Source organism: Tachyglossus aculeatus, chromosome 18 (assembly GCF_015852505.1).
Source record: "Tachyglossus aculeatus isolate mTacAcu1 chromosome 18, mTacAcu1.pri, whole genome shotgun sequence".
Taxonomy (NCBI): Eukaryota; Metazoa; Chordata; class Mammalia; order Monotremata; family Tachyglossidae; genus Tachyglossus; species Tachyglossus aculeatus.
Genome location: NC_052083.1, coordinates 40,027,365 through 40,296,582, shown reverse-complemented (window position 1 = coordinate 40,296,582; position 269,218 = coordinate 40,027,365). Strand labels below are relative to the sequence as shown.

The 269,218-nt window shown below is 49.7% G+C and overlaps 3 protein-coding genes across 5 annotated transcripts; 1 reads left to right on the top strand and 2 right to left on the bottom strand.

Moving 5' to 3' along the window:
- Window positions 1-12,476: 12,476 nt before the first annotated feature.
- On the bottom strand, window positions 12,477-78,772 carry C18H1orf185 (chromosome 18 C1orf185 homolog). Its single transcript, XM_038760322.1, is given in 8 exon segments — window positions 12,477-13,432; window positions 20,655-20,688; window positions 21,570-21,699; window positions 26,818-26,923; window positions 33,927-34,005; window positions 34,480-34,724; window positions 78,671-78,742; window positions 78,745-78,772. Coding segments are annotated over 8 exon segments (1,011 nt in total). The 3' UTR covers window positions 12,477-13,115.
- A 7,793-nt stretch (window positions 78,773-86,565) lies between these two features.
- CDKN2C (cyclin dependent kinase inhibitor 2C) lies at window positions 86,566-93,861 on the bottom strand. 3 transcript variants are annotated; one of them, XM_038760687.1, is made up of 3 exons: window positions 93,608-93,861; window positions 93,087-93,226; window positions 86,566-88,210 (listed from the first exon to the last, which is right to left on the bottom strand). In XM_038760687.1, the coding sequence occupies exons 2-3, from the start codon at window positions 93,213-93,215 to the stop codon at window positions 87,845-87,847; spliced, it is 495 nt and encodes a 164-aa protein (XP_038616615.1). In that variant the 5' UTR covers window positions 93,216-93,226; window positions 93,608-93,861; the 3' UTR covers window positions 86,566-87,844. The 3 variants fall into 3 exon arrangements, with proteins under 3 accessions (XP_038616615.1, XP_038616614.1, XP_038616616.1); XM_038760686.1 differs by lacking the exon at window positions 93,608-93,861 and adding an exon at window positions 93,303-93,350; XM_038760688.1 differs by lacking the exon at window positions 93,608-93,861 and adding an exon at window positions 93,332-93,341.
- Window positions 93,862-116,494: 22,633 nt separating this feature from the next.
- FAF1 (Fas associated factor 1) lies at window positions 116,495-267,505 on the top strand. The gene is made up of 19 exons (XM_038760223.1): window positions 116,495-116,615; window positions 134,277-134,345; window positions 146,813-146,859; window positions 153,362-153,618; window positions 159,563-159,654; window positions 160,139-160,230; window positions 169,846-169,951; window positions 199,131-199,217; window positions 217,838-217,933; window positions 219,613-219,739; window positions 220,569-220,632; window positions 221,989-222,070; window positions 228,097-228,251; window positions 241,576-241,712; window positions 244,359-244,447; window positions 256,633-256,713; window positions 257,851-257,928; window positions 261,619-261,834; window positions 267,251-267,505. The coding sequence occupies exons 1-19, from the start codon at window positions 116,571-116,573 to the stop codon at window positions 267,332-267,334; spliced, it is 2,004 nt and encodes a 667-aa protein (XP_038616151.1). The 5' UTR covers window positions 116,495-116,570; the 3' UTR covers window positions 267,335-267,505.
- Window positions 267,506-269,218: the final 1,713 nt, after the last annotated feature.

The window sequence follows — 269,218 nt, the reverse complement described above, 5'->3', positions numbered from 1 at the left end:
CGCCCCGGCGCGCAGGCCGAGCAGGGGCCGCTCATCGCAGCCCGCCGGAGGAGGCGGCGGTGGCGGCGGCGGGGGGGGGAGGGAGAGGCAGGGAGGGGGGGGCGGGGCGGGGCGGGGCGGTCCCTCGGTGCCCCGCCGGCGGTTGCCGCCTCCCTGGGAGGCGGGCTGAGGGAGGCGGGCGGGCTGAGGGAGGGTAACCGCGTCCCCCCACCCCCGGGGGCGGCGGCGGCGGCGGCCACAAAGCTGCCGTGTCCGGCCCACAGGGAAGCGCCGACACCACCGCCACCACCTCAGCCGCCGCCTCCTCCTCCCCCTCAGCCGCCGCCGCCGCCTGAGGAGCCGGGAGCGCCGAGAGCCAGGCTGGCCCCGCCCCCTACGTCATCCCGACGCCGCCGTCGCGTCATCGCCAGGCCACGCCCCCTGCGTCATCCCGCGATCGCGTCACCCCCGGGCCACGCCCCCTCACGCATGCGCCCTCAGCCCCGGCCCGCTCAGCCGCAAGGGTCTCTGGGACTCAGAGCTGTCATCATCATCAATCGTATTTAGTGAGCGCTTACTGTGTGCAGAGCACTGTACTAAGCGCTTGGGAAGTACAAGTTGGCAACATATAGAGACAGTCCGTACCCAACAGTGGGCTCACAGGCTAAAAGGGGGAGACAGAGAACAAAACCAAACATACTAACGAAATAAAATAAATAGAATAGATATGCACAAGTAAAATAAATAAATAAATAAATAAATAAATAAATAGAGTAATAAATAAATAATAAATAAATAAATACAACACATAGACAGTCCCTACCCAACAGCGGGCTCACAGTCTAGAAGGGGGAGACAGAGAACAAAACCAAACGTACTAACAAAATAAAATAAATAGAATAGATATGGACAAGTAAAATAAATAAATAAAAAGAGTAATAAATATGTACAGACATATATACATATATACAGGTGCTGTGGGGAAGGGAAGGAGGTAAGATGGGGGATGGAGAGGGGGACGAGGGGGAGAGGAAGGAAGGGGCTCAGTCTGGGAAGGCCTCCTGGAGGAGGGGAGCTCTCAGTAGGGCCTTGAAGGGAGGAAGAGAGCCGTGAGGGCCTGGGCCCAGACAACTGAGAGGCTCCCCACATTATCCTTTTTTTAGGGCATTTATTCAATCATCATCATCGTCAATCATATTTATTGAGCACTTACTGTGTGCAGAGCACTGGACTAAGCGCTTGGGAAGTCCAAGTTGGCAACATCTAGAGACGGTCCCTACCCAACAGTGGGCTCACAGTCTAAATGGGGGAGACAGAGAATAAAACCAAACATACCAACAAAATAAAATAAATATCCTAGCTGTTGGGCGCTTACCGGGTGCACAGCACTGTCCTAAACGATCGGGAAGGTCAAATGGGCAACAGAGATGGTCCCCACCCAACGACGGGCTCTCACAGCCGGCTCTTAGATGGTATTTTGGGAAGCAGTGTGCCTTAATCAATCAATCAATCAATTGTATTTATTGAGCGCTTACTGTGTGCAGAGCACAGTACTAAGCGCTTGGGAAGTACAGGTTGGCAACATATAGAGACAGTCCCTACCCAACAGTGGGCTCACAGTCTAAAAGACCCCGGGCTTGGGAGTCAGAGGACGTGGGTTCTAATCCCGCCTCCGCCACTGTCTGCCGTGTGACCTTGGGCAAGCCGCTTCATTTCTCTGTTCATTCATTCATTCAGTCGTATTTACTGAGCGCTTACTGTGCACGGAGCACTGGACTAAGCGCTTGGCAAGTCCAAGTTGGCAACATATAGAGACGGTCCCCACCCAACAGCAGGCTCACAGTATAGAAGACTTGCCTCAGTGACCTCATCTGGAAAATAGGGATTAAGACTGTGAGCCCCAAGTGGGACAAACTGATTACCTTGTATTTACCCCAGTCCTTGGCACATAATAAGCTCTTAGAACGGTGCTTGGCACATAGTAAGTGCTTAATAAATACCATTATTATTATTATTATTAAGCGCTTACTATGTGCCAGGCACCTTACTAAGTGCTGGGGTAACAGAGAAGCACGTGGCAAAGTGGAAAAAGTACGGGCATGGGGCTCTGCCACTTGTCAGCCGTGTGACATTAGACACTTAACTTCTCTGTGCCTCGGTTACCTCATCTGTAAAATGGGGATTGAGACCGTGAGCCCCACGTGGGACAACCTGATCACCTTGTATCTATCCCTGCACTTAGAACAGTGTTTGGCACATAGTAAGAGCTAAGCAAATACCATCATTTTAAAAAAAATCATAATAATTACGGTATTTGTTAAACCCACTCTATACCCACTCTCGTGCTGCAGCAGCGGACCCCGTCGGCTGGACGGCTTCTGATCCAGGTCAATCTACAATTGGCCTCCATGGAAGGCCCCAGCGGGACCATGGAGGGGTGATGACCCAGCTAAGTCAGTCATGTTTATTGAGTGCGGAATACTGTACTAAGGGCTTGGAAGAGTATGATAGAACAATATAACAGACACATTCCCTGTCCACAACGAGCTTCTAGTCTAGAGGGGGAAACACTGGGCTGAATCCCGAAGGAGGCACCGAATGAGGCCAAGCCTACCAAGCTGAAACAGAAAGGTCCAGCCGGAGGGCCGGACCGATTCTGGACCCGAACTCTTTGCTTTGGAGCGAGGTGGTCTTGCTCACCTGTCGGTCCAAACTCCGTTGGCAATCGCTGAAAGCCTGGTTGGGACCCTACGTACACAGAATCCCAGAGCTGCAGGAGGCCTCGAAGGCCACTTAACCCAACCCCTGGTTTCCAGGAACGGGTTAATTGCCTCTGTCGTACTGTACTCCCCCAAGCGCTTAGTACAATACTCTGCACACAGTGTGCAGCATTGTGCAGAGGACAGAACGTGGGCGTGAGAGTCAGAAAGTCATGAGTATTAATCCCAGTTCTGCCACTTGTCTCGCTCTGCGGCCTTGGGCAAGTCACTTCACTTCTCCATGCCTCAGTTTCCTCATCTGCAAAACGGGGATGAAGACTTGGGAGTCCCGTCTGGGACAGGGACTGTATTCAACCTTATTTGCTTCTACCCACCCCAGTGCGTAGTACAGTGCCGGGCACATAGTAAGTGCTTAACAAATGTAGTTACCATTATTATAAATATGATTGATTGATTGATTGGTGTTCAGTAGGGTTGTAAGCAAACCAATCAATCAATCAAGAGTACTTCTTGAGCATCTACGGGGTACAGAAGCAGCGTGGCCTAAAGGAGAGAGCCCAGGCCTGGGAGTGAGAGGGCATGGGTTCTAATCCCAACTCCACTACTTGCCTGCTCTGTGACCCTGAGTCATTTCCCTTCTCTGGGCCTCAGTTTCCTCATTTGTAAAGTGGGGATTCAGTACTGGACCTCCGTCCTACTTAGACTGTGAGCCCTATAGAGGACAGGGACTGTCTCTAACCCGACTGTCTTGTATCTTCCCCAGCACTTAGCACATACTCAGCGCTTAACAGATACCATAATCATCATTACAATACTTGGGCAAATTTTCCTCCTAATAATAATAATGGTGGCATTTATTAAGCGCTTACTATGTGCAAAGCACAACAATAAGGGAGTATAAACCCTGCCCAAATCCAAAATGCTGCGTCAACATGAAAATTTGTCAGCCTTTGTAGGAAACTTTCAAGTATTTATTTTCACTACCTTTCTAAAGATCTCCCTTTTCAATGAAAGATCTTTTCCTGCAGATGGCTATAATCATGCAGACTTCCTCCAAACCTCCCTATAAGAACCCCTGGGAGCCAGCCAGAGATTCTGGCCTGGAAAACTGTGAAAATAATTCAGGAATAATATTTCTATTCCCTTATCAGCCCGCCTTTCAAAGTACATAACAAACATCATTTAATTAACCTTCAAAACATTTCTGGGAGGTGGGGAAGTAGAACTCAGATAGGAAAATAAGTCCTGGTCCACATGCCCGAGTCTTAACTAATGTCAGATCTAAATCAATGACCATTTTCTATCTTTTCAGGGCTTGGAACATGAGCACTAAGAGAGGGGCATCTTCCAGTGTGTATGTGCTTTCTTAGTCCCATGATCAAATTGATTGATTGGTTCTCAGCAGGGTGGCTCAGTGGAAAGAGCACGGGCTTTGGAGTCAGGGGTCAGGGGTTCAAATCCCAGATCTGCCAATTGTCAGCTGTGTGACTTTGGGCAAGTCACTTAACTTCTCTGGGCCTCAGTTCCCTCATCTGTAAAATGGGGATTAAGACTGTGAGCCCCCCGTCGGACACCCTGATCTCCTTGTAACCTCCCCAGCGCTTAGAACAGCGCTTTGCACATAGTAAGCACTTAATAAATGCCATCATTATTATTATTATTATTTATTATTATCTTAGGCGAGTCACTTCTCTTCTCTGGGCCTCAGTTATCTCATTTTGTAAAATGGGGATTGCGACTGTGAGCCCCATGTGGGACAGTGGCCAACCTGATTACCTTGTATCTACCCCAGCGATAGAACAGTGCCTGGCACATAGTAGGTGCTAACAAATACCATTATTATTATTCATAATAATAACAAATTCCACAATTGTTAACAACTCTCTGGAAAGATCCCAAGTCGGAGCTCTTCAGCCACTCAGCTGGAGTTGCTGGGACTTGGACTTGGGGCATTTTGCCCATGCTGGAATTTCTGGGGCCTGGTTTTGGAGCCCCTTAAGAGATCCCGTCCTTGGGACATAAAACACCAGCCCCTTCTCTTGCTGTTTACCCATCCCCCTTTTAGACTGTGAGCCCACTGTTGGGTAAGGACTGTCTCTATATGTTGCCAATTTGTACTTCCCAAGCACTTAGTACAGTGCTCTGCACACAGTAAGCGCTCAATAAATACGATTGATGATGATGATGATGATGATGATCCCCCTGCCACCACCGCCAAATGCCTGTGCTTCTCAGTGACTCGGTGAGGGGGTCGGGAGGCAGCGGAAAGCAGAACGCTTTGCTGTTCACGGTGTGATTTTCTTTTTTTTTTCCTCCAAGGGCGAGCTCTGACGCAGGAAGGGGATGACCCCGGGGCCGAAATCCTGCCAAGGGGCCCGTCGGCCAAGTGGTCCCACCGCTGGCAGGGCAGGGCCTGTCCTAACCTGGGTGAGACCCGTCTGGGAATAACAAGAAATGGACCATTTGGAAAATATAAAGTTCCACGTAACCGCTTATTCAGTAATAAATACCGACAAAGCTGTTCATATGAACACGCTTCAGGTGAGGGGCTGGAAAGCTCGGTGATTCATTTTTAATGAAAGTTCAATAGTGGGGCTGCCTAATGGAAATTAAATGACTCATTGAAAGGGGAGTGGCATTATGCCAGGGAAAATGACAGTGACCAAAGTGAAAACGTCCTTCTGACTTGGCCTTAAATAGTCCCGTATTTGGCTTGGCTTGAAACAGACTTCTAGACTGTGAGCCCACTGTTGGGTAGGGACTGTCTCTATGTGTTGCCAACTTGTGCTTCCCAAGTGCTTAGTACAGTGCTCTGCACACGGTAAGCTCAATAAATATGATTGATTGATTGATACCAGCTAATGGGACTGATCCCCTGGATAGCTTCAAAAGCCATATGGCTAAAGCCCAGGCCTGGGCGTCAAAAACACCTGCGTCCTAACCCAGCTCTGCCATCTGTCACTTCATTTCTCCGGGCCTCAGGTCCTTCATCTGTAAGACTGTGAGCCCCATGTGGGACACATGGGTCCAAACTAGTTAGCTTGTATCTATCCCAGCACTTAGAACAAGGACTGGCATGTAGTAAGCACTTATACTAAATAAATTAAAAAATAAATACACTAAATACATCTTTTAAAAGTACCATAAAAAGAGCCCCACAGCCAGCACTGCTCCATGAGGTAAAACAGGAGCAAAATGCTCGATTAGGCAGTCCGTGTTATGATAGGTGATAGGGCTTAATTATAATAATTATTATTATTATTACAGGGTAGCGCTAGAACCACGAAGAGCTGAGGCAAGAATAATGATAGTATTTGTTAAGTGCTTACTATGTGCCAGGCACTGTTAAGGTAATCAGGTTGTACCACGTGGGGCTCACAGTCTTCATCCCCAGTTTACAGATGAGGTCACTGAGGCACACAGACGTTAAGTGACTTGCCCAAGGTCACACAGCAGACGTGGCGGAGCCGGGATTAGAACCCATGACCTCTGACTTCCAAGCCTGTGCTCATTCCACTAAGCCAGGCTGCTTTTTTTAACACAAAATCACTCAATAAATACCATCGTTTGATTGTCAAATACTTTATTTACTTTCTATTTCAGACTTCAAAGACAACAGGTCAATTGAATAGAAACGTTGATCCACACGTATTTTAAGGAGGAATATTTTATTTCCTTTGTCACTGGCCAATTGTGAGCTCGGACTAATAGGAAGTGGCATGGCCTAATGTAAAAAGCCCAGAACTGGGAGTCGAGACACCTGTCTTGGGTGTTTTTGCATGGTATTTGTTAAGCCCTTACTAAGTGCCAGGGAGTTCTAATCCCAGATCTGCCACCTATCTGCTGTGAGCCTTGGGCAGGTCACTTAACTTCTCTGAGCCTCAGTTTCCTCCTCTGTAAAATGGGATACCTGTTCCCTCCCCCCTTAGACTTTGGGTCCCATGTGAACAGGGACTTTGTCCAACCTGATTATCTTGTCTCTACCCTGGCCTTGGCACTGTGCAGTTGTTATTATTGTGGTAAGCAGCGTGGATTTATGGAAAGAGCACGGGTCTGGGAGTGACAGGGCCTGTGTTCTAATCCCAGTTCCACCACTTTGTCTGCTATCTTGGAGAAACCACTTGACTTCCCTGTACCTCGGTTCCCTCACCTGCAAAATGCAGATTCAGTACCTGCGCTCCCTCCTACTTAGACTGCGAGCCCCATGCAGGACCTGATTATCTTGTATCTAACCCAAAGCATAGTACAGTGTTTGGCACACAGTAAGCATTTAACAAATACCACAGAAAGAGCAGAGGCTTGGGAGTCAGAGGACCTGGGTTCTAATCCAGCTCCACCATTTGCCTACAGTGTGACCTCGGGCAAGTGACTTAATATCCATGTGCCTCAGTTTCCTCAACTGTAACATGGGAATTAAGTACCTGTTCCTCCTTCTACCTGTGAGCCCTACGTGGGACAGGGATTGTGTCCAACCTGATAAATTTCAATCTACCCCAGGCTGTGAACGGTGCTTTACACAAAGCGCTTAAGAAATATAATAATAATAATAATAATAATGCATTAATAAGAACACTCCTATTACTACTTCTACTGGGCATTGTGCCAAGGGTTGTAATGATTATTATTGAATATGCTTCAAATTTTCACTAGCAGTGGAACCAGTGCTTTGCAAGAAGGCTTCCAAATAAGGAGGCAATACTCTAGTGTTTAGCATAGTATGCACTTACTACCATCATCATCACTACCAACAATGTAATACTATAAGAATTATTATATAAATATAATACTGTAATCAACCAATCAGTTAATATATTAACTATATATTAATAATAATCTTGAAAAACCCATTGGTCTGAATAACAAACACCTAAAGAAGGAAAACACCTGTACGTAGCTCTGAGATAGCATCAGAGCAACACTGCTGCAACAAGAACCTCAAACTCTCATTCATTCCATCGTATTTATTGAGCACTTACAGCGTGCAGAACAATCAATCAATCAACTGTATTTATTGAGCGCTTACTGTGTGCAGAGCACTGTACTAAGTGCTTGGGAAGTCCAAGTTGGCAACATATAGAGACAGTCCCTACCCAACAGTGGGCTCGCAGTCTAAAAGGGGGAGACAGAGAACAAAACCAAACATACTAGCAAAATAAAATAAATAGACTAGATAGGTACAAGTAAAATAGAGTAATAAATATGTACAAACATATATACAGGTGCTGTGGGGAAGGGAAGGAGGTAAGATGGGGGGATGGAGGGGGGACGAAGGGGAGAGGAAGGAAGGGGCTCAGTCTGACTGTACTGTACTAACTAGGAGAACACTGTACTAAGCGCTCAGAAAGTACAATTCGGCTGTGGCCAGGATAAAGCAGCTTTACCAAGCCTACCACTAAAACTGTGTCCGACCTGCAGACAAGTCCACCTTGACTACAGTGACTCAGACATCCAAGAGCTATTTAGGGCAAAACCATCAGCCCCTTGCAGCTCTCCTGGGGATTCTTTTTTCCAAGTCGAGGCATACAGAACAGACTCTGGACCAGGGGTGAGACGTCCAGGTTGAAAAGATCTCTTTGCATCCAAATGGAGAAGCTTCCAGGCATCCTGGAGGAGTCTGCGGAGGCAAACTGAAGGGGGGAATCAATCAATCAATCAATCGTATTTATTGAGCGCTTACTCTGTGCAGAGCACTGTACTAAGCGCTTGGGAAGTACAAATTGGCAACACATAGAGACAGTCCCTACCCAACAGTGGGCTCACAGTCTAAAAGGGGGAGACAGGGGAAGAGGCTCCTTTCTCAACTGACAAGGAGGTTGTTCTCTCTCCGGACCTAACTCGGTCCAAGCGTCTTGGTGACATCCCACTTGGGACCACCGGAGGGCGCTACTTCCTTTTGCTTCTCTGTATCCGGTGATAATGGAATAAAGAAAAAATCCATGATGGCCCTTGGGAAAAACACGAAGTTGCACTCCAGTGATGATGCTGCTGCTGGTGGTGGTGGTATTTGTTAAGCGCTTACTACGTGCCAAGCACTTTTCTAAGCGCTGGGGGAGATACAAGGTCATCAGGTCATCCATACTTCATGCTGCTGCCCGGATTATCTTTGTCCAGAAACGCTCTGGGCATGTTACTCCCCTCCTCAACAATCTCCAGTGGCTACCAATCAATCTGCGCATCAGGCAGAAACTCCTCACCCTGGGCTTCAAGGCTGTCCATCCATCACCTTGCCCCCTCCTACCTCACCTCCCTTCTGTCCTTCTCCAGCCCAGCCCGCACCCTCCGCTGCTAATCTCCTCACCGTACCTCGTTCTCGCCTGTCCCGCCATCGACCCCCGGCCCACATCATCCTCCGGGCCTGGAATGCCCCCAATCCTTCTGCCCATCCGCCAAGCTAGCTCTCTTCCTCCCTTCAAGGCCCTGCTGAGAGCTCACCTCCTCCAGGAGGCCTTCCCAGACTGAGCCCCTTCCTTCCTCTCCCCCTCGTCCCCCTCCCCATCCCCCCATCTTACCTCCTTCCCTTCCCCACAGCACCTGTATATATGTATATATGTTTGTACATATTTATTACTCTATTATTTGTTTATTTTACTTGTACATATCTATTCTATTTATTTTATTTTGTTAGTATGTTTGGTTTTGTTCTCTGTCTCCCCCTTTTAGACTGTGAGCCCACTGTTGGGTAGGGACTGTCTCTATATGTTGCCAATTTGTACTTCCCAAGCGCTTAGTACAGTGCTCTGCACATTGTAAGCGCTCAATAAATACGATTGATGATGATGATCAGGTTGTCCCACATGGGGCTCACAGTCTCCATCCCCATTTTACAGATGAGGCCACTGAGGCACAGAGAAGTGAAGTGGCTTGCCCGAGGTCACACAGTGGACAAGTGGCAGAGCCGGGGTTAGAACCCACATCCTCTCCCAAACCCACTGAGCCAGGCTGCTTCTCCCTGGGATAATGCTTTTGTAATGCCCTGATAGCTTAATCCAAATAAAGGGAAATAGCCTCGCTCCATTAAGGTAACCCTCTCCCAAAGAGCGGTGACCAACCCTCCAGTCTAATAGAGGGGTGGGAAAGGAAGGGGGGCAGGGAGAAGGGACAGAAGAAAGGGAAAAGATGGGGGAATGGGGAATTTCCCGGTTCTGCTGCCGTTCTCACTCAGTCCCAGGTGCTGTGCCAGGGCTCTGGGGGCCAGTTGGCTCCTGCCACCACCCAGCCTCAATGACTCCCAAGGGCCGAGCGGCCGCCACTGAAAACCGATGATGCCCAACCCCAGGGCGGAGAGCGACAGTAACTGGGATCACCTGGCCAGACCAAAACTATTCCGGGCTGATGATGGGAGATTCTGCGGTAACTGAAGAAATGTCAGAAACGATTCTTTCAGGAAAAGCCAGTCCATCCACTGTGGTGGTGGTGGTGGTGGGGGTGTCCCTGTCTTCTGCAGTAGCAATGGTAGCTGCCCCACCACCCATCCTGTCGGGCCTGTCAAACATGACCACCCCACCCAAAGAGGGACATTCGCTCACCTGATCCCTGGTCTTTGGGCGGCAGCCCAGGGGCAGCCTTAGGGATTATCTCTGAAATGTACTAAAGTTCCATGTGCCCTGGGTCTTTTAACTCCCTTCAAGGAGCCAGAGATCTAGCTGGGGTTGTGCAGAGGGCTTCCTTTTTCCACGGCCAAGCAGACCCTTGCTCTGGGTGGGCAGAGAACTCTTTCGGCTTCTCCGAGTCCCGGAAAGAGATGCGGTGACTACCCCTCCGGCCTGTTGTAAACAGGGACTAAAGGAGAGAGAAGAGGGCAGGACACCCACCTGAGAGGGGGACTCTTTAGCGCAAGAGTCTGGGAGACACAAAGTCATGGGTTCTAATCCCAGCTCCGCCACGTCTGTAGTGTGACCTTGGGCAAATCACTTCTCTACGTCTCAGTTACCCCATCTGTAAAATGAAGACTGAGACTATGAGCCTCACATGGGACAAGGACTGGGTGCAACCCGATTTGATCATATCCATCCCAGTGCTTAGTACAGAGCTTGGCACATAGCAAGCGCTTCACAAATACATTACTATTATTGTTATTCAATCCTGTAACTATTCCTCGAGCAGGGAAACCAGGGAGTTCTAAGGGCCTGCAACTCCCGATCATCTTCGAAAAGGATTTAGGGGGTGATTAATGCCATTTCCTCTCCTCCCAGAGAACCTGCTGGAGGAGGCGGAAGGGGATTGGCCAGGAAGGAGTGTCCCTAGCCCAGTGGAGAATTTAGATATTCTCCTTCTGAGCCGCTCAAACGGCACCCTGAGAAAAGAAGAGGAAGCTCCGGGTCAGGAGCCTGTCTTCCAGATTCCCTGAGCAACCTTCTCTTCCACTTCCGACCTCTCTCCCTCTCCCTGTTTCGAGGGGGAAGGTGGGGAAGGAGAGCCAGAGGAAGAATTTCGGGAAAAGGGTGGCAGTTTGTCCTGAGGGCTGTTGGCCCACGACGGTGAGGTGCCCAAAGATTCCTCTGTCTCGTTAGCTGAACTAGTTTAACGTTCAAATTTTGGATTTGTGAATCTTAATGGGCCTTCTTTGCACTTTGCCTCATATTGTCATGTATTACAGTACATTCTTTTTCTGCTATGTATCTGTCCTCCCCCACTTTAGATAGGGACCTCTTGTAAGCCAGGGACCAGGTCAGTTTTTCTGTGTCCCATCTCCCCTCGCCACTAAAACCTCCAACAGTGGCTCACCCATCACCGCAGCAAGGAGAAGCCCCTGATCATTGGCTTTAAGGGCTTCGGTTAGCTCCCTTCTGCAATTTATCCTCGTGCCTCTCCTGCTCCAACCCAGCCGGTACACTTCGCACCTCTAACCCCAACCTACTCACTGTGCCTCAGTCTCATCTCTCTTGTTGTCGTCACCTTGTTCCCAACCCTTCTCTCCTGCCTGGAACTCTCTCCCACTTTACAAATGACAGACCACCACTCCCTCCATCTTCAAAGCCTGACTAAAAGGACATCTTCTCCAGGAAGCCTTCCCTGACTAATCTCTCATCTCCCCATTCTAGTTTCCCTCCCTTCTACATCACTTATGTGCTTGAGTCCCCCTAAATGCCCCACCCTTGTGCAGATAGATGCTTTTACCCCCACAGCACACCTGTGTACATCTGTGTACTCAGTTGCTTTCCCTAGCTCTAATGTAGTTTAGTGTCTGCCTCCCCCGCTGGATTGTACGCTCCTTAAGGGCAGGGTTCGTATCATTTCTTGCTTGTTTATGGTATTTGTTAAGCGCTTACTACGTGTTAAATACTGCTCTAAGTGCTGGGGTAGGTACAGCTTAATTAGATTGGACACAGTCTCTGTCTCACATGGGGCTCAGAGTCTAAGTAGGTGGGAGAACAGGTATTTAATCCTCATTTTATAGTTGAGAAAACTAAGGCACAGAGAAGTGAAGTGACTTGCCCAAGGTCACACAGCAAGCAATAGGCAGAACGGGGAATAGATCCCAGGTTTTCTAACTCCCAGATCTGTGCTCTTTCTGTAGACCATCCTGCTTCTCGGTTGACTGCATTCTTCCAAGGACTTGATACAGGGCAATAAATACCACTGACCGACTGATTAGCCCAGCACTTGGTATAGCAGTTTGCACACTGTGAGGGCTCATTCAAGGTTAACAATAATAATAATAGTCGTATATGGGGCGCTGCTGGCCTGGCACTTCACACTGCATGGTGCCACTCTCATTGCAAATTAAGCCCTAAGACCATGTATCTAACAAAAAATAATGCAAAGAGAACAGCTGCATACTGCCTCATTGTATATTATAATGACGCTCTTTCTTTACAGACCTCTACGTCCGTCACCCCACATTTGAAAACCTCTTGTTTCGGCCCAAGACGGTCAAACAGCAACAGTTATAACCTTGTTGGCCAAAGGCAAGGAACGACTGGACTCGGGGTCTCGTCATTGACAGGTTAAGTTACCACATGTTCCGAGAAAAGAAGAGGCTGACGCAAGCACTCCTGCTGAGAAATTAAACTGCAAAAATAAAAACGGAAGGACCCGAAATGCTGGCGAGTGAAATCTGTGCTGCAGACTACTTAGAGTGATCAGTTTTGCTACTGGGTAGCTTAGCTTCCTTCCCGTTCACTGTCTTCCCTCACAAGAGAAATGGAAAGGAGTTGTCCGTCCCATGCCCATGGAAGACGTGACCACTCTGGTCAGTGTGACTAATCTGAGCCCAAGAATCGGAGGAGCAGGGTCTGAATCCAGGCCCACCAAGGTACTGGTAATGGTGGCGTCGATCTTTGGCAGATGTCGCTGGAGGTGAGGTTTTAGAAGCAGGAAATTTGTCAGTCCAACTTTCAAAAGGGCTGACTCTGAAATCCTTGTTTTGGTTTGTGCAAATCTTTCATTAAGGCTTTCCTCTTGGCACGCACCACGCTACGGCGAGGTTTGACTGGCACTCGGAGGTCTGCCGGTATGTTCTTCGAAATTAATGCTTGCCAGGTACAGTTTCACTTTCTCCATGAGTGTGTCTTCTGAAAGGGACACTGGAAAATTGGGTGACCGTGAGTCATCTGAAAACCAATCACTAGTTATTTCTATACTCTGGCTATACCACGAAATCTGTGAGGATGATGCTGAGCTTATGGTCAAGCTTCTTTTTCCTAGAGTAGAGCCGGTCTCTGAATTTGAGGTGTCACAGATGATCCTTTCTGTTTCGGAACATAACTCATCTGTGGTAGGAGCTTTAATAGCTGTAAAAATAGATTGAACGTGAACACTACATACTCAAGAGTTAGTCTTGTAGCTTCTATTAACTACGTTTTTACACTGAACTAACAGTCGTGAAAAACATCTTTGGATTGGCAGTACAAGTATTAAATCAAGCAGTGTGGCCTCATGAGAGGCTGTGTGGTCTAGTGGGGAGAGGCAGGCCTGTGAGGCAGGAGGACCTGGGTTCTAATCCTGACTCTGCCACTTGCCTGTTGTGTGACCTTGGGCAAGTCACTTTGCTCCGCTGCCCCACAGCTTCCTCAACTGTAAAATTGGGATTTAATGCCCGTTCTCCCTCCTACTTTGACTGTGAGCCCCACAAGGGACAGGGACCTTGTCCAACCTAATGATCTTACATTTACCCCAGCATGGTGTACAGTGCTTGGCACAGAGTAAGCACTTAAAAAATACCATTTTGTTTTAAAAAAAGATCATCCCCTATGTCCTACATTCTGGCCCCAGCTTTGGTTTGAGTATGTGCTGGTGCTGGACCACTTAATTCATTGGATGTCCTCCCTCCTTTTGTTTTTTTAATGGTATTTCTTAAGTACTATGCCCCATGCAACCGTACTATGCGCTGGGATAAGTAGAAGCTAATCCAGTTGCACACGGTGTCTGTCCCACATGAGGCTCATAGTTTTAATCCCCAATTTACAAGATGAGGGAGCTGAGGCCCAGAGAAATGAAGTGACTTGCCCAAGGCCACACAGCAGATGAGTGGCAGAGCCGCGATTAGAACCCAAGTCAGAAGGACGTAGGTACTCTTGACTGAGAACTCTATGAACGATAGGGACTGTGTATGTCTCCCCGCTTCTAGACTGTGAGCCCGTTGTTGGGTAGGGATTGTCTCTCTTTGTTGCAGAATTGTACTATCCAAGCGCTTAGTACAGTGCTCTGCACACAGTAAGTGCTCAATAAATACGACTGAATGGATGAAGCAGCGTGGCTCAGTGGAAAAAGCCCGGGCTTTGGAGTCAGAGGTCATGGGTTCAAATCCTAGCTACGCCACTTGTCAGCTGTGACTTTGGGCAAGTCACTTAATTTCTCTGGGCCTCAGTTACCTCATCTGTAAAATGGGGATGAAGACTGTGAGCCCCACATGGGACAACCTGTTCACCTTGTAAACTCCCCGGCGCTTAGAACAGTGCTTTCCAGCACTGAGAACAGTGCTTTGCAAATAGTAAGCGCTTAATAAATGCCATTATTATTATTATGAATGAATAGAAGGGGGAGAGAGACAACAAAACAAGTAAACAGGCATCAATATAAACAAATAGAATTATAAATATATACACATCAAAACAAGTAAACAGGGATCAATATGAACAGAATTACAAATATATACATAACCTGTTTAACTTGTATCTACCCCAGTGCTTGCAATGGTGTTTGAAACCTAGTAAGAGCTTAACAAAGACCATTAAAAAACATTCCTGCCCCAGTCGGTGTCCTGTTGGTGTCTAGCGTGGGCCTGGGGAGCTGGGAGCTCAACTCTCCCCTTTACACTGAAACTCAGATTGGCTTCAGGGGAAGGAAGGGACCCTGCCGCCACCGACACCAAGACTGGCAACCCAATATTCTGCCACAAAGGCATGGGACAAACCCCCCCATGCTGAGCAGAAGAACCCGGAGAAAAAAGGAGCTGACTCCCTTTTACGGCCCAAGCAACAATGCCTGACATCTGGACCGACCAGGGGCGGAAGACCTAGAGGGCCGGAAACATCTCTACGCTCCATCTAGAACCAACTAGGACGCGCAGATGTGCTCGTAACATTGGTACTCGGAAAAAAACAGGAAGGGTGGGTGCATGTGAAATCAGGTGACCCGAAGAATTTGTGGGAACAGAGAAAAAACAGCAGTCGGGCCAGCGGAGAGCAACAGAGCTTGAGCCAGCAGGATTGGATCCCAAAAGTACATAGAAGCAGCAGGGCCTAGAGGACAGAGCACAGGCTTGGGAGTCACCACCTGTTTGCTGTGTGACAAGTCACTTAACTTCCCTGGGCCTCATTTACCTCATCTATAAAACGGGGATTACGCCTATGAGTCCCAAGTGGGACATGAATTCTGTCCAACCCGATTAACTTGTGTCTACCTCAGTGCTTAGTACAGTGCCTGGAACACTGTAAGCGCTTAACAAATACCATTTAAAAAAAGACACTCCTACAGGAAGCTGGGGACATGATTTCAAGAGTAAAGCTTCTCCTCTTGGCCACCAGACTTCCCGGCGTGAGGAAAATCAGACAAAAGGCGAGCCCAACTCAACAGGAAGAGCCTGGGAAATTGAAGGATCCTATGAGGACATGGGAAAAGGGCTTCTGATGAAGTCAGTGTGTAGCGTGGTTCAGAGGAACTTTAAAGCTATCCAAGGAAAGGAAGTGGTTGACCAGGAATACCTCACTGGTAAATTTGGAAGAGCAAAATGAGATGGCTCGCCTTTGTGGCCACGGCCAACCATCAGTAAACCACAAACGTAAGCCCCCCGCCCCCCCCCCCCCCCCCCCCCCGCCCCCCCAAAGAATCAAAATGAAAGGGGGATGAGGAAAAGTTCCCAAGGAATCATACCAGGGCCAGAATACTCCCATTCTGATGGCAAGAAAAAGGGTCGTCTTGGGCTCGGGTCCAGAAAAATTGTCCCTGACAGGAAGACCAAGCCCTAGGAGCTCAGAAGTCGATGAGGAGGTGTTGATTTAGTGAAGAAGTGTTGGAAGTGGAACTATGAACAAAATATACTGAAGATAATCCTCCCAGGGAAAAACCCCAAAAGGCTCTGTTAATTCAAGGGAGCAAAAAATAGCTCCAGGAAAGAAACAAGGGGTCAAAGAGGAGAAATTGAAAATGATGGCCAAAGTTCAGTGGACAAGGATGCTCTCACCGGGGCATTTGTTAGAAGAGGAGCAGAGACAGCGGACTTCAGAAAGAAAAAGCTGAGAGCAGGAGCAGAAGTGAAGTAAGTGCTTGAAAAAGAGTTGAAGTAGATACTGAGCAACGGAAGAATACCCTGCTGGCACTGAAAGAAGCAAGTGGCTGGAGTCTAGAGACAAAAGTCTATCATGACCTCTCCTTTCCAAAGCCTCAGAAAATTCCAAGCTAGCCTGAAACTCTTCCTGAAGTAATTTGGAAAAAGATGGATAGATACAGAGTGGAACTCAGAAAATAGGAGAGGAATAAAGGAATAACAACTGCCAGGAAAACTCCAAGAAGGAGGTACATCTCTATTTCCATCACTGGCCCTGTGGTTCGGGGTACAGAATGTGAACGAGTCTGCTTCAACAGTATGGGAAAGAACTGAGATCATACTACTGGTGAAGCAAGATGGTTCTGAAGACCTCCAGAAAAATTACTATCTAAAAATGTGTTTTTCCCTCATGCACCAAGTCTTCACTGGAGGCAAACTAGACGGCATCAAAAATGGCCTTGAACTGCATTCCAACAGAGAACACACTGTATTCTCCTCTGGTTACTCAACCATTGACCACATCCATTTCCTTGGCCAGCTAAAACTTTGAGAATAACAAATCCCACTTTCCTTTTCCTTCAATGATTACCAGAAAGTGTTCAACTCAGTGCAACTCAAATTTCCCAAAGAGCTTCAAATTATGAGCTGGGAAGCAGCGTGGGCAAGTGTACAGAGCAAGAACCTGGGAATTAGAGGACCTGGGTTCAAATCCCGACTCTGCCACTTGTCTGCTGTGTGACCTTGGGCAAGACACTTCACTTCTCAGTTCCCTCTTCTGTAAAATGGAGATTCAGAATCTGAGCCCTATGTGAGACGGGGACCGTGCCCAACACGATTATCCTGTATCTATTCCAGGATTTAGCACAGTACCTGGCACATGGTAAGCGCTTAACAAATTCAAAATATAAAATACTATTCAGCATGGAAATCACATCCTTCAACAGCCCATCATGTCATTCATTCATTCATTCAACAGTATTTATTGAGCGCTTACTGTGTGCAGAGCACTGTACTAAGCGCTTGGGAAGTACAAGTTGGCAACATACAGAGACGGTCCCTACCCAACAGTGGGCTCACAGTCTAGAAGGGGGAGACAGAGAACAAAACAAAACATATTAACAAAATAAAATAGAATAAATATGTACAAATAGAGTAATAAATACATACAAACATATATACAGGTACTGTGGGGAGGGGAAGGAGGTAATCAATCAATCAATCGTATTTATTGAGTGCTTACTGTGTGCAGAGCACTGTACTAAGCGCTTGGGAAGTACAAGTTGGCAACATATAGAGACAGTCCCTACCCAACAGTGGGCTCACAGTCTAAAAGGGGGAGACAGAGAACAAAACCAAACATATTAACAAAATAAAATAAATAGAATAGATATGTACAAGTAAAATAAATAAATAAATAAATAAATAGAGTGATAAATAAATAAATAAAGTAATAAATAAATAGAGTAATAAATAAATAAATAGAGGAAGGAGGGGGCTCAGTCTGGGAAGGCCTTCTGGAGGAGGTGAGCTCTCAGTAGGTCTTTGAAGGGAAATGTCATGCTCTAAATCTGCTCCAGAACCACTACAGCCTCCCTACTGCATGGAGACCAGAACTCTAATCAGTATGATAGCTCTCAAGGTACTATGGTTTCGCAAAATGGCAGAATTATGCTTTCTGCTTTTTTCTACCTTTCCCTGACTAAATAATTGTTTATCATGGTTCTATTTTCTGCTTATGAGAGAATAGTTAGGACGGTCAAATTCATCCATTTTCTTGCCTGAGAACCACATGACCGTCTATTCTTTTCTTCTTTGAACAAAACCTGTGTCACATCTTTAACTGCGGTGCATTTCCTAACAACTTCACTCACGAATGTCAAGATGACCGACAGGATGGGGCAGCTTCTGTGTGAGGACGCACCTAAAAGATCAGGACTTCAGCTTGGACCAATGAAGGCTGGGAGGGGGTCGTGACTGAAACTTATGGATCACAAAGAAGGTGGACAGGAAGAAAAATGAATCCGACCACAACAACATTGATGGGGCGGGGGGAGATGGCATCCACGGAAACATGTTAAATCCCAAACACACAAAACAAAAACTTCTCATCAAGCAGGTGTGGGAGAAACAATGTGGCTAATGCAAAGAGCCCAGGTCTTGGGGGTCAGAGGACCTGGGTTCTAATCCAGTAGTAGAGTTTTGGGTTTTTTTATGGTATTTGTTAAGTGCTTACTCTGTGCCAGGTGCTGTACCAAGCGCTGGGGTAGATACAAGCTAATCAGGTTGGACCCAGTCCATGTTGGGGCTCAAAGTCTTAATCCCCATTTTACCGATGAGGTAACTGAGGCCCAGAAAAGTGAAGTGATTCTCCCGAGGTCACACCGCAGACAAGTTCTGGAGCCGGGATAGAAGCCAGGTCATTCTAATTCCCAGTGCTATATCTTCTAGGTCAGATTGCTTCTCCACCGTGCTTGGTGATTAACAAGTACCAGTATTATTATTAAATGGTACACACAAAATTCTTAATCAAAGTTGGTTTGGGAGGCAAAAAACCTTGGCTAGATAGGTAATGTGGGGAGAATTGGCCTGACCCACTCAAAACAGCTTATGCTCTTGGGGCCAGGGGCAACCTGCTCCAGACAGCCCAGAATTGAGGGTCCAGGCCAGATATGCGGAGGAACATATTTGAGATAATAATAATAATAATAATAATGGTACATATTAAGCACTTACGATGTGCAAAGCACTGTTCTAAGCACTGGGGAGGTTACAAGGTGATCAAGTTGTCCCACGGGGGGGCTCACAGTCTTAATCCCCATTTTACAGATGAGGTAACTGAGGCACAGAGAAGTCAAGTGACTTGACCAAAGTCACATAGCTGACAATTGGTGGAGCCGGAATTTGAACCCATGACTTCCGACTCCAAAGCCCGTGCTCTTTCCACTGAGCCACGCTGCTTCTCTAATCATCATCAATAGTATTTATTGAGCTCTTACTGTGTGCAGAGCACTGTACTAAGCGCTTGGGAAGTACAAGTTATCTAATGAATCAGATAGAGATTAAGAATTGTGAAACTGCACTTCCCACCTTGATACCCTGGCCCACTAGCTCCCTCACATCCAGACCCGTGGCTCTCCCAGCCCCCCACCCCATCGCAGCTCTGCTCTCAGCTCGGAGTTGGGTGGGTCTCACTCGGCAGACTGCCCCAGGTTGAACTGGGGACCTGACCTGATCCTCAAAAGTGCTCCAAGCTGGAGGGGAGCCCAGATCTAACTGCAAGCCTAGATTTATTTATGTATTCATGCACTGAATTAGTGAAGAGACTCATTTTCTCTCTCTTACATTCTGAGACATGCCGGCATGATATGAAGACTGGACGGCGGCCCACTCTGAACATCGACTATGTTATTCTTTTTATCTCGTAATGTCCTCGGGTCAGAAACAGGTACTATAATCCCCGTTGTACAGGTGGACATGACGAGGCATTGAGAGATTAAGTGACTTACCCAGGGTCACACAGTTAATTGTAGGGGATCAGAGACCAGAAGCCACATGCCAGACTCTCAGCCCAACGGTTTCACCCTTTGTTGATTCAGTGGTCTTAGGGACGCAGTGTGGCATAGTGGAAAGAGCACATCTTGGGAGTCAGAGGATCTGGGTTCTTATCCCAGCTCTGCCACTTCCCTTCTGGATGGCCTTGGGCAAATCACTTAACTTATCTGTGCCTCAGTTTCCCTCAACTCCATTTTGCAGTTCTTTCTCCTACTCACACTATGAGCCCCATGTGGGACCTAATGACCTTGTATCTAATCAAGTGCTTAGTTTAGTGCTTGGCACATAGTAAGTGCTTAACAAATACCATAATTATTATTATTATCATTACCAGGCAGGGATGAGCTCCTTTACCCTGGCATTTTCATTAAAAAGAAACATGAAATCAGAAGTTACTTTCCAATAACTTTACAGTAACTTACAATTACTTTCATTTGCTGATAAATCGCCTGGAGCTCTTATTCATTCATTCAATCGTATTTATTGAGCGCTTACTATTCCCTGTTTAATTCTGCTAACAGCTTTACTAAATCTCTCTATTACTTGAAAATGTAATTTTCCATCTAGTTTAACATTTTGAGTCCCTTACTGTTGTTGATTTTCCAGCCGGGAACAGATAGGAAGTGCAGGCTGGTTCTGTGAATCTAATTCTTTCGCGACTCTAAGTATCTCTCTAGTAAAAAAAGAATGAGTACCTCTTGTCAGTGCTGGTGATTTTTCACTTGGGTCCTATTAACAGATAAATAAAAAAAATGCAACCACTGAGTTAGTCTGCAAACACAAAACTGTTTTAATAGAAAACCGAATGAATTCTCTTCTGACATGAACATGTAAGCTCCTTGTGGGCAGGGAACATGTTAAGCACATAGTAAATGCTTAACCAGTATGATTATTATTATTATTATTATCATCACTATTATTCTCCCTTCCTGAGAATGACAAAAAGAGGTTAAGCCCAATGCCTTTATAACTCACTCTTTGGTCTGTTTCTCCCTCTAAAATCTAGAGGGAAAACAAAAGTCAAGAGCCTGGACCCAGGAATTGGGATAAGCAACCTACAAAGTTTCATTAACTCCCCGAGGGGCAAGGGGACCCCACAGGTCTTAAGGCAATGGGTATCTTCTTTGGCACCTTGGAGTTTCACCCAAGCTCTCTCTTAAGTTCGGTCCTTGCGGGATACAAGCAAAGGAGGGAAACTGGAGGACGAGGAAGAGAAGGAGGTGCTAGAGCAAAGGCATCTTGGGTTTCGACAAGTCTTATCATGTAGATTTGATTAATTAAGCCATGGTATTTGTTGAGCAATTACTGGGTGCACTGCACTATACTAAGCACTTGGGAGAGTACGATGCAAATGGAGTTGGAAGACACACTCCCAGCCCACAATGAGCTTTCAGTCTAAAGGAATCCTACTGAAATAAATAAATATATATATATATATAATGATATAATATATATAATATATATATAATGATATATATATATATATATCATTGACTGTCATTTAAATACTGCAGTAGCTCATCCAAAATGTATGAAATAATTTCCTCTCACAGTACTACAGCAAAACGATTTTTAAAGGGCAAGACTTCATATAACATATTATGGTTTACCTGGAGTGTTGGATTATGAAAACACTGAGAAAGAGAAACATATTGAAAGTAAGGCTCAATCTTTGAATCTGATGACTTCTTCATTAATTTTTCTCTTTTAAGTCTGCCACTAGGGAGCTGAAAGAGTTCTCTGAAAGACGTTTAAAGACATTGTCATTAAATTAAAAGCTAATCACTGTATCTCCAAATACAGTTCAACCATTATAATATTTAACTGGATGCAGGTCCCCAGCGACTCAGGAAAAAAAACCCTTCATCCGTGCTTAAATTATGCTTATTTATATGGCATTTTTTGGTGTGCATATATTTTAATTTGCTTTTTGCTTCATCATGTGTTTCCTTTTCCGTTTCTGAATTGACGATTGTCTTGTCTACACCACGGGAATTGTTAGGATGGTAAGAGAGTATGCCTGTACTTCCTGTATATCTCCCACAGCACTAGGTCACACAATGCAGGTGTTGATCAAATGCCTGGCTTCCCTGCAGGACTTTTACAAGCACTGTGCCTAGAAACATAGACCTCACCTGGGTTCCAAAGCCTAAGGTGTCTCCTACACCAATTGTTCCTACACACCCCCACCCCAGCCTCTGACACTCCCCCTTCTACTGGCAATATCTACTTTTAGAGACCTGGTTTCTCTCGTAATAGACATACTATTCAGTCAAGAAATCAAGGGCACAGTTTCCAGTCAGAGAGCCAGTCCCTCACCAATCTCTTTCTCACCATTTCACTTAATTAGTGGACCCCATTACCAAAGACAAGCTGAGAAATGACTCGAGGGCAGATCAGACAGGCTGTCAGAGACACCCCAGCAGGCTGATTTCAGTTGATGACCAATGGAGTGCACTGCCAAAGGTACCTATGTACCCATGAACCTCAGGATGTCCCGCCACTCCAACCCCCACTTCACTGCCTTTTCAACTGGCATGTGGTCCCCATTCCCTTCTCTCCCCTGACATTTATCCTTGTTCCAACTCGGGGACTAGGTTTCTAAGAAAAGCAAATGGACATTTTTATTTATTCTATTTATTTTCTATTTCTATTTCTAAATATTATATTTAGAATATATAGCATTTAGAATTACATTTAGAATAAATATTTTCATTTATTCTACTAATTTTCTATTTCTATTTATTTTATTTTGTTAGTATGTTTGGTTTTGTTCTCTGTCTCCCCCTTCTAGACTGTGAGCCCACTGTTGGATAGGGACTGTCTCTATATGTTGCCAACTTGTACTTCCCAAGCGCTTAGTACAGTGTTCTGCACACAGTAAGCGCTCAATAAATACGATTGATGGATTGATTGACATTTTTAAGAAGTTCCGCTTCAAGAGGACCTTAGTGAAAGCAGTGGTCAGTAACAAGAAAATGGAGTAAGGTCTTTTTGAGGTTTGATTTTTAAAATCTGGTAGTTCAGAGAGGACTCCCTAATGACGTATATTAGGACTGACTCAAAGGGCTGCCTTCTTAATGCTATTCTGCACTTTAAAATAAATAATTACAGCTACCACAAGTCTTTAGTTGCGCCACCATTTACCTGCCTTGTCCCTGGGTAAAATCCTTCTCTGTGCCTCAGTTTTCTCATCTGTAAAATGGGGATTCAATATCTGGTCTCCCTCCCCCTTGCACTAGGAGCCCAGGATGGGGCAGGGACTGTGTCTGATCTAGCTCTGTATCTACTTCAGCACTTAGCCCGGTGGATGCCACAGAGTAAATATTTAATACAATAGTTATTGTTATTATTACGCGTAGCTTGCAGCCCAACCTGTTCCTGGTTGTTTGGCCGAGCCCTGCCCCAGGCAAACACATACACACACATATAAACACCTTCGCCCCCATCCTTTATACTGAGATTGAAATACACCAGTGAGTACATTAGGTAGAATTTTTTTATGTTTTAATATTCCTGCTGTTAGCCAGCTGATGATGGGTGCATTTGCTACAAAAACGTATCTGGGTCCAAATTTAGCCTGATAATGAAAATGATTTGTTGGGGCTGGGAGGGACGGATGGTCATTATTCGAACCTCTTCTTTGTGGCTGAAGCCATCCAAGGAGGCAGTGACGTGTCAGGGGCCCGTTGTGTAGATGGAAAACCTTGAAATGCAGTCTGTCTGTCTGTCGAGTGAAGGTCCTAATATCAGGTTCCCACAGTTCTGTTCCTGATTCCTAAAACTTGTTTGGTCTGAGTTGCCTCAGACCCTTGGAGTTACTTTGGGGCTTAGCACTGGGCTAATTCTGGACTGAATGGGTGAAGAAAAGATTGTTCCATTGAAAAATTATCTCCAGAAAACCTCCCTGTCCAATATAGGCACCATCTCTGAAGAGACTGGAAAGAAAAATAGTCCAAGAAGACTAGGACAGAGCCAGACCCCTGAACTGCCTTCCCGCAGAGTAAGCTGAGATATGAAAAGAAGCATCGGCGGAGAAGCTACACTGCTTAATCTGTCTGGGAATGGCAGTGGTGGAGGCAGAAAAATTGGATATGACATCCTAATAATAATAGTGGTATTTCTATGTGGCAAGCACTGTACTAAGCGCTGGGGTAGATAGAAGACAGGCATGTTGGTTGGGCACTCTCCCTCATGGGGCTCACAGTGGAAGGGAGGAAGAACCCATGAGGAAACTGAGGCCCAGAGAAATGAAGTGATTTGTCACAGGGCACCTGGTAGGCAGGTGGCAGAGTCAGGATTAGAACCCTGGTCCTCTGGTCCCAGGCCTGGGCAGTTTCCACTAGGCATGGGTGGCTGATAGATGGATAGAGCCATAGCTGGGAGGAATTCTGAGAGATCATCTGATCTAGCTGCCTGGTCCTAGGCAAAGAAATAATTACATCATCTATTCATAGGCTCTTCATCACCTCGCCCCCTCCTACCTCCCCTCCCTTCTCTCCTTCTCCAGCCCAGCTCGCACCCTCTGCTCCTCTGCCACTAACCTCCTCACTGGGCCTCATTCACGCCTGTCCCACCACTGACCCCCAGCCCACATCCTACCCCTGGCCTGGAATGCCCTCCCTCCACAAAGCCACCAAGCTAGCTCTCTTCAGTGCAAAGCGCTGAAGGCGCTTGGCACATATGAAGCACCCAGCAAATACCACAATGATGATGATGATGATTACTATCCTGGGGACTTACTAGGTGCAGAGCATTGTACTGGGCACCTTCAGCGTGCAGATCGTTGTTGTTCTGGGCACTTGGGAACGTAGATTAGAAGACCCAGTCTGTGACTCGGAGCTGAAAGGACACTTGCTAGCAGTCCAATAAGGGCAGGTTTGGGTTCAAGGTATGTTTCTTGACTAGATCCTGAGGCAGATGTAATTTTTTTTGGTATTTGCTAAGTGCTTACTCTGTGCTACGAACTGTATTAGGCGCTGAGAGAGATACAAAATAATCAGGTTAGATTATTCCCTGTCCCCCAAGGGGCTCACAGTCTTAATCCCCATTTTACAGATCAGGGAACTGAGGCTCAGAGAAGTCAAGTGACTTGCATCAGGTCACACAGCAGACAAGTGGCGGAGCCAGGATTAAAACCCAGCTCCTTCTGACTCCCAGGCCTGGGAAGAAGCAGGGTGCTGCTTTCAAGGGCTTTCTGAGGCTCCGACTGTCTTAAGAGAGTCCTGAGGATCCCAGACCACACTGGAGATCCCAAGATGCTTTATCCACCTAGGAATCTCCAGATGTGAGTCCACTGAGCCTCATGCTGGCTACCGAGGACAGCCTGCATGACTTCCGAACCTCTGCGGCTACGTGATCGCTGAGGAGGGTAGGGCTGCATAATTTACTCCAGCGTATTATTAAACGCTTACTGTATGTAATTTTCAAGGAGACTCTGTGTGAGGTGACCAGGAGTCCCATGAAAGGTATCTGCGAGAGAGAGAGAGAGAGAGAGAGAGAGAGAGAGAGTGAGAGAGAGAGAGAGAGAGTGTGTGTGTGTGTGTGTGTGTGTGTTTTGCGGGTACATACTTAAAATCTGGCCACCCACAAGAGGCAGGACTTCCAACGATGTGGGGGTGGGTGGCCATGGGGTTAGAGCAGGTTTCCAGGGTGGAGAGCAGCAACAGAGAAGGGCAGAAACAATGCAGCCGTGGCATCCTGCCCCACTCAGTCCGGCGGCGCTCCTGTCACCGCCTCAACTATGTGTTGCCACCCACTGGGGACACTTCAGAGATCTCCATCTCACCGCCCTGCACCCAGCCTAAGGGAGCCAAGCACGGGGCTGGAGTGGAACCTCTGGAAGGAAGCAGGTGGCAGAAATGGGGCCGAAGCCCAGAGGGTGACTATGGTGGCAGCAGTAAAGGAGCAACCTTGGCTACCTCCCGCTGAAGACCTAATTTCAGTGCAAGGGTGTGTTGTCCTGGCTTTAGGGTCTGTGACTGTTTCTCTTCTCCTTTTTCTTGATTCAGTGCCTCCTTCCAGCTCTCCCCTCCCTCCCCATCCCACTTTCTGGGGGGGTCATTTGTCCTACCCCTTGAAACCTCACCCTCGCCCCACTGTGAGACACTAGCGTTGGATCAAAAGTCAATTTGGGTTCCCTTTACCCTCCCCGATCCCACCCAGGCCTCTGGATCGACCGGGATCCCTCAGAAGTGATCTGAGGGGAAGAGACCTCCCGAAGCCTCAAAGCAGTTTAGAGCCCTCTAGATTGTAAACTCGTTGTGGGTAGGGAGTGCATCTGCTTATTGTTATATTGTTCTCTCCCAAGTGCTTAGTGCCATGCTCTGCACACAGTAAGTGCTCGATAAATATGACTGAATGAACGAATGAAGCCACTGTCTTTTTTGGGTCTCCTAGTCCTAGGCCAAATGACCTAGCGTGGCAGGTACTTGACTCACCTACAACAGATGACTAACTGAAGCTTGGCCACACCTAGGAAGGTGCCAAATGCCACCCTATAAAGCAGGGGAAAAAGTTCAACCAGGCTGGCCCGCCGAGGTGTCAAATAAAGAGGTCTGAACACCAAAACTATAGTTGGGCTCCTTTAAACATCCCCCCTCTCGTTTCCCGACCCCCCACCCACCCACCATCCCAACACCCCCTCCTACATCCTAACAACCTCATCCCTTCTTGGGACTTGCTAACTAGGACGTCGCCTGGCTGGGTGGTAGTTGGCTTGGGGAACTGAAATTAGAACTTGTGCCCCTGGATGAAACAGATCCACTTTTCCAACTTTTCTTCTCTTACTTCTCTGTTTCACTTTATAAGTTTAACTTGATAAATCTTGGGGGGAGGGTGAAGACGTCCTAATCTTACCTTTGTTTATAAAGCAGAATCAACATCGTTAATGCCAAGGCAAAGAAGACAATTCCAACAATAACAACACCGGCTATCAAAGCATAGGTTAAATGGTTCAAAAAGTCTGCAAAAACAAAAATAAGAAAAGGTTCACTGCCTCCAAATATCTCCAAGGTAGGAGGAATTATATTGATTTAACAATTTAAAACCACACAAAGCATGACAAAATCCATTACAACACAAGATTGATATTCTGGACCCTGTTGTTTCATGTTAAATGACTCCAGGATGTTTACAGTGCTACTAAATGAACTGATTTGCCCCCTGTGTAGTAGGTGAAAACGACTTAAATTTGGGTAAAAGGCGTGTGCTAACGTCAGCTGGAGGGAAGGGGACTGTATTCCTTCCGCCCTCACTCCAACCCCCTGCTAAGTGGCAGCCCCCATCTATCCCCCGGTTATTCTGCTGCCACTGCTCCTGCTTCCCGGGAGGAGGAGGAGGAAGAAGAGGAGGAGGAAGAGAAGAGGATAGACAGGAGGAGGAGGAGAGCCAGTGACAGCTGCGGCCCCCTTCCCCCTAAGCCTGGGGAGTGACTCACCATTTCCCCTGAGGCTGGAGAGAGTGGGAGGTTGTTTTCCCCTTCCCCGCTCTGAAGGCAGTAGCCATGACAAGCCCTTGGGACCTAGGGTTGAGAGGAGTGGGGTGGGGTACTGAGCCCCCAGAATTAGGGCTTGCAGACAGGCAGTCCCACCCTGCTAGCGTGTGGGAATCCACCCGACAAATCTGACCTCTATTGACAGCCTCTGCTTTTCCTATAATCATTGCTTTGAGTTTTAATTTGGCTGAAAAAAAAATCAATAAATACATAAACTGCAGTGAGTGATTTGTTTCCTCAAGACTGCCCAGAGCAGAGAAGAAAACGCTTCTGATTGGGAAACAACGTGAAATTATTGCTAACACGGTTTCACATAGACTTCGGCCAACTCGCTTGGAAAGTACTGAGCGCCTCCCCCATGCAGAGCACTGTAGTGAGTGCTTGGGGGGAGTACAATACAACACAGTTGGCAGTCACGTTTCCTGCCCAAGAGGGCACTAACATCTACCCCTCTAAGCTTTATTATTCTTCACTGGTTTGAACTGTGTGACTACACAAGTCAGGGACTCACAGAATAATAGAGCTGGAAGAGAACTCAAGAGGCCCTCTGTTCTGTTCTGCCCTCCCCAGCCCCCTCCACCTCCTACCCCACCTCCGAGCAGAATGACTGAGACATCCACGACACCCGGTTGGCTAGCCTTTCCTTCAAGATTTCTAAGGACGGAGCTTTCATTTTTTTTCCCCCAGTTCCTCTGGCTCAGTCCTTTGTGGTCACGCATAACAACTGGCCAGCTTCCTCCCCGTAAAACCCTTCATTTCTTGAAGACAGTTATTTAGCTTTCTCCCCAGCAAAATGACCCAAAATGATTGATCCTATCCTCCTCGGAAGTGTTTCCCTCAATCACTTGATTGTTCTTTCCTTAGCCTGCTCAGGGTGGCTCAAATAATTGTGGTACTTGTTAAGTGCTTACCATGTACTAAGCACTGCACTAAGCACTAGGGAAGATACAAGATAATTAGGTTGGACACAGTCCCTGCACCATACGGGACTCACAGTCTTAATCATCATTTTACAGACGAGGTAACAGAGGCACAGAGAAGTGAAGTAACCTGCCCAAGGTCACACAGCAGACAAGTGGCAGAGCCGAAATTAGAACCCAGGTCCTCGCTGTATATCCTCTTCCTTCTCTTCCTCCTAGAAAAACCAACTTTTAGGGACCATATATTAAGGTAAGGATAGACTTTCTGGTCTACAGCAAAACTTCCATGGGCAGTTTTGCAAATTGAACAAGACCGCGACGTTATCAAAGGAAGCGAAAAGGTATTTAAAATGACTCAGTAAATTACTTGGGTAGCCAGACAGGAAAAACCACTGCTTTGCTAGATGGAGGTTTAGTGCTTACAAAGCAGGTGATTAATGTTTGCCAAGTCAACGCATCGCATCGGGGAGATTTCTGAGAGGAGAGGTCCTACAGGAAGCACTGGCTGCCGAGGGGGGAACCCTAAGTAGGAGAAGCCAAAGGCGTCGCTCCGAGGACCGGGACACCATCTGTTCCTTGGCTAGAAGAAAAAGTACCGAGTTGAGGCTCTCTGGAATCGGGGAGAGGAATCCCAGCGGCCCCCGACTCTCCCGAACAGCAAAGTTTGCCTTCCTGACCATATTCGCTCCTCTAATTGTAACATCCTTGCTCTCCCTCCTGCTCCTGTCCTTTCCCTTAGGGTGTAGGGATAGGATCTTTTGCTCCTGGTGTACTCCACTTTGGTGTATTCCAGTGGTCCCTCGAGTTCTCGTTCTCTGCTCGCCCCCCGACGATTCTATCACTGTTCTGACTTCGTACGAGGAGAAGCATTGTAAATGCAATGTAGTGTAACCTGTCGGTAAGGACTGCTTCCTCACAGATTAACGAGGATAGGGGGGGGAATCTGACTCTGACCGGGAAAACCTAAAGACATTCTGTTACGTTCCTGTGCACCACCAAGGTCGCAAGGGGCCATCTGGAGGAGTGCCCAAGGGTGGCCATTACCAATAATTCAGCAGCAGAGGTAAATGCCCCAAGGGCAGAGACCATACCCTAGACTCCTGTAAATTTACTAAGTGCCTACGTGTTACTGATGATGATGATGATAACGCTCCAGGAAAGCTGAAAATCCTCTCCAAGATCTTTTCAGCAGAAGCAACGTGGCTCAGTGGAAAGAGCAAGGGTTTGGGAGTCAGAGGTCGTGCGTTCTAATCCCGGCTCCGCCAACTGTCAGCTGTGTGACTTTGGGCAAGTCGCTTAACTTCTCAGGGCCTCAGTTACCTCATCTGTAAAATGGGGATGAAGACTGTGACAACCTGATTACCTTGTCTCTCCCCCCAGTGCTTAGAACAGTGCTTTGCACATAGTAAGTGCTTAACAAATGCCATTATTATTATTATTATTATTATTATTATTATTATTATTTTCAGGAGGGGCCCTGAGAGAAAGGAGAGGCAGGTAGCCCAAGTTGCTGCCACCCCCTGGGGGTAATTCTCCGAAGAAGAAAGTGCATGTTGCAATCTGCGGCTAAGGGAAGGAGGAAAGGGAGGTTGCTGTCTACTCTCTGGCTCTAGACTGTAAGCTCACTGTGGGCAAGGAATGTCTCGTTATACGGTACTCTCCCAAGCGCTGAGTACAGTGCTCTGCTCACAGTGAGCACTCAATAAATACAACTGACTGACTGATTGGCTCCCGTAGGTGGGTGGCTGTATCCTGGGGACTCTTGAACAGGCTCAACCAGAGTAGAATTCTGAAGCAGCGTGACCTAGCAGATACAGCACAGGCCTCGGAGTCAGGGGACCTGGGTTCTAATTCTGGCTCCGCTGCTTGTCTGCTGTGTGACTGTGACCTGGGGCAAGTTCAGTTAACTTCTCTGTCCCTTGGTTACCTCATCTCTAAAATGAGGAGTAAGACTGTGAGCCCCACGTGGGACACGTAGTGTGCCCAATCTGATTAGCTTGTATCTACCCCAGTGCTTAGTACAGTGCCTGCCACATAGTAAGTACTTAACAAATTCCATTTAAAAAATACCATTCTCCATAATGACCTTAATTGGGAAACACTTGCTGGTTTTCTAAAACAACAATTTGAGTTACTTCTTTAAGATCAGTATTTGAATCAAACAGATTCCAATTGGCTCTTCCTTGACTATAAAGTTCCTTGACTATTAAATTTGCTCTTTTATAAAAAGGAGACTGACTTACGGATGCTTGTATGATGCTTATTTATTTATATTAATGTCTGCCTCCCCCTCTAGATTGTAAACTTGCTGTGGGAAGGGTACATGTCTGTTTTATTGTACTCTCTCAAGCGCTTAGTGCAGTGCTCTGCATACAGTAAGTGCTCAATAAATACCATTGATTGATTGTAAGCCCACAAGGGACTTTAAAAAGCAAAACAGACCTTACCTGTATTCGGTTTTTTTTCTATACTTTAGGGAAGAACTTGTCAGTGAATGTTGAATAGCAACCTTCTTCTTTTCTATGTACCTTGCATCAGGCTAACATCTTTTGAATACCTATGTGCACCTCAAAACTCCTCTCCCTGTTTTGGTCTTCTTGCTCAATCTTCCTTATAAATGCCACCGTGAAAAGTGATGCAAGACCTTCTAATTCCAAGATTTTAGATGGTGCTGGGGAAACCAGAGCTGCTTCGCCGTGTTGCAGGGACTGCCAAAGTTCCACAAACTCCTCACTGGCCAACAAAATCTACATCACACCCCTGTCTAAATTAAGTGGCCTCCCCATTTCAACAAGCTGTCTTTGGTTAAAGACTCAGGGGTCTCTTCAACTCTTTAAAAACCTGAGCTCTTTCCACGATCCATTCACTGCTGCCTGCTTAGCCTCAGACCAGCTGGGGTGGAGGTGGGAGAGAAGGCAGGAGAGGGGGTAGGGAAGGGTGTGGGAGGGATTTACTTAAGTCCTCGGCAAGAAGAAGACTCATTGGGCCTACATGTGGGGTAAAATGCCGGCCCTGGGGTGGTTGTAATGAGAAAGCTGGGCAATGTGTTGGGACCCTAGAGCTGCCCCTGTCCACATGGTAGATGCTCAATAAACCTGTCGAATGAGCGATTTTAGGAGAGCCCAAACTACACACTGTCCCCATGAAAGAGTGACAAGAACTGGGGACAGAGACATCTTAAGTCTGGAAAGGGGAAAGCCCTCTACAAAGTAACTCCACTGACATTTACCACCACTTCCCTAGCACTCAGACCGGAATCCAGAAATTTGGGTGGTCTGGGGCAGCCCTCTGGGAAAAGCGGCAAGTTGGCTCAGGGCAACCTTGTTGTTTCATAAAATGTACCAGCAAATGCTGTTTTCAAACAATTATCAGTTGGGTTAACGTGTTTCCCAGGCAGTTCTCAATGCAAGGGGTCCATGGGGTGGGGGGACGGGGAAGGAGACACAGGAAGAGTATGACTCAATCCCTGTAGGTCATTTTAGTCAGTGCTCAAACAACTAACAAAGGGACGTAGGTTGGCCCTGAAGTACAACTTCCCCACACGTCACTTGGTGCCCATTCCTGCCCTATGGCATCCCTCCAGTGGACATTCACCAGGGAGGGGGCGGATACTGGGGAGAACGTGTGGCTGAGGGCACGGAGCTAATCTTTCCCCGCCCACAGCATCCTGTCCTGGGAGCTGGACTCAACATGGACATTCCCCACCACACGCAACTGGGCACAAAGGAAGAGCTGAGGCTTATGTCCATACCTCTCATTTATTTATTTTTATTAATGTCTGTCTCCCCCTCTAGACTCACTGTGGGCAGGGAATGTGTCTGTTATATCGTACTCTTCCAAATGCTTAGTACAATCCTCTGCTTCAGGAAGCGCCCCGCAAATATGATTAACTGCCTGACTAACTCTTGAATCTTCAGCAGCCTCATACAGGACAGGAGATTATTGCCTGAAAACGGTTTTGTGATGACGATGATCTAAAACGATGATGACTGGACTGTGTCCGATCTGATAAGCTCGTGACTACCTCAGCACGTAGCATGGTGTGCGGCATATAGTGAGTACTTAACAAATACCACAGTGCTGTTTATTCTAGATTATTAAAACCAAGACCAAGCCCATATATTTAAAACAATTCACATTTTTCTTGTTTGAGGTGGAGGAAGGGCAGAATACAATTTGAGTAAAGAACCTTAGCCAAAGCTTTTCTACCTGCTATTGAATTTCAGAAATTTCAAGTCGAATGGATCAGTTAATTTTCCAAAAGATACACAGGAAGTTTGGTGATACAAGATCCAAGAAGTCTGGTCTGCCTTGCATAAGCCCTGGAAGGTAAGAATGATGTACCTGGCACAGGGCCCTTTCAGATTAATTACATTTTTCTATGACTCAAAAAAGTCTGAAAGAGTGTGCAACGGCTTTGAAACTCTCTAGCTTCTTGCACCTGAATGTTACAAAGTAACTTCTTACTTATATTTATAACAGTTAACTCAGCTTTTCACCAATCAAAGGTACTTGTGGAATTCTTACTACATGCAGAGCATTGCACTAAGCACTTGGGAGAGTACAATACAATGGAGTTAGCAGACACATTCCCTGCCCACAATGAGCTTAGTTTTGAGAAGGAGACAGACATTAATAGAAATAAGTAATTTATAATATATAAAGATTTTATAACAGTGTTGTGGGGTTGAGGATGGGGTGAATTTCAGACGCCCAAGGGTCACAAGTGCATGTACAATGCTTCTTACTCAAACTTCTATTTCTTCTTAGATACCCTGTTTTCTTGAACTTATACTGAAAATTTAATGTCTCTCTCTCTGTCTCCTTCCACCCCACTCATCCGGCAACCCCAATCAATCAATCGTATTTATTGAGCACTTACTATGTGCAGAGCACTGTACTAAGCGCTTGGGAAGTACAAATTGGCAACACATAGAGACAGTCCCTACCCAACAGTGGGCTCACAGTCTAAAAACCCCAGAAAAGCTGAGATCTTCCACAAGCTATATGCTGAAGAACTCTGGAGATAGAGATTCTACATTGGCAGAGCTACCATTTTAAGCCTGAGATGAGTTCCAATCTCCCAACTGCACTATAACTGACCAATCAACTTCAAAGAAAGACATAACCCTCTACTAAGATCAGGAGACCACTGAAAGATCCCTTTAGGACTTGATTTTAAAAACACATCTGTGCCCCTGGAGGAAGGAACTGAGTAAGGAGATCTTTATTTTTGGGAAACAATTAACACCCACCCTCCTTGATATTTTTTTTGCTGACTAGACTTCCTGGCAATAGCAAACAGCTCCTCGATCTTCGTCACTCTTCCTGGGTGCTCTCTTCTCTGGGCTTTGGTGGGAATGCAAAGTCATCACGCGCTTAGTACAGTGCTCTGCACAAAGTAAGCGCTCAATAAATACGATTGATGATCAGTACCCATCCTGGCAAGGGGCAAGCAACCCTGTGGGATTGGGTTACAATTTTTTTTACACAGCAAAAACAAAGGGGTTGGGGGTGGAGAGAGGAAAAAAACAGAAGATTGATAAACTCACCTATGGAGATCACAACAGTTTCATTATGCGCTGATCGTTTCTTTCTTTGGTTATGTAAGGATGCTTGAGGTGCAAATCTCTGAAAATATAACACAATAATTGGTCATTTTTTTCCTATCAAGTCTGTAATCACTACTTAGTTTTTTACACTTTTTTTTACTAACTTTTCATTTAGAAGAAAACTGGAAAATGTAGCATTTTCCATGTGTTTATTAGAATGGGTTTGATCATTTGTCCCAAATGTCTGAAAATGTTATCTTTTTTCAAGCCTGCTGAGATTGAGGAATACTTAATTCATTCAATCGTATTTATTGAGCGCTTACTGTGTGCAGAGCACTGTACTATTTTTATTGCTGTAAAGGTAACTTTCAATAACTTTCCACTTAGGAAATTGTGCTTGGCCTTCTAAGACTCAAAGACTATGATTGTTTTCAGTTCTCCATCAAAGGGATTGTTAGTGCTTTCCTCCTCTGATAAAACTGCACTAATGCATCAGGTGGCTGTGAATTAAGTGCATATTAGATTTTGCTGGTGCTATCCTCACAGAACTTACTTTTATAACTTCAAATAGACTTCCTCCTGGCAAACTGCTCCCGACACTTGGAAAATGAAAGGCTTTGGCTTTAACTTCAGATACTTTAAGGATGTTGGGTTCATACATTTGTTTTCCTTTCAGTTTCAATGTTGCGTAAATTTTTCTTCTAAATTTATTTACTATTCCTTCGTGAAGTTTAGAAGATTCCACTATATAAGATGACCACGATTTCATTTTCAATTCTTTGCCTTTTGATGGTGTCCCTGCAATTAGAAATATTCATCTTAACTTTCCTTCAACAAGTTCTAAAATTACTGATTTCATTTTTCCCTTCATTAAAAAAACAAATAAAATCATTAGTTCAAACTCTATTTTAGCCACGCTATTCAAGTAATCCTTGAGCTCCCATTACTTGTGGGTGTGTTCTCCATTATACAAAAAAAACCCAAACCTTTATTTTCCATAACCCATTTGCCCTTTGGGATTTCCATTGGTTTTTGTTGTACAGTGGCCAGGAAGGTTGGAGAAGTTATTTTCCCCATTTTAGTGAACTACCTGGCAGCTGCTTTTCAACTGCTTCTTTCCATTTTTGTGCTTTTAAAAGACCATAAGCCTTTATACATACGATGATAATAATAAAAGGCTTGAAATACAATTTTTATGAAGTTCTCTTTTACTTCTTTTTTCCTCCCTCATCTAGCCCCATCTTTGCGAATAATGATTTACTCAACGTGATTGATGGATTGACTCCAATTTCTAAAGCTTTTATTCACTTTGCTTTGTTTCCCTATTTTGAAACTCACTTAAATGGCCATTTGTAGGACAGGACTTGGAATTCTACCGATGAGACCATATTTCTGTTTCAGTAGCTCCTTGTGGGCAGGAAACGTGTTTACAAACGCTGTTAAATTGTAGTCTCCCAAATTCTAGGGACCATCCTCTGCACGCAGAAAGCGCTCAATAAACACGACTGATTGATTGATTAAGGTACACCGTGTTCCTGCGCCTAAGGGTGGTGGGGCCGGGGCACGGTTGGGAGTGCTCCTCAGGGAAATCTGGACTCATCGGTGATTGGCCATTGCCTCCATTTCAGAAAGCTGTTGCGGAGAGCTGGGCCCACCTCGATCTCATCTATCTCGCCACCAACCTCTCGCCCACATCCTGCCTCTGGCCTGAAATGCCCTCCCTCCTCATACAATCACTCTCCCTGCCTTCAAAGCTTTATTGAAGGCACGTCTCCTCCAACAGGCCTTCCCTGACTGAGCCCCACCAGGAGGCCTTCCCAGACTGAGCCCCTTCCTTCCTCTCCCCCTCGTCCCCCTCTCCATCCCCCACATCTTACCTCCTTCCCTTCCCCACAGCACCTGTGTTATGTATATATGTTTGTACATATTTATTACTCTATTTATTTTACTTGTACATATCTTTCCTATTTATTTTATTTTGTTAGTATGGTTTTGTTCTCTGTCTCCCCCTTTTAGACTGTGAGCCCACTGTTGGGTAGGGACTGTTTCTATATGTTGCCAATTTGTACTTCCCAAGCGCTTAGTACAGTGCTCTGCACATAGTAAGCTGTCAATAAATATGATTGATGATGGTGATGATGATGATGATGACTAAGCCCTCCTTTCCCCATCTCCCTCTCCCTTCTACATCATTCTGACTTGCTCCCTTTATTCATCCCCTCTCCCAACCCTGCAGCACTTATATACGTATCTGTAATTTATTTATATTAATGTCTGTCTCCCCCTCTAGACTGTCTGCCCATGGTGGGCAGGGAATGGGTGTGTTTATTGTTCTAGTGTACTCGCCCAAGCCCTTAGCACAGTGCTCTGCAAACAGTAAGTGCTCAATAAATACAACTAAATGAATGAATGAACCTCTGAACCATTCAAGACTTCAGAGGTGGTTCTGATTGTTTCTGAAGTCTAGGGTGACCCTTGGACCATCCGGGTCTCCTGAGGGCTCCCTAACGCAGAGGGCCAGTTCACAGTGGACTCATCTGCAGCCTTCCCAAGCCCGAAGAGGGAACTCCGGAGCTGCCCCAGGACTTGGAGAGTTCAGCCAGATGATTGTCCTGGTCTTTGGCAGCACAGCCGACTTGGGACTGGACCGCCGCCCGGATACTCAGCATCTACAGTGGCACGTAATAAGAGGTCCCCGAGGGGACTTGATTACCACGTTTAGGATTACGGAGGGAGGGGCTCCATGCCCAGGGGCCACTGCAGAAGAAAAATTTCAGATCCACAGAGTTCAACTAGCCTCCATCATCATCAATTGTATTTATTGAGCGCTTACTATATGCAGAGCACTGTACTAAGCACTTGGGAAGTACAAATTGGCAACATATAGAGACAGTCCCTACCCAACAGTGGGCTCACAGTCTAAAAGGTCCAGGAAGACCTTCTGGCATAGAAAGGGTCTCAAGCCCTGGAGCAAGCTGCCAACAGACACTGTAGAGTCTCTATCTCCAGAGATCTTCAACAAACAGAAAACACTCTGCCTGGGTGGTTTAGCTCTTCCCTGAGTTGCTTCTTTTTTTTTTTATGGCATTTGTTAACTGCTTGCTATGTGCCAGGCACTGTACTATGCTAATCAGGTTGGACATAATCCCTGACCCCCTTGGGATCACACTCTTACTCCCCATTTTACAGATGAGGGAACTGAGGCCCAGAGAAGTGCAGTGCCTTGTCCAAGCCACACAGCAGACATACGGCGGAGCCAGCATTAGAACCCAGGTCCTTCTGACTCCCATGCCTATGCTCTATCCATTAGGCCACTCTGTTCTGGACTGGGTCTGCTCTGATTGTCTTGTGTCCACCCTGGCTTGGGACAGTACACTACCACAGAATTAGCAGACAAGTTACCTGCCCATAATGAGCTTACAGTCTAGAGGAGGAGACAGACACTAATATAAATCGATTACCACACATAATTTAAAGATACATTCAATTTAAAGATATATACATATATATAATTTAGAGATATAATTTCAAGTGACTCAACAAGGGCTACTGAAGAAAGGGCCTCGATGCGACGGGCTGCCTCCTGCCCCTTTGGCAGTTCAAGTGACGAAGTTCACAGTTCAGTGGCCTTTGGGGTCTCCCCACTCTTCCCCCATCCCAAGTTGGCCCTTATGGGTGGTTGTCTTTAACAAGAAAAGTGAATCCATTTCATTGGTCGCTTAGTACAGTGCTCTGCACACAGTAAGCGCTCAATAAATACGACTGAATGAATGAATGGTTCCTGGGCCCAGCACCAGAGAAGATGAAGACAGAACAGTGGAAGAAGGGAGTTAGTGTGCTCTCCAGCTGTGGAAAAGCTACCTCCACTTTGCCTTGGTTTTCCCATCACTCCTCCTCCAGCATGCTAGCCTTTGCCAGGGGGACGTTAATTCATTACAAACTTCTAATGAAGGAGCTGATATTTTGAATAATCAGCCACCTTGCTGTGTTATTCTAATAGATGGTCCTCTTGGTCAGTCAACAACACATATTGAGCACTCACTGTATAAAGAGCACTGTCCTTGATGTTGAACTTAACTTCCTAATTTTACCATGCAAGTCAAATATATTGGGTATTTCAAAACCCAGGAACTTGGCTTTGATTACACAAAAAACAAAATAGCTTCATCATTCATTGGGCACTTATTCATTCATTCATTCGTATTTATTGAGCGCTTACTATGTGCAGAACACTGTACTAAATGCTTGGAAAGTACAATTAGGCAACAGATAAAGACAATCCCTACCCAACAACGGGCTCACTGTCTAGAAGGGGGAAGACAAACAACAAAACAAAATTTATTGTGTACAGAGCACTGTACTAAGCATTCTGGAGAATACAATAAAAAGTCAAAGACATGATTCCTGCCTATGAGGCTAAGGGAAAAGTGGGCAGACACAAATATAAAACATACAATGGGAACAGGAATAAAATCAGACTGTGAACCCTCTGTGGAGCAAGTACTATGTCCAACTTGATTAACTTATATCTTCCCTAGCACTTAGAACAGGGAGTGAAACATAGTAAGCACTTAAATACCACAAAACAAAGGGAAGCTTTGGAAAGAGCAAGGGCTTGGGAGTCAAAGGACCTGGGTTCTAATCCCAGCTCCACCACTTGTCTGCTGTATGACCTTGGGCAAGTGACTTAACTTCTCTGGGCCTCAGTTACCTCATCTGTAAAATGGGGATTAAGACTGTGAGCCCCACGTGGGACAACTTGATCACCTTGTATCCCCCCCCCCCAGTGCTTAGAACAGTGCTTCGCACATAGTAAGCACTTAATAAATGCCATCATTACAATTATTAATCCCCATTTTACAGATGAGGGTACTGAGGCCCAGAGAAGTTAAGTGAGTCGCCCAAGATCACACAACAGACAGTCCCTTGTAGACTGTGAGCCCGTTGTTGGGTAGGGACCGTCTCTATATGTTGCCAACTTGTACTTCCCAAAGTATTAGTACAGTGCTGTGCACACAGTAAGCGCTAAATACAACTGAATGAATAGTAGAGCTGGGATGAGAACCCACGACCTTCTGACTCTTAGTCCTGTGCTCTAATAATAATAATAATAATGATGGCATTTATTAAGCGCTTACTATGTGCAAAGCATTCACTCATTCAATCATATTTATTGAGTACTTACTGTGTGCAGAGCACTGGACTAAGCACTTGGGAAGTACAAGTTGGCAACATATAGAGACGGTCCCTACCCAACAATGGGCTCACGGTCTAGAGGGGGGAGACAGACAACAAAACAAAACATGTGGACAGGTGTCAAGTCATCAGAATAAACAGAAGTAAAGCTAGATGCACATTAACGAAATAAATAGAATAGTAAATACGTACAAGTAAAATAGAGTAATAAATCTGTACAAACATATATAAAGGTGCTGTGGGGAGGGGAAAGCGGTAGGGTTGGGGGGATGGGGAGGGGGAAAGAAAAGAGGGGGCTCAGTGTGGGAAGGCCTCCTGGAGGAGGTGAGCTCTCAGTAGGGCTTTGAAGGGAGGAAGAGGGCTAGCTTGGCGGATGTGTGGAGGGAGGGCATTCTGGGCCAGGGGTCGATGGCGGGGACAAATTACTGTTTTAAGCGCTGGGGAGGTTACAATAATAGTAATAATAATGCTGGTATTTGTTAAGCGCTTACTATGTGCAAAGCACTGTTCTAAGCACTGGGGGGAACACAAGGATATGAGGTTGTCCCATGTGGGGCTCACAGTCTTAATCCCCATTTTACAGATGAGGGAACTGAGGCACGGAGAAGTGAAGTGACTTGCCCAAGGTCACACAGCGGATATGTGGGGGAGGCGGGATTCGAACCCAGGACCTCTGACTCCCAAGCCCGCACTCTTTCCACTGGGCCACGCTGCTTCTCAGGCAATGAGGTTGTCCCACAGGGGGCTCACGGTCTTAATCCCCATTTTTCAGACGAGGTAACCGAGGCCCAGAGAAGTGAAGTGACTGGCCCAAAGTCATACGGCTGGCAAGTGGCAGGGTCGGGATTTGAACCCATGACCTCTGGCCACTAAGCCGTGCTGGGAAAGACAGACGATCATATAAATGAGTAAATGACATCAGACCTGCGGAAGGCGGCAGGCGCCATCGCCCGGGGTGGGGAGGCTCCAGGGCGGCGACCACCAGGGTCAGCAGGAGGAGAGGCAGGGGGGCGGCGGCGGCGGCTCCCAGCATGCCCCGGGACAGGTGTCAGGACAGGTGGGCAACTAGGCCGAGGGGCCGGTGGTTGGGTAGGCCGAGGGGCCGGTGGACGGGCGGGTGGACGGGCAGGAGGCCGGGCGGGTGGACGGGCAGGCGGCCGGGCCACAGCCCTTCGGATGACGACGACAGGAGACGACCGCTCCTCCCTCCCCGCCGCGGCCTCCTCCCAACCGCCGCGCCATGCGTCGGTGAGGAGAACAACCCCGCGCCTCGCACCTCGCGCCCTCCTGTCACCCCGGGCCTGCAACAACTGCGCACGCGCCCTGCGCCTCGAGCCCTCCTGTCACCCCGGGCCTACAGCAACTGCGCACGCGCCTCGCGCCCCGCGCCCCCTGTCACCCCGGGCCTGCAACAACTGCGCACGCGCCTCGCGCCCTCCTGTTACCCCGGGCCCGCAACAACTGCGCACGCGCCTCGCGCCTCGCGCCTCGCCCCCTCCTGTCACCCCGGGAGTGCAACAACTGCGCACGCGCCTCGCGCCTCGCGCCTCGCGCCCTCCTGTCACCCCGGGCCTGCAACAACTGCGCACGCGCCTCGCGCCTCGCACCTCAAGCCCTCCTGTCACCCCGGGAGTGCAACAACTGCGCACGCGCTTCGCGCCTCGCCCCCTCCTGTCACCCCGGGCCTGCAACAACTGCGCACGCGCCTCGCGCCCTCCTGTCACCCCGGGCCTGCAACAACTGCGCACGCGCCTCGCCCCTCGGCGGGAGCCCCCACCCTGAGGCAACTGCGCATGCGCCTTCCGCCTCACTCCGGTGTCCGGGAGCACCGCGCACGCGCCCCGCCCGTCTCCCCCCGCGGTCCGGTACCACCGCGCACGCGCCTCACGCCTCGTGCTTCTTTCATTCATTCATTCATTCATTCATTCATTCATTCATTCATTCATTCACTCACTCATTCACTCATTCATTCAATCGTATTTATTAAGCGCTTACTGTGTGCAGAGAACTGTACTAAGCGCTTGGGAAGTACAAGCTGGCAACATACCTTCAATCGTATTTATTGAGCACATACTAATTAATTAATTAATAATGGCATTTATTAAGCGCTTACCATGTGCAAAGCACCGGTCCAAGCACTGGGGAGGATACAAGGTGATCAGGTTGTCCCGCGGGGGGCTCACAGTCTTCATCCCCATTTTACAGATGGGGGGACTGAGGCACAGAGAAGTGAAGTGACTTTCCCAAAGTCACACAGCTGACAGTCAGCAGAGCTGGGATTTGAACCCATGACCTCTGACTCCAAAGCCCAGGCTCTTTCTTCTGAGCCACGCGCTTACTGTGTGCAGAGCCCTTTACTAAGCGCTTGGGAAATCCATGTTGGCAACATATATACCCAACAGCGGGCTCACAATCTAGAAGGGGGAGACAGACAAAACAAAACATATTAACAAAATAAAATAAATAGAATAAATATGTACAAGTAAAATAGATAAATTCATTCATTCAATCGTATTTATTGAGCGCTTACTGTGTGCAGAGCACTGTACTAAGCGCTTGGGAAGTACAAGTTGGCAACATATAGACACGGTCCCTACCCAACAGCGGGCTCACAGCCTAGAGGGGGAGACAGACAACAAAACAAATTAACAAAATAAAATACAATAAATATGTACAAGTAAAATAAATAAATTCATTCATTCAATCGTATTTATTGAGTGCTTACTGTGTGTAGGTCACTGTACTAAGCGCTTGGGAAGTACAAGTTGGCAACATATGGACACAGTCCCTACCCAACAGTGGGCTCACAGTGCAGAAGGGAGAGACAGACAACAAAACAAAACAAATTAACAAAATCAAATAAATAGAATTAATATGTACAAGTAAAATAAATAAATTCATTCACTCAATTGTATTTATTGAGTGCTTACTGTGTACAGAGCACTGTACTAAGTGCTTGGGAAGTACAAGTTGGCAACATATAGACACGGTCCCTACCCAACAGCGGGCTCACAGTCCAGAAAGGGGAGACAGACAACAAAACAAAACATATTAACCAAATAAAATAAATAGAATATGTACAAGTAAAATAAATAAATTCACTCATTCATTCATTCAATCGTATTTATTGAGTGCTTACAGTGTACAGAGCACTGTACTAAGCGCTTGGGAAGTACAAGTTGGCAACATATAGGCACAGTCCCTACCCAACAGCAGGCTCACAGTCCAGAAAGGGGAGACAGACAACAAAACCAAACAAATTAACAAAATAAAATAAACAGAATATGTACAAGTAAAATAAACAAATTCATTCATTCAATCGTATTTATTGAGCGCTTACTGTGTGCAGAGCACTGGACTAAGCGCTTGGGAAGTACAAGTTGGCAACATATAGGCACGGTTCCTACCCAACAGCGGGCTCACAGTCCAGAAGAGGGAGACAGAGAACAAAACAAAACATATTAACAAAATAAAATAAATAGAATAAATATGTACAAGTACAATCAATAAATAAATAGAGAATAAATATGTACAAAAATATATACAGGTGCGGGGGGGGGTAATAGGGAAGGGGGTCTGGGAAAAACGCGCACGCGCCTCTCTCCTCGCATTCCTCCCTCTGCGCCCGAGAGGTTGCGCCTCGTGCTTCTCACTCTGGGTCCGGGACAACTGCGCATGCTCCTCCCGCCTCGCGCGTCTCCCCTCGAGTCCGGGAGATCTGCGCATGCGCCTTCGCCTTCTCGCTGCGGGTCTAAAGCGCCTCGCTTCGCACTTTGGGTCGGAAAGGCTGCGCATGCGCGTTCCGCCTCGCGCCTCTCACTGTAGAGCGTAATAATAATAATAATAATAATAATAATAATGATGGTGTTTGTTAGGCGCTTACTATGTGCGAAGCCCTGTTCTAAGCGCTGGGGGGGATACAGGTGATCAGGTTGTTCCACGTGGGGCTCACAGTCTTAATCCCCATTTTACAGATGAAGTAACAGGCTCAGATCAATCAATTGTATTTATTGAGCGCTTACTGTGTGCAGAGCACTGTACTAAGCGCTTGGGAAGTACAAGTTGGCAACATATAGAGACAGTCCCTACCCAACAGTGGGCTCACAGTCTAAAAGATAATAATAATAATAAAATATAATGTTATAATATTATAATATATAATAATGTATTATAATAATTCTATTACAGTAATTATTATCATATAATATAATATATAATTATATAATATTATATAATATAATAATAATTAACATAATAATATATAATATTATATTATTATGATAATATTACATTATTATATTATATATTGTATATAATATTATATTATAATAATATAATTATTATTATTATGGCATTTATTAAGGGCTTATTATGTGCAGAGCACTGTTATAAGCTCTAGAGGATCAATCAATCAATCGTATTTATTGAGCACTTACTGTGTGCAGAGCACTGTACTAAGCGCTTGGGAAGTACAAGTTGGCAACATATAGAGACAGTCCCTACCCAACAGTGGGCTCACAGTCTAGAAGGGGGAGACAGAACAAAACCATACTAACAAAATAAAATAAATAGAATAGATATGTACAAGTAAAATAAATAAATAAATAAATAGAGTAATAAATATGTACAAACATATATACATATATACAGGATACAGATGATCAGGTTGTCCCACGTGGGGCTCACAGTCTTAATCCCCATTTTACCTATGAAGTAACAGGCTCAGAAAATAATAATTATTATAATAATGGCATTTATTAAGGGCTTATGATGTGCAAAGCACTGTTCTAAGCGCTGGGGCATCAATCAATCAATCAATCATATTTATTGAGCGCTTACTGTGTGCAGAGCACTGTACTAAGCGCTTGGGAAGTACAAGTTGGCAACATATAGAGACAGTCCCTACCCAACAGTGGGCTCACAGTCTAGAAGGGGGAGACAGAGAACAAAACCAAACGTACTAACAAAATAAAATAAATAGAATAGATATGTACAAGTAAAATAAATAAATAAATAAATAGAGTAATAAATATGTACAAACATATATACATATATACAGGATACAGATGATCAGGTTGTCCCACGTGGGGCTCAAAGTCTTAATCCCCATTTTACAGATGAAGTAACAGGCTCAGGTAATAATAATAATAATAATGGCATTTAGTAATAGCTTACTATGTGCAAAGCACTGTTCTAAGCGCTGGGGGGGATACAGGTGATCAAGTTGTCCCACGTGGGGCTCACAGTCTTCATTCCTATTTGACAGATGAGGGAACTGAGGCTCAGAGAAGTGAAATGATTTGCCCAAAGTCACACAGCTGACAAGTGGCGGAGCCGGGATTAGAACCCATGACCTCTGACTCCTAAACCCGTGCTCTTTCCACTGAGCAATGCTGTTTCTCTGCTGCCTCTGGCTTATCACTCCCAACCTGGGCCTTTTGGGGGCATGAGGATGGCATTCATGGCCATGTGGCTTTTGAGGTGTTTGGACCTGGCCCAGAATGATGCCATCTTTCCTCTCAGCTTCCTGTGGATGCGAGGCCAGGGGAAAGCACCCTCATTCACACACCCACCCACACCCACACCATTCTCTTTCCCTGCTGAGGGGAAGTGCACGGGCTCTGGAGTCAGAGGTCATGGGTTCAAATCCTGGCTCTGCCAATTGTCAGCTGTGTGACTTTGGGCAAGTCACTTCACTTCTCTGTGCCTCAGTTCCCTCATCTGTAGAATGGGGCTGAAGACTGAGCCCCCCGTGGGACAACCTGGTCACCTTGTAACCTTCCCAGCGCTTACCACAGTACTTTGCACATAGTAAGCACTTAATAAATGCCATTATTATTATTATTATTAAGGGAGGATGTGAGGTCTATGGAGAAAGCCTCCCAGTCCCAATATGTGTCACAATAATCTCAATCAATCAATCAATGGTATTTATTGGATGTGTACTGTGCGCAGGGCACTATGCTTAGAACTGTGCTCAGTGCTTAGAACAGTGCTTTCCACATAGTAAGCGCCTAATAAATGCCATCATCATCATCACTACATTCATTCACCCATCCAATCGTATTTATCGAGCTCTTACTATGTGCAGGGCACTGTACTCGGTGCTTGGGAAAGTAGAATAAAACAATACACAGTGATATTCCCTGCCCACAATGAGCTTACAGTCTTGGGGGGGGGGGGGGCGGGCAGAGACACATCAATACAGATAAATAATATTACAGATACGGATCTAAGTGCTGCGGGGTTGGGAGGTGGGAAGAGCAAAGGGAAGAAGTCAGGTGATGCGGAAGGGAGTGGGAGATGAGGAAAAGTGGGGCTTAGTCTGGGAAGGCCTCTTGGAGGAGATGGGCCTTCAGTATGGCTTTGTAGGCGGAGAGAGTCGTTGTCGTCGGATTTGAGGTGGGAGGGCTTCAGGCCAGAGGCAGGATGTGGGCGAGGGGTCCGTGGTGAGATAGGCGAGATGGAGGCACAGTGAGAAGCTTAGCGCTAGAGGAGTGAAGTGTGCGGGCTGGGTTGTAGAAGAAGAGAAGCCAGGGGAGGGAAGAGGGGACAAGGTGATGGAGTGCTTTAAAGCACTCTACAAAGCGCTTGGGACAGTACAATGCAACAGAGCTGGTAGACACATTCCCTGCCCGAAGATGGGGAGACAGACAATATAAATAAATGTAATACACAATTTATAGGCATGTACATAGGTACTGTGGGGCTGAGGGTGGGGTGAATACCAAATACCCAAAGGTCACATATTAGAGTGCATGATCCAAAATCCACAGATCCAAGCCATGACTGTTTGGCAGTTCAGAGGATGGGGTATTAAGTTTCCAAGTTTCCATAACGTGTGCACTTGTCCGAAGAGTGAAAGAAGCAACCTCATCTTTTACTTTCGTTGCTTGCTCCCAAGTGCCTGATACAACTCTCTGCGTTCAATGGGCACACAGTACAGGGCTCAGCACACAGCAGGTGCCCAGAACAGTGCTCTGTGCAGAATAGGCCAATCAACGCAGTGTGGCCTGTAGAAATATATTATTTATTTATTTTCCTATCTATTTATTTAAATTGACGTATTTCTCCCTCTCTGGACTGTGAGCTCGTTGTGGGCACGAATGTGTCCGTTTGTTGTTATACTGTATCCTCCCAGGTGCTTAGTACTGTGCTTTGCACCTAGTAAGTGCTCAATCAATACAATTTAAGGAATAAATGAATGAAAGGCCTACATGAAAGTGCTGAGCTCTGAATCAATCAGTGGTATAAATTGAGTACCTACTGTGTGCAGAACACTGTACTACGGGCTTGGGAGAGTGCAACAGAGTCGGTAGACACAATTCCTGCCAATGAGAACCTTACAGTCTAGTGAAATACTGATTCCTGCCTTCAGGGAGTTTACGCCTACCAGAAGGGTTTACAAAATGGAAGAAATTATTCACTGAATTTGAAAATAATAACAATAATAATGGAATTTGTCCAGTGCTTAGAACAGTACATAGTAAGTGCTTAACAAACACCATTATTATTATTAAGTGCTTACTATATGCCAAGCACTGTTCTAAGCGCTGGGGTAAATACAAGGTAATCATGTCCTACATGTGGCTCAGTCTTAATCCCCATTTTGCAGATGAGGTCACTGAGTCACAGGGAAGTTAAGTGGCTAGCCCAACTGGCAAAGCCGGATTAGAACCTACTTCCTCTGACTCCCAAACCCGTGTTCTTTCCACTAAACCACGCTGCTAATCAGCAGAGAAGGCATCTCTCTCATCCTATCCCGACTGGATTACTTCATCAGCATCCTTTCTGATCTCCCATCCTCCCATTTCTCCCTGCTTCAGTCTATACTTCACTCTGCTGCCCGGATTCTCTTTCTATATTCATTCATTCATTCATTCAATCGTATTTATTGAGCACTTACTGTGTGCAGAGCACTGTACTAAGCACTTGGAAAGTACAATTCAGCAACAGAGACAATCCCTGACCACAATGGGCTCACAATCTAGAAGGGGGGGGGGACAGACATCGAAACAAGTAAACAGGCATCAGTAGCATCATTATAAATGAAAAGAATGATAGATATATACACATCGTTAATAAAAATAAAGATAATCATAATTATAAATATGTACATATATATACAACTACTGTGGGGCTGGGAGAGGGGTAGAACAAAGGGAGTTCAATAAATTCCTGCAAAGACAGTGTGGCCTAGTGGAAGCAGCACAGGCCTGGGAATCAGGGGAACTAGATTCTAGTCCTAGCTGCTCCACTTATCCGCTATAATTGTAGACTGTAAGATTGATGTGGGCAGGCAACGAGTCTAACAGCTCTGTTCTACTGTAAATCTCCCAAGTGTTTAGTACAGTGCTCTGCCCACAAAAAGCACTCAGTAGGTACAACTGATTGATTTCTGTATGACCTTGGGCAAGCCATTTAACTTCTCTGTGCCTCAGTTTCCTCCTCTGTAAAATGGGAATAAGTATCTTTGCCCTCCATCTCCCTTAGACTGAGAGCTTCATGTGGGAAAGAGACTTTGTCTGACCTGGTTATATTGTATGTACCCCAGTGCTTAGAATAGTACTTGGTACATAGTAAGCACTTAACAAATACCATCATCATCGTCATGATTACTATTATAGTTTATTATATTATTATTATTATATATTATTATTATATTATTATCAGCGCTTAGAACAGTGCTTTGCACATAGTAAGCGCTTAACAAATACCATTATTATTATTATTATTATAGTATAAATCTTTTAATGCAGTAATGTTTTGCTTTGAATTTCTTTAACAAATAGTAAGTGATACTTGAGTGATGTTTAACATTACCACAGATAGCAAATAAAAACATTTCATATTATTTTTCCAGGGGTTTTGGAAAAAAATCCTAATTTATAACAAAAGTCTCTGGAGAAATGTACCCCATTATACAGTTGCATTTTCAAGGAGGCCCTATTTCCTCTTCTCCCACTCCCTTCTGCATCGCCCTGTTTTGTTCCCCTCGCCCTCCTCTCAGAACTTACGTACATATCTGGAATTTATTTATGTATATTGATGCCTGTCTCCCCCTCTAGACGGTAAGTCCTTTCTAGGCAGGGAATATATCTACCAATTCTGTTGTTATGTGGCACTCTCCGAAGCGCTTAGTACAGTGCTCTGCACACCGTAAGCGCTCAATAAATATGACTGAATGAATGATTAATTGATTGATTGATTGATCGATAAAGTGCTACTTGGTTTTGACTGCACGGTTGATTTGCTTTCTGTAGAATTTTTCATTTTCAGGTTGACTTTCCTCAGGCGATCGCACCATCCCCATTTGCGTTATTTAGCTATGGTCCACAAGATGGAGCCGTGGTTAACGTGTTTATCAAAAAATTGGGACGTCCAAAGCGCTAAGCGACAGAGTGGCTTTTATTATTATTATTAATAATAATAATAGTAACATTTATTAAGCGCTTACTATGTGCAAAGCACTGTTCTAAGCGCTGGAGAAGTTGCACCGAGGAAAGTGGGCACATGGCTCCAACCTGACAATCCCCCCCGGGAGCCAGGTAAACCCCTATGGTCTCCTGCAATCAATCAATCAATCAATCAATCGTATTTATTGAGCGCTTACTGTGTGCAGAGCACTGTACTAAGCGCTTGGGAAGTGCAAAGACACTGTGGTCTAGCGGCTAGAGCTCAAGCCTTGGAGTCAGAGGACCGGGCGTTAATCCAGCTCTGACACTTGACTGCCGTGTGACCTTGGGAAAGTCCCTTCGCCTCTCTGTGCCTCAGTTACCTCATCCGTAAAACGGATATTAAGACTGGGAGCCCCATGTGGGACACGGACTATGTCCAACCTGATTATCTTACACCCCAGGGCTTAGTACAGTGCCTGGCAGAGAGTAAGTGTTTAACGAACAATACAGTGTGGCTTAATGGAAACAATGCAGGCCTGAGAGTCAGGAGATCTGGGTTCTAATCCCAGTTTTGCCACTTTTTTCTGGTACTTGTTAAGCGCTTACTGTGACCAGTCACTTTTCTAAGCGCTGGGGTAGATACAGGTTGGACACAGTCCCTTGCCCGACGTGGAGCGCACAGTCTTAATCTCCACTTTCAGATGAAGTAACTGAGGCGCAGAGAAGTGAAGAAACCTGCCCAACGTCGCACAGCGGACGGGATTAAAACACAGGTCCTTCTGACTCCCGGGCCCGAGCTCTCTCCAGTAGGCCACGCTGCTTCCTAAATTGTTGTGGGGACTGTAGCCCGGCCTGCGAGCGGCTGCTGCCGTTCGTGAAAGCCTTGCCCACACAGGAGCAGGAAGGAGGGACGAAGCTCTGCCAGTGCCATAGCGCACTGAGTCCACTCCACTTTGAGGCTTCTGGGGCTGTGGGAGGGGAGAGTCCATTTCCCACACACAGCAAGCTCCCAGGGGGAGGAGGGGAAGGTGGGGGCAGAAGAGGGAGGCAGCCGGGGGACCCAGGAGACCAAGGCCAGAAGAATGAGATAATAATAATAATAATAATGGCATTTATTAAGCGCTTACTATGTGCAAAGCACTGTTCTAAGCGCTGGGGAGGTTACAAGGTGATCAGGTTGTCCCACGTGGGGCTCACGGTCTTCATCCCCATTTTACAGATGAGGTCACTGAGGCCCAGAGAAGTTAAGTGACTTGCCCAAAGTCACACAGCTGACAAGTGTCAGCTTGTCACACCGTACCTCGTTCTCGCCTGTCCCGCCATCGACCCCCGGCCCACGTCATACCCCGGGCCTGGAATGCCCTCCCTCTGCCCATCCGCCAAGCTAGCTCTCTTCCTCCCTTCAAGGCCCTTCTGAGAGCTCACCTCCTCCAGGAGGCCTTCCCAGACTAAGCCCCTTCCTTCCTCTCCCCTCCATCCCCCCATCTTACCTCCTTCCCTTCCCCACAGCACCTGTATATGTGTATATATGTTTGTACATATTTATTACTCGATTTATTTATTTATTTATTTTACTTGTACATATCTATTCTATTTATTTTATTTTGTTAGTATGTTTTGGTTTTGTTCTCTGTCTCCCCCTTTTAGACTGTGAGCCCACTGTTGGGTAGGGACTGTCTCTATGTGTTGCCAATTTGTACTTCCCAAGCGCTTAGTACAGTGCTGTGCACATAGTAAGCGCTCAATAAATACGATTGATGATGATGATGAAGTGGCAGAGCTGGGATTTGAACCCATGACCTCCAGCTCCAAAGCCCTTGCTCTTTCCACTGAGCCACGCTGCTTCCCCAATGACGAACCAACGGGAGGCTGAAAGGGGAGAAGGAAGGACAGAGAGAGGAGACAGACGGAATAGAAAGGAAAAGGGAAAAAACTATAGCTCCACCTAAGAGCTGAGGAACATCAGGGAAGCAGCGTGGCTCAGTGGAAAGAGCCTGGGCTTTGGAGTTAGAGGTCATGGGTTCAAATCCCGGCTCTACCACTTAGCTCTGTGACTTTGGGCAAGTCACTTAACTTCTCTGGGCCTCAGTTACCTCATCTGTAAAATGGGGATTAAGACTGTGAGCCCCCCATGGGACAACCTGATCACCTTGTTACCTCCCCAGTGCTTAGAACAGTGCTTTGCACACAGTAAGCGCTTAATAAATACCACCGTTATTATTATGATGATTATATCAGGAGAGAGGATCGTGATTTAGAGATTTCAAGAACGATGGACAGAGAGGAGGAGGAGGAGGAGGAAGAAAAATACACCAAGAAACAACTTGGCCTAGTGGACAGAGCACGGGCCTGGACTTCAGAAGGATCTGGGTTCTAATCCCACTTCTGCCACATATTTGCTGTGTGACCTTGGGCAAGTCACTAAACTTCTCTGTGCCTTAGTTACCTTCTCTGAAAAATGAGGATTAAGATTGTAAACCCCATGTGGGATAGAGACTGTGCCTAAACTGATTTGCTTGCATCTACCCCAGAACTGGGCCTCGCACATAGTAAGTGCTTAACAAATACCATTATTATTATCATTGTTATCGTTATTATTAATTCAGTGTCTTACTCTAGAAAATAATAATAATAATAATGGTATTGTTGAAGCACTTATTATGTGTCAAGTACTGTGCTAAACACTGAGATAGATACAATGCAATCGGATCAGACATAGTCCCTGTTCCATATGGGGTTCACAGCCTTAAGTGGGAGGGAGAGCAGCTGTTTAATCCCCATTTTAAAATGCGGAAACTGGGGCACAGAGAAGGTCAGCAATGTGTCCAAGGTCACCCAGCAGGCAAATGGGGATTAGAACCCAAATGTCCTGACTCCCAATCTTGAACTCTTTCCACTAGACCACACTGCTTTTCCAATACCTTGCATTTATTATTATTATTATTACAGAAGAAGTATTTATTATTAGAGAAGCAGCATGGCTCAGTGGAAAAGAACATGGGCTTTGGAGCCAGAGGTCATGGGTTCAAATCCCGGCTCTGCCAATTGGCAGCTCTGTGACTTTGGGCAAGTCACTTAACTTCTCTGGGCCTCAGTTCCCTCATCTGTAAAATGGGGATTAAGACTGTGAGCCCCCCGTGGGACAACCTGATCACCTTGTAACCTTCCCAGAGCTTAGAACAGTGCTTTGCACATAGTAAGCGCTTAATAAATGCCATTATCATTATTATTATTATTATTTATTCCATTAATTAGTAAAATGTGTGTAGAACATGTTACAAGTAGAAAGTTGTATATAAATGTGCAACCCTAAATAACCCAGCTGTCATGCAGATGCACTGTGGAGATGGAACTTTTACTTGTACATATTTATTCAATTTATTTTATTTTGTTAATATGTTTGGTTTTGTTCTCTGTCTCCCCCTTCTAGACTGTGAGCCCGCTGTTGGGTAGGGACCGTCTCTATATGTTGCCAACTTGTACTTCCCAAGTGCTTAGTACAGTGCTCTGCACACAGTAAGCGCTCAATAAATGTGATTGAATGAATGAACTGTGGAGAGAAGCAGCATGGCCTAGTGGATAAAGCATGGGCCTGAGAGTCAGAAGGACTTGGGTTCTAATCCTGCTCTGCCATTTGTCTGCTGTGTGACCTTGGGCAACTCACTTAACTTCTCTGTGCCTCAGCTACCTCATCTGTAAAATGGGGATTAAGATTGTGAGCCCTATGTGGGACAGGGACTCTGTCCAACCTGATTACCTTGTATCTACTCCGATGCTTAGTACAGTGCCTGGCACATAGTAAGTGCTAAACAAATACCACAATTATTATTGTTAATTGTGTTAATTAATATATTAATAATATTAACTCTGACCAAGGTACAATGAAACCAAGAAATGGACAGTTCTCTGTGTGTGTGTGTGTGTGTGTGTGTTTGTGTGTGTGTGTGTGTGCAGAACCCATGGACACTGCACCACTTTTAGTTCATCACTGGACATCAGACAGACCAGTTAATGTGCCGCTGGAAAGATTTCACACAATTCTCATCTCTGAGGACTTTAAAGATGGCTAGATTCAATCGGTGATGTCTAATTAACGCTGACTGGGTGCAGAACGTTGTCCTAAGCACCTGGGAGAGTAGAATATAACGGAGTTAGAAATGACAGATGATCTATTTCTAGTGCCACTGAATAACGGACAAATATTGATTTAGAGGCGGTCACATGCTTGTCATGGGACAGTGTTTTTTTGCAGCTGCAATTAATGCAAAGCGGAGCTGAAGTAGTTGCAGCACATATGCAGAATATTAACAGGAAACAATTGGGAACTCTAGTGGTATCCTGTAGGATATGAGTTCCCCATTTAGATATGTGTTGATTTATGTGTGACTATTTTTATCAGATAGTGTGGTAATTGTGGCATTATCATTACTGGATTTTCCTCTAACCCCTAGAAAGAAATTCTGTTTAAATAGCACCTAAAAAACAAAACATAAATGGAAATAAGTTCAAATAGCACTTTGTTTAGGCTCTTAGCTAGTTTTAGCTGTCACCTTTGGTAATGCTGGGGTGATGGTGTATATTTAGGTCACGCGTAAGTTAAAAAATACAAAATGATGGTTTTTGAATGTCTCTTTAACATCATATCCCCATGAAATTCAAAAGTCTATATAATAGCTAGGGACTCAAGGTAGGCCAATTAAACATTTATACACATTTTTATTTTGGTATTTAGTTGAGGGTTTAATTAGCATCTCAAAATTTCCATTACTGTAAGATTTGCATTTCCTTTTCTTGACTTTTTTTAAAAGCTAAGAAAAAACCCACTAACTTCATAATTGTTTTATTGCACAAGACTTGAGCAATAGTTGTGAAACATCTTAGCAACAAATCTTAGAACTTACACATTTTGAATGTCCCTGAGAAAAATTTATAAACCCAGATCCCCCCTAGGACATGTCTTCTGTCTGCATCTTGTATCCACATTGTTGGGAAATTAAGAAATATTCTTCCTCCACCCACACCTACCTGGAGGTCTGGAGGGCATTTTGACATAGAGATTGATTTGGGTGAAGGATATCAAAATCATTTTTTGAAATTTCATTTTCTTTCTCTTTCATTTAAAAATCAATCAATGGATTGTATTTATTGAGCACTTACTGTAGGCAGAGTGCTTGGGATAATACGACACAACAGGGTTGGCAGACATGTTCCCTGCCCACAGTGAGCTTAAAGCCTAGAGGGGGAGATAGACATTAATATAAATGAATAAATTATGGTTATGGGCATAAGTGCTGTGGGACTGAGGGAGGGGTGAAAAAGAGTTAAAATCTAAGTGCAAAAATAGTTTCTTAGATTTCCTTCACATTTGTGAAAAGGAAAAACACTATGATTCATAGTGCCATTTCTAGGTTATTCACTGTAAAAGTTGACTAGCAGGAACTCTGGGCAGCTAGAAAGAGGGCATTAGGGTGGACATTAGACAGGTCTACCAACTCTCTTACACTGTTCTCTCCCAAGAGCTTAGTATCGTGCTCTGCACACAGTAAGCGCTCAATAAATACCATTGATTGCAAAGCAGAGAGGCCTAGTGGCTAGAGCATGGGCTGGGAGTCCGAAGGACCTGAGAATAATAATAATAATGATAATAACTATGGTAAGGCCCTGTACTAAGAGCTGGGGTTCATAAAGGTAATCAGATTGGACACAGTCCCCGTCTCACACAGAGCTCACAGTCTTCATCCCCATTTTACAGATGAAGAAACTGAGGCACAGAGAAGTGAAATAACCTGCCCAAGATCCCACAGCAGATAAGTAACAGAGCCAGGATTAGAACCCAGGTCCTCCTTTCTCCCAGGCCCGTATTCTATTCACTAGGCCATGCTGCTTCTCTGTCTTACCTGGGTTCTAGACCTGGATTCTAATCTCAGCTCTGCCACATCTCTGCTGTATGACCCTGGGCAAGTCACTTCACTTCTCTTTGCCTCAGTTCCCTCACCTGTAAAATGGGGATTAAATCTGTGAGTCATGGGCTGTGTCCAACCTATTAGCTTGTATCTGTCACATAGTAAGCTCCTAACCAATACTATAAAAAAAATACCTATTTCTCCCTTACCCTTAGATTGTGAACCCCATGTGGGACAGGGACTCCGAGCCATCGTGTATCTACTCTAGCACTTGGTACGTAGTAAGCGCTCAACAAATACCACAGTGGCTATTATTATTATTTTTTTTAGTAGTGGTAGTATCTCAGCCCCTTGGAACAGTCCACTTTGCTTGCTGTCTTCCAGATCTCTGTTTATTTGACCAATTCAATCTATTCATATTATATTTGCATTTCATTCTTGTCCCAGGCCTTCTTACCTTCAGACCTGAGTTTTATATGTACTGAGAGAGACTGAGAGGAAGGTGGGGGCGGGGGGTGGGGGGTGGGGTGTGTGTGTGTGGCAGGGGGGACAAAAGAATTAATTGAAACCATTAAATGTTAATGCAGGTGTATATTTTTTTAAAAACTTGCCTTTCCCTAAGGCTTTGTCTAAGTTTATTCAACGCTCACCTGAGTTCATGACTCATCAGCACAACTAATTTAACTGCCAGACTGAAGTCCTCTAGTGTGTGTTACTTGTAGGGCCTGATTCTGCTCCTAGTGCTACTTGATTTATTTTATATTATTTATATTATATTATTATATTTATATATACGGCCTGGCAGGCAGCTATAATAATAATAATAATGACATTTTTTTAAGTGCTTACTATGTGCAAAGCACTGTTCTAAGCACTGGGGAGGTTACAAGGTGATCAGGTTGTCCCACGTGGGGCTCACAATCATAATCCCCATTTTACAAATGAGGTAACTGAGGCACAGAGAAGTTAAGTGACTTCCCCAAAGTCAGCCACCTGACAATTGGCAGAGCTGGGATTTGAACCCATGACCTCTGACTCCAAAGCCCGGGCTCTTTCCACTGAGCCATGCTGCTTTTCCAAGTAGGACTCGGAGCAGAATCAGGCCCTGCAAGTAGATTAAGCAATCAATCAATCATATTTATTGGGCACTTTACTGTGTGCACTTAGTACAGTGCCCAAGTGCTTAGTACAGTGCCCAAGCGCTTAGTACAGTGCTCTGCACATAGTAAGCGCTCAATAAATACGATTGATGATGCAGAGCACACTAAGCACTTGGGAGAGTACAGTATAGCAATATAACAGACACATTCCCTGCCACGACAGGCTTACAGCCAGAGGGGTCTTAGATAGTAAGCACTTAAAAATACCATTAAAAATATGCATTCTATATATTTTTTTAAAAATGGCATTTGTCAAGTGCTTGTTATGTGTCAGGCACTCTTCTAGACTCCGGGGTAGATAGAAATTTATCAGGTTGGACACAGTCCCCTATCCCACATAGGGCTCACAATCTAAATTGGAAGGAGGAGGATTTAATCTCCATTTTACAGATGTGGTAACTGAGGCACAGAGAAGTGAAGTGACTTGCCCAAGGTCACACAGGAGACACAGGTGTCCTGGAATAGATCTGTTTGAGGGGTAACTATCTTCAGTGGAAAACCCAGCAACCAGATTGGGTGATAGCCTAGAGCTTCACCATGTTCTACACACAGAACGCGTGTCTGTGCCTCACAGTGTTCACATGGCAAAAAAAAAAGTGTGAGGGCAATATAAGGCACACCGAAAATAGGCCTGAAAATTCAACAGTAGCATTGTGGAAAATCACAGAAAGGAAAGCATGACAACAGGGGCTGCTGAACAACAGAGAGACGTTGAGCTTGTATCCCTGATGCAGTTTGCCACAAAGACCTGTTGTGGTCTGTTCCTCCTGACCTCCGTAGCTTACCAGCCCATCTGTGGATCCTATATATAGATTTCTGTGTGTTTTCGTGTGTTTGTTTGTCTTTCGTATTGGAAGCTGGTCAATGGGAGACCAATGGTCCCAACCACACCATGCACATACAAAGATCGTCCTGTGTTAAGCTGTCACTGGCTCTGGGAGTTTGGGGAGGGAGGGAGTTTTCAAGATTTTCAAGATGGGGTGCCGTGGTGTGGACTGAAAATGTGGAATGCTTCACGAATACGCCTTTCACTCTTGATTCAGCCCTACACAGGCCATTGTCTGGCAGGCGTCATGTTTTAGATGCCTCACCGCCAACTCAGGCCAAACATGAATTAACTCTTTTCTTACGCTGGTTCATCCCACCCCTGCATCCGTTCCCTGAAACTTTTTCATTCATTCATTTATTCATTTCATCGTATTTATTGAGCGCTTACTGCGTGTGCAGAGAACTGTACTGAGTGCTTGGGAGACTACAATATAACAATTAACAGGTACATCCCCTGCCCGCTGCGAGCTTGCAGTCTAGAAGGGGAGAAAGACGTTAATATATATATATATGAAACCTTTCAGGAATTAAAGTCACACCTCCTCTGAGAGGCCTTCCCTGATGAAATCCTCTTTTACCTGGCTCCCACTCCCCTGTGTGTCATCTATGCACCTGGTTCTCTGACCTCAGGGCATTTGGCATTCACCCCACCCTCATCCCCACAGCACTTACGCACATAACTACAAGTTATATATCATAAATTATTTATTTACATCAATGTTTGTCTCCCCTTCTAGACTGTAAACTCATTGTGGGAAGGGAATGTGTCTACCAGCTCTGTTGTAATGTACACTCCCAAGCACTTAGTATGGTGTCCTGCAAACAGTAAATGCTCAGTAATTACCATTGACTGATTGATTGATTGAGTGATTAGTGATTCTTCACAGTCCTCTATCTAGATCCAATCCTATCAGTCACATGTTCTTCGGCTGATCAAATTTTCTCCTTTCCTCTCTCCCTCTTAGAGTCACCACACTCCTCCGTGTTCTCAGAGCTAAATATCAGATCTTGTTCTTGGTCACTTTCTGTCTCCTTCCTTACAATAGCCTTCTACCTTTTGGCCTATCCAAGGCAAGCTTGAATCGCTTCAAAATTCCACCTCAAAAATTATCTTTCTTTCTCCACCACTTTGACCTTGCCAACGTCCCTATCTTGTACTCATCCCTAATAAACTTCATTCTGATTTTGTCGTCATTTCCCTTAACACAGCAAACTCACTCTGAATTCAAAAGCCAATCTCCAGGGTGTTAGCCCCTTGCTCGACTGAATATCACCTGCAGACCAAAAGAGGATATTTTCTGTTCATCTCTCAAGATGTGATCTTCGAGACAGAACTGACCCATGGATTATGAACAGTTTTGAAAATGTCAAAATGAATGCTTCTGTTTCTACTTGACTCTCCTTGTGTTATTTCTCATTTAAAAAAAATAAAAATGCTACACCATGCTTAATTTATAGGATTAATTTTGGTTTAGACAGTGAATGGCTGTCCTTAAAAGTGTGAATTTTTATTCTTTGGAAATACTAATTATGAGAAGCAGCGGGTCCTGGTGGATACAGGCACATAGTCCAGCTCTGCCACTTGTCAGCTGTGTAACCTTGTGCAAGTCTCAACTTCTCTATGCCTCGGTTACCTCATCTGTAACATGGGGATTAAGACTGTGAGCCCCATGAGGGACAGGGACTACCAACACGATTTGCTTGTATCTACCCCAGTGCTTAGAACAGTGCCTGGAACATAGTAAGCGCTTAAGAAATACCATTAAGAAAAGATTTAATGTTATTTTGCAATGCTTATATGTTTTAGGCTGGGCTGCGGCAAACCGTATCGACCAATCAGTAATGTTTGAGTTCCTACTGTGTGCAGAGAACTTTACTAAGCACTTGTGAGAGTATAATAATTTCAGGAAAAAATATTATCCCTGCCTTCAGTTCACTTACAATTCAACCAGAAAGGCAGACCATAAAAAGCGTGTACAGATGGGAGAAAAAAGAGGCCAGAAAGATGACAATGTGGAAAAGCAGGTGGTTAAGAATAGTGAAGGGTGTAAAACCAAATCAATGGGTACAAAAACGCTCTGAGTGGTTGCTGGGGGAACAGTCTGTGCTTGGTGGTGATTAGGAGCGAATGGCTGGGCTGGGGGGAAGGAAAATGAATCGGGGAAGACTTCCTGGAGGAAGTGGACTTTCAGGAAGGTTTTCAAGATGGAGAGATCAGACTTGAAAGTGGAAGGACTGGAGCAAGGGATCAGGGGTAACTATCAATTCTGTTGTAGTGTATCCTCCCAAGTGCTTAGTACCGTGTTCTGCATCCAGTAAGCTCTCAATAAACGTGATTGATTGACTGACTGATTAACTAACATTGCTTTGTCCACCCCATCTCCCCCTCTACCCTGCAAGCTCCTTGAGGGCAGAAAACGTGCCTCAAACCTCTGGTATATTGTACTCTCCCAAGCTCTTCGTACAGTGCTCAGCACACAGTATGCTTTCAGTAAATAGCGTGGATTGACTGACCGATCAACATTGCTTTGTCAACCCCCTCTCCCCCTCTACACTGTATGCTTCTTGTGGGCAGGAAATGTGTCTACCAACTCTAGTATTTTACTCTGCCTGAACACAGTAAGCGTTCAATAAATACCGTTGATTGACTGAATGATGTTGGGTAGGGACCATCTCCATATGTTGCCAACTTGTACTTCCCAAGCGCTTAGTACAGTGCTCTGCACACAGTAAGTGCTCAATAAATACGACTGAATGAATGAATGAATTAGGGATACCACCACCTCTATTTTACCGGCAGTCATTGTGCCTGATTTGTTAGCTAGCTGGCATTGGAGGGATTTGACTCTCACCCTCTTTGGTACAATTCAGCCTTGAAGGGCTGAACAATTTTTAATTAATTAATTTTTAATTAATTAAGGGTGGCCAGAGACCGGTCAAGAGATAGTATCCTTGAAGCTGCCTTCTGATTGGCCCAAGAATATGCCCTATCCACAGCTGCCCCCCAGAGATACTGGTGACTTTGCATTGCTCTTCTCATTTTGGTCAGTCAATCAGTCAATCATATTTATTGAGTAGTTACTGTGCGGGGGGCACTGTATTAAGCATTTGAGAGGGTACAACACAATAATAAAACTGACATGTTCCCTGCCCACAGTGAGCTTTCAACTTTTTTAAACGGTATTTGTTAAGTGCCTACTATGCGCTAGTGTCCCAGCTAGCCTGAACTTTGGCACCACTCTGAAGGTGGTAGGATCGGTAGACGCCCAGAAGGCTGTGAGGCAGGTAACCATGCTGACTTCAGGATTTCTGGGATGAACTCAGAGGACCCATCTGCATAGTACAATCAATCAATCAATAGTATTTATTGAGCATCTACTGTGTTTAGAGTAGTGTACCAAGTGCTCGGGAGAGTAGAATATAACAATAAACAGATACATTCCCTGCCCACAATAAGCTTAAAGTTTAGCTTACAGTCTGCAGGATCCCTACTAACATTAAGTTGATGCTTAGTATGATCAGTGATTTATTGAGCACTTACTAAGAATTTGGGAGACTACAATACAACAGAGTTGGCAGACACGCTCCCAGCCCACACTGACCTTATGGCTTAGAGGATTAGCATTAGCTTAGCATTAAATTTGCCTCATGCCAACTTGGGCCACATTTGAAAAGCTGAAATTTTCTGTGTGGAAAATCTCTCCAAAAAACTGGATTTTATCTAGGCAGACTTAACCACTCAGTTGAATTTCCAAGCTTTAAAAACAAAACCAAGAAAACTTTCAAGGCTCATCTTTCAACGTTTCCTTTTTATTCCACCAGACGCAACTGTGAGCGGGCTCAACTAAACTTAACTTAAGCATCTGGGATTGCAACATAAAGAAACGGTCCTTGAGAAATGATCTTAATGCTCTTAACGCGTTAGCAGTGGCTTCTTGGGAGGAGTGCTGATTTGGTGCCACTAAAATAATGAGTTTTCAAATTACCCTCAAATTGTATTTGTCATACAATGAATTCCTGCTTTCTTGTTAATAATAATGATATTTGTTAAGCATTTACTATGAGACAACCACTGTTCTAAGCACTGGGGTAGATGTCTGCTTACATGACCTTGGACAAGTCGCTTAACTTCTCTGTGCCTCAGTTTCCTTACCTGTAAAATGAGGATTAAGACTGTGGGCCCCAAGTGGGACAGGGACTGTGTCCAGCCTGTTTAGCTTGTATCTACCGCAGCACTTAGTATAGTGCCTGGTGCATAGTAGGCACTTAACAAATACCATTAAAAAAAGTTAAAAATTTTGACTCACAGTCCCTGCCCCACGTGAGGCTCACAGTCTAGGACCTAACAGCAGCTATAACTTTAATGATACTGGTTTTTAAAGTTATTCATTGGAGGACTGTTCAAAAAGTTGTAATGCAGTAAACCGCTCAGATAAAGCTGAGATTGATGTGAACTGTTATAAGTGCCCAAGTCAGAAGAAAATTCAGCCAGCTTCACCAAATTATGTCTAGCAAATCAATTATCAATCAATCAATGGCATTTACTGAGCACTTACTATGTGCAGAGCACTGTACTAAGCACTTAGAAGAGTACAAGGGAAGTAGCGTGGCATAGTGGGTAGAGCACAGGTCTGGGCGTCAGAAGGTCATGGGTTCTAATCCTGGCTCCACCACTTGTCTGCTGTGTAACCTTGGGCAAGTCACTTTACTTCTCTGTGCCTCAGTTCCCTCATCTGTAAAATGGGGATTGAGACTGTGAGCCCCATGTGGGACAGGGACCCAACCCAATTTGCTTGTATCCACCTCAGTGCTTAGCACAGTGCCTGGCACAATGTAAACACTTAACAAATACCCTAATTATTATTATTTTTATTACAATACAATATTGCAATATTGCAAATGCTGGTTGCCCACAATAAGCTTACAGTCCAGAGGGGGAGACAGACATCAGAAAAAGCAAATAATTTATAATGTGTAATTTAAAAATATGTACCTACTCTCCCAAGAGCTTAGTACAGTGCTCTGAGCATAGTAAGTGCTCAATAAATACAATTGAGTGACTGAATGATCGATTATCATCTGTCTGTCTGTCTGTGTGTGTGTGTGTGTGTGTGTGTGTGTCTGTGTGTGTGCCTCACTACTTAACACAATGGCCTGCAACCAAAGTCGACTCCATCAACGTCATTGATGACTCTGATGGCCAGAACAGGGGAAGTTTCTGGGCAGGTGTCCGTGGGTGTAGTCTTCCCCCCTCCTCCCAATCTTTCCTATCACATGGATTGGGAAAGGAAGAGGAAATTAGCCTGACAAGCCAGGTGGTAAGGGATTGACTAAATCTACAGCAGAAACAGGCCCTGTTTTCCTGAATGGATTTTGAAACGTTGAGCTGTCGCTTCTGGATTTTTCAAAACGAAATTCATAAAGAAAAGCCAATATTCCAATACTCATCTGCCTTCTTCCTGAAAAATTGAGAGGAGAGTGCTTTTTGAACATTACCTGTAAATTCTGTACCTTCATAGATGATGAAGTTCTCTGGGGGGTTTTATGGTATTTGTTAAGCACTGATTGTGTGTCAAGCACTGTTCTAAGTGCTGGGGTAGATAAAAGACAATCAGATGTGTCCCCATAGGACTCGAAGGCTAAATCAGAGGGAGGAAGATTGAATCCCCATTTTCCAGATGAGGTAACAGGTGCAGTGAATAATAATGATGGTATTTGTTAAGCACTTACTATGTGCAAAGCACTGTTCTAAGTGCTGGGGAGGTTACAAGGTGATCAGGTTGTCCCACGGGGGCTCACAGTTTTAATCCCCATTTTACAGATGAGGTAACAGAGACACAGAGAAGGGAAGCAACTTGCCCAAAGTCACACAGCTGACAGTTGGCAGAGCGGGGATTTGAACCCATGACCTCTGACTCCAAAGCCTGTGCTCTTTCCACTGAGCCATGCTGCTTCTCTGAATTTAGGTGACTCACCCAAGGTCGCAAAGCAGGCAAGAGCCGGGATTAGAACCCAGGTCCTCTGACTTCCAAGCCCTTGTCTTTCTACTAGGCCATGCTGCTTCACTGTTGGGTAGGGACTGTCTCTATATGTTGCCAACTTGTACTTCCCAAGCGCTTAGTACAGTGCTCTGCACACAGTAAGTGCTCAATAAATACGATTGATGATGATGATGATGATAAATTCAGAAGAGCAGAAGGCAAACAGTCCATATTAAGTCAGAGTCTTTATCAGATCCAGAAGAGGTAAGGGAAAACCATAGGGGACTCCATCAAGCGAAAAGAGGAACCCACATAGTAGTTATACCAGAGCTCTGTGACAGTGAGTACATTTTATCTGATGGTCCCAAGTCCCCGCTGTTCAGGTCTTTTCCTCAAACCGAACACCAAAATGAATGGAGAAGTTTCCCAAAAGTGGCTTGTTTTGTATCTGTAATGAATAATGTGAAATGATGGCTGTGATTTACTGCTTCTCAAAGGAAATTCTTTTTGATTTAAGTTGCTGTAGGAAGTTCTGGACTTGTTCGTAATGGTTTCTGCAATTGGGGGGAAAGAATGCTAAGACAATATGGCAAAGGATGCTGGCTTCTAACAACCTGAAAATAGAATCACAGTCGCTGTTCATTGGCATGCTCTTCCTTTTTTTATGGTATTTGTTAAGCGTCTACTATGTTCCAGGCACTGCACTAGAGACAAGCTAATTAAGTTGGGCAAAGTCCATGTCCCATGTGGGGCACACGGTCTTAATTCCCATTCTATGAATGAGGGAACTGAGGCATAGAGAAGGAAGTGACTTTCCCAAGGTCCCACAGCAGCCAAGTAGCAGAGTGGGGATTAGAACTCAGGTCATTCATTCATTCAATTGTATTTATTGAGCGCTTACTGTGTGCAGAGCACTGTCCTAAACACTTGGGAAGTACAAGTTGGCAACATGTAGAGACGGTCCCTACCCAACAGCGGGCTCACAGTCTAGAAGAGGGAGACAGGGAACAAAACAAAACTGAGCCCTGCTGCTTCAGTTTGTGCTTCCTTCAATTTATGCTGCCCACAATCCCCGTACTGAAAATCTTTCTGTTTTATCAATAATTGCTGAATCCATGTCAGAAAGAGGAATGCCAACATCCGCAACATTGCCAAGCTCCGCCCTTTCCTCTCCATCCAAACCGCTACCCTGCTCGTTCAAGCTCTCATCCTATCCTGTCTGGACTACTGTATCAGCCTTCTCTCTGATCTCCCATCCTCATGTCACTCCCCACTTCAATCCATACTTCATGCTGCTGCCTGGATTGTCTTTGTCCAGAAATGCTCTGGGCATGTTACTCCCCTCCTCAAAAATCTCCAGTGGCTACCAATCAATCTGCACATCAGGCAGAAACTCCTCACCCTCGGCTATAAGGCTGTCCATCACCTCGCCCCCTCCTACCTCACCTCCCTTCTCTCCTTTTCAGCCCACCCCGCACCCTCCGCTCCTCTGCCGCTAATCTCCTCACCTGGCCTCGTTCTCGCCTGTCCTGCCATCGACCTCCGGCCCACGTCATCCCCCGGGCCTGGAATGCCCTCCTTCTGCCAATCCGCCAAGCTGGCTCTCTTCCTCCCTTCAAGGCCCTGCTGAGAGCTCACCTCCTCCAGGAGGCCTTCCCAGACTGAGCCCCTTCCTTCCTCTCCCCCTCGTCCCCCTCTCCATCCCCCCATCTTACCTCCTTCCCTTCCCCACAGCACCTGTATATATGTATATATGTTTGTACATATTTATTACTCTATTTATTTATTTATTTTACTTGTACCTATCTATTCTATTTATTTTATTTTGTTAGTATTTTTGGTTTTGTTCTCTGTCTCCCCCTTTTGAGCCCACTGTTGGGTAGGGACTGTCTCTATATGTTGCCAACTTGTAATTCCCAAGCGCTTAGTACAGTGCTCTGCACACAGTAAGCGTTCAATAAATACGATTGATTGATTGATTGATTGATTGATTGAATGCCTGGACAAGCAATGAGGCTAACGTTTTCTCTCTAATGATGAACGAGCTACAGGTGGAAGACAAACAGAACCCATTTCTGATGTGCTGAGAAATTGTTTGCAGAGCTCTTTGCAATAATAATAATAACAATAATGGTATTTGTTAAGCGCTTACTATGCACCAAGCACTGTTCTAAGTGCTGGAGGAAGTAGTCCAGCAGGGTCCTGATGCAAAAATCTCACCTTCAGTTCCCGATGAATGCCTTGGTAAACGTGGCACTGTGGTGCAGAACAGAAGAGATCAGGAAGGGCAAACGTTGTGAGAAGAAGAACTCTTAGCTCTGCAAACTCTCCTCCAGAAGAAAGGACTTCAAGCATTGCTCTCTGCCCAACTTCAGTATCACTGAGCTGAGTGGAGGGAATACCCATGCATCAATCTTTACAACATCCTGGAGAAATTGATGTACTTGCCTATCTGGGTTAGCTACACATCCAGGTTTCCACCAACAAGCAAAATAAAACTTTGGAATTACAGAAGTTCTGTGTTGGTAGATGGGCAGGCCAAGATTCTGCTTTTAATTAAGTGAAAAATACACTTAAGCATTCTTGTGACTCTCACAGGACTCTCATGATGTATGGCAACAGGTAACTGGACACTAGATCCAAAGTGCCTTTTTTTCATATTAGATTTTTAACAATAATTAATAACTGTGGCATTTGTTAAGCACTTACTATGTGCCAGGGACTGTCAGTTCTTAATAGAACAACTGGAGAGTTCCAAAGTAGATTCATTGTGAAAATGTACCTTGTAAAATTACCTGAATCAAAAGTTTAAGAATTTTCTTGGTTCTGAAACTTGAAAGTCAGATGCAGAATATTATTGGTAATAAATAGACAAGATGAGATGAAACGCAAAAAAAAATGAAACGCTGTAAAAGAACAAAAATTCAGAACTGTCAATTTGCGGCAGCAACTACATGTTTTGAATAAATACATACTTGCTTTCCATTAGTCAAATCAATGAGGGATGATGAGTTTTTTCATTCATAAATATCTCTGCCAAATGTCATGGGCAATAGAGCACTTTCATGTCTTCCTTTGGTGAAAAATCAGCAGGGAACTGTGTGCCAGACAACAGAGGTACTTGGACTATCAAGATAAAGAGGCTGAAATGAACCTTTTTGGAGTTGGAAATCTCTTGATGATGAACTCTATCCTTCACTTTGCTGACTTGGACCTAAACTGGAAGTCTCCAAAGCATTAAGGAAGCAGTGGAAGCATCTTCTTTTACATTGGCCTGTGAAGAGAGTACCACCATGCCTGGGGCTAGTTAATGACCTCAGGATGAACAGTAGCAGGAGAAATCCTAAAAATCCTAAAAAAAACCTAGCTAACATGATTGACAAAGAGGGCCATAACTATGTCAAAGAACAGTCATATGGCTACTGATTTGCCTTTTTTTAATGACATCTGTTAAGCGCTTACTATGTGCCAGGCACTGAACTAAGCGCCCCAGTAGATACAAGCTAATCAAGTTGTCAAATCTGATTACTTTGTATCTACCCCACACTTAGAACAGTGCCTGGCGCATAGTCAGCGCTTATCAAATGCCATAAAAAAAAAGTTGGGCACAGGCTATGTCCTACATGGGGTTCACTGTCTTAATCCCCATTTTCTAGATGAGGTAACTGAGGTCCAGAGAAGTGAATTGATTTGCCCAAGATCACACAGCAGCAGCAAGGTATTATTATTTATTAATAATAAACTAGACTGTAAGCCCATTGGGAGCAGGGATCGTCTCTCTTTATTGCTGAGTTGTACTTTCCAAGCGCTTAATATAGTGCTTTGCACACAGTAAGCCCTCAGTGAGTACGATTGAATGAACAATAGAATATTAATTATGTTTAGTAATTGTTACAATAATAAATACTGTTGATTGATGGATTGATCCCTAGCAGAACCCCATCCAGTAGCTGTAGGAAGTTTGGGCACCCTTACTGTCTCTTTCCAGCTAAACTCAATCTTCCTTTTGCCTCTAGAGGCTTTTCTGGGAAGCAAACTTGATTTTTCAAAAATGATCTCACAAATTTGGTCCTTGGGCAGGTGAAGTCTACTCTACCTGATGACCCAGCCTTCCTGAGGCGATAGCTGTGGAAGCTGAGCAAGTCCCACAGAAGTCATACATTTTAAAGCACTGAGCTTTTTCTCCCAAAATATATCAAGCTTCCCCTTAACCACTGAGCCAGAAGCGGGGTTGTAATGGGGAAGGATGTCAAATTAGCATTCTGGGACCCTCCTCCTCTTCCTGCCTACCTCTTTGTGGTGGTAGAGACTCCTCCTCCTTCTCCTTGAGCTCCAATCAGTACTGTGGAGGAAGATTATAAACTGTTTAGCCTGCAAGTCATCTGTAGTTTTCAGGTCTCCCCTTCTGGTTCCTTTGGGTCCCCCCGATACCCATAGTCCGATGTTCCCTTCCCTGTCAAATCCCTGGGAGGAGGAAGGCCCCCAGCATATACAAGAATGGGTTCTCATTCTGCCTCCAGTCTACCCTTCTCCTCTGGCCCCAGCTTCCCCTCCCCCACAAAGAACACCGTGTCTCTTCAGAGAACAGAAAGGCCACATCCCTCCAGAAACCGACTGTTTTGTCACCAAAATCAAGAATTTCAAATTCCACAAGCAAACATTTGCTTGGAACAGGGGTCAGTAGAGGGGCAAAAATGCCAGGAGTGGAAGAGACATCGAAAGAAAAATCCATGTCTTAACCATCTGATGGCATTATAAGTTCTTCCACTAGATAGTGAGCTCCTTCAAGGCAGGGATCATGTCCACCAACTCTATCGTATTGTACTCTCTCAAGCACTCAGTACATCATCAATGGCAATTACTGAGTGCTTATTTTGTGCAGAGCCCTGTACTAAGTGCTTGGAGAGTACAGTACAACAGAGCTGGAGGCACGTTCCCTGCCCACAGTGAGCTTACAACCTAGAGGGGTGCCCTGCATGCAGTAAACACTCAATAAATACCATTGATTGATCGGCATTGGAAATTTGAAATGAAAAGTTAAAAAAAAAAATGGAACATCTCTTTGACAAGAGCATCCCTCAGTGAGACAGACAATAAATAGATGGGGGTAAGTTTTTGATGCCACCAGAAATTTGTATTCTACAATTACTTGTCTGCATTCCCTAAGGAGAGTGAAAGGGCTACATTTTCTGGAGTGAATTATGCTGAGACCTCACCTCTGCATTGGCCTGGTTCAGCCCCCGGCCCTAAGCGAGGAGGGGGAAGCCCTTCTCCCTCCCTTCTATGGAGGTGTCCGTCAGCCCCTGAGCCTAACTGTAGGGAAAGGAGATTTCACCCAGCTGTAGGTCAGCCCTTGTTCTGGTAAGGCTCCAGCTCCCTCGAACCTTTTTTTAATGTTATTTGTTAAGTGCTTACTATGTACCAGGCATTGTACTAAGCGCTGGAGTAGATACCAGCTAGTCAAGTTGGACACAGTCCCTGTTCCTCCCGGGGCTCACAGTCTTAATCCCCATTTTACAGATGAGGAAACTGAGGCCCAAAGAAGTCAAGTGACTTGCCCAGGTCCCATAGCAGACATGTGGTGGAGTCGGGATTAGAACCCAGGACCTTCTGACTCCCAGACTCGGGCTCTGTTCACTAGACCATACTGCTTCTACCTGTTTTATGATGGGGCAGTTCTGCCTGTTCCTGCTTGGGAATCAGGGCCCACACTTGGGGGAGCAGCTGGAAAGGTGGACAGCAGATTTTAGTTACCAGAAGCAGAAGGAAACCCCCGCCCACCACTCATGCCCCACGATCTGGAAACACTGCTGAAAATGCCAGATCACTTTCCTATTTAATTTTTGGGAGCCAAACACATTTCCTTGCTGGTCAGTTGACCCCAACAGAATTCTCCTTAGAATCCCTGGCTCGGAAAGAGAAGGTCTCCCGGTAACCAAAGAAAGGACTCTGGCTGCTCAGAGGAACTAACATCAGTCACCATGTCTATAAGCTCATCTCTAGACTGTAAACTCATCTCTAGATTTTAAAGTCATCTGTAAGCTGACTGTGGGCAGGGAACGTGTCTACCAACTCTATTATATTGTACTCTCCCAAGCACCAAGTACAGTACTCTGCACACAGCGCTCAATAAATACAATCGATCGATCGATTGATTGTATTTCCTGAAGATCTTGGTGTGCCTAAAATTCCTCATGATCTTCCTTGGGCATTATCATACTAAATGCAGAGGGTCTTCTGGAGCTAACGTTCAGGAAATCTGTGGTACCCAGGAAGCAAATTTAAAACAGCACGAGGGACTGCAGAAAGCAAGGACAATAGCACCTTCTGGGGTGCTTTCCACATTCATCCAGCGTGGAAAGGATGGTCAGTTTGCCTCGGTCTCTTCGGCCGCTCCCACTCATGTATAAAACTCTCGCCATCAATGGCGTCATCTTTGAACCAGAAGGACAGCTATATATAGCCTAGGGAACACTAGAGCCCTGTGCTCCAACCTAATGTGAAGACTGATTCTCCACTCGCAGTTCTCTGACAGCCCATGATCACTTCATGGAGGAGAGAATTGGGTAAATACAAGCATTTTAAAGAGCCAAAGTACCTATTAAGTATGAAAACGTGAAAAATTGTCATTCTGCTGCACCCTTATAGTTGAATCTTTATCATTCACTTGCTACTGTCTAATCAAATGACTGTAAAGTAAAAGGTAATATTTGGCCTGCTAAATAACCATTGATTTGAAGTACAACCTCACACTCAATTTGTAAAAATGCTTTAGTCTAATATTGCTGTAGAGCAGAAGACTAGAAAATGTTGGAGTATTCTTTCCTCATTAGAGCTGAACAAGAAATAAATATAATTCAGAAATGGAAAAGTAAGAAATTTGAAGAAATTGCAGCCTAGATTTTGAAGTGCCCCCTCTAAACAAAAGGTTTATAATAATTTTGAGGGTTGATAAAAACTTGGGGAGCATCAACGTGTTCCCAACAATAAAAGGTGAAAATGGGATGTAAAAGACATCAGGTTACCCAAGAAACTGCAACCGAATTAGTTTTCGGTGCTTTTCAGTATTTCAGTATCTCTAGACTGTAAGCTTGTTGTGGACAGGGAATGTTTCCACCAACTCTGTTGTACTGTCCTTTCCCAAGTGCTTAGCGCAGTTCTTTCCACAGAGTAAGTGATCAATTGATTGATTGATTGATCGATTGACTCCAGGACTAACCCTCACCTTCCCCACTCCCAGAAGCCGGTTGTTTGGTTGGGTGCCAGCTGTGCCCCTACCTGCTAGAGTGACCCCTTTCCTATTGTTGGCTGGAGCAATTAGTCCATCAAATCTTAGCCAATTCCATCGTGTATTTAGACTAGTGCCAGTGCAACTAGTTTTCTGATTTCTTGAATGTTACATGGTTCTCGTACTCTAAAATCAATCAATCAATAACTGTTATTTTATCTAGCATTTATGGGATGCAGAGCACTTGGAGAGTTCAGTACAACAGAGTTGGTTGACACATTCCCTGCCCAGTTAGTCAGTGGTGTTCACTGAGTGTTTCCTTTTAGTGGAGCGCTGAACTACGCACTCAGGACAGAGCGATCCCTGCCTGCTAGGAGCTTACAGTCTAGAGAGGAAGACAGTCTTCTGTTTGAGCCTAATCACAGTCCCCCAGCCCACAAAACACGAGAGAAGATATTCAAGTATGAAGGCTTTGAGCAAAGATGGCTTTAACTTGCACATCTAGAGGCAGTTTTATAAATTAAAATATGATTGTAGACAATTGTACTGTACTCTTACAAGCACTTAGTACAGTGCTCTGCACATGGTAAGTCCTCAATAAATACCAGTAACTGATGGATTGATTATAGAGTATAAGGACCATGTAACATTCATTAAATCACAAAACTAGTTGCAGCAGCACTATTCTGAATACACAGTGGAATTGGCTAAGATTTGAAAAAGATACAAATACAGGTAATATTGTACACTCCTCAGTGGCAGGCACTTGATACACACACACACACACACACACACACACACACACACACACACATTTCTATATGACTGTGTGTCTATATTTGTAGGCTCAGTGGCAAAAGTGCCAGAGGTCAAGGTTTCTAATCCCAGCTCTGCCACTTGTCAGCTGTGTGACTTTGGGCAAGTCACTTAACTTCTCTGGGCCTCAGTTACCTCATCTGTAAAATGGGGATTAAGACTGTGAGCCCCACGTGGGACAACCTGATCACCTTGTATCCCCCCACCTCAGCACTTAGAATAGTGCTTCACACATAGTAAGTGTTTAACAAATGCCATTATTATCATTATTATTATTATGTAGTGACTGTCCTCTTCTTCCCCATTAACAACATTTATTAAACTTTTTTGGGGTGCTTGAGGGACACACTGAACTCTCAGATAAAATATTAATAATACTAGTAGTATTTGTTAAGCGCTTACCACATGTCAAGTACTGTTGTAAGTGCTGGGGTAAATACAAGCTTATCAGGTTGGACACAGCCCCTATCGCTCATGAGGCTCACAGTCTTAATCCCCATTTTCAGATGAGGGAACTGACGCCCAGAGAAGCGAAGTGACTTACCCAAGGTCACACAGCAGACAAGAGGAGGAGCTGGGATTAGAACCCAGGTCCTCTGATTCCCAGGCCTGTGCTCTCTCCACTAGGCCCTGCTATTTCTTGATATGTTCTTAAGGAGATTACAGGCAAATATAAAAGACAAGCCAAAACAGATAGCTGAGTATAAAACAAGTAAAAGACGGTGAAAGTAGGCATACATACTAAACACAGGTAGATAAATAAGTGCATTGCAGGAACAACAAATATGTAGGGGTTTTTTTATGGTATGAGGTATATGGTTAATCGTTGACATTGTGTCAGACAATTTCCTAAATGCTGGGGTAGATACACGTTATTTAAATTGGGGACCGTCCCTGTCCACATGCGGCTCACAGTCTTTATCCCCATTTTACAGATGAGGTAACTGAGGTCCAGAGAAGTGAAGGGACTTGCCCAAAGTAACACAGCAGACAAATGACAGAGCCAGGATTAAGAACCCAGGTCCTTCTGACTCCTAGGCCCAAGCTCTATCCACTAGGTCATGCTGCTTCTTAGATATTCTAGGTCCTTTCTTTTCTTGAATCACGTCTATTTAATAATAATAATAATAATAATGGCATTTATTAAGCACTTACTATGTGCAAAGCACTGTTCTAAGCGCTGGGGAGGTTACAAGGTGATCAGGTTGTCCCACTTGGGGCTCACAGTCATAATCCCCATTTTACAGATGAGGGAACTGAGGCACAGAGAAGTGAAGTGACTTGACAGCTGAGAAGTGGCAGAGCTGGGATTTGAACCCACAACATCTAACTCCAAAGCCCATGCTCTTTTCCACTGAGCCACACTACTTCCCATTTAAATTGAGAACCTTAATGGCACATTCAATATCCTGAATGTAATTGGATGTGTAATCCTGGACACAGACACAGTTCCTAATGTGGCAAAAGGAAAAGGTAATTTTGACAAATCAGCATAACTCGAAGCCATTTTGTTCCATAATTTCACAAGGTTACTTTGTTCCAAGTTCAGAACTGTGCCCTGTTTGGCACTTGCGTTCATCAAATGAAGAAAGTTGCTCCCTTGGGGATCTAATGAAGAAAACCAGAGAAACCAGAAGTAAACAGAGCAAAGGTTTAAATGGATAATGGTACAAATGTGTAAGGCAGGTCACCATCTATGATTATTCTTGAGCTGAGAATAAAGAACAAAAGAGCCCCTAGAAACAGTGAAGCAAACTCTTTCTCCCTCTTGCCCCTGGGAGGAGGTGGGGAAGGGCAGTACAGACTCTAGGCTGTAAACTGATCCTGTGGACTGTAAACTCTTTGTGGGCAGGGATAGTGTCTCCCAAATCTCTTGGACTCTCCCAAATGCTCAATCCAAGGATCGTCAAACAGTAAGCACACAATAGATTCCATTGATTGGCTGATTGGCTCTTAGAGAAGCACCGTAGCACAGGGGAAAGAGCCCTGGCTTTGGAGTCAGAGGTCATGGGTTCAAATCCCGGCTCTGCCAATTGTCAACTGTGTGACTTTGGGCAAGTCACTTAACTTCTCTATGCCTCAGTTACCTCATCTGTAAAATGGGGAATAAGACTGTGAGCCCCCCGTGGGAGAACCTGATCACCTTGTAACCTCCCCAGCGTTTAGAACGGTGCTTTGCGCATATTAAGCATTTAATAAATGCCATTATTATTATTATTATTATTATTGATTCAGTGACACTAGCCACAGACCGTTGGCCTAGTCGAAAGAGCATGGGCTTGGGAGTCAAAAATTTCTGGGATCTAATCCCAGCTCTGCACCCAGCGCTTAGAACAGTGCTTTGCACGTAGTAAGCGCTTAACAAATACCATCATTATTATTTTTATTACTTGTCTGGTGTCTGACCTTGGGTAAGTCACTTCATTTTTCTGGGCCTCAGTTATCTCATCTGTAAAATGGGGATTAAAACTGTGCGCTCCATGCGGGACACAGACTGTGTCCAACCTGATTACCTTGTATCTACCCCAGCGCTTAGAACAGTGCCTGGCACATCGATGAACTAATACCAACAACAACATTATATCAGACATTTGGGAGAGCACAGTAGGGTTAGTACACACAATCTCTGACCTCGAGGAGTTTACAATCTGGGTAGAACGGGCAGCTCCATCAGTGCATTCATTTTTAGGGCAATCCAAGGTTGTCATTTCAATACCCAAATTTCCCTTTCATCTGTGACTGAGTTCTCAAGGTGAAAACACCGTACGTCCCTCAGTCTGGGCCCAGTTGCCACAGTGCCAAATTTTTGCCCGCAACTTCCAGCAACAGAATCTGGAATAGGGAGCGCTTCAGGAAATTCGAGTTTGCAGTTGCTCTCAGCTCTTCTGGGGGCGAGGAAATGCAGGGAAGGAATACGGGGAGGCTGCTTGAGAAACAGCGTGTCTTAGCGGGTAGAGCATGGGCCTGGGAGTGGGTTCTAATCCCAGCTCTCCACTTGTCTGCTGTGTAACCTCAGGCAACTCGCTTCACTTCTCTGGGCTTCAGTTCCCTCATCTGTAAAATGGAGATTAAAACTGTGAGCCTTATGTCGGACAGGAACTGTATCCAACCTGATTGGCTTGTATCTATGCCAGCGCTTAGTTCAGTTCATGGCATGTAGTAAGAGCTTAACAAATACCACAGTTATTATTATTATCAGTATCATGATGATGATTATTATTATGGAGCTGAGTGAATGGGCCGAAAAATGGCAGGTGAGCTTCGGTGGGAGCCAAGGCCAGGAAGCTCCCCTGGAGAAAAGTAATGCAAACTACAATTGCAGGATGGTGGGCTCAGTGCCATCTGCCACGACTCAGGAATGAGATCTTGGAGCTGTTGTTGACTCTCTTTTTAAATCGCTATTGCAGTGTGTGGCAGCAAGCCAAAGGCCAGTCTAATATGGGACCTGATCAGTTAGGGCACTGAAAACCAAACAAAAAGTAGAATTTTGCCACAGTGTAAATCCCATGGCACCCCAGCCCCTGGATTATTTGGTGGCATGCTTTGTCCAGCTTGAAATCATCATCATCATCATCATCAATCATATTTATTGAGCACTTACTATGTGCAGAGCACTGTACTAAGCGCTTGGGAAGTACAAATTGGCAACATATAGAGACAGTCCCTACCCAACAGTGGGCTCACAGTCTAAAAGGGGGAGACAGAGAACAAAACCAAACATACTAACAAAATAAAATAAATAGGATAGATATGTACAAGTAAAATAAATAAATAAATAGAGTAATAAATATGTACAAACATATATACAATGTTTATATTGTATATAAATCGTACCGGGATGGTACCGGGATGGCCCACCCAGGTGAGCGGGGATGGGATGGCCCCCTGAGGTGAGTCGGGGTGGGATGGCCTACGGCGGTGGGCGGGGAAATGGAAAAAAGCTTCCTTTTGAGTACAGACTGAAAAAAATGGACAGTTCAGCCTGGGAAAACATAACTGAAGTTACCAGAATTGCAAGGAGAGGAGTGTGACTAGGATGAATTACTATAAATTATTTATTTATATCAATGTCTCCCCTCTAGACTGTAAGCTCCTTGTGGACAGGAAAGAGGAGCAGCATAGTGTAGTGGAGGGAGCACAGGACTGGGAGTCAGAAGGTCATAGGTTTATTCCCTGTTCCACCACTTGCCTGCTGTGTGACCTGAGGCAAGTCACTTAACTTCTCTGTACCTCAGTTACCTCACCTGTAAAAAATGGGGATTGAGAGTATAAACCCAATGTGGGGACAGGGACTGTGTTCAACCTGATTAACTTGTATCTACCCCAGTGTTTGGCACAGAGTAAGTGCTTAACAAGTACCATAATAATAATAATAATAATGGCATTTATTGAGCACGTACTATGTGCAAAACACTGTTCTAAGCACTGGAGAGGTTACAAGGTGATCAGGTTGTCCCACGGGGGGCTCACAGTCTTAATCCCCATTTACGGATGAGGTAATTGAGGCCCAGAGAAGTTAAGTGACTTGCCCAAAGTCACACAGCTGACAAATGGAGCTGGGATTTGACCTCCGACTCCTAAACCCACATTCTTTCCACTGAGCCACACTGCTTCTCATACCATTATTATTATTATTATGCCTACCCACTCTATTATATTTTATGCCCCCAAGCGCTTAGTACAGTAATCTACACACAGTAAACACTCAATATATACGATCGATTGACTGATTAGTTGATATCTCACGTGGATGAAAGTGTTTCAAGGGAAGCTCCGCTCACTCTCTCTTCCACCTCAGAAACAAGCGGAAGCCAAAGTAAGTGGATGGGATGTACCAGTCACCCTCACCCAAGCTAGGGCAGGCTTCTTGGCTCCCGAGCCAGGACCAAACAGGGAAATTCAAACCCAGTCCATTCCACTTTCCCCTGCAGCAGGCTTGAGCTGGCACTGGCTAGCCATCCATGCCAAAAAATTGAGGCGGTGAGCCCCACGTGGGACAGGGACTGTGTCCGACCTGATTATCTTGGACTTACCCCGGTGCTTAGTACAGTTCTTGGAACACAGTAACCGCTTAACAAATACCATTAAAAAAAACGATGACACTAAAGTGGAAAGCTACAAATAGGAGGATTGTCTAAAGAGAGAAGTACTACTTGCTATGTGCCAATAATAATAATATCTAATTATACATCATCATCATCATCAATCGTATTTATTGAGCACTTACTATGTGCAGAGCACTGTACTAAGCGCTTGGGAAGCACAAATTGGCAACATATACAGTCCCTACCCAACAGTGGGCTTACAGTCTAAAAGGGGGAGACAATTACATATGTAATTAGATATTATTATTATTATTGTATTTGTTAAGTGCTTACTATGTGCCAGGCAATGTACTAAGCTCTGGGGTGTAGACAAGCAAATCAGGTTGGACACAGTCCCTTGTCCCACATTGGGCTCACCGCCTCAATTCCCGTTTTACAAATGAGGTAACTGAAACAACGAGAAGTTAAGTGACCTGGCCAAGGTCACAAAGCAGGCAAGTGGCAGAGCCAGCATTAGAACCCATAGCCTTCTGATTCACAGACCCACGCTCTATCCACTATGCCATGCTGCTTCTGTACTAAGCGCTGGGGTAAATACCAGCTAATTGGGTCCCATTGTGGGGGCTCACATTCTCAGTAGGAGGGAGCACAGGTATTGAATTCCCATTTAGCAGATGAGGGAACTGAGGCACAGGGAAGTTAGGCGACCTGCCCAAGGTCACACAGGGGGTAAGTGGCAGAGCCAGGATTAGAACCCAGATCCCCTGACTCCCGGGCCGGTGTTTGTCCCACTAGGCCACGCTGCTTCCCTTAGATGCCATCGATACTTAGGTCTGTTCAAATCACCCCTCCATCTGTCTTCGATTCCACCCTTCATTTCATAGCAGTCAGGGCAGTTCTCTTGGTCAGTTCGTCTTTCACCTTGGCCAACTGGAAACAGGGTGTTTCCCCCAGCAGCACAGTTCTTTGGAATTCATTTCACCCTTGGCTCTGCCGAGAAGCTCGCTTGCTGACCCACTGAGTATGATGCAAGAGCTTAGAGTGCAGCCTGCAGTAGCTGCAGCTCTTTTAAGTGACTTGTCTCTTGGCTTTCTTCTGCTAGAATCTATGTTTTGTACTTTAAATTTAAGGTTAAATGCACCCAGAGTCCCCAGAGATCTGGTAAATTTCATGACAGAAGTCAATCAGTCCATCGAGTAGCAATATTGATTGGGTGGGTGTTGAGCTACAGGAGAGCTCAAGGTGATGGTGTATTTGACTCCTCTCTTTCACTCTTTCCTAGTGGATATCCAAGACCATGGTTTCAGCATGACTTCCAGTCGTGGTGGCAGAATGAAGTCATTTGTAACCTCTAATATGTTGGGTTTTTTTTTTATAAGAACCTGGATTCTAATCTCAGCTCCACTGATCACCTGCTTTGGGACCTTGGACAAGTCACTTAACTTCTCAGTGCCTCAGTTGCCTCATCTGTAAATGGGGATTGAATACCTGTCCTCCCTCCTTCTTGGACTGTGAGCCCCGTAGGGGACAGGGACTGTGTCCCACCTGATTTACTTAAATCTACCCCTGGCCCTTGATACGGTGCTTGACACATAGTAAGCGCTGAAGAAATATCATAAATAAAGAAGTCATCTGTAGTCTTTAATATGTTTGATTTACTTTACTATTTCCCCTATCCCTGATAATAACAATAATAATAATGGCATTTATTAAGCGCTTACTATGTGCAAAGCACTGTCCTAAGCGCTGGGGAGGTAATAAGGTGATCAGGTTGTCCCACGGGGGAAGGAGGGGCTCACCACAGTCTTAATCCCCATTTTACAGATGAAGTAACTGAGGCACAGAGAATCAATCAATCAATCGTATTTATTGAGCGCTTACTTTGTGCAGAGCACTTTACTAAGCGCTTGGGAAGTACAAGTTGGCAACAAACAGAGACAGTCCCTACCCAACAGTGGGCTCACAGTCTAGAAGGGGGAGACAGACAACAAAACCAAACATACTAACAAAATAAAATAAATAGAATAGAGAGAAGTTAAGTGACTTGCCCAAAGTCACACAGCTGACAATTGGTGGAGTCGGGATTTGAACCCATGACCTCTGACTCTAAAGCCCCTGCTCTTTCCACTGAGCCACGTTGCTTCTCTAATCTAATTTATCTATTCTAATGTCTGCTTGTCACTATAGACTGAAAGCGCCTGGAGGGCAGGGATCACGTCTACCAACTCTGTTGTAGTACTCTCCCAAGTGCTTAGCACAGTACCCTGTGCATGGTAAGCACTCAATAAATATGATTGATCTACCCACTGATTAATTTATGTATTGCTTATGCTCACCCAAAGGCACCTAGAGTGGAGGATAGATGCATCCTTGGCAGCCTGCCCTGGTACCCACCAACTCCTCTAGACTGTAAGCTCGTTGTGGGAAGGGAATGTGTCTGTTTATTGTTATGTTGTACTCTCCCAAGTGCTTAGTACAGGGCTCTGCATACAGTAAGCGCTCAATAAATACAACTGACTGAGAGACTGACTCCTGATCCACAGTAAACCACCACCACATTGATTTGAATCCTCCAGTGGCTACCATCTTCCCATGCCCTTCCCTGGGTGACAAGTGACATAAAGTGGTAATGAGCCAGCTAGAAAAATTCAATAGAGACATTGGTTTGAATTTATTACATGGTTATAAAATTCCATGCATATGTACACAAATAAAGCAATAATCTTATGTAGACAGATATTTGTTCCATAACTTTTCATCTGGCTGCAATGTTATTTTCCAAATGGAACTAATGGAGTTTAGTTCAGTGCTTTGCACACATCAAGTGCTCAATATGTACTCTCAATTGACTGATAGAAAATAATAATAATAATAGCACTGGTTAATCACTATTTGTCAAGCATTTTACTAAGCTCTTGAGGTAGATAAAAGATAATCAAGTCCTTGAATTGGAAAAGTGAGGATTACTTAATTATCCCAGGAAGGATTACTTGATTTATTGATAGAAAATAATAGTAACAATTGCGGCATTTTTAAAATTGGTATTTGTTAAGCACTTACTCTGTTCCAGGCACTGTACTAAGCACCGATTGTTAAGCCCTTACCATATGCCAAGCACTCTACTAACTGCTGGGGAAGATATAAGAAAATCAGGTGCTTGAATTGGTAAAGCAAGGATAAATGACTTACCCCAGGAGGTATCATTTGTTTTCCTTTCCCACCTATGACAAGCTGGAGGGATATTGTGGTTGCTTTCCTTTTGCCTTGTTTTGCTCTTGCTTTTGAGTTCATTTGGGCCAGGTGCCCATCACGATTAACTATGTTAAGGTGCCTGCAGACATAGTTACCTGAAACAATTAAAATGTGTATTATTCTTGCTGGGGTTTTTTTTTAGCATCATTGCAATTTATTTTTATGGATGTAACCTGACTGCTTTAATTATGGGTGATGTGTGGGGGTTTTGTCATGAATCTTAGAAAAAAAAAACCCGACTCATTTTAGTAGAGCTATGCTTACTGAAAACACTTCCGAAGTATTTGGGGCAAGAATGTAAAACAATACTCTAGTTACAGCTAGGCACAGCATCTAGAAGCCTCTAAGTTTTCAGGTGGGAGATCTCAAAGTGGGGGGCCTTGACCATAAGTGAAAATGAAAGTTATTTTACCTATCCACGGACCTTAATTCCTTGACTCACAAAACTACATCAGAATGAAAATAGCAACAATTAGCAGTAAATTTGTAGAGGTGGCTTTAGCAGCATTTGTTTGCCACATGCATGACTCTGGCAAATAACGGTTTTCAAAAAAGATGGAGAACCAACTAGAGGTATCTTAATGCTGCGTTCAACATCAAGGCTGTGCTTGATATCGTTTGCTACGTGGGAAGGCTTAGTCCCTGCCCCCTTCCTTCTTTCTCATTTCCCTTTCGTGTCTTTCCAACACACAGTGGTTCCATTCCTTCCTCTTAGTAACAGCATTTTCGACTTTCTGCTGCTCTTACCTCTCTTCTGACCCAGTTTCTCGATCCAGTCTTTGTCCAGTAATTTTGACCTTCTAGTTTTCCTATCCTCTTATTCTCGCCCTACTGTTCTCTCTGCACTGGTCTGACTTGCAAATCCATGACTAGATTGCCTGTCTCTTTCCCGGTGCCCCCATTAGTGGCCTTTGTGTGACGTTGTCCTTTTCCTTTTGACTCTTTTCTTTTTTTCTCTTTTCACCCTTACCCTCTAATCCTGTTATCTAAAATGGACAAAGAAGAGATTTCGGACTGCAGCCTGAGCTCCGAAGTCCCCTTCTGAATTTCAGAGGCGAAAAATCATTTTACAAAAGTACTGTTTAGGTGCTGATTTCACTTTTTCTACAGACACATCAAAAAGGGCTTCTCCCTCCTAAGGAGCACAAAGGATGACTTTCTTTTTTTTTTTTTTTATTCAGAGGGATGGAGATAGAGTAAGTGATTGTCCCCAAATCGAGGTAAATTATATGTCCCAGAATCTCATTCCATACCCCAAATTCAACATGCCCCATTCCCCTTGAATCCCTGCAGTGGACGAAGAAGAATTTTTGTTTCCTATTACTACTGCAACCGTGGACATGATGAAACAGAAAGTTATTGTGCAGAGCATTGTCCCCTGCTGCATTCTTCTGTGAAGAGAAAGTTGGTCCAAAATAACTAATGGGGTTGATGAAATAGCCAGCTGAATAAAGAAGTACTTATTCTTCCTTAAAGTATTCTAACTAACATACAGTGAAAAGGGGATCCTGTTGTGAACATGCTCTATTACAGCTGAGGCTGCATTTTAGATTAAGTATAGCACAGTTAAAAAATATAATGCTACAGTATACCATATGGCTTATATGAGAATTAATATTTATGCACTATTAATCATTACGAAGTAGCAATAGCCTAATTTAACTCGTGGCTATGTGGTCTTATTCTATACTCCCTCTGGATTTACTGCTGTGGAGCTCAGAATCCCAGGAGCATTGCTGATTAGGGGTTCGGTTCTTGTAGGCCTGTGCTGTGGCTGGCATTTTATTCTTTCCTCGAAAACATCACACCGGCAATTTATGGTATTGAAAAATCGCTTGTTTATTTGTCTTTTAGAGCCTGGATTCTCAGTGAAGTCACCGTCAGTCAGTCGATCGTATTTATTGAGCACTTACTGTGTCTCGTGCACTGTACTAAGCGCTTGGGAGAGTACAATATAACAATAAACAGACCCATTCCCTGCCCACACTAAGCTGGGGAGACAGGCATTACGCACGAGGTGCTAGCTCTGCTCTGAGCATCAGCTCTGGTACCGATTGTTTTTGTTGAAAAAACACCTACGTGGGGAAAGCGAAGAGCAGGAATTGGGCTCCACTGTGAATTCCCAACAGTTCTAGAAGGTCACTGAGACTGTGAGCCCGCTGTTGGGTAGGGACCGTCTCCATATGTTGCCAACTTGTACTTCCCAGCGCTTAGTACAGTGCTCTGCACACAGTAAGCGCTCAATAAATACGATTGAATGAATGAATGAATGAATAAAAGGCTATTGTGGCCCACACCACGTAACCGTACCGAAGGGCAATTATTGCTGAACACCCCTCTACGCTGAGTATGAATGATGGACTCAAACTTGTAGGTTTGAAAAGGGGAGAGAGCCCCTTCCTGAGCTATAAAGGCCCTGGGAGGGGGTGCGGAGAAGATTCGAGATCGAGGGGCAGCTACCTCTACCCATCAGTTTGGTCATGTGTCCAATTAAAATAACGGGCCCTGTGGCACAGAGCCAGTCATTTGGAGCTAAAAATCAAACGAAAACAAGATTTAAACCTAGACACTGCCATTCCGTGTGGGCAACTTGCAACATCAAACCCCCCCTAGCCCCCCTTTATGTTTAATCGGACAATCGGACCGGGGTTAAGAAAACATTGACAGAGCCTCTAGAAAAGTGAAGAGCCGCTCCTTTCGGTCTTTAACCTGTCCGTGACAACGGGCCCGAAAAGAAAATCCCAACTTTTGAAATGTGATTTAAAATGCCATGGCTTATGTCGGGTCGGCTACTGCCTGGGCGCGTTAAGTGGCCCAGGGGTTGGAGGATGGGCAGGCCGGGGACTCAGGAAGCCGGGAGGCCCGGAGAGAGAGAGTCCGGCACCGCAGGTCATCATCAATCGTATTTATTGAGCGCTTACTGCGTGCAGAGCACTGTACTAAGCGCCTAGCACTGTACTAAGCGCTTGTCGGTCCCGGTTCCGACCAGAAACCTTTTTCCAGGGGTCTGCCCGGCGGCCGGGCTTCCTTGGCTAGCCCCGGGGCTGGTCTCCCTCGCCCGCCTTTCCCCAGGCTTGGCCCGTCGGTCCCTCCGTCATTCGTTCGTTTCACTCATTCAGTCGTACTTATTGAGCGCTTCCTGCGTGCAGAGCACTGTCCTGAGCGCTCGGGAAGTACAAATGGGCCACACAGAGAGACGGCCCCGGCCCACCAACGGGCTCGCGGACTAGAAGGGGGAGCTCAGTCGTCTTTCTTGGGCGCTTACCGTGTGCGGAGCACTGTACTAAGCGCTTGGGAGAGGACAACGCAACCCAGAATTGGGCGCCGTGGTCCAAGCGGCCTCCGGCCCCGGGAGCGAAGAGGACATTCAGCCCCCGGCCGGCTCGGAGCAGGTGGGAGGAAGCCCCTCCGGGCCGGCCCGGCTCCCCCGAGGATCCCGGCGTGAGGACCGGCTTGGCCGGGCCGGAGGACGCGAGGCCGGGGACGGCCGGGGCTGGACGCAGGGCTCCTCCCTCGGGCCGCCGGCCGCTGACCGCCGGGCCCGGGGCTCCTCCCTCGGGCCGCCGGCCGCTGACCGCCGGGCCCGGGGCTCCTCCCTCGGGCCGCCGGCCGCTGACCACCGGGCCCGGGGCTCCTCCCTCGGGCCGCCGGCCCCGGGCCCGGCCCGCCTAAGGCCCCCGCTCCCCTCCGGAGGACAGACCACGGAAGGCCGGCCGACCGGACCCACGGCCGGACACCGGCCGGACCCACGGCCGGACACGGGCCGGACAGAGCGCTCAGTCGGAGCCCGGACACCTTCGCTGCAGCGCGCGCCCGCCCGCCCGCCCGCAGCCCGGGCCTGTCTGCTCTTGTCCGGTCTTGTCCGGGCCTGTCCGGGCCTGTCCGGGCCTGTCCGGGCCTGTCCGGCCCGCTCCTTTCCCTGACCTCTCCTCTCCCCTCCCCCGGCCTCCCCCGGCCTCCCCCGGCCTCTCCTTTCATTTCTCCTCCCCTCCCGCCTCCCCGGGCCTCTCCCCCCGCCGGCCTCCGCTGTCCTCTCCTTCCCTCCCCTCTCCCCGCGTCCTCCCCTCTTCTCCATCTTTCCCCCACCCTCTCCTCCCCTGCCCTCTGGCCTCCCCCGGCCTCTCCTTTCATTTCTCCTCCCCTCCCGCCTCCCCGGGCCTCTCCCCCCCGCCGGCCTCCGCTGTCCTCTCCTTCCCTCCCCTCTCCCCGCGTCCTCTCCTCTTCTCCATCTTTCCCCCACCCTCTCCTCCCCTGCCCAACTTGTTGCCAACTGGTACTTCCCAAGCGCTTAGTACAGTGCTCTGCACACAGTAAGCGCTCAATAAATACGATTGATTGATTGATTGCCCTCTGGCCTCCCCTGTCGTGTCCTCCCCTCCGGCCTCTCCTGTCCTCCGGCCTCATCCCCCGCACTCCTGTCCGGTCCGGTCCGGTCCTGTGCTGTGGTCCTGCGGTGTCCCCTCGTGTCCCTTCCCCGCGTCCTCCCGTCCCGTCCCCGCCCCCCGCCCCTCTCCAGGCCGGTCCGGTCTCCTCCCCTTGGAGGTGCGGGAGGGAGGCCGCGTCTCCCCCGGCCCTTTCCCCGCCCCAAACCTGGAGCCGGGGGCGGCCCAGGACAGGACCCCCGGGGCCAGCCCGGAGCTGGGGAGCCGCAGCGGCCTCCGCCCAACCTCCAAGCTCCTGGGCCTCCTCCCGCCCCCCTGCCCAGCCCTGCCCAAAAGCACAGTCTTTTAGACTGTGAGCCCACTGTTGGGTCGGGGCTGTCTCTATATGGTGCCAACTTGTTCTTCCCAAGCGCTTAGTACAGTGCTCTGCACACAGTAAGCGCTCAATAAATACGATTGATTGATTGACTGATTGATTGCCCTCCTTCTCCCTGCCCTGCCCAGCACCGCCCCGCACATACTCACTCCCATGGCCAGGGCTCCATCAAGGTCACCTCCGGGAGACCGGGGGGGGGCTCCTCCGCTTCCCGACCAGGCTCCCCCGCCCCTCACCGCCCCGACTGTGAGCCCACTGTTGCGTAGGGACCGTCTCTATATGTTGCCAACTTGCACTTCCCAAGCGCTTAGTACAGCGCTCTGCACACAGCAAGCGCTCAATAAATACGATTGATCGGTTGGAAGGCCCCCGAGACCCCCGGGGGTCCCCGCCTCCCCTCCCGGCCGGAGGCGCGGGGCGGCCCGGGGGAGCCGGGGTCAGACCAGGTCCCGGCGGGGGGGAGGGGAGGGGAGGGACGGGGCGGGAGGATGGGGCGGGAGGACCACCACCACCAGGAGGAGGAGAAAGAGGAGGAGGAGGAGGAGGAGGAGGAGGCAGCCCTCGGGCGGGGGGAGTTGGGGAGGGGGAAAGGGGGGCGCAACAAACACCAACGAGCCGCCGAACCCGCGGAGGAAACTAAATAAATAAAAGAAGACTGTTATTTAAGGCGCGGAAATTTAAAATATTTGGACAGGAAGAGAAAAGAAAAGAAACCGTAGCAGGGGGAAAAAAAAAAGCGCAAACTAACGGTCCTGCGCTGCCCCCGCCCCGCGGCCCCGGGCAAGGCGCGCCTGCCCGCCGAGGGCCCGGCCCGGAGCCGCGGGGCCTGCCCGGGGGCCGAGGAGCCGCTGACCCCCCGCTGACCCCCCCCCGATGACCCCCCGCCCTCGGCCCGGGGTCTTCGGGCCCGCGGCCTCGCCGGCAGCCGGTCCTGGCCGCCGGAGGTCACCGGCGCAAACGGCCTTCTGGGGCCCGGCTCCCGGAGGGCGGCCGCTCCCCTCCCCGCACCTTCGCCCCGGTTTTTCCGGGGACCCCGCAGCCCCCAGACCCAATTCCCCGGAGCTCCTCCGCGCCCAGGCCCGGGTGGTGTCTCCAACGGGAGGTGTGGGTGCAGCCCCGGTTCTGGGGCGCCCCCGGGGGACCCCCACTCCCTTCCCCTCCAATCTGCAAGCCCCTCTCCCGGTTCCCAGGACCCCCGCCCGCCCCCCAGGACCTACCTCCCGTGGAAACGATCCCCAGCGAGGTCTCGGCTCTGCCCCCTCGCCTGTCCGCCTTGCGGATCTTCCCCTTCACCCGCCCCCACCGGGGACCCTTTTCCCTCACTCTGCGGTAGACGTTGAGTCCCCTCCGATCGCAGAATCGCTGGGTTTCTGCGGGATGGGCAAGGCGTGGAGTCGGGAGGAGAGGAAAAACCTACAGCCTATAGAGCCGAGCCGACCCTATTTTTTTTTCATATTTGAGAAGAACGGCATCCGAAGAAGCATTTCTGATTTCATCCCTCTTCACCGATGCCGCGTTGGGGTGGCAATCTTCCCTACGTTCCCTCTAGCTTTCCAATTTTCTATTTATTAGTGTTCCCACCCTCATCCCTGGAAATTATTTATTCCCTCCGTTAGTCCCCTTCAGCAGCAGCAGAAGCAGCAGCAGCGTCGGCACTGCAGAAATCAGGCAGCCAAAGGAAGTACAACGCTTTTCTTTTTAGCCGCGCTCAGGGGTGTCTCATGCGACTATTATTATAATTATACGTTTGTAAAATCGGGGAATGTGCTTTCCTAGTTCTTAGCGAGGACGGAACCCCTCACTTTTAAACATCTTCGGTTAACGTGTCCTTTCGAAAAGACAGATTGATGCAGGGATTTTTCATGACGAGTTAAATCCTAACAGCTAAAGTAAAGCCTCCGTCCCTATTTGGTACCCCCACCGACGCGAAAACAGATCACTTGAAAAAAAATGTAGCATTTTTTCTTAACTTCATAACCTTGTGGCTTCCTTTAGATTACAGCTGCCGTTTGCCTTTACAATTTCTAAGAATGGGCACTTGTTTTTTTGGGGTTTTTTTTTTTTTGGAGGGGGTGAGGTTGATGAACATCTTACTTGCTGACTAAAGTTTGCCATTAAAAGACATTTTAGCAAAGTCAACTCAACTTTATAAATTCAGAAACTGGCTTCATGCCCTGCGCAAACCGATACTGTAAAAGGAATTTAGTTGAATTATTGAAAATAAGGTTCTTCTGGTTCAAAAATACTCCGCTTACACCGGCCCCATAGCTAACTTTTCGGCTCTCTTTTAAAAACGAAAGAGAGTTTCATTTGCTGCTGTGGTGGTGGTGGTGGTACTGCTTGCCCTACAAATCCACACTCCACTCAGGGTCTGCCTTTGTGGACACTCCAAACTGGACATATGTTTAGTTTAATTTCAAGTAGCTGATTGAAGCAAATGACCCCACCGACGGGGCTGGCGCCTCGTTGCTCTGAACGCGGGCGAAGTCCGTTTGGGTGAGAGGGAAACGTCTCTGATCCAAAGCCTCTTCCTGGTCAGGGATTAGGGCGATTATTAATAGCCGCATCGTCCAAACAGTCGCCTTCTTATTGACCGTCTGCTGCCCCTTCCTCCCGTGGAGGGGACCGGCTTCGCCCGAAGTCCTAAATGGTTTCTAGTCAATTCTCTGACGGGATGAATCGTGACAGCTTTGTGGAGGGACAAGGGGGAAGAGGAAGGAGTAGGGAAAGGGAGAGTAAATTCGTGAATCAATTGTTTTCCCCATAAAATCTCATCACGGTTCTAGGAGGGAGACGAGAACTTAACTCGCATTATTAACCTAGAATTTGATCAGAATGAAAGAGACCAATAAGCTAGTCAGGACTTGGAACACTTTCGCGAATTTGATGCTTTTATCTTTTTCAAATAAAAGAAAGGATTGATATTTATCCAAAAACCTTACCTGAAAAAAAAAGTATGTGTTGGACTCTGAAAACGCTTATCATGAATAAAGTGTCATTTTTAGGTTTTTGCATATTCGACTTATCTTTCCGTGGCTGTTAAAATTAATTACGTATGAAACGTCCAAGATGTGTAATTTGCGACAGGGATGTTTATTGCTAAACTTGTTTCAAGCAAACGACATCTGTAAAGCGCTTTAAGACTTGATAATTTAGGATTTTAATGGTAAAGGAAAGAGAAACCGGCAGCTTCTACCTTTGGGAAATAACATCTCTTTTAAAGTACATTTCATTTTCGTAGGGCCTGGCTAAGTGTAACTCATTTTTAAACAGTCAGACGGTAGACAAGGATAACAGTTTAAAAGAACTTGCCTAGGTAGTGGCTTAAAATGGCCTTTCCAGCTAAAATAGACGGTTTCTAAGCGATGGATTTATCGAGTCGTCCTTGAACTACAGAAACTGCCTAGGAAGAAAAAGAGAAAAAGCAGATTGCTGGTATACACTCTCTCTCTCTCTCTCTTTCTCTCACAAACACAACACCCTCCGCAATGGTTCTAATTTTGGGGAAGAGATACGAGGCCTTTTTTCAACGTTCTCGCAGAGGCCACCCCGGTTAAACGTGTTAGAGATCATGTCAGCGGCGGAAGTGGGAAGAAAGAAAAGAACATATTGAAGAAAAGACTCTCAAGTCAAAAAACAAAAACCCCAAAAATTCAATTGAGAGAGATATCCAGACTGATCACATCGAACACTTGGTCAGGTAGCCAGCTGCGGGTCGTAGGATGGCACGGGGGCGGGGGGCTCACATCACAAACCTTTTTTATTCGCCATTGAAAAAGGATTTTTAATCAGGCCTCACCCGAAGGAGGGCGGTGGGCACTCACGCATTTAAAAAAGACACTCGCCCGGGAGAGGTGGAGATGGGCGAAAATTCTAAGGCCCACACTCAAAGTGAAACCCTGAGCGATTTGAGCGGCCACATTACGCCTCTGAGGGTTTTTGCTGGTGAATTTGGTGTCAATCGATCAATCAATCGTATTTGTTGAGCGCTTACTGTGTGCAGAGCACTGTACTAAGCGCTTGGGAAGTACAAGTTGGCAACATATAGAGACGGTCCCTACCCAACAGTGGGCTCACAGTCTAAAAGAATTATCACTTGAACATATTCACACGGCCGACAGGCAAACAAACAGAACAACTCCAACGCTGCAGGGCCGGAATCCGCGACTGTCGAGAGTGAAGCAGAGGTGGAGAGGTGGGGAGGAGATGCTTTGGGCGTGAGGAGCTCTCCGGGTGGCGATGGCCGTGGCCGGCCGGGGGTCCGGGGTGGCTAGCCCCCGCCGCTGGCCGGCCGGGGGTCCCGTCCCGGGGGGCAGAGGGAGAGGCAGAGGGGGGCGGGCGGTCAGTCCCTGGTCACTGTCCGGGCTTGGCGGTGGCTTCCATGAACGTGACCACATCGCTGCGGCGGTAGAGGCGGGCCAGGTCGCAGGCGGTGTCGCCGTGGCGGTTGCGGTGGCCCACCTTGCTGGCCGTGTGGTCGAGCAGGAAGCGGACGACGGGCAGGTGTCCCTCGCGGGCGGCCAGGTGCAGGGGCAGGTTGCCGTCGCGGTCCTCCACGTTGACATCGGCGCGGAACTCCAGCAGCGTCTGCAGGGTGTCCAGGTAGCCCGCCCGGGCCGCGTCGTGCAGGGCCGCGAAGCCCGTCCCGTCCTTCAGGTCCGGGTCCGCGCCGCCCAGCAGCAGCAGGCGGGCGATCGCCGGGTTGCCCAGACGCATCACCTGCGGGGGGGGGGGGGGGGGACACGGCATCAGGCAGAGACTCCTCACCCTGGGCTTCAAGGCTGTCCATCCATCCCCTCGCCCCCTCCTACCTCACCTCCCTTCTCTCCTTCTCCAGCCCAGCCCGCACCCTCCGCCGCTAATCTCCTCACCGTACCTCGTTCTCGCCTGTCCCGCCATCGACCCCCGGCCCACGTCATCCCCCGGGCCTGGAATGGCCTCCCTCTGTCCATCCGCCAAGCTAGCTCTCTTCCTCCCTTCAAGGCCCTGCTGAGAGCTCACCTCCTCCAGAAGGCCTTCCCAGACTAAGCCCCTTCCTTCCTCTCCCCCTCATCCCCCTCTCCATCCCCCCCATCTTACCTCCTTCCCTTCCCCACAGCACCTGTATATATGTTTGTACATATTTATTACTCTATTTATTTATTTCACTTGTACATATCTATTCTATCTATTTTATTTTGTTAGTATGTTTGGTTTTGTCTCCCCCTTTTAGACTGTGAGCCCACTGTTGGGTAGGGACTGTCTCTATATGTTGCCAATTTGTACTTCCCAAGTGTTTAGTACAGTGCTCTGCACACAGTAAGCGCTCAATAAATACGATTGATGATGATGACACGGCGGGACAGCGGGTGGGCGGGTCGCCCACGGCTACCCACCCACGGCTGCCCACCCACGGCTGCCCACGGCCCTGGGGGCGGGAGGAGCGGGCAGGCCCGCGCCCAAGGGGCAGCGGCCTGGCTTGGTGGAGGACAGCTTGGCCTTGGGAGGCGGCTGGACCTGGAATTCATTCATTCAATCGCACTTATTGAGCGCTCACTGTGTGCCGAACACCGTACTGAGCGCTTGGAAAGGACAATCGAATCCCGGCTCCGCCACTTGCCCGCTCGGTGACCTTGGGCAAGCCGCTTCACTTTTCTGGGCCTCGGTGACCTGGGGATGAAGACTGTGAGCCCCCACCCCCATGGGACAACCTGATTAGCTTCTATCGACCCCGGCGCTTAGAACAGTGCTTGGCACCTAGCAAGCGCTTAACAAATACCAGAATGATTATTATTCTCTTCGTTTCAGCTACCTCATCTGTAAAATGGAGATTAAGAGTGTGAGCTCCCCGTGAGAAAACCTGATTACCTATCTACCAGAGTGCTTGGCACATAGTAAGCGCTTAGCAAATACCATTATTATTATTATTATTAGGGTTAAGACTGTGAGCCCCCCGTGGGACAACCTGATCACCTTGTAACCTCCCCAGTGCTTAAAACAGTGCTTTGCACATAGTAAGCGCTTAATAAATGCCATCATCATCATCATCATTAGGGGGGTCAGGCCAGGGATTGTCTTTTTTTACTGCTGTATTGTACTTTCCCAAGCGCTTAGTACAGTGCTCGACACACAGTATGCGCTCAGTAAATAGGATTGATTGATTGAGACCGCGCCCCCCCCCAAAAAAAAACTCGCCCCCCGAAGAGAGACACCCCCCCCACCCCGAGACAACTTGTTCGGGGGTCGCGGAACACCGTCCCTCAAGAAGACAGTCGGGGCCCGGACCGACCCAGGCTTCACCGAACAGCACGGTGGAGAATAAGATTCACAAACATTTCCAAATGATTAAAGGTCGGGAAACCGGCTTTCCGAAAATCACCCCCCGAAGGTAATGGGGAACACTCTGAATTTGGAGACAGTCAGAAAGAAGATCGAGCTGTCTTTTATTTCTGAGAATCCACACTTTGGGTAGTGCACCTTCCGCTACAGATACGGAGGAGACTGGTAATTCTGAAACGGGACTCTTTCAACACATCTTACTCTGAAACCGCTAGTTGGGAGATCAAATTCGAGATACCAATTTGGGAACGGGCGTATCGATTAAGAAAAAAAAAAACCCTGGATTTCTCCTGAAACTCTTAATCGGTTGTGTGTGTGTGTGTGTGTGTGTGTGTGTGTGTGTGTGCTAACCACAATAAAGCCATGCTTCAAAATATCCTCACAAACGATTGTAAAATGCACTTGTACTTTTATTTTTCCTGGACCAAAAGCTTTATATTAATTAGCATATAGAATTGATAAGTTAGAAACGCTTATCCTTTTTGTTGGAAGAGGGCCTGAACTATCCCGACTGCTTCAGCTAAGCACAATGCATTTCTCCATTTCTAATGGATTTTAAAATTCTATTTCCATGGAATTCGTGTTCAGCTTGGGGATTGCTGGGGTGAACCCTGTTCCCCGCCGGTCCTTTAAAAGATTTTAAAAAGAAACAGGTAGGTGCTTGCCCCGCCACGCCCCACCCTTTTCTCTTTAAAACGGTGCCGGTGTTTTTCAGAGTTCTCAATAACCACCTGCTTTTGCGAAGGGACCATTTTAAAAAGCAAAACATCACCTTAACATATGCTTCTAATTCTTCTGTATCCCGATCAATTGTTTCAATCTTTTGTAGTTTATGTCCCATAAAAATATTCCTCACTTCCCTTCCGTTAGAAATTTTTCTTAAGACCTTCCTCATGGAAAAGGTGACTTGTCAGATAGTAATTTTCTCTCCCCCCGCCAAAAAAAAAATTAAAAGCTGCCAACTTTCACAGAAATAGGCCGAAAAAAATTTATCTTGTTCGTTTTCAGTAGATTTCACTGGGATTTAAGGCCTACATAAAATGCTTCTCACGATCTGAATTTTAGGAGGTGTTCTAACTGTTATTGCATCATACAGACATAAATACAGACCCATGAAAGAGGAAAACATGTTTCTATTTCACTGAGCTACGAAAATGTCAGCATCTGCAGTAAGTTAATCACACTAGTGTTCATTCACCTTATTAGCTATGTTTTAAATTCATTTAGAGGCAAATGAAGGATTTCCATTTACCTCTGAAAAACCACCAAACTGGAGTTACAAATTCCAAATTAATTACTTAGGACAATATTCGGGAGAAATGTGAAATATTATGGACCTGCTAGGTGAAATAGTCATGATATTAACAAGGTTTTCGGCTAGATTTTTTTTCCACCCTTTGGCTCAGGATCGTGAGTTACTTAGACCCCTCTAAAGGTTAGTGGTGGAGCTTTTAAAACGCAGTTCATTAAAACAACACTTCAGAGGCATTAAAAAAATAGCGCTACAAACACCGGTGGCCTCGGCTGGGTTCTAAGATTGGGTAAGAGGCAGAAAAGACGGGGAAAGGGGAACAAAAGGAGACAGAACCAAGATGGGTCCGAGAACATGTGGCAGAATCAATCCCCAGCTGAGGCCTGCAATATTAACTCCACTCGCCTAAGCAGCGCACGGGCTCCCCAGCCCACACTGGGAAAGGAAAAGGACGCCACAAATTAAGGTTAAGTAAACGTAATTGTGCAAAGAAACGCGTCTTCCTTTCTCTTCCAGCAAATACTAGTAATATTGGAAACTGTTTTGATAGAAAGTTCTTTCTTGAGCTGTCGCCACCCACAACGTGTTTCAAGATTACACATACCGAAAATAAACATAACCTCCCCCCTTCGGTCTTTGTTGTGGTTCGCTCATTTAGCTAGGATTCGGCCACTACGGTAGAAAATGGGCATCTGAAGCTCGGTTCGATCGGCACTGTTCATCTGATCAGGGTGGGAGGCTGGGGGGAGGGAGGGGGAAGGATCCCAAGAGGGATTCACGGTGGATTTTTGCAGCCCGCTATTTCCTGCGATGCCACCGACCGTATTCAGAGGACAAATACCCACCGGCCCCTTTTCCCTCCGCAATTTAGATCGAGCCTGCTTGAGTTTGCAAGAGGAATTTTCCTCATCTGTCCCGGTTGGGGGGTGGACTGATTCGCCACCCCTTCTTCCCCTCAAGCTGACGGAGGGAAGGCATGAAAAGGATCGATTTTTTTCGCCCCCCACCCTCGTCCGTTCACCTGAGCTGCCCAGGGCTTTAAGGTACCACCCTGAAGGAGGACGGTCCTTTGCGAATTTAACCATATAGACGTTATGGTCACTCTCCCTCCCGGTTCGCATTTCTCCAATAAAACCCTCCAGAAGCACGGGGCGAGGCGAAGTTTCCGAAACGGGGGTGGGCGGTGGGCTTCCCGGGAGCCGGGGCATCCGAAAGGTGCCCGGCCGTCTGATCAATCAATCAATCAATCGTATTTATTGAGCGCTTACTATGTGTGATGCCCCTTCCCCAAAGGGGGTCTTGGTGGGGGGGGGGGGCGGCCCTGGCAAACCCCCTTCCATCAAGGTACAACATCTCACGGTTGGACGTGTTCCAACTGCGACCTCTAAATCCTGGAAATTAGGGGGGACCGCGGTTTGGAACCCCAGATTGCCGAAGGGACTGGGAAAAGTGGCCTCTTTTTTTCTTTATTATTTCGCTTTCCTCGTCCAGCGGCTAAACTGGGGGAAGGCGCCCGACCCCCGGATCTCCGCTCCCGGCTTCCAAGGCAGGAAAGTTCGACTGCGAAGGAAAAGGATCGCCTTTCCCGAACGCCACCGTCGAGAAAACCGAATTTAAAGCCAATTATTGAAGGCGGGGGGGGGGGTGACAGAGGTGTGAATCCGTGTGGGGAGGGGGAACGCTCGGAAGACGACAAAAAACCACTAATCGCCGTCTGTTTACTCGCAGTAATCATCATCAGAACGAGTTCGCCCAGGCGTTTAAGGACCCGGGCCCGAGGCCACGGCCGGAGCCGTTTCTCCCTGGGACGATTTTAACCTGCCCAGCTCCTCCGTCCCGGGGAAGGTCCCGGTTTTGACGGGTTTATTTAAAAGTACGTCATTTGGGGGGGGGGGGGAGCCGGGAGCCGCTGGAAGGTCTAAAATATGGCAACCAGCAAAAGGAATTTGGCTGAGCCCGGTTGGGGTGCCCCCCACCCTCCCCCTCCCCTCCCACCGCCCCCTCCCCGGCCCCCCGACCACCAACCTGCAGCGCCGTCCTGCCGAATCCATTCTGGGCATTGACGTTGACATTGGTTTGCAACAGATGAGTGAGCCGCTCCAAGTCTCCCCTGGCCGCCGCGGTGGCCAGCTCGTTCCCCTGGGGCTCGGCCATCCTTCAGGGTCCTGGCGGGCAAGAGAGATGAGAGTCAGTCCTTTTTTTTCCCCCGACCCCCTGTCTCCCCCCTCCCTGGCTCCTAACCGGGCTGCATGATGGCATCGGCGGCTGACCCAAGGACTGGGATGGTTAATCTCCTGGAGTAGAGGTGGTAGTAAATACTCGTAAAAAACGCCCTGCCAAGAGCCCGCCCCTCGGCTGACACACGTGATGGCTCAGCCATTGGAGGGAGGCTCGGCCCCTGCCTCGGTTTAACCCTGTTTGGAGGCCGGGATGGCTCCGAGGGAGAAGGCCCGAGGCTGGAGCCTCGTCTGGCCCCGGCCGGGCCTTCCCTTAGGACCCTAGAGCCCCCTCCCCACCCCTCCGGAAAGGCTCAAAAATCCACCCACCGGTCACTTGCCTCTCATCAGCCATAGCTGGAGGGCCGAGGCTCGGGAGGGACAGGGGAGGTGTCCGCGGCCGGACTCCCACCGGGCCCTGTCGCTTTTTCCTCGGCGCCGAGCTCGCCTCCTCCGGGAAGGACGCCTGGCTTGCTGCTGCTGCTGCTTCTCTCGCCGCATGGGGCCGCCGGGGCTCGGGGAAGCGGGCGATGCGGCAGCCGGAGCCCCCTCCCCCGCGCTGACAGCTCCGGCCTCCTCTCCCTGCCCCCTTTTTCTCCTTTATAGCACAAACAATCGCTGCTTCTGCTGCGGCGGCCGCTGCTGCTGCTGCTGCTGCGGGGCCGGCTTCTTCTGTTTCTTTTTTTTTTTTCCAACCTCATCAGCTTTTTTTGAAAAGAAAAAAAATTGAGCGCTTTTTGAGTTGAAAAACCCGCCCCCATTTTAACGGCAGGGTTTTAAGGAGGCTCCGCCGAGTTGCGGAGCCAGCGCTGGGAAGCACCGCCCCGTCCCGCCTCCTCTGTCCCTCATCACCGCCCCCTGCTGGACGCCACGCCCCCTCTCTCCCGCCCCCTGCTGGACGCCCCGCCCATCCCCGCCCCCTCTCTCCCGCCCCCTACCGGACGCCCCGCCCCGCCTCCTCCCTCCCTCATCCCTCCGCCCCTTGCAGGCCGCGCCGCACTGCACGGCCCCGCCCCCTGATGGACGCCCCGCCTACCCTCTCTCTCTCTCTCTCTCTCTCTCTCTCTCTCTCTCTCTCTCTCTCTCTCTCTCTCTCTCTCCCTCCCTCTCTCTCTCTCTCCCTCTCTCCCTCTCTCCCTCTCCCTCTCCCTCCCTCTCCCTCCCTCTCCCTCTCCCTCTCCCTCCATCTCTCTCTCTCTCTCTCTCTCTCTCTCTCCCTCCCTCTCCCTCCCTCTCCCCCTCCCTCAGCCCCCCCGCCCCTTGCAGGCCGCCCCGCACTCCACAGCCCCGCCCCGCCCCCTGCTGGTCGCCCCCCCACCCTCTCTCGCCCCCTGCCGGATCAATCAATCAATCAACCGTATTTATTGAGCGCTTAGTGCGTGCAGAGCACTGTACTAAGCGCTTGGGAAGTACAAGTTGGCAACATATAAAGACGCCCCGCCTGCTCTCTCCCGCCCCCTGCTGGACGCCCCGCCCACTCTCTCTCCTGCCCCCTGATGGACGCCCCGCCCACTCTCTCCCGCCCCCTGCTGGATGCCCCGCCCATTCCCGCCTACTCTCTCCCGCCCCCTGCCGGACGCCCCGCCCCACCTCCTCTCTCCCTCATCCCTCCTCCCCTTGCAGGCTGCGCCGCACTCCAAAGCCCCGCTCCGCCCCCTGCTGGTCGCCCCGCCCCTAGCTGGTCAATCAATCAATCAATCATTCAACCGTATTTATTGAGCGCTTACTGTGTGCAGAGCACTGTACTAAGCGCTTGGGAAGTACAAGTTGGCAACATATAAAGACGCCCCGCCTGCTCTCTCCCGCCCCCTGCTGGACGCCCCGCCCACTCTCTCCCGCCCCCTGCCGGACACCCCGCCCCCTCTCTCCCGCCCCCTGCCGGACGCCCCGCCCCACCCCCCTCTCTCCCTCATCCCTCCTCCCCTTGCAGGCTGCGCCGCACTCCACAGCCCCGCTCCGCCCCCTGCTGGTCGCCCCGCCCCCAGCTGGTCAATCAATCAATCAATCATTCAACCGTACTTATTGAGCGCTTACTATGTGCAGAGCACTCTACTAAGCGCTTGGGAAGTACAAGTTGGCAACATATAAAGACGCCCCGCCCCGCCTGCTCTCTCCCGCCCCCTGCTGGACGCCCCGCCTGCTCTCTCCCGCCCCCTGCTGGACGCCCCGCCCACTCTCTCCCGCCCCCTGCCGGACGCCCCGCCCCACCTCCCCTCTCCCTCATCCCTCCGCCCCTTGCAGGCAGCGCCGCACTCCACAGCCCTGCTCCGCCCCCTGCTGGTCAATCAAGCAATCAATCAATCAGTCGTATTTATTGAGCGCTTACTGTGTGCAGAGCACCGTACTAAGCGCTTGGGAAGTACAAGTTGGCAACACATAAAGACGCCCCGCCCCGCCTACTCTCTCCCGCCCCCTGCTGGACGCCCCGCCCATTCCCGCCTACTCTCCCCCGCCCCCTGCCGGACGCCCCGCCCCACCTCCTCTCTCCCTCATCCCTCCGCCCCTTGCAGGCCGCGCCGCACTCCACAGCCCCGCTCCGCCCCCTGCTGGTCGCCCCGCCCCCTGCTGGTCAATCAATCAATCAATCAATCAATCGTATTTATTGAGCGCTTACTGTGTGCAGAGCACTGTACTAAGCGCTTGGGAAGTACAAGTTGGCAACATATAGAGACTGTCCCTACCCAACAGTGGGCTCACAGTCTAAAAGGGGGAGACAGAGAACAAAACCAAACATTGGTCGCCCGCCTACTCTCTCCCGCCCCCTGCTGGTCAATTAATCAATCAATCGTATTTATTGAGCGCTTTTACTGCGTGCAGAGCATTGTACTAAGCGCTTGGGAAGTACAAGTTGGCATCATATAGAGACAGTCCCTACCCACAGTGGGCTCACAGTCTAAAAGGGGGAGACAGAGAACAAAAACAAACATTGGACGCCCCGCCTACTCTCTCCCTTCCCCTGCCCACATCCCTCCCCGCCTCCTTTCTCCCTCATCCCCCCACCCTTTTGCCGGACACCCCGCCCATCCCCACCTAATAATAATAATAATAATAATAATAATGATGGCATTTATTAAGCGCTTACTATGTGCAAAGCACTGTTCTAAGCACTGGGGAGGTTACAAGGTGATCAGGTTGTACCACGTGGGGCTCACAGTCAATTCCCCATTTTACAGATGAGGTAACTGAGGCACAGAGAAGTTAATCAATCAATCAATCAATCAATCAATCGTATTTATTGAGCGCTTACTATGTGCAGAGCACTGTACTAAGCGCTTGGGAAGTACAAATTGGCATCACATACAGTCCCTACCCAACAGTGGGCTCACAGTCTAAAAGGGGGAGACAGAGAACAGAACCAAACATACCAACAAAATAAAATAAGTAGGATAGAAATGTACAAGTAAAATAAATAAATGAATAAATAAATAGAGTAATAAATATGTACAACCATATATACATATATACAGGTGCTGTGGGGAAGGGAAGGAGGTAAGACGGGGGGATGGAGAAGGGGACGAGGGGGAGAGGAAAGAAGGGGCTCAGTCTGGGAAGGCCTCCTGGAGGAGGTGAGCTCTCAGCAGGGCCTTGAAGGGAGGAAGAGAGCTAGCTTGGCGGATGGGCAGAGGGAGGGCATTCCAGGCCCGGGGGATGACGTGGGCCGGGGGTCGATGGCGGGAAGTGACTTTCCCAAAGTCACACAGCTGGCAATTGGCGGAGCCGGGGTTTGAACCCATGACCTCTGACTCCAAAGCCCGGGGTCTTTTCCATTGAGCCACGCTGCTTCTCTACTCTCTCCCGCCCCCTGCCGGACGCCCCGCCAACCGCTTCATTCATTCATTCATTCATTCATTCATTCATTCATTCATATTGATTGAGCGCTTACTGTGTGCAGAGCACTGTACTAAGCGCTTGGGAAGTCCAAGTTGGCAACATAGAGAGACGGTCCCTACCCAACAGTGGGCTCACACTCTAGAAGGGGGAGACAGAGAACAAAACAAAACATATTAACCAAATAACAAACAGAATAAATATGTACAAATAAAATTAATAAATAGAGTAATAAATACGTACAGACATAGGGGAGACAGAGAACAAAACAAAACATATTAACCAAATAAAACAAACAGAATAAATATGTACAAATAAAATAAATAAATAGAGTAATAAATACGTACAAACATATATACATATATACAGGTGCTGTGGGGAGGGGATCTTCTCTCCCTCATCCCTCTGCAGACTCCGCCCCTAGGCCTTCCCAGACTGAGCCCCTTCCTTCCTCTCACCCTCGTCCCCCTCTCCATCCCCCCATCTTACCTCCTTCCCTTCCCCACACACCTGTATATACGTATATATGTTTGTACGTATTTATTACTCTATTTATTTATTTATTTTACTTGTACCTATCTATTCTATTTATTTTATTTTGTTAGTATGTTGGGTTTTGTTCTCTGAGTCTCCCCCTTTTAGACTGTGAGCCCGCTATTGGGTAGGGACTGTCTCTATATGTTGCCAACTTGGACTTCCCAGGCGCTTAGTACAGTGCTCTGCACACAGTAAGCGCTCAATAAATACGATTTATTGATTGATTGCAGGCTGCCCCGCCCCGCCCTCTCTCTCCCTCCTCCCCTCCGCCCCCTGCTGGTCGGGCCGCGCCCCCGCACTCCCGCTCATTCATTCATTCATTCATTCATTCATTCACTCAATCGTATTTATTTATTTATTCATTCATTCAATCGTATTTATTCATTCATTCATTCAATCACTCGTATTTATTTATTCATTCATTCATTCAATCGTATTGATTGAGCGCTTACTGTGTGCAGAGCACTGGACTAAGCGCTTGGGAAGTACAAGTTGGCAACACATAGAGACGGTCCCTACCCAACAGTGGGCTCACAGTCTAGAAGGGGGAGACAGAGAACAGAACAAAACATATTAACCAAATAAAATAAATAGAATAAATATGTACAAGTAAAATAGAGTAATAAATACAAACAGACATATATATATACAGGTGCTGTGGGGAAGGGAAGGAGGTAAGGTGGGGGGATGGAGAGGGGAAGGAGGGGGAGAGGAAGGAGGGAGCTCAGTGTGGGAAGGCCTCCTGGAGGAGGTGAGCTCTCAGTAGGGAGGAAGAGAGCTAGCTTGGCGGATGTGCGGAAGGAGGGCATTACAGGTCAGGGGGATGATGTGGGCCAGGGGTCGATGGCGGGACAGGCGAGAACGAGGCCCGGTGAGGGGATTAGCGGCAGAGGAGCAGAGGGTGCGGGCTGGGCTGGAGAAGGAAGGAGAGAAGGGAGGTGAGGTAGGAGGGGGCGAGGTGATGGACAGCCTTGAAGCCCAGGGTGAGGAGTGAGGAGGGTGAGGTCCCATGTGGGGCTCACAGTTTCAGTCCCCATTCTACAGACAAGGTAACTGAGACACAGAGAAGTGAAGTGACTTGCCTAAGGTCACACAGCAGGCGAGTGGCGGAGCCGGGATTAGAAGCCAGGTCTTCTGTCTCCCAGGCCCGTGTTCTATCAGAGAAGCAGTGTGGCTCAGTGGAAAGAGCACGGGCTTTGGAGTCAGTGGCCATGGGTTCAAATCCCGGCTTTGCCAATTGGCAGCTGTGTGACCTTGGGCAAGTCACTTCACTTCTCTGTGCCTCAGTTACCTCATGTGTAAAATGAGGATTGACTGTGAGCCCCCCGTGGGACAACCTGATCACCTTGTATCCCCTCAATACTTAGAACAGTGCTTTGCACATAGTAAGCACTTAATAAATGCCATTATTATTATTTGCACATAGTAAGCACTTAATAAATGCCATTATTATTATTATTATTATTATTATTATTATTATCTACTAGGCCACGCTGCTTTCATAACCTCCTGGGAGGGGGCTCCAAGGAATGGAGCCAGAATCACAGGCTGTTCCTTTCTCCAGTTTTTGCCGTGAAAAGACCCTCCAGAGGCTGTTCAGCCTACCCTGGCCTGGCAGATCCAAGCAGGGGAACAATTTCTCTTCATTTCATTGACTGAATCTCATTTTTCTGGTCTCTCCTGGTTTGGTAGCAGAAGCAATAGCCAAGGTCTATACTGAGAAGTAGAGTGGCTTAGTGGTTAGTGGCTTCCTTCCTCTCCCCCTCGTACCCCTCTCCATCCCCCTCATCTTACCTCCTTCCCTTCCCCACAGCACCTGTATATATGTATATATGTTTGTACATATTTATTATTCTATTTATTTATATATTTATTTTACTTGTACATATCTATTCTATTTTACTTTGTTAGTAAGTTTGGTTTTGTTCTCTGTCTCCCCCTTTTAGACTGTGAGCCCACTGTTGGGTAAGGACTGTCTCTATATGTTGCCAACTTGGACTTCCCAAGTGCTTCGTACAGTGCTCTGCACACAGTAAACGCTCAATAAATACGACTGATTGATTGATTGATTGATTGATAGGCCTGGGAGTCAGAAGGACCTGGGTTTTAACCCCGCCTCTGCCACATGTGTGTTGTGTGACCCTGGGGAAGTCACTTCACTTCTCTGGGCCTCATTTACCTCACTTGTAAAGTGAGGGTTAAGAGTGTGATGCCCATGTGGGACAGGGACTATGTCCAAACTGATCCGTTTGTACCTACCCCAGCGCTTAGAACAGCATTTGGCACATAGTAAGCGCTCAACAAGTACCATAATTATTAATATTATTAATACCGAGCACCCACTGGGTATAACACGCTCTACTAAAGGCAGGAAAAATACAACAGAAGCCCGAGACACAATCTGTGCCCACAGGAACTTCTATCATAATGCGGGAGGGGGTCAAGGGGGAGGGAACGGGACAGGATGACAGAGGCGGCTGATCAATCAATCAATCAATCAATCGTATTTATTGAGCGCTTACTATGTGCAGAGCACTGTACTAAGCGCTTGGGAAGTACAAATTGGCAACACATAGAGACAGTCCCTACCCAACAGTGGGCTCACAGTCTAAAAGGGGGAGACAGAGAACAGAACCAAACATACCAACAAAATAAAATAAATAGGATAGAAATGTACAAGTACAATAAATAAATAAATAAATAAAGTAATAAATATGTACAACCATATATACATATATACAGGTGCTGTGGGGAAGGGAAGGAGGTAAGATGGGGGGATGGAGAGGGGGACGAGGGGGAGAGGAAGGAAGGGGCTCAGTCTGGGAAAGCCTCCTGGAGGAGGTGAGCTCTCAGCAGGGCCTTGAAGGGAGGAAGAGAGCTAGCTTGGCGGAGGGGCAGAGGGATTGGGGGCATTCCGGGCCCGGGGGATGACGTGGGCCAGGGGTCGACGGCGGGACAGGCGAGAACGAGGCTGATGGGTTGAACTGTCTTGGGTTTATGGAGTTAATTGGAGAAGGCATGTTGGAGAGATCAGAATTCCCTCCAAATTCTCAGACCTGGACTAATCCCACCCGTTCAGGGAGCAATGACTTCATCTGGCTTGATCTCCAAGAGAGTCCAAAGAAGTTTGTCGTATTTCATGGAAAGGGCGGAATGACACCGAGCGATGCTTAGACCCCAGCCAATGTGGTTTGCTATTTCACCCCGAGATTTCCGACCAGGCCCCGGCTTTGGGTTACATGGCATGGCACCACACGGCTCACAGGGCTACTGTATAACCACCACCCATCTACCTCCGCTCCTGGCCCAGCTGGAGGCCGCCAGAGATGATGTCCAGGGTCAGACCCGTCCGATCTCTCATACGGTTACAGAAAGCATCTTCAAAACGAAAGGATTGCTTAAAGGTGCTTTTTCAAAGAAGAAAAAAGGGAAATTTAAGATTTTTCCCTTGATTTTTTATGGTATATTAAGCACTTGACAACAACGATTGTGGTATTTATTAAGCACTTACAATGCAATTTGCTTGTATCCACCCTGCCCGTAGTACAGAGAAGCAGCGTGGCTCAGTTCAAAGAGCCCGGGCTTTGGAGTCAGAGGTCATGGGTTCAAATCCCGGCACTGCCAATTGTCAGCTGTGTGACTTTGGGCAAGTCACTTCACTTCTCTGTGCCTCGGTTACCTCATCTGTAAAATGGGGATTAAGACTGTGAGCCCCCCTGTGGGACAACCTGATCACCTTGTAACCTCCCCAGTGCTTAGAACAGTGCTTTGCACATAGTAAGCGCTTAATAAATGTCATTATTATTATTATTACAGTGCCTGGCACATAGTAAGTGCTTAAATACTATTCTTCTTCTTATTATTATTATTATTATCATGTGCCAGGCACCATACTAAGCACTGGGGTGGATACAAGCAAATCGAGCTGGAAACAAGCCCTGATCCTCATGGGGCTCCCACTCTCAATCCCCATTTTACAGATGAGGTAACTGAGGCACAGAGAAGTTAAGTGACTTGCCCAAGGTCACACAGCAGACAAGTGGCAGAGCCAGGATTAGAACCCATGACCTTCTGACTCCCAGACCTGCGCTCTGTACACTATGCCATGCTACTTCTTAAGCACTTACTATATGCCAAGCACTGTGCTAAGCGCTGGGGTAGATAGAAGTTAATCAGGTTGGACACAGCCCCCTGTCCCACATGGGGCTCACAGGCTAACTAGGAGGGAGAACAGGTATTGAATCCCCATTTTTCAGATGAAGAAAGTGAGGCACGGAGAAATTAAATATCTTACCCAGGGTCACACAGCAGACAACTGGCAGAGCTGGGATTAGAACCCAGGTCTTCCCTGCTTTCCATTTCTCTTTGTTTTAGAGAAACAGAACAATTTCCATGACTCACCTGGTTATTCTGTTTGGCTTTGTGGCACACTGAAGCTGCATATCTATTATTATATTATTAATAATTAAAATGAATTATAATTAAATATTAATAATAACATCAACAATATTATTATGGTTAAGCACTTCTGTGTGTCAAGCACTGTTCTAAGTTCTAGGGTAGATACTAGCTAATCAGATTGGACACAGTCCATGTTTCACATGGGGCTCATAGTCTTCATCCCCATTTTATAGATGAGGTAAATGATCAATCAATCAATCAATCAATCATATTTATTGAGCGCTTACTGTGTGCAGAGCACTGTACTAAGCGCTTGGGAAGTACAAGTCGGCAACACACAGGGACAGTCCCTACCCAACAGCGGGCTCACAGTCTAGAAGGGGGAGACAGAGAACAAAACCAAACATACTAACAAAATAAAATTATAAAATAAATAGAATAAATATATACAAGTAAGATAAATAAATAAATAGAGTAATACATATGTACAAACATATATACATATATACAGGTGCTGTGGGGAAGGGAAGGAGGTAAGATGGGGGGGACGGAGAGGGGGACGAGGGGGAGAGGAAGGAAGCACAGAAACTTCTGTGAGGCACAGAGAAGTGAAGTGACTTGTCCCAGGTCACACAGCAGACATGCGACAGTGCTGGGATTAGAACCCAGGTCTTTCTGACCCCCAGGCCCAAGCTCTATCTACAAGCGCTTAGAACAGTGCTTTGCACATAGTAAGCACTTAATAAATGCCATCATTATTATTACAAGGCCATGCTGCTTTTCAGGGTTTGCAAGTTCTAAATAAACACCATTATTAGAAGGGGAGGGGGGCTGGTTCAACCTCCGCAGCATCGCTAAAATCCACGCTTTCCTCTCCATCCACACTGCTACTACGTTAATCCAATCATTTATCCTCTCCTGATTTGATTACTGTATCAGCCTCCTTGCTGTCTTCCTAACTTTCTGTCTCTCCTTACTCTAGTCCATACTTCGCTCTGCTGCCCGGATCATTTTTCTACAAAAACGTTCAGGCTGTTTCCCCCACTTCTCAAGAACCTCCAGTGGTTGCCCATCTACCGACAGCTCAAACTCAAACTCAAACTCAAACTCCTCACTGTTGGCTTTAAAGCCCTCAATCACCTTGCCCTCTCCTACCTCACCTCGCTACTCTCCTACTCCAATCCAGTTTCACTCCTCTAGTGCCAACTTTCTCACTGTACCTCGATCTGGTCTATCTCGCCATTGACCTCCTGCCCACATCCTGCCTCTGGCCTGGAACGCCCTCCCTTCTCATGTCCAACAGACAACGACTTTCCCCGCCTTCAAAGTCTTTTCGAAGGCCCATCTCCTCCAAGAGGCCTTCTCTAAGTCCAACTTTCCTCTTCTCCCACTCCTTTCTGCATCGCCCTGACTAGCTCCCTTTATTCATCCCCTCCCAGCCACACAAAACCTATGCATATACCTACAATTTGTTTATATTAATGTCCACCTCCCCCTCTAGGTTGTAATTTCATTGTGGACAGGGAATCTGTCTGTTACATTGTACTGTCCCAAGAGCTTAGTACATGGTAAGTACTCAATAAATACAATGGACAGACTAATCGACTGAAAGGGAGATGAAAAGGAGTAAAGGGTGAACGAGAGGAGGAAGGGACCACACCTGCTTTCCTGTTAGAACCAAGTGGTATGAAAAATGCTTTCTACCTCCCAAGCAAAAACTCTTCCCTCCAAAATCATTTCCTGGCCTGGTGTCTTCTCCACCCACCCACCCATCCACAAACCAAAAAACAAGGAGACAGGTCCCAGCTTCCATTCTGGGATGTTTAGCTCAACCCCCAGGTCTGGACGTGGAAATTCAGAGCGTAAGCGAATGTTGTTTGTCTTTGCGTACCCGTGATATGATTGTGTATTTGTGGAGGTGGGTCACTGGTATGCTTGTCTTTGCGATCATTTTGTGCATCTGCTTGGTTGTCTGTCTCTGGGTCTGAGAGCTTTTGGGGGTAAATTTGTGCTTGAGTGTGTCTCTAGGTGTCTCTGTGTTCGTATGGGTCTTGATGTCCGTGTGTGTCTAGGTGTTTTGGTGGCAGATCACTGCTCTCCCTATCTTCAAAGCCCTTCTGAAATCACATCTCCTCCAGGAGGCCTTCCCTGATTAATCTTTTTTTTTTAAATAGTATTTGTTAAGTGCTTAATACGTGCCAGGCACTGTACTCAGCACTGGGTAGATACACCTAATCAGGTTGGACACAGTACATGTCCCACATGGGGCCCACATTCTTAATCCCCACCCCACCCTCTTTCCTGACTTTTCTGCCAAATCAGCATTTCCAAAACACCTACATCCCCTTCCACGACATTTATATATATCTATATTTCAACGCCCATTGCATCTGTAATGTTTTTTGTGTCTGTCTCCCCTGCTAGATTGTAAACTCCTCCAGGGCGGCTCACATCTACAATTCTGTTCTTTTCTCTCAGGGGATGATTACTGTGCTTGGCAGGTGCTCAGTGCAAATGATTGACTGACAGAAAATAATAATAATAACTGTGGTATCTGTTAAGTGCTTACTATGTGCCCGGCACTGTACTAAGCGCAGAGGTAGATACAAGCAAATTGGGTTGGACACAGTCCCTGTCCCACACAGGGCTCCTAATCTCAATCCCCATTTTAATAACAATAGTAATAATAATAATGGTACTTATTAAGTGCTTACTATGTGCCCAGCACTGTACTAAGTGCAGAGGTAGATACAAGCAAGTTGGGTTGGACACAGTCCCTGTACCACATAGGGCTCCTAGTCTCAATCCCTATTTTAATAACAACAACAACAACAACAATAATAATAATAGTACTTGTTAAGCACTTACTATGGGCCTAGCACTGCTCTAAGCACTGGGGTAAATACAAGTTAACCAGGTTGGACCCAGTCCCTGCCCCACACCGGGCTCACACTCTTCATTCATTCATTCAATCGTATTTATTGAGCGCTTACTGTGTGCAGAGCACTGGACTAAGCGCTTGGGAAGTACAAGTTGGCAACAGATAGAGACGGTCCCTACCCAACAGTGGGCTCACAGTCTAGAAGGGGGAGACAGAGAACCAAACCAAACATATTAACAAAATAAAATAAATAGAATAAATATGTACAAATAGAGTAATAAATACGTACAAACATATATATATGTATGTATATGTATATATGTATGTATATATATGTATACATACGTACAAACATATATATGTATGTATATATGTATATATATGTATATATGTATGTATATATATGTATATATATACATCTCTTATCCCTCAGTTTTTACAGATGAGGTAACTGAGAACCAGAGAAGTTAGATAACTTGCCCAAAGTCACACAGCAGACAAGGGGCGAAGCTGGGATTAGAACTCAGGTCCTCTTGACTCCGAGGCCCATCCTCTCTCCACTGGGCCACGCCAACCTCTCATGGATCTGGATGTCTCTGTGGTGAGTCTGTAGGGAAAAAGACATTTCCTCCCTCAGGTGAGAGGCGGAGCGTTCAGCCCAGAGGAGGCGGCCGGACCGGCTTTGTGCTAAGCACAGCTGGACTAACCGGCTGCCCATCAGGCGACCGACTGGGAGGAGCTGAATAATAATAATCATAATAATAATAATAATAATAATAATAATAATAATAATAATAATAATAATAATAGTATTGGCACTATGTGCCAAACACGTAGAAAGTGCAATTCAGCAACAGAGGCAAGCTTTGCCCACAATTGGCTCACAGTCTAGAAGGGGGAGACAGGCATCAAAACAAATAAACAGGCCTCAATAGCATCAGTATAAGTAAATAGAATTATAGATATGTACATATATACACAACTGCTTTGGGACGGGGGTAGAGCAAAGGGAGCGAGTTGGGGCGAAAGGGAGAAGAGGGGGAGCAGAGGGAAAGGGGGGCTTAGTCATCATGAGAAGCAGCAGGGCGTAGTTGATAGAGCACAGGACTGGGAGTCAGAAGGTTATGGGTTCTAATCCCGCTCCGCCACTTGACTGCTGTGTGACCTTGGGCAGGTCACTTCACTTCTCTGGGCCTCAGTTACCTCATCTGTAAACTGGGGATTAAGACGGTGAGCCCCATGTGGGCCAACCTGACTACCTTGTATCTACCCCAGTGCTTAGAACAGTGCTTGGCACATAGTAAGCGCTTAACAAATACCAAAATTATTATCATTTTACAGATGACTGAAAGCTCACCTCCTCCAGGAGCCCTTCCTGGACTAAGCTCCCCTTTTCCTCTGCTCCCCCTCCCCTCCCCATTGCTCCTCTGCTCTACCCTCCTCCCCACCCCACAGCACTTGTGTGTACATACATATTTATAATTCTATTTATTTTATAATAATAATAATAATAATAATAATAATAGTATTTGGTAAGTGCTTACTATTAAGGAGAAGCAGTGTGGCTCGGTGGAAAGAGCCCGGGCTTTGGAGTCCGAGGTCCTGGGTTCAAATCCCACCAATTGTCAGCTGGGTGACTTTGGGCAAGTCACTTCCCTTCTCTGGGCCTCAGTTCCCTCATCTGGAAAATGGGGGTGAAGACTGTGAGCCCCCCGTGGGACAACCTCATCACCTTGTATCCTCCCCAGCGCTTTGAACAGTGCTTTGCACATAGCAAGCGCTTAACAAATGCCATTAATAATAATAATAATAATAATAATATGTGCCAGGGGTAGATGTAAGGTAAACAGGTTGTCCCACATGGGGCTCACAGTCTTCATCCCCATTTTACAGATGAGGGAACGGAGGCACAGAGAAGTGACGTGGTTTGCCCGGGATCAGAACCCATGACCTCTGACTCCCAAGCCCGGGCTCCTGATGCTAGGCCATGCTGCTTCTCTATTTTATTCATGATGTGTATGTATCTATAATTTTATTTGTTTATATTGATGCCACTGATGCCTGTTCACTTGTTTTAATGCCTGTCTCCCCCCTTCGAGACTGTGAGCCAGTTGTGGGCAGGGATTGCATCTCTTTGTTGTTGAATTGTACTTCTCAAGCACTTAGTCCAGTGCTCCGCACCCAGTAAGCGCTCGATAAATACGACTGAATGAATGATGAGATGAGGTAACTGAGGCCCAGAGAAGGGAAGTGACTTGCCCAAAGTCACACAAGCTGACAAGCGGCGGAGGCAGGATTAGAACCCACAACCCCAGCCTCCCAGCCCGTGCTCTTTCCACAGAGCCAAGCCGAGAAGCAGCGTGGCTTAGTGAGAAGCAGCGTGGCTCAGTGGTAAGAGCCCAGGCTTGGGAGTCAGAGGTCGTGGGTTCTAACTCTGACTCCACCACTTGCCTGCTGTGTGACTTTGGGCAAATCACCTCACTTCTCTGGGCCTCAGTGATCTCATCATCTGTAAAATGGGGATGAAGACTGTGAGCCTCATGTGGGCAACCTGATGACCCTGTATCTCCCCCAGCACTTAGAACAGTGTTTGGCACGTAGTAAGCGCTTAACGAGTACCATTATTATTATTATTATTATTAGTCCAGTGCTCTGCACCCAGTAAGCGCTTGCTTGAATGAATGAATCAATCAATCAATCAATCAATCGTATTTATTGAGCGCTTACTATGTGCAGAGCACTGTACTAAGCGCTTGGGAAGTACAAATTGGCATCACATAGAGACAGTCCCTACCCAACAGTGGGCTCACAGTCTAAAAGGGGGAGACAGAGAACAGAACCAAACATACCAACAAAATAAAATAAGTAGGATAGAAATGTACAAGTAAAATAAATAAATAAATAGATAAATAGAGTAATAAATATGTACAACCATATATACATATATACAGGTGCTGTGGGGAAGGGAAGGAGGTAAGACGGGGGGATGGAGAGGGGGACGAGGGGGAGAGGAAAGAAGGGGCTCAGTCTGGGAAGGCCTCCTGGAGGAGGTGAGCTCTCAGCAGGGCCTTGAAGGGAGGAAGAGAGCTAGCTTGGCGGATTGGCAGAGGGAGGGCATTCCAGGCCCGGGGGATGACGTGGGCTGGGGGTCGATGGCGGGACAGGCGAGAGCGAGGTACAGTGAGGAGATTAGTGGTGGAGGAGCGGAGGGTGCGGGCTGGGCAGTAGAAGGAGAGAAGGGAGGTGAGGTAGGAGGGGGCGAGGTGATGGAGAGCCTTGAAGCCCAGGGTGAGGAGTTTCTGCTTGATGCGCAGATTGATCGGTAGCCATTGGAGGTTTTTGAGGAGGGGAGTAATATGTCCAGAGCGTTTCTGGACAAAGATAATCCGGGCAGCAGCATGAAGTATGGATTGAAGTGGAGAGAGACACGAGGATGGGAGATCAGAGAGAAGGCTAGTGCAGTAGTCCAGACGGGATAGGATGAGAGCTTGAATTAGCAGGGTAGCGGTTTGGATGGAGAGGAAAGGGCGGATCTTGGCAATGTTGCGGAGCTGAGACCGGCAGGTTTTGGTGACGGCTTGGATGTGAGGGGTGAATGAGAGAGCGGAGTCGAGGATGACACCAAGGTTGCGGGCTTGTGAGACGGGAAGGATGGTAGTGCCGTCAACAGAGATGGGAAAGTCAGGGAGAGGACAAGGTTTGGGAGGGAAGACAAGGAGCTCAGTCTTCGACATGTTGAGCTTTAGGTGGCGGGCGGACATCCAGATGGAGATGTCCTGAAGGCAGGAGGAGATGCGAGCCTGGAGGGAGGGGGAGAGAGCAGGGGCAGAGATGTAGATCTGGGTGTCATCAGCGTAGAGATGATAGTTGAAGCCGTGGGAGCGAATGAGGTCACCAAGGGAGTGAGTGTAGATTGAGAACAGAAGGGGACCAAGCACTGAACCTTGGGGAACCCCCACAGTAAGAGGATGGGAGGGGGAGGAGGAGCCTGCAAAAGAGACTGAGAAAGAACGACCGGAGAGATAAGAGGAGAACCAGGAGAGGACGGAGTCTGTGAAGCCAAGGTCAGATAACGTGTTGAGGAGAAGGGGGTGGTCCACAGTGTCAAAGGCAGCTGAGAGGTCGAGGAGGATTAGGACAGAGTATGAGCCGTTGGATTTGGCAAGCAGGAGGTCATTGGTGACCTTTGAGAGCGCAGTTTCCGTGGAATGAAGGGGACGGAAGCCAGACTGGAGGGGGTCGAGGAGAGAGTTGTTGTTGAGGAATTCTAGGCAGCGCGTGTAGACAACTCGTTCAAGGAGTTTGGAAAGGAATGGTAGGAGGGATATGGGACGATAACTAGAAGGTGAGGTGGGGTCAAGAGAGGGTTTTTTTAGGATGGGAGAGACATGGGCATGTTTGAAGGCAGAGGGGAAGGAACCAGTGGAGAGTGAGCGGTTGAAGATGGAAGTTAAGGAGGGGAGAAGGGATGGAGCGAGAGATTTCATAAGATGAGAGGGAATGGGGTCAGAAGCACAGGTGGCCGGAGTAGCACTTGAGAGGAGGGAGGAGAGTTCCTCTGAGGATACCGCTGGGAAGGATGGGAGAGTAGCAGAGAGTGTTGAGAGCCGGGGGGTTGGAGAAAGGGGGGAAGAGACTTTGGGGAGGTCGGACCTGATGGATTTAATTTTGTTAATGAAGTAGGAGGCCAGATCGTTGGGGGTGAGGGAAGGAGGAGGGGGAGGAACCGGGGGCCTGAGAAGGGAGTTGAATGTACGGAAGAGCTGGCGGGGGTGATGGGCATGGGTGTCAATAAGGGAGGAGAAATAGTTTTGTCTGGCAGAAGAGAGGGCTGAGTTAAGGCAGGAAAGGATAAACTTGAAGTGAACGAGGTTGGCATGGTGTTTAGACTTTCGCCAGCAGCGTTCAGCAGCTCGAGCATAAGAGCGAAGGAGGCGGACAGTGGCAGTGATCCAGGGCTGTGGGTTAGTGGTGCGAGAGCGGCGAAGGGAAAGGGGAGCGAGCGAGTCTAGCTGAGTAGAAAGGGTAGAGTTGAGAGCAGTAATCTGATCATCAAGACTGGGTAGAGAGGAGAGGGTGGCGAGGTGGGGTGTGAGGCGCTCCGAAAGATGGGTGGGGTCCAGAGAGCGGAGATCTCTGTGAGGGAGTAATACGGATTTACAGGGGAAAGGAGTGTGAGTGAGGAGGCAGGTGAGAAGATTATGATCAGAGAGAGGGATCACAGAGTTGGTGAGGGTGGACACAGTGCAGCGGTAGGAGATGATGAGGTCGAGGGTATGACCAAGTTGGTGAGTGGGTGAGGTGGGGTGGAGGAAGAGGTTGGCAGCGTCAAGGAGAGATAGAAGGCGGGCGGCAGAGGAGTCGTTAGGGATATCCATGTGGATATTGAAGTCTCCGAGGATCAGAGTGGGCATGGAGAAGGAGAGAAGGAATGTGAGGAAGGGGTCAAAGTCGTTAAAGAAGTTGGAAGTGGGGCCCGGAGGGCGGTAGATGACGGCTACAAGAATCTGGAGGGGGTGGTAGAGGCGAATAATGTGGGCTTCAAAGGAAGGGAAGGAAAGGGAAGGGGGAGGAGGGATAGTGCGAAAGCGACATTGGGGGGCGAGAAGGAAACCGACACCTCCTCCTTTTCCGGTGAGTCTGGGGGAGTGGGAGAAGAAGAGGCCTGCACTGCAGAGAGCAGCAGAAGAGACCGTGTCGTCCGGCGACAGCCATGTTTCAGTTAGGGCGAGGAGGAGTAGAGAACTGGAAAGGAAAAGGTCCAGGATGAAAGGGATCTTACTTAAAACGGAGCGGGGGTTCCAGAGGCCACACTTGGCATCAGCTGTCGAGGGTGGGGAGGGAGGGGGAAGGGTGCGAGGGGTGGGTAGGGTTTGGATTGGGATGAGTTGGCGGGGGCCTGGGCGGGGAGAGTGGGAAGGGGGGTGGCGATGGGAAAGGAGAACTGGGATGGGGTGGGGACGGGGAGAAGGGGAGGAGGGGGGCTGGGAGGGAGAAGCGGAGGACCTGCGCTGGTACAGAGGAATCCTTGGTAGGGGTTGAGGGGGAGCGGTCTTGGTGGGTGAGAGGGAGGGAAACAGCTGGGTGGGAGAGGGGAAGGGGAAGGTGAGGAATGGGAATGGCAGTTGGGAGCAAGGGAACTGAAAGTTCATAGTGAGGTCAGCAGGGCGAGTGACAGTACCGCGGGGGGTTAACAATTGAGATGCAGAAGCAATAAAACAGTAGCAATGATAAAAGTAGGCGATGGCATCACAGGGTGTAGTTGAGCAATCAATATGCTATGGCAATAATAGAATTGGCAGACAATGATGCCACAGAGAGCAGATACAAACTATTAAGAGCTGGAGTAGGGTGGGCCAGTTAAGGGGGGTCAGGGAGCAGAGATACCTGGGGAGGGGAGCGAACAGTCAACTAGCATGGGAGGGCTGAGGAGGTGTGAATGAGGTTGTCGTTAATGTAACATGTAACATGGTGCTAACATGGTGCTAACAAGGTGCTAACAAGGGCTTTTTACCTGGGGGCGGGGGGAGAGTCAGTCAGGACCGGACCGGGAAGGTGGGGGGGGGATGAGGGGCACTTTACGGAAGGCCTCCGAAGTGGGGGGGTGGAAGCAGGGGGGGCGTCCGTGGGGGCGCTGAGATGGCGGGAGGGTGGGCGGGCGGGCCTCTCGGGAACGGAGTCCCGGGCGTCAATGGCGGCGCTCTGAGGAGAGGAGCCTTCCGGGAGCGGCAAGGCCGCGCGGTGTGATGGGGGCGGGCGGGCGGGCGGGCCTCTCGGGAACGGAGTCCCGGGCGTCTATGGCGGCGCGCTCTGAGGAGAGGAACCTTCCGGGAGCAGCAAGGCCGCGCGGTGTGATGGCGGGCGGGCCTTTCGGGAATGGAGTCCCGGGCGTCTCGCGGTGTGATGGCGGGCGGGCGGGCGGGCCTCTCGGGAACGGAGTCCCGGGCGTCTATGGCGGCGCTCTGAGGATAGGATCCTTCCGGGAGCAGCAAGGCCTCGCGGTGTGATGGCGGGCGGGCCTCTTGGGAACGGAGTCCCGGGCGTCTCGCGGTGTGATGGCGGGCGGGCCTCTCGGGAACGGAGTCCCGGGTGTCTATGGCGGCGCTCTGAGGATAGGATCCTTCCGGGAGCAGCAAGGCCTCGCGGTGTGATGGCGGGCGGGCCTCTCGGGAACGGAGTCCCGGGCGTCTATGGCGGCGCTCTGAGGAGAGGATCCTTCCGGGAGCAGCAAGGCCTCGCGGTGTGATGGCGGGCGGGCCTCTCGGGAACGGAGTCCCGGGCGTCTCGCGGTGTGATGGCGGGCGGGCCTCTCGGGAACGGAGTCCCGGGCATCTATGGCGGCGCTCTGAGGAGAGGATCCTTCCGGGAGCAGCAAGGCCTCGCGGTGTGATGGCGGGCGGGCCTCTCGGGAACGGAGAATGAATGAGTTGAGTTGAGGTAATTGAGGCCCAGAGAAGGGAAGTGACTTCCCCAAAGTCACACAAGCTGCCAAGCGGCTGAGGCGGGATGAGAACCCACAGAGCCACTTTACTTGTACATATTACACTTGTACATATTACATATTACCTCATATTACATGTTACTTGTACATATTACATAATACACTTTACTCTTTCCACAGAGCCACTTTACTTGTACATATTACACTTGTACATATTACACATTACTTCATATTGCATATTACTTGTGCATATTACATAATACACTTTACTCTTTCCACAGAGCCACTTTACTTGTACATATTACACCTGTACATATTACTTCATATTACATATTACTTGTACATATTACATAATACACTTTACTCTTTCCACAGAGCCACTTTACCTGTACATATTACACTTGTACATATTACATATTGCTTCATATTACATATTACTTGTACGTATTACATATTACCTCATATTACATATTACTTGTACATATTACACAATACACTCTACTCTTTCCACAGAGCCACTTTACTTGTACATATTACACTTGTACATATTACATATTACTTCATATTACATATTACTTGTACGTATTGCATAATACACTTTACTCTTTCCACAGAGCCACTTGTACATATTTATTACTCTATTAATTTTATTAATGATGTGTCTCTATCTCTAATTCTACTTATCTATTCTGTCGATATTGACGTCTGTCTCCTTGTCTTGTCTGTCTCCCCGCTTCTAGACCTTGAGCCCGTCGTCGGGTAGGGGCCGTCTCTCTCCGTGGCCGATTTGTACTTCCCGAGCGCTTAGGACAGTGCTCTGCACTCAGTAAGTGCTCAATAAATATGATTGAAAGAATGAATGAGAGGTAATCGGATTGTCCCCCGTGGGGTTCACAGTTTTAATCCCCATTTTACAGGTGAGGGAACTGAGGCCCAGAGAAGTGGTTTGCCCAAGGTTGCCCGGCTGACAGGAGGCGGGAGACTGTGTAGAGAGTGAGCCCGTCATCATCATCATCATCAATCGTATTTATTGAGCGCTTACTGTGTGCAGAGCACTGTACTAAGCGCTTGGGAAGTCCAAGTTGGCAACATATAGAGACAGTCCCTACCCAGCAGTGGGCTCACAGTCTAAAAGGTCTGTTGGGTAGGGGCCGTCTCTATCTGTGGCCGATTTGCACTTCCCGAGTGCTTAGGACAGTGCTCTGCACTCGGTAAGCGCTCAATAAATATGAATGAATGAATGACACACAAATTCGTGAAGCGTTCCATATTTTTACACATCCGCCAAACTAGCTCTCTTCCTCCCTTCAAAGCCCTACTGAGAGCTCACCTCCTCCAGTAGGCCTTCCCAGACTGAGCCCTCTTTTTCCTCTCCTCCTCCCCATCCCCCTCGCCCTACCTCCTTCCCCTCCCTTCACAGCACCTGTATATATATTTGTACTGATTGATTACCCTATTTATTTTACTTGTACATATAAAAATAAAATGAAAAATAGAATAAATATGTACAAATAAAATAGAGTAATAAATACGTACAAACATATATACATAAATACAGGTACTGTGGGGAGGGGAAGGAGGTAAGGTGGGGGGGGGATGGGGAGAGGGCTCAGTCTGGGAAGGCCTCCTGGAAAAATTTCAGCGCTCTGCACACAGTAAGCACTCAATAAATACGATTGAATGAATGTTGGGTAGGGACTGTCTCTCTATGTTGCCAACTTGGACTTCCCAAGCGCTTAGTCCAGTGCTCTGCACACAGTAAGTGCTCAATCAATACGATTGAATGAATGTTGGGTAGTTGCCAACTTGGACTTCCCAAGCGCTCAGTCCAGTGCTCTGCACACAGTAAGCGCTCAATAAATACGATTGAATGAATGTTGGGTAGTTGCCAACTTGGACTTTCCAAGTGCTCAGTCCAGTGCTCTGCACACAGTAAGCGCTCAATCAATACGATTGAATGAATGAATGTTGGGTAGGGACCGTCTCTCTATGTTGCCAACTTGTCCTTCCCAAGTGCTCAGTCCAGTGCTCTGCACACAGTAGGCGCTCAATAAATACGATTGAATGAATGAAAGTTGGGTAGGGACCGTCCCTCTACAACTTCCCAAACGCTCAGTCCAGTGCTCTGCACACAGTAAGCGCTCAATAAATACGTTTGAATGAATGTTGGGTATGGACCGTCTCTTTCTATGTTGCCAACTTGTACTTCCCAAGCGCTCGGTCCAGTGCTCTGCACACAGTAAGCGCTCAATAAATACATTTGAATGAATGTTGGGTAGGGACCGTCTCTCTATATGTTGCCAACTTGTACTTCCCAAGCGCTCAGTCCAGTGCTCTGCACACAGTAGGCGCTCAACCAATATGATTGAATGAATGAAAGTTGGTTAGGGACCGTCTCTCTATGACTTCCCAAGCGCTCAGTCCAGTGCTCTGCACACAGTAGGCGCTCAATAAATACGTTTGAATGAATGAAAGTTGGGTAGGGACCGTCTCTCTATGACTTCCCAAGCGCTCAGTCCAGTGCTCTGCACACAGTAGGTGCTCAATAAATACGTTTGAATGTCTGTTGGGTAGGGACCGTCTCTCTATGTTGCCAACTTGTACTTCCCAGGCGCTCAGTCCAGTGCTCTGCACACAGTAAGCGCTCAATCAATACGATTGAATGAATGAATGTTGGGTAGGAACCGTCTCTCTATGTTGCCAACTTGTCCTTCCCAAGCGCTCAGTCCAGTGCTCTGCACACAGTAAGCGCTCAATAAATACAATTGAATGAATGTTGGGTAGGGACCGTCTCTCTATGTTGCCAACTTGTCCTTCCCAAGCGCTCAGTCCAGTGCTCTGCACACAGTAAGTGCTCAACCAATACGATTGAATGAATGTTGGGTAGTTGCCAACTTGTCCTTCCCAAGCGCTCAGTCCAGTGCTCTGCACACAGTAAGCGCTCAATAAATACAATTGAATGAATGTTGGGTAGGGACCGTCTCTCTATGTTGCCAACTTGTCCTTCCCAAGCGCTCAGTCCAGTGCTCTGCACACAGTAAGCGCTCAATAAATACGTTTGAATGAATGAAAGTTGGGTAGGGACCGTCTCTCTATGTTGCCAATTTGTCCTTCCCAAGTGCTCAGTGCAGTGCTCTGCACACAGTAGGTGCTCAATAAATACGATTGAATGAATGAAAGTTGGGTAGGGACCGTCTCTCTATGTTGCCAACTTGAACTTCCCAAGCGCTCAGTCCAGTGCTCTGCACACAGTAAGTGCTCAACCAATACGATTGAATGAATGTTGGGTAGTTGCCAACTTGGACTTCCCAAGCACTCAGTGCAGTGCTCTGCACACAGTAGGCGCTCAATAAATACGATTGAATGAATGAATGTTGGGTAGGGACCGTCTCTCTATGTTGCCAACTTGTCCTTCCCAAGCGCTCAGTCCAGTGCTCTGCACACAGTAAGCACTCAATACGATTGAATGAATGTTGGGTAGTTGCCAACTTGGACTTCCCAAGCGCTCAGTGCAGTGCTCTGCACACAGTAGGCGCTCAATAAATACAATTGAACGAATGTTGGGTAGTTGCCAACTTGTCCTTCCCAAGCGCTCAGTGCAGTGCTCTGCACACAGTAAGCGCTCGATAAATACGTTTGAATGACTGTCGGGTAGGGACCGTCTCTATGTTGCCAACTTGGACTTCCCAAGCGCTCAGTCCAGTGCTCTGCACACAGTAAGCGCTCAATACGATTGAATGAATGTTGGGTAGTTGCCAACTTGGACTTCCCAAGGGCTCAGTGCAGTGCTCTGCACACAGTAGGCGCTCAATAAATACAATTGAATGAATGTTGGGTAGTTGCCAACTTGTCCTTCCCAAGCGCTCAGTGCAGTGCTCTGCACACAGTAGGCGCTCAATCAATACGACTGAATGAATGAATGAATGAAGGAAGGAGGGAGGGAGGGAGGGACGGGGGCGGTCTCGCGCCCCCTACAGGCGTGCGCGCGGCCCTGGGGCCCCGAGCGGCGGGCGGTCACGTGGCAGCCGTAAAGCGCCGCTTTGCGACGTCAGTGACAGGCAAAACGTGCGACAGCGGCGGCGGCGGTGGCGGCGGCCCCGGGCAACGAGGCCCAGCAGCAGCAGCAGCAGCAGCAGCAGGCCCGCGGGCGGCGAGCCGCGCCTCAGGTGGCCCGGACGGTCGCCCACTCGCCCGTGGCGACCGCCATGGCCTCCAACATGGACCGAGAGATGATCCTGGCCGACTTCCAGGTACGAGGCGACACCCTCCCGTCCGGCTTTCTCCAGTCATCCCTTCCACACCGGGAGCCCACTGCTGGCTAGGGACCGTCTCCCCATCTTGCCCACTTGGACTTCCCAATCAATCAATCAATCAATCAATCGTATTTATTGAGCGCTGACTGTGTGCAGAGCACTGCACTAAGCGCTTGGGAAGCCCAAGTGGGCAACACATAGAGACAGTCCCTACCCAACAGGGGGCTCACAGTCTCAAAGGGGGAGACGGAGAACGAAACCGAACATACTAACAAAATAAAATAAATGGGATATGTACAAGTAAAATAAATAGAGTAATAAATATGCGTAAATATATATACAGGTGATGTGGGGAAGGGAAGGAGGTAAGATGGGGGGATCGAGAGGAAGAAAGGGGCTGAGTGTGGGAAGGCCTTCTGGAGGAGGTGAGGACACAGTAAGCACTCAATACGATTGAATGAATGTTGGGTAGTTGCCAACTTGGACTTCCCAAGGGCTCAGTGCAGTGCTCTGCACACAGTAGGCGCTCAATAAATACAATTGAATGAATGTTGGGTAGTTGCCAACTTGAAGGGAGGAAGAGAGCGAGCTTGGCGGGTGGGCAGAGGGTTAGTCCCAAGCGCTTAGTCCAGTGCTCTGCACACAGTAAGCGCTCAATCGGTACGATTGATTGATTGATGTTTTGTTGTGTCGTCTGTCTCCCCCTTCTAGACTGTGAGCCCACTGTAGGGTAGGGCGCGTCTCTCCATGTTGCCAACTTGGACTTCCCAAGCGTTTAGCTCTCTTCCTCCCTTCAAGGCCCTACTGAGAGCTCACCTCCTCCAGGAGGCCTTCCCAGACCGAGCCCCTTCCTTCCTCTCCCCCTCGTCCCCCTCTCCATCCCCCCATCTTACCTCCTTCCCTTCCCCACAGCCCCTGTATATATACTTGTACATATTTATTACTCTATTTACTTATTTATTTTACTTGTACATATCTATTCTATTTATTTTATTTTGTTAGTATGTTTGGTTTTGTTCTCTGTCTCCCCCTTTTAGACTGTGAGCCCGCCGTTGGGTAGGGACTGTCTCTATATGTTGCCAACTTGTACTTCCCAAGCGCTTAGTATAGTACTCTGCACACAGTAAGCGCTCAATAAATACGATTGATTGATTGATTGATTTAGTCCAGCGCTCTGCACACAGTAAGCGCTCAGTCAGTACGATTGAATGAATGAATGGTGGGTAGGGACCGTCTCTATATGTTGCCAACTTGGACTTCCCAAGCGCTTAGTCTAGTGCTCTTCACACAGTAAGCGCTCAATAAATACGATTGAGTGAATGAATGAATGTTTGTACAGATTTATAACTCTATTTATTTTACTTGTATATATTTACTATTCTATTTTGTCAGTGATGTGCATCTAGCTTTATTTCTATTTATTTTGAAGACTTGACACCCGTCCACATGTTTTGTTTTGTTGTCTGTCTCCCCCTTCTAGATTGTGAGCTCGCTATTGGGTAGGGACCGTCTCTATATGTTGCCAACTTGGCCTTCCCAAGCGCTTAGTACAGTGCTTTGCACACAGTAAGCACTCAATAAATACGATTGAATGAATGAATTTAGTCGTATTTAGTGTGCAGAGCACTGCCCTAAGCGTTTGGGAAGTACCAGTCAGCACCTGTATATATGTTTGTACAGATTTATTACTCTATTTATTTTACTTGTACATATTTACTATTCTATTTTGTCAATGATGTGCATCTAGCTTTATTTCTATTTATTTTGATGACTTGACACCAGTCCACATGTTTTGTTTTGTTGTCTGCCTCCCCCTTCTAGACTGTGAGCCCGCTATTGGGTAGGGACTGTCTCTATATGTTGCCAACTTGTACTTCCCAAGCGCTTAGTTCAGTGCTTTGCACACAGTAAGCGCTCAGTAAATACGAATGAATGAATGAACCCATTGTTGGGTAAGGACTGTCTCCATATGTTGCCAACTCGGACTTCCCAAGCGCTTAGTCCAGTGCTCTGCACACAGTAAGCGCTCAATAAATATGATTGAGTGAGTGAATGAATGTTTGTACAGATTTATTACTCTATTTATTTTACTTGTACATATTTACTAGTCTGTTTTGTCAGTGATGTGTATCTAGCGTTATTTCTATTTATTCTGATGACTTGACACCTGACAACATGTTTTGTTTTGTTGTCTGTCTCCCCCTTCTAGACTGTGAGCCCGTTGTTGGGTAGGGACTGTCTCTGTATGTTGCCGACTTGTACTTCCCAAGCGCTTAGTCCAGTGCTCTGCACACAGTAAGCGTTCAATAAATACGATTGAATGACTGAATGAATGAACAGAGAGAGACGGTTCCTACCCAACAACGGGCTCACGGTCTAGAAGGGGGAGACAGACAACAAAACAAGTAGGCAGTTATCAGTCGCATCAAAACAGATCAGTAGAATTATCCATTCATTCATTTGATCATATTGATTGAGCGCTTACTGTGTGCGGAGCACTGGACTAAGCGCTTGGGAGAGGACAAGTCGGTAACCGATAGAGACGGTCCCTCCCCAGCAACGGGGAGACAGACAACAATCGTTCATTCATTCAATCGTATTTAGTGAGCGCCTACTGGGTGCTTAGGCACTGTCCTAAGCGCTTGGGAAGTCCAAGTCGGCAACAGAGAGAGACGGTCCCTACCCAACAGCGGGTTCACAGTCTAGAAGGGGGGGAGACAGACAACAAAACAAGCACTCTCCTTCCTTCAAACTAGCTCTCTTCCTCCATTCAAAGCCCTACTGAGAGCTCACCTCTTCCAGGAGGCCTTCCCAGACTGAGCCCACCCTTATCGTCTGCTCCTCTTCCCCTCCCCATCACCCCAACTCCCTCCCTCTGCCCTCCCCCTTCCCCTCCCCACAGCACTTGTCTATATTTATACAGATTGATTACTTTTTATTTTACTAATGATGTGTATGTAGCTATAATTCTATTTATCTGTTTTGATGGTATTGACGCCTGTCTACTTTTGCTGTCTGTCTCCCCCCTTCTAGACTGTGAGTCTGTTGTTGGGTAGGGACTGTCTCTATCTTTTGCCGAATTGTACTTTCCAAGCGCTTGGTATAGTGCTCTGCACACAGTAAGCGCTTAATAAATACGACTGACTGACGGAATGAATGAATGAACTTCACCGAAATCTTCTCCCCGGGGGCGGCCGCCCTCCCCAGCTGTTCCCACATCACTGCTTGGCACAGAGTAAGCGCTTAACAAATACCATCATCATCAGTATCAGTATTATTATCATCATCAATCGCAGACACGGAGAACCCGCCCCGCTGGCCTTTGCAAATCATTCAGTCGTATTTATTGAGCGCTTACTGTGTGCGGAGCACTGGACTAAGCGCTCGGAAAGTACAATTCAGCAACAAATAGAGACAGTCCCTAAACAGAAATGGGCTCACAGTATGGAAGGGGGGAGACAGACATCAAAACAAGTGGACAGGCAACAATAGCATCAATGTAAATAAATAGAATTATATATATATATATATATATATATACATACACATCATTAATATAAATAAATAGAATTATAGATATGTGCACATATACACACATGCTTAGGGTGGGGAGGGGGTAGAGTAGAGGGAGCAATGCACGGGATGGGGAGCAGCGGAAAAAGGGGGCCTAGGGGAAGGCCTCCTGGAGGAGGTGAGTTTTCAGTAGAGCTTTGAAGGGGGGTAAGTGTGCTAGTTTGGGCGATGTGGGGTAGGGCTGGGGTCGCTTGGCTTTGTAACTTAGCTGTGTGTTTGTGTTTGTGTCGGGAAGGAGATGCCCCCCCCCCCCCCCCCACTTCCTCCTCCTCCTCCAGGGGCCAGACACCCAACTATCCCCGTGTCACTGCCCCTCAGGTGGGCTGGGGGTCGGGAGAGAAAGGCAGGCAGGGTCTTTCAACAGAATGATCTTGTTAGCCATTTGCCACCTTGGTCTCTACAAATGGATTTTGGGAGAGACTGATTTTTGTAAAGGGAGTCACCAGGGCATGCAGTCAGTCAATCAATAGTACTTATTGAGTTCCTACTGTGTGTAGAGAACTGTAGTGAGCACTTGGGAGAGTAAGATGCACTAGCGTTGGTAGACCCTATCCCCGCCTTCAGAGAGTTTACAATTTGCCAGTTTCATTTTTGCCTTTCAGAGTTTAGCATCCCCAACCCCACCAAGGAGTTTTGGACATATTTTCACTTTTGTCTGTTTGCTCACAAGCTATTTCTTGCCTACCCAGAAAAGTTTATCAGGTATGAATGGACTAATTTACCTCTTTCAGGAAGGTTTGGCAACATTCATCCCTTTCATCCCAGTTAATTATCCACCCCACCCCCTCTGGATCCTGTTTAGGAAATGAGGTGTCTCTCCCAGTGGGATTTTCCTAGATGATATCACACACATCTTTTACTTGGCTTAAATTCTTTGGGTTGGCTATTACTTTTCACTGTCAGGAGGTCTGAATTCAGCATCCGCAAGTCCATTTTTAGTTAGTTCTGCCCAGGTTTTCAGGCCACAACCCAGAATATGTGACTTAAGCTGTAGAAACAATCAGAAATTAGCCTGGAATCCACACTTCCCTGGGGCTTCTGGGGTACATCTGAAAACAGCTTAAAATCCAGTCCCCTGTGTCCCAGCTATTCATCCTGTTTCTCCCTTGCTTCTGTAATTTGGCCTCCTTGACTCTGCAGAACAATCATTGCTCAAAAAGCCAATTGAGAATTTTAGGCCTGTTTCAAAAGTATAACAATTGGGTGATGATGATTGGGTATTTATTAACTGCTTACTATGTGCAGAGCAAATACAGTGCTGGTATAGATACAAGTTGGTCCGATCGGACAGTCCCTGTCTCCCATCGGGTTCATAGAGAGATCGTAACTTATGCAAGAGCCTAGTTTATGTCACATCTGTTTTTCTGTCACTAGGAGTTCGTTACATATGTGTATACGTAAGTATGCACAGCTATGTCGATAATACACATAATGTCAATTACACGGAAACCCGCAAAACATGCACAAATGTATATACTTTTTTTGCTTGTACAACTTTCTCCCTCTATAGGTTTTGCTGGCAACTTTATGTTGTTAGGTGACATTTATTAGGTTTCTAGACTGTAAGCTCATTGTGGGCGGGAAACATGTCTACCAACTCTGTTATACTATACTCTCCCAAGCACTCAGTACAATGCTCTGCACACAGTAAGCGCTCAATAGATTTGATTGATAATGTCCAGCCCATGCTAGAGGCATCTCAGAACAGATGAAAGTCGGGATGTTTCTCCTCAAGGCATTTTTCATCCTCAAATGGATAAACCTTTGTTCTTAACATTTCCATGCAGTAATAACACACAGATAGAGAAGTCAAGCCCAATACCCGGGACAGTGTGAATTGTTCCACGAATTCCGGATCCATTTCGCTCCCTCAGAGCATGGGGAATTCCAGGTGGAAGTGTTTTGTTTTTTTTCCCCTGGATGGAAAAGAGTGGTTTAGGCAGTAGGTAGAAGTTCTCTGCATTTGTAAGCCTGGGAAAGACTGTGGCCAAGAAGGAAGAGGGTGGTGGTGTATTTTTGTTGTTATTTTACTTTGAAGTACCTGAAACAGCAGCCTTGGAGTGGAGTAGGAGATGGAAACTTCTTTCCCTGCTCGCCACTAGCATCTGTTCGGGCCTGATTCCACCAGACCAAATTGTTCTTTGGGTCTTGGTTCCCATGCATCGGTTTCTACTCCCTGACAGTACGGCAGAAAACGATCCATTTGTTGACATCAGTTCCAGTTTCACTGTGAGGAAGAGTCGTGGGCCACCTGTTAGCTTGAGGGCCCCGGCCTGGAAGAGCGGAGGGTCTGGGAAAAAAGCCAGTCTCGGCCACCAGGAGCAAGCCAGCTCATCCTTCCCTGCCTCATTTTCCCACCCCCTAAATGGGGGTAAAGATCACTGTGGGCAGGGAATGTGTCTGTTGTATTGTTGTGTCGTACTCTTCCAAGCACTTAGTAGTACGGACAGGTGGTCAATTGAATTTATCGATCGCTTACTGTGTGCAGAGCACTGTACCTTAGTACAGTGGGAGAGTACAATATAGCAAGGTAACAGACACTTTTCTACCCACAATGAGGTTACAGTGAAGAGACTAGCTTTCACAGCAAGTGCTCAATAAATGCATTTGATTGATAATAATGATAATAATTATGGTATTTAAGCGCTTACTGTATGCTGAGCACTGTTCTGAGTGCTGGGGTAGATACAAGGTAATCAGGTTGTCGCACATGGGGTTCACTGTCTTCATCCCCATTTTACAGATTAGGGAACTAAGGCACAGAGAAGTGAAGTGGCTTGCCCAAGGTCACACAGCAGACAAGTGGCGGAGTCAGGATTAGAACCCACATCCCGTGACTCCCAAACCCGTGCTCTTGCTACTAAGCCACGCTTCTTTTATGTCCCAGGTTGTCTGTCAGTTTATTTAGCGGCAGCAGGTTGGGGGCTCTTTCAAAGAAAGGGACAGCTCAGTAATCCTCCTCCTCCTCCTCATCATCCTAATACTTGTTGAGCCCTTCCTATGTGCCGAGCACTGTACTAAACTCTGGGGTAGATATTGTACTTTTCCATGTGCTTAATGTAGTTCTGTGCACATAGTAAGCACTCAAACACCATCCATACAAGTTAATCAGGTTGGACACAGTCCCTGCCCCGCACAGTCTGTTAACAATGCCATCTTAAATCTTTTTGACATTTTCCATTTTCTCATCAGGTAGCTCACTCTGTCCTCACAACGCCCCCGTAAAGTAGGAAGAAGCGAGCACTGTCACTCTCATTTTCCAGATGAGGAGACTCTGGCCCACAGAGGGCCAATGACCAGTGGCCCAGGAAGGAGTAGAACTGGTCCATCCGTCCCGTCCCCCCACCCCCTGCAGCCCTGGCCTTTTTTCCCCCCGAGACCACAATATTAGGCGTCGAGCCTGGATCTTGGGGAATGGGGTCAAACGCTTAAAAGAATTTTCCCCAGAGGGAAGGTCTGTGATGAATTGTTCTTCTCTGGGGAGTTCTCTGTGACAGTGGTGGAGTTCATCAGGCCCCCAAACTCGGAGGAGATAAGCACCAGGAGAAGCCAGTCCCACGTTCTGGGGCAGCTGATAAGAATGAGAATGTTTTGAGATAAGGAGTGCAAAACCAATTCAGAGTTGCCATCTCAAAGGCAAAATGTGTAGAGGCGAGGATGCCCATGACCCATATAGGCGTATTGTTCCGTGACCCATATAGGCGTATTGTTCTAGGCTCAGCTCAGAAATGAATTTGATTTCAGGTAGAACCCCCCCCCCCCCCCCAGCCCCGCACCGTGGTTAGAATGGGGAACAAATTGCCAAAATCAGCTTTGAAAGTAAGTAGTGTTAATCATTTCAAGAGGGAGCGGAGTATGTTTGTGGTAAAGGAATGAATACCAAGGTCCACCTCCAGTTCTGGCAGACAGGAGCCAGGAGGGAGGGGGTGTTGGAGGTATTTCCTGGGCTTACGAGGACAGGCGAGCATTGATGAATCAGGAGGGTTTTTTCTAACGTTTTTCAAAAAGAAAGCTAATGGGTTTATGTAACAAAGAGATGCATTCAGCGAATGGTCCAGATCCTGTTGTTTTTATTCGGGGATTTTTTTTTTTTCGGTTTCCGTGGCGAGAAAGTGATTCCCAAACCGAGCCATTCCGAACCTGAGTGGGCCAACCTCCAGCCTTGTGGCCTGGTCCTGCCGAGAGACCCCATGCAGCTGGATTCCATTGATAGTCTTTATTGAGCCCCCGCTGGGTGCGGAGCACTGTTCCGAGTTCTCCGGAGAGAATAATGGGATTAGGGGATCGAACCTGTTGCCCAAGTGGGGAAATCAGACACTTGGATCCACTGGCGACTGTGCATTTCCTCTACTCCCTCTCCCTTCTACATCGCCCTTCCACTTGAGTTTGTACCCTTTTTCCACCCCACCCTCAACCCCTCAGCACTTACGTCCATTTCCGTAGTTTATTTCTGTGTATTAATGTCCGTCCCCCCCTCCAGACTGTAAGCTCATTGTGGTCAGGGAACGTGTCTAACAACTCTGTGGTATTGGACTGTCCCAAGCGCTTAGTATACAGCTCAGGAAATACTGTTGATTGATGTGCATGGAGCCTCTGGTGGTTTAAGCAGCTGGAGTGTCCACGAGCTGAGGGGCTGCAGATGGGGAAGGGCTCTGAAGGTGGGAAAAGTGGTGGTCTGCTGGATGGGGAGTGGGCTCCAGAGAGGAGAGAGTGTGAGAGCAGGTGGTCACTGGCGAGAGAGATGTCAGTGATGAGAGCGAGACACAGGGGAATAGGTTGTCTTGAGAGGAATTATTAATAATTATAATAATTGTGGTATTTAAGTGCTTACTGTGTACCAGGCATTGTACTAAGCGCTGGGGTGGATATAAGCAAATAGGGTTGGACACAGTCCCTGTACTGCATAGTGCTCATAGTCTCAATCCCCATTTTACAGATGAGGTAACTAAGGCAACTAAGGCAAGGAGAAGTGAAGTGAGGTCAATTATGTTTAAGCTCATTATGGGCAGGGAATGTGTCCGCTAATTCTGTTGTATCGTACTCTGCCAAGCACTTAGTACCGTGTTCTACACCTAGTAAGCGCTCAATAAATATGATTGATTGAGGGCAAAGTGGAGGTTAGGACAAGAGCAGCGAGGGGTGAGGGCCTTGAAGCCACTGTTTCTGCTTGACGTGAAGAGGAGCGAGTAACCAAATGGAGAAGCAACATGGCCTAGTGGGAAGAGCCCGGGCCTGGGTGTCAGCAGGACTTGGCCGAGGGCTGAGGAGTTTTGCGTTTGCTCTCGAAGCAAGCCATCCACTACCCCCACCATCTGACGTGCATCCAGGACTCAACGTTCCCAGGGGGAGTTCCAGTCTCGGCACATTCCTCTGACTGGTCGTCGCCCGCCCGGCCCCCCTCAACTCGCACTGGCACAGCCCTGCAGTCGCTTGCACGCTCGGGCCGATGCCCGTCGGCCAACCGGCCAACCCAGTGAGGATGCCAGTCCACGCTTCACTTGGCTGCCAGGATGGGTTTTTCGGGGACCATCTCCCCACACTTCAAAATCCACCATCTTTTTTTTTGTGTGTGTGTTTGTTTTTTTTTTTAAACGGTCTGTGTTAAACGTTGACTCTGTTCCAGGCACTGTTCTAAGCCTTGGGGTGAATACAAGCTAATCAGGTGGAGAGGACCCTTCCTTCCTCTCCCCCTCGTCCCCCTCTCCATCCCCCCCATCTTACCTCCATCCCTTCCCCACAGCACCTGTATATATGTATATATGTTTGTACATATTTATTACTCTATTTATTTATTTATTTATTTTACTTGTACATATCTATTCTGTTTTATTTCGTTAGTATGTTTGGTTTTGTTCTCTGTCTCCCCCTTTTAGACTGTGAGCCCACTGTTGGGTAGGGACTGTCTCTATATGTTGCCAACTTGGACTTCCCAAGCACTTAGTACAGTGCTCTGCACACAGTAAGCGCTCAATAAATACGATTGATTGATCAGGTGGATGCAGTCCTTGTCCCAAATGGTGCTCACAGTCTTGTTCCCCATTTTACAGATGAGGTAACTGAGGCACAGAGAAGTGAAGTGGCTTGCCCAGGGTCACTCAGCAGACAAGTGGCCGAGCCAGGATTAAAACCTAGGTCCTTCTGACTCCCAGTCCCATGCTCTGTCCACTACAGGCCATGCTGCTTCTATTTATTGAGCGCGTACGGTTACGGAGCGCCTAACTGAGCGCTTTGGAGAGGATAGTACAATAGAGTCGGTAGACACAGGCCCTGCCCCCAAGGAGCTTATGGAAAATTTGGTTCTGGACACCTGGCTCATCTTGGGACCTTTTGGGAGGCGGTTCAGGGGGTGGAGGAGTAGGGTCCGGGGGGCAGCGGCAGCGGGCTGAAGCAAACCATGTAGAGATTTAAAAAAAGGCAGAAATGCAGTTGTCCACAAACTTTAATCCAGAGTATTGTCTCAGCCAAAGGAAAACATAATGAGTCCGTCTGCTTTGTTGCTCCAAACGAGTAGACCTGTGTTCCCTGGAGTGATGCAATGTAGAATTGAGCAGGTTTTTTTTAATCTCCCTCTCCGTGGTAGAAAATGGACTCTTTCTCACCAGGGAATTTATGGCAGCGGGCTGGCGCTCAGCAGAACCTACATTATTATTACTATTTTGGTATTTGCTAAGCGCTTACTATGTGCTGAGCACTGTTCTAAGCGCTGGGGTAGATACAAGGTAATCAGGTCAGACACAGACCCTGACTCACATGGGGGCTTGTGGTCTTAATCCCTTAATCCCCATTTTACAGATGAGGAAACGGAGGCACAGAGAAGTGACGCTACTTGCCCAAGGTCACACAGCAGATATGTGGCGGAGCCGGGATTAAAACCCACATCCTCTGACTCCCGGGCCCGTGCTCTTTCCACTAGGCCACACTGCTTCCCCATGTTCCTCAACCCACGGATTTGAAGAAAAAGGGAAGTTTTTCCTCTCTTTTGGAGGTGCATTCAGCTCGATCAGTGGCATTTATTGAGCACTTAACTATGTGCAGAGCACCGTATACTAGGTGGTTGGGAGAATACAGTAGAGTTGATCAGTCAGTTGTATTTATTGAGTGCTTGCCTTGTACAGAGCACTGTATTAAGCACTTGGGAGAGTACAACACAACAATGTAACAGACACATTCCCTGCCCACAGCGAGCTTCCAGTCTAGAGGACTGAGTTGGGTGAGTGTGTCTGGGTGTCTGCCCTGTGCCGGGCAGGAGGTGAGGTGCCCTGTGTGGGACTCTGGGTCCTGCCCAGGAACCTCTTCCCCAGGCTTGGCTCCATCCCCCAGTGCTGCCTCCATTGCCGCTTCAGGCCTTCACCTTGTTTGATCTTCATCCCTCCTCTCCCTCCCTCTTTTCTCTTCCCTCCTTCCCTCCCTCTCTCCCTTTCTCTTCCCTTCCTCCCTCCCTCTTTCCTGTAGCTGCCTTGGTCATTGCAGGAGGCTGTTTTTTTGGGCCCCAGCCACGACACTGTGGAATCACTCCCCCTGCGCCTTCCCTTCTCAGTAAATGTGTATTTAGTGTAGCTATTCAGCGCTCTCCCTGAGAATGAAAGGTTCCTTTAACTGTCTGCACTGGCTCTCTCCCGCCTAAGCTGTTGGAGAGTTGAGTGCTGTTTGAATCGGAGAGAAATTTTGGAGGCCCAGAGAGAGCCAGAGCCTCCTGAAATGTCCTGAGGTCTCCTGAAGCATCCTGAAGCCGTGTCACTCCCCGCTTCCCAACCCTACTGCAGTTATGTCCATATCTATAATTTTATTTATTTCTATTAATGTCTGTCTCATTCATTCATTCAATCGTATTTATTGAGCACTGTACTAAGTGCTTGGGAAGTACAAGTTGGCGACATATAGAGACGGTCGCTACCCAACAGTGGGCTCACAGTCTAGAGGGATGAGGGGAGGAGAAAGGGGGTGTGAAAAGGGGGCGGGAGGAAGGGGGTAAGGAAGGTCTGGGAGAGAAGAAACGGGTGTGTGAAAGAATAATGGGGTGTAAAAAAAAAAACTGAGGAGAAGAGGGTGTGAAAAGGAGCTGGGGGAGGGGAATGGGGGTGTGAAAAGGGGCTGAGGAGGGGAATAGGGATGTGGAAAGGAGCTGGGGGAGAGGGGAATGGGGGTGTGAAAAGGGGCTGGGGAAAGAGGGGAAATGGGGGGTGAAAGGGGGCTGGGGAAAGGGGAATGGGGGGGTGAAAAGGGGCTGGGGAAAGAGGGGAATGGGGGTGTGGTCTCCCCTTCAAGACTGTCATCTCGTTAGAAGCAGGGAATGTGTCTGTTCTATTGTTATATTGTACCTTCCCAAGCGTTTAGTACAGTGCTCTGTGCCCAGTAAGTGCTCAGTAAATAGATTGACTGACAGCTGTTGGGAGTAGAGGGAGTGGGGGCCCTGAGGATTCTTGGCAATCTGCCACCATTTCCGACTCGCCTGCACGTGCTCAAGGCCCACAAGACTGACCGCTCCTACGGTGATGAGCGGGCACAGGTGGCATCTCCGGTGGCCCAGGGCTTCTGCCCATGTGGCTCCTGGTACTCCTCTGCCTAAGCCAAAGGGCAGCTTCCCCTCCCATTCATGGCGGAGGCGGGTGGCGAGTGACCGGAGGGGCAGGCTCTCGGGACTTCCAGAACTCCTACCACCCCACCCACCAGGGATCAGAGAGCCCGGTGGGTCAGAGGCAGAAGAGTCAGGGGTGGGGAGTGGGTGGGAGCCCAGGGTGGCCTCCCTGGCGGAGGCAGTGACTCATTAGTGGATGGTACGATTGGCCCAGGAGGGAGATCAGGGTAGGAAGCCATAATCAGTGGTATTTACTGAGCCTCTACGCTGTGCAGAACTCTGTTCTATGTATTATTTTTTATGGCATTTGTTAAGTACTTACTCCGTGCCAGTCACTGTTCTAAGCACAGGGGTAGATACAAGGTAATCAGGTCAGACACAGTCCATGTCCCACATGGGGTTCACTGCCTTAACCCCCATTTTACAGATGAGGGAACTGAGGCCCAAAGAAGTGAAGTTACCTGCCCTGGGTCACACAGCAGACAAAAGGAGGAGTGCTCAGTTCAAAACAGACAAGTGACCAGTCCGCAAAGAGCTCACCCTCTAATCAATCAGTCAATCAGTCGTGTTTATTGAGCACTTGCTGTGTGCAGAGCACTGTACTAAGCGCTTGGGAAGTACAAGTTGGCAACATATAGAGACAGTCCCTACCCAACAGTGGGCTCACAGTCTAAAAGGGGGAGACGGAGAATGAAACCAAACATACTAACAAAATAAAATAAATAGAATAGATATGTACAAGTAAAATAAATAGAGTAATAAATATGTATAAACATATATACAGGTGCTGTGGGAAAGGGAAGGAGGTAAGACGAGGGGGATGGAAAGGGGGACGAGGGGGAGAGGAATCAATCAGTCAATCGTATTTATTGAGCGCTTACTGTGTGCAGAACACTGTACTAAGCGCTTGGGAAGTACAAGTTGGCAACATATAGAGACCCTCTAACAGAGGAGGCACCCATAAAGTTTAAAAACAGAGTCACTGTGGCATAGTGGATAGAGCCCGGGCTGGGAGTCGGAAGGACTTGGGTTCTAATCCCGGCTCTGACACTTGTCTGCTTTGTGACCTCGGCCAAGTCACTTCACTACTCTGGGCCTCAGTTACCTCGTCTGTAAAATGGGGATTAAGAGCGTGAGCTCCATGTGGGACAGGGACTGTGGCCAACCTGATTAACTTCTCAGTGCTTAGAACAGTGCTTGGCACATAGTAAGCGCTAAACAAGTACCATTATTATTGTTGCTATTATTATAATTCCCCTGGTGGTCCCCCCTCATCTGTCTCCTTTCTGATTTGGGTGGGTGAGGCGGGGCCGGGGATATGTTGGCCCCAGCCTGAGTGTCTGGTTGGGGACCCCCGTATGGGACAGCCGGCCGACCAATAAAACCCCGGGTTGTGTCTTTCAAACACATTTTCTCTGTTCGGGAGCAACAAAACAAATGTCAGGCTGGGCTAGGCACCCGAGGGTGCGTTGAAATTCGTTGTCGAATTTGTACCGCTGTGCCTCCTCTTGTGGCTACAAAAAAGAAGCCAAAACTCTCAAAGGAACCAGTTCTGTGGAGAAGTTTTGTACCAAATGACACTTTGGGGGAAACTTTAATCTCTCTGCAGTCATCGCAGACCTATCGAGGGAGAAAACATATAGCCCAGTAAGTGAAAGCATAAATCAGTGGATGATGCTACTCGCCGAATGCCCGCTGTGGATCGAGCACTGTACTAAGCACTAGGGAGGGAACCCTAGACACGTGGGCTTGAGGAAGACTTTTCCCCTGTGCCAGCGACCCGCCAGCAGTGAGTTCCCCGTTAGACTGAGAGCCCACTTTTAGACTGTGAGCCCACTTTAGACTGTGAGCCCACTATTGGGTAGGGACTGTCTCTATATGTTGCCAATTTGGACTTCCCAAGCGCTTAGTACAGTGCTCTGCACACAGTAAGCGCTCAATAAATACGATTGATGATGATGCCGGTCCGGAGTGGGCCGGTGGTCGAGAGCGGGGTGATGGCAGCCAGAAACTACGCTGTCTCTAGAACTCCCCCTTCTAGACCGTGAGCCCACTGTTGGGTAGGGACTGTCTCTATATGTTGCCAACTTGTACTTCCCAAGCGCTTAGTACAGTGCTCTGCACACAGTAAGCGCTCAATAAATACGATTGATTGTCTCTCTGTCACTCTGTCTCTCTCTCTCTGTCAGTCCGTCTCCACCTGCCCGACAGTGGAGCCCTTTATGGGCCTGCTGTTGTTCCCCAGGCAAATGGGACCAAACGGCAGGTGTGTCAGCCGCTGCGTGATCCAAAGTTTCCCCGGGGGGAGCTGGCCCTTCTGTTTCTTCTCCCTACTGACTTTTAGCTGCTCCCAGCTTCTCAACAGCTGTCGCAGACAGAGAGCTGGGGAGGCCAGGCGCCTTCAAGCCCCCCCAGGCACGTTAAAATGTGCTTTTTGTTTGACACTCTGGAAAAGGTTTGGTGGTGGAGGAGCCCTCTGTTAGGGGCTAAAATGAGACGCTGGGATTATTTTTGGGTTTCTGTTTTCCTGGCCACCTCCGTTCCCTGAAGTGATGAATAATGAAGTTTCTGCAGTGTTTTTTCCCAGGGAACCTCTTGGTCCTTGGCGGCGCAGTGTTTTGCACAGTGTTTTTCTTATGAGACGCCTCTCGGCCCCTGGCGGCACAGGGTTTTGTGCAGTGTTTTAGGGGTGGTGATGATGTCATCTCAGCAGTCAGTATCGGCTGTGATGTGTCCACTAGTTTAGGTTTCTGTGGCATTTCATTTTGGCATCAGGTCACAGGGCACCAATAGTAATCATAATTGTGCTGTGTCATTAGTTAAGCCCTTACTATGTGCCAAACACTGTACTAAGCTTTGATGATTGAGTCGAACACAGCCCCTGTCCTACTTGGGGCTCCTAGTGTGAGGCGGGAGAAAGTGCCAGGATTTCATCCTCATTTTGCAGTTAGGCCCCAGGGGCCCGGCGAGGGCAAAGGGGACTGGGATTGGGGCAGGCGGCCGAATGAACCAAGGTTGGCCAGGGCAGCGCAGCCTAAGAGAGCTCCAGCCAGAAGTTTCCCAGATGGCAAGGCCGGGTTCCCTCGCCCAGTTCCGTTTTCTTGAAAAACTGCGTATTTACTAACAACGTGTGGGGTTTGGCCTGGTTTCGCTTTAAACTGCCGCCCAAAGAGTCCCGTAATTATGGGGCAGAAGGAAAACCAGTTCCTCAGGACCAATTTAGTAGAAAATGTAACGATTGTGAAGTGCTCGAGATCCTGTTTGTAGGAAAGCTGGGGTTGTTGGGCAGCTGTGAAAGTTTTAGCTCTGCTGGCCCTAGGGACCGCTTGTCACCCATCGGCCCCGTCCACCCCGAGGCGCGCCTCTGAGGGGTGTTTTCGTGCTTGGTCGTCCCTTGTCACAGTCTTCTAGACCGTGAGCCCACTGTTGGGTAGGGACTGTCTCTATATGTTGCCAACTTGTACTTCCCAAGCGCTTAGTACAGTGCTCTGCACACAGTAAGCGCTCAATAAATGTGATTGATTGATTGACCAGCCTGGAGAGTTCCCAGGAACGCGGTGGCTCAGGTTTCAGGATAGCCCCTGCTGCTAGCCCAACAGCCAGGAGTTGGCAATCGTGAGTGACACCAGTGGCTTCCAGCACGGCCTCCTGGAAAGAGCCTGGGCGTCAGAGGACCTGGTTTCTGATCCCAGCTCTGCCGCTCATCTGCTGCGGGACCATGGGCAAGTCACCTGACTTCTCTGTGGCTCCGTTTTCTCATCTGCAGAATGGGGATTCAGTACTGTTGCCCCCTCTTACGTAACCTGTGAGCCTCATGTGGGACATGATGATCTTGTATCTACCCCAGCACTTAGTACGGTGCTTGGCACGTAGTAAGCGCTTAACAAATACCACAACTATCATTATTGTTATTATTTCCCCTGTCACATCTGTTCCCCCGTCCCCTCCACAGGCCCTGGAGGGACAGGGAACGAGGAAGGTGAAAGGGGGCAAGAAGGGGCTGCCTTTCAAGATTGGCTTGGGGCTCCTTTGCTGAGGGGGATCCGGGGACAGGCTCCACTTTGAGACCCTTGCTCTGAGGGTGACCATGCCCCCCTCCACCTTTTTGGCCTCCGTCCCACCTTCTCTTTGGGAGATGGCTGAGGTGACCCCTCCCGGGCTATTTTGTGAGGCGATTTTCTGGAGAATTGCATCCCGGGTTTGGCTCTTGGGCCTTCACCCTGGCTTCATCCTGGGGGAGCACGGTAACCTCACGGATGGAGATTCAGGCATTTGGATCACATATGGGCCTCTTCGGGTCCTGGAGTCCTGAGGCTGAAGCATGCTCTTCTTAAACAAAAAAGACTTCATCGTAGCCATGAGCACAGTAAGGTAGTCACAGAGGAGTATCTGGCAGTGGAGCAGATGTTGGCCTAGAACACCTGATCTTCATTAGGGTTTCTCTGGAGGCTTTTGAGTGTGCTCTTCTGTGTGTGCGTGCACACACATGCACACACCACCTTTTCATACAGTATTTCCTCCGTCGGCTGTGGTTAAATAGCCATCACCTGAATCATCGTGGAGGATGCCGGCCCTGTCAGAAATAACTGGGCCTGATCCCTTTGGGGACTGACTCTGGCCTCCCCATCTGGCTGAGGAGGGAGGCGGCCTGGCCGATAAAGAGACATGAAGAGGTGGCCCGGACCCCTGGGGTGGAAGGTTTTCTCATCAAGCAGGCCAAGATCCCAGAAGCTTCGTGGGTGCCTGTCCGCGGGTTCCCGGCCCCCTGGGCAAGTCAGCATTTCTCTGGCCCTCAGGGTCTCTGCCTTGAGCGAGAGGAACAGCGTTCATCCCCCTCCATCTCCTGCCCCATCAGCATCCAGGCCCCGGCTCTGACAGATACCTCAGAGGGAGAACGATTCTGCCAAGGTTAGGGCGGGCTCATCGTAGGGGTACCAGAATCCAGCAGGTGTATCATCAAGGGGGAGTCAGCTTGAATGGAGAGCCATGGCAAAATGTGGGGACAATTCTGTAGCCCTCACGGGAGTGATGAGCACCCATCTTGTCCTGTCATCATGCGGGTCAAACGTCGACTCGTGATCACCAGCGGTATTTATTGAGTGCTTACTGTGTGCAAATCACTGTACTAGGCACTTGGGAGAGTACAATCCACCAATAAACAGACACTCCCTGTCCACAACAAGCTCACAGTCTAGAGGGGGAGACAGACATTAATATAAGTAAATAAATTGCAGATATATAGCACTAGCCAGAGGCGAGCGAAGCTCCCTGGAGGTTCTGTAACCTAACGGTGCCCATCCCCGTCGGGTTTCAAGATTCTTCAGTCTATTTTGATGCCAAGTCAGACCTTTTGGGATGAGGGTGTTTCAGGAACATTGAATATGTACTGGCTTACTTTTATGGGGGTCTTATAATCTCAATCATATATGTCCCTGATGTTCTAAAGTTTCAGAAATCCTTCCTTTTCAGAAACATATGTAAATTCTCTTCTTCTTTTCTTTGTATTTTAGGCCTGCACCGGTATTGAAAATATTGATGAAGCTATTACGTTGCTTGAACAGAATAACTGGGATTTGGTGGTAAGTGCTTTCCTGCTTTATATAAGTCTCTAATCAATAGCGAGAGTGAGTTCTGACTTCCTTTCACCTGTCCAGTTTGTGGGAGGGGTCTCCGTCAGGCTTGGGGAGGGAGGAGAAAAGAAACCATGAATGATGCAACGACCCTTTGGCGGTTCTCTACCCTGCATGGGGAGTGAGTGGGATGCGTCTGGATTTTTCCATCAACTCTGCCAATGTATCGTCGTGGCGTAACAAGGTTCTGTCTGGGGTCTACCTTTGCTGTGACCGCTTTCTGAGGAAGGGTCATCCAGGGTGATTCCCCTGCAGAACTTTGCTTCCACCTGCTGCCGGGGATGTGCTGGGTCTTGGCAGCTTGCCCTCTGGGCTCCTGATGGCCTGGTCTGCCCAGCCTGGCGAGTGAAACCTCCTCTCTTTGTAAGAATAATAATTTTGTTTCTAATAATCATTGGGCGTACTGCCCTTCTCGATAACTCCTGCCACCGAATCAGTCAATGACGAAAAAACAAAAACAACTACTCTGTGCTGAGTTGTGCACTGAGCACTTGGGAAAGTACAGTGCAATTGGTAATCAGTCGTACTTTTGAACACTTATTGTGTGCAGAGCACTGTACTAGCGCTTGGGAGAATACAATACAACAGAGTTGGTAGACACATTCCTCGTTCACCCAAGCAGTAGTCCAGAACGGTTCTCTCCTTTTCCTAATTTTACATACCGTTTTAAGTTTTGTTGGTGTCGGGATTGCTTCTTTTTACTCATCATCCCCATCTGAGTGTTTTACATTGCCCTTAAATCTGCATAAGCAGGCACGCTTTGTAGGCACATCTGTTCTGCCTAGGAGCAAATGCCCCAGCCTGGTTTTCTTTGCCCATTCAGCTGCTTCCAGCCTATGGTTTGGTTGTCCCTGGGACCCCCTGGAACAGACAGCTCTGTTGTTGGAGTTGTAATAGTCTCAGTGATTGAGTGCTCACTTGGGGAGGTCCACCACTGAAGTGCCTGGGGGGTTCCAGATAACGAAGCGGCCCATTTCCTTTCCACAAGGAGCTTACATTTGAATGGGGAGACAAAGATAAACATACTTCAATCATTCATATTTATTTAGTGCTTACTGTGCGCAGGGCAGGGTACTAGGGAGACTACTATACAACAATATAACAGCCATGTTCCCTGCCCACAGTGAGCTTACAGTCTAGAAGGGGCCAGACCAGAGTTGCCAGAATGAATAACTGAGCACACGTGTATGCTCAAAGGCTGAGGCTTGATAGAAATTTAGTTCACAGGGGCTAAAGCTGGCTGATAGGATGTGAGGAGGTGAGTCAGGAAGGCTTCTTGGAGGAGGTGGGATTTTGTTAGGGCGTGGCCTGTGGGGAGGGAGGAGGTTCCGGGCAATCTGCCCTGGTGCAGATCACCTCTGAATCATTCAGCTGGTGGCATTTTTTGAGTGCTTACAGGGTGCGGAGAGGACAGGACAGTAGAGGAGGTTGACACGATCCTCGCCCTCAAGAAGCTTCCTGTCTGTGGTTGGTTGGATTTCCATCCATTCCAAGGGCGTGGTAGGGTGCTGTGGTTGAGGTGGTCCGCCGTTACCTAGTGCAGCTGGTCTCTGGGCTGGGTGTCCCCCCCACTCTGGGTAGGGACCCCGGATCCAAGCTAAGGGGACCACCCCTCAGGAACCGCCCAGCCGGCTGTTCCGGCCATTCAGTTCCATCCGGTGGTTTCCGACGGTGACTCTCCCCCGCTTCGAAGCCTTAGTGAAGGCACATCTCCTCCAAGAGGCCTTCTCTGACTAAGCCCCCCTTTCCTGTTCTCCTACTTCCTTCTGTGTCACCCTGACTCCCTTTATTCACCTCCCTCTCCCAGCCCTACACCATTTATGTCCATAGCTGTCACTTATTTATTTCTATTAATGCCTGTCTCCCCCTCTAGGTCGTAGGCCTTCTAGACTGTGAGCCCGTCTTCTAGACTGTGAGCCCGTTGTTGGGTAGGGTCTCTATAGGTTGCCAACTTGTACTTCCCAAGCGCTTAGTACAGTGCTCTGCACACAGTAAGCGCTCAATAAATACCACTGAATGAATGAAAGCTCATTGTGGGCAGGGAACCTGTCTGTTGTTTTATTGTATTCTCCCAAGTGCTTAGTACAGTGTTCTGCTCACAGTAAGCGCGTAATAAATAGAATTGACCAACTGACCCAGGTGACGGGGCAGGTGGTCGCCGTTCCTATCTCCGAGGATGTTCCCTGCCACGGTTGTGGGAATGTGCACCCAGGGCCAGGCCTCGGAACGGGTGCGACGTGAAACGGGGCACATCTGCCAGGCTGCATTTTCCGCTTCCTCCCGGGCCCCGGAGACTCTTCCACCTCCGGCCCGCCAACCCCCCCGGCAGCGGCCGCTTCCTAGGCAGGCTGTTGCACAAGTGGCCTTCGGCTGTGGTTTCCTTATGAACTGTAGGCAGTTTATTCCAGAGGTCGAAGTTTCTTTGGGGGATTTTCTTGGCTGGGGTTCAAGAAGCTCTCAAAGCTCCTCCCTCGGCAAGGCAGCCGGCAAATGAATTACGCATCTGTAGCGGTTCTGCCGGGCGACCACAGATACCGCTCGTTGCCTGCCCAAGAGGCGGCAGCCGTTTGAAGAGCAGTTCCTCTTTTCTACAAGAAATCCGCTCTGAGGAATGTGCGTTTTGGGATTGGGCTGCAGATATATGAAGGAAGCAGCGTGGCCTGGTGGATAATAATAATTATGGTACTTGTTCATTCATTCATTCATTCAATTGTATTTATTGAGCGCTTACTGTGTGCAGAGCACTGGACTAAGCGCTTGGGAAATCCAAGTTGGCAACATATAGAGATGGTCCCTACCCAACAACGGGCTCACAGTCTAGAAGGGAGAGACAGAGAACAAAACATGTGGACAGGTGTCAAGTCATCAGAATAAATAGAGATAAAGCTAGATGCACATCATTGATGAAATAGACTAGTAAATATGTACAAGTAAAATAAATAGAGTAATAAATCTGTACAAACATATATACAGGTGCTGTGGGGAGGGGAAGGAGGTAGGCCGGGGGGGGGGATGGGGAGGAGGAGAGGGAAAAGGGGGCTCAATCTCAGTCTTGTTAAGCGCTTATGGTGCGTCCAGCACTGTTCTAAGCGCTGGGGTAGATACAAGTTAATCAGGTTGGACACAGTCTCCATCCCACATTGGGGGTCACACTCCTATCCCCTATAATGGCTTGGGAGTCTGAAGGACCTGGGTTCTAATTCCGGCTCTGCAGCTTGTCTGCTGGGTGACCTTGGGCAAGTCGCTTCCCTTTTCTGGGGCTCGGTTACCTCATCTGTGAAATGAGGAGTAAGACTGCGAGCTCCATGCGGGACAGGGACTGTGTCCAGCCAGATTACCTTGTATCTACCCCAGCGCTTAGAACCGTGCTTGACACATAGGAAGCACTTAATGGATACCATCATCATCATATATACACCAGCGTGCATGTTGGAATGCTGTTTCTCCCCTTACCCGCCCCGGCAGGACTGACCCTTGCATGGCTTCTCCCACCCCTGACCCCAGAGAATTCCATCGGCATTCCCTGTGGCAAACTCTGGTCCACCCACGATCCCTCCGAGGCTCTGCCGGTCTCCCAGTACAGTGCTCTGCACACAGTAAGCTCTCAATAAATACGATTGACTGAGTGAATGAATGAGAGGGAGAGGGTGGCCACGGGGTCCTCCCTGGAAGCAGCTGGGGGTCCGGTGGGAGGGGAGGGACCCGGGAGCGGGCTGGCCTGGATCTGCTGGGAGCCAGCCGGAGCAGAAAGACCGGCCTGGGGTGGCAACTTCTGGAATCACTGCGATGGGTGAGGGTGGATTGGACCAGTGAAGGGCACGCTTGACCTGGGCACAGCGTGGCAGCCGGCAGAGCTGGTCTCTTCATCATCATCATCATCAATCGTATTTATTGAGCACTTACTATGTGCAGAGCACTGTACTAAGCGCTTGGGAAGTACAAATTGGCAACATATAGAGACAGTCCCTACCCAACAGTGGGCTCACAGTCTAAAAGGGGATTTTCAGCACCCTCGCCCTGCCCCATCCCTCCATGATAGCCTCCTACACCAGCAGAAGGACCAAGGGCAGCCCCCTGGGAGCCTCTTCTGTCCATCCACTCCTTCTAAAGCTCCTCCTCTAAACTGTAAGCCTCTTGTGGGCATTCATTCATTCAGTTGTATTTATTGAGCACCTGTGTGCAGAGCACTGTACTAAGCCCTTGGGAGAATACAGTGCACCATAAACAGACACATTCCCTATCCACAACAAGTTTACAGGCTAGAGGGCAGGGAAAGTGTCTACCAACTCTCTCATATAGTACTCCCCAAAGCACTGAGTGCAGTGCTCTGCACATCAATCAATCAATCAATCGTATTTATTGAGCGCTTACTGTGTGCAGAGCACTGTACTAAGCGCTTGGATGTACAGGTTGGCAACATATAGAGACAGTCCCTACCCAACAGTGGGCTCACAGTCTAAAAGCACATGGTAAGCACTCAGTAAATATGATTGAGTTTATCTGTGTGGGCTTGGCTCCTCAATGCTAAATATTCCCCTTTTTTCACTCTCTTTAAAGAACCACTCTGTATGTCAGTTTTTGGTTGCGCTGAGGTTACTTCAGGCCCTGATCACCCAGAAGGAAATGATTAGGTGATAATTATATTAGTGGGCAAATAATGATGGGAAACACTCAGTGGTAATGTTTACAGTTTTGTCTGATCAGGACAGCATTAAACAGTTAAAATGGTACCGCACAGCTCAGGGGCGTGACGTTAATGGTGAAGCCCTTAATCTCCGGGAATTGAATGCCTGTGTGTGTAACTCTTTGAGAGCTGCAAGACAAATAGCAGTATAAATATCTGGATTCATTTTGGAGGTGGATGTCCTTTCAGATTAGCGGTCCCCCTTTAGAGTATTTTCAGGGTAAAGGCAAGGGAATTATCATCTTGATTTCAAAAATGAATATTAAAAGGTAGGGTGTTTTTGTGCAGCCACACATGCCTCATGACTGTATTTACCTTCTTTATTTCTGCTCCTGGCAGACGTTCAAAGCTTGGGGTAATTGCAGTAAAACCGGTGGCTTAGCACACCTGTAAAATGTGATGACTTGCAGTTCCTCTCAGACACCCATTCCAAGACTGAACTGACAAAAACTGTTCTGTACTTTAAGAAGAGAAAACATGTGGTTTTTCAACACCTGTTTTTAAAATTTCAAAGTTCCACCGCAGTAGTATTTTTCATGGAGGGCCTAATAATAGTTTATTTTTGCATTTTTCCTTTAAATTGCACCTTCAATCAAGATCTTGCTTTTCAGTATCGATCAAACAGTCAAAAAACCCAAGACTGATCTGTCCTCTGTATTTTAATTCTTGCAAATTTTCTCAACTTCTCCCCACTTATTAACTTTCCCATTTCCATTCTTTTTGTGGGTTTTTTTCCCCCCTGGTCCTAAGACAGCTCTCTTTTTGTTATATATTTCCCTCTGTTGATGTAGCTTACGGATGTTGAGGAAGCAGGGTGGCCCAGTGGATAGAGTCCGGGCCTGGGAGTTAGAGGACTTGGGTTCTAATCCTGGCCCTGTCACCGGCCTGGTGTGTGACTTTGGGGCACTTAACTTCTCTGGGCATCAATTTTCTCAACTGCAAAATGACGGTTCAATAACTGTTCTCCATCTTATTTAGAATGTGAATCCTATGTGGGATTAATTTGTATCTAGCCCGGTGCTTAGATCAGTGTCTGGCACGTGGTGAGCACTTAATAAATACCATTTTAAAAAACAAAAACAAAATCCAGGTCTAGGGGAGAGAGTGAACTTTGCTTGACTTGAGGGCTCTGAAGAAACGGAGAACCCCATCCCGGTGACCCTTTCCTTTGTGAAGACATTTCCCAGGTTCCTCTACTGATAATTATTATTATCAGTAATAATTGCGGTATTTGTAAAGTGCTCACTGTGTGTCAAGTTCTGGGGTAGACTCAAGATCATCAGATCATTCAGTCGAATTTATGAAGCACTTACTGTTTGCAGAGCACTGTACTAAGTGGTGGGGAAAGTACAATACAACAAGAATCAGTGACATTGCCTGCCCACAGCGAGCTTACTAGAGGAGACACAGCCCCCGTCCCCCTCCCTCTGAGAGAGGCTTTCAATTCCCATTTTACAGATGAGGAAACTGAGGCTCAGAGAAGTGTCTTGGCCAAGCCCATGCATCAGGAAAGTGGTGAAGCTGGGATTCGAACTCAGGATTCGAATCCCAGGCCTGGGCTCTCCGGTAGGCCGTGCTGCTCTTCCTTTTGGACTGTTTTGGGTGGAGGCCGGGTGGGGGGTGTTTCGCCAGTAGAAACCCATCCCCCCCATCTTACCTCCTTCCCTTCCCCACAGCACCTGTATATATTCTTGTACATATTTATTACTCTATTTAATTATTTTACTTCTACATATCTATTCTATTTATTTTATTTTGTTAGTATGTTTGGTTTTGTTCTCTGTCTCCCCCTTCTAGACTGTGAGCCCACTGTTGGGTAGGGACTGTCTCTATATGTTGCCAACTTGTACTTCCCAAGCGCTTAGTACAGTGCTCTGCACACAGTAAGCGCTCAATAAATACGACTGATTGATTAGAAACGTGGTTGAGACTCAGCCAGTCAAGGCAGATTTTCCTCTTAAAAAGGGAGGTCGGCAATTTCTCAAGCTTAGTAGTAGCAATAGTATGTATTAAGTGCATATTAAGTGCATATTGAGAAGCAGCGTGGCTCAGTGGAAAGAGTACAGGCTTTGGAGTCAGAAGTCATGAGTTCGAATCCCGACTCTGCCACATGTATGCTGTGTGACCTTGGGCAAGTCACTTCACTTCTCTGAGCCTCAGTGACCTCATCTGTAAAATGGGGATTAAGACTGTGAGCCCCACATGGGACAACCTGATCACCTTGTATCCCCCCCAGCGCTTAGAACAGTGCTCTGCACATAGTAAGCGCTTAACAAATGCTATCATCGTCATCAATCGTATTTATTGAGCACTTACTGTGTGCAGAACACTGTACTAAGCGCTTGGGAAGTACAAGTTGGTAACATATAGAGACAGTCCCTACCCAGCAGTGGGCTCACAGCCATCATTATTATTATTATTATTATTAGTAGTAGTAGTGGTATTTATTGAGCACCTTCTGGGCTCAGCATTTGGCACAGAGAGCTTGGGGAGGTCATCAGGTAGGTCCAGAGGGCCAAGGCTCTCCTCAGTGTTCCAACACCGGGAATTGTATTTTTATCTTTTTTTATGGTATTTTTTAAGTGCTCATTATATGCCAGGCATTGTACAAAGCCTTGGGGTAGATACCAGATAATCAGGTTGGACACAGTCCTTGTCCCATGAGGGGCTCCTGGTCTTAATCCCTGTTCTACAGATGAGGGAACTGAGGCACAGAGAAGTGAAGCGACTGGCCCAAGGTCACACAGCAGACCAGTGGCAGCGTCGGCATTAGAACCCACGCCCTCTGACTCCCAAGCCCATGCTCTTTCTACTAAGGCACGCCGCTTCTGGGGTTTCATTCGTTCATTCGTATTTACTGAGCGCTTACTGTGTGCAGAGCACTGTACTAAGCGTTTGGGAAGTACTAATCGGGATTCATCAGCTCAGTCGACACCAGCCCTCTGGGAATATGCGGGTGCCTTGGCGACTTGGAGTAGGCGCGTCAGTGTGGGGCAGCTCCTCATCCTCCGAAGGGCTGCGTGGGGATAGATGGGACACAGGAAAGTGAGCGCCGCGTCTCTTCCCCCTTCCCTCCCTGGGACCCGAATGGCTTTCTTCTGTCTTGTTTATAAAATTCGTAGTAGGAATTCGGTTCCTACAGAAACGAACTCCTTTCCCTCTCTGTTTCCCTTGCCCAGCTGCCAGCAAGAAACGCAGAGTCATCAAGCAGGCAGCGGGCTAATAAACGTCCGCCCCTCCCTTTTTATGAAGAAACTCCTCTATTTCTCGCAATAGAGAGGCCTTTGTGCTCCCAGCACACCCAAAAAGCAGCACCTGACAGGCTGGCAGGGCTTGGGGGCCAGCGGCGGCCAAGGGCGGGGTCCCTGCTCCCAGGGCCTCAGCCCCGGCCTGTTTCCCGCAGCGTTCCCGGATCTGGCACCTCCAGAACGGAAGCGGCGTTGAGCCTCCCTGGCTTCCCGACTCCCGCCTGGACCAGTCCCCAGAGGAGGGCCCGGAATTCTTCCCGGACGCCTGCCTCCTGACTTCACCCGGCCCTTGGGGAAGCCATCCAGTGGGGATAGGACGAATGTCACGGAGGGGTGTGCCCGTTGTCCCTGCCGCCCGGAGCTTTGGATCATCCACCCTTTGTGTGCCTAGTGGCAGAGGAGGGGAGAGAGATTGCATGTTTGACGCTGGGTGGATGTGGTGGCCATCCACTCACCGCCCGTGGGGGAGCATCAGCAGGGATCTTAGCCCCGTTTTATGGAAGAGGAAACCGAGGCGCAGAGAGTTGCCCAGGGTTACCCAGCAGGCTTGTGGCGGGGCTAGAATTAGAACCTGGGTCTCCTGATTCCCAGATATCTCGTCGAGCCTTGGCAGTTGGAGAGGAACCTTCTCCATCCACTGGATTTGGCTGGTTGGAAGCTCTTGGGCCCCATCGCGCCCCTCGGAGCCAGCCACCTTTTCTCATTCAGGGGCCCCGAGGGTGGGGCACCTGAGGCTGCTGTAAGTGGCAGGACAGACGACGGTCAGGCTCCAGGGGACCGCAGGGGTGGGCAGGTGTGGAGAGAAGCCAGAGCCTACAAGACTGGAAATCCAAGGCCGGGGCCCTGCCTTAGATGGGGTAGCCATTTCTCCTGGAAGCAGGACCCTCAGTGGAGGGAAGACCTCTGCTGTAGCCCAGGCCATTGGGAAGGGAGATGAAGTTTTCCCCTCAGGTCTCCCCTCAGCTGGGATGTCACTAGAAATCTTTCTAGCCCGTCCACCTGCCTCGTTTCCAACGCTCTCCTGTTCCAGGGACCACTCTGGAGGTTGGGGCGGTGGACCAGCTCTCTGTTGGGAGTGGGCGGGTGGGGGTTAAGGTTTTGGCCGGCTGCTCCCGGAGCTGGCTCAGGATCATAGAGTGGAAGCATCTTGTGGACAGAGATATGGGCCTCTTCTGGGTCTTGTGTCCGATACAGCACCCCGCCACCCGGGCACTTAAGCCGTGTAGTCCATTCAGTAATATTTACTGAGCGCTTACTGTTTGCAGAGCACTATACTAAACACTTGGGAGATTACAATATAGCAATAAACAGACACATTCCCTGCCCGCAGTGAGCTTACAGGCTCCATCGGGTGGACGGTCAGCGTTGGGCGTCTGGTGGCTGAGACTCCGGTTTCCTCCCCATCAGTCAAGGGGCAGGTTTCCGGTGCCGCGGAAGCGCGGGGCTCTTCATGGGGGCTTGGGTTACCCGTCCGCTGGAAAGAGCAGAGGGCTTCCAGGGGCTGACCACCTTGTGGAGTCATTTAAAGAAATTACACATTCCTGGACGGAATCCGACCATGCAGGCTCAATGACTGGAAAGAAATCTGTATTATTACAGCTGAGCGAAGTAAACCCAACCGTGATTAATCAAGGCTGTTTGCTCCGGGGGCCGGGGACGTTCGGGAGAGTACGGACACAAGCTCCTTTAGATATTGATTCTTATTTTTTTTTTTTAATCAAATGTCACCTGTGGTGTTCAGGAAAACTGACTCTTGAAGTGCCTCACTGGCCTAGGCCAAATTGGGATCAGGTATTTTGATTTTAGGGAGCCTCCATTATTCTGCGGGGAACTTGGGGGTCCTCGCTAGTTTTGCGTATTGACTCCCTTGCCCCCTTTCATTCCAGAGATTCATTCATTCATTCAGTCATATTTATTGAGCGCTTACTGTGTGCAGAGCACTGTACTAAGCACTTGGGAAGTACAGGTTGGCAACATACAGAGACAGTCCCAACCCAACAACAGGCTCACAGTCTAGAACGGGGAGACAGACAACAAAACAAAACATGTGGACAGGTGTCAAGTCGTCAGACTAAATAGATTAAAGCTAAATGCACATCATTAACAAAATAAATAGAATAGTAAATATGTACAAGTAAAATAAATAGAGTAATAAATCTGTACAAACATATATACAGGTGCTGTGGGGGGGGGGAGGAGGTAGGGTGGGTGGGGATGTGGAGGAGGAGAGGAAAAAGGGGGCTTAGTTTGGGAAGGCCTTTTGGAAGAGGTGAGCTCTCAGTAGGGCTTTGAAGGGAGGAAGAAAATTAGCTTGGCGGATGTGCGGAGGGAGGGCTTTCCAGGCCAGGGGGAGGATGTGGGCTGGGGGTCGACGGCAGGACAGGTGAGAACGAGGCACAGTGAGGAGGTTAGCGGTAGAGGAACGGAGGGTGTGGGCTAGGCTGTAGAAGGAGAGAAGGGAGGTGAGGTAGGAGGGGACGAGGTGATGGACAGCCTTGAAGCTGAGAGTGAGGAATTTTTGGCTTGATTTGTAGGTTGACAGGCAGCCACTGGAGGTTTTTGAGGAGGGGAGTAACATGCCCAGAGCATTTCTGCTCAGAGATGATCCAGGCAGCAGCGTGAAGTATAGACCAAAGTGGGGAGAGACAGGAGGATGGGAGATCAGAGAGGAGGCCGATGCAGTAATCCAGTCGGGATAAAATGAGAGACTGAACCAGCAAGGTAGCGGTTTGGATGGAGAGGAAAGGGCGGATCTTGGCGATGTTGTGGAGATGTCTTCTCTGATAGCAGAGGGACTTACCGGGGTTGGAGGGGAGGTGCTCCCCAGCTCTCCGGGCAGATGACTGAACAACCGCCATCAAAGAGAGGGCTTTGGGTAATGTGGGTTGACTGATGATTGGGTCCTAACCTGTGCCTCGTCACCCTCAGTGGTATTTAGTGAGCACTTACTGCGTGCAGAGTGCCGGGCTGAGTCCCAGGAGAGCTGGAGGAGTCGGATGAAGACACTGAATAAAACAGTGTTATCTTCTCTCACTGTGCTTACGCCAGAGGAGTCTGGAGAAGGATGTCGGCCAGGGGCTCGACCGCCCCGTGGATAGAGGAGCCCGAGCGAGCCCCGGCCCCCAACTCGCAGCCCACACGTCTAAAATTCAGTGTTCTAAATCTCCCAGCACCGCCGTTCTGGCTCCGCTGATTTCGGGAAAAACAATTGGCACCGTTCTCTAGGGGCCACTAATGTCTAGGGAGCGAGCTCGGAAAGGAAACGGATCAGAAACCTGCCAGACTTTGTTCTACTTCCAAATCTCTGCGGCAGCCGGTCCTTCTACGTCTGTTCAAAGGAGGATCTGTTTGAGGAGTGGCTAATGCCACTCCTGCTTCTCCTGCCCTTCTGACAGCATTCTAGTCCAACGCCCCAATGGCCACAAGTGGGGCATTCTGTGATCTTCCCCTGTCTGGTCTCCAGGAAGAGGGGTCCTGGCCCTGTTTCCCAGATCTCACAATGGGGTTTCTTACCAAGGGCCATGGCTCACACCTGTTTGTTCATACACTTAATCAGCACTTGGGTGGCAGAGCTCAAGGGACAGTGCAAGTCACATTTTCATACTCCGTTAATGAAATTGGGAGAGTGGTGGGTGTTCTCAGCGGTCCACCGGTGAGAGTCATTCCGACAAAATTTCAGTATTTAAAGTATCAGTATCAAACAGTAGCCGTTCTTACTGGGTGCTGATATTGTGGAGGGTGCCGGACTGAAGCTTGCAAAATATGCAGAAAAGGCAAAAGATTCCAACCCTGTCTTTGAGGAATTTTCCATCCAATCAGGGTGAGAGTAGATAATAGGTGGCAAGTACAAAATAAATTTGAAACTGTTTTATGTCCAATCTTGATCACCCCCCTGGGCTGTTCCTCGGCTTCCCGCCCATCATCCCCCCTCCCCAAGCCCACACCCCAGAGAGGAACAAAAGGCCCCTCTGCTGGTGTGGGGCCTCAGGCTAGAGAAAGGCCAAGCCCCGTGGGCAGCCTCCAGGCCTACTCTCATGAGCCCAGTTTGGCCACACATGTCCAGTGAATGGCTTCAGGCCAGCCTGCACTGGCAGTTTTGGGATGATCTGACTCAGTCAGGCTGGAAGAGGGGACCTGCATGCCTCTGAAAAGGCTGGCAGACATTTGCGCAGATTGCCAGGGGGTGCCCGAACGAGAGCTGAGGGGCTCAAATTTGGCTTTCGGTTTTCTGGGTATCCCGGCGTCAACCTTGTGGGGGTCACATGAAGGGATGGGGACCTGGCAAGGGCTGGCCCCCGGGAAGTCACCACCAACTTGACTCCCCAAGCCCTCGGGTTGGGGCCAGTACTGAGGAGGCTCGGCTCGGCTCCCGCAAACCGGGAGCCGTCCTCTGTCGTGTTTTCACATTGGACCTCAAGTCCCCCGCGGCCCATGTTCATTTCAGCGACGATTTCAGTGGACTCTTCTCTGTGCTTTGTTTGCAGGCAGCTATCAACGGGGTGATTCCACAGGAGAACGGCCTTCTACAAAGGTACGTGCGGAGACGTGGTTTGAGGGTCACAGGTGGGGCCGGGCGGCGTGGTGGGAGAGAAGCGGGCCGGATGACCCCTCTCCCATGAGGCTTGTTCCATCCACGTGCAGCTCTCCCTGCCTTGCGGTCATTACCATCTTGAAGGCTTCCTCAGAGAGGACTGTCATTAGGGACAGACATCCCTTCTGAGCAAAACCCTTCCCCCCAGGCTCAGCTAGACCCAGCCAAGGCTCCGGGCTATTGGGCCAAGGCCCCTTCCTTCCAATGCCGGTGTGGGGACTCCCGCAATGCTCTTTTTCCTAGCCAAGATGGGGGCGGGCGACACAAAGGTCAGTCCGGTGCCATCCCCAGACCATCGGAGGCAGATTTGCTTGGAGGCCCTGTGGCTTCCCCCCATCCCCGTTCTGTTTCTTTGTCCCCTGGGTTTGGAGTGATGTGTTGTCAAGAGGAGCGGGCGGATGCAGGGCATCGCACGTTGCAGCAGGGATTGCAGCAGCCAGCGTCTCCCTGAGTATGTGTGCTCCCCATCTCTGGGACAGCCAGGTGGGCTGGCGGGAAGTCTGCAGAAAGGGGCTGGCTCGTGGGAGGAAGAAGAGAACCGGATCCTCTTGGAGCAGCTCCACCCTCCAGGTCCCCAGGGAGATCCACAAGCAAGGGAGAGTGGCTGGATGTGCCATCGGGCAGGAAAAGGAGAAGAGAACCCTTCTCTTCTCCTCATTGTAACAGCCACACTAGGGAAGTCAAGTGGATTGATGTTCAGTAGTGCATGGGGGGTGAGGGGCTGTGTGTGTGTGTGTGTGTGTGTGGCCCATGTGTGTCTGTGTGTGGTCCATGTGTGTGCGCACACATGTTTGTCGAAGCGGCAGTATTTGTTGGATCACCTTGTGATCCCTTCATCGAAGCTTCCACCCACCTTTGTTCAGGTCCTTGCTGAACTCTCCCCGTTGGAGGGAATGAAATCCAGTGGGGTGTGGCTGCTGTGGTTTGCTTCTTCACCCCCTGCTCGGGGAGCGGCTCCCAACCCGGTCTGAGTGGCCCATGTTCAGCCAAACAGCTTTTCTCTGGCCTCCCGTGGCCGGCCTCTTGGCAGTTGCCGTGCTAGAGCACGGCTGGGCCGGAAAAGCTGTGAGGTCCTTGATGGGACTTGAAGTGCCAGCCGCTGAAAAGCTCAACCAACCGCGCATAGGTGGCCCTCATCACCGTGCCCTTGCCCTCTGTCATGGGGAGGCCGGGCCTCTCCTTGCTCACTAGGTGCAAGTAGTGTCCCGGAGGATCATGGAGAGGCCCAATCTGTGTCCTTGCTTGCATTCTGGTTAGACCAGCCCTGTTTTCTGGCCAGCCAGCGGACGGAAGCGCTAAAGGAGAAGGAAGAGCCGAGCAATGTGGCCTAGAGGTGAAGCAGCGTGGCCAAGTGGGAGGAGCCTGGGTTTGGGAGTCAGAGGAGCCGGGTTCTCATCGTGGCTCTTCCACTTGCCTGCTGGGTGACCTTGGGCAAGTCACTTAACTTCTCTGTGCCTCAGTTTTCTCAGCTGTAAAATGGGGATTAAGTACCTCCGTAAACCGTGAGTTCCATGTGGGACAGGAACCGTGTCTGACCTGATTAACTTGCCTCTACCCCAGTGCTTGACACAGTAAGTGCTTAACAAATGCTGTTAATATTATTATTGTCGTCGTCATCATCATCACCAGAATCATTGTTATTAATCATAATTATTGTTAGGGACAGCGTAGCCCCAGGTCGCCACTGGAGCCTGGCCTCAAGAAGGCCTCAGCTGCTCTCCCCCCTCAGATAGGCTCAGTAGCCAGCTCCCACCGACACCAACCCACCTGTTGAGTTGGAGGAGGAGACCACTCGCACTCCCAGCTGTAGTCATGTGGCTTTTGGGTCCGCACTCTGGTACTCCTGAGGCCCAGAAACCTGATCCTCTCCAGGCCAGTGAGGATCTTTCCCAGGCCAGTGGCCCCTCCCCACTCCAAGAGTCCAGCTGTCCCAGCGCAGGAGAGCAGTTATGTCCTGTGAACCCAAGTCCTGAGTCTCATTCTGAAGATCTGGTGGGGATTTGCAGGGCTCCCGCCTGCGGTTCAAAGTGTGGCTTCACCAAAACCCCGTTGCCTGACAGACCGGGCTGCGTTCCCAATAGCACCAAGTCACTAGTTCGGTCAGTCATATATTGAGAGCTTACTGTGTGCAGAGCACTATACTAAGCCCTTGGGAGAGTACAGTATGAGACACTTTCCCTGGGTGGGGTGGGGCTGGGCTTCCCAATGCCCACATCTCTCCCTCTTCCATTCAAGAAAGAGGCTTGAGGCCTGAGGTGAGCCCAGCCGGGGCTTTGGCTTCCCAGTCCTCACTCAAACTTGGGCCACCACCCCCTTCCGAGCCCACTTCCCTCGAAACTTTCCCTAGCCTGGGAGGGTGTGGACAGCTAAATCCAGCTGTCATCATCAATCGTATTTATTGAGCGCTTACTGTGTGCAGAGCACTGTACTAAGCGCTTGGGAAGTCCAAGTTGGCAACATATAGAGACAGTCCCTACCCAATAGTGGGCTCACAGTCTAAAAGGGGGAGACAGAGAACAAAACCAAACATACTAACAAAATAAAATAAATAGAATAGATATGTACAAGTAAAATAAATAGAGTAATAAATATGTACAAACATATATACATATATACAGCTCTCACTTTTTGTCCTTGAGTAAATGTTATTACCTTTTGATGGTGGGGAGGGGGGATGGGGATGGGAGGTTGTGTGCGTGTGTGTGTGTGTGTTCTCACGTTCGTCCAGGGACCGAGTAGCTGGAGTTTACCGCTAAGGAAGGTCGTCACCTGCGGGGTCCAGTGAGTAACGCCTGTTTCTGGGGACAAGCCCCACCTTCTTTGCTTTTCATCTAGGTACGTCAGAGAAAATGCCCCCAATTCCCCCAGCCCAGAACTGCCTTCCCAGTCCTCCTGCAGGATTGGATGAGCAATAGGGAGGGCGAAAGAAAAGCCAGTCCACTCATCGGTGGGGCCTGGCCTCAGCTGTTCGGTCTTGCTCAGAAATGTTATTCTTTCAGTGTTTCTCCCCAAGTTGAAGCAGATTCTCCGAGAGCTTTCCAGCTCTGAAATGGCCGTGACTTTTCCATAACGGCGAAGGTCTCTGGTACGCCCGCCGATAAGGAGGGAGGGAGGGAAAACGGGGCCTTTGTACTAGCAGAGGGCAGCTCCATGAGTGCCCATTCCGCTTTCTGAACGCGGTTGGCCAATGGAGGGGGATACGGCGCACGCACGTCATCAGGAGGGTGTTTGCTGTTTACCTGGCAGCCGCCAGCTGCCCCTTGCAGTGGACTATTTGTGCGTGGCTGCCAGTTGGCCCTAATTGCTCACTCTAGATCATCACAGCCAAAACGGAAGCTCTCACTTTTTTATTACAATCCGAAGACCCGCTCAAATGAGTGCCTGGAGAATTTTTGGCAAATGGAGCCAGGCTTCTCCTGGGAGCAGTCTTCCCATGGGGAGGCTCCCATCCCATCTGAATGGTGGGGGGCTCCCACGCCGCAGGCCATGTCGTGGGTTTTCAGGAGGCGGTCAGCTTTGGATTCGTTCCGAGCGCTGTCGTATGGCGCTATGGACTCTTGGAGTGGGGAGGGGCCGCTGGCCTGGAGACAGGGCAAGGAGGGAGCTTATCTTCAGGGGCAGTTGAAAACCTTTGGAAAATGTCATTCAGCAAGGCCTCTCTTTCCCCAGTCCTGAGCGAGATGCTTCTGATTGACCTGAACAGGATGGTGAGGAGGGGCCAGTATGATTATCCTCTCCATTTGATGGAGGGGGAAATCAAGATGCAGGCGCCCAGGGACTTGCTGAAGGTCACCTGTTAGACTGGTTGCCCGCTGAGGGTTGGGCCCCGGTGTTCTAACCCTGGAGCTGGCTCCCAAGTGCCCAGTGCAGTGCTCTGGGTCCAGCAGGTGTATGGTGAGTGATGGTGATTAAGGTTTAGCTCTGGGGCCGATTCCACCGAACTACGATGAAGTCGTGCCCACACTCACCCAGAGAGTGCCTGATCCCTTCCCTTTGAAGGGCTGATGATGCCAGTTGTGACCGATGGCCAGACCACGGCGCCCAGAGCCTTTCTCTTTCCAAACACGCCCCTCCCCGCTGATCCCATGGCCCGGAAATGTCCAACCGCCCACCCGGGAGCTCTTGGGTCCTGGGCCCCGGCTTCTCCCGGCAGGAGACCGCACCGGGCTGCTTTCTTCCTCTGCCCACCCTGCAGGGACGGTGGCCACTCTCGCTTTCTAAAAATTAACCTTTCAAATAAATAGTGTAATCCGGCTCATTGGCTCAGTGGGTGGCAAGCATTCATCAACTCATATTTATTTCATGAGCCAGGGCCCACGGGGCATTCCTTCATCCATTGTTTGTGGCTCACTGGGGACCCTTGAGGGGGAGGGAACGACAGACGGACGGACAGACGGACGGACAGTCTCGGCCCACTCCGTGGCTAGCTACCCATGTCTTCTGAGCCAGGAGGGTAGGAAGATGCCCGCTTTGGCAAAGTAGGTGTGGGGAGCTGCTTTTTCCCCCTGCCCACCACCAAGACTTGAATTGGAATGTGCCCTCAGCTTCTTTTGGTCTTCGAAGCCTGTGTTTTCTGGGCCTGAATGGAGACTTTGCTGTTGGTCCCAGTTTTAGAAACTGAAATAATAAACAAGTGCAGAGTTCCTGTTTACTTTGCTTTGTTCACGGCCTTCCAAGAGCCTGTGTGGTTTGGAGAGGAAGGCAGAGCTGAAGTTCAGCTCCAAAATAGTTGTTCCCCCCCACCTTCCCAGTACCCCCAGTCAGTCTGTCCACTGGAGCCTGGAGGGGGTAGGGGACAGGGAGAGGTTACCCGGTGAACGCCAAACCTGAGAGACTGCATCTGAGCTGCCCCGGCCCATCCCTGAGGATGCCCTCAGTGCCGCTGTAGAGAACCAGAAGTGACCTAGAGAGTGGGGGTGCCCTGGGTGTGTACCCTGTGAATGCGCCAAATGTATGTGCATCACGGGTGTGGGGGCTGCTTGTGCACATGCAACCTGTGGATCACATGTACATGCTGCAGAGGGTGTGCGAGCACGCGCCGGGTGCTGGCTGGAGAGTAACTGTGAGGGACGCGTGCTTGCTTCAGACCACAAGCCGCCTCTTCAGAATCCGCCTTCCAGCTGCTCCAGTGCAGGACTTCTGCCATTTCCGATCTCTCGTCGGGGAACGCTTTCTCTTCTTAATTGCCTACTTCAGCCGGACCAGCCAACTAGCAGCTCCTTGGGAGCGGGAAATGTTTCTTTTCTTTTCTTTTTTTTTTCCCAACAGCACATCTAGGTATTTTTGGGAAAATTCTGAGAACGTAGGAAACCGGGGTGGTGATGTGAAGTCTCATTTCTGTGTGTCGGTGGCTCTGGGGCCGGTGATGTGAGCCAACGGCCAACTGCCCTCCCCTGCCAGGACTGTGGTTCCCGGGACTCGGGGGAGGGAAAGAAAGGAGGGGCAGCAAGACGGTGGCCTCTTCCCCCTTGGACAGGGATGGACCAGGGCGTCTTGCCTCCCAGCCCCACTGCCAGGCCAGAACCTGAGTTGGAGTCAGTTTTCTTTTGCGAGTTGGGAAGGGGCCAGGAGCAGTTGCGTTACTGATGCTGCGAAGGAACTGTGGCAGGTCAGAACTGAACCAAACCACAGTAAAAGTGGGCTCTCCCATCTCTGACCTATCACACTCCTCCTGCCTCCTGGCTGGAGCTCCTCCCCACCTCCCATGTGCTAACCACGTCCCTCCCACCTTCTAACTGCCCTGAAAGTCCACCTGCTCCTGGAACAGCGCTTAGAACAGTGCTTTGCACATAGTAAGTGCTTAATAAATGCCATTAAAAAAAAAAAGTCTTCCCCGATTAGCCCTCCCCCCTGGTCAGGTGACCCCATCAGGGCCTTTGTATGGGGAGGGCCAGGCTCATGTCCAGTTCTCCCCCACGGTGGGGTTTCCTCCCAGTATTTATTACAGAGCTCTGCACACGGGATATTAAGTAGATGCCGCTACTACTACTACTCCTCCATCATGAGGTTATTGATTACCAATACACAATTTTTCCAGCTTTGCCTTTTCCAGCTGTTCCTCTCCTTTCTACTTGTGCAAATAGAATTGTTGTCTGCCAGCCTCCTCAAGGTCAGGAACAATGGCCTCCATTCCCTCAAGCGCCTAGTACAGTGTCCGGCACTCAGGAGGGCCCAGGCTGGCTCTCAGATCCTGACGGCGGTGTTTTGGGTGGCGTGGCAACCCTCGACCCATAGACCCTTCCTTAGAACAAGTAGAAGAGTCAATCGACAGGTCCTGGAGGGCCGGGAACATGTGTCTGTCTCCCATGGTGCTCTCCCGAGTGCTCAGCTCAGTTCCCAGCACTCGGTAGGCGTCCAGGGAATGCCGCCAGTTGATGGATTAGCGGTGGAGGTGTGTCCGAGAAGAGCTTGGCACTGACTCTCCTTTCCACTGTGTCTCTAGCGACTACGGAGGGGAGACGGCAGAAGGACCCGCCTTCGGCCCCGCGGCGCACACGGCCTCTGCTGCCGCGCCCCCTTCTTCATCGTCCTCCTGCCACCCTCCCCCCGCCTCCTCCTCCTCCTCCTCCTCCTCCTCCGCGTTCCGGCCCGTCGTGCCATCCAGACAGATCGTGGAGAGGCAACCGCGGATGCTGGACTTCAGGGTTGAGTACAGAGACCGGAACGTCGACGTGGTCCTGGAGGACAACTGCACAGTCGGTAAGACTCCCCCGACGCGGGGCCTCCTGGAGAGGAGGTGGGAGGTGGCACAGCCCCGACCCCACGGTTGGGCGGCGAGGGAGCCCGCGCCCCGATGCCCCTGCCGGGGGTACACCCTGGGCGGCCCTGGGCTCCTGGCCTCACCTCCTCCTGGCCCTAGTCAGTGGCCGAGACTCAGGGAACAGCTCCCGGAGGGCAATCTGCGTCTCAGCGGCGCTTCCGAACCTCGCTCTCCGTCATGCTAACTGTCGCCGTGGAGTGGCTCACGGTGGGCGGCGCTCATTGTGACGGTGGAGGTTATGTCCTCCCCACAGCGGCAGGCTCCTTGTTTCAGAGCGTGTCCGCCAACCTCCAAACTGGCCCCAACTTGGAAATCCCGGCGGTTATTGTCAGGCGTGTCCGGCGGGGGCTCCCAGCCGTGGCTGGCTGCGGGGCACGGTGGACTTGTGGTCCAGCCCCATCGGGTTGGCAGTCTGGAGTCAGGTCTTTTCCCGGGATAGAACACAAGGCAGGGCTGAGTGAGAGGGGGAGAAAAGTGTCCAAAAGGCAGAGCTAAGTCTTTCATCCTCCCTTTGGTTGTATGGGATGGTCACCCCTAATGGCGGCGTTTGTGCCTTGGGGTACCGGGGAGTGAAGACGCAGCTAGGTTCTGCCCGCTTTCTCTCTTGGCTCCGGGCGCAGCTGGCTGGCCCTTGGATGAGCGCTACGCTGAATCTCTGGATGAACAGCAGTGTGGCCTAGTGGATAGAAGGGAATCAGAAGGACCTGGGTTCTAATCCTGCCTCTGCCACTTCTCTGCAGTGTGACCTTGGACAAGTCACCTCACTTCTCTGTGCCTCAGTTGCCTCATCTGTAAAATGGGGATTAAGACTGAGAGCCCCATCCGGGACAGGGACTGTGTCCAAACCGATTAACTTGTATCAGTCCCTGGCACATAGTAAGTGCTCAACAAATGCCATAAAAAAAAAAATGGATGGCCTGGGTTGGCACTGGGTGTCCCAGCCCTGTCCCTGCACTGGTGTTGGGAAGGCAGGATGGCCGCATCTGAGCAATGGCAGGTGGGAGAGGGGCAGCAGTGGGAGGGACCAGAAGGAGAGGCCACGGCCATGCCTGACCCTGCTGAGCACCCCAGGCTAAGGTGATACTGGGGGCCTCAGAGTGCAAAGGCCTCATAATAATAATAATAATAATAATAATAATACTTCTTAAGCACTTACTATATGCCAAGCACTGTTCTAAGCACTGGGGAAGATACAGGTTAATCAGATTGGACGTAGTCCCTGTCCCATATAATAATAATAATGGCATTTATTAAGCACTTACTCTGTGCAAAGCACTGTTCTAAGCGCTGGGAAGGTTACAAGATGATCAGGTTGTCCCACGGGGAGCTCACAGTCTTAATCCCCACTTTCCAGATGAGGGAACTGAGGCCAAGAGAAGTGAAGTGACTTGCCCAAAGTCACACAGCTGACAATTGGCGGAGCCAGGATTTGAACCCATGACCTCTGACTCCAAAGCCCATGATCTTTCCTAATGAGTCACGCTTCATTATTATTGCTAATAATAATAATATTTAAGTACTTACTTTGTGCCAAGCACTGTACTAAGCGCGGGGTAGATAGAAGATAACCAGGTCCCAAATGAGGCTCACAGTATAAGAAGGAGGGAGAATAGATATTGAATCCCTACTCTGCAGATGAGGGAACTGAGGCACAGAGAAGTTGTGACTTGCCCATAGTCACACAGCTGACAATTGGCGGAGCCGGGATTTGAACTCACGACCTCTGACTCCAAAGCCCGGGCTCTTTCCACCGAGCCACGCTGCTTCTCCAAATGGGATCACAGTCTTAATCTCCATTTTACAGATGAGGCAGCCGAGGCACAGTGAAGTGAAGTGACTTGGCCAAGGTCACACAGCAAACAAATGACGGGGCCAGGATTAGAATCCGGGTCCTTCCGACTCCTAGGCCATGAGCTTCTCTTGCCTATTGGGCTCTGAGCCTTTGTAGGTGGCTGTGGCAGCCCAGGCGGATTTGATAAGACAGTTCCAGTTTTGACGATGCGAGACTCCTCCTGGGTCTGCCACGCCTTAATAATAATAATATTTGTTAAGCACTTACTGTGTGTCAAGTGGTGGGGTAAATGCAACCTAAACAGTGTAACAGTGTTGCAGAGACAGGATGCCAGTAGGCGTGGTGGCAGCAGCCCCTCGCTCGCTTCATTCATTCATTCATTCATTCATTCATTCATTCAATCTTATTTATTGAGCACTTACTGTGTGCAAAGCACTGTACTAAGTGCTTGGGCTCAGTCGCCCGAGAGTCACCCGTCCTGCCACCCTTAGGTGCCTGAGCTACGGGCTAACCCCCCGCCTCTCCTCTCCCTCCCACAGCCCCCCTAGTCTCTGCTCTCCCCCTTTTAGACTGTGAGCCCACTGTTGGGTAGGGACTGTCTCTCTATGTTGCCAATTTGTACTTCCCAAGCGCTTAGTACAGTGCTCTGCACATAGTAAGCGCTCAATAAATACGATTGATGATGATGATGATGATGATGCTCGGGGCACGGGGTGGGCCCTGTATGTGGTCATGGCGGTCGTGGGCCCAGGGATCTGGTCAGTGGCCGGGCCCATTCCAGGGCCCCGAATCGGGTCATTTGGTCTGCATGAGTCACTGCCTCGGAGGGCTTTTGATTTCTTACTCGTCTGTCCCCAGAGAAGCAGTGTAAGCTCAGTGGAAAGAGCCCGGGCTTGGGAGTCAGAGGCCATGGGTTCGAATCCTGACTCCGCCACGTAGCTGGGTGACCTTGGTCAAGTCACTTAACTTCTCTGGGCTTCAGTTCCCTCATCTGTAAAATGGGGACTAAGACTGTGAGCCCCACGTGGGCCAACCTTGATCACCTTGTATCAGTCAATCGTATTTATTGAGCGCTTACTGTGTGCAGAGCACTGTACTAAGCGCTTGGGAAGTACAAGTTGGCAACATATAGAGACAGTCCCTACCCAACAGTGGGCTTATAACAGTGCTTGGCACATAGTAAGCGCTTAACAAATACCACCATTATTATTATTATTAGAGAGCGATCCACTGAGGGGCAGTGGGGGACAGAGGGTGGGGACCAGGGGACCCCGACACCCTTCTGGCTGCTGGCATCATGACTCTGTCTTATTGCTGGAGCCGGCGCCGACCCCTCCTGCCTGCAAGCCACGCTGAGAAGCAGCGTGGCCCAGTGGAAAGAGCCCGGGCTTTGGAGTCAGAGGTCATGGGTTCAAATCCTGGCTCCACCACTTGTCAGCTGTGTGACTTTGGGCAAGTCACTTCACTTCTCTGGGCCTCAGTTACCTCATCTGTAAAATGGGGGTGAAGACTGTGAGCCCCCCGTGGGACAACCTGATCACCTTGTAACCTCCCCAGTGCTTAGAACAGTGCTTTGCACATAGTAAGCGCTTAATAAATGCCATTATTATCCTACCTTCCTCCTTCCCCATCTCCTTCCCTCCTCCTTCGCCATCTCCTTCCCTCCTCCTTCCCCATCTCCTTCCCTCCTCCTTTCCTTTATCCTACCTTCCTCCTTTCCCATCTCCTTCCTCCCTCCTTTCCCATCTCCTTCCCTCCTCCTTCCCCATCTCCTTCCCTCCTCCTTTCTTTTCTCCTTCCTTCCTCCTTTTCCTTCTCCTTCCCTTCTCCTTTGCTCCTCCTTCCCTCCTCCTTTCCCATCTCCGTTCCTCCTTTCCCATCTCCTTTCCTCCTCCTTTCCCATCTCTTTTAGACTGTGAGCCCACTGTTGGGTAGGGACTGTCTCTATATGTTGCCAACTTGTACTTCCCAAGCGCTTAGTACAGTGCTCTGCACACAATAAGCGCTCAATAAATACAATTATTGATGATGATGATGATGATGATTATTATTAAGGTGGCCCGCCCGTCCTGCCACCTAGTGGCCACCTCAGCAAAGGCTCCTAGACTGTCATTTTCCTGACAGAATCAGAAAACAGGATTAATAATAATAATGATGGCATTTATTAAGCGCTTACTCTGTGCAAAGCACTGATTGAATTTCACCGTGAGCTCTCAGGTGACCAAGTCAAAGCAGTCAGAAGTAGTGTCCGGCCTCTGCCCAGCTCTTCCTTCTTGGGCGGGACCAAGCCCCCCATCCAGAAATCCCGTCCCCACCCCGAAGCCCTGGGCTGGGCCCTCTTGGGCAGCGTAGTTCCCCGGCAGCAGCCATCGGTGTCCGCTGGGCATGACTGGAATTCCCCATTCGTGGCCAGAGGCCTCGGCCTGGAGGACGAGGGGCCCCTCGTTTTCCTGGCAGCAACGGGATCTCTTCGATCTCCCTAGAGGCCTCCTGGGCAGTAGATGGGATGGCATCCTTGGTGCTGGTCCACACTGGGGCGGCTCCCAGGATTGTTAATTAATTAATAATGACATTTATTAAGTGCTTACTATGTACAAAGCACTGTTCTAATTGTTCTAATAATAATAATAATAATAATAATAATTATTATTATTATTATTATTATTCTAAGATTGCTGACCTTGCACCTATGCCATCTCACCCATGGCATCATCTGTAAAATGGGGATTAAGACTGTGAGCCCCCTGTGGGACAACCTGATCACCTTGTAACCTCCCCAGAGCTTAGAACAGTGCTTTGCACATAGTAAGCGCTTAACAAATGCCATTATTATTATCCCTTTTAGACTGTGAGCCCACTTTTGGGTAGGGACTGTCTCTATATGTTGCCAATTTGTACTTCCCAAGCGCTTAGTACAGTGCTCTGCACACAGTAAGCGCTCAATAAATACGATTGATGATGATGATGATGATGATGGCATCGCATATAGCTCACTGTTTCTACGACTTCAGTTCTCTGCCCTGACCCACCTGCTCTCAGTGGAAGCCGGGAGCCAACACTGAAATTCGAGAATTAGAAATAAGATCTCTTATGGTGTGGCAGGGCTCAGGCAGCATGGCCTAGTCGAAGGAACCCAGAACTGGGAGTCACCCCTGGAGTCTGGTCCTGACTCTACCACTGGCCTGCTGTGTGACCTCGGGCAAGTCATTTGACCTCTCTGGGCCTCCCTCTGTATAAGAGGGAGGAGATCCTGCTCTCCCTCCCACCTAGATTGAGAACCATGTGTGGGACAGGGATCATGTCTCTTCCGATTACCGTTTATCTACCTCAGTGCTTAAGACAGTGTTTGACACAGGTGGCTGCCATGGCTAAATAAAGGGGGGATGAGAGGAGATGACTGTCCATGCTGGGTCAATGGAGGGAAAGATGGGGTTTGAGAGGGGAGAGTTAGGGGTGATGAGTTAGGAGGCCTTCCCAGACTGAGCCCCTTCCTTCCTCTCCCCCTTGTCCCCCTCTCCATCGCCCCATCTTACCTCCTTCCCTTCCCCACAGCACCTCTATATATGTATATATGTTTGTACACATTTATTATTCTATTTATTTATTTTACTTGTACATATCTATTCTATTTATTTTATTTTGTTAGAATGTTTGGTTTTGTTCTCTGTCTCCCCCTTCTAGACTGTGAGCCCACTGTTGGGTAGGGACTGTCTCTATATGTTGCCAACATGTACTTCCCAAGCGCTTAACAGTGCTGTGCACACAGTAAGTGCTCAATAAATACGATTGATTGATTGATTGATGGCCATGCTGGGTCACTGGATGGAGTCAAGTTTTGGGAGGGGAAAGCCAGGAGTGTTGGATGACCCATTCCTAACTACAGTGGTGGGTGTCCAGAAAGGCACCTAGCACAGGGCTCCTCCAAGCACTCAGGTGACACCGTCAGGGCCAGAGTCCTGGGCCACCCAGCATTGACATTGCTTATAGTTTTGTGTTTGTTTCACTGAGGTTTTGCTCAGACAAATATGGAAAAGATAGCGTGTGCATTAGTATGTTAGTAATGTAGCCACCTTCTTCCCCTCCCCATGCAGGAGAGATCAAACAGATTCTAGAAAATGAACTTCAGGTTCCTGTGTCTAAAATGCTGCTGAAAGGCTGGAAGACTGGCGACGTAGAAGACAGTGTAAGTCTCCTCCTCATTAAGCAATCAGAGAAAGTGTTTCAACAAATGGATTTTAACGATCCCTTTCTTGAGATCGTGAACATGGTTTAAAAGGCAGTCACAAATGAAATGTTTTGCGAGGGAAAGATTGATGGGGCCCCAAATGAGCAACTCACGAAACCGAGCTGGGGTGGGAGCGCAGACTTGAGCCCAAAGCATCTGCCCGTCCAGGAAAGTCCCTTTCTGTTTCCTCCCAATCCAGGGTCCCCACAGCTTGTCTATGTCTCAGACTTCCCCTCTCGGGACCCATAGACCAAGGCGGGAGAGGATGACTCTCTTGCACAGGGCCTGCCCCATCCCCACACCTTCCCCCACCTGATTCCTGGGCTTGAGATGGAGCTAAAGTCAAACCCCCAAGCGTGGCACTGGAACTGATGCGAGGCGGGGGTGAATGGGGGAAGCCTCAGAAACAGGTGGATGCTTTCCTGTGTTTTCTCTCCCACAGACGGTTCTCAAATCTCTACACTTGCCAAAAAACAACAGTCTCTACGTCCTGACGCCCGACCTGCCCCCGCCTTCTTCAGCAAGCCATTCTGGGTAAGCCCTTAGGTCTCCCCGAGCTCAATCTAGAGAATTTGGTCTCTGGCCGCCGTTTAGGTGAAACAGGCATTTGCGACCCCAGCTGAGCCAGGGAAGTGTGTGTGGTCCCTTGGACCAAGCACTGTCACTTCTCCACTTAGGGTGGGGGACCCACCTCTCCCTCAGCGGGCGGGGTGACCGAATGGGTGCGCGAAATTCCGATGTCATTAAATGGGGAAGTTAAGTTGGGCACCTGCTGCTAGCCCCTATGGCTCTGAAATTGATCGTGTGGCTGTTTCTGCCTGCCTTGCCCACTGAGTAGGTCCCTCCAGGCCCCCCGAGCACAAGGGGCTCCTGGGGCTGTGCATCTTGGGCTTGTTTACACGATGAACGTTGGGGGTGATTTGGGGGGCTACCGCACCCGCTGGAGGCTCAGCCGGGGCTTCAATCAATTCCGGCTTCTCTCCCTGAGACCGAGAAAAGTTTGGGGGCTCAGTAGGCCGTCCCCGCCCTGCCTGGCTCTGGAGTGGGCCAGACCTCACTACTCAAGGAGCAGCATGGCCTAGTGGATCGAGCAAGGGTCTGGGAATCAGAAGCTCTGGGTTCTAATCCTGGCTTCCTCAAGTGCCTGCTGTGTGACCTTGGTCAAGTCACTTCCCTGTGCCTCAGTTACTTCATCTGTAAAATGGGGAGTCAGCGCCTGTTCGCCTTCCTACTTAGATTGTGAGTCCTGTTTGGGACAGGGACTGTGTCTGACTTGATTCTCCTGTATCTTCCCCCGTGCTTAAAACAGTGCTCGACTCATAGTAACCACTTAACAAATACCACAATTATTATTATTATTACTATTATCTGGATAGTTGAAGATCCCAGGACTCAGGCCGACCAGGTGCTGGCCAGGGCTTTCAGATGGCCCCAGGTTTCTGGACAATTCCGTTGGCTGGCCAGATAATATTGGGGTGTAGCCTGGGGCCAGGTGAGTTTTTCCCCCCCAATGTTTAGTAGTGTTCTTCACCTAGTAAGCGCTTAGTACATACTATTGCGTGAGAAGCAACCGGGCGTAGTGGATAGAGCACTGGCCTGAGAGTCGGAAGGTCATGGGTCCTAATCCCGGCCCCACCACCTGTCTGCTGTGTGATCTTGGGCAAATCACTCAACTTCTCTGTGCCTCTGTTACCTCATGGGGATTGAGACTGTGAGCCTCACGTGGGACAAGGGACTGTGTCCAACCCTATTTGCTTGTATCCACCCCAGCGTTTTGCACAGTGCCTGCCACATAGTAAGCACTTGATACCATAATTATTATTATTATGGTTGCTACTGCTTCCCCTCCCTGTGCCTCCCACCGCTGGGTCAGGGAGAACAAGACGGTGAAGAGGGGTGAAGATAGGATCAATCAGTCGTATTTATTGAGCGCTTACTGTGTGCAGAGCACACAGGATGATCCAAAAAGAGAAGGAAGAGGGAACAGCTCACTTTAGGCCAGTCTGAAATAAGATTGTAATCCAAAACGGCCTGTTCCAATGGAGAAGGGAAGAATATGCAAATGACCCGGGCTAATCATATGCAAATGCACCTGTGTCCCATTAATTATTTCAGCCACCTGTGGAGACCGCTAATTTATTCTCAGTCCAGAGGGCTCTGCTACCTGCAGAGCCACGGAGCCATGGGTTGCTTGTCTTTCCCGTTGGCTCCCGGGTGCCCAGCGTCTCGGGTTGGCCGGGGGGCCACCGATGATCGTGATTGCAGTTGTTGCCCTTAACAAAGCAGAAGTTTCAGGAGGAATTGAGTTGGAGGTGCTTGTTTTTGGTGACGTCTCCTGATTCTGTGAGCCGATCCCTAGCTGCAAGGAGAGGGGCATTATGTCTGTAATTTATTTGTTGAGATTAACGTCTTTCTCCCCCTCTAGACTGCAGGCTTTTTGCGGGCAGGGAATGTGTCCATTATATTGTACTATTGTACTCTCCCAAGTGCTTGGTACAGTGCTCTGCACACAGTAAGCGCTCAATAAATACGAATGAATGAATGAATGAATGAATAAATGTGGTTGACTACGATCGACTGACTCACAGAAGGGAAAAGTCCCGGTGAGATCAGTGGTATTTACTGAGCACGTACTATGTACAGACTACTGTACTAATCAATCAGTCATATTTATTGAGTGCTTACTTCATATACACTGGGTCACGACTCTTTCCACCTTCAAAGCATTACTAAGATCACATCTCCTCCAAGAGACCTTCCCCGATGAAGCCCTCTTTTTCCCGGCTCCCTCTCCCTTTTCTGCGTCATCTGTGCCCTGGGATCTGTGACCTTTGGACATTTGATATTTGCCCCAACCCCACAGCGCTTATGAACCTATCTTTAAATTATTTATTATTATAGATTATTCATATTAGTGTCTTGTCTCCCCCTCTAGACTGTAAGCTCATTATGGGCAGGGCACATGTCTGCTAATTCTGTTTTACTCTACTTCCCCGAGCGCTTAGTACAGTGCTCTGCACATCGTAAGTGCTCAGTAAGTACCATTGATTGATCTGGGGCCCCCAGCTAGGCCGGGTAATCTTCTGGGGCTCTCTTATCATGGGTGATGAGGGGAGCCTCCTGGCGAGAAGCCAGTTGTGTTAAGATGGCTCTCTGAGTCTGTTTCTTCTGAGGATGGTGAATTCATTCATTCATTCAATCGTATTTATTGAGCGCTTACTGTGTGCAGAGCACTGTACTAAGCACCTGGGAAGTACAAGTTGGCAACATATAGAGACAGTCCCTACCCAACAGTGGGCTCACAGTCTAGAACGGGGAGACAGACAACAAAACAAAACATGAGGACAGGTGTCAAGTCATCAGAATAAATAGAAGTAAAACTAGATGCACATCATTAACAAAATAAATAGAATAGTAAATATATACAAGTAAAATAAATAGGGTAATAAACCTGTACAGACATATATACAGGTGCTGTGGGGAGGGGAAGGAGGTAGGGCGGGGGGATAAGTACAGTGCAAGTGCTTAGTACAGTGCTCTGCACACAGTAAGCGCTCAATAAATACGATTGATAATGATGAGAGGAAAAAGGGGGCTCAGTCTGGGAAGGCCTCTCACTAATAATAATAATAATAATAATAATGATAGCATTTATTAAGCGCTTACTATGTGCAAAGCACTGTTCTAAGCGCTGGAGAGGTTACAAGGTGATGAGATTGTCCCATGGGGGGCTCACAGTCTTCATTCCCATTTTACAGATGAGGGAACTGAGGCCCAGAGAAGTTAAGTAACTTGCCCAAAGTCACACAGCTGACAAGTGGTGGAGCCGGGATTTGAACCCGTGACCTCTGACTCCAAAGCCCGGGCTCTTTCCACTGAGCCACGCTGCTTCTCTGTGTGCGAAGCCCTGTTCTAAGCGCTGGGGGGATACAAAGTGATTAGGTTGTCCCACGTGGGGCTCACAGTCTTAATCCCCATTTTACAGATGAGGAAACCGAAGCTCAGAGAAGTGACGTGACTTGCCAAAAGTCACACAGCTGACAAGTGGCAGAGGTGGGTTTAGAACCCATGACCTCTGACTCCCAAGCCCGTGATCTTTCCACTGAGCCGTGCTGCTTCTCAACATAACGGCGCTGGTAGACACGTTCCCTGCCCACAGTGAAACTGTCAGGCCTTCTCCGAAATCTTTGGAAGGAGATTTATAATCTTTGAAAGGAATCCGTTCACCCTCGAGGTGGAATGGCAATTTAAGCTCTGTCGTTGTCGAAACCGGACCCACGCGTCTTCGCAGCCACTAGAGGGTGCCCGGTCACCTGTTCTAATAGAACGAGAAATCATCTTTTATTATTATTATTATTGTTATTATTATTATTATTATTACTGTTATTATTGTTATAATAATAATAATAATAATGGTATTTGTTAAGCACTTACTATGTGCAAAGCACCGTTCTAAGCGCTGGGGGGGATACAAGGTGATCAGGTTGCCCCACGTGGGGCTCACAGTCTTAATCCCCATTTTACAGATGAGGTACCTGAGTCACAGAGAAGTGAAGTGACTTGCCCAAAGTCACACAGCTAATTAGCGGAGCTGGGATTTGAACCCCTGACCTCTGACTCCAAAGCCCGGGCTCTTTCCACTGAGCCACGCTGTCTTTTCTTGCCTCACTCCAAAATGACCGGCCCAGGCGCTGGAGTTTGCTGAGCAAAGCACCGGAAAGGAACCATCTGGGCTAGTAAAAGCGCTTTAACGATTTTTTTTCTTCCTTTTTTTTAATGGCATGAATCCCATTTACCGGATAAAATCCATATTTGAGTTCTCCCAAAATAAAGGGTGTTGGATATTGGCCGCACCCCACCACGCGTACAGCCCTTTCCCAGAGGAGGTTAAAAAGCAAGACCGGGCCGATGGCATTGTCGACTTGTAGAAAGCCGAAGGAGGATTCACCCTGGGCAGTAGCAGTAGAGTTAGGGAGCTAACGGAGGCCCCAGGGGTCACGTGGGCATCTCCCAAATGTCCCTCCACCTTGGCTTTGAGCCCCCTGTGAGGGACAGAGCCCAAGGTTGAACCCTGAGGCTAAGGGAAAAAACAGGGAAGAGGGCTATCAATCAGTGGTATTTATTGAGCACTGTACTAAGGGCTCAGGAAGGTACAATACAACAGAATTAGGAGACACGTTCCCTGCCCATAATGAGTTTGCAATCTAGAAGGGGAGACAAGAGGCTGCCCCGACCCTCGCGCCCTGAGTGGATCGTCCGGAGCTCGCCCCTCATCCAGAAAAGCACCTGCAAATGTCTGCATTTTCGGGGAGGGGAGACTGAAAGCCGTGATTCTGGATCTCAAACCTCCTGGGGTGGTGGGTGTTGAAGAATTCCTTTACCGATAAGGAAAGACTCAGAACTTTAGGTAGGCAAAGAGCCCGACCCGTCATCGTGATCTGGGGGTGGCTTCCACGCCTGGAGCGCCTGGCATCGAGGTGCGGTCCAACTACCGATATGCTGGTTGCTGGTAATTCACTCTGCCAGAAGCCCTGTGATAGGGCACAAAGCAATCTCATCTCTACTGCTCATTTCAATCACGCATCTAGCCAGAGATGTCTCTGAAAAGAGATAAGGTGCAAAAGGTCCCCTAGACCTTGACATCTCTATTAAGCATCATATTTTTTTCTGAAACAAATTCTATTTCCCTAAAAATATTTAATTGTGATGTGTATGTATGTATGTGTGCACACGTGCATATACATGCTCGCACACACACACACGTACACGCAGAGGAAGCAATTAAAAGGAGCTGCAGCGTCAGAGGCCAAGCATTGTTAAACGCGGTTTGAAAATTGTTACAGAGCTTGTGGTGGCCGTGACATGGTGTCGTGGAGGATGTTAACAACTGTAGCAGAGTGTTAATTAAGAATGATGTAATCTGCAGCTTCAAATTCATAGTGTTATGTGTCAACTTAGCTGGACAGGATCCGGTCACACTGTCAGCTAACTTTCCCCTTTCGGGGAACATTAATATTAGGAAGATTCGTGTTTTATTTTTCCTTGTCTGCTCAGGAGACCGTTTAAAAATCCCGAAGTTTAAAACCCAGTTGAACCCCCACTCATTTACATATTTAGCAGATTTTTCCCAGCTGATTGCTTTTTGAGCCTAATCTGTCATGTCTGCTACCTTAGCGCCAACAAACATTACATTTACATATTGATTTCTTATTTTGTTTTAATGTAAATAATCGGTAATGACGGTAAATTTGGGCTTTTGTTGATGGGAGTTTGTGTAATTCCGGACATTTGGTATAGAAATGAAGATGGCTAGGTTTCTCACCAAAGTAATGGCACTCTGTAGAAGGTATTTACAAAACACTGGTTAAGAACTCAAAAATTCTAAGATTTTAATTTTTATATCAGAGTCATTGGAATCTGAAAAGACAATTTGGAAAATTCTGAGATTTAAATTTTAATTGAATACATCAGGATCAACAGCCTTGGAAAAGAGCCATCATTGCACAAACTGTGCTTATCAAAAGCGAAAGAGGAAGGGATGTTTCAAATCAGTCACTTCTAGAATTAGGCCTTGTGTGAAAACGTACCTAGAAGACAAAAATAGGGGTCTCCCGCAGCGGAGGGGGGAACCAAAAACCCAGAGGTTAGTCAGCCCTTCTCCTCCCGACTCCCACAGTTACAGGATTGAATGAAATGGGATTTCTCCAAAGAAGTCTAGGTAGGTCGGTAGGAAGAACACGTGATGGTGTTCGTCATAAAATAGCCGAGGTTCACATCTTCCCGACTCACATTTTATTTACGTTTTCATCCTAAAAGCGGGTAGCCTGTTAGTCCCAGACAGGAGCGAAAATCGTAGTGCAGAAGCCCAACTTTTTCTGCCTGGACTGTTTCACTGGAGTCACTGAACAACTTTGATGGTGCCAAGAGGTGAAGTCATAGCACAGACTGGGCACATAAAGTTACAAGGCCGGTGGGCCTTTAGTGCAAGCTTTATGGTCAGTATGCATGCATTGCCTGTGTGTGTTTGTGTGTTTGCATTATATAGCGTATGTGTATAATCTAACATTTTTGGGGAGGGGTGGGTTAGGGCAAGGCAGGGAGGTCTTGGATCAGGCCAGGGAAGTGGATCATCCACAGGACGGGCAGGCCTGGTGCCACTCCATCTCGGCTGTGAAGGAGGGAACAGTCGTGAACGTGGGTCCAGACAGCAAGGTCCTCACTGCCGGGTAGATTCGAGGCCCATATCGTTCAGCCCTTTTTGTCTTCCACCCACACTGTTTCAACAGCGCTGGGCCCGTGGTCGGAGGCCTAGCGATCGGTCAGCCAGTTTCCAGCCGCAGGAGGAGGCCTGTCTGCCTTGCCGGCAGGGCCGGATACCTCACTTTCTTTCAACGAGATTCATTATCGTATTTAGTAACTGCTTACCGTGTGCAGAGCACTGTATTAAGCACTTGATCTTAGCACTTAGCGAGATCTGTCCTGAGCAAAATCCCGACGGGTGTGTGGCTTCTTGGTGGCCGTTTCCATAGCTCGGCCTCCTGTCCATCCGCCTTTTCGGCGAGGGCCGGGGCAGTGTACTGGGCTTTGGGCCACCTGACCGTTCTGTTTCCGAGAGCCAGACCTGGAGCCCTCCTTTTTGGTACCCTTGGGAAAAGCCAGGCCCTGAGCCAAAATGCCAAGGATCTGACATTCACACATCCCCCAGATGTGGATGAAGTAAGAAAGGGCCATGTGAGTTGCCCTGGCTGGTCACTGGGAACGGTCAGCACCCAGCACGGCTCCAGACTGGTCTCTCACCACCCCTGCTGGGCCTGAGGGAGCCAGGAAACCCACGGGAGTGTTTCATTAATGAATGGTGAATCCATGTGTCCAGATCTAGGCACTAGAACGCAGTGCCTCAGGTACCCTGTCGGTAATGGATGAATCAGTTGTGTTTATTGACAGAGCGGTTCCTGAATGGGCAGCCTGGCTCGGGATCAGGATGGAGGTGGAGGGGCTGGGGCCCCTCCGCAGCTCAGGTAGTGAGGTGTTTCTAAATGTTCCTTCTCAGGCCACAGAGATTGGGGCGATGGTCCCTTTTCTATCTCCTTAAAGCCATTCCTCCCAGCGATGCAGGCAACACACAGAGGATGGGCCCCTTCCTGTGTCGTGGGAGATGCCCCACTGAGGCGTGGGTGGCCTGAGGAATGGTTCGGGGCCAGGGGTGAGATCTCGGTGTCTCTTCTGGAATGATTCTTTTGTATTGTTGGAATTTGATCCATTCCAAATGGGTAAAAACTCCCATTACCTTTCATTCTTTGCATCACGTTTGGGCGTAAGGTGTCTTCCTTCACCCTGTGGCTCCCTTCCTGCTCCTCGGGGCCCTCACCCCCAGGCCGGGAATTGGGATGTGGAGAAAGGGAAAGCGTGGGACGTGAAGAGGCCACGGGAGCCCGCGTGAAGGCCTGGCCGGGGTCTCTGGGGGTCACTCGGCAATGACAGCAGAGTAAATAGCGCTGGTTTATTTCCCAGGTTTACCAGTGTGACTCCAAGTGCACGTTAGAATGTTCCTCATGTCCCTTGAGGCCGCTAAATATGTGTCCTTGTTTGCAAGCCCTGACGGAGGCATGCCACCCCACGGGGGCCGATCTGCCATGGAGGGTGGCACTGCCCGGGCCCAGAGACAGGCCGGGCTGATGGCTGCCGTGGGTTGTGTTTGACTTTGGTTACTGACCCACTATTCATTCATTCATATTTATCAAGCACATACTGTGTTCAAGGCACTGTAGTAAGCGCTTGGGAGAGTACAGTACAACAACAAACAGACATATCAGCTACATTAAAGCCAGAGTGGCAAACCAAAATCCACTACCTTCTCAGCTGTAGAGTCCCCGGCAGCAAGTATGCTCACCCAGTGTGGAAAGAGTATTGTCAAATATTGAGCATCCTTGGGTACAGCCCTCAGGTGCACACAGTCCTCCTCCTCCTCCTCATCAATCGTATTTATTGAGCACTTACTGTGTGCAGAGCACTGTACTAAGCGCTTGGGAAGTACAAGTTGGCAACATATAGAGACAGTCCCTACCCAACAGTGGGCTCACAGTCTAAAAGGGGGGTCCTCTGATAACCCCCTTGCTGGCCCGCCTGGGCCAGCACCACGCTAGACCTCTCAGGGAGAAAGAACGGAAGTGGTATTTATTCAGTCTCCTCCCTTGGGGTAGAGGCTGCCGGGCAGACCACAGGTCAGAAAATGCCCCCGGAACCCCCCGCCCCCCAATGCCATTGAGCCCAGGCCAGGGTCATGGTGTCATTCCCTAAGCAGACTGAGAGGCTGACTTGGTCTTCTGTGCCAGCTGATGCGACCCCAACCCAAAGTTGGCGTGGAGAGGCTGCGTTCTGGTGGGCATGTACCACTCCCAGGCCCGGCCATCCCCGTTGCCAGAGCTCTCCCTCTGCTCCTGGCCGCATTCCCCTGCTGGCTCGTGGGATCCCGTCCACGTGGGGCATTCCGGGAGGAGGTTGAGGGGAGCTTGGCTCACGGGGGAGCCTGATTTCCCCAGGGCCCAACTCCTCAGGCCGCCCGCAAAGTTGTCCCCTGCGGGGCCTCTCATGAGAGCCCACACGGTCGCCTCCGGGGCATGGATGGCTTCCATATTAGAGCCGTCCAGCAGCCGGGAAGGCCGACTGGAAAAAGCCCATGGGGGTTCACGTCTGGCTCGTCCCCCCACTTTGAACCCCAGTCGGTGCCAGCTGCCCCCCGCCACTGTCTGTTGCTCCTTTGTCCTTTACCCCACCCCGCAGTTACCAAGTCCCCGGTAGCCAGACCAGCCCCGAGTGGCCTGCTCTAGAGACGCCGGGGCCAAGGGCGATCGGACGTCCCGGGGCAGGAAGCCAGCCAGGGTGGCCCGTGACGCCGAGCCGGGAAGTTCCAGGCTCCACCGTGGGGTGTGAGGAGTTAACGGGACAGGTTTCCCCCCCTCTCTCCACCCCCACCCCGGTCACTCAGCTGCGCTCCAGCCTGGAGGATCAGCCAAGATGATCACATTGTGCCCGGACACGTCTAAGGAGGCCTGGCAGAGGCCGGGGTACTCTTGGGGTTTTGCGGCGACGGCGGAGCAAGCAGGAACATGTTCACCCTTGCTTTCCTTGTTTTTCCCTCCACCCTTTCAGCGCCCTGCAGGAGTCATTAAATCAGAACTTCATGCTGATCGTCACCCACCGAGAGGTCCAGCGGGAGTACAACCTGAACTTCTCAGGAAGCAGTACCATCCAGGAGGTGAGTCGTGTCTGGCGGAGGGAGAACCCAGGCGGCTCATTAGAGCCGGCCTGGACCCTGTGAGGGAGGGCCGCCGGTCCACTCTGCCCGGAAACGCGTTCTCCACTTCACGACTGGGCCCCGGCTTTAATTAACCGGAGCATCGGAGAGTACAGTTAATAGGGTCGATGATGCCCCGGGAGAGTTGGCGTTGTTTAAAACGAGCACTGGAAACTTCAATGAGGGGAAGCGATTCTGGTACGATACAGGTTACAATCTCGGGACAGGTGAAGATGAGGAAAGGGGGGGAAGTAAAATGTTACTTCCTGGCAAGTGACATATTGGGGGTGCCGGTTCCCAAGCGGCCCCCGCCCTTGCCATCATCAATGTTTGCCCCTGGGAGGGGGCAGGGGTGGGCCCAAGGGACCCAGGCCCCCACTCCGGGCCGAGGCCAACCGTGTCGGGCCAGCAGGGGGCACTGGTGCAAAGCGCACGCCATTGGAAAGGTGACCTGTATTCCCCCTGTCCTTCCCCCCACCCCCTTCCCTATTTTAGCCTCCACCCCCATCCCTCCCTGCCCACCCACCCCCCCGACCTCACCAAACGTCGCATTTTTCACCCGCCCCTCCCGGAAAATGCCCCGCGTGACCCCCGCCACACCGGAGAGTAGGACGTGGCAGACAGAGCCGTGGGTTCGAGGACTCTGGGGTTTCCTTCCCTGTTGGAATTTAGAAGGTTTCCTTGTTTGTGATTTCTTTTAGGTTTCATCATCATCATCAATCGTATTTATTGAGCGCTTACTATGTGCAGAGCACTGTACTAAGCGCTTGGGAAGTACAAATTGGCAACATATAGAGACAGTCCCTACCCAACAGTGGGCTCACAGGCTAAAAGGGGGAGACAGAGAACAAAACCAAACGTACTAACAAAATAAAATAAATAGAATAGATATGTACAAGTAAAATAAATAAATAAATAGAGTAATAAATATGTACGAACATATATACATATATACAGGTGCTGTGGGGAAGGGAAGGAGGTAAGATGGGGGGATGAAGAGGGGGACGAGGGGGTGGTCGTTTATGCATTTTTAAAGTTTTTTAAAGTTTTTTAAAGTTTTTAAAGTTTTGTGTCATACGACTGAATGAATTTATTTTCAGCGTTTGGAACTTTGGGATATTGCCCCGGTTAGCTGGTTTGGGTTTATTACAGGAAATAAAGACCGTGCAGGCCGTTCTTTTGAAGGGGAAAAAAAAAAGTCACACACACCCCTCTCCCCTACCCGAGGAATCTATAGGTCGTTTTAATCATAAACTTAAGCGACATTAGCTGTGATTCTGCATATTTTCAGCAATGTATTTATCTTGCCCAATTTTGGGTTCCAAACCCGAGGGCTTTAAATATTTTTAAACTAATTGGTCCGTCCCCCCCCCAACACACACAGAATGAACCGCTGAAGTCAAAGGTCACCACCACTAAAAGTGTTTCACGAATCGAGACCTTGACCTTTCAGTTTCTTCTTTTTCGGTTTCTTTTAAAAGATTTCTTAATTGGCCATTCCTTCGATCACATCAACGTGGGTATTTTCTCCCCCTCCTAAAAAGCGCGTTTGGAAGGAGCCGCTGTTCTGTTGTATCACCAAGAAGAACACTGTTGCAGTTATGTGTCAAAATTGTCACATGTGCCGAGGTGACACGGTTGTTTTAGCAGTAGCACTGGCGAAGGAGGGAAACTGAATTTAAAACTCAGCGTGACCCCATTTCAGCTCTCACCGCAGCACACCCAAGCAAAGATCCACTCAGCGAGCGCGTCCTCTGGCCCGGATAGCGGCACCCGAACACTGCAGTCCCCTTTGGGGAGGTTAGGTCCTAAGTGGGGTCGAGATCTGATCTTCTAGACTGTGAGCCCACTGTTGGGTAGGGACTATCTCTATATGTTGCCACCTTATACTTCCCAAGCGCTTAGTACAGTGCTCTGCACACAGTAAGCGCTCAATAAATACGACTGATTGATTGATTGATCCATTCCCCCCCACCGCCGGGGCCTGTGATCTGGGAGAGCCCCAGCTCTTCCATCTTCTGCACTGTCAATGGTGTTAGAAACACTTCCCTCGGAAGGGTGAAGGGGAGGACTCTTAATTGAGCCGGAGCGGATCCGGGAATGTCCGGACGATCTGATTTTTCTTTTGGTAACAGGCGGGCATTCTTTTCTCTCCAGAGGCCAGCACAGTCTTATTTGTTTCTGGCATTGAAGTATCCGCGGCCAAGTTTACCCACTGGCTTGTACTTCCCAAGCGCTCAGTACAGTGCTCTGCCCACAGTAAGCGCTCAATAAATACGACTGAATGAATTTATTTATTTTACTTGTACATATTCTACTTATTTTATTTTGTTAATGTGTTTTGTTTCGTTGTCTGTCTCCCCCTTCTAGACTGTGAGCCCGCTGTTGGGTAGGGGCCGTGTCTAGATGTTGCCAACTTGTACTTCCCAAGCGCTTAGTACAGTGCTCTGCACACAGGAAGCGCTCAATAAATCAATTGAATTCCCGGGATCGGCCAGCAGGGGGCAGGAAGCGCCGCGTTGACTGACTGCCTCCCGAAAACGCCCGGCTCAGTTTCCCCATTAGCTCCCCCTCTATTAACAAAAAGGAGCATAATGGCCAAGTTTATTGTTTGACTTGCAGATAATTGGCACAGTGCAGGAGGGAGACTTAATTTCACCCTTTTAAATTAAACAGGGAGATTTAAAAAGACATAAAATATTCATTAATGCTCGGTGATTATAAAGCGGTGGCATATATTTATTTTGCCTTTATTACAGTTTCGAGGGGGGAAAATACTGCAAATATTTCCGAAATGGAGTTGGCCATACTGACAAGTTGAAATGTTTAAGCAGTGTTAATGCAATCCGCGCACACCTGATAGCCTATGCAGAAGGATTCAAAAAGGGCCGCATCAATTATTAAAAGAAAGTTTTTTGAGATTCCAAGCGATGCTCCGTTGGGCGCCACCGTGCAAGCAACTGTCTCCCCGGGGCCTGCTGTTTGGATTGGCAAATAGATTTTTTTTTTTACGGTGCAAGGACTTGGAAGTAATAAATATATATTTATAGGTATATATCTATAGATATATATATGTGTGTGTGTTCAGATCCTTTTCTAAGCACCAATTAAGCATTCCGGGAGGGTTTTTTTCGGCCGCACTAATTAAAAAAGAAATGTTTTCCGTACGGAAACGGCGGGGACAACGAGACCCCGGTGAATGTTATTTCTGGGAAGTTGGTGGTTTCAGCCACCGGCCTGCCCGTTCCCTCCCGGCCCCCGCGCTGTCGTGGTCCCTCGTACAGCGCCCAGGGGAGTTGGGAGGGAAAGGATTGCGCTGGGAATCCCACCGCCCTCGCTATTGCGCCAAAACCCCCTTCCCAACTACGCAGGCAGCCGGCTCAGGACCGGCCGAGAGCGGGGTACGCTCTTGGATAATAAACGACGGGATTTGCTAAACGCTCACTATGTGCCAAGCGCTGTTCTCCACCCCACCCCTCGTAGGGCCCCGGGCCGAAAAGAACAAAATCCAATCCGCCCCGGGTGGGATGGGTTCCAGTTAAAGCCTTTTAAGTTTACGAAAACGATTTTGCGCCGCGGATAAAAACGACTTTTCTGGCCCAGAAGGAAAATCGGGTTGGTGAAACGTTTTTATTAAACTAGACATGATTTAGGGGCTCCCAGGCTGAGCCCCTTCCTTCCTCTTCCCCTCGTCCGCCTCTCCATCCCCCCCATTTTACCTCCTTCCCTTCCCCACAGCACCTATATATATGTATATATGTTTGTACATATTTATTACTCTATTTATCTTCCCTCTCCATCCCCCCATCTTACCTCCTTCCCTTCCCCACAGCACCTGTATATATGTTTGTACATATTTATTACTCTATCTTGTACATATCTATCCTATTTATTTTATTTTGTTAGTATGTTTGGTTTTGTTCTCTGTCTCCCCCTTCTAGACTGTGAGCCCACTGTTGGGTAGGGACTGTCTCTATATGTTGCCAATTTGTACTTCCCAAGCGCTTAGTACAGTGCTCTGCACACAGTAAAGCGCTCAATAAATACGGTTGATTGATTGATTGATTAAAATAAAATCGGGGTTGAATCAGGAGCGTAAAAGATGACTTTAGAACGAAATGCTGTGTGCTCACCTCGGACCTTTCCGTTTTGATAAACATTTTAAATCCCCGATCCGGGAGCAGCAGGACTCGGTGGGTTATTTAGGAAAAAGGCGCGAGCTTTTGAAACTGTGTGAACTCCCTGTTAGGCCCGGGCCCAAATCCGTCCGAATTTATCCTCCCCTCAATCAATCAATCGTATTTATTGAGCAATTACTGTGTGCAGAGCACTGTACTAAGCGCTTGGGAAGTACAAGTTGGCAACATATAGAGACAGTCCCTACCCAACAGTGGGTTCACAGTCTAAAAGGGGGAGACAGAGAACAAAACCAAACATACTAATAAAATAAGACTAGATATATACAAGTAAAATAAATAGAGTAATAAATATGTACAAACATATATACATATATACAGGTGCTGTGGGGAAGGGAAGGAGGTACGGAAGAGTCAGGCGTTTAGTACAGTGCTCCGTACACAGTAAGCGCTCAATAAATACGATTGAATGAATGGATGGATGGATGAAGTTCGCTTTCCAGCAATAGTTATTTTCCGACCCGGCCCCTGGGAGTGGAAAAATAGTCAACACAAGGCTTGGCCGCCTCCTTTTCGTAGCTTCTCTCTTTTTTTGGGGGGGGGGGGGGGCCTTACCCCCAACACCCTGGCAACTGCAGGCACCGAGTGGAAGGTGGCACCCCGTAATTTCGCGCCCGCCTTGCCCAGCCGGGTTTGGCGCTTCTTTTTTTGCTTCTGCTGCGCGGGAAAAAGAAAGCAGCTCGGGGCGAAGGGTACCGGGCACCGGGGGGGAGATAATGCTGGTTTTACGGGGGGCAATTCAGGCGGAGCTGCCCCCCCAACCGTGGGCACGGTGCCCCCCGACCCAACACCACGCGGAGCAGGCCGGGCCCGCGGACCGGCTGAGCGCGCGTTTTTGCAAAACGCGGGGAAGGACCGGCCGAGTGCTCTGCACGCAGTAAGCGCACAGTAAATACGACTAATGAAGGAGGGTCTCCCCCCCGGAATTGGGGGCGCACTAACCTGGGACCCCCGCAACAGCCCGGGCACACCGAAACGCCGCCGGCATCCTTCCAAGTCCTTCCAGTTTCACGGCGGATTTGGAGGCGCGGGGAAGGAACGGCGCGCTTGTGTTTGGTTGACCGTACCTGGAATTAGAGTAAACCAATCCTAATTAGGCAATTGGATGGGGGTGATCCGATTTTATTATTTTTTTTTAAAGCCCGAAACGATCATTCCATCCGGGAACGGGCCCGAGATATTTCATCTCCAACGCGGGGCCGGGAATTCAAACCACGGTACAGCTTCCAGCGGAGCTGGAATAATAATATCAATAACAATAATGGTATTTGTTAAGCGCTGATTACATACAAGATAAATAAGGTTGGCCCACGTGGGGCTCACAGTCTTCATCCCCATTTTACAGATGAGGTCCCTGAAGCGCAGAGAATTATAATAATAATTATGGTATTTGTTAAGCGCTTACAGTGTGCCAAGCACTGTTCTAAGCGCTGGGGTAGGTACGAGGGAATCAGGGGGTCACAGTCTCCATCCCCATTTTACAGAGGAGGGGACTGAGGCCCAGAGAATCAATCAATCAATCGTATTTACTGAGCGCTTACTGTGTGCAGAGCACTGTACTAAGCGCTTGAAGCGCAGAGAAGTGAAGTGGCTTGCCCGAGGTCACACAGCAGACAAGTGGCAGAGCCGGGATTAGAACCCACGTCCTCCGACTCCCAAGCCCGGGCTCTTTTCACTGAGCCACGCTGCTTCTCTAGCATTATTAATCATCATCGTCGTCATCATCATCAATCATCATCAATCGTATTTATTGTGCGCCTACTGTGTGCAGAGCACTGTACTAAGCGCTTGGGAAGTACAACTTGGCATCATATAGAGACAGTCCCGTCGTCATCATAATTGTAGTATTTGTTTAGCGCTTACTATGTGCCAAGCCCTGTACTAAGCGTTGGGGGGGGGGGGGATACCAGCAAATGGGGTCGGACACAGCCCTTCATGCAGACTCAACCCTCATTTTGAGGGAACTGAGGCCCAGAGAAGTGAAGCGACTTTTCTGTGAAAGCAGCGCGCTCGTTATGCATTTGGAGTTGCAGCTGGATCGGGAGAGAAGGCTTCAATTCGAGTAGTTCCGCCCCCAAAATAAATCCCCAAGCACCGTTTCTCCAAACGCCGAGGCCCTCGGGGTTTGGGCTAAAAACTCAGTCCCTTAGGGAACGGCGGGGTTAGATCTCCTCCCCGCGAATGCGTCCCTAACTTTATCCCAGTAATTAAGGGTGGGGAGCTGTATTGGACCCCATCATCTCCCGAAACCGCGCCGAGCAAAATCGAGGGGCCGTTTCGCTCTTCTGGGCCGAGGACCTGATTTCAAATCTTCTTGACAGAACCTGTTCCGTAAACCAGTTATTTTGGGTCTTAGTGGGGGTGTTGTTTTTTTTGTTGTTGGGTTTTTTTTTAAATGCCCGGGTTAGAGAAATCCCGTTCAGTTATCAGAAAGTAATAAACATAGACATTTTTATATGCAAGAAAAGGCAGAGAGTAAATAATTGCACTGGTGACCAATACTGTAATAATCCTGTTTTACAATATGCACTTGACAGGTTGTAATAGTGCTAATTGAAGAGACTAATTCACACTTGCTTCATTCTATTCAAAGGCAAAATCAGCAGCTTGTTTTGCTTTTGGCCAGATGGTCCTGATGAACGCCTACTGTGCACTTTAAGTGCTTTACTAGAATTACAAAGGCCGGAGGCTGCGTTCGGCTCAAAATGATTTGAGAAGAGGGGGAAAAAAAAAAAAACTCTCCGCGCTCAATGGATTTGGGCAACTAAATTAATTCTAGTGGGGACCCATTGCACACTGAGCCCCTTTCAAAGTGCGGAGCCTCCTCGTTTGTTCTGTAGCAATGAGAAAGGGAGAGGCAGATTACTGCAAACAGAAATAAAAAAAAAAGGGTATGAAAAGGAGAAAAGGGGGCCTTGAAGCTTTTCATATCATTGGAGTTTTTCAAGTGCGTTATTTTTGGGGAGGGTGGACGCATGAAAAGCCAATTGGAGTGTTTTTTGTTTTAAAGTGCGCTATTTAAGCACCATGAATATAAAAGCAAGAGCAACAGTTGACTGAGTTTACCGGGGTAAAGCTTTGTGTCCCGGGATGAATCAAATTCATTCTCCTCAACGCTTTGTATTTTAATGTGAATGTGGGTTGGTTTCACAAGACTGTGTCTGTTTAGGATAATTATAATTTAATATTTTCCTCTCATAACGTTTTCACTGTAGATAGCTAAAATTTACATCAAAGCCGGCGTATGGTAGATGGACTTTGAAGCACCCTGACACTTTAAAATTCGAACGCGAGCTTTTTTTTCATTTTCCAAAGAAAAGAAAGGCTCTTTCCAATCTCATTGAAGCTGAGATTATTATAACTAATTAGAAGTCACACATCTGCTAGCTTTTGGTTTGGGACGACTCTGGAGTGTGTATGTGTGTGCGCATTATGTGTATATATAATATATTATATGGAATATATAATATATATACATGTATATATATAAAACGTGTTTTTAAATGGCCTGTGAATTAGGGGCTGGAATTGCGAGGGAGGAAAAAAAACTTAGTGTAAAAGGCCTGCTGCTGAGATACAGAGTAACCAAAAATCACTTTCAAAATTCTGTTTGTGCCCTCATAAAATGCGTAATTAAACTCTATTAAGCATGAAATAGAATTGTTTAATTAAGAAGTTTTTGCCGGGATCGGCTTTCCCCGGTTGGCACCGGTCCAGGGCGGGTTGTTAGGAGAAGGGCCAGTGCTGACGTTCCCGGCCTGATCCCCTCCGGCCCTGCTTCTTGCCCCCCACCCCCCGGGCCCTACTCCGTGCACATCACCACCACCACACATCACCCCCCGACCCTATGCCCCCCACCCCACAACCCTCCTCGGCCCTGCTCCGCGACCCCGCAACCGCCCGGGCCTGCCCCTGGCCTCAGAGAGGAGCAGCCCTCTGGCCCTGCCATCATCTGATCCAAGCGAGGTGGGGGACGGGGGGAACTCGGGGTCCCAAACAAGTCAAGACCCGCAGAGCAGGTTTCTCTTCTAACAGCCGGAGAAGCCTTTCCAACTTTTCTCAAGTGGAAGGATTCCGCTGTGCCAGATAAGTAGGCACTGGGGGACTGCTTCTCCTCTTCCTTCTCTTCCTTCTCCTCCTCCACCTCCTCTTTTCGTGCCCCCACCTTCCCCTCCTCCTCTTTGAGGGCAGGTAGTTTGGCTCTCAGAAAAATGCTGGTCACCAGTAAAAACTGAATCATTCTTATCGCCATGCGATTAATTAAAGTCTTAATGGTAAACATTCCAGCCCGGTTGCCGGCATTGATCCCAGGCCCCCTAAATAAATAGCCTGAATAGCCTCTTTATGGAAAATGGAAGAATAATGCCTTGGGAAAGTCGATATGTTTTAATTCCATTGTCAATAGAATGGAGAAGTGCTGAGCGATCTTTAGGACTTTGTGTCCCTAAGCAGCAGTCTCGCCCTTGAAGAGGGTAGCGGCCCATCCAGGCGATTGAGGAAAATGCGACCGTTTCGGATTAATTTGGTCATTATTTTTCATCTTGTTCATTCAGGTTCCGTTCGGAGCCGCCTCACCCATCAAAACATCCAATGATATTTGTAAGCAGCGAAGTGTTAATGAATTGATATTCTGGAAAATAAAAGCTTTCTAAGAACCCATTTGAATGAGAAAGGAAAACTTATCGTTTTCTTACAGCAAGCAACTCCTTAAAATGAACGCAAAGCTCCTTGGTCCTGTGCCTTGTAGGTACAATAAAAGCTATCTTCAAAGAGAGAGCCTCAATTAGCGGGGAGTGGAGTTGGGTTGGTGGTGTCCCCCGGCAGGTCCCTGGTGGGGGCTGGACGTGTCCACTCAGGGAGCTCATGAGTGAGGAACGGTTTGTTTATGTCGGTGTTAAAATACTAACCCCGCAGTCCTCGAGAGCGGAGAGGTGTCCGCCGCCGTCTGCAGGACGCGAGGGCCGGGGAAGGCGCCGGGGGTCCAAGATATTGATTTGAAAATGTCCGGCTGCCAGTTGGGGTGTCCTGGGAGTGAAACTGTCGTCCGTCTGCTCACTGGGGATAATAATAATAATAATGGCATTTATTAAGCGCTTACTATGTGCAAAGTACTATTCTAAGCGCCGAGTACTGTTCTAAGCACTGGGACAGCGCTGCCGCTCGGCGGGCTGTGGGGGGAGAGGGGTGGTTGTGGTGGCGAGGCCCCTCTGAAAACCGGGAAGTCTCCCGGTCGATCAGTGGTATTTATTGAGCGCTCACTGTACTGAGCCCTTGGAAGAGTCCATTATAACAGTATAACAGACACATTCCCCTCCCGATCATCAGTTCCCCCGTTACTGTAATCTGGTGCCTTCAAGAACACCCCTTGTGTGTTTGGGCTCTCTGGGCCTCTCAGTCCCCATCAAGGCCTGGCCTTGGCCTCTTTATGCCTCTGTTATGACAGATTTTTTTCTCTTCTCCCGGGCTTCCCATTGGTGCCCTTGCAGTGGTGGGGAAGTACCGAGGTAGAAAGTCATTCCTTGGGAAACCCGTGTAGAATCAGGGGTACAAAATTAAAAAAACCCTCATGCTCTCCTACGGGGCGAAATTTTCCGTAATCTCCCTCAGTAAGTCCCTGATACTGTTTTTAAAAAAAGGCCCGCAAAGCTCCCGGCAAACATTTGCAAATAGCGGCAGAATGTATGCCGTGCTTTGTCGCGGTTGCGTGACTAGACAGCGGAGCCCGGGATTGTTTTGGGGTTTTTACAGCTGCAAGGAAAAAGCATCTGTTCCTCACCAAGCGTCATTGTTTAATTTTGACACTGACTTCTCCCGCTTCTGGTACCAGGCTCTGGATTAGGTGCCACCAAGATGAAATTTGTTTTAAGTTGCTCCCAAGTGCAGCTGGCCCCATCTATGGCTTTGGGAGCTTAAGCCAAGCAGACGTAGCCTAAACAAGCATCTCTGAGCAGGGTCATCTCTCTAGGCTGGGGAGGCTCAGAGGAGGAATGTTAAGAATATTGTAGACCTCGAATAACTCCAGAATTCGTTTTCCGGCTTATTTAGCAAGTCTAGGACCCCAGTCCCCCCCAACCTAACGGGCCCAGGCACCTCCTGCTAGGAAGTGTCCGGCTAACGTGAACTGCGCGGTGCCCAGTCCAGGGCCCGGGTATTTCTGCCGGGTGCTGTCCTTCTAGGCGGCAGCTCGAAATGGACCGTTGGCAAGTCGACGGAAAAGGAAACCACCGTGAGCCTGAATCGTACGGGGAGACCGGAAGGTGGGCAGTTTTCAAGAGCGATCGTTCTTTCCCCCCGATGTTTCAAGCGAGGGGAAACGAAAAAGCACCTCATTCGCTTCCCCGCTCCCTGGAGTTGTGCGAATTTCTACCCAGCTGGTTCAGATTGATTGATTCGGAGCCAAATATTTGTCTGCCGGCGTTTCAAAGTCTGTAATTTGCTAATGAATTGTGGTAATAATCTTTCATCATACATGAAAGATTTAGCCAAACAATTTGCTAACTATGTATTTTGATCACAATTTTTTTTGGACCCGCACCAAGCTTTACACTTCCCCTCCTCGTCTCCCCCACCCGCAAGCCGGTCTCTCTGGGGCAACAGCCATTCTCAACACGGATAGTCTGGGTGAAGGGAGGAGAGAAGTGGCAGGGTGAGGGAATTTTAGAACATGAGGTAGGCCGGGAAGGACGGGTATAGGTGAGAGTGGGCAGCGAGTGAGATGAGCGCTCACAAAGTGGCAGGAAGGCGATCCGGCCGCACGGTTTGGCTGCGTCACAGCTCAGGATGGGAATGATCTCCGTCTCCCCAGTCCAGATTCCGGTCTGTCGTGTTGCTTCCTGGCTCCCGCCCATGGTCAAGGACAGGCGTCCGTACATAGGAAGCAGTGGAAGAATAAGGATAAGAGCAAAAGGGACAGTGGGGTTCATATAGTCAGGCAGTTGTGCTTACTGTGGGCTTATAACTGTACTTAGCGCTTGGGAGAGAACAGTATAACAGACACATGCCCTACCCACAATGAGTTTAGGGAGAAATAAAAGGAAGAAACGAGGGTCGTTGAACCACCTGGGGGCTGAAGGTGGCTGTTGGAAAACCACCCACCAACCTTCTTAAAGGGCGAAGAGCAGGCCTGCTCTTGGAGGGAGAGGTCCAGTTGGTAGTAACCTCTCAGTGGGGGAGAGTCTGGGGTGGTTCGGTTATTTCTCAGGGTAGAGCGCCATTCTGGGTTTGGTGTCAGGCTTCCCTGACCCCATCCTGTAGGACCATTATGGGTTAACCCATTTTGCCTCTCGTGACGGTGTCTAGTGCATAGAATTCCCTTATGTCAGTCCCAATTCTCACATTAGGCAAAAACAAGCAGGCTCCAAATCCTTCAAGTTGTCTAGGGGTCCGTGGGAACCCCCGTTTTCCCTCCTGGGCCATTTTTCCCTCCTCTTCCTGGTTGACTGGGGGAAGCCCAATAAATTAAAATAGTGACAGGGGAGAGGGGGCAAAGGGGAAAGTATTCACCCTTCTAGTTAGACTGAGCCCCATGTAGGACAGGGACTGATTCTGACCTAATTAACTTGTGTCTGCTCCAGTGCTTAGAACTGTGCTGGACACAAAGTGCTTAACAAAAACAAAAACAACAAAAAAAAGTGGCAGTAAAAAATGAAGTCCAGTTCCATGTTTACCTCTTGGTGAAGTTCTGTTTTGTTCTTCTTGAACTTGTTTTTAAAAAAATCCAAACATGCAGTTAGGTGCCTTTTTTATGACTCTTATGTATTTTCTTGATTTTGTAAAAATCAAAAATGCTCAGCCTTAGTAATCTAGTTGACAGTTATATAAAAGTGGGAGAGGTCTTGAAGTTGTGATTCAGCATTCCACTCTCTGTGTCCCCTCGTTCCCCCTTGCAGTTCCCTTGTCCCCCATTAAAGTCAGGGGAAGGGGAGTGGGGAGGGAAACAAACTAAACAGACATTGAAAAGTCCATGTCCAGTGAGGCGGGAGGTTGTTTTTTTTTTTCCATTATGTCATTGTTGTACAACGGGAATTGAACTAGGTAGTGTCCACGACAGACACTCCCTAACCCAGCCCGGCCCAACCTGGGAAGTGTCCGGGAAGTTAGAGGGTGAGGCCCAACATGACGCCTTCTTGACGAGAGTTTGCCGTGCTGGCCTTGCCAGTGGCAAAGTGTCAAAATACTACTACTACTATTAAAAATAATAAATTGTAGTATTTGTTAAGTGCTTACTATGTGCCAGGCACTGTTCTAAGTGCTGGGGTAGATACAAGCTAATCAGGTTGGTCACAAGCCGTATCCCACATAGGGCTCGCTGTCTTAATCCCCAATTAACAGATGAGGGAATCGAGGCACAGAGAAGTGCCTAAATAGAAGAGATGAGAATGTGACATCCGCTCCCTGAGAAAAATAACCAAGATCATTTTCCCATCACGGTTTGTGCTGCTGTGAGCTGGATCTCCTTTGTTCCAGCAGCGGCGGGGCTGGTGGGGAGGACGGGTTCCCAACACACAACTTATTTCCACTGCTGTCCTAGTTCCAAGAACAGCGACAGTCCAAGCCGGGTCCAATAATCAATCAATCAATCAATCGTATTGAGCGCTTACTGTATGCAGAGCACTGTACTAAGCGCTTGGGAAGTACAAGTTGGCAACATATACAGACGGTCCCTACCCAACAGTGGGCTCACAGTCTAGAAGGGGGAGACAGACAACAAAACAAAACATATTAACAAAATAAAATAAATAGAATAGATATGTATAAGTAAAATAAATAAATAAATAGATTAATAAATCCGTACAAACATATATACATATATACAGGTGCTATGGGGAAGGGAAGGAGGTAAGGCGGGGGGGATGGAGAGGGGGATGAGGGGGAGAGGAAGGAGGGGGCTCAGTCTGGGAAGGCCTCCTGGAGGAGGTGAGCTCTCAGTAGGGCCTTGACAGTAGCAGGAAAAGTGTTTATGAAACCCCCACCCCACTATGTGCCAAGCCCTGTAGTAAACGCTGGGAAAAAATACCTGGAGGGCAATCAAAGTTGCCAGCCCCCAAAGGGCTCCCAGTCTCAGAATAAAGGGGTGGAGAGGGTGGCCGCAGCATTGGGTCTGCCAGCTGCCTGCTGTGTGACTTTGGGCAAATCCCTTAACCTCTCTGTGCCTCAGTTTCCTCATCTGTAAAATGAGGATTAAATACCTGTCATCCCCTCACTTTGATTTTGAGCCTTGTGCAGGATAGGAACTGTGTCTGACCAGATTAACTTGTATCCACCGTACAGCTTCAAACAGTGCTTAACATATAGTAAGCGCGTAACAAATGCCATTATCTCCATCAAAAGCAAGACGGAAGCTCGCCTGCTTGGGTGCCGACAGGGGCAGCACTCAGGGTCTCAGAAGCCGAGGGACTGTAAATCCCACTTTTGTGTTCAATTTCCGGTTTGAAAGAGAGATAGTTGGGGTTGTGCCTGCTCCTGAAGTGTTTTTCAGTGATGGTATGGCTGATACGTGGTGTTGGATGGTTTAAGGTGGCTGAGCTTGTGGAGCATTTGCTGAGCCTGCCTGTGCTGTCCAGTATAGTCAGTCAGTCGATTGTTATTATTATACTTAAGTGCGTACTGTGTGCAAAGCATTGTTGTAAGCACTGGGGTAGATATGGGTTAATCAGGTTGGCTACCGTCCCTGTCCCACATGGGGCTCCCACTCTTATCATCCCCGTTTTACAGATGAGGTCACTGAGGCACAGAGAAGTGAAGTGACTTGCCCAGGTCACACAGCAGACATGTGGTGGAGCTGGGCTCAGAACCCAGGTTCTTGTGATTTCCAAGGCCTGTGCTCTAGCCACTAAACCACGAGTGCTTACTGCATGCAGAGCACTGTACCGAGGGTTCGAGAAAATACGGTTATCAATCAATCAATCAATCGTATTTATTGAGCGCTTACTGTGTGCAGAGCACTGTACTAAGCGCTTGGGAAGTCCAAGTTGGCAACATATAGAGACAGTCCCTACCCAACAGTGGGCTCACAGTCTAAAAGGTTATGTTGCCAACTTGTACTTCCCAAGCGCTTAGTCCAGTGCTCTGCACACAGTAAGTGCTCAATAAATACGACTGAATGAATGAATGAATGAATACAGTGCAATGGAATAGGCAGTCACGATCCCTCGGTGCCTCAGTAGCCCCGCAGTCTGGGCAGGGAGATGACTTCGGAGGTGCCGCCTCAGCTTAGCTCATTGTGAGCAGGAATTGTGTCTGTTATATCGTACTCTCCCAAGCGCTTAGTGCAGTGCTCTGCACCCAGTAAGTGCTAAATAAATTCGATGGACTGACTGACTTCTGGCAAATGGAAGCCCGTTGTCGAGACCGGGAACCTTGGGGGTGGCCAAAAAGGAACAGCAGGAGGAAGGCAAACCTGCTGGTGTATCACAACTGCCCGAATGTTCAAACAGTTCTGATTGAGTGCAGGTGCACTCTGTCCCTCGAAAAACCCTTTTTTTTTTTTTTGCATCAGCTCCTGGCCTGGGCAGGGGAGCGCAGTGCAGGCAGGAAGGCTGCTCCGGCGTTAGGGACACTAATGAAAGGATGACGTTTAAAGATCACTTTGGCTAGCCAGCGGAAACATTCACGGTTGGAAACTATCGAGCAGGAGCTGTCAGAATTCATGAGAATTCATTCTTCTAGACTGTGAGCCCACTGTTGGGTAGGGACTGTCTCTGTATGTTGCCAACTTGTACTTCCCTAGCGCTTAGTACAGTGCTCTGCACACAGTAAGCGCTCAATAAATACGATTGATTGATTGATGGGCGAGGGCAGCGTGGCTCAGTGGAAAGAGCACGGGCTTTGGAGTCAGAGGTCATGGGTTCAAATCCCAGGTCTGCCAATTGTCAGCTGTGTGACTTTGGGCAAGTCACTTCTCTGTGCCTCAGTTACCTCATCTGGAAAATGGGGATTAAGACTGTGAGCCCCGCATGGGACAACCTGATCACCTTGTAACCTCCCCAGCGCTTAGAACAGTGCTTTGCACATAGTAAACGCTTAATAAATGCCGTTATTAGTATTATTATTATTATTACAAGGCACTGAACTAAGCCCTGAGGAAGACAAGGCAGAGGCTCATCCCCTGTTCACAGCCAACTTACTCCCTGACGGCTGAGACGGACACACGAACGCTTTACCAAGAGACGAGTCAGAAGAAATGATTGGATGCACAGTTGCATATCCGTAGTACTGAGGTTGGGAATCAATAATGAGAAGCAGGTGTGGCCCAGTGGAAAGAGGCAGAGGATCTGGGTTCCGATCCTGCCTCTGCCACTAATCTGCTGTGCGGTCCTGGCCAAGTCACTTAACTTCTGTGTGCCACAGTTCCCTCATCTGCAGAGTAGGGATTCAATATCTGTTCTCCCTCCTCCTTATACTGTGAGCCTCATATGGGACCTGGTTATCTTCTATCTACCCCGCGCTTCGTACAGTGCTTGGCACAAAGTAAGTACTTAACAAATAACATATTTATTATTATTAGCAATAATAATAAAGCATGGCTCAGTAGGAAAGATCACGGGCTTTGGAGTCAGAGGTCATGGGTTCAAATCCTGGCTCCGCCAATTGTCAGCTGGGTGACTTTGAGCAAGTCACTTAACTTCTCTGTGCCTCAACTGAGTTACCTCATCTGTAAAATGGGGATTAAGACTGTGAGCCCCCCGTGGGACAACCTGATCACCCTGTAACCTCCCCAGTGCTTAGAACAGTGCTTTGCACATAGTAAGCGCTTAATAAATGCAATAAAAAAGGGGATTATGACTTTGAGCCAACGAGGGACTTGGACTGTAGATTATCTTGTATCTATCCCAGTGCTTAGTGCGGTGGATGGCACATAGTAAGCGGTTAACAGAATACCTTTAAAAAAATTCACACATAAGTCCATCCAGAAATGAAACAGAATCGTGTGTTTCAGCAAGTTCTGGGACAGAAACTTTCAGATTTTTCAGGTTAAAGGAAGGGGCTGGGAGTCCGAGAGACTCCGTCCTTTAATATGCGCAGAGACTAAGAACCCGGTGATGTCTCCAGTAAATACAAACGATGAAACAAATAGCCAGTTTTTCTGACAGGCAGAAAAGGTGGAATACAGAACGCAGAGCCTCTGGAGGAGCAGCCGGTGGGCTTGTGAGTGAAGAGAAAGGGAAGTCTGGTTGGCTGGGCTACATGTGGGGTGTTCTTCTGTGATCCCCTTGATTTGCCTCTTCTCCACGAGCACAACCTTGGGCCCCAATTGCGTCCCTTCATCACCCCATGCTTTCTGCCGGGGCCGATCCCACCTGCCCTTCCGTGGGCTGCGGAGAATCATTTTGGCTCCTCGTTCAGCCCAAGTCCCCCCATTCCTTGTAGATCTCCAGTGGTCATCCTCCATGAATCCAACAGCCACTCGCGACCTGTGGCTTTAAGGACCTCGATCAACTCTCTCTCCCCTTGGCTTCCCCACTCTCTGCTTCCACGACAGCCCCACCACTAGGCTTCATTCCTCTCAATAATAATAATAATTGTGGCGTTTGTTAGGCTCTTACTTTGTGCCAGGCACTGTTTTAAGCACTGGGGTAGACACAAGATAATCAGGTTGGACACAGTCCCCGTCTCCTATAAGGCTCAGAGTCTTAATCCCCATTTTACAGCTGAGGGAACCGAGGTCCAGAGAAGTGAAGTGACTTGCCGTAGGTCACACAGCAGATAAGTGGCAGAGCTGGGACTAGAACCCAGGTCCTTCTGACTCCCAGTCCTGTGCTCTTTCTGCTAGGCCACCCACTCACTGCTGGGGAATTCCTCCGAGTGTCTCGGAAGAAAGGCGGTGGAGGAAGCCAAATGCTACCTTGTTTTAGATTTTCCAAGCTTTATGCTCAGCCTGAGGGGCTCCTCTTGGGCTTATAACCCACGACTCGCGGAAAACTCCATTCACTCCCTGCCTTTCTCCGGAGCGGTAATATACATTTCTCTTAACCCGGGGGGGAGGGTGGTTTCCACAGAGCTTTCATTAGTAATTCTAGACAGAAGGCTATAATTACGTTTAACATGTTTCTTAATCTTAAAGTGCTTATTATAATTCTCTTGGTTTAATACTGTAATTGTCATGTCAAGGGGGCCTGCAAAATTTTGAAGGGAGAAGGAAAGCGCTCTGCTGGGAGCGGGAAGCGGAAGGTTGAACTCCCGGCGGGTGGGCTGGTGGTTCCCATCGGATCCCTGAGCTCCAGGGCCGGGAGGGCCAAGTCCACAGGGATCAGGCCGTACTTCTAAGTCTCATTCCCCGGAGCAGAGTGCGTGTGCCCCAGCCCTTTTGGTACAAGCACGGAGGGGATGTGTTTGTCTTCGAGTGTTTGCATTTGGAACGCGCATGCAGTGTAAATACAGAGGGACATACATAGCAATTAGCAATATTTTGCATTTTATATCTGGTTGTCGTGTGGCCTACATTTTAATTCTTAAAGTAGCCGTGTGCCGATTGTTTGGTGGGAAGTAAAACGCGTTCCGTACAGCAAGGAGTCAGTCAGTCAATCGTTTTGAGGCCTGGAGTGGTTGGCACATAGTGCTTAACAAATACCATCATCATCATCATTATTATTTTTACCTGTTCTCCCTCTTCCTCAGTCTGTGAGCCCCATGAGGGACAGGGACTGTGTCTGACTCTATCATCTTGCCCCATCCCAGAAGTTAGAACAAATAGTCAGGGCTTAACAAATAGCACAGTGATTATTACAGCAGGAAGCCCCGATACAGAGTGTTAAGAAGAAAACCAGTCAGTCAGCGTCGGCTCGTTATGTCCCTGTGCCCAGGAAGGTCTGGCCGAGCTTCATGGTCCTGGCCAAATGCCGGGCGAGAGTGAGTGAACGTGGCTGGGTAAGGATCAGCGTTTGACCGAGTTTCAAGGAAATGGGTTCTATGGCTTCCCAAGTGTGGAAATATAATACTAGCGCGATGATAACGAGTTCTGCTTCCCGTTAGTCCTGTTTCTCCAACGGCCCGGCTCAGTCTGCCCTCTGCCGCTGCTCTGAACACATGAGTGACTGGCGTTGCAAGGACCGTCGCCTCAGCAAGAGAATTCCCTGCAGCGCCCTGGTCAAACACTAATGAAATTGCCCTTAGATTGACGTTTGACATCTGTTGGCCCCTGACTTCATGAACGCGACATTGTGATTTCAGCAGCGCACAATCACGTGGACCCCTCCAGCCCTCGTCCCTGTGCCCGGGGGAGGCCGTTAGCAGAGGTTGGCAGCCGGAACCGACTGAGCCTCTGTTTTACTTGTGCCACTCACGGTGCTCCCCAGATGGTTGATAGCTTTCTGAAAAGGGGCAGAGGGCGGAGAAGGGATGACGGCCAGGAGTTAGACAGCGTGGAAGTAGATTAGCCGGCCCGCTCAAGTTCCTCATCTTCAGCCACAGTCGTATTGTTTCCCTTGAAAGTTTTCCATCATTTACAGTCGTTCTGTGTCTTCATCGGCCTTCCAACCAGTGACAGACTGTTATGTTGACCAGTCAGCCCCTGTCAGTTGGTGGTATTTACTGAGCACCGACTGTGTGTGGGTCTACTAGGTGCTTGAAAGCAAATAATAGAGCCCTTGCCTTCAGGATGCTTGCAATAGAATGAGGGTGGGGGGCCGGTGGAAATCATTTACAAGTAGAGGGAGCAGGAGGATTAGCAGGGACAGAGCAGGTAGCAGCATGAACGTGTCCGAAGGCAAGAACAGAATGAATACTCAATTGGACAAGCGATTAGATGTACGTGAATGCCGAGGATGGGCGTACGTGCCGAAGCGTTAAGGGCGGCTGTCAGCTCGACGTGACTCGGAATACTGGTGATTAATTGGGGAAGACTCCTCGAAGGCGGTGGGATCGGCCGCTGGCAGATTTCGGAGCATTTGGAGCAAACTGAGCTCTCAGAGCTGTGGCACCCGTCGTCCTGGGATCTCAAAGCCCACGAGTCCGGGTGGTTTGGGGGGCTTTTTCCTAAGGAAAACAAGTCCGTCGCGGAATCCCACAGCCCAGGTTGGACAGTACAGACCACCGGGCTGTCTGGTGGTTGCAAAGAAGATGAGATGTTGGCCACTTCCTTCCTCTGCCTCCCAGGGGAGCGGGATGGCTCGTCTCACTGCCCTTCCCAACAGACACCAGCTTATCTTACTTGTACGGTTTCTCGAGGAAATAGACTCTTTGGCCAGTGGAGCAGCACGGTCTTGTGGGTAGAGCCCGGGCCTGGAACTCAGAAGGACCTGGGTTCTAATCCCAGCTCTGCCACTTGTCTGCTCTGTGAACTTGGGGAAGTCACTTCACTTCTCTGTGCCTCAGTTCCCTCATCTGTGAAATGGGGATTAAGACTGTGAGCCATATGTGGGTCAGGGACTGTGTCCAACTCAGTTACCCTGTATGTACCCCAGTGCTTAATACAGTGCCTGGCACTTAGTGAGCGCTTAACAAATACCACAGTTATTATTATCAGCTCTGTGCTCTGTGCTCTCGCCTGCCCTCCTCCATCAGTTGGGGATAAAATGCCCACCCGTGGGGTGGGTTGAAGTAGTCTGGAGTCCAGCAGCTCAGGACTACCCACCTCTTTGGGCCTATCCCATATCTGCCACATGTCAGCTGTGTGACCTTGGGCAAGCCACTTAACTTCTCTGTGCCCCAGTTCCCTCATCTGTAAAATGGGGATGAAGACTGTGAGCCCCAAGTGGGACAACTTGATCACCTTGTATCCCCCCCCCCATGCTTAGAACAGTACTTTGCACATAGTAAGCGCTTAACAAATACCACCATTATTATTATTATTATTATACTACTTGGCCATGGTCGCGGGACCTGGGGGCAGGTCGGCCTGGTGGAATTTATCTCCAAAGAGGCCCCAGCCTAGGAATTTTAATGACCTCATCATCTCTCTCCCTTGGAGACGTTAACCTCAAGAGAACTGTTATCGGCATCTGTTTTTGGAATACCCAGCTCAATGAACCAATTCTAGCGGTAAGCTCTGACTTGTGCGGGGCACTGTACTGAGCACTGGGGGAAAGGAAATTCCCAGGTGGGAATTAGAGTCTGGCCCTCAAGTGGCCCCCAATCTAACCGGTGATTATGCCCATCTAGGTGATTGTGCCTGTGCCTCTTTCCAGCGTGAAATGTGCAGTACTGGTCGCAACTCTGATAACACACCGAGACCTTCCCTCAAAGTCGGGGCCAGGATCTCCCCCCTTCCCCGGGTTGAATTCCTCCCAGCTCCTGGGCACTTCTTCCCCCCACCCTCGCCCCGGCTCCTCCAGTCAGCTCTTGTCAATGGTGCAACCTTGTCACTGAAGCAGCCAGATGCCCCCGGACTTCCCGAGCCAGTCCACCCAACTCCACCAAGATATATTGCTCGTGGCAATGGGAAAACCAGCGGGAGGCCGATTTGGAAACCGCCGTGCGTCCGAAGTGCGCGGGTTCTCCACCGTGTCTCTCTCCTCCTTCCAGCCCCCCCGCCTCCAGCCTCATCCCGGAAAACCATTTATAATTTTAGACTGTGAGCCCACTGTTGGGTAGGGACTGTCTCTATATGTTGCCAACTTGTACTTCCCAAGCGCTTAGTACAGTGCTCTGCACACAGTAAGTGCTCAATAAATGCGATTGATGACAATTCAATGTGGACGTGTCGAGGTCCTCGACCTTCTTGTTCTGTAAAACGTGGCGGAACCGGCAGCTGTCGCGTTGCTGGCCGGCCCCGAGTCCAGTGCCACCCGTCCGATGAAATGGGAGGTCGGGCACACGGGGCTTCCTGTCGCTCACCTAACGTACCCCAGACGCCGGGCGAAAACCGAACATCCGACAGGTCCGGGTTCCTCCTCCCAGCCCGGACCCCGGAGCGGCGACGGGTCCTCCGCTCCCCCCGCCCGCGGGTGATGTGTTCCACGAGGACAGGTCCCTTTATCGTATTAAGTAAATTACACGGTCTTTTTGTGGGCGTCTCCATGTTAAGAGATGTAAAACAGCAATTTCTCGATTCTATAGCGGGACAGAGTTCAGAGCCGAGATTAGGGAACCCTGGAGAGCGGCTAATACAGGAGGGCATCCCCGGCCCGAAAAGTCTCTGAATTTAGGCATGGGAGGAAGGAAGGATCCGCTTTAAGTTTAGTGTAGGGTCACTGAGTCTTAATGCTAGATTAAACTGGGGAGGTGGAGCAGTGAATAGGCAGGACTCTGCTGGGAGGAGCACTAATAGCCCAAGTCCCTGGACTGCGGGCTTGTTTCCTGTCTTTTCCCATATGTCTGTGAATGGAGCAGGTTCTGGCAGGGATGAGCTAAGGAATAGCTTTGTTAAGGAATCAATGGGAGGAATTTTAAGGCAAGGGTTCAGCCCGTCCAGAGAGGAGAGCTGCTCGTTAGCGGGAGGGCGGACCGACGTAGGAATGGTTCTCGGCGTAAATCGTCCGAGCCGACCGGGCAGTCAGACCATGCGTGTGGAGTGGGGGGTGGTTTCGGACAGATCGGCAGATCGCCTTCTCCTCCGCGGCGGACGAGGCCACGATATGTCGGGCCGGGGTCCGCGGATGGGCGGTGACCTGACGGTTTCCCAGGCTGGTTCTGAGCCAGGGGCCGCGTAAGCTTGGGGGCCGGACGCCCCGATGGTTGCGTGGCCTCAGGCAAGAGCACGGCCTCGCGGTCGCCGCTCTGGCCCACTGGCATCACCGCCGGACCCGCTCCGACCCACTGTGGCCTGGGGCAGGGAAGGGCCCTGGGGACCCTGGGAGGGGATTATGGAAGCTTTGGCGAGTTTTGTAAACCAAACTCCATTACCTGTACCCTCAAGGCCCAAAGTGGAAACCTGGGAGCCTCGAATCTGTGGACTTAATCTCTGGTAATAATAAAAATAATAATAATAATGATGGCATTTATTAAGTGCTTACTATGTGCAAAGCACTGTTCTAAGCTCTGGGGAGGTTACAAGGTGATCAGGTTGTCCCACGGGGGGCTCACAGTCTTAATCCCCATTTAACAGATGAGGTACTGAGGCACAGAGAAGTTAAGTGACTTGCCCAAAGTCACACAGCTGACAATTGGCGTAGCCGGGGTTTGAACCCATGACCTCTGACTCCAAAGCCTGTGCTCTTTCCACTGAGCCACGCTGCTTCTCTAGTACTGACGAAGTGCTTGAAGATTGTCAGCTCCCTGTGGGCAGGGGTCATCTCTACCAACTCTCTTGTACTGGGAAGGAGCATCGCCTCAGGGAAAGAGCACAGGCCGAAGAGTCAGAAGACCTGGGTTCTAATCCTGGCTCCGACACCCTCCTGCTGTGTGACCTTGGGCAAGTCACTTCTTTGGGTATCAGTTTTCTCAACTCTAAAATGGAGATGGAGGATGGGTGTTCTAATCCTGGCTTTGCCACTTGTCTGCTGTATGACCTGGGACAAGCCACTTAACTTCTCTGTGTCTGTTACCGCATCTGTAAAATGGGGATTGAGACTGTGGGACAACCTGATTACCTTGTATCTACCCCAGCACTTAGAACAGTGCTTGGCACATAGTAAGTGCTTAACAAACGCCATCATTATTTTTATTATTCTCCCTCCGCCTTAGACTGTGAGCCCCATGTGGGACAGGCACTGTGTCTGACCAGATTAACTTGTATTCATTCATTCATTCAATCAATCGTATTTATCGAGTGCTTATTGTGTGCAAAGCACTGTACTAAGTGCTTGGAAAATACAATTCGGCAACCAAGAGAGACAATCCCTACCCAACAACGGGTTGACCATCTAGAAGATAATAATGATGGTATTTGTCAAGCACTTCCCATGTGCCAAGCACTGTCCCAGGCACTGGGGGAGATACAAAGCAATCAGGCCATCCCACCTGGGGCTCTTAAGAGGGGAAGACTTCTCTGTGCCTCAGTTACCTCCTCTGTAAAATGGAGATTAAGACTGTGAGTCCCGTGTGGGACAACCTGAGTACCCTGCATCCGTCCCAGCACCCAGCACATGCCTGGCAAACAAATACCACAATTATTATTCCCTTTATTATGAAGACAGTGGCAAAGGGCGGCTTTGGGGATTCTCCCAGGAAAAAATAACCTGGTTCATTTTTCTCATTCAATTGAACACGGCACCACCTAGACGTTTACGGTCGCAAACCGCACCCCACGGCTCCGAAGCCCGGGGCTAGTGGCAGCCCAACCGCAGCCTCGCAGGGCAACCCTGGCTTCCCCTCCACGCAGGCGCCTTACAACCCTCCTGGGACCTATTTTCCAACCCCGCTCTGCCTCCGGCCTCCCACCGAGTTCCTATAAGCGAAGCACCAAATCTACCCCAGCGCTTAGAACGGTGGCTGGCACACAGAAAGCATGTTCAAAAACACCATAATTAATAATCATTACTTTCCCAGGTGCTTGGTGCAGTGCTCTGCATACAGTACTTACTCAATAAATACCATTAACTGCAATAGTTAGTTGTTGTGACCCTTGCCCTCGAGGATCTTAGAGTCGGACATTAAAATAAGTTCCAGACAGGGGGGAGCCTCAGAATAATAAAGATAACAATCAACCAGTCAATCAGTGGTATTTATTGAGCGCTGTACTGAGCACTTAGGAGAGTACAATACAACAAAATTAGGCATTTTCTCTGCCCATAATGAGCTTACAGTTTAGAGGGGGAGACAGGCATTAATATTTCATTCAATCGTATTTATTGAGTGCTTACTTTGTGCAGAGCACTGTACTAAGCGCTTGGGAGGTACAAGTTGGCAACATATAGAGACAGTCCCTACCCAACAGTGGGCTCACAGTCTAGAAATTATTAGACTTATTAATATGAATAAATAAGTAATGTAAAGTATATAATTTAAAGATATGGACAGAGGCGCTGTGGGAGGGGGAGACTACCAAGGTACTTAGGTGGTGAGGAAATACAGAGATGGTGGGTTGGGGTATTGTGGGGAGCAGCTTCACAAGCCTCCATTGTTCATTCATTCATTCAATCATATTTATTGAGCGCTTACGGTGTGCAGAGCACTGTACTAAGCGCTTGGGAAGTACAAGTTAGCAACACATAGAGATGGTCCCTACCCAACATTGGGCTCACAGTCTAGAAGGGGGAGACAGACAACAAAACAAAACATGTGGTCAGGGGTCAAGTCATCAGAATAAACAGAAGTAAAGCTAGATGCACATCATTGACAAAATAAATAGAATAGTAAATATGTGAAGTAGAATAGAGTAAAAAAAATCTGACTCCAGGGCCCGGGCTCTATCCACTGGGCCACACCGCTTCCCCTAAAACAACGTGCTCCCCGCTAAGCTCCCAGGGAAAAAATTAGGGAGCATCTTTGTGAGCCAGGAGAAGTTGGTCCCCCAAGACACCCGCCCCAATCCTACCACTTGAGACTCCCTGCCAGACTGCAAGCTCATCTCTAGGCTGTAAGCTCATTTTGGGTGGGGGAATGGGTCCATTTGTTGTTATAGCTTACCCTCCCCCAAGCGCTTAGTACATGCAGAGCCCCCATGGGCCGCTGTGGAAGGCATCGGGAGACCTGGGAGCTGAAGGCTTCTGTTGGCCTGCCTGCTTCTTCCTGGAGTTCAGCTCCAGCACAGCAGGAAGCCGTGGCTGCGGATCTCGTCCGACGCTGCTCCCAGGCCCCCCGGTCCGTTCTGCCGAACTTTCTGGGGCTGCCCTGCTTTGAGGAGCTCATGATTTCACTGATTTGTCCAAAAGTGGGGCTACTAGCTCTCCCCAAACTATAAACAGAACTTACCCAGTGTCTTCATACGAAATGAACCTATCTTTTTCAATCAGTTGATGCATCAGTGGTATTCATTGAGCCCTTACAGTGTGAAGAGCACTGTACTAAGCACTTAGGAGAATACCAAATGACAGAGTTGGTGGAACATGGAACTCTGTTCCATGCCCACAAAGAGCCTACAGTCTAGAGGTGTGACAGACATTAATATGAATTATAGACCTGTACACAAGTGCTGAGGGTGGGGTGAATGAAGGGTGCCAAATCCAAGTGCAAGCATGGCACAGAAGGGAACGAGAGTTGCCAACTTGTGTTGGCAACTTGTACTTCCCAAGTGCTTAGTACAGTGCTCTGCACACAGTAAGCACTCAATAAATATGATTGATTGATTGAGTAGGGGAAATGAGGGCTTAGTCAGGGAAGGCCGCTTCGAGGACGTGGAATTTTAATAAGGTTTTTTTTTTTGGGGGGGTGTCATGTAACTAGGCCAATTTCTTTTAAATGTGAATTCTTATTGGCCTTTTCATTTGCCTTTTAAGAGTCCTTTTTTTGGGCTCTCCCACCTCTTGCTTTGCCTTTCCTTCCCTCCACCCTGCCTGGAGATGTTTTCCTCGGTCACTGCCACCGAACCCCCAATCCCCCCGCAAGCCTCTTTGGTCGGCTCCGGCATCCCCAAACCGAAGGACTTGACGGAGTGACGGGTGGCCCAGTGACACCTGACTGTCTTGCCACCTGCTGCTTGCTGAGGCCCTTAGGTGGGCTCCACAAAAATATCTTTTAGAGCCTTCTTGAATGAGGATGGGAGCTAGCTGCATTCGTGGGCATTGTCACTAGGTACAGAGAGATCTTTTCTACAAAATTCTCTGAAAGTTCTGTTGAAATTGAGGGACACAATTGTATGCTGTGGGGCATAAAATAGTTGTCTCCCTAAAGTTAAAAATTTCGATTTCTTCCTCCTCCTGGGTCCCTCCCTTCTCCCCCTCCCTTCCACCCTGCGCTGGGGCGGGGTTTGTGGTTTAGCAATGACCGATCAATTGGAAGGGAATCCTCTTTATGCAGTAACACATTTGTCAAGGAAAATACCCGAGGAAATGGAAAGTTTCACGGGAAGGCTGCACTTTCTACCTGCCCCCAGTCAGTGATTGTTCATTGCTGATTCAAAATAAATAGGGCAGGAAGACTGAGCTCCCTCTGGTCCCCTCTGCACAACACTACACATACATACACATTCGGTTTCTCTTCTATGGCTTCAGCATTGTTCATTTTCCTGCATCAGACTCAGCTGCCTCGTCTGAAGCAGTGTAGAAGAAGAGGCATTCTTATGAGCCTCTTTGGAAATTTCCAGAGAAATCGGGCAGCTTTTTAGCCGCACACAAAGCGGACCGGCCGCCCGCCCGGCTGGGCCCTGAACCAATCCACTGGGCCGGGGGCCACCTAGGTGGAGCTGGCATATCGCTGGGAATTCCCGAGCGAGGAGCCAGGTGAATCCCAGGAATGGCGCAGAGTGTTCCTGACCGCCATTCGGGGCTGAGCAGACCGGAGAGGATGGTGGGAGGCCGCAGCCGCCCCGGGTGGCCCAGAGCCTGGAAACGGCATTTCCCCCGGATGGAATTCCCGGCCCACAAAGGGGGCGGACAGGCCTGGCGGGTCCCAACCTCCCTCAGGCACTGGAGGCCGGGCACTGGGCTCTTCGTGCGGTTCCCGAGCCGACTCGAAATCCGTCTGGGCCCAGCCGTGTCGTGCCATGGTGCTGGCCCGGAATACTAATGCCGGTTTTCCAATCATTTTTTACTTTTGCTCTGTGTGCATTTTGGATTTTCTCTTCCCCACAGAGTTGAAACTTTAAATGTTAATTAAAGAACAGTTAATAAAGATAATGTGGCGGGGGGAGTTTCGACATCTCCATCAGTCAACACGTCTCCTCCTCTGAACCGCCCCGGCGTTTCACCGTGACATCGTTCTGGTTTTCTCTCCCAAGCATTGGGAAAACCTGTCCAGCATTTGGGCTCAGCCTGAAATTCTGGGGGGAAAAGCGAACTTCTTTTCCCGAAAGGGGCGGGCGGTAGCTGTGGATTAAAGCGCAACTGCTTTGGCTTCAGCTCCAAATACACTCGTGAATTTAGCCACCCGAAGTCCAGAGGCTTTGGACCGAGAGGCCGGGCCCCAGCCCTTCCCAGGAAGGCCGGCCTGGAATGACCGGCTCTCCCGGGCACACGGGGCTCTGAGCAGATGTCGCTCAGCCGGAACAATGCGAAGAATACTTGTGCACGGGGTGAGATCGCTTCCACTTTGATCACGTTTGCTCAGCACATCGGTCTGGCATTGTGCTTTCTCCCCACATAACGCTCTGGCCAGAGAACGCCTCTCCGGCTCGGAGTAGCAGAGGAATGTTATTGAATTCATTGCCGTTGCCGATGAGTTAATGAAAGAGGGAAAATACTGTTCATTTCAGGATGCCGGAGTGTTGTATTTTGGAATTAAATCAGAATTCCAGGAATCCAAAACCACAGGGATTTGTCTACTAGCCACAGTTCCTCCCGAGCTGCATTCAGCCAGCCCCGAGGTGGCGAAGGGGAAAGCAACATTTTTCATTTAACATTCCAGAGTAACTAATGGTAGAGTGGGGAGGTGGAGACAGTAATTTACTCTTTGAAATCGCGGTTAGGAAGAATTCACCTGCAGGTCATCGCAGGGTGTCTGTACGGAGAATAAAGTAGCCCCAGCAGCCCCCTGCCAAGGTAGGCTGGGTTTCTACTAAGCCACCGTGAAGGGAAGCTGCTCTCCTGAAACCGAGTGGGGATCGGCTCGGCGCCGTGTCTTCCCTTTTTCCACCTCTCAAGGGAGGTAAAAAAGGGATTCACGTGGCCCCCGGCGCTCCCCAGTGAGCACAGCTCCCTTTTTTGCCGGAGGGGAGAGTTAGGTGCCCCTCCAAAAAAGACTAATGTAACACAAGAGTGCTCTAATTAGACGAGATGACACTTTAGACCTCCCCGTTCTTAAAAAAAGGAATGAACGCTCCCTGTTTTCTCTGTGGCGAAACGTCATCCGCACTGAGCCCCAGCTGGTCCTAGGTGCTTGGGGGCTTTGGCTTCGCTGGCTGCATCCTGGTCAGGTGGACCTGGCTACCCATAGGAGGACTGGCTTGAGTACACACCCGGACCCCCATCTGCCCACCTCAAAGGTCACGTCAGAGGATGAGGGAAGTGGGAAGCAATGTAGCCTAGTAAATAGAGCCTGGGCCCGGGAATCTGAAGGACCGAAGGACCCGGTTGCTAATCCCAGATCCGCCACTTGTCTATTTTGTGACCTTGAGCGAGTCACTTCATTTCTCTAGGCCTCAGTTACCTCATCTGTAAAATTGGGATTGAGACTGCTTTCCACTAGGCCAGGTTGCTCCTCACTCACAGTTCGCCTTGCAACAAGAATGCCACCATGTGCCTCATGTTGTGGCTGATGAACTTGGCTACTGAGTGCTTAGTACAGTGCCTGGCACATAGTAAGCGCTTAACAAATATCATAGATATTATTATTTTTAAGGTTTTCCGGAGGATCGGCTGCCCACATCCCATGGGAGAAAAAGCATGTGTGTGGTGGCCTCAGGCCACGGCCGGGCCCTTGGCTAGGACTCTCTCAGTCCCTGGACCTTTCCCACCACTGCCCATTCTCTGCCGGCTAACTCCCTCAATTCCAGGCACTTGGGCTCCTTTCTGCTCAGGAACCGTAAACTACACGGAAATTAGAAAAGAGTCCCTCAAGAAAGTGTTTTTCACCTTTGTTTTACACATGATTTCGTTTTCAGATGTCACAAGCTGTAGCGTGTTTGAATCCCAGCCAAGGGGTCGGGTCAGGAAGCGGGCGTGAGCGAGGTCAAGGCATTGACTGGAGGAGTTTGGGAAGGGTTATCCAGTTTAGCTGGCCCCTCTCTCCATTTATGCAGACTTTGGTCTGTCTGTCAGACTTGTAGCGGGCCTTGGTGGGATTTTAGAAAAGGTGCCTTTACCTTCGAACAGAGACAACCGGCAGCCTCTACATTTAAAGTCCTGCCAGTCACGCAGGTGACCAGCAGCCTGTGGTTATGAGGACTTGACTTGTGTCTCGACTATAAACTCTGGGCGGGCAGGGAACGTGTCTCCTGACTCTGTTGTGTTGCACTCTCTCAAGGGCCTAGGCCAGTGCTCTGCACACAGTAAGCGCTCAAGAAACAAGATTGATTGATGTCTGTTTTGCAGGTAAAGAGGAATGTGTACGACCTCACCAGCATCCCAGTTCGCCATCAGTTATGGGAAGGATGGCCGCCCTCAGCCACCGATGACTCGGTAAGGAACCCTGAGCTCCTCCCACCCCCCCTTTTTAAATAATTACAATAATGGCATTTACTAAGCACTTACTATGCGCAAAGCACTGTTCTAAGCACCAGGGAGGATACAAGTTGATCAGGTTGTCCCACGAGGGGCTCACTGTCTTAATCCCCAGTTTACAGATGAGGTAACTGAGGCACAGAGAAGTTAAGTGATTTGCCCAGAATCACACAGCTGACAAGCGGCGGAGCAGGGATTTGAACCCATGGCCTCTGACTCCCAAGCCCGTGCTTTTTCCACTGAGCCACGCTGCTTCTCTATGCTATTTGCTGTTTTGTTTGCGTGTGTTTGTATTGGTTAAGCACTTACTATGTGCCAGGCACTGTACTAAGCGCTGAGGTCGGTACAAGCTAATAAGGTTGGTCATAGTCTTTGCCCCACATGGGGCTCACAGTCCTAACCTCCATTTTACAGATTTGGTAAATGAGGCACAGAGAAGTGAAGTGACTTGCCCAAGGTCACACAGGAGATGAGTGGCAGAGCTGGGATTAAAGCCCAGGTCCTCCTGACCCCCAGGACCACAATCTCTTCTCTAGGCCACACGGCTTCTCGCAGAAGAAACTTCTCCTATAGGAAACTTAGTTCCTGGACCAGACAGAATCTTAACCATCCTGCAGTGTGGAAGTGGCAGCTACATTTTGTCCAGTTGCAGTAGAAATTTCCTGGTTCCCTGGACAACCATGCTGTGGAGTGGCTGGGTGGAAAGGTTACCGAGGACATGGTGCCAATTTACCAACGATGCATTATTACAGAAATGCATCAGGTTGATTTGTTGGGGCAACTGCTGCCCGTCTTGTGTCGCAGGTAGACCACTTTAGTGTGGTGCGTTTTAAAGCGCCGTGGGAGTCCTGGACTCCACGGGTCAGAGCATCATCTTGCATTTGGGTGCGAGGTCAGGTGGGATCATCTGTGTCCCTTGGGGGTCGGGGGCTTTCTGGAGGAAAAGCGGGCTAACTCGCTGGGGGCCGGGAGTTAATGGGTCGGGCTCGTTGCCGCCCATGGTTGCCCCCTGTGAACACGGCACAGGAGGCCCAGAGGCGCCAACAAGACATCACCCGCTCCCTCGGGACTGTGTGCCAGTTAGGTGAGCAAAGATGAACTGCAAAAGTCCTCTTTCCTGAGGAATGCTAATTTGGAAGTGGGACGTAGTGTATAGGAAAGGTATGTACTGAGCGCCCACGTGATGCAGTCCACTGCACTGAGCGTGTGGGAAAGTAGGAAAGAAAATGAGATATGTTCCCTGCCACCAGGAGCTTCCACTCTGACATTGCCCTGGCTAGTTCAGTGCAGCCGAACCACTGGTTGGGTAAGGACAGACGAATTCTCTTAGGTTTCTGGAAGAGTAATATCCTAGAGAGGCTAAAGACCTGCCGGATCAGGCTATAAGAGGCATCGGGACCCGGGCAGGATGGCTCAGGAGCCTGGAGGTTTGGTGATGCCGGCTGCACCCACCCAAGTGGTTAACCTTGTGACTTGGATCCGCCAGAGGCGAAGGTGCCGATTTTTGTGCGCCAGCTATGGGGGAGACTGAAAGTGGGGCAGAGTAATTGACAAGGAAATCAGCAGCCGTAGGGCTTTGGGTTTTGGTACTGAGAGATGCGGGGAGAGAGTGTGCCCATATAGCATGGGCAGGAGGCCTGGCACGGGCTTGTTTCCATGCAGGGAAGGAAAAAGGGAGAAGGCTAACCCAGGGCTCGCCGTGCCGGAGCTCAGACCTGTTCCAGACCTTCTGTGGCCCAGGCCCTGCCCAGCCCAGGCTCTGCTGGGTAGGGCTTAGTCTTTGGCCAGCGGGGAGCTCTTGAGGGCCAGCCATCCACCACCCTGCCAGGTTAGTGGTTCCCGGCACCCTAAGCGCCTAGTGCCTTGGTGGGCGCCATTCTTGCAGGCAGGGCTGGTACCCCATTCCTGGCTGGGGAATAGAATCAAGGTATCCATGCCCCACAAGAGAACTGCCCGCCGTGCTGTCAGCTTGAACGCGGCACAGCAGGGTGGTGCCAGTAGTGTAAGCCATGACATAGGCCACTCTGAGGTGTGGTACCCACCTACCCAGATCCTCGGGTTCCCTTCCAGAGGGAGATGCCCAAGCCAAGCCTCCGCACGTTTCCAGTGGAGCCGCCTGAGGAGAGGTGGCCTGTCGTCGGGTTTTCTCCATGCCTCCCGGACTCCTGGTTTGAGTAAGCAATCTCCAGGCGACAGTGGCCTGCCATGCCCTGACTCTCTGGCCCCCGAGTGAGGTCGGTGGCCGTTTAAAGCGTGCTCGCCTCTTCTCCCTGGAGGGTTAAAGTGTCTCCTGCGCTTGTAGTTTACTCCGATGAACTACGGAGCACTGCATGGACTCAGGCGAAGCACACGCTCTCCCCTAGAAGTGGGCATCTGAAACGCTCCCAAAAAGGGATCATTCTTAGGCCCACATGTTCAATCAAACATCAGTCGTGTTTATTGAGCGCTTACTGAAGGCCGAGCACTGTACTAGCACTTGGGAGAGTGCAGTGTAACAATATAACAGAAACATTCCCTGCCCACGACGAGCTTTCAGTCTAGAGGGGGAGACAGGCATTAATAGAAATCAGTGAATTATGGATTTGGACTTAAGAGCTGTGGAGCGCTGGTGAATAAAGGGAGTAAATCAGGGCAGTGCAGAAGGGATTGGGAGAAGAGGAAATGAGAGCTCAGTCAGGGAAGGCCTCTTGGAGGAGATGTGCCTTCAGTAAGACCTTGAAGGTGGGGAAAGTGATTGTCTGTCGGATATGACAGAGTCCCTCGGCCCCAAGCCCTGGCACCTCCTGCCCCACATGAGGCCAGAAATAGTCTCGACACGTCGAACCCTGTGCTTTTCCTCTCGGCCTTTCCCGGAATGGCAGAGAGGAGGAAGAGGAGGAGTAGGAGGCTCAGGTTTGGGCTCATCCCCCGACCCGGGCAGTCCCCCGACCCCACCGTGCTAGCTCACTGCGCCGATGGCACGGTCGATGGCCGATCCCCAACGTGACACTGTTTAACGTACCTGCTCGCTGAGACGTCTCGTGCAGTCTTTCTGTTTTTTAATAAACATCCACAGGAAACAGTTGGCACAGCCTGCTCCTGGTGCCAGCGAAAGTATTTCTGTCCTTTGATTGTACGTTTGTTGACAGTTGTGATCAACACGGAATGAACCGCTTTACAGTTTATTACTTTCAAAGTACAAATTTGAATGCCGTGGATTCAGATGTATAAAAGAGATAAAATTACAGACAGCTGTGAGTGGCAGTTACATATCAAACCTCGCGGGGGTTTGACAGGCAACGAATATCGTTATTAGACGCTTTTTCCATAATTGCTGACATTTATCCAGTGTTTCACAGTATTTGCTAATGTATTAATGCAGTCAATCTCTGAGAGGCTGCACATGCCTTTTTAGCCCCGGCTTTTATGGGATTCTTAAATTCATAGACCCGCAGATACTTATTCCCTGCTGGTTGCCGTAGTGACAGAGCTCAGAGATAAGCCAAGACAGAGCCCTTTTGTGATTGCTTTTCAGGTGACATTCAGCGGCAGCTTGAGCAGAGTGTCCTTTTAGAGTTCCTGTAATTCAGAAAACGATAGCAGCTTTCTGCCGCTCCAGAGAGAAGGCGGGAGCGTGCTCCCGGAGGGATTTCCTCGCGCCGGGCTGACTTGATAAAGTTCTTCTTCTCCTTCTTGGGGAGATCTGGCTGGGCGGCCCAGGCGAGGCGGTGGGTCCGAGGGTCTGGACCGCCCCGGGGGACGGAGATGATGTGGATGGAAGTCTGGTCCGGTTTAGACGGCAGGTGTCCCAGGTGAAGTAGCGGGGCTGGCGGCCCGGGCCGCCCCGGGCCAGTTTAGACGGTCGGCCGTTGACGAGGACCTCTCCGGGTGTCCCAGTCCGGCGATTCCCAGTGCCGTGCTGGACAGGGGCTGCGCTTGTGTCCTCCCTGCTGGCAACCCTCACACACATCCCACACCACCACTCTGGTGGGAAGCCTTCTCTGCATGAGAGAGAGAGAGACTGAGACGGAGACGAGAATTGGGGTAGAACGGCCCTGTCGTCCAGTTCTCATAGCCTGATTGTACGGCACGGCTCTAGGTGGGGGTTGCCGAGGACAGATGGTGACCCCGGCCTGGAGCGGAGCAGGCAAAGAAGCTGGGATTGAGAACTGAAGCACCGTGGACACCACCCCTTTGCCAGTGGGCGGAGGGGGTTGGAGGGGCTTGGGCAGGGAGCAGCGCAGAGAGGGTCGGGGATCGGCAGTGTGTGAGGCAGAGCCACCGCCAGTGCCTTGCTACCCGGGCTGAGTTCCGGAGGGGCGGCGCGTGCCCTGGGCCGGGCCGGGGAAGCCACAGGTCAGCCGGGGCCTGCGCCGGCCATGTCCAGGCTTCGCCGACCCTTGTCTCCAACCTCCCCACCCTCTCCGTAGAGGAGATCTGTCATAAAATTCAAATATTTGTAAATCAGACCCAAAAGAGTAACCTTCAGACCGTGCCAAACCAGGATGACATTTTCAGAGTGACATTTCATCACCCACCCCTCCCCGCTGCCGCCCAGCAGACTTCCTCGTCCGGGAGGGCTCTGGCCAGCCCAGGTCCGGGCCAGGACGCCCAGAGAAAGTTGTGTCGACTTGCCTTCACCCGGCCAGTGCCTGTCAAGCCAGGGTGGTCCCCGACTGAATTCATTCATTCATTCACTTGTATTTTTTGAGTGCTTCCTGTGTGGAAAGCACTGTACTAAGTGCTTGGGAGAGTATAATACAACAATAAACAGACACATTCCCTCCCCACAGCAGGTTTACAGTCTAGAGGGAAAGACAGACATTAGTATAAAAAAAATTAAAGATATGGACATAAGCACTGCCTCAGAGCTGTGGTTCCAACATGCTCCCCCAAGGAGCCTGACCTACTGCCCACGATGGGCTTTTGGGGTGGGGATCCCAGCCCTGGGTGGGCCTTCTCCCCTTCGAACCCTTACCTGAGTCACACCACGAGGTCGGGCTCTTCCTGCACCCTCTCGGCGCGTCGACTCTGACCCTCTCATCCCCGCTGACTTAGGCCTCGAACTTCTCATCCAGCTCCTCGTAGGCCAGTTGTGGCCTTCCTTATCCCATTTCTTGAGCTAAGTTCTTCCTGCCTGCACCATGGTGGGCTCAGGGCCCAGTCTGAGGCTTCTTTATCTCGCTTCGGACTGGCTGCCGGCCCCTGAGGGGCCCTGGTGAGCACAAGGACACTGGCAATGCCCTCTGATCCCCAGAACGGCGTCTCAGCCGTTCCTTGAGATCAGAGCTTCCCATTTTGGCCCTGAGCGAGATGCTGCCGGAGAAAGATCCGGCCCTCTTGTGTCTGCTTTCTAAAGAGTGGCCCACCGCTGTGCGGAAAATGGCATCTCACCACAGGCAGACGTGTACCGAGAGACTGGCAGGCACACTCCGAAAATGCAGAGCAGGCTGTGAGGCTCTTCCCCTCAACTGTGGGAGAGCCCGGGTGGGGCAACCACAGGAACCACGAGACAGCGGCCGGCTGCAGCACGGGCCAGCCACCGGAGCCCAGCTCTCCCCCCATCGCCGCCGCCACTTGCGGTGTTTGTGGAGTTGGCGAGCAGCGAGTGGTCTGATATAGTGAGGGGGTGGACTACCCCGGGTCAGAATCACGGGCTCGGTCGTGTTGTCCCCGTGGGTTGCAAGGAGAAAGGAAAGAATCGCTTGATTCTTGGAGCGCGATTTGCAGACATCTGGACACTGTCGTCCCGGTCTCGCAAAGGCAGGGGCTTCTGCTGGTTTCGTTTCTTCACTTCAGGCAGGGAAGCACTCCCCTCTCATGCTCACCTCCCCCTGCCCCCTACCTGGAATTCCTTCCCCTTTCACATCTGCCAGCCCACCACTCTCCCCCTCTTGAAAGCCTTTCTGAAATCTATCTCCTCCAGGAGGCCTTCCCTAATTCATCCCTCATCTCCCCACCTTCTTTCTTCCCACCAGCGACTTCAACCCGTAGACCGTAAGCTCTCCCTTGAGACCATACGCTTCTTGTGGTCAGGGAATGTGTCTACCAATTCTGGTGTACTGTACTCTCCCAAGCAGTACAGTGATCCGCATACAATAAGCACTCAATAAATACTACTACTAATAATAGTAATAATGGCATTTATTAAGCGCTTACTATGTGCAAAGCACTGTTCTAAGCACTGGGGAGGTTACAAGGTGATCAGGTTGCCCCACGGCGGGCTCATAGTCTTAATCCACATTTTACAGATGAGGTAACTGAGGGCCAGAGAAGTTAAGTGACTTGCCCAAAGTCACACAGCTGACAATTGGCAGAGCCGGGATTTGAACCCATGACCTCTGACTCCAAAGCCCATGCTCTTTCCACTGACCATGCTGCTTCCCTAAATGCAATAAATGCAACTGGTCGATCAGTTCAGCTCTTCAGCACCACCTAACCACCTATGTTCCTATCTCTGTATCCTCACTTTGTAATTTATCGATGTGTCCATTTTGCCTGCTAGATTGTAAGCTCCTTAAGGGTAGGGATCATATTTCCCAACTCCATTCAACTCTCCCCAGCACTAAGTAGAGTGCTCTGCACCCAGGAGGTGTCCAATAAGTGCTATCTCACAGGATCGATTGAACTCTTTGAGAATTTTCTGAGTTTACTGGGAACCCTTTTGCTCTCCTCACTAAGGAGAAGCAGTGTGACTCAGTGGAAAGGGCCCGGGCTTGGGATTCAGAGGTCATGGGTTCTAATCCCGGCTCTGCTACTTGTCAGCTGTGTGACTTTGGGCAAGTCACTTAACTTCTCTGTGCCTCAGTTCCCTCATCTGTAAAATGGGGATTAAGACTACGAGCCCCACGTGGGACAACCTTGATTACCTTGTAACCCCCCCCAGAACTTAGAACAGTGCTTGGCACATAGTAAGTGCTTAACAAATACCAACATTATTATTATTATTATTATTAGTAGTAGTAGTAGTAGTAGTAGTAGTAGTAGTAGTAGTAGATAGAACATGGACCTGGGTTCTAATCCTGATTCTGCCACTTGTCTGCTGTGTGACTTCGGGCAAGTTACTTCAGTTCTCCGTCCCTCAGTTACCTCATCTGTAAAATGGGGATTAAGACTGTGAGTCCCATGTGGGACAGAGACTGTGTCCAATCTGATTACCTTGTATCTACCCCAGTGCTTAGTACAGTGCCGGGCACGTAGGATAAGCACTTAACAAACACCATAAAAAAATATAAGGAGAAGGAGCTAGTGTCAGGAAGGGCAGGGAGTATGATGAGCCACTCCAATCTTTCCAGGAGAGTGCAGATTCAATCAATCAATCAATCAATCATATTTATTGAGCGCTTACTGTGTGCAGAGCACTGTACTAAGCGCTTGGGAAGTACAAGATTCAGAAACCTTGGCTTTCCTCCCTCTTTAGACTGTCCAGTCATTCATTCATTGTCGTATTTATTGAGTGCTTACTATGTGGAGAGCACTGTACTAAGCGCTTGGAAAGTACAATTTGGCAACAGATAGAGACAATCCCCACCCAACAACGGCCCACAGTCTAGAAGGGGAGACAGACAACAAAACAAAACAAGTAGATAGACATCAAAAACACCAAAATAGATAAATAGAATTATAGATATGCAGGGACCTTGTCTACCTAATCTTCTGTATGGGACTCTCACAAGTGCTTAGTACACTGCTCTTCCCAAAGTAAGCGCTCAGTAAATACCATTGATTAATCAATCAGTTGAGACATTCATTCAGCCATTTATTGAGCGCTTACTGTGTGCAGAGCAGTTGTACTAAGTGCTTGGGAGAGTACAATCCAACAATAAACAGACCCGTTCACTGCCCACAATGAGCTTACAGTCTAGAGGGATAACGCCGGGGATGGGACTCGAACCCACGTCTGCAGAGCACCCCAGCCGTTTGGCAGCGGCCTGGGACGTCCCTAGGATATCTTGAGATGCGTGGAGAACGTCCGGTTAAAGGGAGGAGCGGGAGGGTAGCTGCGTCTTGGATGCGGTAATTTGTTGAGTAGAATTCCTGGTCCCAGCTGGGAGTGGGCTTAGAATGGGGTAGCATTCCTCCGTAATTCTGAAATTCTGCCGAGCCCAGTCATGGGACCCGGTCTCTGGCTCCATGGCACCTGCATTAACAGGTTTAAATTACACACTGTGACACTGTTCTTGCGGTTGAATTAGAAACTTTTTTTTTTTTTAAAGTTAAACCCGCGATAAGTAATTGTCACAGTTAGCGCCCCCGGTTCGATGCTAATTTGAAGTGACAGGTCCAGACTGGTCCGCGTAACATGAAGAAACCCAACAGGTGTGAGGGTGGGCCCTTCCCAGGGTTCCGCTGAACTCCGAGCCGGAGAAAAATCGCAGCGAAAGGGAAGTGAACCTTGAACAAAGCTGTCAGCGGTAATTATCTCAGCAGCGCGCTGCAGGAGATGAAATGGGAGCTGCTGCTTTTAGAAGCCGAGGCCCCTCCTCCCAAGGGGTCTTTTCACCCGGCTAGCATTGACCAGACGGGGCCCGGCACCCCCAAGGTATGGGCTGCTCCTCTGTCGGCTTAAAAAATGGTGGAAAAGATTAAAACGGGACTGATTTTCTTGGGCTAAGATGGTCAAACGGCTCTTTCGGTCTTTCGCTCGTGGAACGTGAAGTGTTAGTGGTAACTGAGGTCAGGCCAGGCAGGAGGCTTTCGTCTCCCTGCAGGGTGCGGTCTGGCTGGGGACCTGGGCCTGCGTCGTCTCCTGGGAGAGAGCGGAGATTCCCCCGAAAGGGGCAGGACCCCACTTAGGACTGAGACTTTTGTCTGGGGAGCACCGTCCTACCCCACATTCCCACCCGCAAGCGGCTAGGTCCAGTAGGGTGGGCTGACAGGCCAGAGGGGGTGAGGCGGGGATGGACGAGAGCGGCCAGTTGGGTGAGGGAGTGGTGGCAGGCCCTCCTTTTGGAAATGCCATGTGTGGTTTGCACTGCGGGACCACAGTCATGTTCTTGAGTGCGACAGGAACAGTCACACGCCATTGGACGCCTTCAGCGTGCAGAGAGATTATTATATTGCACCCTGGGCAGAGTACTAAACACACGTGTCCATTCAGACGTGGATCCAGGGCCGTGGGCCGGACCAACACGCAAGGAAAGGTCAACACTGAAAGCGAACGGGATCAAAGCGAAACGGAAAAGTACTGAACAACTCAGCAGCGTTAAAGCACGAAAAGTGAGGCAATGCCGCCCCTGTGACCACAGGCCCACCCTCTCCCTGGTCGCTGTCCCACCCTCCCCGGCCTCCTGACTCACCCACCATCCTCCCCCTTGCTGCGGATATAGGACTTCTATTAACTTGACTCACCTTTCATTTGATCTGTGGATAATGGCGCTTGGCCTCTTTCATTCTAGATACAAATCCTATACCCCAAAGGAGTCCATTTGCTCACTGTCACTGAGCTGCTGTTCTGCCCATCTCTGGTAACTTTTTGATCCTATTAGTTAGGCCCGAATAAGACTGGGGAGAAATTTTACCCCACATCAGTTAAGGCCACCAAATTCACATTTTCCATGCCGTCAGACTCCCAGCCGCTGGACTCTGCCCTCGGTGGAAAGCACTCACCTGAAATGGGTCATCGGTCTGTTTCCCTCCCGTGCACTTGAGTAGGTATTTACTAAAGAAATCATTTTTCCAGACCCAACCAAAAGTATATTACGGCTCACAAATCTTCCGCAGCACCTCTTCTCTGCACGTCAAACTGAAACTCTCGACCTTTGGGTCATCATCATCATCATCAATCGTATTTATTGAGCGCTTACTGCGTGCAGAGCCCTGTACTAAGCACTTGGGAAGTACAAGTTGGCAACATATAGAGACGGCCCCTACCCAACAGTGGGCTCACAGTCTAGAAGTCTAGGAAAATGCGGCACTGTTGGGCCCGGCCTTCCCTTCAGCCACCACTTCCCAGTTCGCACGCTTTACTCCTTCCGAGCTCTTCTTCCAAATGTACCTCTCAATTGCTGTGGTAACTCACTATCCTGGCGGGCTGTGGTAGCCTCTACCTGACCAAAGACGAGAAGGGTCAGGGCTCTGCAGTGTGAATGGACCGGGGTTGAGAGGGGGCAGGGCCAAAGTTCACAGACAGGACGGGAGCGGGCAGGGTAAACATCGACTTTCTGTTCCCCAAATCCTCTTTCTCCCCCTCCCCACCACGACTAGGGCAAGGGGCACCCCCACACTGGAGCCAGAAAAGGGCACGATCGGAACAAACAGCCGCAAACCCCATCTTCCCCAAGTTGGACTGGGGTGAACATAGGGAATCCGCTCCCTTCGGAAGCCTGGCAGCCAAAAACACCGGCAGGCCCAGGGGGGTTTGGACAGATCCACGGGCAAGCACCCATGTTGTGTCACTGGGGGAGAGTCAGGGTTGTTGGAGGGTCCATGTTGGAGCACTGATGGAGAGTCAGGGATGGGCAGGAGAGAGTTATAGGGGTGTTGGAGGATCCGTGCTGGAGCACTGGGGAAGAGTCAGGGATGGGCAGGGGAGAGTTATAGGAGTTAAATGGTCCATCCTTTACCAGGAGGGTGGATGGCCAGAGGGGACAACCAGTGTATAGTTCCTCCAAGCATCCCGGTGCCCTGGTCTGAGGCGGAGTCCTGGTCTGTGGGGCAGAGCGGGGTAGGGACCACTTTTTACGATCATCTGTAGCAGCCAGCCCCCAGAAAAGCCCTCCTGGTGGCCCCGTCGGCTGGACACAGCCTCCCAAGACGCTCCGACGCGGTTGGCGGAGGCCCAGGCTTGCCAGTCGCCTCGAGAGCGGTCCCTGAAATAATAACGAGGAAGAGCTCCACGACGTGGACCGAGATGGAGGGTCTCTCGGCTCCGTCGCTGCACCTCCGCGTCCCGCCCAAGGCCGATCCCGCTATCCAGAGGGGCTTGGGGTGAAGCGATGAGTCTTGCTCCGCCGGGGGGAAACGAGAGTTGTGACCCCATTTCATTTTCTCACAGGTGATAAACTTCAAAGAATACAAGGAGTTGTTTTAATTTAATTAGTATCCAGATGTGATAATGAATTTGTTTCTGAAAATCTCTCCCATGGTTTGATAAGAGAAGAGCTAATGAGGCTGTATTAGCTGCTGTTTAGTGTTGCGAATGCATATTAAATTCAGTGAAACACTATTTTATAGAATTTTTAATGCAAATTACTCTCCCCCCCAGAAAATATATTTTTGTGTGTTCTTCCTTAGCCTTGGGTCCTTATTGGGGGAAATGCAGAAGCACTGTTTCTTCTTGTTTCTTCGTTAGAGAAGCAGCGTGGCTCAATGGAAAGAGCACGGGCTTTGGAGTCAGAGGTTATGGGTTCAAATCCCAGCTCCACCAATTGTCAGCCATGTGACTTTGGGCAAGTCACTTAACTTCTCTTTGCCTCAGTTACTTCATCTATAAAATGGGGATTAAGACTGTGTGCCCCCCATGGGACAACCTGATCACCTTGTAACCTCCCCAGCGCTTAGAACAGTGCTTTGCACATAGTAAGCGCTTAATAAATGCCAGCATCGTTATTATTATTGTTTAGGGAAGGGGCCTACTTTTGACAACTAGAGTGTTGGGGAAGTTGGAAGAGTGACACAGCCTTTGGAGTTCTGATTCTGAGATCATGAAGATAGGGCTTTTCCTCCTGGAGGAAGGGATAGGGAAGAAAAGTCCTGGGAATGACTTCCTGGGCTTTCTGGGAAGTCGAGAGACGCATCGCGACTTAGCGGAAATAATAATAATAATAGTAATGATGATGGCATTTATTAAGTGCTTACTATGTGCAAAGCACTGTTCTAAGCGCTGGGGAGTTTACAAGGTGATCAGGTTGCCCCATGGGGGGCTCACAGTCCTAATCCCCATTTTACAGATGAGGGAACTGAGGCCCAGAGAAGTGAAGTGACTTGCCCAAAGTCACACAGCTGACAATTGGCGGAGCCGGGATTTGAACCCATGAACTCTGACTCCAAAGCCCGGGCTCTTTCCAGTGAGCCACGCTGCTTCTCCAAAAAGATCCTTCTCCAGGAAAGATCCTGGGCCTGGAAATCAGGGCACCTGGCTTCTAATCCTGGCTCCACTACTTGCCTGCTGTGTGACTTTGGGCAAGTCACTCACCACCTCTGTGCCTCAGGTACCTCATCTGTAAAATGGGGATTAAATCCTACTCCCTCCTACTTAGACTGTGAGCCCCATGTGGGACAGAATGTGTCAAACCTAATTATCTTGTATTGACCACAACTCTTACCACAGAACCTGGCCCATAGTAAGTGCTTAACAGCAACCATTGGTGGGGAGCACGGGGGTGGTGGGAAAGAGCGGTGTGCATCTTCAACTCCGATGATATGCAGAACTCAATCCTCTAGAGGTAATGGAGAGTTGGCCCCTCTTTAACAAAAAGGGAAAATGCTTTGCATCTCTTATCAGTCACTCAGTGGTATTTACTAAGCACTTACTGTATGCAGAGGACTGTACTTAGTGCTTTAAAATGTACGGTACACAAGAGTTGGCAGCATGGCTTAGTGGATAGAGCACGGGCCTGGAGTCAGAAGGTCTTGATTTCTAATCCCGGATCTGCCACTTGTCTGCTGTGTGACCCTGGGTAAGTCACTTCACTTCTGGGCCTCGGTTACCTCATCTGTAAAATGGGAATTGAGACTGTGAGCCCCACGTGGGACAGGGACTGTGTCCAACCCCATTTGCTGGTAACCGCCCCAGTGCTTAGTACAGTGCCTGGCACATCATAAGCGGTTAGTAAGTACCATAATTAATAATAATAATAACAATAATAATGGCATTTATTAAGCGCTTACTATGTGCAAAGCACTGTTCTAAGCTCTGGGGAGGTTACAGGGTAATCAGGTTGTCCCACGGGGGGCTCACAGTCTTCATCCCCATTTTACAGATGAGGGAACTGAGGCCCCCTCATTGAGCAGTGTCCAACGGAACTATTAACCAGTGACTGCACTGTGACCTTGGGACCATATGGCCCCATTCCTCGACTCCCTTGGGATTCGAAAAAACCTGGTCACTTTATCTCAGATAATTTTTTTGTGAAGGGATTGAATCAATTCATGGGTGATAGTTTCATAGTAGGGCAGGCAGTGGGGTCTAGTGGAAAGAGAATGGGAGTCAGAACCTAGGTTCCGATCCCAATTCTGCCACTGGCCTGCTGGGTGACCTTGGGAAAGTCACTAGAAGAAAATCAGGGATGGAGAGGGGAGAGTCAGGGAATGCTGGATGGTCTGTGCTGGGTCACTTGGGAGAGTCAGGGATGGGGAGAGGAGAGTCAGGGGTGTCGAGTGGTCCCTGCCCATCCTTTGGGAATCGAGTTTGGAGTGAAGTCCTAATCTGCTTTTGATTACAGAAAGAGGCCCCCATTTCTGGCTGTTGGGCAGACAGACTGATCACACGCCACCCGCGGTAGAGACATCCATTATTTCCAATGATTTAAACTGGCTTAATAGATTTTTAGATTTTAAATGAATCTGTCATTTTCCAGACAATAGTTCACGGAGTTAATTTGATGGCTGCTGTAATCTTTGGGTTGTAAAGCCTGAGGAGGAAGAGAAAACACCCCAGGACTCCCAGAGATCCCTGGTTTCCCAGTGTAAAATTCCTCTGGATTTACTACTTGAAAATACAATTACAGGAATCTAGGTTTCTAGCCTCTTCTACCCTTCACAGATTTCAGAACTTTTGTGCCACTCATAAACACTGAAGACAGCAAGCTGACGCCTGACTACCGTTTGGGAAACAGCTTCTGAGGGAAGCCAACGAATTGTATTTATTGAGCACTTTCTGTGTGCAGAGCACTGTACTAAATGCTTGGCTTCTGAGGGAAGCCAACGAATTGTATTTTTTGAGCACTTTCTGTGTGCAGAGCACTGTACTAAATGCTTGGAAGAGATCAGTACAACAAGAAGCAGACAAGTTCCCTGTCCACAAGGGGTTTACAGCCTAGAGGGGGAGACGGACATTAATAAGTAGACCGAGCTGGGCAGGGGATGGAGCCGAGGTGATCTGGGTTCACGGAGAACGCAGCCGTAGGATAGAAGGAGACGACAAAGGAGAAGCTTTGCCCCAGAGAGGTCCGCGGAGAGGTGAATCTCGAGACCCAGGTCCGGCTTCCGTCTCTGGAACTGACCTGCTGCATGGCGACGGGCCGCTCATTTAAACACCGAGCTGAGTTTCCGTGACCACGACTGAAGCCGATCCTTCCCCGTACGCTGCGGAGGCAAGGTCTGCAGTCAGTGTGCAGACGTGGCCAGGGTGACCGGGAGCAGGGAGGGGAGCCAGCCACCCTTCCACACAGCAGCCCGAAAAGGTTATTTTAACGACAGGTTCCAACTCTTCCCTCACCGCAGTATTAAAAAAGAGTAAAATTAGCCGGCGATTCACCTCCTCGCCCCCCTCCTGCCCACCTGCTAGCAGAGGTGCTAATTGGAGGATAATAGCCACAGTCGGTGGAGGAGAAGCTGAAGGCTAGGCTAATTAGCCCACGAGTAATTGAGTATTGATTTTAAGGCCTGTACGTCTATTGGTGATCAAGACCAGTGATTAAGCGCTTACAGGATGGGAAACACTCTGCAAAGAGCTGGGAGAGCATGTGGAGATTAATTCAGGCAGGGTCCCTGGTCCTAAGGGGCTCCAAATCAGTGGGAAGAGGCAGACGTGGAGAAAGATCAGTCCAGATCACAACAGGACAGTGAGCCAAGTTTACTACTCGGGCTGCAAAAGATGGAGATGGATCCATCTTTTTTTTTTTTTCGGGGGGGTTGGTTGGTTAGTTGCTTTTAAATGGTATTTGTTAAGCACCTACTACGCATCAAGCACTGTTGTAAATGCTGGGGTGGATACAAATTACTCTGTCTGGATACAGTGCCTGTCAGGGATCACAGTCTAAGTGGGAGAGAGAACAGGTATTGAATCCCCATTTCTCAGTTGAGGAAATGGAGACACAGACGTGACTTGCCTAAAGTCGTACGACAGGTAAGTGGCAGAGCCGGGATTAGAACCCAGGTCCTGGGGCGCCCAAGCTATATCTATTAGGCCATGCTGCTTCCGACTTTGAAGGGGATGGGCAGTCAACTCCTCTCCACCCCAGGCAGGGTCAACACAGATAAACTGTCCCCAGCTACCCTCGTTTCAGCTGCTTGAGGGCCCATGCGAAGGCCACAACTTCTCTGTCTCTGCGGTATCTGACATTGCCCCCCTACAGCCCGAGACACAGCTGCATGGAGCACCGGGTTTCATCCCAGAACAGAGAGCCCTTTGGAAGAATCTGGGTCATTTCCCTTCCAAATGAATTTTCCAGGTGGATGGGTCAGAGAAGAATGGAAGCACAAGCCTGTTTCTTCCGGCAGGAATTAAAGAGCAGCAAACGCAGTCCGTGTCCAAACGGCCCGTCCCTCTCACCCCATGGACACTGCTGATCAGATCCCCGATGTCCATCTTCCATTCTCCCTCCCTCCCTGTCCACAACCGGAGCAGAACAGCAGACTCCAGGGTCTAGATGCCGTTATCACAGTGATGCCCCTGGACAAGGGCCTTCGGGTCTGGCCCGTGAGTGTCTGAGCGCAGGGGTGGAAGACCAGGCTTTCTGCACGAAAATGAGGTCTATATGGAAATGTAGACTAGTAATAAGGGATGCTTTTTTAATTAGTGCTTTTTCCAGGCTACAAACCCGGTACAAACACTAGCTAATTAATTTTCTCAGAATCCTCATTCCCTGTACTTGTGTCCAGGCATCTAGGAGAGTCAGCAATTGGTGCGAACATTTTCCGGTTGGAGCCTGCTGGACTCCACAACTCTGGAATTTCTCTTCCTGAGCTCTGCCATGCCCGAGTTTTCTTTTGAATTCTGCGACTCTCAAATCTTTTCCCGTTTCCACCGCGGCCTCCCTCTATAGCTGCAGACGTTTCTCTGGCTTTCGTTCTTGGGTGCTAAATTGGGGTCCCCGTGTGAACTCGCTCTCTGGGCCAGAGCAGCTGTTTAAACTTTCTAACAAAAGGAGAGGGACATTGCTACCTGCTGAGGGTTGCTACCCGTCTGTACTTCTATATTCATTCTGATTTTGGTTACTAACTTGGTTGTGATTTGGATTTCAGAAATATAATTTGCGTTTAGCCAAACACATGATTCTTACTGGCTTTGCTGAGCAGAAAGCCCTGAGCCGTGTTAATCGCCTTTTTCTAATAGTCATCAATTGCTATCTTGAGGTCAGGAGGTAGCCCACACCACTGTTGGTCCCGGTTTAATTCAGTCGAGTTTGAAGTCGGCATTGACAACTCAAAGGATCCTCTCCGGGCTTTCCTGTAGGAAGTATTTATTGGTGATTTTCGCGACTCTCAATCGCAATTTAGCAGCGATGACTGGCTCGTCACCCGCCGCCACCCCCCTAACCAGGTATACAGCTATTCCAGATCAAGTGGTGGCAAAATAAGCTCCGAATTCCTGGGTTATTAGCGTAAGTCAACACTCCCATGCAGAGGTTTCCCTTTCAAGCCCTGGAGGGTTTTCTTGCTGTTGGCTACATTGTGTTGCCACTTGATATTTAATTTTCTCCGACCAATTTCTGGCTTTGCGTGATTTTAGTGTTACCATAACGAATCCCCCGGTACCCTTTACCTCGTCAGCCCTGAGTGACTGCTTGCCTGGGGGCCGGGTTAGAGGGTCGGGGGGAGGAGAGGGAGCACCACCTTCCAGCCGACGATTTCCACCACTTAATGAAGTGCCGTGCGTTTAGGTAGGGCCCCCGTGAAGACCGAGGTGAGAGCTGTGTCACCCCAGGGGGCCTGGTGGCCCGGTACCCGCACCGTACCCAGCCAGTCCAGTGCTCCCCCTGGCATCCTCGGGGTTGCGATCCATTCAGGGTCTAGTGCCCTGTGGGTGTTTCATTTTGGAGGGCATGTGGACTTTTACCTGGGCAGCCTCTGGAGGTTTGGGGGTCCAGCGGGAGGGCCAGCGGGGGAGACAGATTATACCTCCAGAGCCTCTTAGTAGAGGGCACCAGACTGAGCTCTGGGAGAGTGCAGCAGAGTTATAGACATGATCCCTGCCCTCTAGGAGCTTAAAGTCTGCTGTGTGCCAAGCACTGTACTGGGCACTTGGACAATACAATAGATTTAGTAGACAGAATCCCAGCCCTCCAGGAGCTTATAGTCTGTCGGGAGAGTACAGTGGAGTTATAGACATGATCCCTGCCCTCCAGGAGCTTAAAGTCTGCTGTGTGCAGAGCACTGTACTGGGCACTTGAACGGTACAATAGATTTAGTAGAATCCCAGCCCTCCAGGAGCTTATAGTCTGTCGGGTATAGAGTACTGTACTGAGCCATTGAGAGAGTACAGTGGAATTGTAGACACAGCCCTGCTTTCCTCAAGGAGCTTTAATCTATTGTGTGCAAATCACTGTACTGATTGGGAGAGTATAATAAAGATAGTAGACAGAATTCCTCCAAAAGCTTAGTCGCTGTGTGTGGAGCATTGTACCAAGTGCTTGGGAGAGTTTGACAGTTGATATGATCCTTGCTGCCCTCAAGAAATTTTACAGGGTACTATAAGCTGACCAATGTTCTGAGCACTTGGAGAAGTACAATAGTTAGCAGACATGATTCCTGCCCTCAGAGAGCTTACAGTTTACGTTTGCGGAGCACAGAGTACTTGGGACCAATCAATCAAGGGTATTTATTGAGCGCGTACTGTGGGCCGAACACCGAACTAGGTGCTTGGGAGAGAACAAAGAGTTGATAGACACGTTCTCTGCCCACAAGGAGCTTGGGCCTCAGTTCCTTCATCTGAGGAATGAGGGTTCGGTGCCTGTTCTCTCACCTTCTTAGATTGTGAGCCCCTCGTGGGGCCTGATTTTCTTGTATTTACCCCAGTGCTTGTCACATAGTAAGCACTTAACAAACACTACAATTATCATTATTATTAGTGGAACAGCATGATTTAGTGGAAAGAGCACGTGCTTGGGAGTCAGAGGGCCTAAGTTCTAATCCTGGCTCTGCCACTTGTCTGGTGTGGGACCTTGGGCAAGTCACTTCACTTCTCTGGGCTTCAGTTACCTCATCTGTGAAATGGGTATTCGGTCCCTGTTCCCCCTCCTACTTTCATTCATTCAGTCGCAGTTATTGAATGCTTACTGCAGAGCACTGTACTAAGCACTTGGAAAGGACAGTTCTGCGACAGATAGAGACAGTCCCTGCCCAACGATGGGCTCACAGTCTAGAAAGGGGAGACAGACAAGAAAACAAAACAAGTAGACAGGCATCAGTAACAAGCATACAGGCATCAATAAGATTGTAATAAGACAGCATTAGAAGACTTAGACTGTGAGCCCTATCTGGGACAGGGACTGTGCCTGAGCCGATCATCCTGTATCTTCCCCAGCGCTTAGTACAGTGCTCAACACATATAAGCACCTATGGAGCTATTTAACTGTCCAAACGTCTAAGAAAGCATGGGGTCTTCTTGCTGCTCGAATGTCCCGGGTGAAGGGAGGAGAGGGGGAAGTCGTCCCAGACGCTAGACTGTGGCTTGCGTTAGCCCAAGTTCATCAGAGTTGTGTGTTTTTCTGCAGATGTGTCTGCTTGCCTCAGGGCTCACCTACCCCTGCCACCGACTCACCGTGGGCCGGAGATCCTCTCCTGCACAAACCAGAGAGCAGTCGGAGGAGGTGAGACCGTTTGCCGGCGTCCCAGGAAGGGGCGACCGGTTGTTGTGGGTGGCTCACGGTGGGAGGGAAGGGGCGAGCAGGAGTGGGATGCGGAGGGTGTTGGCATCCCCAGCAGGTGCGGCAGCCACAACTTCGGGGCTTTGATCAGTGGACGGGGCAATCTGCTCTCTGGCATATTTACTTTCTCTGCCTTCCTAGTCCGTAGCCGAGGACTAGGACCGCTGGCCGAGTGTTGCTTGAGAGAATCCGTTGACCCGTTTTGGCCCCGCAGTGTGTGACGGAACCACACAGGGCCAAATTGGAGAACCAGAGGTACTCTCCTAGCCGAGCCCCGTTTTCCACCTGACACTATGGTGATCGGCACTTCCCAAGCACCCTTTCTCCCAGGAACCCGGGCCATTAGACCGTGCTAGATCCAGTCGGGAAAAAAGCCACCTTGGGATTTACTGCCGGCCAAGGTTGCGAGTGCGACTTTACTATTGCGCTATCCTGGGTGGCGCAGAATGTAGTTTAACACCGCTTCCCGATAATAAGGCCACTGGCGTCAGGTTGCCACATTAAAAGATGGGATCACGTTTCTTTCCAAAGTTGTCATTGGGTTAGTGCTCTTAGAAGTGCCCTCGTGGTTTCTGGCCCTCAATTTTGTATCCTTTCCCTAAGACTTTGAGCTGCCTTCTGGCTGTTCTGTTAAAACCAGACAGGGACCCCCTTGTTCCCCAGAGTCTGGTTGAAAAGGTTGGGGCTTCCAGGGCCCATGCTCACCCCGGGAGATTTGCAGGGCTCCCTCGTGAACGTCATTTTGGGGGCCGCCACAGGCAAGACTAGAGTGTTCTTTCTTCTGCCTTACGGGAAACACTTTTCCATGGAAGGGCTCCCCTCTGCCAAACGACTGGCTTTTCTCTATTGGAGGACTGGTTTCAATCCCATTGCCGGACTGCTTGGAAGATTCAGTCCCACGGAGGGATGGAGTTCACGAGGTTGAACTTTGTTTCAAAGCGAACTGATTCCTTCCCAAGGACGAAAGGATTTTAGGACATCAGCCAGCCCTCCAGCGCCCTCGGCTCTCATCAGTAAACATCAGTGAAAATAGATTGTTTATCTCATTTTTGCAAAAAAGGCTCTCCTAGCCTCTAAAATGCCTGTTAAGAAAATCTGGACAGAATAGGAGTTGCTTATGCATAATTAAGGAGTTCGTTCTTCCAGAGATTTCAATAATTCATTCTGGAAATATACTTTTTTCAACAAAACGCACTTCTCCGTTACCTCAGGTGGGAGATGTTGATGCCACGGGAGTCCTCGACACTGCCTAGGCTCTTGTGACATTTGGGACACCTGTGTTTTTTGGAGTTTGTTCCTCTGCACCCTGTAACTCAGACAGGAGGCATTCCAGCTTTCTCTCCCATTCGCTGTCTCCTCCACCCCTCCATCTCTGAGGCGGTCGCATGTTCTTAGGGGTGGGTTCAGTATTAGCCCGTTTTTCGGCTTTCTGACGTTTCAAGCGAAAGACTGGGTTGCTTTCGCATTTCAAACCACAGCGTCGAGTGCCAGCCAAGGGAATGGGCTAGTTGTCCCCAGTTAGCGATTGTCTCCTTCCCCACCCGGCTGGGAACCACCCTTTGGTCTCATCGTTGCCTGCCCGAGGGCAGGGGAAGGAACTAACCCAGACTCCCCCTGGCTAGCAGTGCACCGACGTTCACATGGTCAGTGACAGCGATGGAGATGACTTCGAAGACGCTACCGAATTTGGGGTGGACGATGGAGAAATGTTCGGGACGGCATCCTCGGCCTTGAGAAAGTCGCCAATGAGTGAGTACTGCCTGCCGTCAGGGTACATAAAGTGCCAGCCGTGGCTGGGCCCAGTGACCTGGCATGGGAGCGGAGCCCACATGGAGGGGCACCCTCCATAGAGCTCAGAGCACTCGATGAGGTGCCATCCACCTGGGGTGGCAGGGGCTGAGGTCCACGGGGAAGAATCAACCATCCCCATGAGAACTGTTGCCCACTTCTGGACGTTGGGGGGTTTGGGGAGGGTTTGGGGGAGCGTCAGGGCCAGCTCCCTTGAATTTCACACTGGATCTTGTGGTTGAGAACTGTACCAAAGTAGTCTGGCATTCCTATCCCACTGTGCCATTTAAAGAAAAGTGGTGGTTTTTCTAAGAGTGGTTTTGGTTTTCAGTGGCCTAAGAGAAAAATCCTGTCCTTCCTTCCCAACCCTTCTCCCCTTCTTCCCACCACCTGAGCAGTGGCTTCTCCACCCAACAGGACCGAGTGTCTTAGAGGAACAGTGAGCTCTGGTGGGGCAGGGTCAGAAGCTCCCATTCCCCAAGGCTCTTGACTCTGTTGAGGTGGCCGTACACCCCGCAGTACTCCAGCAGACCCACAAATAGTAGAGTCCAGTGTCCCTGTGTCACATCCCCAGTGTCAGGGCCCTCTTTCTGGTGCCCCAAATGGGAGACACATTCAGTCGTATTTATCGAGCGCTTACCATGTGCAGAGCACTGTACTAAGCGCTTAGCACTGTACTAAGCGCTTGTAGTACACATATGTACACATAGACCTTGCCTTTGGGGTGACACACTGTGTTTGTGTGTGTGTGTCTGTGTGTGTGTGTGTGTGATTTATGTATTTTTCTCAGTGCCAGAAAATGCTGACAATGAAGGGGACGCACTACTGCAGTTTACGGCTGAATTTTCTTCCAGGTAGGCAAGCTTGAGAGGGTGGATGGTCTTGAGGGCCACTCACAACTGCTCACAAGGGCCTCTCACCCCTCAGAGCGATGACATTCGGGCCAGACACCCACGCGTCGTGTCTCGGGACAGGCCCCCTAAGCCCCTGCCAGAACCAGCAGCGACCACATTTAAGAGCCCCTCACTGAGGGATTGTAAAGTCCAAGTACCAAAACTACATTCCGGTGATCCCAGCAGGCAGTTCACAGAGGCACATCACAGAAGCAGTGTAATAGGGAATGGCCCAAACCTGTCATTTTGACTCTGCCGTGACACAGTTAGCACGTCAGCAATTCAGGAGCCTGATTCCTGTGCCAGGGGAGTGGACTCTGACACTCTCGGGCCATGGGGGTGCCACCTGACCTTCCCGTCAAGCGAACAGGAGTGGGAAATCAGCAGACAGTCAACAGTCTGAACTTTTAAAAAATGAGAGGATATGCGTTTGAAGATGCGACGGGGTCTCAAAACTGGGTCCACAACTCATGGACCAAAGCTCTGCGGTTGGCTCGGCAGGCTTGGGCCTCCGATGGTGGCCCCTTTCCTCCAGGGAGCCAGGCTGGTTAGGGTTGCGGTGGTCAGCGCGGAGAGCGTAGGGAACCACTGCCAGCCGTCCTTACACTGGGGTACCCGGAGAGGCCAGACCCACAGCCTCAGAAATGCTGATGCCAATTCAGCAGTCCCAGCTGCCGGCCTGCTCACTAAGAGCTGTGTGGGGCAGTGCCATGCAGTGTGGTGCAGTGCTGGATGGCGTGCAGTGTAGTCCGGTCCGGTGCCGCTGCAGGACAGCACAGTGTAGCATGGTCCGGTGCAGTGAGCCCCACTTCGGTTAAAAGTTTGGGCAGACCTCAGAGGTTTCAGAAAAACGGTATGACAGATTAAGATAGAAAAGCGTAGCTAGGAAGAATGAGGAACTGTGTCTTCTCCCAAAGTGGCTGTGCATGCTGGGCTACGGGAGCCAGGCGATTTTAATAAGATTCCCTCTTGGGGCTGTTTAATCCTGGGATGTTTTCAAGGGGGTCGGTCATAGAACCTACTTAGGGCATTGACTCAGATCACTTACTGATACTCGTCTGCTAAGTGTGCTCATACACACACGCAGACACTCGTTATGATTTCACCGATTTTCAAGGATTTGAAGACACAGACCTTGTTAGCTTGATGATTGAATGCCCACGAAGCTTAGTCTGGAGCGGACAGGGGCTGTCGTAGGACTCAGGGCCAACCAGCCAACGAGCCCGGTGGCCTGATCCCTTCTAAGCTTGTGTATTGAAACGAACCAGATGAGAACTCCAGCATCCCGTAATGAATTTTCATTGCTGTTTCAAACAGATACGGTGATTGCCATCCTGTTTATTTTATCGGATCACTAGAAGCTGCTTTCCAAGAAGCCTTCTATGGAAAAGCCCGAGATGTAAGTATCTTCCCCACCTACCCACTCAGCTAAAGACTAGGTTCAGGGGTCAGAAGCCAGAGCGTCAAACTGGAGGTGGCCCTCCTCGCTTAATGACTTTGTGGGAGGCCGAGTCGACATCGTTTCGCTGGACGCTTATAAGGACTTTTCACCCAATTAGGTGACTGCTGCGAGCGTCCCGTGGAACGGTGGGCTGACCACCATTTGGTCAGCAACCCCCGGGCCCCATGGATGAATCGGGAAAACGAGGGGCCTGGCCTCCCAGAAAGTCAGCGGGCAGACAGAGGGGAATTCAGAATTCCAGGACTGAATTCCAGCCGTCCCCCACTGAGCACTCCCATTCCAGAGAGGAACCCAGGGAGCTTTGGGTGCCAGATGCCGCGGGGGAGCGGTGCGGATGTGGAAGGGCAGGCCCGGCCACACCCTCAGTGGGTTTCCAGTCGAAGAAAGGGCCAAGTCCAGGTAACAGTGCTTAACAACCTTGGGGCAGAAGGGTCTGTCTTGGAAAGATCCATCTCTTTGCGGGGTCAGGCGAGGGCAGCCTCACTTGGTTCTGTTCTCCCCTTCCGGAAAGTTTCATCAGGATGAAAAAGGGGCAAGGGAATTGAAGGTTCTGCCGGCCACTTGCCGTGGCCAGGGCCGTCCCAGCCTCCTCACTCCCCGCACTCCTCTCCCCAGGCTCCCCTAGCTGCTTAGTGGCATCTTTGACCCAACCTCTTCTTGTGAAAATGAAGAAAAATCCTGTCTTTCAATTTTTGGGCCTTCAAAAGCAGAACCCTCCTTTTTTTATTGTTGAAACCTCTCGGGCAACAGGCATATCGGAAATTTTCTTTCATGACTGTCCATTTTAGGATGGAAATGACGGATGTTACAACATCTCACTGAGTGGAAAGTGACAGTATTTTTTCTTTCCTCCCCCTTAATGCCTGCCACATGTTTAATTTAAACTCTGGGAGGCACTTAATTTTACCAGGACAACAGACCAGCTCCGAGCACTGGCATTCCTCACTTGAGGAGAGAAATTGAGTTCCAAGAGTAAATAAAAACAAGATTGAAGGTTTAAATCCTCTGCTAGGCTTTTTGAACTTATATACTCATTAAATGTTTATTGGAGTGGCAGGATTATGGAGGATTTGGGAGCCTCATCAGCTGGAGTGGAGTTAATCACGGAGTAAAACACTACATTTGATAAAGTGTTTCTCACGGTGCCACACGCAATCCATCTTAATGAAAACTGCTTCCCACTGACGCGTTTCGGGGCCCCCGCCAGCCGGGCCTGCCGCCGCCATCGTCACCTTGCTCCCGGTGGCCCCCAGCCGCTTAGATCACCGTTAAAACGTGAGGGGTCTGGGCCGGCCTTGCGGTTCGGCCAGCCTCTGTCAGAACCGTCCAGGGCAACCGCCTCCCGGGATCTGGATCTGGCACGGCCGAATCACCCTCGGAAGCAGCAGCGCTGGATAGAGTGGCTGCTGGTGCCCATCGCCACTCTCCCTCTGTCTCTCCTCCTCCCTCTCTCGTTCACTGTCTCTCTCCCCCCTCCTTCCCTTCTCTTTCCTGCTGCCACATTTCATCCCACCCCGTGTCCCAGATCTCCTGCACAGGCTTGCATCTCCCCAGACCATTCTCCAGCCCCTCCTTCACAACCCTCTACCCCCTGCTCCCCATTCCCAGGATTGGAAAAAAAAAATGCCCCAAAGTAGCAAATTCTACAAAATGTGAGTTTTACTCATGAGCATCAGTAAGTAGGTGAGCATCCTCTCGCTGCCTCGGCCTTTCTACCGTGGCTTGCCTAGAAAATGACCATTACTGCCACGAAGGGCAGATGAGCATTGCCCCTTGATAAATCTCATCTCCCCGGAAGCTCCGGCGGCTGGCATTTCGTGGAAAGACCAGCTGGGAACACCCACCAAAGGGTCGAATTTGAACTATTGCCAGGGGTCAAGATAGCTGACCTTGTGGGCCCAGCCTGAGCCCCTGCTAGTAAGCACGTTTTGTGGCACTCAGTTTCCCTGCAGCAAGGAAAGCAGCTGGGAACCAGCCTTTCGCCTTCAGTATTTCTGGTCTAACGGGCAGCCTAGGACTTTAGCTCAAGTGGGCAGAGTGGGCCAGTGCCAATTTGGGAAGGTGGATAGGGAGTTTTTCCAGAGGCATTTTCTCACACTATTTTCTGAACCCCTTCTCTCCTGCTGCCATCCCTCCATCTTCCCACTGTTCCTCTTCTCGGTGTCATTGCCCCAGTGGCATGAAACAAGAAACGTGCCTGCTTCGTTTTTGATTTCCAGACCCACTGGTGACTTACAGGGTCGTCCAGACACCTCGGCTCCCAGGGTCCGCAGTTCCCGCTCCCGTCCCCACCAGAGCCGGGTGGGGAGTCCTGGGAATCACCCAGAGCAGAGACAGGCTCATTCTGCGTGGAAACGGACCCTGTCAAAGAACAGGGACTGTTTAACTGCATTGCCTTTCCCAGCTTCCTTTGCCTCTTCGGCACTGTGGGCTCGGCCCCGGCTTTCCCTCCTTAGCATTCGGAGGGTCAGAGAGGAAAGGACTGGAATAGCTGCCAGAAATAGTCTCCTGGCCTCCCGCTCTTCCCTGGGCCGTGCCCCCAGGAGGTGGCTCAGAGGGGTTGAGAGGCCCCACCCGCTCTCCGGGTTGTCCACTTCCTCGGGATGGACAGGTGGAGGAAGGGCTGGAAGCCCCGTCCTCCAGGCCTCCTAATGAGGAGCGGCCTGCACCCTGACTCGGACGGGGTGTTGTTCGCGTCGGCCGCCATCACTCGAACCCATGGGAGAGGTCAACCCTGACTGTTTTCCCACATCCCCTACCCGCCCGCACCTCGATCCCAGGCCCAGAGCCCTGATTAAGCTACCGGCCGCTCTGATGAGGCTCTGTATTCTGCTGGCCCGCTCTCCCACCCACCTCCCTAATGCTCACTAGGAGGAAGTGTGCATCCCCTCCAGGAAAGCCACTTGGTCCCTTGGCCCGATCTGCATCTTTTCCGGACCGCAGCCGCAGTCCTCGACTTCAGCTCTGCCCGCGGTCTCCGGTCACCGGCTCCTAGAGGGAACGGAGCTTGGGGTGTATTTTCCCGGCATCCCGTGTTTAACAGTGTCCGGGGCCTGTGCGTCCACAGAACAAAAACTGTTTCTCGAGCCTCTTTCTCCCAGCTTCCCGTGAAAGAGGGGGGCAGAGCCCCCGCTTACCACAAAGCAGTGGCCCCACAAAGGGGAGATTAAGGGTTTAAGAGAGGGGTCAATGTGGGTTTTTCTCTAACTAAACACTTTCCTAAAGTTTCCTTGTGGAAAAATAATGAAGTCATCTCAGAGTTTTTCAAGAATTTTTATTTCTTTTTCACCGCCTGCATTCGCTTGTCTGCTCAGCATGGATGTTTAATCTTCCTGGGCTTTGTGCACTGGCCCAAATGAATAAGTGGTGAGAGCTGGCTCTCCCTAGGAGCTGAAGGTTCTTTCTAAGACCCTAATCACTGAGTAAACACACCCGTGCCCTCCCTCTCTTACAACTGCTATATAATGGTGGAGATTCTAGCACAGTAACCTGGATATTGCAGGGCTCGGTGCTTTGAAATGCAGAATGGCTGATCCTCCAAAACCGACAGTGCCTGATCTTCCCCTGCCTCTTTCTTCTCTTGAAATTAAATATCACCAAAGAGATGCTGTTTTATTGCTTGATATTGTGCATTAGCGCCCTGGATTTTCAAGTTTAGTTTCAGTCAACATTGGTGACTGCACTTATATGGAACTCAGCATGTCGGGCTTATTAGTGGCCTTTCCTGGCACATGGGGATGCCGTCCTGAGAGGCATTTCAATGGAATCGGGGCATTCTTCGGGTAAACGGCTCATCTGGCGCACACACATACTCCCCCAGTCCGCCCCCACACATCCATACGCACATGCACCCTCCCCTTAATTCTTAGGTGGGATGGAGATGTGGCCAGCATCCAGATTTCCATTTGCCATTGCTGGGCTAGAAGACAGCCTCTTGGAAACTGGATATTTCAGTGGCCTTCAGATAGCCCTGGGCAGCATGGTGCCCATGGGCGGACAGGGGGTCTACAGAGGCACACTGATGCCTTGATGGTTTTGCATGGTGTCCCAGGAGGAGCCGGGAGGGGACTCTGTTTTCCCCTCCCGATCTACTGCGGCCCCACTATTTTCTTGGCCGATGGATGGTGGGCGAGCCGAGCGTGGGGCCTTATCAGAGCGGCCGGCAGCTAAATCAGGGTTCTGGGCCTGGGACAGAGCCACGGGTGGGCGGGGCCGGGGCGAGCACAGTCAAAAGCCGACAATAATAATAACAATAATGGCATTTATTAAGCGCTTACTATGTGCAAAGCACTGTTCTAATCGCTGGGGAGGTTACAAGGTGATCAGGTTGTCCCACAGGGGGGCTCTCAGTCTTAATCCCCATTTTACAGATGAGGTAACTGAGGCACAGAGAAGTGAAGTGACCTGCCCAAGGTCACACAGCTGACAATTGGCAGAGCCGGGATTTGAACCCATGACCTCTGACTGAGCCACGCTGCTTCTCGGCGTCTACAGTAGGCTCGCGTGGCAGTGGCTGAAGCAAACACCGTCCCATCCAAGTCAGGGTGTGGGTAGCTCCTCTTGAGGAGGTCAGGAGGACAGGGTGTCCAGACATCCTTCCCTTTTGTCTGACTCCAGGCAGTCATCTCCTCTGGGACAAGTTGGGGAGATGGCTCCCATTCCCATTCCATGCCTCTTCCATCAGTGATGGTTACTGAGTGCTCACTTGGTGCAAAGCACTGTACTGAGCACTTGAGAGGGTGCAGTGCAGTTGGTAGACATGATCCCTTCCCTCAGGGGCCTCTGTGTTGGCTGTTTGTCCCCACGGCCTCCTTTTGGATAAAGAGAGGGACTTCGGAGTGGTCCACTAGGTGGGATTCGTCCCAAGCCCATCCGTACCCGTCTCCTTCAAAGTAAAACCCTCCATCAGGATGCGTCACGCCCCACACCTCCTTCCCACATGGGCACTTGGGGCCCCAGGGGGCATCCAGTTTCCAGCATCAGCTTTTTCAGCCTGTTAGTGGGTGCTTCTGTTTCAAATTCTTGCAAGGCAGGCCTTTCAGTGGGTGGTCCCTCTGTTCCCATTCTCAAATTCACCTGGTCCACCAGTCAGAGAGGACGATGGTGTCAGAAATCAGCGGGACAGACTCCCTGTGTCCCGCGGGTTTCACCACGGTCGCAGGTTGGACGTGTTTCCTCTAAGGAAGCGCCCAGAACACTTTGGGACAGAGCTTAAAAAGAAAAAAAGCTTCCTTTCCTAAGCACCCAATTTCATGGGTTGGGTTTTCCGAAAGACATTTCAGCTGGGAGCAATTCATCTTGTGAGTAAAATAATTCGGTTTTCCTTTAAAGGGTGCTTTTTCTTTAGGACAAGCAAGCCACCATCTGGGAATCCTAAAACTTCCTTTTTAACCATTTCCTCTCACTTCCAAATCAATCAGGCAATCAGTTAATTGTATTTATTGAGTGCTTACTGTGTGCAGAGCACTGTACAAAGCGCGTGGAAGAGTACAGTACAACGGTAGACATATTCCCTGCCCACAATGAGCTTACAGTTTCGAGGGCGACTCAGACATTAATGTAAATAAATACTGGACAGGTTCAAATGGCACCACAAATGCTTCCGAGGAGGCTTGCTGACAGACCCTACCGAGTTTCCCGGTTTTTAGGGCCAAATAGCTCAGAAGGCCTGCCCCGTGGTCCGTGGACCTTATCCGGCATGGAGAATGGCCCCGGCATCCTCTCTAAGGGCAGGCCGGTGATTCCACCTCGGCCCAAAACCCAAGGGCAGTTTGGGGTGGGTGTCAAGACCGCTCGAGATGAGAGAGATCCCGGGAAACGGAAGATGCGGGTTCCTGCGGAAATGCAAAACGTTACATCTTTGCTCTGCACCTCACGGCCTCCTGCCTTTACCAAGCCAGTGAGGGAAGGAACCCTGAGCTGGAGAACGCGTCTTAACTTAATCACCCCTTCTCCTTTTGCAGAGAAAGCTTCTGGCTATCTACCTCCATCACGACGAAAGCGTATTAACCAACGTGTTCTGCTCACAGATGCTCTGTGCCGAATCCATTGTTTCCTATCTGAGTCAGAATTTTATCACCTGGGGCTGGGACGTGACAAAAGAAGCCAACAGAGCACGGTAATGTAGTTTCGGGGCGTTAACGAGGTGGGCTTTAGTCACCCCGGGAAGAAGGGCAATCTACCATGGGATTGTTTGCTTGGCTCCCAGGACCGACCACTCCTGCCCTGATCAGGTCCTCCAGGATGGCCACAGCGTCCATCCGGGATAGCCACAGCGTCCATCCAGGAGGGGCCAACCGGCAAGCTTCCCGGCCGGGTGGGAGGGGAGGGAGGCACCCCTGTTCGGGTGTCTCTGGGGTTCCTGGCCTGAGGGAGAACAGCCTGACCCATCATCCACTGCCAGCTTGGGTCCCCGGGCCTTGGCAAAGAAATCCCTTCGAGACGTAGGCTCGCGGGGGCGTGTCTAATCCCGATAACTAATGGTGAGTTTACTCAGAATAACTGCGGAGAAAAGCGGAGCGTATTGCAGGCCGGCCCGGTGGTGTTGCTAATGGCTTAACTCTAGCATATGCTAATTGATGTAATCGCCTTATTGCACACATTCTTTCGCACACAGCCAGCGCCGCATCCATAGTCTCGCCGGAGAGATTCCCTCCTCCGGCCTCGCGGGATAAGTCCCCTCAGTCCGTTCATCGTTAGGATCCGTAGGGGACGGGTGATTGGGAAGTCAGGCTCTTTGGAGCTTCTCATCCCCAGCGTACCTCGCCGCGTTTAATTACACGCACGGCCACAGGCGCATCCCCACCTCCCCGCCCCCAGCCGCCGCTGTCCGGGGCGCGTGGGCGCAGTCCCGTCACAAGCTGTCGGGTCGGGGACGGGAGCACCGGGGGACTGGCTGTTGAGGTCGGGGCCGAGGGGTGACCCGGGTGGAAACGACTGCGGACCCAGTGGGAACGGGCCCCGATTTCCCTCCGTATGACGGCGGGGCCCCGGGAATTTTGCTCATCTCCCCAGGGTCCTCGGGCCCCTCCCGCCAGGGAAACTCCGGCAGGGCCTCCTATCGAATACTTCATTCCCTTAATTAAACGGCCCCGGGGACTAAGCGGGCTGACTTAGTTTGGCCCGGGAGATGTTCATTGTCCTCCGGCCGGGACCTTTCGCACCTTTATTTGTTTAAATTAAATTGGGTTATTATTCACACTCAGTTAAAGGTGATGAAAAGCGACGCAGAAAAACATAAAAATGCAGCGTAGAAGGCCTTTCACGAGGCAAAATACGGGGACTGGAGACTTGGCTAAATCTTTTGGTGTTGTCATTCACTGGCTACAAGGGTCTCCTCCTCCCCTTTTATTCCCCAACTTGAGGTAGAAGGAAACACCATTTCGAAACCATCTGTAGTGGCTAAGTTCAGCCGGCTACCTGCTGTTATTTTGTTCCGTACTCCATTTAGTTCCCCCGCTCCTTTGATTGTACAATGAAAAAAATTGCAGTGTAGTTTCTTTTGAAAAACAGTGTTTGAGGGGTTTTTTTTTTATGACTGACAATCAACAGCCGTGTAATTGCTTTGTTATGTTTTACTAAAGAAGTCTATTAAGTAGCACAACTTTGATACACTCGGAATCAGAGTTTGCAGGTTCCAGAGACACCTGTGGTGAGCGAGGCTCGAGAAGCAGCTTGTTAGAAGGCGCTGGTACAGCTGTGTCCTATTAACTCCTGATGGCACTTTTCAAACTGGAGAATCGGAGGCCTCTCGGCCGCTTTCCCTTCGGACCCTGTGTTTCTGCTGCCGCGGCCCTTCCCACCGGAGTAGTGGTCAGCGCGGGGTGGGAGGCCGAAATCCTAACAGGCCTTGGGGGATGGGGTTTGCCCCGGGGCTTGGTGGTCCACCCCAGTCCACTGTCTGCCTCCTGAGCCTGGGATGAGCAGGCGAGCTGTGGAGAGCCCGCTAGGGTCTTGGGCAGAAGAGGAGAAGCAGCGTGGCCTAGTGAATCATAAGGACCCGAGTTCTGATACCAACTCTGCTAATTATCAGTTAAATGACCTTGGGCAAGTCACCTAACTTCTCTGGGCCTCAGTTACCTCATCTGAAAAATGGGGATGAAGACTGTGAGCCCCACTTAGGACAAGGCAGCGTGTCCAACCTGATTAGCTTGTATCTTCTCCAGCGCTTAGTACGGTGCCTGGCACGTGGTAAGCGCTTAGAAGATACCATTAAAAAAAAAGTCTAAACTAGATGGCATCTTCCCCGGGGTTGGAAGGGAGGAGGCAGGAGAGGTAGCCGCTTCTGGGACTTGGACATGGCCACCTCTCCTGCAGCCATGATTGAGTGGGAGGCTCTCCCCCAGTGGCCACTACTCATTGATCATGGCCCATATCGTCATCAATCGTATTTATTGAGCGCTTACCGTGTGCAGAGCACTGTACTAAGCGCTTGGGAAGTACAAATTGGCAACATATAGAGACGGTCCCTACCCAACAGTGGGCTCACAGTCTAAAAGTGGGGGGGGCCCATATGGATAGGGTGCCGTCAGTGGGCTTCCTTCCCTGAAGGTCCTGCCCCAGTGTGGGTCCTGGGTTTCCTCTTCCCCTGTGTGGAACCGCTCACCCAGTCATCACTGCCCAGCTGCCCAGCACTCCCTGGTCCCGGGGATGCTTGGAGGGACACTGAGGAGTGCATTCGGGTTCACTTGACAGCGGATCGGGGCGACGGCAGCAGCAGCGTCGGTTCTGGGTTTCCCGGGGACGTGGATGGGGCAGAAGACTCTCCCCAGCGCCGGAAATGGAGGGTAGTCACAGGGCTCTTCATCATCTCCCGCGTCCACATCTGTCCAGTACCAGCCGGGCGCAGAGCCTCGTCTTGTGTACCGGGTGGTGTCCTGAGAGCTCGGTGGAGGTGCCGTCCCTGGGGCTGAAGGGGCCCTGGCGTTGGGGTGCAGGAAATAGAGGCAGAAGACACCTAGGCCAAGGAGTGCGGGGCTACTAGGTGGCCAGGGGGCCACCGACGGCAATAACGAAGGTCTCGCGCAGATCAGCGATGGCCGACGACCAAAATTCCCAGCAGCTGCGGGAAGCCCAGGCCGGGCCGTCCGAACAACCGGGTTCTCGAGCAAGAGCTTGATTGGGTGGGGGTTCCCCAGCCCTTTTCTTCGGCGTGAGGACCCCAGAGAGCAGCGAGAGCCCCCCACTCATGGCTGTCGTCCTGTACCCTGGCAGCCGCAGCTGTGAATTTGGGGATGTCTGGCAAGTGGAGTCACTGTGGAGCAAGGCTTCCTTTCACAGGCAGCCAGTGCAGTTGCCATCCCAGGGCAAGGTCAGTCAGTCTGCCCTTCATATTTATTGAGTGCTTACTCTGTGCAGAGCACTGTGCTAAGCTCTTGGGAGAGTACCATTCAACAATATAATGGACACATTCCCTGCCTATATTGAGCTTACAGTCTGTGCCGTCTAGCCTCAGCAGGGATTTTTCCCTTGACAACTTTTCTGGGGGCAGCCACGCATCCACGATCCCGCTTTCCCCTGGGAGTCTGAGAGAAAGATTGAGGAGTGCTAATAGTTGATGGAAGCTCTAGTTATCGAAATGCAAGACCGCCTCAATCAGTCAATCAGTGGTATTATACTCTGACTGTCCAGAGCACTGTACGAGACACTTGGGAGAGAACAGTACAATAAAGCAGCGTGGCCTAGTGGATGGTACACGGCCTTGGGAATCAGAAGTACCTGAGTTCTAATCCTGGCTCCACCACTTATCTGCTGTGTGAACTTGGGCAAGTCACTTCACTTCTCTGGGCCTCAGTTACCTCATCTGTAAAATAGGGATTAAGACTGTGAGCCCCATGTGGGACATGGACTGTGTCCAAATTGATTAACTTGTTTCTACCCCAGTGCTTAACAGTGCCTGTCACATAGTAAGCACTTAACAAATACCATTTTTTTAAAAAAGTTGGAAAACACGAACGCTGTTCATAAAGGCCTTACGGACTTGAGGCATATATTCTTCTGGATCATCATTGTGTGGCCCTTGCCTGCTGCTGGTTCACTCCTCACCCTGGCCTGCCCCTCGGGGTTAGCAGTCGGACAGCCCCCTAAGAGTATTGGGGCAGGCACAATTAATTAGATCAGACACAGTCCCTGTCCCATATGGGGTTCACAGTCTAAGTAGGAGGGAGAACAGGTCTTTAATCTCCATTTTACAGTTGAGGAAACTGAGGCACCAAGAAGTTAAATGACATGCCCAAGGTTACACAGCAAGCAGTTGGCAGAGCTGGGATTAGAACCCAGAGCTGGAATTAGAATCGTCCTACTCCCAGGCTCTTTCCACTAGGCCACGCTGCTTCTGGGTGCTTAATAAATACTATTACTACTAATAATAATAGTTGTGGTATTTGTTAAGCGCTTACTAGTTACCAAGCATTGTGTGTTAAGGGCTGAGGTAGACTCAGTGCAATCAGATCAGACACAGTCCCTGCTCAGCAAGGGGCTCACAGTCTAACAAGTATTGAATCCCCATATTACAGATGAAGACACTGAGGCCCAGAGAAGTGAAGTGACTCACCCAAGGTTACACAACAGGCAAGTGGAAGAGCCAGGATCAGAACCCCGGTCCCCTGATTCCCAGGCCTGGGCTCTTCCACTGGGCCACTCGGCTTCCCCCATGAGCCCCCCGTCCCAGCTGTGGCTGTGGGCCGCTCTTAGTCCACATCAGGCCACCCCACTTGAGCCCCCTCTTCTCCCATCAGCTCCTGTAGCTGTGCTTACCGGGCCAGGCTCGGCTCGGGGTGTGCAACCCACCACAGATGGTGTCGGGGGGCTTCCCGGGGCTCGGGGGGCCAGGGGCTGGGGTGAGGAGGGGCTCGGCCGAGGGTAGGGGCAAAACCAGCCCCGTCGTCTGCTGCCTGGGGCTCCTGGCTTCCCCCAACTTCCTTCTTCCATCCCCAGAAAGGAATTCCCCAAACTCCCTTCTTCCGTCCCCACGGTCTTCCCCCTCGGGACTCTTAAAGGGAAAGCAGCAGGTCCCGGGCCTCGTTAGCACTTTGAAGATGAAGGTAGCCAACGTTGGAAAGGGTGGTGGACTTCTCTGAGGCCCGTTTAGTGGGGCGGGGGGCCGGGTGGGGGGAAGGGGGAGCGCTCACTCCTGATCCGTGATTACACCCTGCACACTCATTTTCTCCTTTTCTCCTCCGCTTTTGATTTTCGTGGCGCTCTTAACAGAATGTCAAGATCAATTTGCAGCATGGTTTAACTCAAGGTTTGCGCTGTGCGGGCAAGCGATTGTGCCGGCAAACAATGCCATGTGTTCTTGTAACTTCAGAAGCTTTTAGAAAGATCACGGCAAGGGCAGTATCTAATGACTTTATTAGGGTTAGGGTTCCAAAATGGGCTCAGTAATTGTTCACATCTCTTTGTCAGCGAGTCATAATTACTGCACAGCTTTGTTTGGAGGGGGACTGGTGAATAGTTTTCTAATAGCACCGAAACAGAGGACAAAAAGAAACGGATAAAAGGCGATTGTCTCTTTAGATTGGGAACAAGCAGGTCTGTATACCGATGAGGGTTAAACTGTTTATAATACTTTCTGCGCCCACTTTAAAATAGTAAATTAACCTATTTCAAAATAAACTTCAAGATTTCAAGTTCGGCGCCGAACGGGGGGCTGTTAACCTGACTTGGAAGCTTTACTGACACAGCCAGCCAGCCTGTGGAACAATCCACTTGGCCAGTGTTTCAAGTCGGCCATTTCGAAAGAGTTTATTAACGCAACTTAGAAATTTTGCAGCCGCAAACCCCGCTTTCGGGTGTTCCGCCTCGACTCCCACCAGCTTGTGCCCAAATCGGAAGATTGGGTGATGGGGTCTAAGGCTCCTCCGACGCTAATCTGATTATCGCTGCCCAGGAGATACCCGGTTCCACCAGATAGAGCTGTCAAGGGCGATCTGCGGGAAAGGGTGGGCTGAGGGCGGAACGGGCCTTGAGAGCTTAGGGAGGAGGCTCCGTCTTCAAGAGGGTGACGTTGTTCTCTCCCAGTTTTGGGGCAGGATTTTCCCGCCACCTGGTCCTCCCTCAGGAACTCACTCGGCGCGGGCTCACAAGGGCCCGGAAGCGTGGGATGGCCACCTTACCCTCCCATCTCTGTCTGAGGGGCAGCGACTACATCTGCCCCTTTGGAGTGCTCATTTGGAGCAGGGACTGTATTTGACGACCTGATCCGTGCGTTCAGAATTTCACTGAGCATTCGGTCTTGGCATGTCGAGTCACTCCACCCTGACCACGTGTTGGTGTGGGAACCTTCCCCACCGGGTGTGGAAAGGAAAGAGCTCAACCTGCCGATGCAGTTCATTTTACGTAGTTAACACTTGGCGAGAATAGGGTCTGTTTTTTGTTCGAAAAGGAAATTATAACTGAGCGTTATGGGGTGTTTGAACGACCCATTTCTATTTAAAGAGTTTTGGGGACTTGAATTTTCGGGGAGGGTTGGTTTGTTGTTCCTGTACTGTGTTTGTTTAGTATATGGATCCTTAAAATTGAGTTTCGTTCCTGTACTGCGTTTGTTTTATTGTATGGATCTTTAAAATTGAGTTTCTAGACTGTGAGCCCGCTGTTGGGTAGGGACCGTCTCTATGTGTTGCCAACTTGTACTTCCCAAGCGCTTAGTACAGTGCTCTGCACACAGTAAGCGCTCAATAAATACAATTGAATGAATGTTCCCTGGGGAACTGCCTGCCGCCAGCATTAGTTGCTTACCTCCTCTGCTCAGAGTGCTGTACTGGTTGCCCGCTGAGCACTCTACACTCAATTGGGTGCCTGCTCTATTAATCGCAGTATATTCAGCACCTCCTGGGTGTAGAGCAGCTGAACAAATGCTTCCTGTGGGCAGAGTCCCATACCGGGGACTTACTGTGGGAAGAACACTGTGCTAAGCGCCTGCTAGGTAGTGCATAATGTATTGGGTGCCTTTTCTGTTCAGTGTGCCGTACCGGATGCCTCCAGGGTACAGAACAGCCATATCGGGCATCTTTTGTGAGCCGAGCGCTGTACCAGACCCCTGTTGTGGCCGTAGCACTGTTCTAGACGCTAAGGAACGTACAGTAGGAGAAAAAGACCCGGTTTTTGCCCTTGCGGAGCTTACAATCAACTGGGGAAAACGAGCAGGCAGAAATTCCCAGAAAAAGCAGTCGGTCAAACAGAAAACACATAGATACGACTGATCAGAAAGGAAGCGATTAACTGATTTCATTTAACTGAGAGCTCAGTCAGCACATAGATACACAGAAGCGTGTGGCGGCTCATGAGGTGACGTTTCCATATTTTCTACTCCAACTGGGCCTTTGATTTTCCAGATGCTAAGCCTCCAGTAGACCGGCCCCGGATAAGAAAACCTCGTGAAAATGTGGTTGCCATATAACCCTAAAAAATACCACATATTTTATGAGCCTGAATTTAAGCCAGAAAAAAGCATTTTTTGAAGTTATGCCATTTCTGAAATGAAAAATTTCTGGCCTCAACACAGTGAAATTAGAGGGTCAAATCTGACATTATTCCTAGGATTTACCCTGGTTCTGAAAATTGAAGAAGACTCAAAATCCTCTTTTTTTCCATCTGTTTGTGGTAGCAATCTTTGTTTATGTGTTTATCTTTCCAAACATTCTCTCCCTAATCCACACAACACTCCTTTGGGAATTGGAGGCTTGGCAAAAGTGATTAACACCCCCCACCCCCTGCCCCGCCCCTCACCCCAGCTTTGAGGTGGGGAGAGCAGTCAAAGAAAGGCCTTTGAGGCTGTTAAGGTCAGGGTTCACCTCGAGGCCGCAGTCAGAAATCGAAACTCGATCTTTTGTGCCGAATGTTCTGGGTCCATCCTGACTGGGAAGGACCGAGATTCTCTGCTCCGAAACATCTTGCCGTGAGAGCACGACTCGGGAAATAATCTTCGCAATTCCGCTCTTGGACCAGAATGGGCAGGAAAATCAGACTCGTGGGAGTGACCCCCCCCTCTTTTCCATCAGCTCCTCGGAGAAGAGGTGGGAGGGCCGGCAACCTTGACCCTTTAAGGGGATTGGACTTGATTGCAGCATCAACGGTGAAGGAACCGGCGTCCCGATGGACAGCTGTCTGGGGGTAAAGACCCCTGGGTTCTCTCCGTAGGCTTGTTTCTGGGAGAGAAGCGTCGTGATTGCCCCCCAAACATTCAGAGGTGGAGAAGTTGTCGAGTTTTCAGCTCCCTGACTAACTGGCGGCGGGCCATGCATTTCCGGCCAGCCAGAGCACCCCCCATCCCTGGGGGCCACCCACCGAGGTCATTGGCAGCAGCCCTGAGGGCACAGCAATCCCAGTGCCATCTCCATGTTGAAATGGAGAAGGCCAGCCACCCCTCTGGGCTAGACGCTCCTGGAGTCAGTCCTCTGAAAGGTCCAGGCTGAGGAATCTTGGCCAGTTTTTCACTGCTTCTTAGTCTCACATCTCCGGGGTTCTCCCCCCTACGCCGACCTCTGCAGTCTTGCCCGATCACACCAGTCCCCCTCAGGATGCTTCCAGCTGGGCAACTGGGTTTCTCTCTATACTAGAAAACATTGAGTACGGGAGCGGTGGCTGACACTCCATGCCCAACCGAGGTCTGAGTACCAAGGACGGGCACGTGGCCTGGAAGAGCTCGGGAAATAATAACAATAATGATAACATTTGTTAAGCACTTACTGTGTGCAGAGCACTGTTCTAAGCACTGGGGGGGTTACAAAGTGATCAAGTTGTCCCACGTGGAGCTCACAGTCTTAATCCCCATTTTACAGATGAGGTAACTGAGGCTCAGAGAAGTTAAGTGACTTGCCCAAGGTCTCACTGCAGACATGTGGTGGAGTCGGGATTCGAACCCATGACCTCTAACTCCAAAGCCTGGGCTCTTTCCACTGAGCCACGCTGCTTCTCTAAAGTGGTGAAAAGGGGGCTGAGGTCAGCTGCTCGCTCTTGCCCCTGTCCCTGTTTGTCTGATCACGTATTTGGGTCTAGTTGCTCCCCCAGACCAGAGTGGCTGAGCGATAGAGCTTCAGTCAGTCAGTTGTATTTATTGAGCGCTTACTGTGTACAGAGCATTGTACTAAGCACTTGGGAGGGTACAATAGAACAATAAACAGACACATTCCCTACCCACAATGAGCTTGCAGTCTAGAGGGGGAGAGAGACATTATTATAAATGTTACAGATATGCTGTGGGGCCGGGAGGTGGGAGGATGAACAAAGGGAGCGAGTCAGGGCGACACAGAAGGGAGTGGGAAAAGAGGAAAGGAGCATTTAGTCAGGGAAGGTGTCTTGGAGGAGATGTGCCTTCAAGAGGGCTTTGAGAGGGTATAGGGAGGGGAAACATGAAATGACGTCTCTGGCCCTGTAAGTTGGCAATGCAGAAAGGAGGTGTGTGAGGGTGGTATAGGTCTCCTGAGCAGCAGCAACTTGTGGGGCTGTCAGGATCGGGGTGAACCGGCAGGAATTTTCAAGAAAGGTTGCCCAAGACACACTTTAAACCAATACATCAGTCAGCCAATCAATTGTATTTATTGAGTGCTTACTGTGGTCAGAGCACTGTGCTAAGCTCATGGGAGAGTACAATATAACAGAGTTCATAGACAAGCTTACAGTCTAGCGGGGGATGACTTTTGTCCCCCAGTTCCCACCTGGAACGTAGAAAACCCCCTCTTTAGAAAGCAGGGCCTGCTCTCCATCCCAAACCCACAGACAGCCGTGGGGGTTGATGGGCAGGGGTCCACAGGGATGGGAAGAGAAGGCAGATTCGGGGGGGGAGATGTCGCAAAGCACCCCTGAGAACAAGGTGATCACCGAGAACTGCCAGCAAACCACTGCAGATTCGTCTGTGGCCCTGTTACGTTGTGACAGTGATGATCTAGATTCAGCGCTCACTAGGTACCAAATACCAAGCTGAGCTCTAGGGCCGTCCCTATTCCTTCCCACCTGGAGCTCACCATCTAAGAGATAGAAGAAGCATGTATGTATCTCAGCCCCGTTTTACAGATGAGGAAACTGAGGCCCAGAGGGGAGGCCACCCTGCAGGCAGAGTCAAGACTGGAGCCTGGGTCTCCTGACATCAGTCCCTCAATCTTCACCACTAGGCCATAATGCCACCCCAATGGCAAGTAAAAGAACGGGCAGGGTTTCGGAAGCTTTGTTAAGTTTAAGATGTTTTTATATAACCAAAGGACGCCGCCAAATCCCTTTCAAATCTCCCTATTGTCCGTTTTGTTACTGTGTTGAAAGTTTGAGGCACATAGTTTCCAATTGGTTTTAGCTTCTCGCTGCCCCCCCACCCCTTCTCCTCAACTCCTCCTCTTTTGTTTCTCTGAATGAAACTGAAACAGGCGTGGCTTTTTATCCAACTAAAGACGCTTGTAGTATTTTCCGATGCTGAAAGGTTTTGGTTCGGGAACACAGTCATAGAACTGAAAAGGCCAGGGACCACCTGGGTCATCCCCCCCTTCCCGCCCGCCACCGCCTCCAGGCAGGCGGGTGATTAAGTCACCACTTATTATGTTCATGTCCGACTGATGAGGGGATAGAAGACTGTATTTTTTGTGGAGTTCTTTGCATTGTGTGAGAAGACTTATCTCTGAGGATGGGGCGGTGGACTCAAAAGACAAACGCTCAAAGGTTTGGGACCCAGGCTGCTTCCTCCGAAGGCCTCTCTGAATGGGGGCCAAGCCCATCTCAGAGCCACTGGGGGTCAAGGCAAGTTCTGGGACTTCAGGAGGGGATTCCAGGGTTCTGAGGGGCCACCCACAGAACCGTCAAGAATCGAGAATCGTCCAGGTGGCCATTGGCGATGGCTGGGCCCTTGTGGCTCTGTCCTGCATTCCCTGTCAGCCCGGGCTTGGAGAACTGACGGTCATCGCCGGGCACCCCACTGTCTCCTTCCTTTTCCAGAAACCTGGGGCCAGGCATCACTTTCCCAGACTTGAACCCGCTCTCTGGGCCGGATTGAATTTGCCTCGAACTCCATGAAGCCATTCACGGAACACATACCCACTTCTGGGACTTTGTCCTTGGAAACCCAGGGAACCTGTGTCGGACAGGGTTCTTCTCCAACTGGGGATGGGAAGCAGGTCGAAAGACTCAGCCAGGAACTCCTGTGCTGAGGGGCCTCGCCACCCGACTCCGAAGTGTCTGTTAATTCTATCGTATTGTACTCTCCCAAGTGCTCTGCACATAGTAAGCGCTCAGTAAATACCATTGACTGATTGAGAGCCCCAGCTGCCGAACTAGATTCTTGCATGAGGAGGCCCGGAGTCGCTTGGCAGACTGCTGCTGGCTCAGACAGCTCCCGGTGTCTCCTTTCATCAAGCAGTCAGTCACTTGCATTTATTGAGTGTTTACTGTGTGCAGAGCTCCGTACTAAGTGCTTGGGAGAGTACAATACAACAGAGTTGGTATCTCATCCTGTCAGAGCAACAAAGACTCATTTCCTTTCATTTAAAAAATTGCTGGAGGATCAGCTTCGAGCTGAGGTGGACCTTCAAGATGTCTGAGGGAAGAAGCAGAGGTGAAATTCGAACCTGGCAGCCTCCAGCCACCCCCCACCCCTTCCTCCACACTCACCCGAGGCTGTGCTGAAGGGCCGGGTGCCTGAACCCTACCAGAACTGCCCGTCTGGAATCCCATCTCCTCCGGGGAGCTTTCCCCGGTTCATTTCTGTTCTCCCCAGGTAGCATCCTCTCAAACCTTCTGCACTCAAAACTTCCCCATAGGTCTTTGGTAGCTAGGAATTGATTCTCTGTGCTTCTCCAACACCTCTTTCGCCTATCTGTGAATTATCCTGCATGCATCCGCTTCCCCCCACTGATCAGGAGGCTTCCGGAGGGCAGGGATTGTTTCCATCGCTCTGTGGTACTCTCCACAGCGCCCTGCACACAGTAGGCACTCAACAAGAATTGTCGATGGGTTGGTCGACAGAGCTCGGGGCGGAGGCTCAGAGCGGATTTAAGCCCTCGCGGTTTTCCCTGGAACGGGAAGAGCCCGAGAGGCCCCAGGCCCCTGCCGTGGCTCCCCAGGCCTGCCCCTGGCCACCGGGGCCCTGGCCGGTCGCCCCAGCTTCCCGGCCGACCCTGGCTCGCGACCGGGCGGCCCTTTCCGTAGCGCCGGCTCCTCTCCGGGGCCGGCCGAAAATTCCGGGACGGGGGATGTGCCACAGGCAAGCAGTATATTGGCTTTAAAAATTAAGGGGTTTGATTCTGTTCTGAATTTGGTTATCAAATGAGTCTGAGCACATGACATTTTAATGCAGTTTGTCTTTTCAAATAGATTTCCCTTCGAACGCGTGTGACGACGAGGCTTTACTCATCAGCTAAAACATACATTTCATTGCAGTTGTTACCTAAAATATTATCATAAGGCATGAGAAAACACCACGATTTAAGTTGCCTTTCATAGACATAATTAAGAATTAATAAGCCTGTACCAGTGGCTAGTCTTCAGAATTTCCACTGTTTTGCCTTTTGTGACCTGTGTTATTAAAAGTCCATTATTTTTACAGACTTTATTAAATTGGATCTTATTAAAGCATTCTGTATTTGCATTTGGTCTTTCATAATTCATTATTATTATGACATTTACTTTTTACCATCAGATCTGAAAACATATCATAAGCTACCCTTTTCTCTTGAAAGAAATGCTAATTTCAAACAGTCCTCTAATGGAAGAGAAAAGCTTTATCACTTTTTTCATTTATTCAAGATCGTGTGAAGAATACTAATGCTAGACTTCTGTATGCTAATATCTCAGAGCTTTTTTTGTCAAAAGCTTAAAATTATTGTTTTTAGGCCAACGGCTAGGTGTGAAACTAAAAGACCCTCCACTCCAGGAGAAAATACAATTGTAAAAGTACAATTCTTTCATTTGAAGCCTAATCAAAACACTTCTTGATCCTTTTTTTCCTGTCTTTCTTTTTTCTGTGCCAAGTCCAGTTTCTTGGAGTGGCTATAGTGATGTTTTACCTTCATCATCGCGTGTGGTTTTCCCTGGGCAGGCCTCTGATTATTTTTTTCACTTTATTTTGTTCGGCTTTCTGACTGGCACCCCAGGTCAATTTCATCCCGACACTTCTCACTTGGAAGGTTTGCAACCCTGAGCGCTTAGGATTGCATTCTTACCAAAGGAGGAATTCTCCGCTTTAGTCTCAGTCCTCCAAATTTTAGGCCGGGTTCTTGTCAGGTGAAGCGCCTCCCCCACCTCAATTTAAACATGCTGATGTAAACTCGTTATGAACGGGGACCGTGACTACTAATTCTATTATATTGTACTCTCCCAATCGCTTTGTACAGCACTCTGCACTGAGTAAGCGCTCAATAAGTACCATTGATTGATTGATGAGTGAATTAAATGCTGGGGTTCTGGGGAATTCCATGCAGAAAGACTGTGCCATGTACACTGACTGTCTCACTTTTCCCTCCCAGGTTTCTGACAATGTGCACGAGACACTTTGGGAGTGTTGTAGCTCAAACCATTCGGACCCAAAAGACGGATCAGTTTCCACTTTTTCTTATCATCATGGGGAAGCGATCATCCAATGAGGTGCTGAATGTCATCCAAGGTAATAATAATAAAAATAATAATAGTATTTGTTAAGCCTTTATTACATGCCGAGCACTGAACTGAGCTCCAGGTAAAGCTGCACAATGTCCCTGCAGAACAGAGTTGCGGTGGAATCCCTACTCCAACCGATTCCCGCCTTTCAAATTTTACAATTTCTGGAATTTCTCCCCGAAGAGGATCAATGCCCTCCCCTTCCCCAAAAAATTCATAAAAATACACTAAAATCCATCAACTATGGCACCGTGGATTTTCCACACATCTGCAGTCTCCCTCTCTTCTTCCTCCCATTTGTAATTGATTTCAGTGTCTCCCCCGCCCAAAGGCAAGGGTCCTGTCTACGTACTCCGGTATGCGCTCTCAAGCGCTCAGTTCAGTGCTTTGCAAGCAGTAGGTACTCAGCACATGCTGTTGGATGAATGACGGATTAGATGGGAAAAGATCTCATTAATTAAGTTGTAGGAGTTAGCTGTTAGAATGGAATTTTATGTTGTGAGGGCTCCTTTGGGCAGCTGCTGAACTGCGTTGATTGGCTGGGATAACCCGAATTGACTGCACAGGCTCACTTTTCTGTGGAAACAAAATCTGTGTGCTCTGCATCACTACCTCAGATATCCATCGTGAGTGCAGCTTTTCTTGTTTGCGTGAATCTGTTTCTTGCAAAACCCAAGGTTGATTGTGTTCATGATTGCCGTCAGCACGCGATCCCTGGGCAAAGGTAGCAGTGGATTTTTGTTCACCATCACCACTACTGTCACTATTGCTGCTACTACTGGTAAGAAACTATGGTTTAGTAGAAACAGAGCTTACCGAGCACCTGTTAACTATCATCCTCTGTACTAAGCTCTTGCGAAAGTACAAAGGAAGCATAAGAGGCTTTCTCTGCCCACAAGGAGTTTCCATTCTAACTGGGGAAGACAGACAGAAATATTTATAAATATGGGAAATCAAGACAAATGTTCCTGTAGTGGATCTGAGTGATGACCCCCTTCAGCTCAGGGCTGAGGCACATTAGAGTGGTCCATGCCATTATAGGGAGAACCGGGAAAAGTTTGCTTTCAAAATCACGTAATGGCCGACCCACCAGAAACTTTTTGTCTGTGGCCCTTGAAGTTCCTTAAATAGTTTTTGCCCTCCTGTTCTAACACCTCCAGGGGTGAGACCAGACACAAAGGGGCTCCTCTAGGGCCTCTGTGAATATTGCTCTGCCCTGAGTCTACCTGACTTGAGCTACCTATCTCTGGTCTTTTTTTGCGTGTGTGTGATATTTTTAAGTACTTACTGTGTGTCATGCACTGTAGGGAAGATACAAAATAGTGTGGACACAGTCAATGTCCCAAATGGGGTTCACGGTCTCAATCCCCATTTGACCGTTGAAGTAACTGAGGCACAGAGAAATGAGGTGACTCGCCTGAGGACGTACAGCAGACAAGTGGCGGCACCGGGCTTAGACCTCAGGTCCTTTTGACCCCCCTGGCCTGGGCTCTGTCCACTAGGCCAGACTGCTTCTCAGCCGTGGCCTGCCTTGGGACTGCCTGGACCTTGGCTGCTGTGATTTTAGTGGCATCCACACCCGAATGCAGGCATTTGGGATCTTAAACCATCACCTTTGGGCCCATTTATGCTGAGTAAGATGGCATTGTCCATCCCTACCTTGTTTGAATGTTGGCAACGGGATCGCCAGCACCATTCAGCGGGGGATCCGAAGCAGGATGGGGCTTAACCCAACTTGGGATCCCCGAAAATGTGTTTCCCAGAATCGATTCTTCTGGATTCCTTTGGGATGAGTAGTGAGTGATGGCACCTGGCAGTGACCAGTAGCCAGCGGTGAATGGCACCAGGTACCTGTGGGAAATCACACATTACGGGCTGGTCTTCCTGGGCCTCTGAAATTTAATTAAGCCATCAATTCACCTGATCTCCTCATTGAAAAAGCCTCCTCAGCCCAATATTCTTTGACAGCACTGGAAACATGGGGAGTTAAGTTCCCTTAACTGGAAACTTAAGGAAGAAGTTGTTAGCCAATGAATTCTCATCACTGAGTTGTCTGATTTGGAAGCTTGAAAACTAAACAATAATTGTGATATTCGTTAAGCGCTTCCTGTGTGTCAAGCCTGATACCAGGCACTGGGGTATATACAAGACAATCAGGTAGGATGTCATTCCTGTCTCACAGTCTAAGCAGGAGGGAGAACAGGTATTTATTTCCCATTCTACAGGTGGGGAAACTGAGGCACAGAGCAGGACAGTGGCAGTCGAGACTAGAACTCAGGCCCTCTGAATCCCAGGCCCCGTCTCTTGAAAAAAAATCACTTGGTTATTGATTATTGGCCAACGGTCATCGTGGTGCTCAAAGTTTCTTTTGCAGCTGGAGCAAGCGGTCACCCTGTCCCCCCCCCCCAACAAATACTTTACTCCAGATGTTCAGAAATCCCCCCATCCTCCGCTGCTCTGCTTAGATTTTTCTGGGGGACATGGAAAACTTTTAAGTGAAAAGACAAATTAAAAAGATTCTAATTAGATATTAGCCCTCTAATCTGCAATTTTTTTAAACACTAGTTATTCCTTTCTGATTAATTCCAGAATGACTTTCCATTTTTTAATAACTTTAATAATATCGAGTTCGGCTTCCTCCCCGCGTTGCTAGGAAACACAGCCGTGGATGAGCTGATGATGAGGCTCATGGCAGCAGTGGAAATCTTCACCGCCCAGCAGCAGGAAGACATAAAGGACGAGGTATGGTCAAAGGCCACTACGGGCCTCCCGGGGGCTTGTGGGCAACTCCGGAGCCAGACAATGGGACCTCCTAGTCAGCACTCAGCCTGCTGGGCCTCGGGCGTGGGTTTGCATCGGCCCACAGCCCCGGCATTGATTGAGTACCCGCTTTGGATCCGGCACCATCCTGGGCACTGGTGTAGATACCTGCAATCATTCATTCAGTCGTATTTATTGAGCACTTACTGTGTGCAGAGCACTGGTCTAAGCGCTTGGGAAGTACAAGTTGGCAACATATAGAGACGGTCCCTACCCAACGGTGGGCTCACAGTCTAGAGGACAGTCTAGAAGACAATCGGCCCGGATGTTGGCCCTGCCCACCCAGGGCTCAGTCAAAATCGGGGAAGACTGAATCAGGGACCGGCTCACAGGCAATCGGTTGCAAACAGCCGGTCAGCACACAGTTGGCACATCAGTGTCACAACCTGGCATGCCTAGTATAGTGCTCTTCATTTGATGGATTGATTGGTTAATTGGCTGAGAACAGTATGCCCCGAGTTCCGAGGTGGGCACAAAGGCTCCTCACTGCTCCAGGCTGTCCCAGGCAAGCAGTCCTTGGTTACAGAGGGCCACAGTGCTCCTCCTCCCCAGGGCTGTCCTGGGGAGAGGCCGGGCCCTGGTCAGCAGCGACCCCGGCTTCCGGGCCCCAAGAGTCCTCGGTCACATGGGGTCTCGGTGTCTGCCCACCCCTCCCACTGCAGTGAAGGGATCAATCAATCAATCGTATTTATTGAGCGCTTACTATGTGCAGAGCACTGTACTAAGCGCTTGGGAAGTACAAATTGGCAACATCTAGAGACAGTCCCTACCCAACAGTGGGCTCACAGTCTAAAAGGGGGAGGCAGAGAACAAAACCAAACATACTAACAAAATAAAATAAATAGGATAGATATGTACAAGTAAAATAAATAAATAAATAAATAAATAGAGTAATAAATATGTACAAATATATATACATATATACAGGTGCTGTGGGGAAGGGAAGGAGGTAAGATGGGGGGGATGGAGAGGGGGACGAGGGGGAGAGGAAGGAAGGGGGGGCAACCGGCCAGCCGGGTCCTGGGCACTGGTGAGAGGTGGCCGGTCCGGGTTTGTATTTTTGCTTCCCCTTTCCCCGATCTCCCAGCTTCAGTGAAGTGCTTACAAGGGACTGCTCCATCATGTGCAGCGAGGTCACCCTTCCATCCTTCCAACATGGGCCTGTCTAATCCAGAACGATTGTGGTTATTCAGCCTGGCCTCTGCTTTCCCAAGCACGGGCAGAGTCATTAATGCCTGCTTCTCACACCCGCTCCTTGTAGCCGTACTCCAGGCGGCGTTGGCAAACCCTCGGTCCTTTCCTGAGTCTCAGCCCGTCCACCTGGCTGCCGGCATGGCAAATGAGACCATATGGGTGCTGCTTTACCCTCCTTGCGGCCCAGGTGCCCCCAGGCAAACTGTCAGTTAGTAATAATAATAATAATGATGGCATTTATTAAGTGCTTACTATGTGCAAAGCACTGTTCTGAGCACTGGGGAGGTTACACGGTGATCAGGTTGTCCCACGGGGGGCTCACAGTTTTTTAATCCCCATTTTTACAGATGAGGCAACTGAGGCCCAGAGAAGTTAAGTGACTTGCCCAAATTCATAGAGCCGACAGTTGGCGGAGCCGGGATTTGAACCCATGACCTCTGACTCCAAAGCCCGGGCTCTTTTCACTGAGCCACGCTGCTTCTCACGCTTCTCAGTTGCATGGACTGAGCAGTGAGACACAATCATATACTAATGGGGACAGGCGGGAAAAGGAGAGATGTGCGAGCCAGGGCTTAAGGAACAGGGTGTCGACAACAGTGCCACAGATTGTCATCATCATCATCATCAGTCGTATTTATTGAGCGCTTACTGTGTGCAGAGCACTGTACTAAGCGCTTGGGAAGTGCAAGTTGGCAACATATAGAGACAGTCCCTACCCAACAGTGGGCTCACAGTCTAAAAGATTGTCGGGAATACGCAAGCCGGGGGGAATAACAGCGGGCCACGGGTAGTCTCTGAAGAAGTCCACAGAGGAGGCCGGCCAGCCGACAGCCTGGACCTGGGCCGCCCCGGGGGAGACCTGGAGTTGGGGAGGCCGGGGACGGCCCGAGAGCCGTGACAGGGAGTCTCCCAAAAGAGCCGACGTTTCAGTCCCACCGAAGAAGGGGCAGTCATGTCTGTAGCAAGACATGTTTATCTGTTACTCTCGAAATTGACAGTGACATTTTGAAGTAATGAAGTGCTTAGTTAGGACTTTGTAATAATAGGTGTGTTGCCATTCAAGATTATTGTGATCCTGCCGCATAGACATTGATTGACAATAATTCACTAAACATGCTCTTCAGCCGTTTAAATCTTGTGTCTCATTAGTCCCAGATTTACTGATTACGCTGTATAATAATCTGAAAGCACACTGTCTGCATGCATATGTCCCCATTCATTCTTTTCTCTTAATTTGGGCTCATTGGTAAAGAAATTGACTTTAATTCCTTTAATGCTGAGCACAAATTTTAATATGAGGGTAACAGGAAAAACCCGAGGAGCGATATAATTGAATTTTTGATTGCATTTTAACGGCAAGCTGTAAGGATTTCCATTTTTCAAGCGCAAGTTCGCTTTCTGGTCCCAAGGAGGTCTCTCTCTCGAGCGCGAAGGACTCTCTGGGGCTCTTCATGGGCTCTCCGGATCTGTACTCCTGCCTCGAAGGGTGGAGCTCAAAGTCTTTCCATTTGCAAGTGGGAATGGTCTCCCCAAAAGCAACTCTGCCAAAGGCTCTGGGTCGGGCTTCCCGCTCTGTTCAGATTTAGGCTGCGGGCTGGGAGCACTCCCCTTCACGGCTCGGACGCCGCGGCTCTCGTTTTGTTCTGTCGTATTCGATTTCGGCCCGCGGCTTCCCTGTCGAGCGGGCATGGCATGGGAGCTTGGCTAGATGAAGCCTTTATTAAGTAAACGTCATCTTAAATTCTCTTAATAATAGAGCCGCTCTCTCGTGGCCAGGAGTGTTTACTAACCTTTCCACCCTCGGTTTCTCCATCACTCACCGGACCGGGAGGATTATGGGAGAGGCTCCCTGGCCAGAGTCTGTGCCAAAGCGGCCATGACTCTATTAGGGACCGTGCTACTCAACAGCCCCGGGAAGCTCCCAGTTGGACAGCCGTCTCCTTTGGGCTTGGACCGGTGGCCTGTAACTCTGCGGCATTGCCCCCCGACCCTCCTGTGGGTCGCCCCCACCGAGGAGAACCAGGCCTTCTCTGCGTTGATCCCATCTGTTTCCACCCAGTGAGCCAAGAGAGGAGCCCGTGGCGTTTTCCTTGGTTTCCCTTTTGGGAGTCAGCTCTTGCCTCTCGAGCTTCTCGCCTCCCAGAGGAAGGGGCCGTGGTTCCCCTTGGTTAGGATTGCTTGGCCCCAAGCCCCGGCTGGAGCCGGAGAGGCCTCCTGAGTCCGGAGGCATCCCCAACCAAAGATGAAACATATGCAGCCCTGAGGAGGGGGTGTCTGGGCCCTGACTCGGCTTCCTGGAATCCTCCAGAACCAGAGTCCGGGGCCCCAAAACTCGGTGGGGGCATGCAGCCCCGCTTATGCCCTGAGTGAACCCCATCCTCACTGGCGGCATTAGGAGAGGTGGAGCAGTGGGTGGTGCGTGTGCTGCCGCGGGCGCTGCCGGTGCCTCTCCGGGAGCCTCGGCCTCGAGATAGGAGACACGCTCCCACGGGGACCCCGCACGCGCCGGGGCCGGGAGGCTCCGTCTCTCTCTGGGCTCGTCGTCGCCATCCCACCCCAGCCTCCTTGCGAGGGAGCGAGACCTACAGCTCTTTTCAGGCCGGACAATAGGGAACGGAGCCCAGATTCCGGTTTCTGTTACTGTTTTCTTAACACACCAGCAACATGTCACCGCAGAAAGACAAACAAAGAAGGCTCTTGTTCCCAGGGAGCACGCGGCCAGTCGGCCAGCGTTGAGGCGGCCAACCTTTCAGAGGCAGATCTCGGTGGGGCCCGGGACCCGCGGCCTGCTTCCTGCAGCCGCTCGGCACGAAGGCTCAGCGGGAACGGTGCTGGAGGAGCGAGCTTCCTCTCGACATCTGGGACCCCGCTTTACCACGGCTCACGTGAGCCGGCTAGGGCAGGCCCGGTCTTAGACGGCCCTCCTTCAAACAGAGGCTCAAAGGGAGGAAGAGGAGGAGGAAGCTTGCTTCCCTGGGGTGCTGATCTTGAAGACAGAAAAGCCACCAGGGTTGGACCGGTGCTGTCTTCGGTAGCCCATGCCATGTGCCCGAGATTTTTGGAGCCCCAGGATTCTGCGTTCCACTTCCCTGCTCACTGAGCCACTGCCTCCGGGCCCCTGCCATGCCCCCTAACCCCGCTGCCTTTGGGGGACATGAGACCGGCCGGCAGGAGAACAGCTTAGGCAGCTGTAGAAATAAGTGAAACTTTGGCAGGAACTGAAGCAGGGCCCGGTGGGGCGGGCTGCGGAGGGACAGCGGGAGCAGCAGCAGCTGGGATTTCTCTTACCTCTGCCCTTCCTCCCCACTGGCCAGGGTAGCCTGGGTCTGCCAGCCAGGGTGCCAACTGGGACTTGCTTCCAGGGAAAGAGGGGCCCACGGTGGGCAAGAGGGGACAACCGGGGTCTGACCGATCCTCCTCAGGACTCAGGAGGCCAACCTGCCTGCACGGGAGGCAAGGTGGGCCGTGTGGTCTACCAGGTGGGTGAAGGCGGAAGAGCGAGGCTGGTAACCGGAACTTCTCCTGGGACCAGCATCTGGGAGGAGGTCTCTTGGGGGCGTGGGTGCCCCAGTCCTCTCAACCTATTGTTAGCTGGGACTTTCTCTGAGCCAGTCAGGCCACCCGGGGAAGCAGTGACTCGTGAAAGAGAGGAGAGGGACGCAGGTAGGAAATCAGTGAGATCCTAAGTGAATCCATTTATCGCCTTCAATTTAGCTGTCCATCCTCAACTTGAGTTTTAGCCCAGGATGGGGAAAGGGGATGATGAAGCCAGCAGCGCTTGAATTTATTGAGCATTTACTGTGGACAGGGCAGTGTAATGCTGGCAGAGAGCTATCCTGAGCACCTACTGTGTGTAGAACGCTGTGCTGGGCACCGACTGTGAGAAAGCTGCACTGGGCACCTAATGTGTCCCGAGAGCTGGGCTGGGCACCGACTGTGTGCAGAGCTCTGTACTGGGCCCCCCCTACTCTGTGCAGAGCTCTGGATTCTGCGTGTCCTGTGCCCAGGGCTGTGTACCAGGGGCTTGGGAACCTGCAAGAGAAGTAAAAGAATTGAAGCTACGCCTCTTGTTCATTACTGCCGGAGGCGGCCACACGATTGAGAACAGAACTCCAATTACAGAGACACTTTTTCCTCATTGCCCTCTACTCGCCTGGCTAGACCAAGACCCCATTGTGCTTGAAAATTTCCTTACGAGACAGGCCGAGAGCTCTGCTCCTCGCAAATTGCATTTTATTCCTGGCGGGGACTGGGCTCCGGTCAGGAACGGTGTTCGGTGACAGGAACAGTGTCCGCCGCAACCATTGTGGTCAGTGGACAGGTTTGGTCAGTGCTAGAAGTGGTTACTCCTCAAACGTCCCCTTCCTTTTGCATTGGCCAACACAGATCTCCCCCAGAACTCTGAATGATTTGTTGCATAGCTTCTCCCCCTTGTCTCCAGCTTGATTCCTTTACTCCTCCATAGCTGACCTCCTCATGGCCCTTCGCTCTCAACTTACCTGTCTGTAGTGCCTGTTCCAGAGCACCCAGGACAGGGCTCTGCACCCAATGGGTGCCCAGTAGCGCCCTGAGCGTCCAGCAAGCGCTCAGTATGTACTTGCCGCCGCTGAGGTTTCTGAAGTTTCTAAAAACAGGAGATTGAATAGCAGAATTCCTGCCATTTCCCAGTGATACGTGCTCCATATTGGAGGTGGTCTTAGACACAGTTCTGCCCCTTCAAGAGTCCCGGAGCCAGTCTTGGGAGGGCTATTGTGGGGGCAGGGATTTGGGGGATGCACTCACAGCCCCCAGGTTGCACCATTGAGCCACACTGCCGTGGTATTGCTCTGCCTCCCCTAGGGCTTGAGGAGGAGGAATTCATCTGGAATTGGTGAGCTGGGGCACCTGGGCTGCCCTGCTTCCAATGCAGTCTGGGATGGGGGAGCCAGGAAGCCCCCGGGGCCCTCGGAGGCAGGGACCGAGCAGCCCTCCCCAGGTAGCCCGAGGTGCTTAGTACAGTGCTCTGCACACAGAAAGCGCTTGGTAAATACAACTGAATGAAAGATTGAAAGGATCCAAAATTGAAAATTTTGTTAGGTGGAGTTGGGTGGGGTGGGCGGAATGGGGCAGGGTGAGTTGGGTCTGCCATCGTCAGGTGTCTGGCCATGGTCTTGAATGTCGATCCCAGCCAGGGATGAACAGCACCCCCAGACCTCACGGGATGGGACAAAACAATAGGTCTGGGGGTGCTGGAGAAGAAGCGGCAGTTGGGAGTGGGTAAGGGCTGAGGTCCCATTTGCCAGTTTACTTGCTTCTCCCCTAGCAATCTCCCTGGACTGGCTCTCTGGCCCACTCCCTGCTGCCTCCTCTCCCTCACCCCCCAAAGGTCCCCCTCCCCACCTTTAAAAGGGGTCCTCACTTGGAGCGAGAGTGAAAGGCTTTAGCCCACCCTCCCTAGATGGTCCGAGTATCCCATTGGCTTGTCAGAAGTCAGAACCATTTGACATAATTTAGCATGTCGGCTTGTGTGTGCTTAACACTTTTTACAGTGTTAACAAGTCGCGTCCACAGCCTTTGTTTGCACTTATTGGCTCTTAGCTTGCCTGTTGAATGATCGTTTCATTCGTGCTTGGTGCTAAAGAATAGATGCCGAATTTGTCACATATGAAACTAATGAGAAGAGATTTCGCCTTAAACCCTGGCCCTGCAGCTCAGCCAACCTGCTCTGAGCCTCCCTGCTTCTCTCTGTCTTCTTATCTCTCTGTCTCTCTCCCTCCCCCTTTATCTTCCTCTGTCTCTCTTCCCCCTCTCTCCCCTTCCTTCCCTCTCTCCATCTCTCTCTTTTCCTCCCTCCCTCTCTACCTCCCTGCCCCCTGAGTGTGTGCAGCTTGCTGGCCGTCCCCGTGAGGATTACAGTAACCCTCTTTGACAAGCTCATCCAGGGTGGGGTTGCCGGGGGACGGCGGCGCTCATTGACGCTCCCCGTGTGGAGCGGCCTAGGCTTTATCCCAGCTGTCGGAGTTCATTACTCTGGCAGCCGGCCCCACCCATCCTCCCTGGGCATGGGGGGCCAGGGGTGACCAGGCGGTCCCTCATGGGGGCGGGTGAAGGATGCTCCTTGCCAGTCTGATGGAGCAGGCGGAACACTCCTAGAGACAGTGATGCCAGAAGGGAGGCACTTCCCCGACTCTAAATCCCCCTAGAGTGGCCATTGAGCCTGGGTCGAGCTAGGCTTCCAAAGCACGCTGCAAGTGAACCTCTATTGAAGGAGCGCTGACCGAACCCCTCGGCGGGCCCTGCAAGAGACTCGGATTTCTGGGTCCGGCAAAAAAAGGAGCTGTGGAATTTTGAAGAGACTCTCCACCCAAGCGTAGGTCTCCCTTACCCCATGCACCCTGACTCCCGCCTCCCTTCCCTTCAATATCCGCCGATTGCCCGGTGGCCACCTGCCGCCTCTGCCAAGGAAGCCAGATCCAAAGACATTAGACCCCACCTTTCCTACCGACAGAGCCTCCCCCACAGTGCCCATCCCCGGACTCTGCCACCACCACCAGGAGGCTGCCCTGACTTACCCCACCTCTCTGCTCCAGCCTCCAGGCACCCCGACTCCCCACTTAGTGCTCACGTGAACTGCGATTTATTTATTCTGCATTTTCCCGTTGACTCACTCTTCCTTCTCATTTAGAGCTGCGCTTTTCCTCAGATTCCTGTCATCTGTTGGCAGTTTTTGTGGTCGCCTGTCTTCTCTGTTAGAGTGTAAGCTTCTCAAGGGCAGGACCAGGTCTTTAGCGGTTGTGGTATTTGTTAAGTGCTTGCTATGTGTCAGGCAATGTATAAGTGCTGGGGTGGAAACAAGCAAGTCAGGTTGGACACAGTCCCTGCCCCAGTGGGGCTCACAGTCTTAATCCCCATTTTATAGAGGAGGTAACTGAGGCAGAGAAGTGAAGTGAGTTGCACAGGGTCACACTGCAGAGAGCCAGAATTAGAACCCATGTCCTTCTGACTCTCAGGCCTGTGTTCTATCCACTAGACCAGCCCGCTTCCTAGGCACCCAGTGCTCTGAACACAGGAAACACACTTTACTATATTTGCATTGCATCATAGGAGCCCAGTATAGCACTGTGCACACATTAGGTGGTCAGTACAGTCCTCTTCACAGGCTAGGTACTTAGTAGAGGGCTTGGCACACACAGACTCAATTTTAATGGTGGGAATTAAATACCTGTTCTCCCTCCGACTTAGACCATCACCCCTGTGTGGGACAGGGACTGGGTCCAACTTTCTCATCTGTATCTACCCCAGCGCCCAGTGTAGTGCTTGTCACGTAGTAAGCCCTTAATGCAATACCACAATTTATACTTTTTTTCGTTTTGATTCCGTTGGGGAACCAGGGTCTCTTCCCAAGCCCAGCCTGTCTCCCGGCACCCAGCCGCGGGGCGGTAGTAGCAGCATCAGCCCTGTTGCCTGCAGGGATGCCAGAGTCCTGGCCGCAGTGGGGCACTGGTTGAGCCAAAAATCTGTGTTGGTGCTTTGCGGCCTCTCGGCCAGCACCCCCGGGCTGAGCAGAACTGTTGCGGGGACATGGGTGTGGAACCAGCCGTGGCCGAGACAAGCTTTACCCCCAGGTCCCGCCCTCCTCAGAGCGGAGAACGCCTTTGGGGAGGGTGGGTACACCCAGGTGGCGAGGGACCAGCAGCCAAGTCCGGATCCGGGCGGGCCTCTGCTTGGGGTGATGATGCGTTCTCCCTCCCGGGAGCGGGCTCCAGAACTGCCACCAATCGTCCTCAGCGGTTCAGCGGAGCAGAGCTAAGCAAAACAGATTCTGTGCGCCGCATGTGGAGGGTTCTAGCCCGGGCACCCGTTTCCGGGAACTCTCAGGAGACCCCGGAATGCTGGTCCAGCCCGGGATTTAGCTCCTGGCGGGGCTGGCCCCCCGCCACCATTGCGATGAGGAAGGCGCTGCTTCACCGCTTGCGTGGTAAAACACTCATTCACAGCTCTGCCCGTGGGCCAGAGATGTTTATTGCACTTAAGGAGTTAAACGAGATAGCTGTCAGGCGCCTCACAGCAAACAGTTTCTGGTCCCACCAGCTCTCTCTCTCTCTCTCTCCTCCCCAACCCAGGCCGCCCAGACACTCCCTGGTCATTGCTGGGCCCCAGGCCTGGAGTTCGCTCAAAGTGGAGGCCACAGTGGGGCCAGAATGGCTCGTTTGCCCTCGCGGCCTTCCCTCTTCCTTCTCCTCCTGCTCTCCCCAGCCTGATCTGCCCTGACCATCCTGACTCACGTTCTCAGGGAGTCCTCAGGAGGCAGCAAGGTAGGAGGGTTTAATTCAGAGGTCCCGGCCCAGTGGATTTCACGTCTCTTTGAATATAGATATTGTGGCATTTGTTAAGTGCTTACTATGTGCTTGGCACTGTACTAATCTCGGGGGAGGATACAAGCAAATTGGGGTGGACACAGTCCCAGTCCTACGTGGGGCTCACAGTCTTGATCCCCATTTTACAGCTGAGGTAGCTAAGTCTCAGAGAAGGGAAGTGACTTGCCTAATGTCACACAGCAGACCAGTGGCAGAGCTGAGATTAGAACCCAAGTTCTTCTGACTCTCAGGCATGTCCTCTATCCACTAGGCCACCCTGCTTTGCAGAGCCAAACTCTCCCCTTTCATCAGGACACGGGTGCTTTCCTAGGTGTCAGATGCCCCTGCCCCACCCCACAACACACTCCCAAGGCCACTGCCCCACCCTGCCCTGCAGGTGTTGGGATCCCAGAGACCGGCCAACATCTCCAGCTGCGCCGCCATCGCCATCCACCTTAGGGTCCTCTCAGGTGCCCTGGCTAACCCTGCTGGGGTCAGGCCCAGAGACTGTCCAAAGGGAGAAGTTGGAGGGGCCCAGACCTTTGCACTGGCGTCGACCCCCTCACTCTGCTCGGTTTACCGGGTGGGGAGAGTTCTCAACCCTCCACTGGCCTAGAACACAGCGACTGGGGATGCTTGCTGCATGTGGACCAGGGCGTAACTGTGATGGAGCAAATCTTTGTAGTTCTGCCAAAATACTTCTTGACTAGTTTATTCATGTAGCGTAATAGGAAGAAAAACAGCTCAGCCCCTCCTCAAAAACATTTCAAGTGGCAGCATCCCTGATCTAGAGAAAAGAAGCCACTGGGTCCCCGCTACTTTGTCCCAGGAGAAGTCGGGGGTTGTTTGGATCTGCAGTTGCTGAGCCGGTTACTGTTTGCAGCCAGGTTTGCCTGCAGGCCCAGAGGTTTACCTGCTCACCTCTTGAACAGGTTTCTGTCTGTGTTTTGTGGCTGGCAGGAGGCAAGGACCTGGAGTCCTTGAAAGCCCAGGCTGAGGCTCCACGATTGGGAAACCCTCTCAGGTGCCACTAAGAGGCTCGGATCCTACACCAGTTTGACCCTAACCCAAACTCCCCCGGTGCCTGGCAGAGAATAAGCACTTCATCAGCACCGTAATTGGCAGCGTCATTATTTCTCTCTGGGTCCATAATGGACAGCTCCAGTCAGGATGGTTATGAGAAACCTGGGCTTGACATGCCAACGCAGTTCTGTTAGAAGCATCGTCCGATATCCCGGCTTTTGCCCGTTTCTGTCTTCGGATTCTCCTCTCCCGATGTGGATCGAATATGCCATGTTGCCTGTAGATTACTGCTTTTTACGGGCCGTGGAGCGATCCAGAGAAGTCCACCTTGAGATGCCCCCCTGGAACTGCTGGTCACCTCTGGGCCCACGCCAGAGGGGCTGACCTGGCTAGCTCTTCCCGCCACCCTGGGGCTGGCCCGGACTGGGAGGAGCTCCAGCAGAGGGGAGGATGGAAGAGTAGGAGGAGGGAGAGGCCGAGAGAGTGGCTGTTAGATGTCTCTGGACAGATGCCAGCTGGGAAAGGGATAAGATGGGAGTCAGGCTAAGGAAAGGTGTGGATAATAATAATAGTGGTATTACAGTGGTATTTCTTAGGCGCTTACTATCTGTCTGGTACCGTACTGAGCAGTGGGGTGGTTACAAGCAAATTGAGTCGGTCACAGTCCCTATCCCACATGGGGCTCATCGTTTTAGATCAGAAACAAAATCGCCGTTCCCCACATATCCACCACCACCAGTGTGAGGGGCCTCCTCTAGAGCCCGAGCGGGGCAGGGTCAGAACGAACCGCAGGACACCCATCTTCCCCCAGCAGGGGCGAGCACAGGGAATCCATTCCCACCGGGAGCCGGGAAGCCGGAAACACCGGCAGGTCAGGGTGGGTTGGACAGATCTGTGGGCGAGCATCCATGCTGGGCCCCTGGGGAGACATTCCTACCTATAATGATGGGTGTCCAGGAGGAAAAACAGCATCATAACCAAATCCTTGTAGGGCATGTATGCTCGGTTGTGTTATGACTGGATGCAGAGTGCTGTATTGGTTGCCGACTGTGTGCAGAGCATTGCGCTGGGCACCCACTCTGGGCGCCTACCACGTGCTCTTTACACAGAATACTGTACTGGGTGCTTCCCCAGATACAGAGTACCCGGTACTGAGTGGTTACTGTGTACAAAGAGCCACCCCTGGTTTCTGGGAATACTCGTTGTTAAATAACAGGCCTGGTTCCTGCTCTCAAGGAGCTTTCAGTCTAATATGTACGGATTAGACTGGGGGATACAATACCTTTGATCGATTGATTGATCCAGAAAGCTCTGAGGGTTGGGGAGGGGGAAACTGGCAGTCTCCCCCACCGAAAATGGAACAGAGCACGGAGTCCAGGGAGCTCCGAATGGCTGCACACCCATCACGTGCCATGCAGCGCTTGGCTGGCTCTGACGTGCTAAGTGGTCAGAGGGCGGCTGTCCCCCTGGCTGGTGGGGGGCTGGGGGGCGGAGGGATATGGCGATCACTGGGTTTCTGTGTGGTGGCTGATGTGGTGCCTGCTGGTTTTTCAGGATGAGCGCGAAGCCCGGGAGAGCGTGAAGCGGGAACAGGACGAGGCCTACCGCCTCTCTCTGGAGGCCGACCGAGCCAAGGTGAGCAGTGAGGGCTGGCTCTGGGGACACACATGACTCGCCCCCTGCCCCACCAGGCCCCGTGCTGACCCTCCCCCCACCGCCACCCCCCACCACTGTCCCTAGTGACAGTCCTGCGAGCAGAGCCTTTGTGGAGGGGGCAGGGGCCCGGCTGCTCCCGGCCAAGTGGACGCCCAAGCTGCTCGAAACCTCCCCGTTATGGGATTGGTCTGGGATCTGACTTCCTGTCTGGGAAACCAGACTCCCTCCCTGTCCTCATCATCCTCACTGTGGTGGTGTGTAGTTTTCCAGAACTAATGTTATTAGTGGCGATAATAACAATGATTGTATTTGTCAAGCACGTACTATATGCCAAGCATTTGTACCAAGCGCTGGGGTTGGACACAGGCCCCGTTCCACTTGGGGCTTGTAGTCTAAGGAGGAGGGAGGACAGGTATCGAATCCGCATTTGACAGATGAGGAAACTGGGGCACCGGGAAGTTAAGTGATTTGCCCAGGGTCCTGTAACAGGCAAGTGGCAGAGCCAGGATTAGAACCCCCCCTACCCACACCAGATGTCTTAAAATTTTTAATCCACATTTGATAGTGGCCCCGGGACAAGTAGCCAGGGCAGAACATTAACTTCCCTTCCTATAAAATGGCCCCAGGACCAGTGGCCTTCCAGCTCTGAGCCTGCCGTGAGACTGGGATCGGGAATGAGGAGGAAGAATGGAGTGGAGGAGAGGGGGAGAAGAGGGGGAAAGGTGGGGGTCAGGGATGGAGAAAGTCCACCCCTAACCATGAGGGTGGGTCCCCAGGGGCAAGACCAGCCCCCACCTGGTTCCCCCAAGGGTCCCGTTGCTGCTGTCGAAAGCAGAGTCCTGGGCTGGACAGACTGTGGAATGGAGCCAGAAGGGTGCTGTTTGTGGTCTCATGTTTTCATGATGGAGGGATTCTGGTGCGGGAACAAAATCCCAGAATCCCAGGGGTGCATCTTGGGCCCAGACTTGGCTCTGTGGTTGTGTCTGCCCCCTTCTCCCCCACCTCCAGAGGGTCCATTTGGGATCTGGAGCTCCCCTTCCTGCTTTGCATTGTCACTTGCTTCCATTTTTGTCCATATTCCCTAAAGCCTGCGTTCTCTCTTCGCTTCTGTTCCAGAGGGAAGCTCAGGAAAGAGAAATCGCCGAGCAATTCCGCTTGGAGCAGATTAGAAAGGAGCAGGAGGAAGAGCGGGAGGTGAGTAGACCCTTTCTGAGGATGCATCCTAGAGGTCCCTGCTGTTCCCAAACCGCTCCTTGAAGAGACTGGCATTCAGCCGCATCTGGTCACTGAAGCGGGCCGTAGGCAAATCTCACAGAATGTGCCCTCCTAATGATGTTGGTCCACTGGGGTGGGGGTGGGGGGATCGCCATGTCCGTGTCAGAGCAAGGAAGAGAATCCAAAGTCCCCTCCGGAACCTTTCCCACTCCCATCTGGGAAAGTAGCAGAAATCCAGCCAGCATTGCCCCCAGCTTTCTCTTCCTTTAGCCCCTTACCTCCCCCACATCTAGTTAACGAGAGGTTTACTCCAGTTTGGGCTGTCTGGGCCCCCGACTTCTCTCCTTGGGCCAGACCACCCCCTCTCCAAGTACCTGGACCCCTAGCTGCTGGCAGAAACTTTTTTTTTCTTGTTTTGGTGGTATTTGTTAAGCACTTACTATGAATCAGGCACTGTTCTAAGCTCTGGGGTAGATACAAAATAATCAGGTTGGACACAGTCCAGGTCGCCCCAAATGGGGCTCACAGTCTTAATCCCCATTTTTCTGGTGAGGGAACTGAGGCACAGAGAAGTGAAGTGACTTGCCCAAGGTCACCCAGCAGACAAATGGTGGAGTAGGGATTAGGTAACCCAGGTTCTTCTGATTCCAAGGGCCACGCTCTAGCCACTAGGCTATACTGCTTCCCTCCTTTTCCCCTTCTTTCCTGCCTTCACAAGAAGGAGCAGTGGAGCCCACTGCTAGGGCGCAAATCCACATCCCCCACCGACCAGCCCGGCCAGAGCATCGTGGCCAATAATCACCAGCTGTGGCACAGGCAGGGTGGTGGTTTTGTGGACTCTTCCGATTTATTTCAAGGAGGGGCCCGGGCCTAGAGACTGAATTGACGCTTCTGCACATTTGCACCCCTGAGACAAGACACACTGAAATTTGCCCGCTTGCCCTTCAATTTTCCAAACGAGCTGTGCCTTTTCTTTTCTTCTTGGAAAATGTAATTGTATATACACCCCGAAACAATATTCCTCCCCGGCCCCATTGTATCTTCTCCCCTGCCTTTCATCCGCCCGAGAAAAGCTGCACAACCAGTCTCCCCTTTCCAAATCACACCGGTTTCCTCGTTCAATGCGGACTGCGATGATGGCAATGATAAAAGTTCTTTTTGTTTAGCCAAACAAAAGAAAGGGTCCTGGTGCTGTTTACTGGCCCTGCCGGCGTTGGGAGAGCATGGGTTACCTAGAGTCTAGCGTTTTGAAACAGTGTTTGCTTACACAGGACTTTTATCCAAGGAGCCCATCCGAAATCCCACCACCTAGCCATTCACCAAGCAAACATCTTTGTTCTGTCAACTAAATAAGTTGGCTATGCCGGTCCGGAGGCCGTAGACATGGCCCATCTCACAATCGTCCCCGAGCTGGCTCATTGGGGCAGGAGTTATCGTAGGGTGGAGAAAACCCAGACTAGGTCGGGGATCCCCAGGTTAGGGCCACTAATGAGCTACTGTTGTTGGTTCTCCTGGAATAGAATCGATTGGGTTCAGTAAATAATGTAGCATCTGCTGTTGTTTGGAGCGACAGAACGTCAGAGTGGAAAGGAAGGAGGCAGGTGGTGATTCAGAGGAAGCCAACCTGGGGAAGCACAAGGACTCCGGCCCCGACAAGCTCTACAGAGCCAAAACCTTGTACATAGAGCAGTCAGCCCCTTTCAAAGACGGATTGAGAGACGGGGCTTGAAGAAGCAGAAAGGTGCATCGATGAGAGCCACCCGGGGCCAGGAGCCGACCCAGATGAGCATCAAGACGGAGAGAGGACGTGGGATTGGGGCTAGCTCATGGTGGTCCGGAGTAGTGGGGGAACCCCCCCAAAACTTACTCCACCACTACCACTATTCCACACCTACCAGGGCAGGGCACCACCCTTAGCTCCTGGAAGAATGTTCGGAAGAAGCATAAGCCATGGCCCCTGCCCCCAGGGAGTTTACAGTCGCGTGAGGGAAGACAAGCAGGCACATGTTTGCGAACATACAATGGTTAAAAGAGCATGGAAGTAGCTGTAAATAGATGGATAGATGGATCAATAGCAAATGAGCTGATTGGGGCAAAGTGACTGAGGGCCAGTGGGGGAGGCCTCTTGGATGAGGTGGCTTTTTAGGAGCCATAGAGGTGGTGGATGAGTGGTTAAGGCAAGTGAAGGGGTGTGGGTGTTTCCTGGTGGTGGGGGGGAGGCCTGAGCAAAGGTTGAAAACACTCCAGCCCAGATCAAAACGATCTGATTCTCTCCCCCTTCATCCCTCTGCCCTTCCTCCTTTCTGTCTCTCCATCCCCTTTCCCCCGTCCTGTCTCCCCACCCCTCCATCCTAATGGTCCTCTGGCCCTCTAGCCCAACTTTCCCCCACCCCCCCGCCTCGTCTGTCCTTCTGCCCCAACATCCCTAGGCACTTCTGCCTTCGGGGTAGCGGAAGGGAGCTGCTAGGCCATGAGAGCTGTTGGCAATGCGAACAAACTTGTCCGGTCTGGCTGGTATCAGGCCCGCAGGGAGAGCAAAAAGAGCACTTTACCGGCATCGTTTGCTGGAGTTAATGAAAACTGGCCAGCCAGCAGACCTGTAGAAATCCCTTCCGAACTGAACCGTGATTGAACCGGCCAAGCTGGGGCGTGAGGCGACCTAGGAGAAGTCCCGTCCGACCTGCAGCGGCGCTCGAGTTGATGCATGCACAGACGTCCGAGTTCATTAGTAACAGAAAGTTTTTTGGAGAGATTGTTTCAATCCTGTTTGTGTCTCCAGCAGTCTTGCCCGAGTCAATCAGTCAGTCAGTCAGTCATATTTGTTGATTGCTTAGTCTGTGCAGAGCCCTGGCCACTTGCTTGGGAAAGTAGAGAAGCAGCGCGGCCATAAGGGGTAGAGCACAAGCCTAGGAGTCAGAAGGACCTGAGTTCTAATCCCAGCTCTGCTGCCTGTCTGCTGTGAGGCCTTGTGCAAGCTACTTCACTTCTCTGTGCCTCAGTTACCACAAAATGGGGGTTGAAACTGTGAGCCCCACTTAGAACTGGGACTGTGCCCAACTTTGTATGTACCCCAGTGCTTAATACAATGCCAGGCACCTAGTAAGTGCTTAAATGCCATAATAAAAAAGGACAATAAAGTCAGTAGACACAGTCCCTGTCTGAGTAGCCTCATCTACTGTAAACAGAGCACCGTGGTGAGTACTTGGGAAGGTAATGGTCTCTGCCCTCAGGGAGTTTACAATTCCCCTAGGGCCCATCCAGGATGAGTGAGGTAAAGGGTGGGATGAGGGGGTGCACGTAGCTGGTGCCAGCAGGGGAGGGGTGAAGTGTTGGCTACCCAGAGGGGTTTCAGGACCATCTGAGGTCAACGAGGCGACTGGGCCCAACTGAACTGGCCCTGGGGACGGTGATCACAATCACTGCATTCATTCAGCCCTTCCTGTGTGCTGAGCTGTGAGCTCTGGAAGGGTCCGAGCCCTCGGGTGACCTGGGCGACTCCGCCACCGGGCCACCGTGGGAGCCTTGCTGGGTGAGCAGCGGGGCCGGAGCAGGGAAGGGCCCCGTCAGAGGAGGGCACGTTGATTTTCTTCTCAGTTTCCAGGAGCAAGACGGCAGCAGGCCCTTTCCACCGGCTGGGCCCGGAGCCTGACGCGCCTCTGTCTTCCGCAGGCCATCCGACTCTCCCTGGAGCAGTCCCTGCCCCCGGAGCCCCGGGAGGAGAGCACGGAGCCGGTGAGCAAACTCCGCATCCGGACCCCCAGCGGAGAGTTCCTGGAGCGGCGCTTCCTGGCCAGCAGCAAGCTGCAGGTGGTCTTCGACTTCGTTGCCTCCAAGGGATTCCCCTGGGACGAGTTCAAGCTGCTCAGCACCTTCCCCCGCAGAGACGTAAGTGCCCGGCGGCAGGGAGCGCGGAGGGGCACCGTGGGACCGGACTGACAGGGCCCTGGCGTGGAGTTGGAGAGACACGGGTGGGGGGACCATGAATCTAGAGCACCCCCCCTATTTCTGGGGCAGAGAGAAGGTCTTAGTGTTAACTAGGGACCTTCACAGCTGAACACGGCCCCAGACCCTGGGGGTTTCCGGGTGTGGAGCAGTTTAGGAGCGGGCACCTGCAGCTGTAGGATTAGCGTCTGGTTAGTAGCAGCCATCTTAGGTTACCGGCAGACCGAGTGCTTAAAAAGCACATCAGCCTGAAGCCCTGCCTTCATGATGACAGCGGGGCCTCGTGGTCCCTCACGGGGCTCGCCATCTGTGGCCCGTCTCCGGCCCGTGCCTGGCCCCCGACCCGCCTCTCGCTGGAACCCGTTCAGAAGTGGATGCTTTCAGAGGCCATGAGGAAGGACTGGAGTTCGGTTGTCGTCGTTGCCCTTTTCCAACATCTCCTTTCTGGGAGAACATGCCACTGCAGGGCATCCTGTAATGGTGTGCGGTTGCTTCCCCTGGCACCTGCCTCCTGGCAGCCACGCTGCCTTCCCAACAGCCATGCTTCCAGCACCCAGCCTGCAGCTAGGGCCAGAAGGATTGGTGTAATAATTATTATTATGGAATTAACTCATCACTTATCTGCCAAACTAAGCAATGGGGACGACACAAGACGTTCAGATTGGACACAGCCCCATCCCACATGGAGCTCCTAGTCCAAGTAATAACAATAATAATAATTATGGTATTTGTTAAGTGCTTACTATATGCCAGGCACTGTAATATTGTGGTATTTGTTAAGCGCTTACTGCGTACCGGGCACTTTACCAAGTCCTGGGGTAGATACAAGATATTCAGATTGGACACAGTCCCTCTCCCGCATGGGGCTCCCAGTCGAAGTAGAGGGAGTAGGATTTAATCCCCATTTTACAGATGGGGAGACTGAACCACAGAGCAGCTAAGTGACTTGCCCAAGGTCACACAGGAGACAAGTGGCGGAGCCAGGATTAGAACCCAGTTCCTCTAACTCCTAGGCCCGTGCCCTTTCTACTAAGCCATGTTGCTTTCATCCCATTCCATTCCATTTGTGGAATCCAGCTAATCACAGGTTACCTCTACGTCCTCCCAGCATATAATCTCACGGTCACCAAAACCAAGGGATCAGTAACAATTGGAAGATTTCTCCCCGACAGAGACCCCACCCAGCTTGCCACAGGTGGCTCCAAGAGCGGGCACCCAAGCCCTTAGCCCGTTTACCTGTCTCTTTTGTTCTTTTTTTCAATGGTATTTGTTAAACGCTTACTATGTGCCAAGCACTGTTCTAAACTCTGGGGTAGATACAGGGTCATCAGGTAGTTCTGGGTTAAACACTCTGTGCTGTGATTTCTCCCTAAGTCCTCCCAGGGACACAAGCAGGGGCCGGCCTGCAACCGGAGCTTCTCAGAGTGCACACACCACACATCCACTCTGACACGCGTGGTTGACATCCCGGCAAGGCCATAGTGGGCTCGGAGGCGTGGTTTTTGGCTGCTGAGTAGAGTTGGGCTCTGGAGCCTCGTCTCCCCCAGCCCTTCTGAGGCCACTGAGTGAAGACGGCTATCCTTGGGACCCACCCCAGCCCCATGGAAGGGAGGAGAGGTGGGTTGTCAGAGGGGGCGGGCCTTCACAGCTGCCAGTTCTAGCTCAGATCAAGGGGTGGAAGTGAAATCATTTGCCTCAACTCGGCCCTAGGCTGTTGGTCCGGCTGGAGAAGGGGCTGGGCACATTGGCTCCAGACCACCTGCCAGTTCACCATGGGGGTGGAACGTTACCTTGGGAAATGGAGCCTGGAAAGGTAGAGCCAGGAGTCACCGTGGGTGTGACCATTGGGGTTTTGGAGGAGCTGCCATCCCGACTTGGAGCGAGCAGCACTGGCTCACAGAAGCACAGGCAAAGAGCCTAGGCCTGGCATTGAGCCCAGACCCGCCCGGCGCCTATCGCAGCCTTCCGGCCCCTCGGGCTGCAGGAGCCAACCGGTATCCGACCCCTCGACGGAGCCTTGTCATGCCCCCGGCACCCAGGGGTCTGGTCCTGAGAGTCTGTGAGAAGCCGTAACGGAGAGCGCCTCTCGGACAGCCGGGAAACGCGAGGCTGGCGCCGTGCTTCCTGGATCTGGAGCCCCCAACGAGCTGAGGCTCGGACCATGTCCCCTCCCACCGCCCGAGCCCGGGCCGAGGACCCGGGGCCTGTCGGCCCGTGCCGGTGCGTCGGAGACGTTGCTTAATCATTCAGAACCAGTTTGCTCTGTTCGTGTGGGGAGACTGTTTAAACCCTCCTAATTAGCCCGTTCCCACCACGGCTTAAACAAACAGGAAAGAATCCGTGTCCCTGAAAGAGCAGCCACAACAGGCTCTGCAGCTGGGGGTTCACATGGGGAGGGAGCGGGGTCCTCATCACCTCTCCTTAACCCTGCTGGTGAGAGGCTCCTTGGTGAGCCAGTGGGCTCGGTGGGTGGCTTGGCAGTCTCCCTGTGGGATCTGGTGGACCAGTACAGCCCACTGCCCCATACCCCGCTTGAGTTCTTCCTGAATTTTCTGAGTTGTGAGTTGTTAGAGTTTTCTAACCCGGCACCAGGACGTAGCAGTTCCCAGAGGTCCCCAGGGGAAGCCGTGTTGGACAGAGACGGTGGATGCAGAGGGCCCAAGGCTCAGGCACTCGCAGTCAACCAGTGGCATTCATTGAGCACTTACTGTGTGCAGACCGCTGTGCTGAGCGCTTGAGAGAGTACAATAAAAGAGGCTTGGTAGGCTCAACCCACAACTCTTACCACCCATTGGTTGAGAGAGAGGTTGAGGAGGGTCGAGTACAACCAGCCTGTGATTACAGTCATCTTCTACCTCCTCGTTCCCAGCCCTGGGCCACCCCTCCACCTCCCCCACCAAGGTTTGGGCAGGGAATATGTTATATTGTACTTTCCTCAGCTCTTAGTACAGTGCTGTGCACACAGTAAGCACTCAATAAATACAATTGACTGACTTCCCCTTCCTGATGCTTCTCCCCTCCCTTTGGAGACAGCTTGGAATGGCCCGCTCCAGGGTCTAGCATTGCTAGGCCCTTTTGCGCCGGCAATGGGAAGAAATCCTTCCTAGACCGGGGTTTTCCATGGTTTTGCTGGGCAAAATGGAAAATCAAAATGGCCACACAAGAGCTTTAGGTAACATTTGAGATAGTCTAAGCGCCACATCAGGTACCTAGAAGATGCAGTGGTCCCCTGCTGTTTTGGTAATTGGATCAGTAACTACATCAGAATACATCACAAAGGCACGTCTTTGTGTATCAGGGAGGACTCGGTGCTTTGAACTCACATTCAAAGCTTCGGTGTTTGGATGAAATTTGTGGGCTAGAGCGATGTCCGCTCCTTCCCTCGGTCAAGAATATCCCTTTGGGGTGGCAAGTGGTTGGGGTCCCAGGTGTTGTGTTTGTGTGTGTCTCTGTGTGTCATTGGGTCTCTCCCAGCGTGTCCCCCTAGGTTTTCCCCACCCTCCCGCTGCAGCAGCAAGGAGCTGCAGGAAATAAGCCACAGGCCCAGGCAGGCAGCTCCCAGACCCAGAGTCGTGGACTGGTCCTTCCGAGGCTGCCGTTCCCTTCTCTGAGCCCGGAATCGCCTCGACCGAGGGGCGCGGACCGTCGGAGGTGTCGGAGGGTCCCAGCCATGAGCCTTCTGCCTGTGAGCCCTCTCTCCCTCTCTCTCGCCCCTCTGCCACCGCTGACTCCCGAGAGAAGCAGCGGCAGGCGGCGCCCTCGTCCCCCCGCTGACGGTGTAGTCGCCGCCTGGCTGACGGCCCCGCGCTGATCTCCCGCAGTGGTAAACACCAGTTTGTCTCCGCAGACCCCCAGCTCCAATAGACTTAATTGCCACAAATAATATCAGTGCTAGAAACGCTGTTAAGTCTGGTGGGCCCGAAACCTGACCTAGTGATTTTGCTGGATTCATCCATGGTAGCTTAACGCAGTCCCTGCAAGAATCTACATCGTGTTTCAACGCTCGATGCTTCAAATTCCCCAGCCCGGCAGGAATCCGACATCTCGTTGCACCAAAGGGGAACCAGACTCTGCCTAGCAAACTGATGTCTGCTTCCTGCTTGTGGGGGGCCAGTTCCCCGCAATGGAGAATGAACCCCAGTGTTGGCCAGCAGAATTTATGGAATGATTTTTGACCAGAGCTCATCTCGGCAGAGTTGGGCCGTGACCGGTCGATGGTCTGAAGGGCCAATTATCGTGCAGTCGGTGCTCAGGCCCATCTGTGTCCAGATTGGGCTTCCCTGCATCAGTGTCCCTGTCTCCCCATCCCCTGTTTCAACAACACAAGGCCAGAAGTAGTTACATCAGCCTGGCTCAGCCCCTTGGTCCTTCCGGCCCAGGATTCTGTCTCCGGTGGGGACACCAGGATGCTGGGAGAACCTTATGCTTGTTACCCTCCTGGTTACCAGTCCTCATGGTTAGGAACAGACCATCCATTCATGCATTCGAGAAGCAGCGTGGCTCAGTGGAAAGAGCCAGAGCTTTGGAGTCAGAGGTCATGGGTTCAAATCCCGGCTCCACCACTTGTCAGCTGTGTGACATCGGGCAAGTCACTCAACTTCTCTGTGCCTGTTACCTCATCTGTAAAAATGGGGATTAAAACTGTGAGCCCCCCGTGGGACAACCTGATCACCTTGTAACCTCCCCAGCGCTTAGAACGGTGCTTTGCACATAGTAAGCGCTTAATAAATGCCACCATTATTATTATTATCCAACATCCTTGATTGCCCCCGTCCATCCCTGATTCTCCCCCAGTGACCTAGTGACAAATCATCCGACGCCCCTCACCCTCCCGTCAGGCCCTTACCCTCCTCCAACAGTGACCCAGCACGGACCATCCCTCACCCCTGACTCTCCCCTCTCCATCTTTGATCCCATCTTTCCTCCATTTCTCCTCTCCTACCATCTGTCCTTCCTCTCTCCCTACTCCCAGTCTCCCAGCAGGCTCAGAACTGGAAGGCAACAGTCCAGGGGCCATTTTGTAAAGAGGGCAGCGCTCAGCATTGCCTGTTCCATCCTTGGCACAAAGTCAGGTCCCCTGGGGAAGGGCAAGGGGAGAGTGGAAGGTGGCCAGCACTCCCCGAGGACTGTAGAAAACCAGGGCACTCACCACCAAATAACGATCGGTCCTTTCAGCGATCAGCAAGGATCACCGTTGCTTCCTCCAGCATTGGGGTGGCTCCCGGGGGCTCCTCACAACACCCAGAAATCACCGGGTGACCGTCCTAGCTTTCACTCTCTACTAGCCCTTTGAAACTTCACCCCTCGTGATCTCTCTCCCTGTCTCTTTGTCTCGCGCTCTGTCCCGCTCTCATTCCAGGTGACCCAGTTGGACCCAAATGAGTCGTTGTTGGAGGTAAAGCTGTTCCCTCAAGAAACCCTTTTCCTAGAAGCAAAAGAATGAACAAAATCTGATCGTAGGACTAGTAACTCCTGGACACGTCAGAGGCACAGCACCAAGAACAAGGCTTCTAGCAAAACCACCTTGTACTGTCACCTAACTCAATGTCACAGCTTTCTGTCTCTTGCAAGCAAATCCCGAAAAACAATAAACACAGCTACTTAAAGTTTCCCATCCATGAGCCTGTGCTTTCCACCCTTGAGCAGCGGGGTAGCAGTCTGTCACGGACGTGATCACCACAGCAATCTGGTTCACCTTCCATCCGGCTTCATTACCTAGTTAATGCGCCGTTTTGGTGGGAGTGTTTGGGAAATAGGATTTCCGCTACTTAGGCACCCCCGTCTCTCCTGCCACCGAGAAATGCAGGCCCACTTTCGGCCCCTCGATGCCGCGTTTGGGTCCCATGCCGCCGACCCTAGGATCCTGGCCTCAAGCACTCGATGACCGGTCCGGGTTTGACTTCGGCTCGGCCGTTTCAGCCAAGAAGCCGAGAAGAAATGCAGTCGGGCCAGTCCCGGCCTCGGAGACAAGACCGTACTCTAGCGGAAACGCAGGCGGGCCAATCCCAGCCTCGGAGACAAGACCGTATATTAGTGGGAAGCGGATACTGGTTGTTGCTACTCTCCGACTGCTTTGATAAGGTGGAAGGGTTTCGTTTGAAGACTAGAGTTTACCGTACGTGTGAGATATTTATTTCCTGGCTTGACTGTGAGTCCCAGTTCTGATTCAGTTGGGGGAGTGTGTGAAACTGCCTGTTGCATGTTGCGAATATTTAGATAATGGTAGCCACGGCCTGGCCGGCATCCTGATTCCAACCCAGGGGGCTCCGGAGGCCTGCTGAAGTGGACCCGGTGGGCGGTGGAAACCGGCCAGGTGCCAGATCTGGTGGCCCCGGGGAGATGTTGCTGCTGTCATTTGCTGACTCCCGCTGCCTCTGTATGTATCTCCTTCCTCTGCAGGTCGTAAGGCCCCTTGTTTGGCCTTCAGACAGTCTGCCAAAATGATTTAAAAAAAAAAACAACTTCAAGGGATGAGGTCTGGAGGAACTTTCTGCGTCGGTCCCCATCTCACGCCTGAAATATCAGGTGTCCTTCTGGTCCCCCGGTCAGGTGGAAGAGGTCCGGGTCCTCCGGCTAATAGGCACACATCCGCTGCCTGGCTTCCGCCTCGTGGAGCAAACTGCCGTTCCATCTTCCCCAAGAGCCTCTGGGGAGAAGCTGAATGCCCAGATCGTGTTAGTGGCTTTGGGTCCTGAATCTGCATCTACAATATATATATTTTTTTCTTTTGTTAAATCTTCAGGCTTAAAGAGTTAGTGCAAAAGCACTATGGAAGCCACCCCTGATAATCCTACTACTATGCTTATAATTTCTTTTTTTAATATTATTATTGTTGCTATCATTATCCCGGAGTCATTTTCCACATTGGTGTGCACATTGCTGTTATTCCTCATTGCGGCCTCAGCCCGGTAGATAAATCTCGTTCTATTGGAAGGTATTCGGACTAATTGTTAATCTCATTCCCCCACGGAGCGGCCTCCACCCAGCCCACAAATCCAGCTCACCGGAAGGCGTCCGGACCGGTGGATCGGTCGTTCTCCAGTGGATTTGGGACTGTGCCCGAGGCTGCCAGGAAGGTGGGTTTGGTCCCGTTTACAGCAGCGCATTTGCCCGGGACAGGGTGCCCTCCACCTCCTGCCCCTAGATCTTTCCGCCCACGTCCCGGGCTGGCAGGTGGACGGGCTGTGTGCGGGGCTGAGTTCTGGTGGGACGGGCCGGTTTCCCTCCTCCCTGGAAGGAGCTGTGGGCGAGCACCAAGGTGCGATTGAGTGGGAGAGTGGCTGCGGGGGCTAGAGACCAAGGCGGCACATCCCCCGCCCCCTGGCCA

Excerpts from the sequence above, each read along its gene's own strand:
- CDKN2C (XM_038760687.1), bottom strand. The coding sequence starts at position 93,215 with ATGGCCGAGCCCCAGGGGAACGAGCTGGCCACCGCGGCGGCCAGGGGA. Across the intron at positions 88,211-93,086 it reads TCGGCAGGACGGCGCTGCAG|GTGATGCGTCTGGGCAACCC; the intron begins GTTGGTGGTCGG and ends CCCCCCCCGCAG.
- FAF1 (XM_038760223.1), top strand. The coding sequence starts at position 116,571 with ATGGCCTCCAACATGGACCGAGAGATGATCCTGGCCGACTTCCAG. Across the intron at positions 217,934-219,612 it reads CCAGAGAGCAGTCGGAGGAG|CAGTGCACCGACGTTCACAT; the intron begins GTGAGACCGTTT and ends CCCCCTGGCTAG. Across the intron at positions 257,929-261,618 it reads AGCAGGAGGAAGAGCGGGAG|GCCATCCGACTCTCCCTGGA; the intron begins GTGAGTAGACCC and ends TGTCTTCCGCAG.